Source organism: Bufo gargarizans, chromosome 2 (assembly GCF_014858855.1).
Source record: "Bufo gargarizans isolate SCDJY-AF-19 chromosome 2, ASM1485885v1, whole genome shotgun sequence".
Classification (NCBI taxonomy): Eukaryota; Metazoa; Chordata; class Amphibia; order Anura; family Bufonidae; genus Bufo; species Bufo gargarizans.
This window is the reverse complement of record NC_058081.1, coordinates 220,044,862-220,333,219: the sequence shown is the minus strand read 5'-3', so window position 1 is coordinate 220,333,219 and position 288,358 is coordinate 220,044,862. Positions and strand designations below refer to the sequence as shown.

Genomic DNA, 288,358 nt, shown 5'->3' with positions numbered 1-288,358 from the left:
CCTCCCACTTGTTAAGGGACCAAAAGTAATGGGACAGAATAATAATCATAAATCAAACTTTTACTTTTTAATACTTGGTTGCAAATCCTTTGCAGTCAATTACAAGCCTGAAGTCTGGAATGCATAGACATCGCCAGACGTTGGGTTTCATCCCTGGTGATGCTCTTCCAGGCCTCTACTGCAACTGTCCTCGGTTTCTGCTTGTTCTTGGGGCATTTTCCCTTCAGTTTTGTCTTCATCAAGTGAAATGCATGCTCAATCGGATTCAGGTTCAGGTGATTAACTTGGCCATTGCATAACATTCCACTTTGGTTGCTTTTGCAGTATGCTTTGGGTCATTGTCCATCTGCACTGTGAAGCACCGTCCAATGAGTTCTGAAGCATTTGGCTGAATATGAGCAGATAATATTGCCCAAAACACTTCAGAATTCATCCTGCTGCTTTTGTCAGCAGTGACATCAATAAATGACATCAGTGACATCAATAAATAAAAAAGAACCAGTTCCATTGGCAGCCATACATGCCCACGCCATGACACTACCACCACCATGCTTCACTGATGAGGTGGTATTCTTAGGATCATGAGCAGTTCCTTTCCTTCTCCATACTTTTCTCGTCCCATCACTCTGGTACAAGTTGATCTTGGTCTCATCTGTCTATAAGATGTTGTTCCAGAACTGTGAAGGCTTTTTTAGATGTCATTTGGCAAACTCTAATCTGGCCTTCCTGTTTTTGAGGCTCACAATCGATTTTAGGAACCGGGAGATGGAAAAAGATGCTTGGTCGGTCCTCCTACTTCCAATTTGGGGCACTGCGCGTGCAAGCTACTGTTCCACCAGATATGAATGGCGCTGAAGTGACACTATGGACTTGCAGCTGGGCCTTAAACACACAAACACACAAACACGTGTGTGCAACTGACTGCTATTTATTCACAGTCAAAATTGTTGTTTTTCTTTAAATCTAATCGAATGTGACACCAGATATGAATGGCGCTGGCAGCTGGGCCTTAAACACACAAACGCGTGTGTGCAACTGACTGCTAGTTATTCACAGTCAAAATTGTTGTTTTTCTTTAAATATAATCCAATGTGACACCAGATATGAGTGGCGCTGAAGTGACACTATGGACTTGCAGCTGGGCCTTATTCACAGTCAAAATTGTTTTTGTTTTTTTTAAATGCAAGCTACTGTGACACCAGATATGAGTATTCGTCGTCGCAAGTGGGCACAGTATACGCTGTGAGCCTGACACACACGCTGGCAGGCAGGCAACTGCAATTAGATTACACAGAAAAAAAAAAAAAAGCAGACTGATGTTCTAGCCCTAAAAAGGGCTTTTTGGGGTGCTGTCCTTATAGCAGAGATCAGATGAGTCTTTCAGGACTGTAGTGGACACTGAATACACTAGCCTAGCTATCGATTTCCCTATTAAATCAGCAGCAGCTACACTGTCCCTCCTCTCGCTAAGAATGCAGCTTCCGAATGAATCTAAAATGGATGCTGTCCAGGAGGTGGGAGGGTCTGGGAGGGAGGGTCTGCTGCTGATTGGCTGGAATGTGTCTGCTGACTGTGAGGTACAGGGTCAAAGTTTACACAATGATGACGAATAAGGGGCGGACCGAACATTGCATATGTTCGCCCGCCGCTGCGAACGCGACCAAGCTATGTTCGCCGGGAACTATTCGCCGGCAAATAGTTCGGAACATCTCTACTGCCCATACCATAACCCCACCGCCACCATGGGCCACTCGATCCACAATGTTGACGTCAGCAAACCGCTCACCCACGCGGCGCCAAACACGCTGTCTGCCATCTGCCCTGAACAGTAAAAACCGGGACTCATCCGTGAACAGAATGACTCTCCAACATGCCTGATGCCATCGAATGTAAGCATTTGCCCACTCAAGTCGATTATGACGACGAACTGCAGTCAGGTCAATACCCCGATGAGGAAGATGAGAATGCAGATGAGCTTCCCTGAGATGGTTTCTGACAGTTTGTGCAGAAACTCTTTGGTTATGCAAACCGATTGTTGCTGCAGCTGTTCGGGTAGCTGGTCTCAGACGATCATGGAGGTGAACATGCTGGATGTGGTGGTCCTGGGCTGGTGTGGTTACACGTGGTCTGCGGTTGTGATGCCTGTTGGATGTACTGCCAAATTCTCATAAACTCCTTTGGAGACGGCTTATGGTAGAGAAATGAACATTTATTGCACAGACAACAGCTCTGGTAGACATTCCTGCAGTCAGCATGCCAATTCCACGCTCCCTCAAACGTTGTGATATCTGTGGCATTGTGCTGTGCGATCAAACTGCACATTTCAGAGTGTCCTTTTATTGTGGGAAGTCTAAGGCACACCTGTGCAATATCATGCTGTCTAATCAGCACCTTAATATTGCACACCTGCGAAGTGGGATGGATTATCTCAGCAATATATATTGTGTCACAGTGAGAGGTTGTGTCTGGGAAAACAGGAATTTTTCTCCCAGTATGTGCTGCTGGGCTTATTTACAGCCAGGTGAGGTCAAATACCATACTGGATTTTAAGTGCCGGTCTGGGTTTTGGCAGCACCTGGCTGTCCTTAAATAAGCAACTGGACTCAGAAGCCGTGTCTCTGTGTTGGGATCTGGGAGCCTTGTGTCTGGATGAAGGCTTGCTACCTGTTTTGCATGAAAACAGATTGGTGCTGCTATCAGCAAGGACTCTTTGAGGCAGAATTGCCGCATGGTGTGAATTACCACCAACACCGCAAGGTGACTTTTTGTTTGATTATGACTGCTTGTTATGTCACTTGCCTAAAGTGTGAATAAAACACTGAACTGTTTGATCCAAAGAACTTCTTGTTGCCTCTATACTGTGTCCGCTAATCCTGTCTACCAAAGCGAAACCCCACAATTGTTGGAGGATTCGGGTATGAGGTGTGAGGCTGGCGTGAACGCCAATATATTATTTTGTTTCTGCCTTTTTCAGGCACGGTAGTATGTCGTACATTAAACCAGCTGTATTACAACCAGTGCCCCACGACTAAATGGAGGCTAATCTGCAGCAGCGAGAGACAAACCTGCAGCAACTCGAGGGTAATAAGCAGCAGCAGGAGACTAACCAGTTGCTGCTACAACATGTGATGGCTTTGCAGACAGCAGGAGCAACCCTGAACGTCCACAATGCCCGGAAAGCAGTCCACGCCGCGATTCCTAAGATGACCCCTGCAGACGACATCGAAACCTACCTGGCGATGTACGAGAAAGTGGCCAACAGGGAAAAGCTACCCCGTGACCAGTGGGCTGAAGTCGTCGCTCCGTTCCTGGCATCCGATTCTCAGCGGGTGTATTTCGACTTGCCAGGCAATCAAGCGGCCGACTACCAGAAAGTCAAGGGTGAGATTCTGGCAAGACTAGGGGTGAATGTGTTGGTCCAGGCCCAGCAGGTGCATCAGTGAGCCTGCAAGACCCCAGTATTATAACTTCCTTCAGCTCTTGCAAAAATGGCTACAGCCTGACGTGCTGAGTCCCGTCTGTTGGACGATATGTTCTGGAGTGCTTTGCCATACCCTCTCCAGCACAGGATTGGTCAGGTGTCTCCTAGCAATGTCCTTGAGATGGTGGACTTGGTGGAACGCTATGAAGCTATCAGGAATCTAAAGGAGGGTTCTGTCGGGAGGGGGTTGGCAAACCCCGGAAATCTCCACTCCAGGCCCAGAGATTTGAGCCGATAAAACCTGCTCGAGATGTACCCACGGCAGACCTTGCTCTGATAGTCTGCTGGCGGTGTCAAGAGCCTGGCCATGTAAGGGCTGACTGTCCTCATCGGTTTGAGCCCATGGACACTAACTATGGCTACTGTCAGTCGCTATATGCCAGGAGGCTGTGTGCAACAGGTACCCCAGAGTCTCTAGATGATTTGTGCCAGGTAGAAGTGGGAGACACTCTGGTGGAGACTCTGCTGGACTCAGGGAGTCTGGTGACCCTAGTAAGGGCTACCCTGGTGCGGTCCCCTGAGTATTCTGGCCGGAAAGTCGGGGTGATATGCATCCACGGAGACTTAAAAGACTACCCCACCACGCTGGTGTCTCTAACTAAGGTGGCCGGTAGATGGACCCATGAGGTGGCTGTCGCCACAAATCTACATTATTAACTCATAATAGGGAGAGACTTCCTGGGATTCCCGGCACTGTGGCCTGCTATGAGAGTGACTGATGCCCATGAGACAGGGAGACCAGAACCCTGGGAACCTGAGACTGAAGGGCCAGCGGTAGGGATTACCGCCACTTTGGTGGAAGAGGGGGAGACAACCCGCTAAGTGTGATGGTGGGAGACGTGGAAGACTTGCCGCCAGATCCTGAATTGCCAGACCTCAATGTCTCCGGGTATAATTTTTGTACCGCCCAACGTCGGGACCCAACCCTATCCGGCGCCTGGGAAAATGTGTTAATAGTAGATGGTGAACCACAACAACCTGGGGCAGAGTCAGTGTTTCCCCATCTTGTGGTTCATCAGGATATGTTGTATCGGGTAAACCTACTACAGGGTGAACATATTGAACAATTGGTGGTCTCCAAGGCTTATCGCAAGCTTGTGTTAGATCTAGCCCACCAACACATTCTCGGGGGTCACCTGGGGCTGCAGAAAACTCAGGATCATATTCTACAGTGTTTTTACTGGCCCAGCATATTCAAAGAAGTGGAAGAGTTTTGTAAGTCTTGCCCGACCTGCCAGATAACTAGCCCTCAGCCACATTTCCGTAGTCCTCTAGTACCTCTCCCAATTATCGAAGTACCATTTGACCGAATAGCTATGGATCTCATATGCCCAGTACTGAAGTCCGCCAGAGGGCATCAACACATCTTAGTCATTCTAGACTACGCCACTCGCTACCCCGAGGTGGTGCCACTGCGACATACCTCAGCCAAACTCATAGCTAAGGAGTTAATGGAGATGTTTTCCCGAGTATGACCACCTAAAGAGGTTCTGACCGACCAAGGGACCCCTTTTATGTCCAAGGTGATGAGGGAACTCTGTAAGTTGCTGCACATAAAACAACTACGGATGTCCGTTTACCATCTGCAAACGGATGGTCTGGTAGAAAGGTTTAAGCCAACATTAAAAATGATGTTGAAAAGGGTGGTGACCAAAGATGGGAAGGACTGGGACCTCCTTCTGCCCTATCTCATGTTCACAGTGCGAGAGGTACCCAAGGCCTCTACTGGGTTCTCGCCTTTCGAACTGCTATATGGCAGACACCCTGGCGGTCTTTTGCACTCCACATAAAAGTGTCATTGAGTACGTTACCCAGATGCAAGATCGGATAGAGACAGTGTTGCTCTTGTTAGGGAGCATATGGAGGCAGCTCAGCAAGCCCAGAGTTGGGTATATCATCTGCAGGCTCGGGTCCAGATCTTTAACCCGGGTAATCGGGTTTTGGTTCTGGTGCTAACCGTAAGTTCCTGTCTAGGTGGCAGGGACCCTACGAGGTACTTGAGAAAATTGGAGATGTAAACTACAAGGTACACCAGCCAGGGAGGCGAAAGCCGGAGCAGGTTTACCATGTGAATTTACTCAAACCATGGAAAGATAGGAAAACCTGTACAGAAGACAGCCGCGGCCGGGTTTTCTAAGAGAAGAGGTACCGGCCCCTCTGTCTGATGCAGGAGAGGCCGCTGCCACAGTAAAAATTGCTGACAGCCTCTCCTCTAAACAGACTCCTGGGCCAGGTAGTTCATTATTCGGAACACGGATGTGTTCTCGGACCTCCCTGGACGCACTTCCATAATCCAGCATGACATTGTCACTGAGCCTCAGGCAAAAGCCCAATTAAAACCATACCAGGTACCCGTGGCTCAGCGACAGGCCATATCAGAGGAGGTGCTGCTAATGTTGCAGCTAGTTGTCATTGAGGAGTCAAAAAGTGAGTGGGCCAGTCCTATAGTATTGATACCAAAGCCAGACGGGACGTTGCGGTTTTGTAACGACTTTCAAAAACTTAAAGAGGTTTCCAAATTTGATGCGTATCCCATGCCCTGGGTGAATGAGCTCATTGAGAGGTTAGGACAAGCCTGGTATTTTTCTGTTTTAGACCTCTCGAAAGGGTACTGGCAGGTGCCCTTAACGGAGACTGCAAAAGAGAAAAGTGCCTTTATCACGCCTGAGGGGCTGCATCAATATAAGGTCTTACCCTTTGGTCTGCATGGTGCCCCCGTCACTTTTCAACATCTAATGGACATTGTGCTTTGTCCACATCGGCGGTCTGCCTCGGAATACCTGGACGATATTGTCATCCACAGTCATCCGACTTGGAAAGTTACCTATCCATAGTGCAGGCTATAGTGGACTCCCTTCGGAAAGCTGGCCTAACCGCTAACCCCAAAAAAATTTGCAATAGGGTTAGAAGAGACTAAGTACCTGGGATATGTCATTGGGTCATTAAACCCCAAGTGAACAAAATAGAGGCGATACGGAATCGGACCCGACCTGTCACCACTTGGCAAATAAAGTAATTCCTGGGAATGGTGGGCTATTACATGAGGTTTGTACTGTCTCAGGAAGTCAACGGGGAGGAGCATCCCATTGTTTTCTTCAGCCGTTAGCTCACCCCAGCCGAGACACGGTATAGTATAGTGAAGAGAGAGTGCCTGGCTATCAAGGGGGCACTCGAGTCTCTCCACTATTATTTATTGGGGAGAAAATTCCACCTGGTGACTAAGCACTTCCCTCTTAAGTGGATGAGCCAGGCCAAGGACAGAAATGCCCGGATCACCCAATGGTTTGTCCCTACAATACTTTGGGTGTTTTTGGTGGAAAACAGGGCCGGCCGGTTACAGGGAAACGTGGATGCCCTGTCCTGGGAACACTATCTAATGTGTGTTCACCCGATCAGGGTTGAACAAAGGGGGGTTATGTGACACAGTGAGAGGTTGTGTCTGGGAAAACAGGTATTTTCCTCTCAGCAAGTGCTGCTGGGCTGATTTACATTCAGGTGAGGTCAAATACCAGACCAGATTTTAAGTGCCTGGCTGTCTTTAAATAGGCAGCTGGGCTCAGAAGCCATGTCTCTGTGTGATCTGGGCGCTTTGTGTCTGGATGAAGGCTTGCTACCTGTTTGGCATGAAAACAGGTTGGTGCTGCTATCAGCAAGGACTCTTTGAGGCAGAATTGCCGCATGGTGTGAATTACCACCAACACTGCAAGGTGACTTTTTGTTTGATTATGACTGCTTGTTATGTCACTTGCCTAAAGTGTGAATAAAACACTGAACTTGATCCAAAGAACTTGTTGCCTCTATACTGCGTCCACTAATCCTGTCTACCAGAGCGAGTCCACAATATATATAAATTTGTACAACTAACAGCAATAACTTAAAAGAAATGAAACAAAAAAATCACGACTGATTATGCCAACAATTTGGCCTTGGCAGATAAGCTTCTTCATATTGGGTAGACTTTCAAGACATATATCCAAGGTCTGTGAATCTTCCTGGTTAGCATCTGAAAAAGAAAAAAACATTGATAAGCAGTTTGTTCTATTGAGAAACATTTATAGATACTTCTATGTTTAGAAAATCACTGCATGATGTTCACTAATGCACACAGCATTGAAGGCTCTTTTACATGGACCTAGGATCTGTGCTACTATCGAACCCTCATTCCTGATAATTATCCAGTGTAAGAGATGTCCAGCACCGAGATAAATAAAAATCTTCAGTCTTTATTTCATGAATTTAAAAGAATGCAGTTTCTTCACATAGATGATGGTGACGCTCCCAACGTGTTTCGATCTGAACTATCTTAATCATGGTATGTGGTAAATGCAAGTATGATGCTCCTATATACCTAGGAAGCAAAAAACTGCACCAACCAGGTTAGGATTTTCATTACTACACAGGTGATTATAATGTCAGACACTCCTTGCATTTAACCCTTTACTGCTCATTTAGACTTGTGAAAACACAATGAAATACAATATGTACATATAACTAAATAACAGAACAAATCCTCCAACACCCCTATCCCATGTAATTCTTGTTGTAATAAAGTAAATATATATATATAAAATAGCAAAGTATTGGGTGAGCACTCAGCACTTGGTATTTGAATAAAAGTTTAATTAAACACGATTAAGGCCTCTTTCACACTTGCGTTGTCCGGATCCGGCGTGTACTCCACTTGCCGGAATTACACGCCGGATCCGGAAAAATGCAAGTGTACTGAAAGCATTTGAAGACGGATCCATCTTCAAAATGCTTTCAGTGTTACTATGGCACCCAGGACGCTATTAAAGTCCTGATTGCCATAGTAGGAGCGGGGAGCGGGTAGCGGTATACTTACCATCCGTGCGGCTCCCGGGGCGCTCCAGAATGACGTCAGAGCGCCCTATGCGCATGGATGACGTGCCATGCGATCACGTGATCCATGCGCTTGGGGCGCCTGACGTCACTCTGGAGCGCCCCGGGAGCCGCACGGACGGTAAGTATGCTGCTCCCCCGCTCCCCGCTACACTTTACCACGGCTGCCAGGACTTTAGCGTCCCGGCAGCCATGGTAACCATTGAGAAAAAGCTAAACGTCGGATCCGGCAATGCGCCGAAACAACGTTTAGCTTAAGGCCGGATCCGGATCAATGCCTTTCAATGGGCATTCATTCCAGATCCGGCCTTGCGGCAAGTCTTCAGTTTTTTTGGCCGGAGCAAAAAGCGCAGCATGCTGCGGTATTTTCTCCGGCCAAAAAACGTTCCGTTCCGGAACTGAAGACATCCTGATGCATCCTGAACGAATTTCACTCCATTCAGAATGCATTAGGATAATCCTGATCAGGATTCTTCCGGCATCGAGCCCCGACGACGGAACTCTATGCCGGAAGACAATAACGCAGGTGTGAAAGAGCCCTAAGAAATACTAATATGGCATAAAATTCACATTATGTGACATGAAACACAAAATGGTATAGACCATATACTGTGAAAAGATATAAAATACACATAAAATCACATAAATTCACACATAAGAAGGATCCCTTATATCCACAATGGTTTGGCTAAAAGTTCTGTGTTACTGCACAATGGTGAGATACTCTGCAGTCATCCAGACTCAAATCTGCATATGTGTGATTATACACACACTGGGGGTTGTATAGTCTAGTCTCTGGTTTATAGAGAATATTAGATGGTGGTCTCCGTTCGCACAATATTGCACATGTGGTTAAGTTCCTTTCTGTAGCTGACACAATAGCGTTTGGTACAGTCTTATGCCTGTAATATACAGGTTTTGTAGTGGAAATATGCAAGTTTTGTTGCCGGTTTTTACACAGGATTTTATCGGTAAAGTCTCCTTACCTTCCTTGTTATTCTTTCATGCCTTTCTCTGGTTTGGCGAGGGCAACGCGGGACACAGTCGGCGTCTCACTGCGCGCTCCTCCAGCCAACTCACCCGAATTCTCGCGGGAGTTGAGGCAGTGTTCCGGTTTTACCTGACTCACGTGACTTCTGTCCAGCACAACAAGGGAAAAGAAAGTCTATCTCGATTCCGGATGTTAGTTTATCATCATTTCAATATTCGCATGGCCATGCTACTTATTGCGGAGGTACTTCTTCTACAGTATGTGCGATCCAGAATTGACCTGCGGTTTGCGGCGATCACTGACACGGGGGACACGGTACCACCCCCGCGCATTGACCCAAGGTACCTGCTCAATGATTGGAGCAGGCTCCTTGTTCCTATCACCGCTAGCCGTGGTACCAGGACATCAGGGCAAACCTGTACCCCCTGTGTCCTTAAGAGGCTAATGGGGTCCGTGTTTGGGGTCAAGTTCGGGTCCCGAAACCTGAAGTTTGGCCGAACCCGGCGAACCCGAACTTCCACAGGTTCCCTCATCCCTAGTCTTAAGTCAGCAAAATGTTGTAGTCAGATTGAGTCAGAAAGAAACACATAGGCAGAGATAATACATATCTGTACAGAGACGTCAATAGCCATTACCTTTATTTCCTGTTTTCGGTTTAAGTCTAAGCACCATCATAAAAGAAAGCTGTTTCACATCCTGTAAAACTGGATTTTTTGTCTTTTAAAGAAGCTTTGCTGTGCTAAGTAACATCTGGTAAAATAAAGCTGTCAGCTAGTCTTGTTCTGCCAGAGTTCATATTTGCATTCGGCACTGAAACAAATGCCTACAAACCATAATAGTAACTGACATCTGATAATGCTCCTGGGAAGCCTCCTTTTTATTTTCATGCGGTTAAATTGATGTTTGCTGTTCAGCTCTTAGATAATACATCATATTAAGAGTTTTTAGCTTATGCACTTATGATTTTCATTGTCTGTAAGAAATGTGGAGACAGTTGTTAGAGCGCAGGTGACCTTCATACATAAAATTAGCCTCACATAACCTTTGTATCCGTGGTTTCTCAAGTCATTGAGCAGTAATACATCACTAGTCTAATATTAAGAATATCATAGTAAATTGTATACAATTATATAAAAATGATGAGGCAAGAAAGGCTAAAGGTAAGTTCAGAAGGCGACATTGCCACAAATCCGTAGAAACCCCACAGGAAATTACATGCAGATTTTACCATAGACTAAAATCTGCATGTGATGGTGGCGATGGTGAGTACAATAAAGGAATTCAAGAGGGGCCTGGATGTATTTCTGGAGCGTAATAATATTACAGGCTATAGTTACTAGAGAGGGGTCGTTGATCCAGGGAGTTATTCTGATTGCCTGATTGGAGTCGGGAAGGAATTTTTTATTCCCCTAAAGTGAGGAAAATTGGCTTCTACCTCACAGGTTGTTTTTTTGCCTTCCTCTGGATCAACTTGCAGGATGACAGGTCGAACTGGATGGACAGATGTCTTTTTCGGCCTTATGTACTATGTTACTATGACTTTGTTGCTGGATTCCTATACAATACATTTGGCACTACCAGACATTGCTGATGAACTATATACTGATGTCCACTTGTCAAAAATTATTGTTAAAGGGAGTCTGTCACCAGATTCAAACCCACTGGTAAACCAGACACAGTGCTTTGTAGGACTACCTCAGCTGAATGTAATATGTAGCTCCATAGTGTAGTGGTTAACATTCTTGGCTGTAATGTAGAAGGTTGTGCCAGAAACTTTTCTGAAATACAGGCTAAATTAGATTTAAATACACTGGGGTGTCCCCAAGTACTGACTCCATATATAGACATAGCTATATATGGAGTCAGAGCAGGGACTCCTAAGCCAAACTAGAGTCCCAACACCCTCCCCTCTTAAGAGCAAGGGGTGCCTGGATTAATGCTCAGGTTCTCCCATTGACTTCCATTGTGCTCGGGCGCTCTGTAAAGCACACGGAAGTGTTCTACTCGAGCACCAGAGCACACAAGCACTTTGGTGCTCGACCAACACTATTAACCACCCTTAATAGTCATACCTACACACCTGTACCTGATATTTCTACCATCCAAGAAGACAGTATTATAGGACCTGTAATAGACTTATGGTGGTGCCCTGGAGCTTCAAGTTGTTTCTCTGATGGTACACAAATGCATCTCTGCAATTTATTAAGATTTTTCTTGTGCTGTAAGTGAGTTAAAGGCGTTATAAAGCCCATCTGGCTTACACTAATTGTCTATAATATGCAGTATATGAGTGCTAAGTGCATAATTTCTATGAGACGCAGTTTACCACTGCTCGTCCCTGCCTCCTGCTGGTAAGAGCTAATAGGGAAGAACCTATCATAAGCAGCAGGCAGGAGAGCAGTGTGAAGTTGTATCACATAGAATACACTGAAATGGTTTACACTCTCCAACCAACAGCCAGTTATTGGGAAGGAAATGTTCTTTCCTGACAATTGGCTGCTCATTCAGCGGAGGTAAGGAGCTGCATCGACATGCAGCGATCACTTCCATTGTATGAGGACGATCGATGGCTACTACTATTGCTCATCCTCGTACATCTGCATTGTTCCTGGGCAGCAGAACTCTGTTTAAACAGCACAATCTAGTTCCCAGAAAATATAATATACTGTAGTTGTCTGCATTAACAATTGTTTCACTTGATGACCGAGGGTTTTGCTCACTCGTTTGCTCACATTCATAGGAATGTTTGTACCCCGTAATCAGCCCCTCAATCAGGCTGTGTAAACCCAGCATAAGTCATTGGACAGAAGCTCAATGTCACAGATTTATTTCTTGCTTATCTTAGGACTCAGAGAAGAACAAATCCAGTGTGATGAGTCTCTACTCCCTCTAAAGAGCCAGAGGCTTAATGGGATATGCAGGGTGCATTAGGGGAATTATATCTGAGGGGATGAAGGCATTGGGTGGGAGACAACCCATGAGTGGTACTTGAACTAATAAAAGGTATATACAAGGTATACACATGCATATTATTCTTTGTTAATAGCCTATGCTGCACTATACAGGTGAAACTTTTTTTCTTTAAGGTGTACTGATTTGACTAAAATGGCAAGCCAGAGTTGACTGTCCATTGATTGCTATATGGCTGGTTGCTACAGTATATGTCAGACAGCTGCTGACTCAATAGATAACAGCTAGCACTTTACCCGACTCCTGATGTGATTATTATGTGGTCTTACATAAAGCTGTGGTCATTTAATATACTTTGTGTTTATTATTTGGATTTAATATTTTCTTATAATTTAGGTTTTCTGACTAGTTAATTAATTAAAGGCCTGGCCCACAACTATTGCAGGTAAAATAATTGTCAATTTTTTTAGAGTATCCTGTTTTTACCCCAACATTAAAGTATAGTATTTGTGTCTAAGGGAGAAAAGGGACGTTATTTTCCAAAGAAGCTGCTCAGTGTCTACTCTCAATTTTTCCACCGTTTAGAAAACAATGTTTGGTTTTATGAGCAACAAAATTTTCATAGTTCACAACATTTTAGCAGTATTTATGTTCTTATGTATTTTACATATACAGTACTTAAATTCTACACCATGATGTCAATGCACTGCAGCGACACGTTCACAAAACACCTTCCCCTGTAGTATTTAAAATTTGACTATTTCACCTAATACATTGATTTGGTTACTGTTAAAAATGTTCTGTGTGCAACTCAACAAAGACAAAATCTTATCAAATATTTTATACAATTTTATGCATGTGTTCTCAATAGGGAGAGAAGAATAAGCCACTACCCGTTGTGGCTAATCTCCCAAAAGAACAAAGAAACAAACGTTCATGCATTCCAACATGCCTGATCATTCCTCACCCTGTCGTCTGCTCTTAGTAGAGAGGTGGTGCACCACCATACACATCAGATGATCCTCCGGTCCCACCAAAAATGGGCAGGTTCTGCTGACATTCAGCAAATGTACGGCAAATACAGTATAAAACAATGGCACTGACATCAGTCCACAACTAGCCTTGTATTTACCAGATGACACAGAGAAAGGCAACACACCAGTGATATAACAGGAGCAAAGCTCTATCTTATGAAATTATTTATTTTATTTTAATTAAATTAATATGTAGACAAGACAAAGGCACCGTCTGATGAAATAGTTTTTATTAAATGCCAGAAATAGGACTCTTCTGACCTCATGTGGTCGTTTTCAAATATTACAACATAAAAAAAAACTGTAGCCAAATAGTTTATGTGACAGTAGAGTATAGTATTTGTTTTGCCTTCACTAGGAAAATAAAGCTATTGGGTCATACTGAGAAAATATTTTAAAGACAATGGGGCAGGTTTGCACAACGCATTGAGGTCAATGTATTTAAAGTATCTTTGCGCTGACCATATTTTGTCATTAATAAACAGCACAAAACTGCTGCATGGTTATATCTAAACTGGATGTAAGAACTCATTTTTGGAGCATCAATACTTAAATATGCTAAGGGGGAATTTATCATTTTCCTCATGGCACTTTTCTGGAGTAAAAGACTGGCAAACTCCTTGTTTGTGACTTGTTAAACAAAATTTTGTCGCAAATGACTTTTCTAATTTCTGAAAAAGGGGGGTTGGTAAGGGTAGGAGGGGGTGGAGCCAGCGGGCACAGCACATTTATCTTTATTTATGCCAGTTTTCTGGCATAAACGAAGACCGAAATCTATGACAGCTCAGATATAGACGCACGGACTGCACCTTGTCATAAATTAGGTGCACCCTCCATCAGAGAAGGGAATATCATAAACGGGTGTAAAACACTGTATCATAAATTCCCTCATAAGTGTCTACATAGTCTGAGTTTTTTGTTTTAAAAATGTTGCAGGGGCTTATGGAATTTGGGGGTGCATGCTCGAAAATCAATAAGATTGTTGAACATGAGGAAAACCTGCAAAAATTGATGGCCAAATGCGTTATAAATGTGCATAATTTACAAACCAAGAATAATCATGTAACTGATTCATAAATCCAAGGTTTCTGTTCTGAATTGCACGAGATATAAGGATGTCTTCACATGCAGCAGATTTTGTTGCAGGACATTTTCTGCTACTGAACACCAGTTCTATTCGGCTAAATTGGGCTTGCAGAAATACATGTGCTTCCTGCCAAAACAACTGCGTTCAGATGAATAAAACCGGTTTCAGTCCTTTTCTGCCATAAAATCTCTAATTTGTGAAGGCACCCTTAGTTTTCTTCACTTACAGATATCCAGGTGGCTTTGGACTTGCCATTACTGCCAAAAAGTATACACAGTAGTAAGTACGAAGGAGGAAAAAATGGGAAATAATTACTTTGACAAGTACCAAGATACCATTTATAAACCAAACATTTATATGTTCTCATTCGTCTGATTTCAAGTTGACCCTTTATGGCTTCCACTGGTTCATCAGAAAAAGCCATACTTGGTTTGGGTGCAGGCCATGAAAGGGTTTGATGATGATTCCCCTTGATATTTGTCTTTTAGCCTGTCTTTGCGTATATGTGTATGTCTGCTAAAGGAATCTACACCGTCACATTTACAATCACAAAATTTGTCACACACGTACATCAGGTGTCCGGAAAGGTTTTAGATCGTGTCTCAGCTCTCTAGCACGTACCATTCCTGGGATATTCCCAAAAAATGAATTAGCCAATAGAAGCCTGGTCACATGACCCTTATCAGCCAATAGAAGCTTACAGGCCCTTAGTCTCCACATACACACAGTTTTCCACCAGGTTTCCATAACAAAACAGCCATTTTTCTTCACTGCTGTAAGTCAGCTTTAAAAGATAGGGTGCTGTGGATGACACTGTTAAGGAAGCGGAGTGCTGTGGAGGTCACAGTTCAGGGGGGCAGGTAGGGAGGCCATTCAGTCCACCCTCAAAAGACAGACTTAAAAACCCTGCCCACAGGTCTGATAAGCCATGCCCCCAACCCGGTTAGGCCAAGCCCCCTCCCGCTCCACAGCCGACGGGGATTGAAAAAAATTTAAGGTAAAAATCAACTTCTGTCAGCTAAAGGGATGGGAGGGAGAGTGACTGCTGTCTGAGAGTGAGCTGTTTTAAAGAACATCCCTGTGTCTGTCCAGGCCCTGCGCCGGACAGAGGACAGGGAGTCTGAAAGCCGGACTGCCCGGCTAAAAAATGTACCTCTGGCCACCCTGAAGGCAGGCTGCTGTGAAGGTCACAGTTAAGAGACGGTCCGCTATGAAGGTCAGTGTTAGGCCTCATGCACACGACCGTTGTGTGCATCCGTGGCCGTTGTGCCGTTTTCCGTATGGTGATGGGGACGCTTCTAGTTAGATTACACTACAAACTTTGTACAAGACTGCCCCCTGCTGCCTGGCAGCACCCGATCTCTTACAGGGGGATATGATAGCACACTTAACCCCTTCAGGTGCGGCATATCCCCCTGTAAAAGATCAGGGCTGCCAGGCAGCAGGGGGCAGACCCCCCCCCCTCCCCAGTTTGAATATCGTTGGTGGCACAGTGTGCGCCCCCCATCGGGCCCCCCCTTCCTCCCTCTAATGTTAGAAATCGTTGGTGGCACAGTGTGCGCCCACCATCGCCCCCCCCTCCCTCTATTGTAATAAATCGTTGGTGGCACAGTGTGCGCCCACCATCGCCCCCCCTCCCTCCCTCTATTGTAATAAATCGTTGGTGGCACAGTGTGCGCCCACCATCGGCCCCCCCTCCCTCTATAGCAGTAACAACATTGGTGGCAGTGTGCGGCCTCCCATTCCCCCCCCCCCCATCATTGGTGGCAGCGGAGTTCCGATCGGAGTCCCAGTTTAATCGCTGGGGCTCCGATCGGTAACCATCGCAACCAGGAAGCTACTGCAGCCCTGGTTGCCATGGTTACTTAGCAATAGTACAACAGTAGAAGATTCATACTTACCTGCTTGCTGCTGCGATGTCTGTGAACGGCCGGGAGCTCCTCCTACTGGAAAGTGACAGTTCTTTAGCAATGCACCGCACAGACCTTTCACTTACCAGTAGGTGGAGCTCCCGGCCGGTCACAGACATCGCAGCAGCAAGCAGGTAACTATGAGTCTTCTACTATTGTACTATTTCTAAGTAACCATGGCAACCAGGACTGCAGTAGCGTCCTGGTTGCCATGGTTACCGATCAGAGCCCCAGCGATTAAACTGGGACTCCGATCGGAACTCCGCTGCCACTAATGATGGGGGGGGGGGAATGGGAGGCCACCAATGTTGTTACTGCTATAGAGGGAGGGGGAGGCCGATGGTGGGCGCACACTGTGCCACCAACGATTTATTACAATAGAGGGAGGGGGGGCGATGGTGGGCGCACACTGTGCCACCAACGATTTCTAACATTAGAGGGAGGAAGGGGGGGCCCGATGGGGGGCGCACACTGTGCCACCAACGATATTCAAACTGGGAAGGGGGGGGTCTGCCCCCTGCTGCCTGGCAGCCCTGATCTCTTACAGGGGAATATGATAGTACAATTAACCCCTTTAGGTGCCGCACCTGAAGGGGTTAATTGTGCTATCATATCCCCCTGTAAGAGATCGGGTGCTGCCAGGCAGCAGGGGGCAGTCTTGTACAAAGTTTGTAGTGTATTCTAACTAGAAGCGTCCCCATCACCATGGGAACACCTCTGTGTTAGAATATACTGTCGGATCTGAGTTTCACGAAGTAGCTCATATCCGACAGTATATTCTAACATAGAGGCGTTCCCATGGTGATGGGGACGCTTCAAGTTAAAATATACCATCGGATTGGAGAAAACTCCAATCCGATGGTATAAAAGAACTCCAGACTTTACATTGAAAGTCAATGGGGACGGATCCGTTTAAAATGGCACCATATTGTTTCAATGTCAAGCGGATCCGTCCCCATTGACTTGCATTGTAATTCAGGACGGATCCGTTTGGCTCCGCACGGCCAGGAGGACACCAAAACGACTTTTTTTTCATGTCCGTGGATTCCCCCAAAATCAAGGAAGACCCACGGACGAAAAAACGGTCACGGATCACGGACCTACGGACCCCGTTTTTGCGAACCGTGAAAAAAAAACTGTCGTGTGCATGAGGCCTTAAGGGGCAGATTGCTGTAGAGGCCAATGTTAAGGGGACGGTGTGTTGTGGAAATTACTGTTAAGGAGATGGGGTACTGTGGAGGTCAATAATAAAGCAGCGATGTGGAGGTCACTGTTGAAGGGGCAGGCTGCTGTGGAAGTCACTGTTAAGGGGGTGGGATGCTGTGGAGGTCACTGTTAAAGTGGCGGGCTACTGTGGATGTCACTGTTAAGGGGGAAAGATGCTGTGGAAGTCACTGTTAAAGGGGCAGGCGCTGTGGAATTCTCTGTTAAAGGGACAGGGAACGGTGGAGGTCACAGTTAAGGGGATGATCCGCTATGGAGGTCAGTGTTAAGGGGTGGGGTGCTGTAGAGGTCACTGTTGCTGAAAATGATAGAAGTCTACTGGAGAAGGAGAGTGCAGGGGGACCTATTCTGCATCAGTTTTATGTATTTATTCCTACGTTTACTTATTCCTACATCAGCCGTAAACTAAGATATGTAATTCAATACCAATAAAATGGAATCCTTTATTATTCCACCACCAGTGTGCCAACCAGGGCCGTCTTTACCAAGGGGCAAAAGGGGCAGCTGCCCCGGGCCCAGTTTCTCCTGGGGGGCCCAAGGCAGCTGCCTCTTGAGCCCTGCTAGCTACTGCCCCGGGTGTCAAGCTGTCTGTGTACTTTAACGTTGTGATCTAGGACCTTAATGACATCATCACCATGTGACCAGTAACCTAGCAATTACTGGTCACATGGCTATGAGGTCATCACAGGTCCTATCAGGAGTGTTGCAGAAGTTAACTGTGGAGCTTTTTTGTGTGAAGATTACATCAGAAAAAGGTGACAGGGGCTGTTATGTTAATATACTGTAAACTACTGTATAGTGGGGTGCTGTATACTGTGTGGGGGGCTGTATATTGTGTGGGGGCCTGTATACTGTGGGGGGATGTATATTGTGTGGGACTGTATACTGTGGGGGGCCTGTATATTGTGTGGGACTGTATACTGTGTGGTGGGCTGTATACTGTGTGGGGGGGCTGTATACTGTGTGGGGGGGCTGTATACTGTGTGGGGGGGCTGTATACTGTGGGAGGGCTGTATACTGTGGGGGGGCTGTATACTGTGTGTGGGGGGCTGTATACTGTGTGTGGGGGGCTGTATACTGTGTGTCGGGGCCTGTATACTGTGTGGTGGGCTGTATACTGTGTGGTGGGGCTGTATACTGTGTGGGGGCTTATATACTGTGTGGTGGGCTTGTATACTGTGTGGTGGGCTGTATACTGTGGGGGGGCCTGTATAGTGTGGGGGGGGTCTGTATATTGTGGAGTGCTATACTGCTGTACTGTATACTTTGGGGGCCTTATAGTGTGGGGGGCTGTATATTGTGGAGTGCTATACTGCTGTACTGTATACTGTGGGGGTCTGTATACTGTGGGTGCGGTATAGTGTGGAGTGCTATACTACTGTATAGTGTGGGGGGCTGTATTGTGTCTAGTTTGGGTTGCTGTATACAGTGAGGTGTTGTATACTGTGGAATGCTGTATACTGTGGGCTGCTATACTGCTCTACTATATACTGTGGGGTACTGTATAGTGTGGGGTGCTATATTGCATACTGTGTGGTGCTGTATACTATAGGGTGCTATACTGAATACTGTGGGGTGCTGGAGTGCACTGTAACACTAGGGTGAGCTGAGCCCTAGTCTCCTTCCTGCAGAGCGGTGCCCACTTCCAGCCTGAGCCCAGCTTCCCAGAGCACTGATCCTGAGCCGCTGGAGTCTTCAGAACTGGAAGTATTTACAGTAATTCATTGTACGCTACCAGATGTGTGGATTTTTTTTGTGTGTGTTGTGGTGGAGGGCGTGATTGCCTGCTAAGGTGTGGGAAGGCGGGATCCAGGGGGCCAAGTAAATTTTTGCCCAGGGTCCAATCAATATTAAAGATGGCCCTGGTGCCAACCAATACCATACAGTCTGTAGCCCTTAGGGGGCTAGGTCTTAATGTTGACCATCAATATCTTTGCAGGCTTTACTTCTTCCAAATCATCCTTCAAAGTCTCCATGTCTTAGAAAGGTCAGCAAGATGCAGAGAGAGGAGGAGGTGGATGTTCCTAATGACATCTTCTCATCGATATTAGATGATGTGGAAAAAGAGGAAAAGCAGATCGAAAAAGAAGGGGTCTCACCTGTAGGCATGAGAGTGCTGGGGTTGGAGAAGTCTGTATGCCAGAGCTGATTAATATTCTGTGTTTACTGTCAAATAACCTGCAGGAGATTGCAGGCAAGAATAGCAATAATTTGCATATTTTGCCCTCACTTAACCAGTAAAAACCCCATACCAGCAACAGCACATTTTTAAAGGTGCATTAAAGGTGCTGCTCAGTGTGGCCGTACTCTATGGAAGAGCGACCTGGGTATACCTGATTTATAGCGACAAATTGTGACAAATTATTTTGGTGCACATCAAATTTCTTGGCAAACTTTGGCGAAGTTGCCGAATCGAATTTTTCAAAAGTTTGCTCAGGTCTAGTGGTGAGAAACATGGGTGTAACTTTCAGGATAGCAGGATTAACAGCAGCAGCCCATTAATTAAAAGGTACCATTCAGTCACCACCCAGAAATAAGGTGCAATTAGCAATGGCTATTGGAAATGGAAAATAACATTGAATTTTGGATTATTTCTGAGCTGTAACATCTCTGCATTATCCTTGTATGGTGGCATCATTATATTTTTCTTTTCTGAGCAGTGATGACACGGTGTGCATTATGATTCTTTGAGTACATTATACCTGTGCTTTGATAAGATGGTGGTGTGCCTTATCCCTGTACCTTGGTATTACTGTTTGTGTAATTCTTGTGGTGCAACATTCATGTACAAATTATGCCTGTACTATGACAATACTGTGCGTTGTCCCTGTGCTGTACCTTTTCTCTGCCCATTAGCCAACTGCTGTGATATCATTGTGTGCATTATTCCTGTACTCTGGCATCACAGTGTGCTTTATCCCTGTCTTATAATTTTACTGTGCTCATTGTACTACTGGTGTGACATCACTGTGTTCATAAGTAATGACGTGCCCGTATACCACAAGTGACCCCTGCAGCCAATCACTGGCCTTGGTATATAGCATGAACTTGCACAGAAACACCACAGGGAGAACTGGAACGGTGGAGGTAGAAACAACGGTAGAGTAACAGGTGAATACAGACTCATTTTTATTTTAATTTTGTGTCTTATGTCAAGTTTTTTAATACTGTAATTCAGACTTGTTTAAATGTCCTGTACCTATAAGCCATATATATAACAACAATACCTCGTGATCAAGTTTCATACAGCACTAGTAACCTAGGGGTTCACAATTTAAATAATTGGCAATAGAGATACAAGATGTCTCCATAATATTGTAAGTGGTACATTATGTCCAGTATAATATAAGGCATATGACCACGCATTTATATCCACTTATGTAATCATGTCATCTGGCTTATGAACTGTAGTATGTCTAAATACACCACCTGTGGTATCCAGCACATGTCCTATTGAGATTTAAAGAAAAATCATTATTAAAGCACCTTTCTCAAAAGAAAAAGGAAAAAGTCTTGTACCGTGTTAGCCAATAGAAAACTAGTTTAGTGCTCTCACCATAAGAGTATTGCAGGTTTGATACCTTTTAATGGCTAACAACAATAGAAGCAATGATGTTACATACTACATCAGGGGTAACATTATTACTTCTATTGTTGTTAGCCATTAAAAGGTATCAAACCTGCAATACTCTTATTCTGTTTCTCTTAATGAGAGCACTAAACTAAAGCATCTTTAAAACCATAGTAGGAAATGTATTAAAAAACAGGTTCTTAATTCAGGTGGTTCTTAGTCATTGCTTTTTTAATCTGACTTTGATGTGTACTAAATACTACAGACAGAGCCACGTATTCTTATATAAATAGTGTGTGATGGTCTGAAAAATATATTTTCTGCTTCCTAGTGTGTCTACAATGCAACATCAATACTCTTTGCTTATGTATTACTTCCACCAGCAGGTGGCAGCAGTATTGCACATGAAAGTATAGATCCAAACTGGGAAAGGTTTCTTGAGTATTACAATGCCAAAGACACTGCACATTAAAGTTTTCTTGGAAGCAATGGGTTGCGCAGAGTATCTATTGTACATGGGCTCGGTAAAGCTTGACCGACATCACTGGATTACAAGGAGTGACCTAAAAACACAAGCAGGAGTGATGTGAACACAGAGAAGCGAAGCACACTGGAGATGACATTCCCCATGGAAGTTAACATTCTATAGCCTGAAAATCACAGTATTCCAACTTCAGCATATGACTAAAAACATTTGTATATTACGCTGCTTGTTGATGGACTGATGGGGAAATCCCAAACTCATCTTATACTCCCCATAGCATAAAAAGCCCCATTTCACCTTTCTTAGTGCATACATACATATGTCTAATCAATAATCAAAATCTACTGCTGTTATTAAAGCATAACTATACTTTCAGATAACTTTTCAGAACAAGCCGCAAGTTGTATATACTTGAGTAGTGATGGCTAACCTCTGGCACTCCAGCTGTGGTAAAACTACGACTCCCAACATGCTCCATTAATTTCTATGGAGTTCTGAGAACAGCCAAGCAAGGTAGCATCTTGGGAGTCGTAGTTTTACCACAGCTGGAGTGCCGGAGGTCAGCCATCACAGTACTAGAGTGATAGCCATTCTATAAAATGTATCTGACATTTTTAGCATTTTCTGCCACTGCAGACTCCATATCTAATTTTCATCCCTCTCTGAGCTGGTAGATGAAACTTTGCTGCTATGATGTCTCCTCATAGACTACACATTAAGACAGGAGATTCCCCTAGTCTCTCACTCAGATTTACTCAGAAGCACCATTCAGGACATTATATAAACAAGCTGAACAGTATTGATGTACTTAGGGTGAGATATAACACTTACTATTTGCTGCTCTAGCCTCTGTGTCAGTCTGTTTGTTTCTCATTGCATAGCTCCCTCCTCCTAGTGTTAATAAGGCACCCCTGTGGTGACTCCAGTAGTATTAAGGTCCATTTATTGTGCCCCCAGTAATTACTGTATAATGTACTTTGACAGTGCCCCAATAGTTATAATGCCCCCTATACTGGCCCAGTACTTAAAATGCCCCTCCATAGTAATCCAGTAGTTAAAATGCCCCCTATAGTTCCCCCAGTAGGTATATTGCCCCTTATAGTGTCCCGAGTAGTTATAATTACCCACTTCTCCACACTGTTGGCGGCACTATGTATCCTTTTGGCGGTTAGCCCTGCACCTTAGGAGGTATGAACCGTGGCACCTTTATCTTTTGGGTGCATTTCAGCTAGGTAGGCCCGGTGTTCTCATTCACAAGCCTCCTCACTAATGATCTGTACGTGATCTTTTGCTATTGCCAACCTCAGATCTGCAGTGTGTATTTAGGCGGTCGAGTTTACTAACCATGCCGCCGAGTAACCGTATGTAATTTGCCATTTGGCAATCATTTATCTATTCCGGGCCTGTTGTTGTGTCATAAATGATTATTTATTCTTGTATCTATTTACGCACGTATCATTGGACTGGGACGGCCATAACCACTGGCATGGACTCCAGGACCTCAGTACACCTACCCCGTATAACCCCCTGATGATCCCACTGGTATGGGTGAAACGCGTCGGGGTTGTAGGTTATCTATTTCAATATATCTGTGCTTAATTGTTCGTGTGTCTGTTTGTAATAATAATTTTATCCTCTTGGTGTGCCCTGTACCTCCTGGTTACGCCACGAGGGCAGTATACAGTGGACACCTCTTTAACTAACTCTCTCATTCTGTGCTAGTCATCCGTTAGGGCACCACGAATTACCTGTCTCCCTCCACCGTTCACCTCACCAGGGACAGTTAGGAATTGGAGATTAGGTACGTGGACAGGGCGCCCCCACCACCAGGAGACGTCCCTGGGCAGAGGACCAGTTTAGGGTATCAGTGCTAGGGATTTCTTCCCCTGCCCCCCGCTTCTATCCACCATTTACCTTGTGTATTTGATCATACCCTGGCCTCTCCTTGGATTAACTGTATAGGATTCTTTTGTATATGTATATTCTCATATTTCTTATTAAATTTAGTTATCTAATGATTTAACAGGGTACTCTTGCTGGACTGTTTGTTTCACACACTAATACCCCGTTTTAGTATAACCTCGGTATCTGTATTGCTGGACTTTTACTTTTAGTTATAATTACCCCCTGTATTGCCCGCAGTAGTCATAAAGCCCCAGTAAATAAAATGCTCCCTACAGTGAGCTCAGCAATGCCCCCTATAGTGCCCCAGTAGTTCCCACAGTGCCCTCTGTTGGCCAGATTCTCGGTTCAGGTGTTCAGACTAAAGTCAATGTGCAGCTTGAATCTTGGTGCAGGTGTGCAATGACATCATTGCGCCACCAGAGACCTAGCTTCTACTTCTCATAGACCTATGGCCTAGTTGCCTATGAGAGAGAACTGCAGGACAGGCAGCCATTGGCTTGCCACAGTAATTCAACTGTATTGTCAGTAAATTCTGGGCCTGGGAACATCTGAGGCCCTGGTATACCAAGCACAGCATTGTACATTATAGTTGCTGTGTTTGTTATTGCAGTTCAATCCTATTCACTTAGGACTGAGCTACACAAAGTCCGTGTGACTTATAGACGTTACATCACTGGCCGGGGAAGAAGTTGCAGCATTCATTCAAGCCCCTGTGGCCCCTTCCAATAGCTGAGTACCAGCAGTCAGACCCCCTCCTATTAGATATTGATTATCTATCCTGGGATAGGTTGTCAATAATTAAGTCTGGGAAAACCCCTTTAAAGGACGCTTTTATTATATGCTTCCACCACTATTATTCTATGAATCTACCCTTCACAATTCATTGAAGCCATGTCCCTTGTCACATTAAGCTTTTCCTGGTTTGGTTAATGTACTATAATGTCTCTGACCTTATTTAACTCAGGAAATGAATCTGACTCTGAGACTTTGTAACTAATGATATAGGTAGGTGATTGGAAACTGAAATAAACTGTTGAATCTATCTGTTTACTGGCTTACATAAAAGATCAGACAGCAGAACATGGTGTATTTGGGAACCAGAGATCTTATAATACTGTATTACCAATTCCTCTATCCCTTTCATAAACCATGTTGTAGACATTTTGGGAATAAAAGCAGACATTTGTCAAATGCAGCCAATCCTTTTCTCTTATGGCAGATGATAGAGAAAGGTCTGGTCTCTTACATTTAACATTACTACTGACTGTGTTATAGATGCCCTTTGATTGTCATGTGAGAAACCATGAATACCAAACAGCACTCCCACCAGGCTAAATGCTACCCAGGATCCCTGCGTGCCCCCATAAGAATCCCTACTGGTGAATCAATCCGTGTATATGTATTATATAACAAGTGGTGTCTAGATGAATAGCCTTTCTGCATGCCATGATGTGTAGTTATAGTCCTATTATGTAGTTCTCAATATGCAGCACTTCATGCAGATGTTAAAGGTAAATTGTGCCAAATTTGGCACAAACTGGCGCAGCTAGGTTTAGAAAAATCTACTCTGCCTAGTTCACCAATAGAGTTGAGCGGAAACCTGGAAGTTCGGGTTCACCGGGTTCGGCCGAACTTCGCAAAAAAGTTTGAATTCGGGACCCGAACTTGACACGAACTTGACCCTGAACCCGAACCCCATTGAAGTCAATGGGGACCAGAACTTTTGAGCACTGAAATGGCTCTAAAAAAGTCATGGAAAGGGTTAGAGGGCTGCAAAAGGCAGCACAGGGTGGTTAAGAGCATGGCAAGTGCTCTGCAAACAAATGTGTATAGGGAAATGACTTCAAATAACATAAAATACGTAAAAATAAAAAATAATAATCTTGATCAAGAAGGAGGAGGTCCATATGTAGTAGGAGGTTGAGGAGGCGGTGGATGTAGCGGTTTAGGTGGAAGCGGCAGTGGAGGAGGAGGAGGTAGCCAATACTTTGGTTTTATTTTATTTATTTATTTTTTGTTTAAATTTGGGTAGACCCCAAAACATTGGAAAATGTAAAAAATAAAACAAAGAGAAAGTGTGCTGGAGTACACCAATGGCAGGGTTAGGCAGGTACAAGTCCTGTTGGATCCCTGCCTGGTTCATAAACGTGAGCTTGTCCACATTGGCTGTGGACAGGCGGCTGCGCTTGTCTGTGATGATGCCCCCTGCCGTGCTAAACACGCGTTCAGATAATACACTGGCTGCAGGGTAGGCCAGCACCTCCAAGGCGTAAAGGGCAAGCTCTGGCCATGTGCCCAATTTGGAGACCCAGAAGTTGAAGGGGGCAGACTCATCAGTCAGTACATGTAGGCATGTGCACACATACTGCTCCACCATGTTGCTAAAATGCTGCCTCCTGCTAAGACGCTCCATATCAGCTGGTGGTGCTGGTTGTTGTGGTGTTCTGACAAAACTTTTCCACATTTCTGCCATGCTAACCCTGTCTTCTGAGGTGCTGGCGGTGCCCCAGCTGCGTTGGCCACCTCTTCCTTCTCCTCAGGCTTTGCCTTGTGCTTCCACTGAGCCCCCGCTATCAGGTGGGAATGCCACCAGCAGCGCATCTACCAGAGTACGCTTGTAGTCGCGCATCTTCCGATCAGTAACAGAGGTTTTTACTAAATTTAGTTCCCTGTCAACAATGCAGAGCAGGGGTTTTTCACCGGCAAAAATGGGTTAATGTCAACCATCAAAGTAACAGATGAATTTTAGAAATTTAGGTCCCTGTCACCTATGCAGAGAAGGGGTTTGTATATGGCAAAAATTGTAAAATGTCACCTGAGAATGTAACAGACGATTTTAAAAATTTTTGGTCCCTGTCACCTATGCAGAGCAGGGGTTTATTCACGGCAAAAATGGTAAAATGTCATCCAAGAATGTAACAGAAACTTTTGCACCCTGCTCCCTCTTTTGCTGTGCTGGTGGCTCTGTGCGACCACCGCCTCTTCCTCCAAACTGCACACGTCACTCGCATGACCTCACTTGCATGACCTTGATTCCATGTGGGGTGTAGGACCTCATCATCCTCCACATCATCTTACACCCACTTTTTACCCCTGCCCTCCTTGTCGGTATGCAGACTGCAGAAAGCCACAGCAGTTGGCACCTGTGTTTCGTTATCATCTAAGACGTGCTGCGATGGTCTTCCCATGTCCTCATCCTGAAACATAAGTGGTTGGGCATCATGGCACTCAATCTCTTCCACTTCTGGGGCAGGGCTATGTGGATGGCCCAAGGAAACCCTGCCAGCAGAGTAATCAAAAAGCATAAGAGACTGCTGCATGACTTGGAGTTCAGACTGCTTGCCTGATTTGCAAGGGGGTGAGTTGAAAGACAGAAGGCCATGGGCTGTAGGTGCCAACTCTGAGCTTTCAGCAGGGGACTGGGTGGGAGACAATGTGAAGGAACTAGAGGCACTGTCAGCCACCCAATCTACTATCGCCTATACTTGTTCTGGCCTCACCAGATACCAAATGCAGTGTAGGCCGCAAATGTACTTTCTAGCGCAAAACATGGGAATTTGTCACCCAACAATGTAACAGACGTATTTGTGAAATATATTAACCTGTCCACAAGGTAGAGCAGAGGTATATCACAGACATAAATTGGTGATTGTCACACAACAATGTAAAAGACGAATTAGTGAAATTTATTTCCCTGTCCACTATGAAGAGAAGGGGTATATCACAGCCAAAAATTGGTGAATTTCACACAATAATGTAACAGATGAATTTGTTATTTCCCTGTCCGCTATGTAGAGCAGGGGTTTATCACAGCAAAATGTGCAAATATGTCAACCCCTGAACTCAGAGACAGATTAACTATATTATTGTCCCTGGCACATATGCAGGTGTACTTCACAATAAAATTATTTTGTCGCCCACCGAACAAACAGACAGATTAAGTGTTAAATTATTTATATTTATTTTACATGTTGCATTGCGCCCACCAAAAAAAATCGCTTGAACATACAGATAAATTATCTTTCTGTGTCAGGGGTGTAAAAATGGTGTATTGCACATGTTCCCTGGCTGTACAATTGTGTACCTGGCTTATGTTGGTGCAGGAACCCAACACCCAAGCCACTTGTGAATGACTGGCCTGATAAATGTGGAAATGTCACCCCACATGCAAACAGATGGATTTGCTGAGTTTATTGGCCTGGCTGTCACATATGCAGTGCAGGCCGCAGGGTTAGTTGAAAGACTAAACTGTGAATATGTCACCCCACAATCTAACAGATACATTTAGTGTATGTATTTGCCTGGCTGTCACATATGCAGCACAGGCCGCAAAGGTATTTTCTGGCCAAAGAAAAAAAATGTTTTTCACCAACAATGAAACAGATGGATTTAACTGATTTTCTTTCACCAACACAAATACAGCGCAGGCCGTAAAAGGTACTTTGTGGCAAAAAAATGTTGTTTTTTTCATAAACAATGTCAAAGTTGTATTTACTGATTATATTTCACTGCAAAGGTCAGCAAAATGTGGTTAAGAGCATGGCAAGTGCTCAGCAAACAAATATGGATATAGTGCAATGACTTAAAATAACATAAAATACTTAAAAATCAAAAATAATAATCTTGATCTAGGAGGTGGAGGTCCATATGGAGTAGGCGGTTGAGGAGGCGGTGGATGTGGTGGTGTAGGTGGAAGCGGTGGTGTAGGTGGAAGCGGTGGTGGAGGAGGAGGAGGTAGCCAACACTGGTTTTTATTTTTTATTCATTTATTTATTTTTATTTATTTTTGTTGTTGTTTAACTACCTCAGCTCCCCTAGCTTAAACCCCCTTAATGACCAGACCACTTTTTACAATTCTGCACTACACTACTTTTACGGTTTATTGCTCGGTCATATAACTTACCACCCAAATGAATTTTACCTCCTTTTCTTCTCACTAATAGAGCTTTCATTTGGTTGTATTTCATTGCTGCTGACATTTTTACTTTTTTTATATTAATCAAAATTGACCGAAATTTTTGCAAAAAAATGAAATTTTTCACTTTCTGTTGTAAAATTTTTAAATGAAAACTACATTTCTATATAAATTTTTCTCTAAATTTATTGTTCTACATGTCTTTGATTTACAAAAAAATGCAATAAGTGTATATTTATTGGTTTGGGTAAAAGTTATAGCATTTACAAACTATTGTGCAAAAATTTGAATTTACGCACTTTGACTTTCTGAGCACTTGTCATGTTTCATGAGGTTCTACAATGCCCAGCCAGTGGAAACACCCCACAAATGACCCCATTTCGGAAAGTAGACACCCTAAGGTATTCACTGATGGGCATAGTGAGTTCATGGAAGCTTTTATTTTTTGTCACAAGTTAGCGGAAAATGATTTTTTTTTTTTCTTACAAAGTCTCATATTCCACTAACTTGTGACAAAAAATACTACTTCTCACGCTTTAGGGCCCCTAAAATACCAGGGCAGTATGAATACCCTACATGTGACCCCATTTTAGAAAGAAGACACCCCAAGGTATTCCGTGAGGGGCATGGCGACTTCCTAGAATATATTGGCACAAGTTAGCGGAAAATGATTTTGTAAGAGAAAAAAAACATTTTCCGCTAACTTGTGCAAAAAAAAATAATATTCTAGGAACTCGCCATGCCCCTCACGGAATACCTTGGGGTGTCTTCTTTAGAAAAATGGGGTCACTTATGGGGTATTTATACTGCCCTTGCATTTTAGGAGCCCTAAAGCGTGAGAAGAAGTCTGGAATATAAATGTCTAAAAATGTTTTTTTACCACTGTGCAGGCTGGTGGTGGTGGTGTAATGGTGTGGGGGATGTTCTCTGGGCACACTTTAGGCCCCTTAGTGCCAATTGGCCATCGTTTAAATGCCACGGCTACCTGAGCATTGTTTCTGACCATGTCCATCCCTTCATGACCACCATGTACCCATCCTCTGATGGCTACTTCCAGCACCATAATGCACCATGTCACAAAGCTCAAATCATTTCAAATTGGTTTCTTGAACATGACAATGAGTTCACTGTACTAAAATGGCCCGGTATAGGCTCCGGTATCTTCATATTTTCGGCTGAACTGGGTGGAGCCTGCCGGCGTCTCCTTCTCCCAGGCTGTAGCGCTGGCCAATCACAGCGCTCAGCTCATAGCCTGAGAGAAAAAAAAACTCTCAGGCTATGAGCTGATCAGTGCGATTGGCCAGCGCTACAGACTGGAAGGAGGAGACACCGGCAGGCTACACGCAGTTGAGCCGAAAATATTAAGATCCTGGAGCCTATACCGGGAGAACGGAGCGGCGCCCAGAGATAATAGTAAGTGCAGGAAGATCCCTGGGCGCCGCTCTCCATGTCTGTATGCTTAGTTTAGATTTTTTATTGTAGTGAAAGGTCCTCTTTAAGTAGAAGCATGCAATGGTGATTTTCTAAGCCCAAATAATTTATTGAATATTGAACAGAAGCCATATTACAGTGAAACAAAATATTTCAGCTTCTTAATAACTTGCCTTGTGGCCTTGAGCATCAATTACAGCTTGACGACGTCTCATGCTGTTTTCAAGTCGACTTATTGTCTGCTGAGGCATGGCATCCCACTTTCCTTGAAGGGCAGCCCTCAGGTCATTGAGGATCTGGGGTACAGAGTTATGAGCCTCTACGACTCAGATGACCCCATAGGCTTTCAGTGGGATTCAGGTCTGGAGAAAGTGCAAGCCACTCCATTTGAGGTACCCCAGTCTCCAGCAGCTATTCACTAATGATAAGCTGGCATATTGTCTTCCATTAAGAGGAAATTAGGCCTGGCAATTGACTTTCATCAGTGAATAGCACTGAGACCTACTGGTCCCTCGTCCAGCGTAGATACTCCCTGATCCTTGCAAGATGATGATGCCTGTGCTTGATGGTGTGGTCAGGTACCCTTGCAGATAATCTAGAAAGCAAACAACATGGTTGTAAACGGTTTTGAATGGTATGACACGACACTTGGGTGCCTCTCATCTGCCTTAAATGTGCCTGGAGTTGTGTGATGCTCATTATCCGGTTCCGCAGGACATTGTTCACAGTGAAGCAATCATCAGTGTGGGATGTGGCCAAAGGACATCCACTTCTATGCCCTTCTGTGACTCTCCCAGTCTCTGTTTCTCTGTTCCAACCTGCTGATGACACTCTGTGTGTGACACTCTAAGAGTGCCTTGCAATGGTGAGGTACTGTTGATCAATTGTTCGTCTTGGTCTCATGATGTCAAAATGTAAACAGCATGATGTTTAAATGTTTAACCCCTTACGGACACATGACGTACCGGTATGGCATGTTTCCCGAGTCCTTAAGGACACATGACGTACCGGTACGTCATGTGTTGTTCCGATCCCCGCTGCCCGGCGGGCGGTGATCAGAACAAGGTGCCTGCTCAATTCATTGAGCAGGCACCTCGGCTAAATGCGTGGGGGGTCCTCTGACCCCCCCCCGTGTCGGCGATCGCCGCAAACCGCAGGTCAATTCATACCTGCGGTTTGCGTCTCTTCATGGAGCGGGCGGCGGCGGCAGCAGTGCCATCGGGTCCCCATGGGGTTGTGGGGGGGACCCGATGGCATGGAAGGCAGCGCGATGCCTTCCTGAGGCATCTGCGCTGCCTTCCGATGAAGAGCCTGTGAGATCCAGCCCCCTTGATCTCACAGGCCTCGGAAGCTGTATGAGTAATACACACAGTATTACTCATACAGCCAATGCATTCCAATACAGAAGTATTGGAATGCATTGTAAAAGAATCCCCCAAAAGTTCAAGTCCCAAAGTGCTGCCTTCCGATGAAGAGCCTGTGAGATCCAGCCCCCTTGATCTCACAGGCCTCGGAAGCTGTATGAGTAATACACACAGTATTACTCATACAGCCAATGCATTCCAATACAGAAGTATTGGAATGCATTGTAAAAGAATCCCCCAAAAGTTCAAGTCCCAAAGTGGGACAAAAAATAAAGTGAAAAAAAGTTTAAAAAATAAAGTTTTCCCCAAACAAAATTAAAAGTTTCAAGTAAAAATAAACAAAAACTTCATTTTCCCCAAATAAAGTTAAAAAAAATAGGGGGGAAAAACAGTATACATATTAGGTATCGCCACGTCCCTATCGACCGGCTCTATAAACATATCACATGACATAAGCCCTCAGATGAACACTGTAAAAAATAAAAAATAAAAAATAAAAACTGTGCTAAATAAACAATTTTTTTGTCACCTTACATCACAAAAACTGTAATAGCAAGCGATCAAAAAGTAATATGCACCCCAAAATAGTGCCAATCAAACAGTCATCTCATCCTGCAAAAAATGAGACCCTACTTAAGATAATCACCCAAAATCTGAAAAAACTATGGCTCTAAAACCTGATTTTTTTTTGTAATTTTTTTTTATTAATGTGTAAAACTTACATAAATAAAGAAAAAGTATAGATATTAGGTATCTCCACGTCCGTATCGACCGGCTCTATAAAAATATCACATGACCTAACCCCTCAGATGAACACTGTAAAAAATTTAAAATAATAACTGTTTTAAATAAACAATTTTTTGTCACCTTACATCACAAAAAGTCACACGCACCCCAAAATAGTGCCAATAAAACAGTAATCTCATCCCGCAAAAATTATACCCTACCCAAGGTAATCGCCCAAAAACTGAAAAAATTATGGCTCTCAGACTATGGAAACACAAAAACATGATTTTTTTTTGCTTCAAAAATGAAATCATTGTGTAAAACTTACATAAATAAAAAAAAAAGTATACATATTAGGTATCGCCGCGTCCGTATCGACCAGCTATATAAAAATATTACATGACCTAACCCCTCAGATGTACACCGTAAAAAATTTAAAATAAAAACTGTGCTAAATAAACAATTTTTTGTCACCTTACATCACAAAAAGTGTAATAGCAAGCAATCAAAAAGTCACACGCACCCCAAAATAGTGCCAATAAAACCGGCATCTCATCCTGCAAAAATCATACCCTACCCAAGGTAATCGCCCAAAAACTGAAAAAATTATGGCTCTCAGACTATGGAAACACTAAAACATTATATTTTTTTTTGCTTCAAAAATGAAATCATTGTGTAAAACTTACATAAATAAAAAAAAGTATACATATTAGGTATTGCCGCGTCCGTATCGACCGGCTATATAAAAATATTACATGACCTAACCCCTCAGATGTACACCGTAAAAAATTTAAAATAAAAACTGTGCTAAATAAACAATTTTTTGTCACCTTACATCACAAAAAGTGTAATAGCAAGCGATCAAGAAGTCACACGCACCCCAAAATAGTGCCAATAAAACCGGGATCTTATCCTGCAAAAATCATACCCTACCCTAGGTAATCGCCCAAAAACTGAAAAAATTATGGCTCTCAGACTATGGAAACACTAAAACATGATTTTTTTTTGCTTCAAAAATGAAATCATTGTGTAAAACTTACATAAATAAAAAAAAGTATACATATTAGGTATCACCGCATCCGTGACAACCTGTTCTATAAAAATATCACATGATCTAACCTGTCAGATGAATGTTGTAAATAAGAAAAAAAAAAAAAAATCCAAAACAGCAATTTCTTGTTATCTTGCCTCATAAAAAGTGTAATATAGAACAACCAAAAATCATATGTACCCTAAACTAGTACCAACAATACTGCCACCCTATCCTGTAGTTTCTAAAATGGGGCCACTTTTTTGGAGTTTCTAATCTAGGGGTGCATCAGGGGGGCTTCAAATGGGACATGGTGTGAAAAAAAGCCAGTCCAGCAAAACCTGCCTTCCAAAAACCGTATGGCATTCCTTTCCTTCTGCGCCCTGCCGTGTGGCTGTACAGCGGTTTACAACCACATATGGGGTGTTTCTGTAAACTACAGAATCAGGGCCATAAATATTGAATTTGGTTTGGCTGTTAACTCTTGCTTTGTAACCGGAAAAAAATTATTAAAATGGAAAATCTGCCCAAAAAGTTAATTTTTGAAATTGTATCTCTATTTTCCATTAATTCTTGTGGAACACCTAAAGGGTTAACGATGTTTGTAAAATCTGTTTTGAATACCTTGAGGGGTGTAGTTTCTTAGATGGGGTCACTTTTATGGAGTTTCTACTCTAGGGGTGCATCAGGGGGGTTCAAATGGGACATGGTGTCAAAAAAACCAGTCCAGCAAAACCTGCCTTTCAAAAACTGTATGGCATTCCTTTCCTTCTGCGCCCTGCCGTGTGCCCGTACAGCGGTTTACGACCACATATGGGGTGTTTCTGTAAACTACTGAATCAGGGCCATAAATATTGAGTTTGGTTTGGCTGTTAACCCTTGCTTTGTAACCGGAAAAAAATTATTAAAATGGAAAATCTGCCAAAAAAGTGAAATTTTTAAATTGTATCTCTATTTTCCATTAATTCTTGTGGAACACCTAAAGGGCTAACAAAGTTTGTAAAATCAGTTTTAAATACCTTGAGGGGTGTAGTATAGAATGGGGTCATTTTTGGGTGGTTTCTATTATGTAAGCCTCGCAAAGTGACTTCAGACCTGAACTGGTCCCTAAAAATTGGGTTTTTAAAAAATTTCTGATAAAATATAATTCCCAAAATGATCCAAACATGAAGTAGACATATGGGGAATGTAAAGTAATAACTATTTTTGGAGGTATTACTAGGTATTATAGAAGTAGAGAAATTGAAACTTAGAAATTTGCAATTGTTTACAAATTTTTGGTAAATTTGGTATGTTTTCATAAATAAAAATGATTTTTTTTAACTTCATTTTACCAGTGTCATGAAGTACAATATGTGATGAAAAAACAATCTCAGCATGGCCTGGATAAGTCAAAGCGTTTTAAAGTTATCAGCACTTAAAGTGACACTTTTCAGATTTTCAAAAAATTGCCTGGTCCTTAAGGTGTAATGCCAATTCTAATTAATCCAGGAAGTTTATTGGGGGCGATTCATGGATTAAACCCCTGTTGTGAATTTTGCTGTTAAGGTGTCACGGAATGTGTACAGGAAACAAAACAACACAAAATGAATATACGACTCACTGGATCCAAAACTAAGGAACAAAAGGGAGACCCCTGCATAAGACCTGGCTCTCTCCCTTACTGCTCAGCCTATGCGAAAATCCCAATGGTAGATGATCGCATATCCTTGTACCTCGACTGTATAACACCTGAACACCCTACAATAGTGAGGGGACACGACCACCGGCTCCCTACACTAGATACGGAGGGAGTCAGGGTCACCTGGGATCCAGCAAACCGAAAAACACAAATGAATGCACAACACTTATCTTGTAGAAGACTGGGAAGTAGGATCAGCATGCACACACACTCCAGGAAGTAATATAAACCGCAAACTGATGAACTATGGGGAGGAATTTAAAGGGATGCAATCAGTACAACTACATGACAGCTGAGAGAGGCTAACGAGATGAGGAACTGAAAGCAAAACAAAGGAAGCTCAAGGAGGAGGTTCTGAAAGGCATCTGTCAGAGTTTCTCAGATGTCTGGTGGTGACATAAGGTCCTTGTTAGAAAAAAGCAAGTTGTGCAAAAAGTGCTGAAACATTGAACATGTGCATTCAAATGTTTAGAGAAGGTCACATTAGTGCATCTTAGGTTCATCCTGAAATTTCACCCACAAGCTAAATATCCCTAACTTTTTGTAGTGTATATATATATATATATATATATATATACACACAGTTGTGTTCAAAATAATAGCGTGTGTAAAAAAACATAGCAGTGTTTGTATTCTTCTTTACAAACTCAAACATTGACTATATAAACTGAAAAATGTTTGAAGATTTTGCTTTCCTTTGAATCACTTAACTAATATTTAGTTGTATAACCACTGTTTCTGAGAACTGCTGTACATCTGTGTTGCATGGAGTCACCCCACAAGTTTTCTATTGGATTAAGATCCGGGGATTGGGTTGGCCATTCCATAACGTCAATTTTGTTGGTCTGGAACCAAGATGTTGCACGTTTACTGGTGTGTTTGGGGTCGTTGTCTTGTTGGAACACCCATTTCAAGGGCATTTCCTCATTAGGATAAGGCAGCATGACCTCTTCAAGTATTCTGATGTATTCAAACTGATCCATGATCCCTGGTATTCGATAAGTAGGCCCAGCACCTTAGTATGAGAAACATCCCCATATCATGATGCTTGTGCCACCATGTTTCACTGTTTTCACAGTGTACTGTTGCTTGAATTTAGTGTTTGGGGGTCATCTGACAAACTGTCTCCGGCCACTAGACCCAAAAAGAACAATCTTACTTTCATCAGTCCACAAAATGTCTCTTTAGGCCAGTCAATGTGCTCTTTGTCAAATTGTAACTAGAGTTGAGCGAACACCTGGATGTTCGGGTTCGAGAAGTTCGGCCGAACATCCCGGAAATGTTCGGGTTCGGGATCCGAACCCGATCCGAACTTCGTCCCGAACCCGAACCCCATTGAAGTCAATGGGGACCCGAACTTTTCGGCACTAAAAAGGCTGTAAAACAGCCCAGGAAAGAGCTAGAGGGCTGCAAAAGGCAGCAACATGTAGGTAAATCCCCTGCAAACAAATGTGGATAGGGAAATGAATTAAAATAAAAATTAAATAAATAAAAATTAACCAAAATCAATTGGAGAGAGGTTCCATAGCAGAGAATCTGGCTTCCCGTCACCCACCACTGGAACAGTCCATTCTCAGATATTTAGGCCCCGGCACCCAGGCAGAGGAGAGAGGTCCCGTAACAGAGAATCTGTCTTCATGTCAGCAGAGAATTAGTCTGCATGTCATAGCAGAGAATGAGGCTTCACGTCAGCCACCACTGCAACAGTCCATTGGCATATATTTAGGCCCAGCACACACACAGGCAGAGGAGAGAGGTCCCGTAACAGAGAATCTGGCTTCATGTCAGCAGAGAATCAGTCTGCATGTCATAGCAGAGAATCAGGCTTCACGTCAGCCACCACTGCAACAGTCCATTGTCATAAATTTAGGCCCAGCACCCAGGCAGAGGAGAGAGGTCCCGTAACAGAGAATCTGGCTTCATGTCAGCAGAGAATCAGTCTTCATATCATAGCAGAGAATCAGGCTTCACGTCACCCACCACTGTAAGAGTCAATTTTCATAAATTTAGGCCCAGAACCCAGGCAGAGGAGAAAGGTCCCGTAACAGACAATCTGGCTTCATGTCAGCAGAGAATCAGTCTTCATATCATAGCAGAGAATCAGGCTTCACGTCACCCACCACTGTAAGAGTCAATTTTCATAAATTTAGGCCCAGAACCCAGGCAGAGGAGAAAGGTCCCGTAACAGACAATCTGGCTTCATGTCAGCAGAGAATCAGTCTTCATATCATAGCAGAGAATCAGGCTTCACGTCACCCACCACTGTAAGAGTCAATTTTCATAAATTTAGGCCCAGAACCCAGGCAGAGGAGAAAGGTCCCGTAACAGACAATCTGGCTTCATGTCAGCAGAGAATCAGTCTTCATATCATAGCAGAGAATCAGGCTTCACGTCACCCACCACTGTAAGAGTCAATTTTCATAAATTTAGGCCCAGAACCCAGGCAGAGGAGAAAGGTCCCGTAACAGACAATCTGGCTTCATGTCAGCAGAGAATCAGTCTTCATATCATAGCAGAGAATCAGGCTTCACGTCACCCACCACTGTAAGAGTCAATTTTCATAAATTTAGGCCCAGAACCCAGGCAGAGGAGAAAGGTCCCGTAACAGACAATCTGGCTTCATGTCAGCAGAGAATCAGTCTTCATATCATAGCAGAGAATCAGGCTTCACGTCACCCACCACTGTAAGAGTCAATTTTCATAAATTTAGGCCCAGAACCCAGGCAGAGGAGAAAGGTCCCGTAACAGACAATCTGGCTTCATGTCAGCAGAGAATCAGTCTTCATATCATAGCAGAGAATCAGGCTTCACGTCACCCACCACTGTAAGAGTCAATTTTCATAAATTTAGGCCCAGAACCCAGGTAGAGGAGAAAGGTCCCGTAACAGACAATCTGGCTTCATGACAGCAGAGAATCAGTCTGCATGTCATAGCAGAGAATCAGGCTTCACGTCAGCCACCACTGCAACAGTCCATTGTCATAAATTTAGGCCCAGCACCCAGGCAGAGGAGAGAGGTCCCGTAACAGAGGATCTGGCTTCATGTCAGCAGAGAATCAGTCTGCATGTCATAGCAGAGAATGAGGCTTCACGTCAGCCACCACTGCAACAGTCCATTGGCATATATTTAGGCCCAGCACACACACAGGCAGAGGAGAGAGGTCCCGTAACAGACAATCTGGCTTCATGTCAGCAGAGAATTAGTCTGCATGTCATAGCAGAGAATGAGGCTTCACGTCACCCACCACTGCAACAGTCCATTGGCATATATTCAGGCCCAGCACCCAGGCAGAGGAGAGAGGTCCCGTAACAGAGGATCTGGCTTCATGTCAGCAGAGAATCAGTCTGCATGTCATAGCAGAGAATGAGGCTTCACGTCAGCCACCACTGCAACAGTCCATTGTCATAAATTTAGGCCCAGCACCCAGGCAGAGGAGAGAGGTCCCGTAAAAGAGGATCTGGCTTCATGTCAGCAGAGAATCAGTCTGCATGTCATAGCAGAGAATCAGGCTTCACGTCAGCCACCACTGCAACAGTCCATTGTCATAAATTTAGGCCCAGCACCCAGGCAGAGGAGAGAGGTCCCGTAAAAGAGGATCTGGCTTCATGTCAGCAGAGAATCAGTCTGCATGTCATAGCAGAGAATCAGGCTTCACGTCAGCCACCACTGCAACAGTCCATTGTCATAAATTTAGGCCCAGCACCCAGGCAGAGGAGAGAGGTCCCGTAACAGAGGATCTGGCTTCATGTCAGCAGAGAATCAGTCTGCATGTCATAGCAGAGAATCAGGCTTCACGTCAGCCACCACTGCAACAGTCCATTGTCATAAATTTAGGCCCAGCACCCAGGCAGAGGAGAGAGGTCCCGTAACAGACAATCTGGCTTCATGTCAGCAGAGAATTAGTCTGCATGTCATAGCAGAGAATCAGGCTTCATGTCAGCCACCACTGCAACAGTCCATTGGCATATATTTAGGCCTAGCACACAGGCAGAGGAGAGGTTCATTCAACTTTGGGTAGCATCGCAATATAATGGTAAAATGAAAATAAAAATAGGATTGAATGAGGAAGTGCCCTGGAGTCCAATAATATATGGTTATGGGGAGGTAGTTAATGTCTAATCTGGACAAGGGACGGACAGGTCCTGTGGGATCCATGCCTGGTTCATTTTTATGAACGTCAGCTTGTCCACATTGGCTGTAGACAGGCGGCTGCGTTTGTCTGTAATGACGCCCCCTGCCGTGCTGAATACACGTTCAGACAAAACGCTGGCTGCCGGGCAGGCCAGCACCTCCAAGGCATAAAAGGCTAGCTCTGGCCACGTGGACAATTTAGAGACCCAGAAGTTGAATGGGGCCGAACCATCAGTCAGTACGTGGAGGGGTGTGCACACGTACTGTTCCACCATGTTAGTGAAATGTTGCCTCCTGCTAACACGTTGCGTATCAGGTGGTGGTGCAGTTAGCTGTGGCGTGTTGACAAAAGTTTTCCACATCTCTGCCATGCTAACCCTGCCCTCAGAGGAGCTGGCCGTGACACAGCTGCCTTGGCGACCTCTTGCTCCTCCTCTGCCTTGGCCTTGGGCTTCCACTTGTTCCCCTGTGACATTTGGGAATGCTCTCAGTAGCGCGTCTACCAACGTGCGCTTGTACTCGCGCATCTTCCTATCACGCTCCAGTGCAGGAAGTAAGGTGGGCACATTGTCTTTGTAGCGTGGATCCAGCAGGGTGGCAACCCAGTAGTCCGCACAGGTTAAAATGTGGGCAACTCTGCTGTCGTTGCGCAGGCACTGCAGCATGTAGTCGCTCATGTGTGCCAGGCTGCCCAGGGGTAAGGACAAGCTGTCCTCTGTGGGAGGCGTATCGTCATCGTCCTGCCTTTCCCCCCAGCCACGCACCAGTGATGGACCCGAGCTGCGTTGGGTGCCACCCCGCTGTGACCATGCTTCATCCTCATCCTCCTCCACCTCCTCCTCATCCTCGTCCTCCTCGTCCTCCAGTAGTGGGCCCTGGCTGGCCACATTTGTACCTGGCCTCTGCTGTTGCAAAAAACCTCCCTCTGAGTCACTTCGAAGAGACTGGCCTGAAAGTGCTAAAAATGACCCCTCTTCCTCATCCTCCTCCTCCTCCTCCTGGGCCACCTCCTGTTCCATCATCGCCCTAAGTGTTTTCTCAAGGAGACATAGAAGTGGTATTGTAACGCTGATAACGGTGTCATCGCCACTGGCCATGTTGGTGGAGTACTCGAAACAGCGCAACAGGGCACACAGGTCTCGCATGGAGGCCCAGTCATTGGTGGTGAAGTGGTGCTGTTCTGTAGTGCGACTGACCCGTGCGTGCTGCAGCTGAAACTCCACTATGGCCTGCTGCTGCTCGCACAGTCTGTCCAGCATGTGCAAGGTGGAGTTCCACCTGGTGGGCACGTCGCATATGAGGCGGTGAGCGGGAAGGCCGAAGTTACGCTGTAGCGCAGACAGGCGAGCAGCGGCAGGATGTGAACGCCGGAAGCGCGAACAGACGGCCCGCACTTTATGCAGCAGCTCTGACATGTCGGGGTAGTTGTGAATGAACTTCTGCACCACCAAATTCAGCACATGCGCCAAGCAAGGGATGTGCGTCAAATTGGCTAGTCCCAGAGCTGCAACGAGATTTCGCCCATTATCACACACCACCAGGCCGGGCTTGAGGCTCACCGGCAGCAACCACTCGTCGGTCTGTTGTTCAATACCCCGCCACAACTCCTGTGCGGTGTGGGGCCTGTCCCCCAAACATATGAGTTTCAGAATGGCCTGCTGACGTTTACCCCGGGCTGTGCTGAAGTTGGTGGTGAAGGTGTGTGGCTGACTGGATGAGCAGGTGGAAGAAGAGGAGGAGGAAGCCGAGAAGGAGGAGGTGGCAACAGGAGGCAAAGAATGTTGCCCTGCGATCCTTGGCGGCGGCAGGACGTGCGCCAAACAGCTCTCCGCCTGGGGCCCAGCTGCCACTACATTTACCCAGTGTGCAGTTAGGGAGATATAGCGTCCCTGGCCGTGCTTACTGGTCCACGTATCTGTGGTTAGGTGGACCTTGCTACAGATGGCGTTGCGCAGTGCACACTTGATTTTATCGGATACTTGGTTGTGCAGGGAAGGCACGGCTCTCTTGGAGAAGTAGTGCCGGCTGGGAACAACATACTGTGGGACAGCAAGCGACATGAGCTGTTTGAAGCTGTCTGTGTCCACCAGCCTAAATGACAGCATTTCATAGGCCAGTAGTTTAGAAATGCTGGCATTCAGGGCCAGGGATCGAGGGTGGCTAGGTGGGAATTTACGCTTTCTATCAAATGTTTGTGAGATGGAGAGCTGAACGCTGGCGTGTGACATGGTTGAGACGCTTGGTGACGGAGGTGGTGGTGGTGGTGTTGGTGGTACATCCCCTGTTTGCTGGGCGGCAGGTGCCAACGTTCCTCCAGAGGCGGAGGAAGAGGCCGAGGCGGCAGCAGCAGAATAGGCCGAGGCGGCAGCAGCAGAAGAGGTAGCAGGGGGAGCCTGAGTGACTTCCTTGGTTTTAAGGTGTTTACTCCACTGCAGTTCATGCTTTGCATGCAGGTGCCTGGTCATGCAGGTTGTGCTCAGGTTCAGAACGTTAATGCCTCGCTTCAGGCTCTGATGGCACAGCGTGCAAACCACTCGGGTCTTGTCGTCAGCACATTGTTTGAAGAAGTGCCATGCCAGGGAACTCCTTGAAGCTGCCTTTGGGGTGCTCGGTCCCAGATGGCGGCGGTCAGTAGCAGGCGGAGTCTCTTGGCGGCGGGTGTTCTGCTTTTGCCCACTGCTCCCTCTTTTGCTACGCTGTTGGCTCGGTCTCACCACTGCCTCTTCCTCCGAACTGTGAAAGTCAGTGGCACGACCTTCATTCCATGTGGGGTCTAGGACCTCATCGTCCCCTGCATCGTCTTCCACCCAGTCTTGATCCCTGACCTCCTGTTCAGTCTGCACACTGCAGAAAGACGCAGCAGTTGGCACCTGTGTTTCGTCATCATCAGAGACATGCTGAGGTGGTATTCCCATGTCCTCATCATCAGGAAACATAAGTGGTTGTGCGTCAGTGCATTCTATGTCTTTCACCGCTGGGGAAGGGCTAGGTGGATGCCCTTGGGAAACCCTGCCAGCGGAGTCTTCAAACAGCATAAGAGACTGCTGCATAACTTGAGGCTGAGACAGTTTCCCTGGTATGCATGGGGGTGATGTGACAGACTGATGGGGTTGGTTTTCAGGCGCCATCTGTGCGCTTTCTGCAGAAGACTGGGTGGGAGATAATGTGAACGTGCTGGATCCACTGTCGGCCACCCAATTGACTAATGCCTGTACCTGCTCAGGCCTTACCATCCTTAGAACGGCATTGGGCCCCACCATATATCGCTGTAAATTCTGGCGGCTACTGGGACCTGAGGTAGTTGGTACACTAGGACGTGTGGATGTGGCAGAACGGCCACGTCCTCTCCCAGCACCAGAGGGTCCACTAACACCACCACGACCATGTCCACGTCCGCGTCCCTTACTAGATGTTTTTCTCATTGTTATGGTTCACCACAACAACAAATATATTATTTGGCCCAATGTATTGTATTCAAATTCAGCGGGATATAAATTTGAGGCCTAGTATTTAGGCGCTGGGTGACCGGTATGGATTTAGTGACAGAATTAGACTTGGAAATGCACAGAAGCGTGTGTGTGAAGTTATTCTGAATGACCCAATGTGCACCTTGAATATTATATACCCTTTTTGGGATAGATTTCAAATAGCTCTGATATAGCAGGAACCACTAAATTATGAAATTGCTAAATTGGGAATTGTACTTCAACCCAGAACAAAAAATGTGCTTTGACGGGCACTAAATAACTTTCCCAGCTACAACAGGACAGCGGTAACGAGAGATTTAGAGGGATTTAAATTTGAGGCCTAGTATTTAGGCGCTGGGTGACAGGTATGGGTTTAGTGACAGAATTAGACTTGGAAATACACAGTAGCGGGTGTGTGTGAAGTTATTCTGAATGACCCAATGTGCACCTTCAATATTATATACCCTTTTTGGGATAGATTTCAAATAGCTCTGATATAGCAGGAACCACTAAATTATGAAATTGCTAAATTGGGAATTGTACTTCAACCCAGAACAAAAAATGTGCTTTGACGGACACTAAATATCTTGCCCAGCAACAACAGTACAGCGGTAACGAGAGATTTAGCGGGATATAAATTTGAGGCCTAGTATTTAGGCGCTGGGTCACCGGTATGGATTTAGTGACAGAATTAGACTTGGAAATGCACAGAAGCGTGTGTGTGAAGTTATTCTGAATGACCCTATGTGCACCTTCAATATTATATACCCTTTTAGGGATAGATTTCAAATAGCTCTGATATAGCAGAAACCACTAAATTATGAAATTGCTAAATTGGGAATTGTACTTCAACCCAGAACAAAAAATGTGCTTTGACGGACACTAAATATCTTGCCCAGCAACAACAGTACAGCGGTGGGTAACGATAGATTTAGAGGGATTTAAATTTGAGGCCTAGTATTTAGGCGCTGGGTCACCGGTATGGATTTAGTGACAGAATTAGACTTGGAAATGCACAGAAGCGTGTGTGTGAAGTTATTCTGAATGACCCTATGTGCACCTTCAATATTATATACCCTTTTAGGGATAGATTTCAAATAGCTCTGATATAGCAGAAACCACTAAATTATGAAATTGCTAAATTGGGAATTGTACTTCAACCCAGAACAAAAAATGTGCTTTGACGGACACTAAATATCTTGCCCAGCAACAACAGTACAGCGGTGGGTAACGAGAGATTTAGAGGGATTTAAATTTGAGGCCTAGTATTTAGGCGCTGGGTCACCGGTATGGATTTAGTGACAGAATTAGACTTGGAAATGCACAGAAGCGTGTGTGTGAAGTTATTCTGAATGACCCTATGTGCACCTTCAATATTATATACCCTTTTAGGGATAGATTTCAAATAGCTCTGATATAGCAGAAACCACTAAATTATGAAATTGCTAAATTGGGAATTGTACTTCAACCCAGAACAAAAAATGTGCTTTGACGGACACTAAATATCTTGCCCAGCAACAACAGTACAGCGGTGGGTAACGAGAGATTTAGAGGGATTTAAATTTGAGGCCTAGTATTTAGGCGCTGGGTCACCGGTATGGATTTAGTGACAGAATTAGACTTGGAAATGCACAGAAGCGTGTGTGTGAAGTTATTCTGAATGACCCAATGTGCACCTTCAATATTATATACCCTTTTAGGGATAGATTTCAAATAGCTCTGATATAGCAGAAACCACTAAATTATGAAATTGCTAAATTGGGAATTGTACTTCAACCCAGAACAAAAAATGTGCTTTGACGGACACTAAATATCTTGCCCAGCAACAACAGTACAGCGGTAACGAGAGATTTAGCGGGATATAAATTTGAGGCCTAGTATTTAGGCGCTGGGTCACCGGTATGGATTTAGTGACAGAATTAGACTTGGAAATGCACAGAAGCGTGTGTGTGAAGTTATTCTGAATGACCCTATGTGCACCTTCAATATTATATACCCTTTTAGGGATAGATTTCAAATAGCTCTGATATAGCAGAAACCACTAAATTATGAAATTGCTAAATTGGGAATTGTACTTCAACCCAGAACAAAAAATGTGCTTTGACGGACACTAAATATCTTGCCCAGCAACAACAGTACAGCGGTAACGAGAGATTTAGAGGGATTTAAATTTGAGGCCTAGTATTTAGGCGCTGGGTGACAGGTATGGGTTTAGTGACAGAATTAGACTTGGAAATACACAGTAGCGGGTGTGTGTGAAGTTATTCTGAATGACCCAATGTGCACCTTCAATATTATATACCCTTTTAGGGATAGATTCCAAATAGCTCTGATATAGCAGGAACCACTAAATTATGAAATTGCTAAATTGGGAATTGTACTTCAACCCAGAACAAAAAATGTGCTTTGACGGACACTAAATATCTTGCCCAGCAACAACAGTACAGCGGTAACGAGAGATTTAGAGGGATTTAAATTTGAGGCCTAGTATTTAGGCGCTGGGTGACAGGTATGGGTTTAGTGACAGAATTAGACTTGGAAATACACAGTAGCGGGTGTGTGTGAAGTTATTCTGAATGACCCAATGTGCACCTTCAATATTATATACCCTTTTAGGGATAGATTCCAAATAGCTCTGATATAGCAGGAACCACTAAATTATGAAATTGCTAAATTGGGAATTGTACTTCAACCCAGAACAAAAAATGTGCTTTGACGGACACTAAATATCTTGCCCAGCAACAACAGTACAGCGGTAACGAGAGATTTAGAGGGATTTAAATTTGAGGCCTAGTATTTAGGCGCTGGGTGACAGGTATGGGTTTAGTGACAGAATTAGACTTGGAAATACACAGTAGCGGGTGTGTGTGAAGTTATTCTGAATGACCCAATGTGCACCTTCAATATTATATACCCTTTTTGGGATAGATTTCAAATAGCTCTGATATAGCAGGAACCACTAAATTATGAAATTGCTAAATTGGGAATTGTATTTCAACCCAGAACAAGAAATGTGCTTGAACGGACACTAAATAACTCGCCCAGCTACAGCACTAGGGACAGATTTAGCTGGATATAAATTTGAGGCCTAGTATTTAGGCGCTGGGTGACCGGTATGGATTTAGTGACAGAATTAGACTGGGATATGGCCAAAAAATAAACAGACTATTGCTGGTTAAATGCACTTGGTGTGACAGCTTCACCCTGATGTAGGCTTTAGCCAAAAAACAACCACACCATTGAGGGTTAAATGCACTTGGTGACAGGCGCAGCTTGCCCCTGATTTTGTATATGGCCAAAAAATGAACAGACTATTGCTGGTTAAATGCACTTGGTGTGACAGCTTCACCCTGATGTAGGCTTTAGCCAAAAAACAACCACACCATTGAGGGTTAAATGCACTTGGTGACAGGCGCAGCTTGCCCCTGATTTTGTATATGGCCAAAAAATGAACAGACTATTGCTGGTTAAATGCACTTGGTGTCACAGCTTCACCCTGATGTAGGCTTTAGCCAAAAAACAACCACACCATTGAGGGTTAAATGCACTTGGTGACAGGCGCAGCTTGCCCCTGATTTTGTATATGGCCAAAAAATGAACAGACTATTGCTGGTTAAATGCACTTGGTGTGACAGCTTCACCCTGATGTAGGCTTTAGCCAAAAAACAACCACACCATTGAGGGTTAAATGCACTTGGTCGCAGCTTGTGCTGGCGCACCACAAGACACAAAATGGCCGCCGATCACCCCAGAAAAATGAGACTGACAAACGGTCTGTGCAGCCTAAAAACAGTGAGCAATTGAGGATCAGCAGCTCAATGATCCACAGCTGCAGATCGATCAGTTAATCAAGTCCTTTGGAGGAGTTAATCTGCCTAATCTCGCCCTACTGTCGCAGCCGCAACCTCTCCCTACGCTAATCAGAGCAGAGTGACGGGCGGCGCTATGTGACTCCAGCTTAAATAGAGGCTGGGTCACATGGTGCTCTGGCCAATCACAGCCATGCCAATAGTAGGCATGGCTGTGATGGCCTCTTGGGGCAAGTAGTATGACGCTTGTTGATTGGCTGCTTTGCAGCCTTTCAAAAAGCGCCAAGAAAGCGTCACAAAAGCGCCAAGAAAGCGACGAACACCGAACCCGAACCCGGACTTTTACGAAAATGTCCGGGTTCGGGTCCGTGTCACGGACACCCCAAAATTCGGTACGAACCCGAACTATACAGTTCGAGTTCGCTCATCCCTAATTGTAACCTCTTCAGCACATGTTTTTTGTTCAACAGTGGGGCTTTGCGGGGGCTTTTTGCAGATAGTTTGGCTTCACATAGGCATCTTCTAATTGCAACAGTACTCACAGGTAACTTTAAACCTTCTTTGATATTCCTGGAGCTGATTGTTGGCTGAGTCCTTGCCATTTTGGCTATTCTTCAATCCATTTGAATGGTAGTTTTTCACTTTCTTGCACGTCTTTCAGATTATGGTTGCCATTTTAAAGCATTTGCGATCATTTTAGATGAGCAGCCTATCATTTTCTGCACTTCTTTATATGTTTTCCCTTCGCCAATCAACTTTTTAATCAAGGTACGCTGTACTTCTGAACAATGTCTGGAACGACCCATTTTCCTCAGAATTTCAGAGAGAAATGCACTGTAACCACCATGTACAACATTTGCTGCCTTACTTCCTTAAATAGGGGCAATAATTGCCACCTGTTATTCAAAGAATGAATGACCTCACTCATTGAACTCCACACTGCTATTATTTTGAACATGCCCCTTTCAATGCGTGATTGAATTACAGAGAATCAGCAGCATGCATGCCATGACTGTTGGGTCTGTTTGGTTTCTATTACTCTACTATACCTGCTAGTAAATTATTTGCCATGTAGAAATATAATTTTAACCAAAAACAGTGATTGATTAGGATAGTGATATCTGACAGCTATTATTTTGAACAATTTCCCTAAGATTGAAATACTAATGAGACCTCCCCTTCTGTCATACAGACGGCCTACCAACCTGAGAGATAGGCTGGTGAGGGCCGATGTCCCCATCGAAAAGAAGGCGCAAACATTTCTTGGTACAAGGAGGATGGGATGTTTCCCGTGCCTCACATGTGTGAACTGCACTTATATGATTAGGGGTAATGTGTTTACACATCCGGAAACTGGAGTACAATATGACATCCGTCATTATCTTACGTATGACAGCACATTCGTTATTTACGTGTTGAAATGTCCATGTGGTCTCCTCTATGTGGGGGAGACCACATGTGACATGAAAACACGTTTGAATAACCATTGATTCTCGATAAGACGCAAAAGATTGGACCTACCGGTCCCTAAGCACTTTGTGGAGTATGGCCATACTGAGAAAGACCTTAAATGTATGATTATAGACCAGGTTCAAAGGGGTAGACGAGGTGGCGACCGTACAGTGACCCTCAAACAACGGGAACTGCGGTGGATACATCGCCTACAGTCACTCAAACCTAAGGGTCTGAATGTGGACTTTAAGTGGAACATTATGTAGAATGCTGGGCTCTCTTGCGCCTCTCTGTGGGGTTGTGTTTACCAAATTGGTTATGTGACCACCTTTGGTGTCTAAATCTAATTAATGCACTTTACCTAATTTTATTTCATTTCCTTTTTAGGACTATTGGGATCCTAAAAGGATTCATTCCTCAAGTTATTTTCATGGTGGAGGAGAATGGTGGCAGTCACCTTGGCGGTATAGGCCCAGAACAAGAGAATGGGGTTCACACTTGAATCATGGCCTCACACTGAAAGAAAAACTGATAAGTCGCGAATGGAGGAAGTTATGGCTACAGGAGATGTATATGTAACGGCACCGTTTCCGCAGACAAGGGGCTAAAATCCGTTTAGGCGATATGCCCCTTTCCGAGAGACAGGCACAGCTACTGCAGAACACCAACCTCCCGAACTGGATACAAAATAGCACTCCAAACTGGAACCTCACAAGTAACTGTCAGTCAGACGAACAGGAAAAGCGTATCCGTCAGCTTACACTCCTGGCAATCAGTCTCCAACAGCATACAGGGAATCCCCCAATAACGAGACAAGGCTCCGTGTTGAGGGTCAAGCAGTGATCTGAAGTGCTGGCACACCCAGCCTGGTTTTTATTACAGTTTTTGCAGATACAGGACAGATACAACATATCCCCACAATGCATCATGGTTTCCTCCCCTCTGTCCCGGAGACGACCGAACACAATCCAATTATCTCTCAGGACAAAGGGGAGATCACCAATACACATGTGGAGACAACAGGACAGGAATCACCACCCAAACACACAATGGGACAATAGAAACACACCCACACAGCAAACACAGACATTTAACATATCCCCAGATAGCTCAAGTCTGAGTGCATATCATTAGGTGAATGGCACTCAGAATACACGAATACAATAATATTAGCTATCTGGGTGCCCTCACATAACATACAATTTAACCGAACGCATAATAACATAAAATACAATTCTACAGACAGATTTAAGCTGTGCGGCCGGTCTGTCTTCTCCTTTACAGTTACTATGGGCCATAATCCTGAGGCAAGAGGCTTTTAAACAGCCCTCTCCAAAACCCAGTGGCGAGGTTGGTTTCGCCACACATCTCCCCCCCCCAGGGAAGACTAACCAGATACCTGACCTCACGCCGGTCGGTACCTGAGTTAGTCTGGCAGGCCACCCACAACAAAATACTGGACCTGCTGAATTTCGTAGCCTGTCTCTGTCCAGTGAATCTACCAAAGTTATGTTGGAAGCTGGTACTCCCGGTCTCTGTGTTGCTCCCTGGTTTGGAGTGGAGGTTGCTTTGTGGGCAGGGATCAGCGGTACTCAGCCCTGGTGCCAGCGCTACCACGGAAGAAGCCTGGTTGGAGCCTGGTTGTTGGAGGGGGAGACCGACTGTCTCCCCTTTGGCTGAACTGCCCTGTTGCTGGGGGACAGGACCGACTGTCCCTACCCCCTGTGCTGTAAGTGCAGAGACCACGGTCCCATCTGCACTGTTGTGGGGCTTACTGTCTCCCCCTGGTGCGTTAAGCTGCCGATGGGAAGAGGGGGTAACGTGCTCCTCTCCCATACATACTTCCAGCCGCTGGGGAGGGCGACCGACCGCCTCCGCTCCCAATACAGTGTCCTGCTGCTGGGGAAAGGAGACTGGGCTCTCTATTCCCTGTAGGACACTCTGCCGCTGGGGGACAGGACCGACTGTCTCTGCCCCCTGTAACTCCGTCTGCCGCTGGGGAATGGAGACTCGGCTCCCAATTTCCAAAAAATCATGCTGCTGCTGGGGGGCAGGAACAACTACCTCTGCCCCCTGTAACTCAGCCTGCCGCTGGGGAGGGAGGCCGCTGCTCTCCTCTCCCTGCACTTTACACTGCCTTCCCGGCATATCACTCTGCTGCTGGGGGACAGGAACAACTACCTCTGCCCCCTGTAACTCAGCCTGCCGCTGGGGAATGGAGACTAGGCTCCCAATTCCCTGCAGGACCGGTGGAGAGACCTCGGTCCCATCTCCACCGGCCACCTGGGGTTCTTCCCAGTAAACATCAACAATATCTGCCCAGCTGAATGGGTCTGGATCTGGGTCTGTCACCTTACCGTCCTGCTGAGCCTTCTCAATGGAGTGGAAGAGATCTCGGTAGTCCTGCTCCAGTTCCCACTCCAGGGTTGCTAGGTGAGCCAGGTCTTTCTCTACTTCATGGGGGTCATCCCACTCATGCCTAGCCTCCCTCTCATAGAAAATGTCCTGAAGTCTGGACTGTGCAGGGCTCCCGAAGTCAGGCTCTGCAAAGGACTCCCATAACAAGCCAGGACCATCAAACTCCTCTCCCTCTGGCTTGTCATGCTCAGCTGTCCAGGGTATAAACTGTGCCACATACCACCAAAGTGCCTGGTAGGCATCCTCCAGCCATAGCTCCTGCCATACCCGGTGCTGTAGTTCCATTACCCATTCCTCCAGGGGCTGCTCTCCCAGGAAGGGCATCCGCAGGGCCACTTGCTTCTGCAACCGCTGCTCTTCACTGGGGAGACTCTCACCTCGCTGGTATTGTACATTATCCAGGGCCTGGTACCAGATGCCTTTCCTTAATGCATCCCGGCCATCCAGGTCCTCCTCCTCGTATACCACTGCTGGTTCCATCCTGGTGCTTTTAGGGTCGCTGTACTGGGACATGCGTTGCCCTTAAATTGTAGAATCCAAAGAAATGGTGTCTCCTGTAGCTGTCCTTCTGGCTGTAGGAACGATCCCGCTGCTTGCCACCAATGTAACGGCACCGTTTCCGCAGACAAGGGGCTAAAATCCGTTTAGGCGATATGCCCCTTTCCGAGAGACAGGCACAGCTACTGCAGAACACCAACCTCCCGAACTGGATACAAAATAGCACTCCAAACTGGAACCTCACAAGTAACTGTCAGTCAGACGAACAGGAAAAGCGTATCCGTCAGCTTACACTCCTGGCAATCAGTCTCCAACAGCATACAGGGAATCCCCCAATAACGAGACAAGGCTCCGTGTTGAGGGTCAAGCAGTGATCTGAAGTGCTGGCACACCCAGCCTGGTTTTTATTACAGTTTTTGCAGATACAGGACAGATACAACATATCCCCACAATGCATCATGGTTTCCTCCCCTCTGTCCCGGAGACGACCGAACACAATCCAATTATCTCTCAGGACAAAGGGGAGATCACCAATACACATGTGGAGACAACAGGACAGGAATCACCACCCAAACACACAATGGGACAATAGAAACACACCCACACAGCAAACACAGACATTTAACATATCCCCAGATAGCTCAAGTCTGAGTGCATATCATTAGGTGAATGGCACTCAGAATACACGAATACAATAATATTAGCTATCTGGGTGCCCTCACATAACATACAATTTAACCGAACGCATAATAACATAAAATACAATTCTACAGACAGATTTAAGCTGTGCGGCCGGTCTGTCTTCTCCTTTACAGTTACTATGGGCCATAATCCTGAGGCAAGAGGCTTTTAAACAGCCCTCTCCAAAACCCAGTGGCGAGGTTGGTTTCGCCACAGTATAGAGGGTAGAAGAGGAATGTGGGGATGCGGGGTGTGGACAACACTCTGTACCCCATGATCCTTTGGGTATATGGGGATGATCACTCACGTGGTACATCCTTATGGGCCATACCCCCTTTTCTCCATAATATACAATATATGTTATGTCCTTTTTTAGGACTACAATCCTCCGATATTCACGATTTGATATCCTGACTTATGTATCTATTTATTTTTTCATATCATAATTTTCTACAACAACCATGTCAATAGTGTTCATGATCCGATCATTCTCTTACTGTTTTGTTCCTAATACAGGTCTCATTGCCGTGCTCTGACTGACCCTGGAGATGACGTGGTGTTGAGGGTAAGCACTTCCTAGTTGTCAGGCAACGACTCACGTGACTATGTCATGTGATCGGGAGGCCGAACAGGGAGACGCCGCCCTCCATTTTCGTCATGCTTTGGGTGAGGTGTCGGGATGCTGGTGTGCGCATCAGGACTGACGTCACTTCCGGTTGCGTCTTCTCTTGGTGTACACCGGTATCCAGGATACCGAGCATGCGCGGTGAGGCCCCAGGGACGCCGAGATACCTGCCATTACGATACTCCACTCTGTAAGTCTTTTTAAAAACCATGCGGCCATTGACCGCTTAATTAGCACTCACAGGTGATCACTATAACTTAGCACAAAGCACGAGGCACTTTATGTACTGGGCAGTGTTTGTTTATTTGTGATTTTGAAAATTGCCTATAAGATATCACTATGTATGTAAAGATTGCAATCTGTATACATGATTATAACTAGGGATGAGCGAACTCGAACTGTATAGTTCGGATTCGTACCGAATTTTGGGGTGTCCGTGACACGGACCCGAACCCGGACATTTTCGTAAAAGTCCGGGTTCGGGTTTGGTGTTCGTCGCTTTCCTGGCGCTTTTGTGACGCTTTCTTGGCGCCTTTTGAAAGGCTGCAAAGCAGCCAATCAACAAGCGTCATACTACTTGCCCCAAGAGGCCGTCACAGCCATGCCTACTATTGGCATGGCTGTGATTGGCCAGAGCACCATGTGACCCAGCCTCTATTTAAGCTGGAGTCACATAGCGCCGCCCGTCACTCTGCTCTGATTAGCGTAGGGAGAGGTTGCGGCTGCGACAGTAGGGCGAGATTAGGCAGATTAACTCCTCCAAAGGACTTGATTAATCGATCGATCTGCAGCTGTGCATCATTGAGCTGCTGAAATTCAATTGCTCACTGTTTTTAGGCTGCCCAGACCGTTTGTCAGTCACTTTTTTCTGGGGTGATCGGCGGCCATTTTGTGTCTTGTGCGGTGCTGCGACCAAGTGCATCCAAGCTGCGACCAAGTGCATTTAACCCTCAATGGTGTGGTTGTTTTTTGGCTAAAGCCTACATCAGGGTAAGGCTGTCACACCAAGTGCATTTAACCAGCAATAGTCTGTTTATTTTTTGGCCATATACTACATCAGGGGCAAGCTGCGCCTGTCACCAAGTGCATTTAACCCTCAATGGTGTGGTTGTTTTTTGGCTAAAGCCTACATCAGGGTGAAGCTGTCACACCAAGTGCATTTAACCAGCAATAGTCTGTTCATTTTTTGGCCATATACTAAATCAGGGGCAAGCTGCGCCCGTCACCAAGTGCATTTAACCCTCAGTAGTGTGGTTGGTCAAGCTGTCACACCAAGTGCATTTAACCAGCAATAGTCTGTTCATTTTTTGGCCATATACTACATCACGGGCAAGCTGCGCCCATCACCAAGTGCATTTAACCCTCAGTAGTGTGGTTGGTCAAGCTGTCACACCAAGTGCATTTAACCAGCAATAGTCTGTTCATTTTTTGGCCATATACTACATCAGGGGCAAGCTGCGCCCGTCACCAAGTGCATTTAACCCTCAGTAGTGTGGTTGGTCAAGCTGTCACACCAAGTGCATTTAACCAGCAATAGTCTGTTCATTTTTTGGCCATATACTACATCAGGGGCAAGCTGCGCCTGTCACCAAGTGCATTTAACCCTCAATGGTGTGGTGGTTTTTTGGCTAAAGCCTACATCAGGGTGAAGCTGTCACACCAAGTGCATTTAACCAGCAATAGTCTGTTCATTTTTTGGCCATATACTACATCAGGGGCAAGCTGCGCCCGTCACCAAGTGCATTTAACCCTCAGTAGTGTGGTTGGTCAAGCTGTCACACCAAGTGTATTTAACCAGCAATAGTGTGGTTATTTTTTGGCCATATCCCAGTCTAATTCTGTCACTAAATCCATACCGGTCACCCAGCGCCTAAATACTAGGCCTCAAATTTATATCCCGCTAAATCTGTTGTTACCGCTGTACTGTTGTGGCTGGGCAAGTTATTTAGTGTCCGTCAAAGCACATTTTTTGTTCTGGGTTGAAATACAATACCCAATTTAGCAATTTCATAATTTAGTGGTTTCTGCTATATCAGAGCTATTTGAAATCTATCCGTAAAAGGGTATATAATATTCAAGGTGCACATAGGGTCATTCAGAATAACTTCACACACACGCTACTGTGCATTTCCAAGTCTAATTCTGTTAGTAAATCCATACCGGTCACCCAGCGCCCAAATACTAGGCCTCAAATTTATATCCCGCTAAATCTGTCGTTACCGCTGTACTGTTGTGGCTGGGCAAGTTATTTAGTGTCCGTTAAAGCACATTTTTTGTTCAGGGTTGAAATACAATTCCCAATTTAGCAATTTCATAATGTAGTGGTTTCTGCTATATCAGAGCTATTTGAAATCTATCCCTAAAAGGGTATATAATATTGAAGGTGCACATAGGGTCATTCAGAATAACTTCACACACACGCTACTGTGCATTTCCAAGTCTAATTCTGTCACTAAATCCATACCGGTCACCCAGCGCCTAAATACTAGGCCTCAAATTTATATCCCGCTAAATCTGTCGTTACCGCTGTACTGTTGTGGATGGGCAAGTTATTTAGTGTCCGTCAAAGCACATTTTTTGTTCTGGGTTGAAATACAATTCCCAATTTAGCAATTTCATAATTTAGTGGTTTCTGCTATATCAGAGCTATTTGAAATCTATCCCTAAAAGGGTATATAATATTCAAGGTGCACATAGGGTCATTCAGAATAACTTCACACACACGCTACTGTGCATTTCCAAGTCTAATTCTGTCACTAAATCCATACCGGTCACCCAGCGCCTAAATACTAGGCCTCAAATTTATATCCCGCTAAATCTCTCGTTACCGCTGTACTGTTGTGGCTGGGCAAGTTATTTAGTGTCCGTCAAAGCACATTTTTTGTTCTGGGTTGAAATACAATTCCCAATTTAGCAATTTCATAATTTAGTGGTTTCTGCTATATCAGAGCTATTTGAAATCTATCCCTAAAAGGGTATATAATATTCTTCAAGGTGCACATAGGGTCATTCAGAATAACTTCACACACACGCTACTGTGCATTTCCAAGTCTAATTCTGTTAGTAAATCCATACCGGTCACCCAGCGCCAAAATACTAGGCCTCAAATTTATATCCCGCTAAATCTCTCGTTACCGCTGTACTGTTGTGGCTGGGCAAGTTATTTAGTGTCCGTTAAAGCACATTTTTTGTTCAGGGTTGAAATACAATTCCCAATTTAGCAATTTCATAATTTAGTGGTTTCTGCTATATCAGAGCTATTTGAAATCTATCCCTAAAAGGGTATATAATATTCAAGGTGCACATAGGGTCATTCAGAATAACTTCACACACACGCTACTGTGCATTTCCAAGTCTAATTCTGTTAGTAAATCCATACCAGTCACCCAGCGCCTAAATACTAGGCCTCAAATTTATATCCCGCTAAATCTGTCGTTACCGCTGTACTGTTGTGGCTGGGCAAGTTATTTAGTGTCCGTTAAAGCACATTTTTTGTTCAGGGTTGAAATACAATTCCCAATTTAGCAATTTCATAATTTAGTGGTTTCTGCTATATCAGAGCTATTTGAAATCTATCCCTAAAAGGGTATATAATATTCAAGGTGCACATAGGGTCATTCAGAATAACTTCACACACACGCTACTGTGCATTTCAAAGTCTAATTCTGTTAGTAAATCCATACCGGTCACCCAGCGTCTAAATACTAGGCCTCAAATTTATATCCCGCTAAATCTGTCGTTACCGCTGTACTGTTGTGGCTGGGCAAGTTATTTAGTGTCCGTTAAAGCACATTTTTTGTTCAGGGTTGAAATACAATTCCCAATTTAGCAATTTCATAATTTAGTGGTTTCTGCTATATCAGAGCTATTTGAAATCTATCCCTAAAAGGGTATATAATATTCAAGGTGCACATAGGGTCATTCAGAATAACTTCACACACACGCTACTGTGCATTTCCAAGTCTAATTCTGTCACTAAATCCATACCGGTCACCCAGCGCCTAAATACTAGGCCTCAAATTTATATCCCGCTGAATTTGAATACAATACATTGGGCCAAATAATATTTTTGTTGTTGTGGTGAACCATAACAATGAGGAAAACATCTAGTAAGGGACGCGGACGTGGACATGGTCGTGGTGGTGTTAGTGGACCCTCTGGTGCTGGGAGAGGACGTGGCCGTTCTGCCACATCCACACGTCCTAGTGTACCAACTACCTCAAGTCCCAGTAGCCGCCAGAATTTACAGCGATATATGGTGGGGCCCAATGCCGTTCTAAGGATGGTAAGGCCTGAGCAGGTACAGGCATTAGTCAATTGGGTGGCCGACAGTGGATCCAGCACGTTCACATTATCTCCCACCCAGTCTTCTGCAGAAAGCACACAGATGGCGCCTGAAAACCAACCCCATCAGTCTGTCACATCACCCCCATGCATATCAGGGAAACTGTCTGAGCCTCAAGTTATGCAGCAGTCTCTTATGCTTTTTGAAGACTCTGCTGGCAGGGTTTCCCAAGGGCATCCACCTAGCCCTTCCCCAGCGGTGGAAGACATAGACTGCACTGACGCACAACCACTTATATTTCCTGATGATGAGGACATGGGAATACCACCTCAGCATGTCTCTGATGATGACGAAACACAGGTGCCAACTGCTGCGTCTTTCTGCAGTGTGCAGACTGAACAGGAGGTCAGGGATCAAGACTGGGTGGAAGACGATGCAGGGGACGATGAGGTCCTAGACCCCACATGGAATGAAGGTCGTGCCACTGACTTTCACAGTTCGGAGGAAGAGGCAGTGGTGAGACCGAGCCAACAGCGTAGCAAAAGAGGGAGCAGTGGGCAAAAGCAGAACACCCGCCGCCAAGAGACTCCGCCTGCTACTGACCGCCGCCATCTGGGACCGAGCACCCCAAAGGCAGCTTCAAGGAGTTCCCTGGCATGGCACTTCTTCAAACAATGTGCTGACGACAAGACCCGAGTGGTTTGCACGCTGTGCCATCAGAGCCTGAAGCGAGGCATTAACGTTCTGAACCTGAGCACAACCTGCATGACCAGGCACCTGCATGCAAAGCATGAACTGCAGTGGAGTAAACACCTTAAAACCAAGGAAGTCACTCAGGCTCCCCCTGCTACCTCTTCTGCTGCTGCCGCCTCGGCCTCTTCTGCTGCTGCCGCCTCGGCCTCTTCCTCCGCCTCTGGAGGAACGTTGGCACCTGCTGCCCAGCAAACAGGGGATGTACCACCAACACCACCACCACCTCCGTCACCAAGCGTCTCAACCATGTCACACGGCAGCGTTCAGCTCTCCATCTCACAAACATTTGAGAGAAAGCGTAAATTCCCACCTAGCCACCCTCGATCCCTGGCCCTGAATGCCAGCATTTCTAAACTACTGGCCTATGAAATGCTGTCATTTAGGCTGGTGGACACAGACAGCTTCAAACAGCTCATGTCGCTTGCTGTCCCACAGTATGTTGTTCCCAGCCGCCACTACTTCTCCAAGAGAGCCGTGCCTTCCCTGCACAACCAAGTATCCAATAAAATCAAGTGTGCACTGAGCAACGCCATCTGTAGCAAGGTCCACCTAACCACAGATACGTGGACCAGTAAGCACGGCCAGGGACGCTATATCTCCCTAACTGCACACTGGGTAAATGTAGTGGCAGCTGGGCCCCAGGCGGAGAGCTGTTTAGCGCACGTCCTTCCGCCGCCAAGGATCGCAGGGCAACATTCTTTGCCTCCTGTTGCCACCACCTCCTTCTCGGCTTCCTCCTCCTCTTCTTCCACCTGCTCATCCAGTCAGCCACACACCTTCACCACCAACTTCAGCACAGCCCGGGGTAAACGTCAGCAGGCCATTCTGAAACTCATATGTTTGGGGGACAGGCCCCACACCGCACAGGAGTTGTGGCGGGGTATAGAACAACAGACCGATGAGTGGTTGCTGCCGGTGAGCCTCAAGCCCGGCCTGGTGGTGTGTGATAATGGGCGAAATCTCGTTGCAGCTCTGGGACTAGCCAATTTGACGCACATCCCTTGCTTGGCGCATGTGCTGAATTTGGGGGTGCAGAAGTTCATTCACAACTACCCCGACATGTCAGAGCTGCTGCATAAAGTGCGGGCCGTCTGTTCGCGCTTCCGGCGTTCACATCCTGCTGCTGCTCGCCTGTCTGCGCTACAGCGTAACTTCGGCCTTCCCGCTCACCGCCTCATATGCGACGTGCCCACCAGGTGGAACTCCACCTTGCACATGCTGGACAGACTGTGCGAGCAGCAGCAGGCCATAGTGGAGTTTCAGCTGCAGCACGCACGGGTCAGTCGCACTACAGAACAGCACCACTTCACCACCAATGACTGGGCCTCCATGCGAGACCTGTGTGCCCTGTTGCGCTGTTTCGAGTACTCCACCAACATGGCCAGTGGCGATGACGCCGTTATCAGCGTTACAATACCACTTCTATGTCTCCTTGAGAAAACACTTAGGGCGATGATGGAAGAGGAGGTGGCCCAGGAGGAGGAGGAGGAGGGGGAGGAAGAGGGGTCATTTTTAGCACTTTCAGGCCAGTCTCTTCGAAGTGACTCAGAGGGAGGTTTTTGGCAACAGCAGAGGCCAGGTACAAATGTGGCCAGCCAGGGCCCACTACTGGAGGACGAGGAGGACGAGGATGAGGAGGAGGTGGAGGAGGATGAGGATGAAGCATGGTCACAGCGGGGTGGCACCCAACGCAGCTCGGGTCCATCACTGGTGCGTGGCTGGGGGGAAAGGCAGGACGATGACGATACGCCTCCCACAGAGGACAGCTTGTCCTTACCCCTGGGCAGCCTGGCACACATGAGCGACTACATGCTGCAGTGCCTGCGCAACGACAGCAGAGTTGCCCACATTTTAACCTGTGCGGACTACTGGGTTGCCACCCTGCTGGATCCACGCTACAAAGACAATGTGCCCACCTTACTTCCTGCACTGGAGCGTGATAGGAAGATGCGCGAGTACAAGCGCACGTTGGTAGACGCGCTACTGAGAGAATTCCCAAATGTCACAGGGGAACAAGTGGAAGCCCAAGGCCAAGGCAGAGGAGGAGCAAGAGGTCGCCAAGGCAGCTGTGTCACGGCCAGCTCCTCTGAGGGCAGGGTTAGCATGGCAGAGATGTGGAAAACTTTTGTCAACACGCCACAGCTAACTGCACCACCACCTGATACGCAACGTGTTAGCAGGAGGCAACATTTCACTAACATGGTGGAACAGTACATGTGCACACCCCTCCACGTACTGACTGATGGTTCGGCCCCATTCAACTTCTGGGTCTCTAAATTGTCCACATGGCCAGAGCTAGCCTTTTATGCCTTGGAGGTGCTGGCCTGCCCGGCGGCCAGCGTTTTGTCTGAACGTGTATTCAGCATGGCAGGGGGCGTCATTACAGACAAACGCAGCCGCCTGTCTACAGCCAATGTGGACAAGCTGACGTTCATAAAAATGAACCAGGCATGGATCCCACAGGACCTGTCCGTCCCTTGTCCAGATTAGACATTAACTACCTCCCCTTAACCATATATTATTGGACTCCAGGGCACTTCCTCATTCAATCCTATTTTTATTTTCATTTTACCATTATATTGCGAGGCTACCCAAAGTTGAATGAACCTCTCCTCTGTCTGGGTGCCAGGGCCTAAATATATGCCAATGGACTGTTCCAATGTTGGGTGACGTGAAGCCTGATTCTCTGCTATGACATGCAGACTAATTCTCTGCTGACATGAAGCCAGATCCTCTGTTACGGGACCTCTCTCCTCTGCCTGGGTGCTGGGCCTAAATTTATGAAAATGGACTGTTGCAGTGGTGGGTGACGTGAAGCCTGATTCTCTGCTATGATATGAAGACTGATTCTCTGCTGACATGAAGCCAGATCCTCTGTTACGGGACCTCTCTCCTCTGCCTGAGTTCTGGGCCTAAATATCTGACAATGGACTGTTGCATTGGTGGCTGACGTGAAGCCTGATTCTCTGCTATGACATGCAGACTAATTCTCTGCTGACATGAAGCCAGATTGTCTGTTACGGGACCTCTCTCCTCTGCCTGGGTGCTGGGCCTAAATTTATGAAAATGGACTCTTACAGTGGTGGGTGACGTGAAGCCTGATTCTCTGCTATGACATGAAGACTGATTCTCTGCTGACATGAAGCCAGATTGTCTGTTACGGGACCTCTCTCCTCTGCCTGGGTGCCGGGGCCTAAATATCTGAGAATGGACTGTTCCAGTGGTGGGTGACGGGAAGCCAGATTCTCTGCTATGGGACCTCTCTCCAATTGATTTTGGTTAATTTTTATTTATTAAATTTTTATTTTAATTCATTTCCCTATCCACATTTGTTTGCAGGGGATTTACCTACATGTTGCTGCCTTTTGCAGCCCTCTAGCCCTTTCCTGGGCTGTTTTACAGCCGTTTTAGTGCCGAAAAGTTCGGGTCCCCATTGACTTCAATGGGGTTCGGGTTCCGGACGAAGTTCGGATCGGGTTCGGATCCCGAACCCGAACATTTTCGGGAAGTTCGGCCGAACTTCTCGAACCCGAACATCCAGGTGTTCGCTCAACTCTAATTATAACTGAATTTCACATATGATCATGAAAAAACTTTTTATTGTAATTCACGTTTTTATACATTGTTGATTATGTTATTGTCAATTACTTTGTTAATTGACCCACTAAGCATTGTGGGTATAAATGTAGATGCTGTGACACCAAATGTTATGCTTGAGAAAGACTGCAATGAGCAGTTGAAACGTTGCACAGGGGAAATAAAGCGGGTCGTTTAATCTTATCCTGGAGTGCTGCCTCTTCTTTGAAATACCTACAACCATATTGACCGAACAGCTTAAGGTCAGAGGATTTTGCACCCGGCTTCATTTGCAAGTAGTGCTGCTGCCCTTTCTTTGCATTTTATATATATATATATATATATATATACACACAGTACAGACCAAAAGTTGGGACACACCTTCTCATTCAAAGATTTTTCTTTATTTTTATGACTATGAAAATTGTAGATTCACACTGAAGGCATCAAAACTATGAATTAACACATGTGGAATTATATACACAAAAAAAAGCGTGAAACAACTGAAAATATGTCATATTCTAGGTTCTTCAAAGTAGCCACCTTTTGCTTTGATTACTGCTTTGCACACTCTTGGCATTCTCTTGATGAGCTTCAAGAGGTAGTCACCTGAAATGGTTTTCACTTCACAGGTGTGCCCTGTCAGGTTTTTTTTTAACCTTTTTAAATACTTTATTCTTTTCTTTTCATTTAAAAACATGTAATCTTTCATCACATCAATGACATAATATAAACTGTTCCACTTTTCCATATTACTACAAAAATAGATATTATTGATTTTCCCCCTGACACCCACCCCCCACCCCTAGGGAAAAAAGGGAAAGGAGAGGAACGGGACAGAAAAAAAAAAAAAAATAATCAACCTAATATGGCCATTTATTCCAAATCTCCTCTAGTCCCACTGGATTTTTGGTGTAGCACCCAGAAAACCGTTGGCTTTTAATAAGGTTAACTATTGCTTCCCGCCACTGTCTATTGCTTCTTCTTTTATCCAGTTTCTAAGTATAAGGATTCTAGCTTGAAATAATATTTTACCCAAAACCAGCCGTACTCCCTTCTTTAATTTCAAATGTTCAGTTGCTCCTAGTATACAGACTACTGGATCTTCAGACACCTGAACTTCCAAAAATACCAATACAATCTCTGCTATCTCCTTCCAATATCTGAAAAGTCTGGGACACCTCCAAAAACAGTGAATTAAATCTGCCTCCTTTTCCCTACATTTTGGGCAATTATCCGACGTTCTAACCCCCATTTTCTTTAAGATCTTAGGAGATCGGTGTAACCTATGTACTATAAAGAACTGTGATATTTTATGTGATCCCCTGTCCGACACCATTGGATAACTTCTAAGGGCATCTTTCCATTTCTTATCAGAAAAGAATGGCTGAAGTTCTTTTTCCCATTTTTTTTTAGCTAGTATTGTAATCCGTTCTTTCTTTCCTTCCATCAGTATCCCATATCTTTTTTTTGTTGTACCTCTTTTCTCCCCTCCATCGGTGAATTTATATATTAGGTCTGATTGTTCCTTTCTATATTTGTCTAGTTTTACCCCTAACCTCAAAGCATTCCTAATTTGGCAATATTTATAGCTATCCTTTTGGGGGATCCCAAACTCCCTAGTAAGTGTATTAAAATCCTTCAATTAATCATCTTCAAATAATTGGGCTAAATATTTTATCCCCTTTTTTTCCCAGTCAATATAGTTCCTGATTGTTTGGAGTTCCTTCAAGTTTAAGTTTTTCCAAATAGGTATATATTGTAAAAAACCTTTTATCCCCAAATTTTTTTAATCTGCCCCCAAATGTGATCCATTGCATTCATAATTCTATTTGCGGTATTATTTTTATGAAGTGAACCCGATTCCATTATCTCTAAGTGATAAAGTTCCCCTCTCCAACCCATTTCTTTTAATTCCTGTCTTCCCACTAAACTGTTCAAGCTATCTCTTATCTGACTATATTGTGTTATCAAGTAATACATAAACCAGTTTGGAACCGTTAAACCGCCCTCTCCTACTGGGAGCTGCAACACTTCTTTTTATATCCTAGGGATAGAGCCTTTCCATATGAATTCCCCCATTATACGATCTAATAATCCAAATGTCTTCTGCGGAAGTCTTATTGGGGCGTTTTGTAACACATAGAGTACCTTTGGTAGAAAAATAATTTTTATTAGATTTACCCGACCTTGAATAGAAAGTGGTAATCTTTTCCATATATGTACTTTAGTTCTAAGTTCTTTTATTACAGGAAGTACATTTAATTTTTTGTAGTCTTCTATATTACCGGAAATTTCTATGCCGAGATATTTAAAACTCTCGTGTTTCTCAAGAACGTAGACCCTTGAATCCCTCCCTAGCTGCCCATCACCCAATACCATCATATGGGACTTCGCCCAGTTAATATTTAATCCAGAAAAAAAAACGAACTTATCTATTTTCTCTAATACTCTACTAAACTGCTCCCCTGTATTGTGCATAAATAACAAGATATCATCGGCATACATTATCAATTTTTCATCTCCTTCCGCAAATTGAAAACCTTTTATCTCCCTATCGTTTCATATTATATTTGCGAGAGGCTCAATTGCTATAGCAAATAATAGGGGAGAGAGAGGGCATGCCTGCCTGGTGCCCCGCTGAAGGGCAAGAGGCAGGGACAAGCTCCCATCTACCATCACTCTAGCCCTTGGGTTGAAATATATAAGCTGAATCCATTTTATGAACGTCTCGCCTATACCAACCCTTTTTAAGACTGCCCATAAATACTCCCATTCAATACAATCGAATGCTTTTTGAGCATCTAATGAAAGTATTGCTTTATCACCTAATTCTGTTCTATTAGCCTCAATATTAAGGTACAACCGTCTTATATTTGAGTATATATTTCTACCGGGTATAAAACCGGTTTGATCTTCTTGAACTATACCTTTAATCACTTTGGAGAGCCTCCCTGCCAAAACCTTCGCCAGGATCTTAACATCCGTGTTCAGCAAAGATATTGGTCTATAAGATCCAGGGTCTAGTTGTTCTTTACCTTTTTTTGGAATTAATGTAATAATTGCCTCTTTCATAGAGTCTGGTAAATCCCCTATCCTTTGCGCCTCCTTCAATGTTGTTACTAATTCGGGTATCAAGACCCAGGAAAAGGTCCTATATATCTCAAAGTGCAGGCCGTCACACCCTGGTGTTTTTGCGGGTTTTACTTTACCCAAAACTTCATTAATTTCATCAACTGATATTTCTCTATCCAAATATTCTTTTTGGGCCTGAGATATCTTTCTCCAAGCGACTTGATCTAGATATACATCCAACTCCAATCCTGAATATCGTACCCTAGTTTTATAAAGTTCCTGGAAGTAATCCCTGAAAACCTTCCTAACTCCTTTCGGTGAACTAATTATTTTATCCTTATTATCTCTAATTACCCCCAACCACGATTTACCTCTTTGATTTTTTACAATACCTGCCAAAAATTTTCCAACTTTTTCTCCCTCTGAAGCCAGTCGGAATCCTTGGAAGAGCAGTTCTTTCCTACTTTTCTCAAGCTTATATATTTTTAGATTTTCCTGTTCTTCCTCCCATTCCCTCCTGTTTTGTTCAGTAGGATTAATCATACATTCCCTGCTTACTTCTTGTAATTTCCTTTCCAATAAATTACCTTTTTCCTTATTACTTTTTTTTCTAATAGTTTACTTTTTTGAACAAAAGTCCTCTCAAAACTGCCTTGGCTGTATCCCAGACTATCAGTCTATTGGCAGAGTTGTTGTTCTCCTGGAAAAAAAAAAAATCTCCTCGATTACGCTGAGATGAATGACAACCAATGGGCATTAAACTTAAACAGTGGTAGATTGTTCTTCCTATTCAGCTCAAGTTCCATTACCACTGCACTATGGTCTGATAGGACCATAGGTGCATACTTTATCCTAATCCTACTTTGAACCATTAAATTTCTATTCCCCAGCACCATATCGATTCTTGACCAGGTTTGATGGGTTTTAGAGTAGCAGGAATACATAGTTTCCTCCGGATTCTGATAGCGCCACACATCTATCCAGCTAAATTCCACGGCCAATTTAAACAAATCCACATTCTGTGCTCTTCCCCCTCTGCTAGAGAACCTGTCCCTGAGTGGGTCCATTACAGCGTTAAAATCTCCTATCGCTACCATTATGCATTCTTGTCTGTTCACCATAAATCTATGTAGTTCATACAAAACATCTGACTTATATGGTGGTGGGATATATATATTTGCGATTACTGTTTTAACACCTTCTATATTACACTGCAAAAAGAGGTACCTGCCACAGTCGTCTACCTCATATGCGACACACTCAAATCTAATCCCCTGATGTACCAAAATTGAAACCCCTCTTAAATAGGTTGTGTGTACCGAATAGTACCCTGCCACTATCCATCTCTTCTCTAACCACCTCAGAGAGTCTTTATCTAGGTGTGTTTCTTGGAGGCACACAACGGCTGGCAAGAACCTCCTCATCCACTCAAGGACAGCATATCTCTTAACTCTGTCTCTTTATCCTCTCACATTCAATGAAAGGATCCTAACCATCTAGCAGAGAGGGAAGGGCAAAAAAAAATTTGTCCCCGTTCCTCTCCCTCCCTCCCCCCTAACCCACCTCCCCCCTCCCTTAAATAGCCCCCCCAACCGCTCTGCAGCAGTTGAGGTGACTCCATTACTTAGCATAATACTCCTTATCCCCCCCTCCCAACCTACCCTCAAAGACCCAGCCCATCCGCCCATTCACTAGCCTCCATTGGCTACTGAAAAAATTCCAACTTTCCTTTATACTCGACCCTTAATTTTGCCAGAAAAAATAAACTATACTTCAGGCCTGCCTCCCTTAGTCTCTTTTTAACATTTATATATTCTTTTCTACGGGCATTCGTATCGGCTGAGTAGTCCAGAAAGAGTCTTATCTTTTCACCATGTATCTGGTATTTTTCGGAGTTTCGAGCGTCCGCCAAAATTTTGTCCCGGTCCTTTGCCAATAAACATTTGAACAACATATGTCTAGGGTGTCCCCCTGGTGGCCCTTTTTTGGAAGGAACTCGATGTGCTCTTTCAATAGCAAAAAAAAGGGAGAGAATACCCTCTCTAGAGTTATCCTTTATCCATCTCTCCATAAATTCAATACAATTATCACCTTCTACCTGTTCTGGGATCCCAACACATCTTATATTCATTCTCCTTGCTCTATCTTCTTGATTTATAAGTAGGGATGAGCGAACTCGAACTGTATAGTTCGGGTTCGTACCGAATTTTGGGGTGTCCGTGACACGGACCCGAACCCGGACATTTTCGTAAAAGTCCGGGTTCGGTGTTCGTCGCTTTCTTGGCGCTTTTGTGACGCTTTCTTGGCGCTTTTTGAAAGGCTGCAAAGCAGCCAATCAACAAGCGTCATACTACTTGCCCCAAGAGGCCATCACAGCCATGCCTACTATTGGCATGGCTGTGATTGGCCAGAGCACCATGTGACCCAGCCTCTATTTAAGCTGGAGTCACATAGCGCCGCCCGTCACTCTGCTCTGATTAGCGTAGGGAGAGGTTGCGGCTGCGACAGTAGGGCGAGATTAGGCAGATTAACTCCTCCAAAGGACTTGATTAACTGATCGATCTGCAGCTGTGGATCATTGAGCTGCTGATCCTCAATTGCTCACTGTTTTTAGGCTGCCCAGACCGTTTGTCAGTCACATTTTTCTGGGGTGATCGGCGGCCATTTTGTGTCTTGTGGTGCGCCAGCACAAGCTGCGACCAAGTGCATTTAACCCTCAATGGTGTGGTTGTTTTTTGGCTAAAGCCTACATCAGGGTGAAGCTGTCACACCAAGTGCATTTAACCAGCAATAGTCTGTTCATTTTTTGGCCATATACAAAATCAGGGGCAAGCTGCGCCTGTCACCAAGTGCATTTAACCCTCAATGGTGTGGTTGTTTTTTGGCTAAAGCCTACATCAGGGTGAAGCTGTCACACCAAGTGCATTTAACCAGCAATAGTCTGTTCATTTTTTGGCCATATACAAAATCAGGGGCAAGCTGCGCCTGTCACCAAGTGCATTTAACCCTCAATGGTGTGGTTGTTTTTTGGCTAAAGCCTACATCAGGGTGAAGCTGTCACACCAAGTGCATTTAACCAGCAATAGTCTGTTCATTTTTTGGCCATATACAAAATCAGGGGCAAGCTGCGCCTGTCACCAAGTGCATTTAACCCTCAATGGTGTGGTTGTTTTTTGGCTAAAGCCTACATCAGGGTGAAGCTGTCACACCAAGTGCATTTAACCAGCAATAGTCTGTTCATTTTTTGGCCATATACAAAATCAGGGGCAAGCTGCGCCTGTCACCAAGTGCATTTAACCCTCAATGGTGTGGTTGTTTTCTGGCTAAAGCCTACATCAGGGTGAAGCTGTCACACCAAGTGCATTTAACCAGCAATAGTCTGTTTATTTTTTGGCCATATACTACATCAGGGGCAAGCTGCGCCCGTCACCAAGTGCATTTAACCCTCAGTAGTGTGGTTGGTCAAGCTGTGACACCAAGTGCATTTAACCAGCAATAGTCTGTTCATTTTTTGGCCATATACTACATCAGGGGCAAGCTGCGCCCGTCACCAAGTGCATTTAACCAGCAATAGTGTGGTTATTTTTTGGCCATATCCCAGTCTAATTCTGTCACTAAATCCATACCGGTCACCCAGCGCCTAAATACTAGGCCTCAAATTTATATCCCGCTAAATCTCTCGTTACCGCTGTCCTGTTGTAGCTGGGAAAGTTATTTAGTGTCCGTCAAAGCACATTTTTTGTTCTGGGTTGAAGTACAATTCCCAATTTAGCAATTTCATAATTTAGTGGTTTCTGCTATATCAGAGCTATTTGAAATCTATCCCTAAAAGGGTATATAATATTCAAGGTGCACATTGGGTCATTCAGAATAACTTCACACACACCCGCTACTGTGTATTTTCAAGTCTAATTCTGTCACTAAACCCATACCTGTCACCCAGCGCCTAAATACTAGGCCTCAAATTTATATCCTGCTAAATCTCTCGTTACCGCTGTCCTGTTGTAGCTGGGAAAGTTATTTAGTGTCCGTCAAAGCACATTTTTTGTTCTGGGTTGAAGTACAATTCCCAATTTAGCAATTTCATAATTTAGTGGTTTCTGCTATATCAGAGCTATTTGAAATCTATCCCTAAAAGGGTATATAATATTCAAGGTGCACATTGGGTCATTCAGAATAACTTCACACACACCCGCTACTGTGTATTTTCAAGTCTAATTCTGTCACTAAACCCATACCTGTCACCCAGCGCCTAAATACTAGGCCTCAAATTTATATCCTGCTAAATCTCTCGTTACCGCTGTCCTGTTGTAGCTGGGAAAGTTATTTAGTGTCCGTCAAAGCACATTTTTTGTTCTGGGTTGAAATACAATTCCCAATTTAGCAATTTCATAATTTAGTGGTTTCTGCTATATCAGAGCTATTTGAAATCTATCCCTAAAAGGGTAGATCATATTGAAGGTGCACATAGGGTCATTCAGAATAACTTCACACACACCCGCTACTGTGTATTTCCAAGTCTAATTCTGTCACTAAACCCATACCTGTCACCCAGCGCCTAAATACTAGGCCTCAAATTTATATCCCGCTAAATCTCTCGTTACCGCTGTCCTGTTGTAGCTGGGAAAGTTATTTAGTGTCCGTCAAAGCACATTTTTTGTTCTGGGTTGAAGTACAATTCCCAATTTAGCAATTTCATAATTTAGTGGTTTCTGCTATATCAGAGCTATTTGAAATCTATCCCTAAAAGGGTATATAATATTCAAGGTGCACATTGGGTCATTCAGAATAACTTCACACACACCCGCTACTGTGTATTTCCAAGTCTAATTCTGTCACTAAACCCATACCTGTCACCCAGCGCCTAAATACTAGGCCTCAAATTTATATCCTGCTAAATCTCTCGTTACCGCTGTACTGTTGTTGCTTGGAAAGATATTTAGTGTCCGTCAAAGCACATTTTTTGTTCTGGGTTGAAGTACAATTCCCAATTTAGCAATTTCATAATTTAGTGGTTTCTGCTATATCAGAGCTATTTGAAATCTATCCCTAAAAGGGTATATAATATTCAAGGTGCACATTGGGTCATTCAGAATAACTTCACACACACCCGCTACTGTGTATTTTCAAGTCTAATTCTGTCACTAAACCCATACCTGTCACCCAGCGCCTAAATACTAGGCCTCAAATTTATATCCTGCTAAATCTCTCGTTACCGCTGTACTGTTGTTGCTGGGCAAGATATTTAGTGTCCGTCAAAGCACATTTTTTGTTCTGGGTTGAAATACAATTCCCAATTTAGCAATTTCATAATTTAGTGGTTTCTGCTATATCAGAGCTATTTGAAATCTATCCCTAAAAGGGTATATAATATTCAAGGTGCACATTGGGTCATTCAGAATAACTTCACACACACCCGCTACTGTGTATTTCCAAGTCTAATTCTGTCACTAAACCCATACCTGTCACCCAGCGCCTAAATACTAGGCCTCAAATTTATATCCTGCTAAATCTCTCGTTACCGCTGTACTGTTGTTGCTTGGAAAGATATTTAGTGTCCGTCAAAGCACATTTTTTGTTCTGGGTTGAAGTACAATTCCCAATTTAGCAATTTCATAATTTAGTGGTTTCTGCTATATCAGAGCTATTTGAAATCTATCCCTAAAAGGGTATATAATATTCAAGGTGCACATTGGGTCATTCAGAATAACTTCACACACACCCGCTACTGTGTATTTTCAAGTCTAATTCTGTCACTAAACCAATACCTGTCACCCAGCGCCTAAATACTAGGCCTCAAATTTATATCCTGCTAAATCTCTCGTTACCGCTGTACTGTTGTTGCTGGGCAAGATATTTAGTGTCCGTCAAAGCACATTTTTTGTTCTGGGTTGAAATACAATTCCCAATTTAGCAATTTCATAATTTAGTGGTTTCTGCTATATCAGAGCTATTTGAAATCTATCCCTAAAAGGGTATATAATATTCAAGGTGCACATTGGGTCATTCAGAATAACTTCACACACACCCGCTACTGTGTATTTCCAAGTCTAATTCTGTCACTAAACCCATACCTGTCACCCAGCGCCTAAATACTAGGCCTCAAATTTATATCCTGCTAAATCTCTCGTTACCGCTGTACTGTTGTTGCTTGGAAAGATATTTAGTGTCCGTCAAAGCACATTTTTTGTTCTGGGTTGAAGTACAATTCCCAATTTAGCAATTTCATAATTTAGTGGTTTCTGCTATATCAGAGCTATTTGAAATCTATCCCTAAAAGGGTATATAATATTCAAGGTGCACATTGGGTCATTCAGAATAACTTCACACACACCCGCTACTGTGTATTTTCAAGTCTAATTCTGTCACTAAACCCATACCTGTCACCCAGCGCCTAAATACTAGGCCTCAAATTTATATCCTGCTAAATCTCTCGTTACCGCTGTACTGTTGTTGCTGGGCAAGATATTTAGTGTCCGTCAAAGCACATTTTTTGTTCTGGGTTGAAATACAATTCCCAATTTAGCAATTTCATAATTTAGTGGTTTCTGCTATATCAGAGCTATTTGAAATCTATCCCTAAAAGGGTATATAATATTCAAGGTGCACATTGGGTCATTCAGAATAACTTCACACACACCCGCTACTGTGTATTTTCAAGTCTAATTCTGTCACTAAACCCATACCTGTCACCCAGCGCCTAAATACTAGGCCTCAAATTTATATCCTGCTAAATCTCTCGTTACCGCTGTACTGTTGTTGCTGGGCAAGATATTTAGTGTCCGTCAAAGCACATTTTTTGTTCTGGGTTGAAATACAATTCCCAATTTAGCAATTTCATAATTTAGTGGTTTCTGCTATATCAGAGCTATTTGAAATCTATCCCTAAAAGGGTATATAATATTCAAGGTGCACATTGGGTCATTCAGAATAACTTCACACACACCCGCTACTGTGTATTTCCAAGTCTAATTCTGTCACTAAACCCATACCTGTCACCCAGCGCCTAAATACTAGGCCTCAAATTTATATCCTGCTAAATCTCTCGTTACCGCTGTACTGTTGTTGCTGGGCAAGATATTTAGTGTCCGTCAAAGCACATTTTTTGTTCTGGGTTGAAATACAATTCCCAATTTAGCAATTTCATAATTTAGTGGTTCCTGCTATATCAGAGCTATTTGAAATCTATCCCAAAAAGGGTATATAATATTCAAGGTGCACATAGGGTCATTCAGAATAACTTCACACACACGCTTCTGTGCATTTCCAAGTCTAATTCTGTCACTAAATCCATACCGGTCACCCAGCGCCTAAATACTAGGCCTCAAATTTATATCCCGCTGAATTTGAATACAATACATTGGGCCAAATAATATATTTGTTGTTGTGGTGAACCATAACAATGAGAAAAACATCTAGTAAGGGACGCGGACGTGGACATGGTCGTGGTGGTGTTAGTGGACCCTCTGGTGCTGGGAGAGGACGTGGCCGTTCTGCCACATCCACACGTCCTAGTGTACCAACTACCTCAGGTCCCAGTAGCCGCCAGAATTTACAGCGATATATGGTGGGGCCCAATGCCGTTCTAAGGATGGTAAGGCCTGAGCAGGTACAGGCATTAGTCAATTGGGTGGCCGACAGTGGATCCAGCACGTTCACATTATCTCCCACCCAGTCTTCTGCAGAAAGCGCACAGATGGCGCCTGAAAACCAACCCCATCAGTCTGTCACATCACCCCCATGCATACCAGGGAAACTGTCTCAGCCTCAAGTTATGCAGCAGTCTCTTATGCTGTTTGAAGACTCCGCTGGCAGGGTTTCCCAAGGGCATCCACCTAGCCCTTCCCCAGCGGTGAAAGACATAGAATGCACTGACGCACAACCACTTATGTTTCCTGATGATGAGGACATGGGAATACCACCTCAGCATGTCTCTGATGATGACGAAACACAGGTGCCAACTGCTGCGTCTTTCTGCAGTGTGCAGACTGAACAGGAGGTCAGGGATCAAGACTGGGTGGAAGACGATGCAGGGGACGATGAGGTCCTAGACCCCACATGGAATGAAGGTCGTGCCACTGACTTTCACAGTTCGGAGGAAGAGGCAGTGGTGAGACCGAGCCAACAGCGTAGCAAAAGAGGGAGCAGTGGGCAAAAGCAGAACACCCGCCGCCAAGAGACTCCGCCTGCTACTGACCGCCGCCATCTGGGACCGAGCACCCCAAAGGCAGCTTCAAGGAGTTCCCTGGCATGGCACTTCTTCAAACAATGTGCTGACGACAAGACCCGAGTGGTTTGCACGCTGTGCCATCAGAGCCTGAAGCGAGGCATTAACGTTCTGAACCTGAGCACAACCTGCATGACCAGGCACCTGCATGCAAAGCATGAACTGCAGTGGAGTAAACACCTTAAAACCAAGGAAGTCACTCAGGCTCCCCCTGCTACCTCTTCTGCTGCTGCCGCCTCGGCCTATTCTGCTGCTGCCGCCTCGGCCTCTTCCTCCGCCTCTGGAGGAACGTTGGCACCTGCCGCCCAGCAAACAGGGGATGTACCACCAACACCACCACCACCACCTCCGTCACCAAGCGTCTCAACCATGTCACACGCCAGTGTTCAGCTCTCCATCTCACAAACATTTGATAGAAAGCGTAAATTCCCACCTAGCCACCCTCGATCCCTGGCCCTGAATGCCAGCATTTCTAAACTACTGGCCTATGAAATGCTGTCATTTAGGCTGGTGGACACAGACAGCTTCAAACAGCTCATGTCGCTTGCTGTCCCACAGTATGTTGTTCCCAGCCGGCACTACTTCTCCAAGAGAGCCGTGCCTTCCCTGCACAACCAAGTATCCGATAAAATCAAGTGTGCACTGCGCAACGCCATCTGTAGCAAGGTCCACCTAACCACAGATACGTGGACCAGTAAGCACGGCCAGGGACGCTATATCTCCCTAACTGCACACTGGGTAAATGTAGTGGCAGCTGGGCCCCAGGCGGAGAGCTGTTTGGCGCACGTCCTTCCGCCGCCAAGGATCGCAGGGCAACATTCTTTGCCTCCTGTTGCCACCTCCTCCTTCTCGGCTTCCTCCTCCTCTTCTTCCACCTGCTCATCCAGTCAGCCACACACCTTCACCACCAACTTCAGCACAGCCCGGGGTAAACGTCAGCAGGCCATTCTGAAACTCATATGTTTGGGGGACAGGCCCCACACCGCACAGGAGTTGTGGCGGGGTATTGAACAACAGACCGACGAGTGGTTGCTGCCGGTGAGCCTCAAGCCCGGCCTGGTGGTGTGTGATAATGGGCGAAATCTCGTTGCAGCTCTGGGACTAGCCAATTTGACGCACATCCCTTGCTTGGCGCATGTGCTGAATTTGGTGGTGCAGAAGTTCATTCACAACTACCCCGACATGTCAGAGCTGCTGCATAAAGTGCGGGCCGTCTGTTCGCGCTTCCGGCGTTCACATCCTGCCGCTGCTCGCCTGTCTGCGCTACAGCGTAACTTCGGCCTTCCCGCTCACCGCCTCATATGCGACGTGCCCACCAGGTGGAACTCCACCTTGCACATGCTGGACAGACTGTGCGAGCAGCAGCAGGCCATAGTGGAGTTTCAGCTGCAGCACGCACGGGTCAGTCGCACTACAGAACAGCACCACTTCACCACCAATGACTGGGCCTCCATGCGAGACCTGTGTGCCCTGTTGCGCTGTTTCGAGTACTCCACCAACATGGCCAGTGGCGATGACACCGTTATCAGCGTTACAATACCACTTCTATGTCTCCTTGAGAAAACACTTAGGGCGATGATGGAAGAGGAGGTGGCCCAGGAGGAGGAGGAGGAGGAGGAGGAAGAGGGGTCATTTTTAGCACTTTCAGGCCAGTCTCTTCGAAGTGACTCAGAGGGAGGTTTTTGGCAACAGCAGAGGCCAGGTACAAATGTGGCCAGCCAGGGCCCACTACTGGAGGACGAGGAGGACGAGGATGAGGAGGAGGTGGAGGAGGATGAGGATGAAGCATGGTCACAGCGGGGTGGCACCCAACGCAGCTCGGGTCCATCACTGGTGCGTGGCTGGGGGGAAAGGCAGGACGATGACGATACGCCTCCCACAGAGGACAGCTTGTCCTTACCCCTGGGCAGCCTGGCACACATGAGCGACTACATGCTGCAGTGCCTGCGCAACGACAGCAGAGTTGCCCACATTTTAACCTGTGCGGACTACTGGGTTGCCACCCTGCTGGATCCACGCTACAAAGACAATGTGCCCACCTTACTTCCTGCACTGGAGCGTGATAGGAAGATGCGCGAGTACAAGCGCACGTTGGTAGACGCGCTACTGAGAGCATTCCCAAATGTCACAGGGGAACAAGTGGAAGCCCAAGGCCAAGGCAGAGGAGGAGCAAGAGGTCGCCAAGGCAGCTGTGTCACGGCCAGCTCCTCTGAGGGCAGGGTTAGCATGGCAGAGATGTGGAAAACTTTTGTCAACACGCCACAGCTAACTGCACCACCACCTGATACGCAACGTGTTAGCAGGAGGCAACATTTCACTAACATGGTGGAACAGTACGTGTGCACACCCCTCCACGTACTGACTGATGGTTCGGCCCCATTCAACTTCTGGGTCTCTAAATTGTCCACGTGGCCAGAGCTAGCCTTTTATGCCTTGGAGGTGCTGGCCTGCCCGGCAGCCAGCGTTTTGTCTGAACGTGTATTCAGCACGGCAGGGGGCGTCATTACAGACAAACGCAGCCGCCTGTCTACAGCCAATGTGGACAAGCTGACGTTCATAAAAATGAACCAGGCATGGATCCCACAGGACCTGTCCGTCCCTTGTCCAGATTAGACATTAACTACCTCCCCATAACCATATATTATTGGACTCCAGGGCACTTCCTCATTCAATCCTATTTTTATTTTCATTTTACCATTATATTGCAAGGCTACCCAAAGTTGAATGAACCTCTCCTCTGCCTGTGTGCTAGGCCTAAATATATGCCAATGGATTGTTGCAGTGGTGGCTGACGTGAAGCCTCATTCTCTGCTATGACATGCAGACTGATTCTCTGGTGACATGAAGCCAGATTGTCTGTTACGGGACCTCTCTCCTCTGCCTGGGTGCTGGGCCTGAATTTATGACAATGGACTGTTGCAGTGGTGGCTGACGTGAAGCCTGATTCTCTGCTATGACATGCAGACTGATTCTCTGCTGACATGAAGCCAGATCCTCTGTTGCGGGACCTCTCTCCTCTGCCTGGGTGCTGGGCCTAAATTTATGAAAATGGACTGTTGCAGTGGTGGGTGACGTGAAGCCTCATTCTCTGCTATGACATGCAGACTGATTCTCTGCTGACATGAAGCCAGATCGTCTGTTACGGGACCTCTCTCCTCTGCCTGGGTGCTGGGCCTAAATTTATGAAAATGGACTCTTACAGTGGTGGGTGACGTGAAGCCTGATTCTCTGCTATGACATGAAGACTGATTCTCTGCTGACATGAAGCCAGATCCTCTGTTACGGGACCTCTCTCCTCTGCCTGGGTGCTGGGCCTAAATATCTGACAATGGACTGTTGCATTGGTGGCTGACGTGAAGCCTGATTCTCTGCTATGATATGAAGACTGATTCTCTGCTGACATGAAGCCAGATTGTCTGTTACGGGACCTCTCTCCTCTGCCTGTGTGCTAGGCCTAAATATATGCCAATGGATTGTTGCAGTGGTGGCTGACGTGAAGCCTGATTCTCTGCTATGACATGCAGACTGATTCTCTGGTGACATGAAGCCAGATCCTCTGTTACGGGACCTCTCTCCTCTGCCTGGGTGCTGGGCCTAAATTTATGAAAATGGACTGTTGCAGTGGTGGGTGACGTGAAGCCTGATTCTCTGCTATGACATGCAGACTGATTCTCTGGTGACATGAAGCCAGATCCTCTGTTACGGGACCTCTCTCCTCTGCCTGGGTGCTGGGCCTAAATTTATGAAAATGGACTGTTGCAGTGGTGGGTGACGTGAAGCCTCATTCTCTGCTATGACATGCAGACTGATTCTCTGCTGACATGAAGCCAGATTGTCTGTTACGGGACCTCTCTCCTCTGCCTGGGTGCTGGGCCTGAATTTATGACAATGGACTGTTGCAGTGGTGGCTGACGTGAAGCCTGATTCTCTGCTATGATATGAAGACTGATTCTCTGCTGACATGAAGCCAGATTGTCTGTTACGGGACCTCTCTCCTCTGCCTGGGTGCCGGGGCCTAAATATCTGAGAATGGACTGTTCCAGTGGTGGGTAACGGGAAGCCAGATTCTCTGCTATGATATGAAGACTGATTCTCTGCTGACATGAAGCCAGATTGTCTGTTACGGGACCTCTCTCCTCTGCCTGGGTGCTGGGCCTAAATTTATGAAAATGGACTCTTACAGTGGTGGGTGACGTGAAGCCTGATTCTCTGCTATGACATGAAGACTGATTCTCTGCTGACATGAAGCCAGATTGTCTGTTACGGGACCTCTCTCCTCTGCCTGGGTGCCGGGGCCTAAATATCTGAGAATGGACTGTTCCAGTGGTGGGTGACGGGAAGCCAGATTCTCTGCTATGGAACCTCTCTCCAATTGATTTTGGTTAATTTTTATTTATTTAATTTTTATTTTAATTAATTTCCCTATCCACATTTGTTTGCAGGGGATTTACCTACATGTTGCTGCCTTTTGCAGCCCTCTAGCCCTTTCCTGGGCTGTTTTACAGCCGTTTTAGTGCCGAAAAGTTCGGGTCCCCATTGACTTCAATGGGGTTCGGGTTCGGGACGAAGTTCGGATCGGGTTCGGATCCCGAACCCGAACATTTCCGGGATGTTCGGCCGAACTTCTCGAACCCGAACATCCAGGTGTTCGCTCAACTCTATTTATAAGTTTTTGTTCCATCTTACTATCGGTCTGTTTTAACGATACGACCTGCTTTTCTAAGCCCTGCACCACAAGCTCCAGGGCGGGAATCCTTTTTTCCATCTCAAGCAATCTCTGCCTTATTTTCTCCATCTCATCCCTTATTACACTGACATCAGTCTGCACTGCCCCAATCTGTATCACCATATTCCCCATTAATTTTTCCATCCTTGAGACAGTGCAAAATATGTCGTTCATCATTTTTGTATCTATTTCTGTAGTTACTACAGGGGCTCCCTGACCGCTTACCGCACCCGGGGATCCATTTTCCTGTATCAAAACTTGAGCGTCTACTCCTATTTTTTTTATTTTACTTTGTAAGGGACTAGACTCTGGGGAGCTTGGGGCCAGGAATTTACTTAATCCCTGTTGTTTCGGCCCAGTTTCTAATCCTGTCCCTGACCTCCTACTACTAGCGCCTATAGGGGCCCTTTGTTCCTCCTTTTTTTTGGGAGACATCTTTCCTCCTTCTCCTCCCCCTCCCCTATTGCTATTACTCCTCTCCTTCCAACCTCAAACCTCGCCCCCCCCACCACTCCCCCGTCCACCCCCTAATCTAACAATATCAATATCGGGTCACTGCACCTCCCAACCGTTATTCACAGGTACAAAGGGGGAGTAAGGGAGAGAGGAGAAAAAGCAAGGAGGGGAGAGAGGGGAAAAAAAAAAGAAAAAGAAAGAAAGATAAAGACATTACATTTTTAGTTCCAACAAGCAGAAGTATAGCGGTTAATAAAAGTCCGACTATTTTCAATATTGAATCCCATGCAGCAGTGTCCAGCCGTCCAGATTAGCATTAGTGTTCATCCTGGTTAGTCAAGGAAAATTCAGAAATATCATGCAGGATTACTCTGATTAGTAACGATGTGGAGAGTGACAGAGATTTTTCCCCCTTTCTTTTTTTCTTTTTTTCCCTCTATAACTTTTTAGAGAGCAACTTCAGAGGTCCAAATCGGAGTAAACTCAAGGGTGTACAATAGAATATTACAGTCGCTGTGCTCCGTAGTCCGCGACCTTATATTATTCTTCTCTCACCCCGCTTCTTCACTTCCTTTCTTTTCCTGTCCCCTTATTGCTCTCCAATTACGTATCTTTTTTCACTTTTTCTTCCCTTCTTTTCTCCTCCCCTCTCCAGGGAGGCTCAGATAGAACAGGTAAATCCAGCCTATACGTGGCCAATTAAAATGATTTCAACTTTCCACCATATCATTTCTTCAAATAAATTCAACTCTCCACCCCATCAGTACTTTTATCCTGCATTCGTTCCCCCTTTCTTCTTTTTGTCCTCCCCCTTGTCCTTCCTCCTCCCTGCGCCAATCCCCCTCCCAATTCCTCCGTTAACACTCTATCCCCCTTTTCTTAGGTCTCTATAACTATATTATATATCCAAACAGGGGGGGGAGATATCTCCCTAGGGAGGGAGTCCAGGTTCCTTCCAATCGACAAAGAGGGGGAGAGGGAGGGGGGGTGGAAACAGGGGCAACCAGCAATCTCCTCCGTTCCAATGGGGCAGCTGACTCACCACCACCAGCACGAAACCTGCAACTGAAATCCCGCCAGAGAGTCCCACCAGGTCACAGGCACAGCCACCAGCAAACACAGTCAGCACCGGAGGCTACCTCGCGCACCGCCAAACGTGGGACACCATGCAATCCGGACTGGGCACCACCGCAGGACGCACCAGCCAGCAGAAGTCGAAGGGAATTCACCGTCACCGTCACAGCGCCGTCACCGCATCCGGGCAACAGGCAGTTACAACCTAGCAATGTCTAGATCCTACTAGGCATCGGCGTACTCCCGACGAATGCTCCGTACCAAAGCAGGCGGGCGGGCATGGCGTCAGGCAGCCAGGTAGAGGGGGGGCGGAGCCTAGCGTCTCACGTCAGACGCTCCCATGCTCCCATGCTGTCAGGTTTAATAAGTGGGATTTCTTGTCTTATAAATGTGGTTGGGACCATCAGTTGCGTTGTGGAGAAGTCAGGTGGATACACAGCTGATAGTCCTACTGAATAGACTGTTAGAATTTGTATTATGGCAAGAAAAAAGCAGCTAAGTAAAGAAAAATGAGTGGCCATCATTACTTTAAGAAATGAAGGTCAGTCAGTCCGAAAAATTGGGAAAACTTTGAAAGTGTCCCCAAGTGAAGTCACAAAAACCATCAAGTGCTACAAAGAAACTGGCTCACATGTGGACCGCCCCAGGAAAGGAAGACCAAGAGTCACCTCTGCGGAGGAGGAGTTCATCCGAGTCACCAGCCTCAGAAATCGCAGGTTAACAGCAGCTCAGATTAGAGACCAGGTCAATACCACACAGAGTTCTAGCAGCAGACACATCTCTAGAACAACTGTTAAGAGGAGACTGTGTGAATCAGGCCTTCATGGTAGAATATCTGCTAGGAAACCACTGCTAAGGACAGGCAACAAGCAGAAGAGACTTGTTTGGGCTAAAGAACACAAGGAATGGACATTAGACCAGTGGAAATCTGTGCTTTGGTCTGATGAGTCCAAATTTGAGATCTTTGGTTCCAACCACCGTGTCTTTGTGCGATGCAGAAAAGGTGAACGGATGGACTCTACATGCCTGGTTCCCACCGTGAAGCATGGAGGAAGAGGTCTGATGGTGTGGGGGTGCTTTGCTGGTGACACTGTTGGGGATTTATTCAAAATTGAAGGCATACTGAACCAGCATGGCTACCACAGCATTTGCAGCGGCATGCTATTCCATCTGGTTTGCGTTTAGTTGGACCATCATTTATTTTTCAACAGGACAATGACCCCAAACACACCTCCAGGCTGTGTAAGGGCTATTTGACCATGAATGAGAGTTATGGGGTGCTGCACCAGATGACCTGGCCTCCACAGTCACCGGACCTGAACCCAATCAAGATGGTTTGGGGTGAGCTGGATCGCAGAGTGAAGGCAAAAGGGCCAACAAGTGCTAAGCATCTCTGGGAACTCCTTCAAGACTGTTGGAAGACCATTTCAGGTGACTACCTCTTATAGCTCATCAAGAGATATTTCCACATGTGTTAATTCAGAGTTTTGATGTCTTCAGTGTGAATCTACAATTTTCATAGTCATGAAAATAGAGAAAACTCTTTGAATGAGAAGGTGTGTCCAAACTTTTGGTCTGTACTGTATATATATATATATATATACACTCACCTAAAGAATTATTAGGAACACCTGTTCTATTTCTCATTAATGCGATTATCTAGTCAACCAATCACATGTAAGTTGCTTCAATGCATGTAGGGTTGTGGTCCTGGTCAAGACAATCTCCTGAACTCCAAACTGAATGTCAGAATGGGAAAGAAAGGTGATTTAAGCAATTTTGAGCGTGGCATGGTTGTTGGTGCCAGACGGGCCGGTCTGAGTATTTCACAATCTGCTCAGTTACTGGGATTTTCACGCACAAACATTTCTAGGGTTTACAAAGAATGGGGTGAAAAGGGAAAAACATCCAGTATGCGGCAGTCCTGTGGGCGAAAATGCCTTGTTGATGCTAGAGGTCAGAGGAGAATGGGCCGACTGATTCAAGCTGATGGAAGAGCAACGTTGACTGAAATAACCACTCGCTACAACCGAGGTATGCAGCAAAGCATTTGTGAAGCCACAACACGCACAACCTTGAGGCGGATGGGCTACAACAGCAGAAGACCCCACCGGGTACCACTCATCTCCACTACAAATAGGAAAAAGAGGCTAGAATTTGCACGAGCTCACCAAAATTGGACTGTTGAAGACTGGAAAATTGGTTTCTTGAACATGACAATGAGTTCACTGTACTAAAATGGCCCCACAGTCACCAGATCTCAACCCAATAGAGCATCTTTGGGATATGGTGGAATGGGAGCTTCGTGCCCTGGATGTTCATCCCTCAAATCTCCATCAACTGCAAGATGCTATCCTATCAATATGGGCCAACATTTCTAAAGATGCTATCAGCACCTTGTTGTATCAATGCCACGTAGAATTAAGGCAGTTCTGAAGGCAAAAGGGGGTCCAACACTGTATTAGTATGGTGTTCCTAATAATTCTTTAGGTGAGTGTATAATGTATATATAGGAAATGTGTCAGGAATGATGATGTCCTCAATGCTGACAAATATCTGCAGTACAGTGTTCATTTTAGGACATGGTCAGATATCATTGTGCACTATCAGAATAATGTCAGTGTGATACCTGACTTTGATACCCGAACCTGACACCTGATCCTTTCCTGACCCTGACTCTGAAATCTGACGCTGACACCTGACTTTGATATTTGACTCTGACATCTGAGTTTGATATTTGACTCTGACCCTGACACCTAACCCTGACACCTGACTTTGATATTTGACTCCTCACAGGTCAGGGTCAAAGTCATAATGAGTTATAGATATATTGTTTATTTGTATGTTAACTTACACAGCAAAAGAAAATCTATACCTGAGCTTATAGTTCTGTGTCTGAAATGCTGTAAGATAATATAGTATGATGGTAGATGAAAGCATAGCTCGCTGGTTTGTAAGCTGGAGTATTAGAAACCTTCAAATGACAATTTTTTTTAACATTAGATAAGAGACAAATTCAAGTAATGCGTGACTCTGATGTCTGACTTTCTTCACTTGTCAGTGTCAGCGTCGCAATGACTTTTAGGTTTACTGTCACATAGATTAATAAAATCCCAAGATAATAGTAGACAAGCCTGTAGCTCAGTGGCACGCTAATTGCCACATATGCAGTATTCCTAGGTTTAAAAACACTTTCGATCTTTGAAAAGCAACTAAATGTTTGAATAAAATATTTATTCCTAATGGCATAGTAAAACTTTTCCTAAAATAATTTAAGGCTTTTTGTATTTTTTTTTTTTTACAGTTCAGCATTTCAGACACAGAGCTAGAAGCTCAGCTATAGATTTTCTTTGGCTGTGTGAGTTAGCATACAAATACACAGTATATCTACAACTCATTCTGACTTTGACCCTGACCTATGAAGACCTGTGAAGAGTCAAATATCAAGGTTAGGTGTCAGGGTAAGATTCAGGTGTCAGAGTCAAAAATCAAAGTCAGGTGTCAGAGTCAGGTCTCAATGTCAGGGTCAGTGTTAGGGTCAGGTATCAGAGTCAGGTATCACACTGACATTATTCTGATACTTGACTATGATATCTGACCACGTCCTTAAATGAACACTATACCTAAGGGGCTATGACCTTAATCTAACCATTGTGGGGGTTTACAGGTAAAAAAAATATATATAACCTATTCTAACCTCATAATACAACAGTACTGCCAGTAATGCTTACTAAAAATAGCCAAGAAAAAAGATTTACTTCTTCAAAGTCATTAATGTTTCCAGCAAACATATTCAGGGTGTTTAGTTATCATCATGAACGTTCATACAAATCAAGTTTTACAGCTATCAATGGCAAGATTTGATACTACCTACTACTTCCTTCCTATTCTGTGTCTTCATCGTTCTTATTCATGTAGCATTTACCCTTCATCGGTATAGCCAGTGCAACCTGTCCTGAAGAATATGCAGTATGAATGCACGTCTCATTTTATTTCACAATTAGCCATGTCAATGATATTCGTATATATAGAGAATTGCTATAACGATGCGTAGCACAGCTACATTTTCTGGCTCATAAATGTGCTGTAGTATCAAGAGATAAAGAAATATTGCATCTCATCATAGTTATAGGTCTCATATCTTGACCATATAAGACAATGACTAAAGTTTAAAAAGCTGTCATTTACAGTTGGTCTGTTAATTTTGTTGTTCTGGACAATGTCATAGGTGAAAATGACAAATCACAGATCGATCTTTTCCTTAAAAGGGGATGTCTCTCTTCAGTAAATGGCATTTATCAAGTTAATACCAGGCACTTACTAATGTATTGTTATCAGCCATATTGCCTCCTTTACTGTTCTGGTTCATTTTTCTATCACATTATACACTGCTCGTTTCCAGGGGTGATGATCACCACTGCAGTGCAGATACAAGGTGGCTAGAATGGAAGTTGCTGCGCATGCGTACCTATGTGTGTTTCCACAGTCCTGGCTACCAGAGAGTCAGGAGCTTTTTCATATAGTATGCAAGCATAGACAAAATATATTACATTAGTAAGTACTTGTATTAACTTTGTCTACATGATAAATCCCAATTGCTGAAGTGAGACAATTGAGACAAATGATTTTCCATCAACTCTTTTCAACAACGAGATTTCGGTTGGCTGACTATCTCCCTGCTATATTGCATGTTTCATAGTTGTCCTCCTAGTCCCAGAAAACCGGACATGTCAGAGTCAGCCATTTTAGTGTACATCTAACTGGAGTGTCCATAGCTAGCCCTAAAGACAATGCAAGTCGATAAAGTTCCACCTATTATCAGTGACAACCCAACTGAAATAGTTGGTTATTACCAATTACCTCATTTAATGTAAAACAAATCTTATAGATTCCAATATGGCAATCATGCAAAATTGCCATTGCAGACCCCATTTAACCCCTTCCTTATGGAAGGATTTTTTGTTTTTATTAGCATTTTTTAGATCCCTGCCTTCTGGGAGCCATAACTTTCTTTTACTTTTCCTCTCATATAGACATATGAGGGATTGTTTTTCATGGCACAAGTTGTACTTTCTAATGGCTCCATTCAATATTACATGCAATGCAATAAGAAGCTGTAAAAAAAAAAAATCAAAATAGCGTGGAATTGGAAAAAAAGCCACAATTCTGCCACAACTCTATGGCCTCTTTCACACGGGCGAGTTTTCCGCGCGGGTGCAATGCGTGAGGTGAACGCATTGCACCCGCACTGAATAAGGACCCATTTATTTCTATGGGGCTGTGCAGATGAGCTGTGATTTTGACGCATCACTTGTGCGTTGCGTGAAAATCGCAGCATGCTCTTCTTTTGTGTGTTTTTCACGCAATGCAGGCCCCATAGAAGTGAATGGGGCTGCGAGAAAATCGCAAGCATCTGCAAGCATCTGCACGGTTGCTAGGAGACAATCGGGATGGGGACCCGATCATTCTTATTTTCCCTTATAACATGGTTATAAGGGAAAATAATAGCATTCTTAAAGAGGACCTTTCACCGATTATTACACTGTGTACAGACATGGAGAGCGGCGCCCGGGGATCTCACTGCACTTACTATTATCCCCGGGCGCCGCTCCGTTCTCCCGCTATGCCCTCCAGTATCTCCGCTCACTAAGTTATAGTAGGCGGAGATTTCAGTCACTAAGTTATGGTAGGCGGAGTCTGCCCTTGTTCTGCTCTAGCGCTGGCCAATCGCAGCGCAGAGCTCACAGCCTGGAAGGTTATTTTCTCCCAGGCTGTGAGCTCTGCAATGCGATTGGCCAGCGCTACAGAAGAACAAAGGCAGACTCCGCCTACCATAACTTTGCCACCGGAGATACCGGAGGGCATAGCAGGAGAACGGAGCGGCGCCCGGGGATAACAGAAAGTGCAGTGAGATCCCCGGGCGCCGCTCTACATGTCTGTATACTTAGTTCACAGTGTCATAATCGGTGAAAGGTCCTCTTTAATACAGAATGCATAGTAAAATAGGGCTGGAGGGGTTAAAAAAATAAAATAAAATTTAACTCACCTTAATTCACTTGTTCGCATAGCCGGCTTCTCTTCTGTCTTCATCTTTGCTGTGCAGTAGGAAAAGGACCTGTGGTGACGTCACTACTCATCACATGGTCCGTCACATGATCCATCACCATGGTAAAAGATCACGTGATGGACCATGTGATGAGCGCAGAGACATCATCAAAGGTCCTATTCCTCAAAGAAGAAGACAGAAGAGAAGCCGGGCTGCGCGAACAAGTGGATTAAGGTGAGTTAAATTATTTTTTATTTTTGTAACCCCTCCAGCCCTATTATACTATGCATTCTGTATTAAAAATGCTATTATTTTTCCTTGTAACCATGTTATAAGGGAAAATAATACAATCTACACAACACCTAACCCAAACCTGAACTTGTGAAGAAGTTCGGGTTTGGGTACCAAACATGCCAATTTTTCTCACGCGCATGCAAAACGCATTACAATGTTTTGCACTAATGCGGAAAAATCGCACATTTTTCCGTGACGCACCCGCATCTTATTCGGGCCAAAAACATGACGCCCGTGTGAAAGAGGCCTATGAGTTTCGTTTTTACGGCATTCCATATGCAGTAAAACGACCTGTTACTACCAATTACAGTGATGCTACATTTTTATAGTTTTTCTTATGTTTTAATACAAAAAAATGTAAAATTTGCGTTTGAGTTTTTGATGACTTTGTATTGTAATTTTTGGGGAAGGTGAATTGATGAAAAAACTGAATTGGCCATTTTGATATTTTTTTTCCATTACAGCATTTACCGAAAGGGATAAATACACTTATATTTTAATACTATGAGTATTTTGGGACACAGCAGTGCTAATGATGTTTATTTCTTATCATTTATTTTTAATGGGGTAAGGCAAGGTTCCATGGGAACATGACTGTAGCAGGCCTTGGATCATACAGAAGGCCCAAGGCTGCCACAAAAATCTAATGTTCCCTCGATCTTGGCGCAAGGGAGCCATTCGGGCCTTTAGTAAATACGGGCCCTTAGTGTTTTAGTAAATACTTGTATTCACCATCAAATATCAGTTTTGGACTATCTTTTCTCATAATTCTGTGTTGTTCCTTCCTCTGTTTTTGCTTTCGGAGATTCAAGAGTAAACTCACTACTAGATCCCATCATTTAACTTGTCAAAAGGCTGTTCTCCATACACAGTCTGATACTGTCAGCACAGGTTGAACAGACTCAGAGGGTGTAGAGACATGTTCCCAACTTGTAACACCCAATCGTCAATTTCTTCACACATTTCTAGGAGATATAACAGAGGAACGACACATTGCAGAGTTTTAGGAAAAGTTTCTACAGAATTGTTATGGGCAATATAATTATATACTAAGGGCTCATGCACACGACAGTATTTTGCGTTCAGTATACTGGACGTTTTTTGAGTTCAGTATGCGATACATATACTGAACCATTCATTTCAATGGTTCAGCAAAAAAAAATGAAGTGTCTCCGTGTGCATTCCGTTTCAGTATTTCCGTATTTCCGTACCGTGAAAAGATAGAACATGTCCTATTCTTGTCCGCAAATCACGGTGCTTGGCTCCATTCAAGTCAATGGACCCGCAAAAAAAAGGAACACATACGGAAATGCATCCGTATGTCTTCCGTATCCGTTCCGTTTTTGCTGAACCATCTATTGAAAATGTTATGCCCAGCCCAATTTTTTCTATGTAATTACTGTATACTGTATATGGCATACGGAAAAACGGAAAGAAAACGGAAACTTAAACGGAACAACGGATCCGTAAAAAACGGATGGCAAAACACTGAAAAAGCCATACTGTAGTGTGCATGAGCCCTTAGGCCCCCTGAACACGAACGTGTGCTTCCCGTTGCCGTATTGCGGACCGTATTTGCGGATTCGCAATACACAGGTGCCGTTCCGTTGGAATTACTCATCCCAGATGCGGACTCATTCACTTGAATGGGTCCGCAAATCGGAGATGTGGAATGGTGCGGAACGGAAGCACGGAACGGAAGCCTACGGAAGTACTACGGAGTGCTTCCGTGGGGTTTCGTCCCATACTTCCGTTCCGCAAAAAGATAGAACATGTCCTATCTTTTTGCGGAACGGCCGGATCGCAGACCCATTAAAGTGAATGGGACCGCGATCCGCTGCGGCTTCCCCACGGACTGTGTTTGTGCATTGCGGCCCGCATTTTGCGGGCCGCAGCACGACCACAGGGTGCACACGTTCGTGTGCAGGGGGCCTTATACAGACATGCCAGAGCTGACTGATCATCAAAGGAAATGTGTCACCCAAAAATGTTTTCTGCCAGTTAAAACCAGATAGTAACACTTTTTTTTTTCTAATCTGTTTTTATTTTCTGATTGCAGATTTATTTGTTCTGTTTCTTGAACAAGATTATCTTGCCTGAGTTGTTCTTAACAGCATTTACAAAGCATTAAAAAAAATTGCTTTATGGCAGCCCCAAGGTCCATAGACCTAATGGTCAGGAGGGGACCTCAGTGACTTCTATAGGAGAGTTTTCTAGGCATGCTCTGTGACCTGTGCAGAAGACATTGCAAAAAGAAAGAATGGATAAGCTCTGATAATCACCTATTGTGAATGGTTAATCCTGCCTTATCTGTCATTCCATTCCTGCCTGTAATGATATGAGACCTCTGTGTAAAGATAAGCAGATAACTGCAGTAAAATTATCTGAACAGACCCAGAAGTGACGGCTATTATTAGGCTTAGTGGCCAGTGCAATAACTTCAGGATTGTATGGTTTTTGTTTGAATATAAATATTGACATGAAAAATTTTAAATAACATCACCAAAAAATATGTTAAAAATAAAAACGAGATTTAAACAATAGGTCATTTATCTAAAGACACATTCCCTTTAAGGCCCCATGCACACGGCCGTGTTTCACAGCCGTGTGCGGGCCGTGGAACCGTGGCCTGGATCCCTCCTGAGAGCAGGAGCGCACGGCGTCACTGGTTGCTATGACGCCATGCGCTCCCTGCTGCCGCCGCAATACATTAATACACTGGTATGATCTATACCAGTGTATTACTGTACTGTGCCGGCAGCAGGGAGCGCACGGCGTCATAGCAACCAGTGACGCCGTGCGCTCCTGCTCTCAGGAGGGATCCAGGCCGCGGTTCCACGGCCCGCACACGGCCCGCACACGGCTGTGAAACACGGCCGTGTGCATGGGGCCTTATACATGGAAAATATTCAGAAGACTCAGCTAACAGTGATTTCTCATTAATGTAGAAATCCAACAAGACAGTGGCCAAGGATAATAAATCACCTTCACATACCATAGACAGATCTGAAAGTTTGATTCCAGACAGACCTAGGCAGTGGATCTCAGCAGAAGAATTACAATGTGCATTAATTCCATAAATGTTTAATCTCCTACTTCACTCAGTTCTATTTTGGTTGTTCACATTCTTCTTATTACTGGATCTTAATTGTATTACTGATAAAAGTACCAATATTATACAATCTAGAGAAACTGTAACTGTTGAACTGATACATTGAAAATATATGAAAGTAAAATGAAGAAAATATATAAATAAATACTAATATTTGTCAATGTCTATTGTCTATAGATTCATGGAAGAACAAGTGGTGACAGCAGACTCCAATATAAGTATGACGGATTAAAAGGAATTTTTTCCTGTGTGCTCACCCACCTGTTTTTTTGTCATATTATATAATAATAATATCAATAATATTACATGCGCTGAATGGATCCTCTGGATCTCCCTACATTGTTATGTCTGGCAAAGACAGTATAGTCTAAAAAGATACTGTCACGAGGGTGTCACGACCTACCGCTGACCCTGTTGTGCCTGGGGTCAAAAGGTCGCAGCGGGTGGCTACTGACTCGGTTTTCAGAGATCGCTCCATGGCCTAGTGGTGGGAATGGATTCCGGTCCAGGTTTTCCTGCTTATGTTTGCGATCCTTTTTGTCCCATTTAGGAATCTGTAGCTTTTCTTTTCAGCTGTTCTCTCTCAGCCACTCCAAGCTACTATATATTCTCTCTTTCTGCTTCCCTTGTTGCCAGATATAGACCTTCCTTCCAGACCTTCCATTTTGACCTCTGGTGGAGTTGGAGTTGCTGTGGAGCTGTTGGAACTGGTGCTGTCAGATCTCCGGTTCACCCCTGTTGTTGTTGTCTCCCTTCGGGGATTGTTTGTGATGTTTGTGTTGTTTGTCCTTTCCCTGTTTTTACCCTAGTTGTCGGTGGTGAGGACTAGTGATCCCACCGCCCTACTCACTACCGAGGGCTTATTTCAGGGGGAGCCAGGGAGGAGGCACATGATCAGCGTACGGGTTAGCAGCCTGTCTAGGACGTCAGGACAGCCAGGTGCCAGTGCTAGGTGAGTTAGGGGTCACCACTCCTCCCTCTCCCTAGTGAAAGGTTACTCCTTTTCCCTCCCCTCTGTGCCACATGTCGGTTATCTGCCATATCAGACGTGATATTATATCTGGCACTTATTTAAAAAAAAATCCACAATGTATCTTATTGCTGCTTCGGCAAAGCAGTTGAAAGGTCTGTCTCTTGAAGTGACAGAATTGAGGGTGACGGTAAACCTCGAGCCCAGTGGTTACTATGGGTAACCAGTTTAATCCGGAACCTAAAGTTGCTCTCCCAGACAGATTTTCTAGAGGGAGAGACAAATTTGTGGTGTTCCGAGAAGCCTGTAAATTATATTTCAGGCTGTGCCCAAATTCCTATGGTAATGAGGAACAGCGGGTGGGGATTATCTCCCTTCTCCAAGGGGATCCTCAATCCTCTGCATTTTCGTTGCCAGCTTGTACCCAGGCCCTCCAGTTGGTAGATGAGTTTTTTGAGCTCCTGGGTCTCATATACGATGACCCTGACTGAGTCTCACTAGCTGATTATGGCGGCTTCAGCAGGGAGATCGGTCAGCGGAGGATTATTGTTCTGAGTTTCGAAGGAGGTCCACAGATATTTAGTGGAATGACCTGAGAGTCAGTTTTGGGGTTGTCAGAGAAAGTAAAAGACGCGCTTGTGCTGTATGCGACTCCTAAATTCCTTGAGGCCGCTATGTCGCTATCTATAAGAATTGATAGAAGCCTTAGGGATAGTCTGAGAAGTTCTTGTCCTCCAGAGACTTTTCTCAGGCAGGAGTCAGTTTGTTCTGACTTAGACGAACCTATGCGAATAGGGGGAGCCACTCATCAGGTTGGTCCTCCAGGGGTTCACCTTAAGACAAGGGTTTGTTTTTTCTGGGGTTTGGAGGGGTCATTTCATTGGAGCTTGTCCATCCATACCCAAAATCAAACAACCGCCAGAACTACTAACCCCAGGTTGTGGGAAGGATGACAACCTGGGTGTATACATCTCCTCCATATGAACGTCTCCTTTGTTTTGCCAGCTATGGTTTCCCTTGGACTCTGGGTTTTTCTTTTAGTCTTTTACCAAGATCTATCCCCATATTTGCTATGAACTCAGCTCTTCTTACCCGGGAACCTGACACACATTTTACATAACATACATCTCTGGGTGGGGACCCTCCATAATGAGTTTATTTCTTGATATGTCCTTAAAGGTCTTCCTACTGCTATGGTATTGGGTCTTCCCTGGTTGGTAGCGCACAATCTTGATGTTGATTGGCAGGCCAGGGAGATATTGGAGTAGAGTGAGCATTGTAGGGACAATTACTTAAGTAGCAGTTGCCCAATCACCTCCATTACTACTAGAGAGGAGTGAATTGAATGAATCACATGTTTTCCTAAAATGGCTGCTGCACGTGTGAGGACATGGAGAAAGGAACTCTGGGAAGGCGGGATCACCAATAATGCCATGCATGCAGCCAATCAGCAGCCAGCCAAAACTGTGATGTCACAGCCCTATAAATAGCATCAGCCTTCTTAGATTCTACCATATACCAGTGTACTAAGTGCAGGGGGAGATCACAGAAGGCGCTAGGGACAGTGTTAGAAAAAAGTTCATTGTGCTAAAAAAACGATTTACAAGTGCAGGGAAAGACTATTCAAGGTGTAGGGAAAGGATAGGGAGGAATCATTCCACAGCTTTTATGTTGAAAAAGGTTCAGTAGGGGAGGTTACAGACTGGGTAATAGGAACAATTCTATTACACCTTGCTGCACTGACGGGGGTTCCAAATTGCCATTATACTGCTCTGTAATTCTAGCAAACCGTTCTTATTAGGGTGCAAGTGTTGATTGATACAGGCATTAACAGGGTTTATTGCGAGAAAATATTTCTACATTTTATTTGACCTAGTGCAGTGCAGTTATATGTTCTAAAGCCTGAGCTATACAGCTCGGGACACAGGCCGGAAGAGGACTGCATCGCTGCCATGAAGGTAAGTATAAGTGTTTTTTTTTATACTGGACAATATTTATAGCACATAATTTGAGGGAAGGACATGGAGAGGCACTTGTTACTGGCACATGATTGGGGGGAATGGAGAGGCACTTGTTACTGGCACATGATTGGGGGGCATGGAGAGGCACTTGTTACTGGCACATGATGGGGGCATGGAGAAACACTTGTTACTGGCACATGATTGGGGGAATCTATGGGGGCACCTCTTACTGGCACATTATTGGGGGGTATCTATGGGGGCACTTATTATTGGCACATTATTGGGGGCACTTCTTACTGGCACATTATTGGGGGGCACTATGGGGCACTTCTTACTGGTACATTATTGGGGGGCACTATGGGGGCATCTACTGAGGCCACAAAGAAGGGGTATTTTATATGGGGGGCTCTGTGTGGTACTAGTATTATCAGTGGGTTTATTGGTTCCTACTGTATACTACTGGGGAGCACAGCGGCACAGTATCGGGGGTAGTAGGATGATTTGTCCAGAAGATGGGAGGATGATGGAAAAGTAGTAAACTAAGATTTTTTTTGTCGAACTGCAGAGACGAAAAATGGCTGAAAAATTATGGTCTGGTCTGAAGGTCTGAAAGGAGAATATGAGGAAAGGGAACATCTACATCAAAGGAGACGTAACTGGATGTAAGAGGTATGTGGGGCTGTCATCGTGCGCTAGGAAGGCTGTTACTGGAAATGCAGTGGTAGATTAAAAGGAAATATACTGAATATTACTGATAGCAGCCAAAGGCTGTGTGTGAGACTGCCGGCTGAACCACTGTATTTTAGCTTATCATGTGTAATACTGATACATGATAAATGCAGCTTACTGAAGTGAGACAACCCCTTTAATGTTCGCCCTGTTGGTAAAATTCCCTAGAAATGGCCCTGGCCAGGACTATGGGATGAACAATGTCATTCCACTGCTTCATGTCCTTGAACGGATGCTGGTAAATGTGGCTGATCAGGGGAATAGAGACATGACGCCTAGATCTCACGGCCACGTGAGCCCTGTAGGGGCTAAACTGGAGCAGTAGGAGGACATTGGAGCACATGCAAAGTGTAGCGAAGTGGGTGGTTTTTCTACAAGGGTGACAGGAGAGGTGGAGCAGGAGCAGCCAGAGGAGCTATACAGGGCGATGAGGAAGACAAGGCAGAGGACCCAGACACACAGTGGCAGTATGCAGTGGAGATGGAGGCAGGGAGTCCCTCTGGGTCATTTGCACAAATGGCCCAATGCATGCTCACTTGCTTGCGTAGTGACAGCCAAATTGTCACCATTCGGCAGAGGGATGACTTCTGGCTCTCCACCTTGTTGGACCCTCGCTACCGGTCCAAAATGGGAGCCTTTTTTACACCCGCTGAGAGGTAGGACAAACTGAACTACTATAGAGACATTCTATTAGTGATGGACGAACATCTGCCGGGGCGGTTCGTGAACGCGATCGCGCAAACGCGATCAAATGCTTGCGAACCGCAAGTTCTTGGCAGGTCCCATTCATTTTAATGGCAGGTGAACCTGAAAAACCTTCTGCTCATATTTGCAGCCAAGAAATAATTACTAGAAGTGCACAAATAGTCCCACAACATGGACAGTGAAATACCAGATGCAGTATTCAAATTTGCAATCTCCATTCATAATTTTTTTCAATGCAAAATATCGGCAATATAATTTTCACGTACGCGCATGCACACACCAGTTATAGTTATTTTTTCCAATTCCGTTTATCACTGTGTGCAGCAGAGTGAACACAGCAAAACCGCAAACAAATGCTGATGTACCCAAATGCACTATATATAAAGTATATTATTGGTATATAACACCCCGCTTCTATTATTTTTTTTGGGGGGCGACTGATATATCACACCAGTTATAATAATTTTTTCCAATACCGTTTTTCACTGTGAGTAGCAGAGGAAACGCAGCAAAACCGACAACAAATGCTGCTGTACTCAAATGCACTATAAAGAAAGTATATTGTTGGTATATAACACCCCGCTTCTATCAGTTTTTTGGAGGGTGACTGGTAAATCATACTAGTTATAATTATTTTTCCTAATTGCGTTTGTCACTCTGTGTAGCTGCAGTATCAATGCAGAACCGCTCACCACTGCTGCACAATACAAATCCACTAAATTATGTTTTCTATGTTAGAAAGTATATTATAAGTGTATTACTACCCTCTGTACTGCACACCTATCAGTAGTACACCTAAACCAGTCCTTAAAAGAACTTTTGTGGACCTATTTGATTGCGTTTTTGTCCCTAACAGTCTGTCCCTGCTCCATACAGCAACCTTTCCCTACACTGACAAAAGACTGAATGTAAAATGGCGGCCAGATCGGGTCTATTTATAAGGTAGGGAGTATGTCCATGTGCTGAAACTTTTCAATTGGCTGTCCTGTACCACCTGATGGATGTGTCATGGGTCAAAGTTCTTCACAATGTAAAAGAATATGGCGGGCGCAAATATCGCCATATGTTTGCATGTTCGGCGAATTGCAAACAAGCAAAGTTCGCCGCGAACCGCAAGGCAATCACTACATCCTATGTAGTCAGTTGGCCGCTGCCTATCTGCGCCATCAACCATCCACTCACAGGTCTGACCGGGGGGGGCCCTCTGCGCTCACGTTCCACTGCCATGGCTGCTGGGGAGAGGTGGGGTGGCAGGAACCTTGCCACTCTGTGGTCTTCTGATGCTGGTGCCACCCCACACTATGTCACCTTGCCACTTTGTGGTCTCCTCATGCTGCTGCCGCCTCCACACTATGTCACCTTGCCACTCTGTGGCCTCCTGATGCTGCTGCCACCTCCACACTATGTCACCTTGCCACTCTGTGGTTTCCTTATGCTGCTGCCACCTCCACACTATGTTACCTTGCCACTCTGTGGCCTCCTTATGATGCTGCCACCTCCACACTGTCATTGTGCCACCCTGTGGCCTCCTCCTGATGCTGGTGCTGCCACTACCTCCACACTCGGTCGTTGTGCCACTCTGTGGCCTCCTGTTGCTACTGCTGCCACCTCCACACTGTAATTGTGCCATTCTGTGGCCTCCTCATGCTGCTTCCACCTCACCACTATGTCATAGGGCCACTCTTTGGACTTCTCATGCTGTTACCACCCTCCCCTCTTCATGACTGGGCCACTATTTTGCTTTGCAGCCTGGCTGACATAATCATTTATTTGACCTTTCATCTGATCTGTCAGAAGGAAGGAAAAATGAGACGCACAACGGATCCTGTCTGTGTAGCAGCTGTTAGGCCTGTATTGTCCCATCGGAATTGGCTTGTGATTTGGTAGCCAAAAGCAGGAGTGGGTACAAAACACAGAAGACATGCAAATATTCCATTCACGTGTCATCTCTGTTTTGGATCCACTCCTGTTTTTTTGGGCATTAGCAATACTGATGGTTTACTGATCAAATGCTGACCGAGTGAAGGTGGATGCTCAACAGACAGGATCAGTTTTTTCAGGGTATTGTTCTAATTGATCGGAGGAAGGGCAAAATAATCAGTGACGTCAACACAAACTTACTGCTGACACCCTCTCCACTCTGTCGGCAGGCTTTACTTGTATAAGCGTTTAATACACTGCCTGTCCCCAAAAAAAATTGTCACTAAAAAAAAGCCTTTAGCTTTGATTATGGCACGCATTTGCTGTGGCTATGTTTCTATAAGCTTCTGCCATGTCACAAGATTTATTTCCATCCAGTGTTGCATTATTTTGTTCACCAAGATCTTCCATTGATGATGGTAAAGTCTGACTGCTGCGCAAAGCCTTCTCCAGCACACCCTAAAGATTCTCAATGGGGTTAAGGTCTGGACTCTGTGGTGGCCAATCCATGTGTGAAAATGATGTCTCATGCACCCTGAACCACTCTTTCACAATTTGAGCCAGATAAATCCTGGCATTGTTATCTTGGAATATGCCCATGCCATCAGGGAAGAAAAAATGGATGGAATAACCTGGTCATTCTGTATGTTCAGGTAGTCAGCTGACCTCATTCTTGGAGAACATACTGTTGCTGAACCTAGCCCTGACCAACTGCAGCAACCCCAGATCATCAGATCATAGCACTGCCCCCACAGGCTTGTACAGTAGGCACTAGGCATGATGGGTGCATCACTTCATCTGCCTCTCTTCTTACCCTGATGACCCCATCACTCTGGAACAGGGTAAATCTGGACTCATCAGACCACATGACCTTCTTCCATTGCTCCAGAGTCCAATCGTTATGCTCCCTAGAAAATGTAAGCCTTTTTTTCTGGTTTACCTCACTGATTAGTGGTTTTCTTATGGCTAAACAGCTGTTCAGTCCCAATCCCTTGAGTTCCCTTCGCATTGTGTGTGTGGAAATGCTCTTACTTTCCCTATTAAACATAGCCCTGAGTTCTACTGTTGTTTTTCTTCGATTTGATTTCACCAAACGTTTAAGTGATCGCCGATCACGATCATTCAGGATTTTTTTCCCGTCACATTTCTTCCTCGAATACGATGGGTCCCCGCTATCCTTCCAGTTTTTAATAATGCAATGGACAGTTTTCAATTTTAGTAGTTTCTGCAATCTCCTTAGATGTTTTCTCTGCTTGATGTATGCCAATGATTTGACCCTTCTCAAACAGACTAACGTCTTTTCCACGACCACGAGATGTGTCTTTCGACATGGTTGTTTAAAAAAATTAGTGAAGTGTGCAGTGATTCTAAGAGCAACTTTTAAGAGACTGTCATCTGCATGTCATACGGACACAGTATTTTTTCACTACCACAGCAGACTCCTTATGCGTGTTACTGCAAGGCACAGTGTTCTACACCACTATACAGGCTCTTTGCAGCCAGAAAATAGCCATTATTTAAGCCAATTCGCCGCAAATAAATTCGGATCAAACCAAATTTTTTCGAAAAAAAACTGCAAACCGGTCGAGTAAAAATTTTTAAAAATTCGCTCATTTATAATGTCCACATATGCTAAAACATAAAAAACTTTACATAAGATGTCTTCACTTTTAACATGTTGGCAATTGATACCCAGTTCTTTGTGCTTCAAAAGTGTAATTTCCCTGAAAATAAACTGAACTCACACAGCCACTCATATTTGTCTACCTGCTTCTTAGTACTATCATAGTAGAGTAAACAGGTCCTTCCAGGAAGGTAAAGGCTTTGACTAGAAAATTTAGGCTTAAAGGGGTTATCCCACTTAGCGTTTCTATACTTACCTGCTGCCACCGCGCGTTCACTTCCTGGATTCTGGCTGGGGGCGGGCTTCATCTTGATTGAAGTCTTCTCCCGGCCGTGCCGCGCGCTGGAATGAATGTGCACGCCGCCGCGCATGCGCAATGGTGACTTATTCCTACAGAGCTGGCGTGCGCGTTCGCAGCTCTGTACTATTCTGGCCGGGAAGAAGTCACTGTCGCGCATGCGCGGCAGCGTGCGCGTTCAAAGCAGCGAGCGGACCGGCCGGGAGAAAAGGAGTCGTCTTCTGGGCAAGCGCGACCTTCAGGCTGTTCAAGAAGAACAGTGGTCGTAACCAGGGGAGACCGAGTCACAACAATCAGGTAAGTGGGTATGAATTTTATCCTAATCGGTGGGGATTTGTTAATAAAGTATATTTACAAAAATGATCACTGTCAAATCATTAACAGATTTAACAGTGATCATTATGATGGGATAACCCCTTTAACTAAAAAAATGTGGGTGGAAGAAAACATACGATAATGTCATATTTTCCATTTTTGATATCATACACGCTGTATTTCCTACCTTTAGTGTCTTCATTTAAACAATGCAAAATAAATCTGAAAATGTTTGTGTTTTTTGGACATCACCATGACATAGATACCTGCCATGGAAGGAAGCTGATTACCGGTATATGAATGTGAAAAGTAAACTAACATATTATGAAACCAGAGATTATGGATTGATACATGTCTGACATATAAAGAACAAGTACCAACCCAGGTAAGAGAATAGGTCTAGGCTAACGGCTCTATGAAATGTCCTTGTGCCAGGTTGTAGTCTTTAAAGGAGTACTCCAGATTTTAAACAATTTACGGCAGCCCCCCTCCCTGCCAGACATGTGGAGGGAAGCATACTTACCTGCTCACTGCCACTCGATTCTGGTTCCTTTGGTCCGCCGCCCTCCAGATCCCTGCTTGACAACCTAGGATTGGACGGGGGTCATGTGTGCTGCTGCAGCCAATGACTGACTTCAGTGGTGACTTGTCCCCAAGGGCATCAAATATCTATGGATATTTGCATCCAGTTTCAGACTAAGATACATTGGGTCACCCAGAAGAAATTTTGAGTCGTCACAGACCATCTATTTAAATATCTATTGGACCTCTGTTCCCAAATAGATTTATTTTTGTTTCTTTTGAAAGACCGAATATTGTAGACTATAACCATATTGTTACCCAGTAAGATAGATGATGCATACCATTAGAGATGGTCTTGCGGATCTCCCGGCGGTCGTTTTAACGGCAAACTTTGCGTGTTCGCGATTCGCCGAACATGCAAACATATGGCGATGTCCGCCGGCGCAATATTCTTTTGAATTGCACCAAACTTTGACCCATGACACATCCATCAGGTGGGACAGGACAGCCAATTGAGACGTTTTAGCACATGGACACACCCCCACCCTATCAAAGAACCCGATCTGTCAGCCATTTTACATTCTGTGTTTTCCCAGTGTAGGGAGACGTTGCTTTGTGGAGCAGGGACAGGCTGTTAGGCACACCAAACGCTATCTTATAGGGCCACAAAAGTCCTTTTGCTATCGAAAGGTGTGATATACTGAGGGGTGTGATATACTTATATTATACTTTCTAACATAGAAAGTATATTATAGTGCATTTGTATTATGCAGCAGTTGTGTGCGGTTCTGCTGCGATACTGCAGCTATATAGAGGGACAAACGTTATTGGAACAACTAATTGCAACGGGCAGAAGCGTAGCTATAGGGAGTGCAGAGGTAGCAGTCGCTACCGGGCCCAGGAGCCTGAGGGGGCCCAAAGTCCCTTGTGCTATATAAGAGGACACTGATATTATAGAAAGTACATGCTGGTCAAGTTACACCTCTGGCTGAAGGGAAGAGGTTAGGTCAAGAATTTGGATTGAGGGGGGTGCTGTTTCAATTTTTGCCTCGGGTGGCACGAAGGCTATGTGTTTCCCTGTCTCTTGCCACAAATTAGGGGGCCCAAGCTGAACTCTGAGCCTTTAGCTACGCCCCTGGCAACGGGTGTGATATACCTGTTTCCCCCAAAAAACTGATTGAGGGGTGTGATATACCTATAATATACTTTCTAACATAGAAAGTATATAGTGCATTTGAATTGTGCAGCAGTTGTGGGCGGTTCTGCTGCGATACCGCAGTTATATAAAGGGACAAGCGCTATTGGAACAACTATTTGCAATGGGTTTGATATGCCTGTTGGACCAAAAAAAATGATTGAGAGGTGTGATATACCTTCTTCCACAAAATGCTGATTGAGGGCTGCGATATACATGTTGCCCCAAATAAACAGGTATATCTGTGATATAACTGTTTTGGCAAAAAAAATGATTGAGGGGTGTGATATACCTGCTTCCACAAAATACTGATTAAGGGGTTCGATATACCTGCTTCCTCTAAAAATTGATTATGGGGTGTGATATACCTACTTCCACAAAATACTGATTGAGGGGTTTGATATACCTGCTTCCACAAAATTCTGATTAAGGGGTTTGATATACCTGCTTGCACAAAATACTGGTTGAGGGCTGTGATATACTGGATTCCACAAAATTCTGATTAAGGGGTTTGATATACCAATTTCCACCAAATATTGATTGAGGCCTGTGATATACCTGCTTATACAATATACTGATTAGGGGTTTGACATGCCTGCTTCCACAAAATACTGATTGAGGACTGTGATATACCTGCTTTCACAAAATACTGATTAAGGAGTTCGATATACCTGTTTTCACCAAATATTGAGTGAGGTCTGCGATATAGCTGCTTCCACAAACTACTGATTGAGGGGTTTGATATACCTGCTTCCACAAAATGCTGATTGAGGGCTGCGATATACATGTTGCCCCAAATAAACAGGTATACAGTCATGTGAAAAAATTAGGACACCCTTTGAAAGCATGTGGTTTTTTGTAACATTTTTAATAAAAGGTTATTTCATCTCCGTTTCAACAATACAGAGAGATTAAAGTAATCCAACTAAACAAAGAAAACTGAAGAAAAGTCTTTTCAAGATCTTCTGTAAATGTCATTCTACAAAAATGCCTATTCTAACTGAGGAAAAAGATAGGACACCCTCACATGTATTCCCTCTTAAATTGGCTCAGATCTCACACAGGTATATCACACCAGGTGCACATAATTAGTAGATCGTTACTCTGCATGTTGAATGAGGCTTGCCCTATTTAAACCTCAGACATTTAGTTTGGTGTGCTCCTGACTGTTGAAGTGAGAGTGAGCACCATGGTGAGAGCAAAAGAGCTGTCAGAGGACTTCAGAAAAAAGATTGTAGCAGCCTATGAGTCTGGGAAGGGATTTAAAAAGATCTCAAAAGATTTTGAAATCAGCCATTCCACTGTCCGGAAGATAGTCTACAAGTGGAGGGCTTTCAAAACAACTGCCAACATGCCCAGGACTGGTCGCCCCAGCAAGTTCACCCCAAGAGCAGACCGCAAGATGCTAAAAGAGGTCTCCAAAAACCCTAAAGTGTCATCTCGAGAACTACAGCAGGCTCTGGCTACTGTTGATGTAGAAGTACATGCCTCTACAATCAGAAAGAGACTGTACAAGTTTAACTTGCATGGGAGGTGTGCAAGGAGGAAACCTTTGCTTTCCAAGAGAAACATCGAGGCCAGACTGACATTTGCCAGAGATAAAGTTGACAAAGACCAGGACTTCTGGAATAATGTTCTTTGGACAGATGAGTCCAAAATTGAATTATTTGGACACAACAGCAGAGGACATGTTTGGCGTAAACCAAACACAGCATTCCAAGAAAAGAACCTCATACCAACTGTGAAGCATGGAGGTGGAAGTGTCATGGTTTGGGGCTGCTTTGCTGCAGCAGGACCTGGTCAGCTCACCATCATAGAATCCACGATGAATTCTACTGTGTATCAGAAGGTGCTTGAAGAACATGTGAGACCATCAGTTAGAAAATTAAAGCTGAAGCGGAACTGGACCATGCAACATGACAATGACCCAAAACATACTAGTAAATCAACCAAAGATTGGCTGAAAAAGAAGAAATGGAGAGTCCTGGAATGGCCAGAGTCCAGATTTGAATCCCATTGAGATGCTGTGGGGTGACTTGAAAAGGGCTGTACGTGCAAGAAACCCCTCAAACATCTCACAGCTGAAAAAGTTCTGCATTGAGGAGTGGGGTAAAATTTCCTCAGACCGATGTCGAAGACTGGTAGATGGCTACAAGAACCGTCTCACTGCAGTTATTTCAGCCAAAGGAGGTAACACTCGCTATTAGGGGCAAGGGTGTCCTATCTTTTTCCTCAGTTAGAATAGGCATTTTTGTAGAATGACATTTACAGAAGATCTTGAAAAGACTTTTCTTCAGTTTTCTTTGTTTAGTTGGATTACTTTAATCTCTCTGTATTGTTGAAACGGAGATGAAATAACCTTTTATTAAAAATGTTACAAAAAACCACATGCTTTCAAAGGGTGTCCTAATTTTTTCACATGACTGTATCTGTGATAGAACTGTTTTGGCAAAAAAAATTATTGAGGGGTGTGATATACCTGCTTCCAAAAAATACTGATTAAGGGGTTCGATATACCTGCTTCCTCTAAAAATTGATTATGGGGTGTGATATACCTACTTCCACAAAATACTGATTGAGGGGTTTGATATACCTGCTTCCAACAAATATTGATTGAGGGCCACAATATACCTGCTTCCACAAAATACTGATTAAGGGTTTTGATATACCTGCTTCCACAAAATACTGGTTGAGGGGTGCGATATGCCTGCTTCCACAAAATACTGATTAAGGGGTTTGATATACCTGCTTGCACAAAATACTGATTGAGGGCTGTGATATATCTGCTTCCACAAAATACTGATTAAGGGGTTCGATATACCTGCTTCCTCTAAAAATTGATTATGGGGTGTGATAAACCTGCTTCCACAAAATACTGATTGAGGGCCCCGATATACCTGATTCCACAAAATACTAATTAAGGGGTTCTATATACCTGTTTCCACCAAATATTGAATTAGGCCTGCGATATACCTGCTTCCACAAAATACTGATTAAGGGGTTTGATAGACCCGCTTCCACCAAATATTGATTGAGGCCTGCAATATGCCTGCTTCCACAAAATACTGATTTAGGGCTGCGATATGCCTGCTTCCACAAAATACTGATTAAGTGGTTTCATAAACCTGCTTCCACAAAATACTGATTGAGGGCTGCGATATACCTGCTTCCACAAACAGTGCTCTTCTCTAGGGACTTTGGCACAGGGTCATTTTGAAAATGAAAGGCAGAGGAAGAGGCAGGTCATTCCTCAGGGGTGGTAGGGGTCAGGCCGGTGCACCAGGCCGGAGCCTAAGTGGAAAGTTGGAAAAGGTGCGTGTGATTACTTCAAAGGGCGCACCAGAGTTGGTTGAGTGGCCCACTCCCCCTTCTGCTTCTACACCCTCCTCATCCTCTGTATCTGCACCCTCCTCACTCTCTGCTGTGTGCACCCCCAAAGAAACCACCATAGCCCCTCCACTTGAGTCAGAGGAATTATTTTCCCATCCATTCCCAGACTTTACCGATGCACAGCCATTCTTGACATCGGATGAGGAAGAGAAGGTAGCAACGGCCACCACCCAGTGGTCTGATGATAGTACCCAGAACAGCCCAAGGAGGGAGGTCCCCGCTGTTCCTGCCTACTCCGAGATCTCAAATGTCAGTGGTGGTGAAGGTGACGATGATGATGATGATGACGTGTCGATGGACGTCACGTGGGTGCCCACAAGAGAGGAAGAGAAGGGGAGTTCAGAGGGAGAGACAGAGCAGCAGAGAGGGAGGAGAAGCAGGCAGAGCTCGCAGGGCACAGGAGACAAAAAGCAGACTGCAAATGTATCTGTAACGAGCCATCCACCATGCACGGTTACTGCTGGCACTCCCAGGATGCCGACACATGGCTCCGCAGTGTGGGCTTTTTTAACTTGTCAGCTGCTGACAATAGTTTTGCCATCTGCAGCCTGTGCTGTCAACGCATAAGTCGCGGTAAGCCCAACACTCACCTAGGGCCTCCCATCACCGGGCCCAGTGGGAGCAACACCGTCAGAACCCACAAAGCTACACTCCGGGAGCTCCACATCCTGCCTCCTCCCATTTGTCCTCCACTCCACCTTCCACCACCATCGTCGCATTCATCTGGCAGAAGGCAGGCTTCCATGGCCCAAATGCTCGAGAGCAAAAAGTTGATGACACCGGATAACCCTCTTTCCCAACGGCTAAACACTGGCTTATCGGAACTGCTAGCCCACCAAATACTGCCATATAAACTGGTGGACTTGGAGGCCTTTAGAAAATTTGTGGTCAATGGCACACCGCAATGGAAGGTCCCCAGAAGGAAATATTTCTCCCAGAAAGGCATCCCAGAGCTATATGGCCACTTTCAGGCAAGTGAATATATCTCTGGAACACATTATTTTTTTCTAGGCTCCAGCAGGGCACATATTTGAGAGTTTCCCTTTAAGACGCATAAAAATGGCTTCTGATTAAAATACATATTTTTTTTGTGGATATTTCTGCCAATGATCCCCCTCTGGTATGTCACTGTCCATGTTGTGGGACTATTTGTGCACTTCTAGTAAGTATTTGGTGGCTGCAAATATGACCTGAAGGTTTTTCAGGTTCGCCTGCCATTAAAGTCAATGGGGCCCGCCGCGAATGGTCCAATGTTCGTCCATCACTACATACCATTACATTATAATCAGTGGAATCTATTAGATTTCCAATTGATAAAAATAAAAACAGATCCAGCGTGGATCCCCATAAAGAGAAGCTTTGAAAGGGTATTCCTATGGTATAACATAAAGGCATATCACTGATGGCATATCAGTGGGGGTATAATTACTGGGAACCCCACTGATCCTGAGAATGAAGGGACTGTAGCAGTAGTTTTGCACTGCCTCTCTTTCATTGGAAGAGGACACAACACTAAATCAATGCTGCAACCCATTCTCATGATCTGAGAAGGTTCCAGAGGTTGGACCCTTATGATCATAAGTAAAGACATATCAAATGCCATCACTTTATAAGATGGGACGGACGCTTTAAAACCAATGTAAGCAGAGCTTTACATATTTTAAAGGGTCATTTCAACTTTTTATGTTTTTAAATTCCACCCCTTCCTGCCCCCACCGCACCTGTGGAATCAAGCCTACTTACCTGTTACCTGCCACTCGGTTCTGGTAAGTATTCTTGACTCCTCATGTCGAGCGGAGAGGGAAGAGAATTAAAATACTTATAAAAAGCTGGAATAATCCTTCAAACCAATAACTAATGTTGAGCGAATAGAAGTCAAATGAATTGACTTCTATTTAATTTCAGGAAAAATTTGATTCGCTGCAAAGCCGAATCAATTCATGGTAACAAGTTATTTTTCCCTGAAATGGGGGTAAAAACTAAAAAATATATACTCACCTCATCCATTTGCGAGTGAAAAGGCTGCTGCGGCCATCTTGATTGAAGATCTCGTGTGAAATCTCATGAGCGGTGATGTATGACGTCACCATGCCAGCCAGCTTAATGACATCATCACGTCATCGCATGAGATTTTGCATGGTGTCTTCAAGATGGCCCCGACAGCCTCTACCCGATTAAGGGCTTGTTCACATCACGGTTATGCATTCTGTTATAGCTTTCCGTTATAACATGGTTATAACGGAAAATAACCAAATCCATAAGACAGAAAGACTTTAAAAGGCATTCCGTTTTGATCCGTCATAATAGAAGTCTATGAGCAAGCACAGATCCGTCTGGTTTTAACCCTGATAAACCCTTGAAAGGCCTAAAATGGTAGCCTCAGATGCTGCAATCAGCGATTAACACTGGATCTGAGGGGTTCAATGATGGGGGGGGGGGGATGTGATCGCCATTCCCTGACATTGCACCCGCTACATGCAAAGAACTGTGCTTCGTGATGAAGTCATTTTCCATAACTTCGATCATCTCTACCAATAACTTCTAAAGTGATTGAAGATTGTTATTTCCTCCTAAGATTTTATATAAAAATATACGCACAGGTTTACATGTATGATCTGATTTTTGTATTTGTGAATCCACTTTTTTCACAAAATGGAGATTATCATAGCAATACCTAGATGCACAGGGACTGTCACTGAACCAGTTAAGCAAGTTGGAGGAGTGTCTAAATGTGGGATGGAGAGGCAGAGAACAGCAGAGCTGTTTTTGTGCAGCGATGCCATGTCATACAGGTCACAGACTACATCTCCTGCCTTCTGCTGCTGCTGTGTCAAGGTATTGTATATTTTTTATTTCTAGCTCTCAGAGTAGATGTTTTACCCCAGCTCCCTGTACTTGAGCTCTCTAGTCCAGTTTTTTTTTTATTATAACGTTTATGACTATGTTACAATTTAGTAACCTCACTTTTATACACTTTGTTATTAACATTTTCTGACACTCACGGATAAGTAACATTTGCTAAGGAAATTTGACAGCAGAGTACATTAGTAAATACTACATACAGCTGCTTGCATTATGCACTTAGATTTCGCACTTGCATTTACTTAAATATGATATAGAGAAAGAAATCTAACATTGCATCAATGAAAATAAAAAGAGGGAGAAAGTTTTCTAAGTTAGGGCTCATGCACACAAATGTATTTTTTTCCTGTGTCTCTTCCGTTGTTTTTTGCGGACCGTATGCAGAACCATTAATTTTAATGGTTCTGCGAAAATAAGGAAGTTACTCCGTGTGCATTCTGTTCCGTATGTCCGTATTTCCGTTCTGCAAAAATATAGAACATGTCCTATTATTGTCCGCATTACAGACAAGGATAGTACTGTTCTATTAGAGGCCAGCTGTTCCGTTCCGCGAAATACACGGACGTCATCCATATTTTTTGCGGATCCATTTTTTGGGCACCACAAAATACATATGGTCGTGTGCATGAGGCCTTAAATACCAGTTACAAACTGATATAAACTCTTCTGTATCGGTAGAGACGGTTTCATCATGTGTTCCAGTAGTATCACTTCTGAGAGGTGTGTGAATGGTGTGGTTATGAAAACTGATATTGAACTATGTAAAGTGAGAATTTTTATGCCCATAGCTTCTTAATATTTTAACTGACATAAGTGAAAGTCTGCCAATTTAATTCTTTTTGCCACAAAGACGTAGCTGGGCTGAATTGTCACTCATCTGTTTCTTCTGTGCACTGTGAAGAAAATGCACCCTGATAAGAAAATGAAACTACCGGTCGTGCGAAATGACAATGTCAGCTTTACTACTCTTGTGTGTGGGCATTTCTAAATGACTGTGGAACTGTTCTTTCATTGGGTTCGGTATAACATTCAGGAGCAAGAAAATCATGTGAAGGTTTAATCAAAGGCACCAATTCTCAAAAGGGCAGTTGTCTAATAAAATGTCATTGGAAACGTTTCTATTAGAAACACTATTGATCCAATCAGAAATTCACAGAGCTGTGAGAATGTACTCATCATTTCTCGATGATCAAGTCATAGGAATTACCTGCCCTACTAACAGGACATTTTTAATGTTAAAGGTATTGATAGACATGAAGGAGGTCATTTATTAACCTGAAATACGGCTAAATTAGGTGTATTTCAGGCACAGATTGCAGATTTCAGGCAATCTGCGACTTTTCCCCACTCACGCCAGGTCTAAAAAAAGTGGGTGTGGTATGGGCAGGTCAGGATACGCCGAAGTTATGTTCAGGCCGGCGCCTCTGCATAACTTCGCCAATCCACCCACAGAGCAGGAGCTTTATGAAGACTGACATCTAAAATGCCAGTCTTAATAAATGCCCCCCGAAAGGTTTATTTTAGTTTGATATCAGCTATGCAGTCCCTTAATATATCATTGTAGTTCATCAAATCTGAGCCAACAATTTACATAGAGAAACTCATATTATTGTATATAAACCAATTGCCATATAACTACAGTTTGATATTTGCAGCATTTTAAGTGAAAACAACCGATTACATAGATAAAAAACTGATCGGTTTAAAAATTTAATTTATTTCTATGCAACAAACTATTGCCAACATGCATCAGATTCATACAGACATCAAAAAGATATACTAAAAAAAATACTAGTGTGAGCCCTTGCTCGGGCATGAATGCCCTAACCACAATCTATAGGTTCCAGTGGTGTAAAAGGATGTTGCTTGTCCCCAATGCAGTTTGTAATAGCCCCCCCCCCTCCCCCACCTAACATATGTTATTTATAATTCTTGTGTCTATTTTGTGGCATCTTTTGGGCACAACCTACACCAAGGGACCTACTTTCTGTATACTACAATTTCTGAGCACATCCTGCACTTAGCTTAACAAAGTTAACTCAATCCTTTTAAGTTCACCACTGTCACGTACCAGATGTGCAGGATCACTTCTTTAACAGCTTCCCGCTCCATCACGAACAAGGGCCAGTTTGTGCTTCATAATGGAAAACTACATCATGATGATCTTCCAGGTACTCATGAGGACTCAACAGGAGCTCAACTGATACACAAAGTCAGACTTCTGCTGCAGCTTTCAGGTTTAGAAATTAACGCTAACCCTGGGATTTTAACACCTTACATGCTACAGTTATTAGTAACCGGAGCATCTAAGAGGATAGAAAGAGGGAATGGGTTTCCACTGTCAGTCCCTTTTGCCCACTGAAAAGCAGCCAGAGGCCTAACATACCTTTTCCTCCTTTATAGATTGGTTTATTATGTAAAAAAACAATAACAATACCTAATAGGTACAAGAGTGAGGCGGCTCTCTATTATCAAGAGGATGGAATATGGTGCTCAATCCAAACAGAGCGTACCCAACGCTTGTAGTGGGGAATATAAGAGTAAAAATAGAGGGATGGCACTCAAAACAATTGGGGTGTAGGGAAAGGTATATTTAATATGGAATAGCTGGATATGCTAAAATAGTGGCATACAATCAAATAAAAAATCTTAGATATAAAAGGACATAGTAACATAGTAACATAGTACATAAGGCTGAAAAAAGACATTTGTCCATCCAGTTCAGCCTGTTATCCCGCAAGTTGATCCAGAGGAAGACCCCTCTCTAGTAGCTATAGCCTGTAATATTATTAAGCTCCAGAAATACATCCATGGCCCTCTTGAATTCCTTTATTGTACTCACCATCACCACCTCCTCAGGCAGAGAGTTCCATAGTCTCACTGCTCTTACCGTAAAGAATCCTTTTCTATGTTTGTGTACAAACCTTCTTTCCTCCAGACGCAGAGGATGTCCCCTCGTCACAGTCACAGTCCTGGGGATAAATAGCTGATGGGATAGATCTCTGTACTGACCCTTGATATATTTATACATATTAATTAGATCTCCCCGCAGTCGTCTTTTTTCTAAAGTGAATAACCCTCATTTTGATAATCTTTCAGGGTACTGTAGTTGCCCCATTCCAGTTATTAAATAGTACATAGTATTAATATCAAGATAAAAAAGACATAGTGATATGGAGATGGTAAAAATGGTATGATATGTCAATTTAGTGAAATCCTGCTGGAAAACAAGAAGCCAGTCTCATAAGCCTGTTGGAGAAAAGTCTGATCTTATATTGTATTGACCGATAAAAAATAAGTATCTAGATACAATAGGATGGCAATTGTATAAAATCCTGCTGGAAAAAAAAAATCCTGCTAGAAGGAGGAAAAAAGTCTTGTGAGCCTGTTGGGAAAAAAAGTCCAGTCTCATACCATGGTATCCGGTGAGGAAATAGAGTGTCCTGATATGGACTGAGAGGTTGATGACTTTCTATAAGGGGTGTGAATATAGAACCCAAATTTATAGGCTAAGTGGCAACATTCACATCCGATTTTGTTTTTGGTGGTAATTCACAGGTCCAATAATCGTAGACTGTGGGATAAATCTCTTTGTGCGCCCTACATATTGTTTAAGACAGTATGTAGGGCGCACAAAGAGATTACTCAAAACGAGAATATCTGAACATATCTCAAATATCAAAAAGGGCTACGAGCTGCATTCCGTTTCTAGACACTATAAGGAATACCATAACTGCGATCCATCATCACTCACCTATGTAGCCATAGAAAAAAAATCACACGTCTATGGAGAGGCGGCAACCATATAGCCGCCATGTCTAGGTCCGAATCCAGGAAAATATTCGAATTTAACACACTGATCCCGAAAGGCCTCAATGCAGAGATGGAAATCTTCGGCTTTCTATAAAAAGCAGAGGATATTCACTTGGTGGGGTGCCCCCCTCGGGAATTAGGGTCGTAGTCTGGCTGTCTATCAGCACTCCGACCCCTCCTCCCAGGTGGGCCCCTCACCACATCCACTATGTACTACCCCACCACTACCTCATATTTGGAATACAGTAGGACATATCCAGACAGATATACTATTACCTTTTGGCAATTAATCGCCAATTATAGAGAGAATAGCACTATAATAATAGACATACACTCTATTCCCATCTATTTATTGTTCTTAGATCACTATCACTTTTACTGTCGGACCACTCTTTCACTCCATGATTGGATATATACTTATCCATTGGACGTATCTATCCATTTATTCTATTTTATTTATATTACAATCAGCCAATCCATTATATCCACTTTGAATGTTTATTATCTTATATTGTTACTATTATTGATATATGTATTTTAATTGTATCTCCAATTTTGTATCTCATGTAATATGTGAAAGACATAGTATATTATCCAATGTGATGGGTCATCCATTCCACTCCTACTTCTGAAAATCCAGCACACAATTTATCTAACTCTAAAAGAAAAAAACTGTGACCACTCCTACAATCACTAATTGGATCCAATTAGGCTCATATACATTCTCAAAAATAAATAGGCTACTCATTCCCACTGAAGAAGGAGCAGTACGCTCCGAAACGCGTATGGGGCATTGAGTAAGCCTACTCTAACTAGCTAGCAACAATCAGAAGGATCCTACAACTACAGATTAGCTCCAGAGCTATCCATCCTCTTCCCCCCTGAGAAGCTGCAGCGTTGTTTCCCGCCACTAGCCTCCACGTGGCAAGCCGAAACAGCATTGAGCAGGAGAACCTAGGAACGCACGTGACGTCACCGGATGTGACGACAATAGCAGCAACCAAAGGCCGGAGCATACAGCGAGCAGGAAACGGCACACGTGGATGCCGCCCCCAAGGCAGGACCCGCTGACCAGCTCACCAACAGCCTCCAGGAGGGTAATGTACCTGCTTACAAAGCAGCTTTTATCCCACAGCCTACGATTATTGGATCTGTGAATTACAACCAAAAACAAAATCGGATGTGAATGTTGCCACTTAGCCTATAAATTTGGGTTCTATATTCACACCCCTTATAGAAAGTCATCAACCTCTCAGTCCATATCAGGACACTCTATTTCCTCACCGGATACCATGGTATGAGACTGGACTTTTTTTTCCCAACAGGCTCACAAGACTTTTTTCCTCCTTCTAGCAGGATTCTTTTTTTCCAGCAGGATTTTATACAATTGCCATCCTATTGTATCTAGATACAATACAATATAAGATCAGACTTTTCTCAAACAGGCTTATGAGACTGGCTTCTTGTTTTCCAGCAGGATTTCACTAAATTGACATATCATACCATTTTTACCATCTCCATATATATATATATATATATATATATATATATCACTATGTCTTTTTTTATCTTGATATTAATACTATGTCCTTTTATATCTAAGATTTTTTTATTTGATTGTATGCCACTATTTTAGCATATCCAGCTATTCCATATTAAATATACCTTTCCCTACACCCCAATTGTTTTGAGTGCCATCCCTCTATTTTTACTCTTATAATACCTTATAGGTGTCTCAATGTCTGTAACAATCCAAACCACCAAAATTAGCATGTTAGTTACCTGCGCCGTCAACATCATAAAAAACTAATAGTAATGTCAGAATTGACATTTTTGTTAGTTTTGCCTCTATGAATAAAAACAAATTAATTCAAAAAGTTGTATATACTCCAAAATGATAACAATGAAAATATAATTTCATTTTGCAAAAACAAGCCCTCATTCAGGTCCATCAATGAAAAAGTAAAAGCTATGGTTCACAGAATACAGCAATACAAAAACAGATATTTTTAAAGTGATTTTTTTTGTATTTTTCCCCCATCCAGAAAATAATATTTAGCCACCGGCCAATGTTTCAGTCAACAATAGACCTTGATCACGGCCTTAGTCATGATGCTTGTAGTATGGCTGGATTGCGCCATGACTAAGGCGGTAATCAAGTTCTATTGTTGACCAAAACGTTGGCCAGTGGCTAAAAATTATTTTCTGGATGGATGAAAAAGACTAAAAAAAATCCCCAAATTCTTTTTGCCTAATAAGAATAAAAATAAGCATTTGACGCAAAAGCAACCAGAGTTCTGTGGTCTTCTCTTTAATTGCATGAACTTTATATACCACTGAGCACCACCCTCATCACAGAGGTGAGCCGTTCAACTATCTCCTCACATAGCCTTTAAAAAATCCCAAGCAACGGTACTAGAGGAGCAACATGAGCAAAGTGCACAAACAGAGGGTCATAACTGAAGCAGAGACATTAGGGTCACCTGAGGCAGGGTAATAGTGGGGATCCTGGAGCAGGGGTAGCTGGAGAAGAGGCAATATTAGTGGTGCATTTAGAGTGGGGGCATCTGGAGCTGGGGCATTTATGGGGGTGCACCTAAAGCAGAGGCATTAGGGTCGCCTGAGGCAGGGTAATAGTGGGGATCCTGGAGCAGCTGCAGGGGTATTACTGGAGAAGATTCAATAGTAGAGGTGCTTTAGAGTGAGGGCATTGAGGGGGCATCTGGTGCTGGGGCACTTATCGGGGTGCACCTAAAGCAGAGGCATTGGGGGAAACTAGGGCAGAGAGCAGTAAACAAATCCCCTATTTCCCCCTTACAGTCTCCTACAGCAGACTACTGTCACACACCTGAGAAATCAGCCCAGCACCGCAGAGGAGTCCTTCTCTCCAGCAACCACAGTTTCCTAACAGCAGGGAGGGCAGGAGGAGGCAGACACCTTCTCTGCTCCTTGAATTGCCAGCAGCCAGGAAGTTTAGAAGATACTGCGGGGCCTCCTGTACAATGTACACCAGTAGGAGGCTGCATCACTGTACGATACTGCCACCTAGTGGTTACAATAATTGTCTCTCCTGAGAAAGGAGAAATAATTACTCCTCCATCTTATCTTGGGCGCAGGAGACTGGGCGCCCACCGAGGAATCCCCCGCCTCCCCTGAGGGCCAGTCCGAGCCTGATCACAAGCCACCTCCAGCAGCATCCAGTGCATACACAGTGGAACTTACTTTTTCTGCTCATGCTACAGATGCTGCTGGAAGTGGCTTATGAAGTACTTGTCCTGCGGAACGTCAAGCAAAGCCATGATGGGGATAAACCAGTCTGACTCTTCCTAGGTACAATCAAACTGCTTTTCCTGACTTATACCAAATATCTAAGAAGGTAAAAGGACATCATTGTGACGCTGTCCTAAATTACAAGTTGGTGGTAGTTTGAGACCAGAAATCCTGATAATAACTTCCCGTTAACAGTTATGTTTACATTTCTCTATAGTCTGATATGTCATAGAAACATGCCCAAAGATAACATAATCTGGGTGCTTGAACCTTGAAATCTTGCACATGCGCCTGTGGCAGTATTAATAATGCAAATGCAAGAAAAAGGGGGGCAGTCAGCACATCCCAATGCGCAGGTGCACGCTACCATGTCTAGAAACACAAAGAAAAAAATACAATGCAACAGCACTCTGCAAACCAAATAAAGTACAATAATGCCATAATTATAGAAAATATTCTGGTGCTAATGCTATGCTTATTTTGTAAATTTGAGATTCTTGGGAAATACATTTTGTACAAAATTATTTGGGCCCATCTGCCAAACGTCAAGGCGATCTCTATAAGATGGGAACCTAACACTAAATATTACCTGCTATGTGCCATACAGGCCACAATAAAATTCAGGGAGTGCAGGTTCCACATGCATGCTAGGTCAACTCTGCCTTTTAGGCAGAGACAGGCAGACAGGCTAGTCAGGAGTGCAAGACCAACCGGAGTCATCCACACCTCCATCTCAGTACAACTGCAAAAAAAGGGGATCAGTCAGCACATCCTTTGTATTACGTGGATTTAATAGAGGCCATTATGGCACCAAAAATGGGAAAAGGCAGAGTGGACCCAGCATGCATGTGGAACCTGAATTTTATGGCACATAACAGGATTGCCTTGATGTTTGGCTCACATAATAGGCCCAAATAATTTTGTACAAAATGTATTTGCCAAGAATCTCAAATTTACAAAATAAGAGTAGCATTAGCAACAGAATATTTTCTATAATTATGGCATTAATATACTTTATTTGGTTTATTTACTATCAACGCATGCACAGTGAAGATCTCATGCAGTAGTTTCAGCTCTGAGATCTTCACTGCACATGTGGCGATAGTACTGCCACTGATGCATGCTCAAGATTTCAGGGCAAGACCTTCAAATAGTGAGGATGCCAGGCCCTGTCAACCTCACTGGGAGAGGGAATAGCAATATGGACAGGCAGAAGTGAAGCAGTGCTCCAAGCGTCTAGGCCAACACCTCGGTTCTCCAAGTACATCATTTAGTAGAGTGGATGTTCTAGTAATTCAAACCCAGTAGAAGCAATGTCGGACATGGCAGTTGTGGGAGATGTGGCTGGAATCATTCTCCTGAAGACTAAGTATGCCTCTTCTCATGTTTCCACTTATTTTCTCCTTGATAGCTTCTCACAGCTGACTGATTAAGCTGCTCTAGTATTCCCTTGTTACAGTTCTACCCTTCTCTAGGTAATCCTTCATGATAACATCATCCACATGCCAAAATGTGGTAGTCATTATTTTTCCTGCAGACGCAATGACATACAACATTTTGGAGGTGGGGAGGTAGTTTCTACACCATGCTTTGCCTTTTGCCAAGTCAAAAAAGGGAGCAGCTAAGTAAAAAATAAAGCAGCACTCAAAATATCTTCCCAAAAAATGAGAACAATTCCATAGAGGGACTGGAAAGCTGCTGGCCATTTGGATAGATAAATCACTTTTTTGGATGCTTTGCCTTTTGGTTTCAGGACCAAAGTGATAGACCCATGTTTTATCCACAGTAACAATTGGGGACCAGAAAGTTAAGATAAGCCATAAAGATTGTTAGTATTCTTGGTGCTCATCAAGCACTGACCCTTCTCAACTTCAATGAATTGGTTAGGATAAAATTAACAATGTTTAACCAATTGAAATGCCTATTATTGCATGCACACAATTTATATTGCCTTTTCTTTGTAAAATCTATGATAAATAAGAAGCAGAGATTATTTAGGGAAAGAGGAATTCTTGATTAAAGATAAAATCTGTAAAAAAAAAAGACCTCACAACTTAAAGGAGTTTTCTGATTGGTGGGAGTCCATCACCTGGGACCCCTGCACCAGTGCTCCCAGTAGCGCGGCAGCCTTCTCTCAGCTTACCAGACACAACGCCCTACATTATACAGTAGCTGTGCTTGATATCTTCAGCTAACCCTCATTCACTTCCATGGGGCTGAGTTGCGCCTAGGCCATATGACTGATGAACGTGACGTCACATGGCCTAGGCAAAGTTGGAGTAGTCTGCAGCTCTACTGCAAGCGCCGTGCCTTCTCAAACAGCTTATTGGCGGGGGTCCCGGGTGTTGGACCACCACTGATCAGATACAGATGACCTATCCAGAGAATAGGTCATCAGTAGAAAACGGAAAAACCTTTTAACATGAGAGGCGAGATTTCAAAGTAATGCTGTTTAGTTCTGTAATATTTTCATCCTGTAAATCATTAAACATGTGAATTTACAACAATGCAAAAGTAGAAAGATATAAATCACACAATGTACAATGCACATGAGATTGTAGTACAAAATTCCAATCACAAAATTGTTTTGGATAATCCACATACAATTTATTAAAGGGGTTGTCTTGGATTTACCTATTGATAGCCTATCCTCAGGAAAGGCCATCAATATCTGATGTGATCCGACACTATGCACTCACACCGACCAGCTCTTCTGCGATAGCTCTGATGCAGTAATCAGCTCTGTCCACTACACAATGAATGGAGCTATGTAGCTCCAGCACAGACTTCTGGCAGCAAAGCTACCCCAAAACATCTGATCAGCAGGGGTACTGGGTGTCAGACCTCCACAAATCAAATGCCCAAGTCTTAACATACTGTAGTATAGTGTAACTCCACTTCAACTACATAATATTAGGCTATACTTGAATGAGTGCTGGAAAAGCTAATACGGTAACAAAGCTAACAATCTGAAGTGCAATTATAGTGCAAAACATCAAAGCAATATATAGAGTATAGAGATTAGCAAAGCTTTCATAAATTCGATTCCATTGCTTCGTCAAATTTTTCCAATTAACTTGTCGCAAAGCACGTTAAATCAGGTCTATCCCGGCCTGCAGTTAAACTTCAGAGAGAATGTATCCTGGTGAACATCATTGTGCAGTGCAGCAACATGCATAGCTTGTCCTTTCCTGTAGCGAAACAGGTACTGTGCGTCTAAATAACAGCCAGGACACATATAAAGCCGTGTCCATCATCGTACAGGCCACCAACATTCCTAACTAATCCCCAGCTACCAAATAAAAGCATACAGCAGCTTTCAGTAAAGCAAAAAAAGAAACGCTGCATGCCCCTGCAGGTGTTTCAATGACTCTTTAGTGGAACAAAATAAGGACTAGTGATGGACGAACATCGGCGGGCCCCATTGACTTTAATGGCAGGCAAACCTGAAAAACCTTTATGTCATATTTACAGCCACCACATGCATTTTAATCAGGGGCTATTTTTATGCGTCTTAAAGAGAAACTCTCAAAAATGCGCCCTGCTGGAGCCTCGAAATTTTTTATTTTAGACCACGGGAGTACAGGCCCTAAAAATTAGGCATTTACCTGACAGAAAAGAACTTGTTATTATGTGGCTGGAGGTACATTAGGCGGTCACTGGCTAAAAATTTTACTGTCGGCCAGTACAGGCCCCAAAAATTAGGCATTCACCTGACAGAAAATAATTTGTGATGATGTGGCTGGAGGTACATTAGGCGGTCACGGGATACAAATTTTACTGTAGGCCAGTAAAGGCCCCAGAAATCAGGCATTCACCTGACAGAAAAGAACTTGTGATGATGTGGCTGGCGGTATATTAGGTGGTCATTGGATAAAATTTTTACTGTAGGCGAGTATATATCCCAAAAATGAGGCATTCACCTGACAGAAAAGGCCCTTTATGCCGCTGTATATACATAAGACAAGGACCATTCTTTGTTCTGGGTGATAGCGGATATGTGTGAGCTGGCATGAGGAAATTCAATTACACGCGGTCATCACAGGTGTTAAATTCCTCCGAGATCCATGCCTCTTCATATTTTGGAATTGTGAGGTAGTCCACACTGTCGTGAGCTAGGTGAGTGCGCTTATCGGTCATGATCACCCCTGCTGCGCTGAACGTCCTTTCGGACAGGACACTCGATGAGCTGCAAGCAAAGAGTTCCATGGCAAATTGTGCCAGCCCTGGCCACAGGTCAAGCTTTCACACCCAGTAGTCAAGGGGATCCTCGCTTCTCAGAGCGTCCACATTGGCCATTAACCCGATGTAGTCGGACACCTGTCGGTCTAGGTGTTCCCTGAGGCTGGATCCGAAGGGCAGCTGTCTATGGGTTTGGCTGCAAGAATTATCTCAAAACCGAAGTAACCAACACATCTTCAAATCGCTCTCTTCTTGCAGGCGCAGTAGAATTGATACCTGTAAATGTTTCGCTGTGGATAGAAATTCCTCTGCCAGCGTCCGCAACAGCAGAATGTAGCATCTCTTGCAGAAAGGCTTGGAAATGCTGCATTCTGCCAGCCCTCTTTGATGCTGGTAACATAACTGCCATTTTGTGTTTGTACCGGGGGTCTAAGTACGTTGCCACCCAGTACTGGTCCTTGCCCTTTATTCTTTTTATACGGGGGTTCCTCTTCAAACACTGGAGCATGAAGGCCGCTATTTCCACTAAATTGGAAGTGGTGGAGCGCCATGGCTCCTGCTCATCGCCCAGGAGAATGTCTTCCTTCGTCTCCTCCCCCAAGCCACGGACAACACCAGGGATCCCAGAAAAGTTTAAAGTCCCCCTCAAAGCCTGCTCTTTTTGCTCCTCCTCCTCCCCCCAGCCACCATCCTCCTCTAACTCCTCTTCAGACTCCTAATGACTTGTCTCAGATGGAGTAGCCCCCCCTGGAAAATAATTCAGCATTGCGACTTCCTCATTTTACTGCTCCTGCTCCTCGACGGCTTGATCAACTACACAACGCAATGCACGCTCCAGAAAGAAGGCGTAAGGTACGATGTCACTGATGGCGCCATGGCTGCAACTGACCAGTTTGGTGATCTCATCAAATGACAGCAGAAGTCTGCATGCGTTGCGGATGAGCAGCCACTGGCACGGTGAAAAGAAACAAACCTCCCAGAACCTGTCCTGCTGCAGAGTTCGTACAGGTAGTTTTTAATGGCACATTGCTTCTTCAGCAGCCTATCAAGCATATACAAGGTGGGATTCCAGCGCGTCGGGCTGTCACAAATCAGACGTCTGATGGGCAAGTGGTGTCGCTGCTGAATGTCAGCAAGGCGAGCCATTGCCGTGTAAGATCTTCTAAAATGGCCAAAGATTTTCCTGGCCTGCCGCAAAATGACCTGGACCCACGGGAACTTGGCAACGAATCGCTGCATGACTAAGTTAAGGACGTGTGCCATTTATGGCTCGTGGGTCATTTTGCCCTGTTTCAGCACGCTCAGCAGATTTGCACCATTGTCGTACACCACTTTACCAACTGTCAAATTGAACGGGGTTAACCACTGATCGGCCTGTGACCACAGTACTGAAAGCAGTGCAGGACCGGTGTGGCTCTTGGCTTCTATGTACAACAGCCGCAGCACAGCATTGCAACGTCTCACCTGGGACGTCGCATAGGCTCTAGGGAGCTTGGGGGGCGCAGCGGAAGAGGCAGCAGCAGTGGAAAAGGAGGAGTCAGACGATGAGGAGACAGAGGATGGAGTAGGAGGAGAAGAAAATGCAGGCCTGTATGCAATCCTTGGGGGTAACACCAAATCAACACGGGAGCCACGGGTTACATGCTTGAAAGGCAGTCAGAAGATTCACCCAGTGGGCAGTAAAAGTTATGTACTTTCCCTGCTCGTGTTTGCTAGACCACGCGTCCTGACTCTTCTCCATCTCCTCTCTCCTCCGATTTGTCGTCCATTCCACCTTCCACCATGCCGTTGTCGCATTCATCTGGGAGAAGGCAGGCTTCCGTGGCCCAAATGTTCGAGCGTAAAAAGTTGATGACGCCGGATAACCCTCTTGCAGCTGACCGCTGGTTTGTAGGAACTGCTAGCCTGCCAACTACTGCCATATAAACTGGTGGACTCAGAGGCCTTTAGAAAATTTGTGGCCATTGGCACACCACAATGGAAGATCCCCGGAAGGAAATATTTCTCCCAGAAGAGCATCCCAGATCTATATGGCCAAGTTCACCAGCAAGTGAATATATCTCTGGCACACAGCAGGCTTCAATCAATATTTAGTAGAAACAGGTATGTCGAACCCCTTAATCAGTATTTTGTGGAAGCAGATATATCACAGGCCTCAATCGGTATTTTGTGGAAGCAGGTTTATAAAATCCCTTAATCAGTATTTTCTGGAAGCATGTATATCAAAACCCTTAATTAGTATTTTGTGGAATTAGGTATATCGCAGCCCTTAATCAGTATTTTGTGGAAGCAGGTATATCGAGCCGCTTAATCAGTATTTTGTGGAAGCAGGTATACCACAGCCCTCAATCAGTATTTTGTGGAAGCAGGTATATCAAATACCTTAACAGGGGCGTCAATAGTTCAAAACATTCGGGGTCTGAGCCCTAGATGTTTGTTTTGTCCAGTGCCCCGAATGTTATGCTGGTCCCACCCCCTTGTACTTGTTCTGCTACTTGCGGGCTGCGCGGTCATGAGTTCAGTCACTTTGGTGCGCAATCCCATCCTGCAGCATGTGATCCCGTGAGACCTGCTGCTGTAGGTCACGGATCTCGTGGGATTATGCGCCGCAGGACGGGATTGCGCACCGAAGTGACTGAAGTTGAACTCATGCCCATGCAGCCAGCGGAACAAGTACAAGGGGGATGAGGGGATGATCTGTGGGGTTGCCGAGATGGCTAGGCCCTTCACAGTAGTTATTAACTCATTTCAGCAGATCCCCATTCACTGAAGGGGGGACTGCTGGAAGGGGTTAATAACAACTCTAAAGGCAGGACTGCTGAAAGGGATTAAAGTACAAGGGGGTGGGGGGATGATCTGTTGGGTTTCCCAGACGGCTAGGCCCTTCACAGTAGTTTTTAACCTTTTTCAGCAGTCCCCAATTCACTAAAGGGGGGACTGCAAAAAGAGCTTAATAACTACTGTGAAGGGGGGACTGCTGAAAGGGGTTAATAAATACTGTGAAGGGGGGACTAATGAAAGGGGTTAATAACTACTGTGAAGGGCTGCCCCCCCTCCAGCGATGAAGGCGTGGCTTCATGGACTGTAACCATATATGCTGTACTGCAGTATTCAACTAAATACAATTGTGGCAGTCATCATAAAATCAATGGGGGTCAATTATTAAGACCCATGTTTTAGACACCAGTCTAGAACTGGCTTAGTTGCCCTTAGCAACCAATTGGATTCCACTTTTCATTTTCCAAAGGAGCTGTCAAAAATAAAAAGTGGAATCTGTTTGGTTGCTATGGGCAACTAAGCCAGTTCTTCTTTTCACCAGTTTGATAAATGACCCCAATACTGTATAACAAATCAGCACATTGTCATTCAGACCTTATAGTCCTAATGCTTTACATTTCAATATCCATTTGGCTTCACATTTCAACAATTCATTATGTCTGTCGCCACCTGAACTCAGAGGGTCAATTTTTTCAATTCCAGCATACTGTAGCTCAAACAATTACATGTAAAATCAATCTTGGACAACCTTTACCAGATCTAATTGAATATTGGTGTTTCCTAACAGGGAATACAACAGGCAAATCGTTTTGTCTATATGAAATAAACCACAAGGCCAAAAAATAAGATATTCCAAATTAGAGGTTTTGTATGTTATATGATCCCATTGCCGCACCTACTCGTAACCACTTGGATTGTTTAAAATTCCTACAGCTTGTACAACTGCCACATTTGAAATTACCTTTTGGAATATGATCATGTAGCCAACTCTTTCCCGTATCCCTGAATCTACCTTTCACTATACTATCCTTAATTGGAGGGAATTTTTTTTTTTTTTTATATAATCTTTATTAGATTTTAATAATTTTCTTCCCCGTAACAATAATAACATGTCACAATATCATGGCAAATTGACAGGTGTCAATACATGCAGTACATTACAGCTGAGATCAGACAGATATAAGCATAAATGTGCATGTAATTACAAAGCAATAGTAACAATTGTATACCAATAAGATGCTCAGTGCATTTGAATTGTGACGTTCAAGACCCTGAGACAAAACAAACTCCATGCCCCCCCCCCCCTCCCTTCCCACCCACCTAGGATGATTCCCCCCAGTATACCGGATTACATTAAGCTTTCTTTTTTTTTTTTTTTTCCTCCTTTTTAATCAGCTAGCAACCTCCCCAGGGTTCCCGCTACCTTACGTTTCAGGTACCATTCAGAGGACACATAATGTGACATTAGTTTCTTCAGCTCTAAATTGGAATAGACAACCAGCATGAAACTTTCCCATCTTCTGAAAAAAACCTCAATACTTTTCCCTCTGAGGGAGTTCGCCTCTAATCGCTCCATATCAAATTTTTTTTGACATGCTGTAGCACTTCATTCATTGTAGGCATTTGTGGCCGAAGCCAGTTGTTTAATATACATCTCTTGGCTGCTAGAACAATGACGTGTATAATTGGCTGTACGTGTCTGTGTTCTGGGAGAGCATGAAACAGAACAAACTCAGGAGTAATAGGAATATTTACTTGCAAGTAATTTTTAATTTGCTGTTTCACGGACTTCCAGAATCCCACTGTCTGGGGGCATGACCAGATCCCATGTACCATATCTGACCCCTCTAAGTGGCATTTTGGGCAGCATGTCAACCTGTCCTGCTTTTGAGACTGAGCGGAAAAGCGAAAACCGTATATTGCTCTGTGAATTAATCGGAACTGTGTTTCCCTCCACCCCTCGTTAAAGACTACTTTTCTAATTTTTTCCCACCCCTGTAGTATTTTTTTCTGTGCCCCCATATCAGGGAAAACTTTATTCCAAGATGAGAAGAGCGTCTCTTCAATAGGTTTTTGCTTGGTTTCGCTGATCCCCTGATACAGCTCAGATAGCGATTTCTTTGTCGTTCCCCGCCCAATAACACGATCAAAATCGCTTAAAGCGAACAGCGCCCTGGGGTCTTGTATTCTAGTATATAGAAAGCTCTTTACTTGGAGAAAGGCAAAAGTATGCTGAGGGCCTCTCAAGGGGAGCTTCTCACGTAGCTCACCAAATGTATAAAAACGCTGATTTCCTGTATGCCACAAATCCGAAGCCTTCATGACGCCCGCATCTCTCCAGGCCTTAAAGTGCTTAAGTTGGGTGCCCCCTGGGAATTCCGGATGACCCCATAGCGGCATATATTTGGAAAGAGAAAAGGGCAATTTAAAAATTTTACGAATCTCCTTCCAAGTGGCAATAGTATCCCTTATTAGTAGACTTGATCTTATTAGAGTGGGTTGATCCGAATATTTGGTATGTAACAGGGCTCCCAGGCTCCAAGGATGTACAAGCTGCGCCTCCAGCGACCTATTAGTATAAAAATTGGTATTAAAGACCCAATCAATACAGTGTCTCATGAGACTTGCCAGATTGTATAGTCTTAGACTAGGGAACGCCATACCTCCCTTAATTTTAGGCAGCTGTAACTTTGACATCGCCACCCTAGCCCTTTTCCCTGCCCAAATGAATGCGCTGAAAGCTCTTTCTAATATCCTAATGTCAGAATGCTTGAGGAGAAGTGGTATTGTCTGCATAGGGTAGAGGAGTTTTGGGATGGCTATCATTTTCAGAAGTTGACACCTGCCTCCTAGGGAAAGAGGGAGGTTCGTCCATCTCTCAATATCCGAAAGTATTTTTTTAAAAAGTGGTGGATAGTTCAAGTGATAGAGTGATCCTGGCTGTTTGCCTACATGTATTCCTAAGTACTTGATGGATACTGGGGCTATCTGAACAGGGACCCCAAGATCATGGAGATTTTTTCTGCAAGGGTTGTTTCTCAAGAAAAGGATTTCAGATTTAGTGACGTTGACTTTGTATCCGGATACTGTCCCAAAATCTTCCAATAGGGTAAATACTTTAGTTAGATCTCTCTTGGGATTTTCTAGAAAGATTAATAAATCGTCAGCAAAAAGCGCATGTTTAATGGAGGTTTTGCCTATTTTAATGCCCTCTATGTCTTGACTAGCAGTGAGCTTCCGCAACAGTGGTTCAATTGCAAGATTGAACAGCAGGGGAGAAAGCGGGCAGCCCTGTCTAGTTCCTTTAAATAACCTAAAAGAGGGTGAAAGAAAACCTGGAGTGAATACCCTGGCTTGCGGGTCAGTGTATAAAGCTGTGATATACCTACGAAAAGATCCATTGAAACCCATACGGTCTAGCACAGTCTCAAGCCACCCCCAGTTCACATTGTCAAATGCTTTTTCCGCATCTATTGACATTATGGCCGCAGAAGGGTGCACTAGGGGGTGCATTTTCACTTCATCTAAAACTGTCAGGACCTTTCGAAGGTTAGTTACTGCCGCTCTCCCTTTTACAAAACCCACTTGGGATGGTGAGATCAAAGAAGGCAATATACGTGCTAGTCTGTCAGCTAAAATCTTTGAGATTATTTTTAAGTCCACATTAATTAACGATATTGGCCGGTATGAAGTCGCCAACAGGGGATCCTTTCCTGGTTTCGGGAGAACCTTTATGTGGGCGGTATTGGTCTGTGGAGGGATTTCCGACCCTTGCATATACCCCGTGTAAACCAGTGACAAAGTTGGTGCAATATCTTGTACTAGAGTACGGAAGAACTCCCCCGTATACCCATCAGGGCCCGGGGCTTTTCCTAATGCTAGGTTGTTAATAGTATATGTGACTTCCTCCACTGATACTGGCGCATTAAGTGCTTCTCTATCTGAATCTGAAAGCTTGGGGAGTTAAGTCCCTTCTAACCAGTCACCCATTTTACAGTTTTGCTGCTCTGGACATTTATATAATGTGGCATAAAAGTCCTTTAATATGTTGTTTATTCCTTTGGGATCGGAGCAAAGGGCTCCCGAACTGTCTTTAAGGGTGGAGATATTAGACACTAATCTATGGCCCTTCGCCAAAGCCGCTAACAGCTTGCCAGCCTTATTGCCATGTCTAAAGAGATGTGCCTCCCATTTGGACTGAGCCATGTGTTCCCAACTTCTAAGAGCGCTTTCATATTCTCGTTTGGCTGTTTGCCATTTATGTAATAGAGACTGTGAGGGAGTACTCTTAAAAAGTTTATACATGGCACCAAGGTTGTCACTTAGTTGACTAATCTTTTTTTTTAGTGCAGCTTTCTTATTGAATACATAAGCCATGATACGACCCCTGACAACTGCTTTTCCCGCGTCCCATAATAACTAGTGGAGGCCTCATTATCAGACTTATATTCAAGCCACCAACCCCTGAGTAAGTCCCTAAAATTCTCATCCTTGATTAAGGCAGAGGGGAATCTCCACAGAAAATCGGAACCCTTCGGAGATTTCCGGTGTAATAAAAGTGAGACTGGTGCATGGTCGGAGATTACCATCTCCTCTATGGTGGGTTTGGAGCAAAGGCTAATGTTGTCCCTATTGGTTAAAATATAATCGATGCGCGACCAAGACCCATGCGCATGGGAATAGTGGGTATATTCCCTACCTTCAGGATTAAAAGACCTCCACAAATCCTTCAACCCAGCATCCCTTAATAAGGCATTCAATCTGTCATCCCCTGGAGGCGATCCACCTCGAGTCGCGGTTCCACACTGTCTATCTTCCAGATTATTGAGGACCGTATTCATATCGCCACCAATGACCTTAACACTAACTGGATCCTGCAAAATTTGGTGTGTTAGAGACTTAAAGAAGGTAGCATCAGTGGTATTAGGACCATATATATTGTATAGGCTCAAATCGCCCGCCGGAGATGACAGATGAACATGCAATACTCTACCCTTCTCATCATTATCATGACTCACCACTTTGTAAGGGAGACCTTTTTTCAGTAAAACAAGTACCCCTGCTTTCTTACCCTCTGCAGGAGAACCTAGCACCTCTCCTACCCACAAGCGCTTCATATGAGGAAAGTCATCAAAAGTCAGATGCGTCTCCTGCAATAAGGCTATATCCGTATGAAGGCGTTTCAGATGCTTCAGAATCATCATTCTTTTGCATGGAGATCTAAGGCCCTTAACGTTCCATGAAACAACTTTGATATGATCAGCCATTTGTATTACACAAGATTAAGTCATATAACCATCCGGTATACTGAAGGGAATTCCACCCCCCCCTCCCCCCCCCCCCCTTCCCCTGAACATAAACCCCTGAACATAAATCTCTGAAAACAACTGTGCGAAGGTAAAGGATATCAGTTCCCCTGCCTTCGTATACAAGAACACAGAAAACATACCATGAATTCGCGCTTCACTTTTTTCCATCGTTGAGCACATAAGTTATTCAAAAGTATGGATTCCCCAATGGGCATCGGACATCAATTTTCATGTCATAACGCCAGATGAGGGAGTCCCCCTTTTTTTTTTTTTTTTTTCCCCTCTCCCCTTCACGCTTAACTTCTTCCGGGGGATCCGGGACACGCATATCTCACCCATTTTAAAGTAAAAGGAGTGCATACTAGGCGTGACCGCATGTCTCAGAACCCCCGCAACAATCAGCAATTGGCAGAGCAAATGATCAATGCAAATCCTTAAACCCGCTCAGTCGCCACATATCAGTGTCAAATCAGCAGACCCTGTACATAATATCAGCATAAGATATGTAGTTTGACCCTGAAAGCGCGGGATTTTTAGTAAGAGGGTGAGGCGAGAAGCATGAGAGCGATCTGAAATTCCCGCCGGCGCCAAATTGCCCCCCCCTTTCCCCCTCATCACCTACATGTGACTAAACATTGCGAGCCTTTAAATTCACAGTAAGACGTCTAGCCGTACTGAACTAAACATGGAGAGAAAAAGTAAAATAACAGAACATAAAACAATAATCCCCCATGGCAGTTAACTTTGTAAAACTATAAGGGAGACGCCGCGAGCAAAGGGGATCACCCTCCACACCTCCCAAATGGCAGCCTAAATAGCTGAGAACTTATCTGACACAGCGGTGTCATTCCGCGAGTATCTCATCCCACTTCAAGGTCCAGAGTAGTCGCGTTGGGTTTGTCCGCAGGGCGAGGTGACCTAGGTGGGCGCGGGCGTAGATCTGGACCTCTCCGCTGTGGTAGGGCTTCTCTCGACGCTTCCGGAACGTCCATGAAGGTGATCGCCGGTAGACTCGGTACTGGTTGATAGAAGATCTTTAACTCTTTAGATGCTGAATCTGGATCCAGGTAAGTAGCGGTGGACCCGTCGTGGTTGAAAATCTTCAGAATAGCTGGGAACAGGAGAGCAAAACGAGTCCCCTGCTTGATCAGGGCTGAACAGATAGGCACAAAAGCTCTTCTGCGACGAGCAACTTCTGCAGAGTAGTCCCCAAAAATTAAGATACGTTGATTTCTTACAGTTGCCTGGCCGCCATTTTGTTTGTAGGCTCTCAGTATGGCCGCCTTGTCTGTATAGTCCAAAAACTTGACGATGACTTGTCTCGGTCTGCTTTTTTTGGATGCTTGTAGCACGGCACTGTATGATCTTTTAGACTCCGGCTTAAGGGACGAGTTCGGGCCCACCCTGTGAGCTCTCTCCACTTTGCAGCGGTAAGTTATACCCAGCGCTTCAGGTATTTCTGACTCGCATATCTCGATCAGTTCCTTAGCCGGGATGGAGTCTGGCAATCCCACAATTCTTAAATTGCTACGTCTCGATCGATTCTCGAGATCGTCTAGCTTGTCCCAGAGCCTATTATTCTCTGCTTGGGATTTTTGTAGTTGTGCTTGCAAAGATACAGTACGAGCTTCCACCTCTTGTACTTTAAGCTCTAAGTCATCTAGCTTGGTCGAATGCAATGCTACCTCCGTCTGCAATGCCGCAAACGATTGCCCGATGGTAGTTGATAGGGCTTCTTGCAGATCTGGAAGAATGCGGGATGCTACCTCAATCGCCAGATGTTTGTAGTCCAGCTCTGGTGCTTCCAAATCCTGAGCACTGCAAGATTCCGACCGATCCTCACAAGAAGAGGACTGAGATTCCTGCATATCCGCAGTCACCGGCGCCATTTTCTCCTCCATAGGTGCCGCGCTAGACTTAGCTGGGGTCTTCTTTGATTTATTCCCCATGGGAATGAGAAAGCGGTCCATAAACGAGGACTCCTCTCTTTCTGGGTGATAGTCCTGGCCGCCTGGGTCTAATCAGCAGCCAGTAACGCAATGATTTTGTGTCCGATGTGCTCCCAAGCGCCGGAGCTCTCAGCTCATGCTGCTCACACGCTGGCGCCGGAACCGGAAGTCTGGAGGGAATTTTTGTTTATGATTGCATTTTACACATTTTTGGCTAAAGGTCATATCTTCAATTGGCCTTTTTTTTTAAACAAAAAAAATATTGAGCAGTTCTGTCACAGAGTTAACTGTGTGTCTGGTACTTTCACTTTGTTCCGGTCATCTAATAAACCTTATCTCTAAACTATACATAAACACTTATTTAAGCCACTTTCTTATCAGTAAGATAAGAACTGAATTATAATGAGTGTTTATAATGTCAGAGAGCAGAGATAAGGAACCTATCAGCTCCCCAACTGGCGGAAGAGAGAGAAAATCCAAAGGCTGCTACTACAGCATCTCAGCTCTGTACAGAAAAAAAAAAGGACTCCATATTTTTTAATAAGGATCCTTTTAAAAACTGATTTTTAGCTCAAAATGAGTACAATGCAATAATAAAAAAAAATACATAGCCTTTAATATTTCTCCATTTTTTAAATGAAACTATTAGTTTGTGTCACAAGTTCCTGTAGGCTATATATTTTTCAATGATATGGTAATTTTGTTGAATGACTGTTCTAATCATATAATTTAGAGGTCCATATTTAAATGACAAAGCAAAGCGCTTTTGTCTATTTTGTGTTTTTTTCTTATTAAGTAATGTTTTTTTATCCTGATTAGCTGCCCTTTCGTATTCTTCAGTAATTATCTGTTCTGGATAGCCTCTTGTTCTAAATCGTGATTTCAATTCCTGTGTCTGATGTTCAAAATACTGGACATTATTGTTAATATGATTCAATCTCAGGAATTGGCTTTATGGTAAAGATGTTTTAATGTGTTGCGGTTGCAATGGCGGATCATAATAGGAGCGTTTGTGTTGGCAGCCCCGGGCCTGATGTCTATGTGGTGCCCATCACCGCCCAAAATGCCCACATGTGCATGCAAACAACCAGAAAGGGGATAGAGACCAAGACCACGCAGTGAGGAGGAGGAGGAGCTGAGGAGTCCCTCTAATGAAAGTAGGCTAACTTTGCTGCCTGCTGCTTTCCTTCACAAGGCCAGTCGCTCCCACAGCAGAGCAGCACCAATGCTGGACGCATGCAGTGTTCTTAGTCAGGCCATGCAGCCTCAGCAGACAAAGTAACAGCCAGTCAGCCACATAGACAAAGGAGGCTGAAACTAACGTTGCTTGCTTAAGCACAAGATGGAAGCACACTTTTAGGCCCCCTACCTACCTGAAGATCAGGGGTCAGAACAGCTAGTGAGCTTAAGGCTAGGGTTACACAGCGAAATGTGTCGCCAAAAAGTTGCAAATTTTTTCTAATGATGGTCAATAGTGTCACACTGCGACAGTGTGACATCATTGACTGTCATTACAAAAAATGTCGTCCAACATTGTTACAACACATGTTGCAGTGTAATTGTTCCCTTTTTGTTACTGTGTAGCCCTAGCCCAAAAATCATGCCCTTAGTTTAACTCTTTGTACCTTTCCTCCTGCTGGCTGAAGGAGGCACATCAGTAAGAAGTCCCAAGCATCCTTAGAGTTCTTTCACACAAGCAGATGCCGTGCATGGAATCCGCTGCGTGAAAGAGTGCCAAAACCCGCTCTGGACAGCAGAGACACTGAGCAGTAACATGATTGATAATGCTCCGTGCCTCTCTGTGACCTTTTTACTACAAAATCACACTGATTACTTTATCTCACTGTAATTTTGTAGTAAAAAGGTCACATAGAGGCACAGAGGATTATCAATCATGTTACTGCTCCGTGTCTCTGCTGCCACGCACGGCATCCACTCGTGTGAAAGAGCCCTTATAGTATACATATGGAATCCTGTGTACCAGCAAAAAGCCAAGGTCTTTGTTATTGTTTGCTTCATTCTGTTTGCAGGAGGAAGGGTGGACAGGGTTAAAAGGGTATTCCGGTTAGGTTGTTATCCCCTATTCAGAGAATAGAAGATAACTGTTAGATCAGTGAGATATCTACCACTGGGACTAGAGATGAGAGAATTTATGAAAAGTTCAATTTGGCAGATTCGCCGAATTTTACAAAAAAATTCACTTTGTGACAAATTACATCATCACGAAGCACATGTTTTTTTTAAAGTAGTCGGTGCAATGACAGGGAGCTGCGATAGAGCCGCCCCCTGTCATTGTACCCCTCAGATACATGATCGTGGCATCTGAGTGTAAAAATATATTTTTTTTTATTAAACTTACCGCCTCCATTTGCTCGGGACAGGCCGGCCGCCACCATCTTACTTGAAGATCTGGAGCGAAACCTCACATGGCGCCAGATTACGTCATCACGCCAGCCGGTGTGGTGACATCATACGTCACCACGCACAGGGGTTCGTCCGAGATCTTCAATCAAGATGGTGGCTGGCGGCCCGTTGCAAGCAAATGGAGGAGGTAAGTATGATTTTATTTAATTTTTTTACGCTATTTCAGGTTAAATCGATTTGCCAACACGAAGCCCAAGGAAATTCGGCTTCAAGGCGGAGCAAATTTATCCTGAAATTCGTATCGAATTCCACTTTGTGGGATTCGAATAGCTCATCTCTAATTGGGACCTCCACCGATCACAAGAAGGGGGGCCCGTACTCCCTGCAGCACCCCTGAAATGAATGGAGCAGCTGATCGCATGTGCGCATGGCAGCTCCAATCTTTTCAATGTGATTCCTATTGAAATTAATGGAGTGGCTGCACCCATGCCCGACCAGCTTCTCTAACTGGAATACCTACTTTAAGCTTGTCAACAGATTGTCCTGATAGTCAGCAATATGACAGATAGAAGAATACTATGTTAGGCCGTGTTCACATCTGTCTTACACTTTCCATTCTTTTGAACTCAGAAGAACAGAAACATTTAAAAAGTGACCGTTTTATGCCCCATTTTTTGGAATGTGTGCTTTAGACCATCCGTTATACTCCCATATGTTATGTACACGCTATTTATGACAAAAGAAAAAATCCTGTCTGCAGGACTTTACTTTCTGTCAAAAATAATGGACGTATGACACAATGGAGCTTCTTTATTTATATAAATGAATGACAGATACAAACAGAATCCGTTTGCATCTTTCAATTATTGGATCCATATAACAGTCTATTTTTTTCACTTTTTTTTATTCATCTGACAGACCAAAAGAAAGGACAGCTCAATGCAGATGTGAACAGGGCCTTAAATGATTAACCCCTTAACGCAGAATGCCAGAATGCATTCCGCCATACATGCACGGGGGGATGATCTGGCGGGCAACTGAGCGGTGTGCGCCCGATCACTGCAAGGGTCCAGCAGTCCCTGGTACCTGGGCCTCTGCTGTATCTGCCGGCATCGCTGTTTACAGAGATGCCGGCGGATTAACCACTTCTATGCTGCGGTCCGCTCTGACAGCGACATAGAAGTGGTTTGCGGCGGGTGAAGCAGTGCATCGAGTCCCCACGCTGCTGTGGCAGGGACCCGATGCGTGACAACGCAGCTCGATGCCATAAAGAGGCTGCCCAGTGCCCTGCACGGCATCGGGTGCCGAGGAGATCCAGCCTCAGGCTGGGTCTCCTAGGCAACCTGTTTGTGTACCACTCACTGTAGTACACTGAACAGGCAATGCATTACAATACAGATGTATTGTAATGCATTGCAGAGCTGATCAGACCCCCAAAAGTTGAAGTCCCAGAGTGGGACAGAAATAAAGTTAAAAAAAAAAAAAAAAGTTTTTAATAAAATAAAAAAGTTTCAAGTAAAAAAAAAACACGCCCTTTACCCTGATTTTATAATAAAAAATAGAAAAAAAGAAAAACCGCATATATTAGGTATCGCCACGTCCTTAACGACCAGCTCTATAAATATATCTGAAGTAAGCTGATCACTACCGCCTGTTGAATTGTGGTGTGCCAACAATAAAATACATTTATTACTTTGATTTCCACCACTAAAAGGCTACTGTGTATTTATCTGAAGGCTACCATTTGGGAAATCCCTACAAAAACTTAAATAAATAAAAAAGTATACATATTAGGTATCGCCGCCTCTGTATCAACCTTCTCCATAAAAATATCACATGATTTAACCCCTCAGGTGAACACCGTAAAAAATAAAATAAAAACAGTGTGAAAAAGCCATTTTGTCACCTTACATCACAAAAAGTGTAATAGCAAGCGATCAAAAAGTCATGCACACCCCAAAATTGTACCAATCAAACCGTCATCTCATCCCGCAAAAATTATACCCTACCTAAGAGAATCACCCCAAAAAATAAACAAAACTATGGCTATGGGGTAAATTCTTTGCAGTTTCTACTCTACGGGGGCATCAGGGGGTCTTCAAATGTGAAATGGCAAGTTAAAGTTATCCCAGTGAAATCTGCCCTCCAAAAACCATATGGCGCTCCTTTCCTTCTGAGCCCTGCCGTGTGGCCATACAGCAGTTTTTGACCACATATGGGGTGTTTCTGTAAACAAGAATCAGGGCAATAAATATTTTGTTTGGCTGTTAACATTTGCTTTATTAGAGGAAAAAAATGATTCAAATGGAAAATCTGCCAAAAAAGTGAAATTCTGAAATTTTATCTCCATTTTCCATTAATTCTTGTGGAACACCTAAAGGGTTAACAAAGTTTGTAAAATCTGTTTTGAATACCTTGAGGGGTGTAGTTTCTAAAATGGGGTAATTTTTAGGTGGTTTCTATTATGTAAGCAAAATGACTTCAGACCTGAACTGGTCCTTAAAAAGTGGATTTTGGAAATTTTCTGAAAATTTTCAAGATTTGCTTCTAAACTTATAAGCCTTCTAAAACATCCCCAAAAAATAAAATGGCATTCACAAAATGATCCAAACATGAAGTAAACATATGGGAAATGTAAACTCATAACAATTTTAGGAGGTATCACTATCTGTTTTAAAAGCAGAGAAATTGAAATTTGGAAAGTTGCAAAATTTTCCACATTTTTGGTAAATTTGGTATGTTTTTTTATAAATAAAAAATGAAATTTTATCAAATTTACCACTGTCATGAAGTACAATATCTGACGAGAAAACAATCTCAGAATGGCTTAGATAAGTAAAAGCGTTTTAAAGTTATCACCACATAAAGTGACACAAGTCAGATTTGCAAAAATCAGTCTGATCCTTAAGGTAAAAAATGTCCTGATTCTTGAGGGGTTAAAGGGGTTGTATCATCATAGACAATGGGGGTATATCGCTAGGATATGCCCCCTCTGTCTTATAGGTGGGTGTCCCACCGCTGGGACCCGCACCCATATGGAGAACGGAGCCCTGCAAGGTGATGGCTATAAGACTTTGCAAGTAAGTATATGTTTTATGTACAGCGCGTCACTGTGTACCTATTTTAAATAGTACATCCGATAAATAGGGGGATTGATGGGAGGAACTCTTCACCCAATAGCAGTATATTTCCTGGTCACCTGACCGGAATGGGCGGCCTAGTACCCAGGATCCACCAATGGGATTAGGACCTGCCTAAAATTAGGCATTTAAATGTGAGTGCATTCCATGGACCAAACTGAGCTGTATCGTTTGCCCCCTGGAGCCATCACATGGCCCATCACCATGGTGATGGACCATGTGATGAGCACAGTGATGTCACCAAAGGTCCTTTTCCTTCCAGGTCCTCAAAGAAGAAGAATGAAGACAAGCCGAGCTGCGCGAACAAGTGGATGAGGTAAGTTTAATGTTTTTTTGTTTTGTTTTTTAACCCCTCCATCCCTAATTTACTTAGCATTCTGTATTAAGAATGCTATTATTTTCCCTTATAACTATGTTATAAGGGAAAATAATAAAGATCGGGTCCCATCCCGATCATCACCTAGCAACCATGCGTGAAAATCGCATCGCATCCGCACTTGCTTGCGATTTTCATGCAGCCCCATTCACTTCTATGGGGCCTGCGTTGCGTGAAAAACGCACAATATAGAGCATGCTGCAATTTTCACACAACGCACAAATGATGCGTAAAAATCACCGCTCATGTGCACAGCCCCATAGAAATGAATGGGTCCGGGTTCAGTGCGGGTGCAATGCGTTCACCTCACGCATTGCACCCCGCGCGCAAAAACTCGCCTGTGTGAAAGGGACCTAAATGGTACTCAGGGTCCTAGAGAACCAACAATCATTTATCTAAGTGTTTTTGTTAAAGACTATTGGATTCCAAAAAGATGAGTGGTGAACTGTTTCTTCTACATAAGTATTTTAGAAAGTCCCTCTGAAAGCCTACATCACAACATTAGACAATGACTATCACAGACTAGGGGAAGCCGGGAATTCCTTTTGCTAGATCCACTGGGTGGAGATCACAAATCAAAAGACTGGCTTGGTCTGCTTATTGGCCAGCTGATTTTTTTGAATTTCCCAGGAGAACTTCATTTTAGAGTTGCAGGGCTTTGACGGAAGAGGAATTTTTAGCTTCTAATTGCAACCAATGGAGCAGGATGAGGGGTACCAGATGCATGCTGAACAGACAGGCATTTTGTATTTTCGTGCTGGGGTGTTGTGCTGTGTGTTTTTGCCGATCAGCTACCCTCCTGTGGTGTTCCTCCTTCCCTCTCACAGAATCTGTCTCACAAATAGGCTGAGGCAGAGAAACCATAACATGATCTCCTCTTCATCTCTTCTACTCTCCAAGTTTTGGGCACAGCTTAGGGACCATTGTACACCTACAGCAATCTCCGACTGCACTGATTGCAGAATTCCTCCCTACCATGGATGAAGAGAAGAGACTGCTGTATGATCAGCCTACCCACTTCCCTTACTCTCCTTTTGCATGTGTTACTAAGTACACCTTGTTACTGATTGAAGAGGTTGTTAAGATTTAAAGACAGGCTGCAGACTGGGAAAGGGGAATATATTCCCCTGATATGATATATGCAAGGGAAATTATAAATACAGTGACATCAGACCTCTTAGCAACTTTTATTATACTTTAGACTGCATAATATTTGGCAAACTATATCACTCACACATCTATCACACATTCTTTTAGTTTTAGTTTTGTTTTCTTATAAGTTGCTCATATTGTAAGTGTGAAACCACAGACCTTGCATGAAGTGAAGACTGTATGCATTTATCAAGCTCTGTGTAGGAAATATTGAAAAAACAGCACACATAGACCTTGTAGGATATTCTACAACATATATTTTGAAAAATATATAGCAACATTAGAAGAAAGGTTATATTTGCACTAGCATTGTGGCTTCTGTTCATAACAGATGCCATGGGACTCTGCTAGATCTGTCAGAAAACAAATACCACTGGAGCCAGCTCATTGACTTCTAATGAGGTAATAATGTGGTGCTGGTCTGTTTTTTTTTACATTAAAAATAGCATGTAGCACCATTTTGTTCCACCAAATGAGGGAATCTGCAATTGAGACTCCAAGGTAGATGTGAACAGATTCTTAGTAGTATACAAAAAATATACAACAGTGGATTACTCCAACTACCCAGAACATGGTGGGTAAAAGTACACAGACAAATCTTGGCAATAGCCAGCTCACCCAAACTTGCTCCACAGATCCATACTGCTTGGAGCTCGCTTGTGTGAGGTAATGTACAGGTAAAAAGGAAGAACAAAAGCATCTAGCTTCTTGGGATCTTCAAATTGGAGCTTAATTCAGACATAGATGAGTCCAACACATACAGCTGCAAAACTGCCCAAATTACACTTACGCTTTTCAGACACACACTATGTTCTTATTCATAGTGTTACATTTGGCAGAACAAAACTATTACAATGGTGGTTCACTTGTTGCCATTGTTCCGAACACTCAGGCGCCAGCTTCTTTTGTGTTTGAATTAGGGCCATTGTGTTCAATGGCTGATCATAATGCCACTGGTTAGTGTGTTCTCTTGTCGGCTTTTCCTTTTGAATTTCGGCCATTGTGCTTTGTATCTCACTTTAGTTCAGCACTGCTAGAGTTAACCTTTCTTGGCTCTGTGTGTGCACCTTTTTGACTAATGTGTTCATTTTCCCTGCTATATATTTTCTGAGTTGTGTGTCTGCTGCTGGCCGTGCAGCAAATTCGGTTTGGGGTCTGTTCAGATTCTGTCTGCGTGTTCTGTATTGGAGTTTGTATCCATCTGTCTGGACTCTCGAGACTGTGTTTGGATCTGTTTAGGTTCTGCCTGTGTCTGGATTCTGATCTAGTTCCATCTGCCATTACCCTGTGCCTGTTCCCTGGATTAGCATGTACTCTGTTTGCCTGACCTTGTATGGTCAGTTTGTGTTTGTCTGGGATTCATGTACTTTGTCAACCTGTTCTCCACCTGGTTCTGTCTGTGAGCTTTTCACTAGAGTCTCTGACCCCTGTGTGTCAGCTGCCAACTACACTGTCATTATTCCAAGAGGTAGTGGCCTGGTGGCTCCTCTGCAGTGAAGACCAGATTCCTGTATAGGGGTTAAAGGGTGGAAACCAGGGGACAATCAGGGCAACGCCCTCAAGATTAGGCCAGCGTCAATCTAGTTTATTGGCACAGTGGTTTCACAACCATTGTCCATAACAGTTTGCATATGTCTTGCACCTTTTTTCCCAGGTGAATTGCCTGAAAGCTCTATACATTTTAGCTCTCACATATTGGGACACAAGGATAAACTCACTACCTATGGGTAGAGTCCTGAGGTAACATGTTAAAAATGCAAAACATTAAATCCCACATTCTCTTAAAAAGTTGCTGTCTGTCAATCCAGACCCTGAAAAACAAAACATGTTTATAAGGCTATCCTTAGATGTTTTGTACATATTTGAGGTCAAAATCGTAACATGTGAACACATACCAAGGATAAATACCTGCTAGAGCAACGTCCTCAAAAGGAACTAAACCCTCAGAGCTAATATATCCCATAACTTAATCATAATTGATAAATGATAAATATGTTTTAATATGTTTGTTGTTATCTCAAGGCTCTGCCCATAGAGCCTCAGCTCAGGTAATTCACCTCCTACAGACAGGGGCAGGTGTTGGCCTTTTAAATGTGTTTATTCTGCCAAATGTAACACTATGAATAAGGACAGGATGAGATTATATGCTCCATAAATATTACTTTAAATACATTATTTAAAATAAATAATAAAATAATAGCCCAACACAAATCTCTTGAAACAAATATGGTCTCTGTGCTTTGTTAAGGGGTTAACAAATTATGCAAATAATCAATAATAATTTGGAGCTCGGCCATTATATTTCAAGCTCCTATGCCCATAAACAATAACACTAATGACCAAATACTCAAATCTACCCAGCCTTAAAGCGGAGTGATACAACCCTCTAAAAAGTATGCAATGTAAGGAAGGGGGGTTTGGGGGCGTAGGGGGAGGGAAGGTGGTGCTCTTGTTTATCCTGAGGTAACTGGACACCTCTGAAGAGAACTAGGTAGTATTTATAGCTTAGATTCCCAACGAATTTCCACCATTCAGGAGCTGCTGAAAGAATGTTTCAGAAATGTCTCCTGTATTCAGGGCACAGTATACCCATTCATGACCATGTAAAATATAAAATAAAAGTAGTTGAAATCTTACTAAGCATTAATAGATATCTTTAAATATAAATATGTAATGAAATATAGATCAGTGAACCCAGGGGATAAGGACAGAGGCCTCCATATTTGCCAAATGTCAACAGGAGGTTTCCTTGGTGTATGTCCAAAACATGTCCTGGGAACATGGGTGCAAGATATTCATATTTTGCCCCTCCGACAGACATGGGTAGAGGCTTTTAATCGTGTGCTTTAGTCGGCCATATGTATTGCTATGAATATGGACACGGTGTGTCCAAAAAGCATAAATGTAGTTTTACAACTATATGACTTGGTCTAATCTATTTCTGAATAAAGCCGGAATTTGGAGACGCGTTTATTCTTCTTTTTTCCTTCAAGTACACAGACCATTTGTACTGTGAAAGTAACTTTGCAGTGGTTCAATAAACCCAAGGGTTATGGCCTCATTAAGAGACATAACACCACCATCAATGTGTTTGTGCATTACAGTACAATTGTAAAGAGTCATCAGGATCAGCTATTCCGCTATTTAAAAAAAAGGAGAATCTGTGGAATTCAACATTGTCGATGGACTTTAAGGTCCAAAGGTGGATAACGTATCTGGACCTGAGTATTCTGTGCAAAGTGTTAGGTGCACCCTTCATAGTAGGACTCCTATTATATTACTACAGCTCTGTAGAGGACTACAATGGACAAATGGGTGAGGAGGGGTAAGTGTAAGATGGCTAAACATGCTTGTAGTACATATTGCAGCCTGCTCTGGCATTTGAATAACATGTATTTCACTTTACTGTGTTTAAGATATAACTGGGGCTGTGTTCACTGCTACTATTTAAATATTACTAAAGTTGGCAGATACTGGCAACAAAGTATCGGACTGTAGAAAGCACTTAAAAGAAGGGGCAGAGCTCTGTGCTGAGAGGGCTGTGGGGACCTGTTCTGGATGGAATATAAGGGGAGAGACTGCAGAGACCTCTAAGAGCGTAGTCTTCAAGGAGAGCAGCATCTAGAGAGAGCTGAGAAGACTGAGACCAAAGTTAAAAGAGTTAACCTGGAAAAGGTAATGATGACTTATTCCTGTGTTACACAGGCCGATTGAGCAAGTCGTTGCCGGGAGTTCCCTCCCAGAAATTGCGTGTTAGCTAGCGGAGAAGACAGCTGCTATTACATGCAGCGATCTCCTCCGCAGCATGGGGAGGAGCGATGGCTATGGTATGCCATCACTTGTCCCCATACTGTCTAGTGGTTTGCCGGTGGCAGATCGCTATTAGACAGCAAAATCTGCCGCCTGCAAGCACAGATTTTTAAGCATGCTTAAAAATCAGAATTGTCCAATGAACAAGACTTTTCTCACTCATCGGGAAATTGGTGGCATTATTACACTGCAGGATGATCGCTAACAAGCGTTCGTGCGAACGCTCATTACAATTATCGGCTGAAAAATCGGCCAGTGTAATACAGGCTTTATCCTGAGGATAGGTCATCATTATCACATCAGCAGGGGTCCAAGTCCGGGCACCCATGTGATCAGCTTTTTGAGGGAGGTGCTGAGGTGCTGAGCTCACCAAAGCTATGGTGAGCGATACAGGCTCCCGGCAGCTTTCCAAGGACAGCGCTGTGTGGCTGTGCTTGGTATTGCAGCTTAGCCCCATTGACTTGAATGGGGCCAAGCTGAACTAGGCCATGGTCCTGGGTATCGCACCCCCGCAGATCTGATACTGATGACCTATCCTGAGGATGTCGCAAATATCTTTTCCTGGATAACCCCTTTAAGGACAAGACAACCACAGGAGAGCAGCTAAGAACAGCTGGCACTGTTATCACTAAGCTGTGTCATTTAAGGGGAAATCTGTGTCAGTGGCTTGTGGAGATCTGTAGAGACTGATGTTGTGCCACTGTATATCCTACAGTTAGCCACTTAATTGTGTAAAGTTGTGTAAAAGTTGTCGCCTGCCTGGTTCTTGTGCAAATATACTACACTAGGTGTGCCATATGAAAGATGTTACTAGGCAAAGCTCTAAGGTTCTAAAATATGAAAATTAAAAAATGTAATACATTGACTTTAAGGATTCCTCCTTACTTCAGTGCTGCCACTGGCTGTCAATCTCCACCATCTACATTTACTTCCCCATGGTCTATATTTCTGCATAAATTTGACCTAAAGCTGCATCAGATTTTTACACAAGTATTAAAAGTAGATTAAGTAAAATTATCTAATATCACATCTGCGAGTGGCAAAAGTATTTGAATGGAACTATAATCAGGTGTGAGTGGGTGACATGTTTTACAACACATGTTTGAGGAATTGTATCATGTCACGAACAAAGGAGATCTCTGAGAACCTCAAATTGTTGTTGATGCTCGTCAGGCTGGAAAAGATTGCATAACCATCTTTAAAGAGTTTAGACTCCATCAGTCAGACAGATTGTGTACAAATGGAGAAAATTCAAGACCATTATTATCCTCCGTAGGAGCGGTTGCCCAATAAAAATCACACCATGAGCAAGGCTTGTAATAGTCCGCAAGGTCACAAAGGAACCCAAAGTAAGCGCTAAACAACTAAAGGCCTCTTTCGCATTAAATAATATTAATGTTCATGAGTAGTGTTGAGCAAATTGAAGTCCACTTCGTGGACTTCCATCTGAATTTCAGGGAAAATCAATTCGCCGCAAAGCCAAATTTCCTTGTGCTCCATGTAAGGGATCACCTTCCTTCAGGGGGTCACAATCACAGATATTTTCATGGACACCAGGATTAAAGTCCAAATGACAGTTTATTTTCACCAGCCCAAACATACACAATACAAAATAAACACCTGCCCGTCTAGGCACTTGCTAATACAAAGATCATATCCCTGACTCACCTAAAGAAAACAGTTTAGGGTCAGGGTCTCAGGCTCCAAGCCCTTAGTCCAAGCCCTTAGTCGGTTCGCTCATCAACCAACAGTCCACAGCGGGAAGAAATCAGGCTTCACATAGCCTCGTGGCCCCTCAGTCCTCCTGGCTGAGACCACTCAGAGCAGGTCTCTCTTCCAAATCAAACCAAAACTAACAAGTGGAGAATGGTATAAGAAATGTAAATTTATTGATAAAATACAAAAGATGGAGCTACTACAGAATTACAAGAGTACGGAGAAGCACAGGGTCATGGACGCCACAGTTCACCAAAGTGTCTATGAATGATGACACATTAACAGGTACCGAAATAAAGTGCTGATGTGCGTTTAAAGGTGACCAAAATGGCCCAATATGAAGGTTCTACACAATATCTACAAACAAATAATGCAATTAGCCCTGTTGATGGCAGGGGAAAGGCACAGCGTATCCACACAGGGCATTAAAGCCGTGAAACAGCAGACCATGGAAGTGAAATTCTCTGATGGAGATCACAATGTAAACAATAGTTACCATGGATGTATGGAGAGACTCACTATGGATACGTGCAGAGTCACTAGCAGGAGTTAGGACAGAGAGATATCAGTGTAGAACGTACCTGAAGACATGGTGGTGAGTGGGCGTGAGGACCCTGAGCGCACAACCTCGACGCGCGTTTCGCCCTACGGCTTCGTCAGGAGGGCTCTCTTCCAAATCACTCTCTCTCCCAGACTGACATACTCAAAGGTGCTTTATGCCAGCCTGATTACAGCAGGTCTCCCCTGCGATCATCTCAGGTAGAAGGGTATACCTGTCCTGGAAGGGTGTGGATTGGTAGATACCACATCTAATCCTATCTGCCAATCCAACTAAAATCCAGCCCAGAAGTAATAAACAAATCTGTCTCAGCAAACTCGCCACTCCCTGTCATTGCACTTACTACTTAAAAAGAAATGCTCTTCGTGACAAAATTGTTTGTCACAAAGCAAATTTTTTATAAAATTCGGCAAAGCAGCCAAAATGAATTTTCCAGTACTTCGCTCATCTCTATTCATGAGTCCAACAACAATGGTTTGCATGACGGGATTGCAATTGGAAAGCTGCTGCTCTTCAAAAAGAACATTGCTTCACATCCACAGTTTGCTAACGATCTAGACAAGCTGGAAGATTATGGAACAATATTTTGTGGACAAATGGGACCAAAATAGACATTTTTGGTTTAACTGAGTAGCATTATGTTTGTCGAAAGGAAAACAATGCATTCCAGCATAAAAACTTCACCCCATCTGTGAAACACGGTGGTGGTAGTATTATAGTTTCAGACTGTTTTGCTGCATCTGTGCTGGATGGCTTGCCATCCTTGATAGAACAATGTATTCTAAATTATAGAAGCAAATTCTAAAATAATATTTCAGGACATCTGTATGTGAGCTGAATATCAAGAGAACGTGGGTCATGTAGACAAAGACTATAAGCACTAAAGTTGCTCTATCAAAGAATGGTTAAAGAAAAATAAAGTTAAAGTTTTTTAATTGCCAAGTCAAAGTCCTGACCTTAATCCAATAGAAATGTTGTAGAAGGACCTGAAGCAAGCAGTTCATGGGAGGAGACCCACCAGGACTAATTAACTTGTTCTGAAAGATTTAGTTGCAGTTATTGCTGCACAAAGAGGTCACATCTGAAAGCAGGGGTTTTCATACATTTGCCACTCACAGACATGTGATATTGGATCATTTTCTTCAATAAAATAATGACCAAGGACTAATATTTTGAACTAATTTGATTTGGTTATCGTTATCTACTTTTAGGACTTGTGTGGAAATATGATGTAGTTTTAGGTAAAATGTATGCAGAAATATAGAAAATTCTGAAGGGTTCACAAACTTTCAAGCACCACTGTATAAAGGGAGTAATTAATTTCACCATATGGGGATATGCTGAAAATAATATTTACTTTTATTGTGCAACTACACACAGAGTCCCTTTGGTTCACTATTAAGGTCTCAGAAACTCTGTGTGCCACCACAGAGAACGTCTTTGAGTACCATATTCTTACCTAAAAGCAATGCTTGTGCAGCAACTCAAAGGTGGGTAAGGGCAGAGAGGATGGGAGTGGTGGATGTGGTCCTGAGAGGGGCAGTAGTACTAACAATCAAGTGGCAGTACGCACCCTGGCACACCCTGGACCTTTTGGAGGCTTCTGCCTGGTGTTGATTGTGGAGGACTTGATGTTAGGTAGATGGGTGTAAGGCAGGAGGCAGAATCAAGGCTGGCAGAAGGATGGTGGAATCAATGACCAGGTCCTTTTGGCTGCAATAATTGCAGTCTCTCTTTAATAAAAATAGATAATGGGAGTAGTAGTTCATACAGCAAACGTAGGCACAGTTCCAATGTTACAGAGTAGGATTACTGCATGGAACATATGGCAATGGTTTATTTCTCCTGAATTCCACATTAGTTTGTGAGAAAAAAAACCTCTTTGTGTCTCCACAGAAAATCAAAGACACCTGGAGAGACAATATTGACCTATAGCAGTCTATGGGTGTCATATCATGGATCCAAAAAATTGTATAGACTTTACTACAACTAGCTTAGTTTACATTAGCTAGTAAGGCATGCAAATTAACTCTCTTTAAAAAAAAAAAAAAGAGAAGAATATTGTACATCTGGCAACACCTGTTGGAAGGTACTTATCCTTTAAGTCAATGTTCAAGCTTTTAAACAGGCCCTGAGGCATAATTTAGGATTATAGCAAAGGCAGTACTTTATCTACAGACAGCAGTTTTGGGATGACTGCTCCACATCAGTGCAGAGTAGAAACAACTGGCTTAGCTGGATGGAAGTCCTTTATTAGGGTTCAAGGAGGGTACTATTTCTTCCTGTGGAGACTGCAGAGTCGGCTCAGTTACTTAGCACTCGTGCAGGGGATCAGATGCTGCTTTCTGAGCTCATCATATCCACTGTGCAAAGCACCGGGTCATCTTATCACTTGCGGAATGGATCTGCTCCTGTTTCCTAAGAGTCATTGCATTAGTGGTGCTCCAAGCACTACGATCAGCCCCTTGGTGCTCAAAATAGGTAATTTCCATCAATATACAAGGTAATATATCTTGGTGGAAGTTCACCATATAGACAAAAAACTGATATAATTTTACCCAGTATGATCAACCCCGCCAGGCATTATGTCTTGTTTAAAGGAGTGGATCTTACTGACAAATGTTCTTTAAGTTACATGTTGTTCTTCTGATATTGACTCAATCCAATGATTATGTCCCATGACATATTAATAACTAGTTTGCCCATTGCTGCAGTGCTAATGTAATGAAAAATAATATCGTATGAAAGTTAATGTGAATTTATTGAGTAATGAATCATGAAAAATATAATTTAAAGGAGTTATCCCATGAATTATGTAAAAAATGAAAATCAGACATCATATAGTACATGACAACAGCTTTCTAAGAAAGCTAGAACCAGCCCTGTACCACACATGGTTCCACAGATCTTCACATTCATTGCTCCGATTGCTCTGCTAGGTTATCTTCAGCCTGGCAGCTCAGGGGGCAAGTCCTTTCTGCTGAAACTCTCTCCCTGTAACTGCCACAGCTTCCAACAGAACATATGGTTGGTGGCAGTTAAAGATTCAAACTGAGCACGTTCGACCAGCTCAGTGAGGCGGACAGAAAATAAGGAAAAGAACAAACAGCAGGTGGCGCTATACAGATACATTTTATTGAATAATTGACTGACTATACTACATTTTTCATTTGTTGAAATTACAAAAGTATTCAAATTCAGGTGCTGGTCTGAAAAATGTAGACTATGTTTTGTGACATAACCTCTTTCTACATTTAAAAGTCTACAAAAAAGACAAAATGCAACAGTGTCCTAAGGAAGTCATTCTATGTCTGGGCATGCATGCTGAGATACATTCACCTGGAGATATTTTCTACAGAGGAAATAAGCTAACCACAGTCGATGTGACAAGCCACAGGAACTGAATGGTAATGAACTACTGTTCAAAGAACTACGTACTGGTGCACTGTTTTCATATCTTTCTTTCTACTCATCTTCAATTTTACATAGACAGCTTTTACCTACAATGATTAACCCAGTGACCTTTTTTATATACAATATACCTAAGACTGTTATGAAAACTGCTTTCAAAACTAACAGCTCTTAACTTTTATCAAAATGTGCACGTCACAGCACCATGAATATGGAGTCCATGAAGGATTTTCCAAGATATGAAGTCAGGCTACTTTCACACTTGCGTTTAGGTGCGGATCCGTCTGGTATCTGCACAGACGGATCCGCACCTATAATGCAAACGCTGGTATCCGTTCAGAACGGATCAGTCTGCATTATTATGTCAAAAAAAATAATCTAAGTCTAAGTGTAAGTCAGACGGATCTGTCCTGACTTACATAGAAAGTCAATGGGGGATGGATCCGTTTACAATTGCACCATATTGTGTCAATGTAAACGGATCCGTCCCCATTGACTTACATTGTAAGTCAGTACGGATCCGTTTGGCTCCGTATCGCCAGGCGGACACCAAAACGCTGCAAGCAGAGTTTTGGTGTCCGCCTCCAGAGCACAATGGAGGCGGAACGGAGCCAAACTGATGTATTCTGAACGGATCCTTACCCATTCAGAATGCATTGGGGCTAAACTGATCTGTTTGGGGGCGCTTGTGAGAGCCTTGAAACAGATCTCACAGGCGGACCCAGAAACGGCAGTGTGAAAGTAGTCTTACTTCGCTCCAAACTTCGTTATAATGCTGTATGGAGATCATTACATTATGGAGAGCATTACAGCTTTATAATGTATGCGCGTTGGCAAACTTCGGGACTTCATTTTAGAACGCGAAAACTATTGTAAAACTTGGTTGCAAAGTCTGCTTTGGTACCGAGGTACCAATCAGTAGCAAAGCGGACTTTGGGTACCTGTTTTAAAATGGCTTTCAAGTCTAATAATCAAATACTGAAGTTATTCACCCGAAATCTCCGGAGACTTTGGGGATAACTCACTTCGCCTCACCGTGCATACATTTTAATACTGTATGGAGAGGGATCTTCGTACAGCATTAAACAAAGTTTGGAGTAAAGCGACTTCGGATATTGGATCAGAAGCTTGTTTCGCTTGTTCCTAATTTGATCGAATATGGGCATCACGTCTCAGAATGACCCTAGCCTCATACTGTCTAAAGTTTTTTTTTTAAAGAGGTTATCTCATGATTACTGTAAAAAATGAAAACAAGACATCATATTGTACCTGACAATCTCTTACTAACAAAGCTAGAACCAGCCCTGTACCTCACATGGATCCAGAGATCTCCACATTCATTGTTACAGTTGCTCTGCTAAATTTATATTAAGCTGTCATGTGGGACAACCCCTTTAAGCTCTTTCATGCTGAGATACTACAGACTTAGGGTTCACATATGTCTTAGAAGCTTCTAATTAGGGCCTCCTTATAGATTCTGTTGAAAAAGACTCAGAAATGGCGAATTGTTCCAGAGTAATCTATATCTCTCTGTAATTAGGGAGCCTGTCTAGATTTCATGCCACCATGGTTTGAGTAGTATAAAATGGATGAAAGCAAATACAGCAGAACAAAGTCCACTGTGCTTATTAGCAGCTTGGCTAACTGTACAGGTAGGAGCTGGTATAGCGGGAATATCTGTTGGCCACATCTAAGGTGTATAGCCAGTTTAAGCTCTAAACCAGGGATGGCCAACCTGAGGCTCTCCAGCTGTTGCAAAACTACAACTCCCAGCATGCCCAGACTGCCTACAGGTATCAGCCTACAGCAAAGCATGGTGGGAGTTGTAGTTTTACAACAGCTGGAGAGCCACAGGTTGGCCAGCCCTGCTCTAAACCTTCACTTCTTTCTTAATGCATATGTACCAATCAGCTTAATAGCTGGTAGATTGAAACCCTGTTTAATCCTTTGGGCGACAAAAGTAAAATGACTAACTTGAAAAAAATGTATTCAGTTATAAATCCCTACAATTGAGAAAAACATTATGGAATATGAATATCCATGAATATCCAACACACAATTCATTAAGTAATTAACACAAATTTTAGATGGTAATTAAAGGGTTAACAAGTCTCTAGAGCTTCAGCGAGGGGCTTTGACTAATCATGCTCACTGTTGATCAGTAATGTGCTTGAAATATTGTCACGAGGGTGTCAAGAGCCACGCCTGACTCCGTTGTACCCGGGGTCAGGAGGTCGCAGCGGTTGGCTGCACGCTCTATGTCAGATAGGGAAGTTTCCTTATTGTAGCTTTCTGGGTTTGCTTTACAAACCCTTTTGGCTCACTCAGGGATCCGTAGCTCCTTCTCTCAGCTGTTCCTTGTCCAGCACTCCCAATCCTCCTTATATTCCCCTCTCACACTTCTCTGGTTGCCAGATATAGAGCTTCCTGCCTGGACATCTATTCTGACCCACTGGAGCTGTGTTGCTGCGTTCTCTGAGTGTTGCCTTAGAACGCTACCCTCCGGATCCCTGTTGGACCTTTGTGGACAATTGTTGCCGTCCACCTGGGTGTTTGTGTTTGTCTGTGTTTGTCTGTCCTCTCCCTGGTGTTTCCCTCTTAGTGCAGTGGTTAGGACTAGCGATCCCACCGGCCCGTTCATTATCTAGGGCTCATTTCAGGGAAAGCCAGGGTTTAGGCACGTGATCGCCGCACGGGTGAGGAACCCGTCTAGGGACGTCAGGGCAGGCAGGTGCCAGCTGCAAGGTGAGTTAGGGGTCACCACCTTTCCCTCTCCCTTGGGCAGGGCTTTCCCTGTTTTCCTCCCTGTGTGTGTTGCCGGTCATTACAAATATATATACCAGCAATATATGACAGGCCAATCATCTCTTAGCAGAAGCAGCTGCCAAATTGATAGAAAGTTTGTCCTTGTCCAACTCCAGAATACACTAATATTGATGAGTAACATTATTTTTTGCCCTATCAGATGCACTCCCCCCCCCCCCCCCCCCCCCAAAGTGGGAGGAAAATGTCAGTGCATCCTTTGGGGAAAATACTAATGAGAACTTTGATTATGGAAGCACTCATTAGTACAGGAGGACCTGGGAGTGGTGAATGCTGCGCTCTCTGTGCAGGCTCTGTACTCACTGCTTCCTCGTCTTCTCTTGCAGGGCTCTGCATCTGATCTGAGGTCTGATTTACACAGGGGTCTTAACATAGGGGTTTTTATCTGAGGTCTGAACTTATTTTTCTCCTCTAAAACCTAGGTGCATCTTATGGGCAGGTGCTTCTTATAGTGTGAAAAATATAGTATATGAAGATTTAAAAAAAACTAAAAATAAAATAGAAAATTCCCCTTGCATATTGCTGATATATTATAATTTTTTTGCAAAATGGTCCATATTGGTGTTGTTTATACCTTTGCCTCTAGAACATAGGAGATTAAGACTGGTGTAAGAAACGCCAGTCTTCATAAATCTCCCACATAGAATTAGTGAATTTAATTGAGATGGTCATTAAGTGGATATGCTGACAGAGCGGCAAAACTATACATTTGAATCCACACTGGTTTCATTATTTTTAAAACCTGAAGAGACAACAAGTTGGGGTTTCAAAGTGCACAGTTTGCTTTTTAAACACATTTATATTCTGTAAAAGTTTAAAAAAGATTTATCCTCTAAAGGGAAGATTGATCTTTACTCCATTTACTTCATTGACCTCCATAAGCAGGAGCTTACCAGCTAGGATCATTGTCTGTAGTGTAAGGATATCATATATGATCCAACAGATGCTGTGCCTTCCTGTACAGCAATTCTGAGGTGTCCGTGCTACCGCTTGTAACTTTCAATTACCCTTATGTCACTCTCCTGCCCATTAGTGCTCTCTTTTTTTACTTTTTTTTGTGGCTATTGCCGATGGTTTTTTCGCCAGGGAATGCTGGTTACTTGACAAGGTTTAACATTTTTTTAGTTACTCAATGTTAGCTACAATAGTTCAGACAACTTTAGTATAACAGCAATTATTTTTCTTCATTTTTATTTTTTCAGTTACTAATTAGATTTTTGTAGTTTTGGTTGATCACTGAATAAAATGAAAATCTGGATCATCAAGAATGTTGTGGTGGTGGTGGGGAAGGAACAATGACTGGTGGGAGAGAGACTGGGATCTCTTTTGTATTGGGGAGGGTCACATAAACTTTGAACAATTCATACTGAATATAATGTCACTTCTAAGGTGTCATTTCTTGGGTAGCCTCTCCTTTCTACAGAGCGGCCACTGGTAGTAATACTTATACAATTTCAGCTTTGAGAGTTCTTATTATGCTGAAAAACAAGAGGTCTTGTGAGTTCAAAATGCATACAATGAGGTACAGAAGTATTTGAACACGTGCGATTTTGCAAGTTCTCCCACTTAGAAATCATGGAGGTGTCTGAAATTCACATTGTAGGTGCATTCCCACTCTGAGAGACAGGATAAAAAATAAAAAAAAGGAAATCACATTGTATGAATTTATTTGTCTTGCACTGCTGAACATAAGTATTTGAACACCTGAGAAACAGCAAGAATTCTGGCTCTTAAAGACCTGTTACTGTGCCTTTAAAAAGTCCACCTCTACCTCACTTATTAATCTAACTTAGTAGCACTTGTCTGAGCTCTTGAAAGACACCTGTCCACCCCACAGTCAGTCTGACGACAACTACTACCATGGGAAAGACCAATGTGCTGTCAAAAGACACCAGAGACAAAATTGTGGACCTCCACAAGGCTGGTAAGGGCTACGGGGCAATTGCCAAGCAGCTTGGTGAAAATAGATCAACTGTTAAAGCAATTGTTAGAAAATGGAAGAGGCTAAAGACGACTGTCAGTTTCCCTCGGACTGGGGCTCCATGCAAGATCTCACCTCATGGGGTATCACTGATGATAAGAAAGGTAAGGAATCAGCCCAGAACTACAAGGGAGGAGCTGGTCAGTGATATGAAGAGAGCTGGGACCACAGATTCAAAGGTCACTGTCGGTAGAACACTACTCCATCATGGTTTTCAAACAAGCATTGCACTGAAGGTTCCCCTGCTCAAGTCATCACATGTCCAGGCCCATCTGAAGTTTGTCAATGACCATCTGGATGATCCAGAGGAGGCATGGGAGAAAGTCATGTGGTCAGATGAGACCAAAGTAGAACTTTTTGGTCTAAATTTCACTCGTCGTGTTTGGAGGAAAAAGACGGATGAGTTGCATCCCAAGAACACCATCCCTACTGTGAAGCATGGGGGTGGTAACATCATGCTTTGGAGGTGCTTTTCTGCGAAGGGGACAGGACGACTGCACTGTATTAAGGAGAGGATGAATGGAGCCATTTATTGTGAGATTTTGAGCAACAACCTCCTTCCCTCAGTCAGAGCATTGAAGATAGGTCGTGGCTGGGTCTTCCAACATGACAATGACCCGAAGCACACAGCCAGGATAACCAAGAAGTGGCTCCGTAAGAGGCATATCAAGGTTCTGGAGTGGCCTAGCCAGTCTCCAGACCTAAATCCAATAGAACATCTTTGGAGGGAGCTGAAACTCTGTGTTGCTCAGCGATAGCCCAGAAACCTGACAGAGATCTGTGTGGAGGAGTGGGCCAAAACCCCTGTGCAGTGTGTGCAAACCTGGTCAAGAACTACAGGAAATATTTGACCTCTGTAATTGCAAACAAAGGCTTCTGTACCAAATATTAACACTGATTTTTAGAGAGGAGTCACATCACTGGGCTAAGGGAAGCAGAATGGTCATCTTGACTATTTGCCCGCTCTCTAGGCCAGACTGAGTACTGTAATAAAATCAAAAGGTGCTTCAACAAAGTATTAGTTTAAAGGTGTGCACACTTATTCAGGAGTTCCAATCTGGCCGGTTTTTCCTCTTACAAGCCACGGGCGATAGCATTTGTGGCATGTAAGGGGTTACAGATGGAGCAGACGCCCTCTGTCTCCAATTGGCACCCCACAAATTAGAACACGGGATGTTGATGTGTGTACACACAGGCCAGCCTCCAGAGTGTCTGTAGCTCAGCCTGCTGCTGTATAGCACTGACCTTAAAATACATTGCACTACAAGAATAGTGCAATGTATTTTAGAAGCAATCAAAAGATTGCCTATTATAGTCCCCTTGTGGGACTATTGAATGGTACCACACAAAAAAAAAAAAAAAAACAGAACAAAAGTATTATGTACCCCAAAATAAAAACTACAGGTAGTCCTGAAAAATCAAGCCTTCATACAGCTCCAGTCTTGGGATGCAGCGATGCAAAAACATTTTCTTCTTTTTGGGGGGTTTTATTGTGCAAAAAATAGTAAAACCTATAAAAACTATGCGTATTTTGTGTTGCTGTAATCATACTGACCCAGAGAATAAAGTAATCATGTTATTTATGCAACAACAAAAAAACGCCACAAAATTTATAACATAAAAACTTGCTGTTTTTCCCATCCCTCTTCCAGAAATAAATAAAGAGTAAATAAAGTGAGAAATAAATCCAGAGTAAATGAAGTAAATCAATAAGTTATGTGTACCCCAAAATGGCACCATTAAAAACTACAAAATGTCCTGCAAAAAACAAGCCCTCATGCGGCTAGATAGATGGAAAAATAAGAAAAAATATAGCTCTTGAAAGGCTATGATGAAAAAAATGGAAAAAATAATAATTTACTTGGACAATTAAAGGGGTTTTTCGAAATTTTAATACTGATAGATAGGTCATCATTACCAGATCAACGGGGGTCCGACATCTGGGACCTCTACTGATGAGCTGTTTGAAAAGGCAGCAGCCCTCGGAGTAGTGGAACACCGGTGCCATTAACCCTGACACTCCTGTGGTGTAAGATGGTTCACAATAAAAAAAAAAACAAGTGTAGAACATAAATATAAAAACATCCTGATGACATGGTGCACTGATTGAAAAAATATACATAATATTGATTAGTAATGTAAATTCCTGCTTTCTGTTTAAGACCATAGGGACACCTATTTAATTTGAACATCCACTGGGCTTCTTTATTAAGCCGTCTATGGTGTAATTCACCTCCTCTGGCAGAAACAGTTACTCTTTCGAGAAGCTCTACTGCTAAGTGTGAGACATCTCTATTGTGTCGGTGCATTTTAGAAACCACACTAATCACAGATTTTACCAAGGGTTTTAGTGAACATTTTAACCCCACAGATCTTTTGCAAAAATGAATTCACAGCAGATGGTGCAAAGTGAAAATTGCAATTTCTTAACAGATATGCCATTTCAGTGTCCAATATGTTGTGCCCATTGTGTGTCACTGTGAAAAGTCAGCCCTCTTATTATTATTATTATTATGATTTGTTAGCTGGTTTTAGAAGCAGCCTACATGGGGCCTTAATCTTTTGCCAGGACATACCACAGGGCTCAGGAGTAAAATGGCACCATGTGCATTTGAGGCCCCATGTGATGATTTATGCAGCATGTGTTGAGAACTGTAAAGTAATGATGGCCGAACATCGGCCGGGACAATTCGCTAACTGCACGTTCGCGGCGGGACCCATTCACTTTAATGGCAGGTGAACCTTAAAAACCTTCAGGTCATATTTGCAGCCAGCAAACACAATAAGTACACAAATAGTCCCACAACATGGACAGTGATATACCAGAGGGGGATCATTGGCAAAAATTCCCACAAAAAAAATGTATTTTAATCAGGGGTCATTTTTATACATCTTAAAGGGAAATACTCAAAAATGTGCCCTGCTGGAGGCTAGAAAAAGTTTATTTCCTATCGTTTTGATGTATACAAAGTACAAGTTTTTGTATCCTGCAGAGTCCATTAAAAAAATGCATACGTTAACGTAAAACTATTTTTCTACCATGGAACAGTACAGGCCCCAAAAATTAGGCATTCACAAGACATAAAAGGCCTTTTATGCTGATGTAAATACATAAGGCAAGGACCATTCTTTGTTCTGGGTGGTGGTGGATATGTGTGGGCTGGCAGGAGGAAATTCAATTACACGTTGTCATCACAGGTGTTGAATTCCTCTGAGATCCCTGCCTCATTAATTTTTAAAAATGTGAGGTAGTCCACACTGTCGTGAGCTAGGCGAGTGCGCTTATCGGTCACGATCCCCCCTGCTGCGCTGAACGTACATTCGGACAGGACACGTGATGAGGGTCAAGCCAAGAGTTCAAAGGCAAATTGTGCCAGCTCTGGCCACAGGTAAAGCCTGCACACCCAGTAGTCAAGGGGCTCCTCGCTTCTCAGAGCGTCCACATTGGCCCGTTAACCCAATGTAGTCGGACACCTGTCGGTATAGGCGTTCCCTGAGGCTGGATCCGGAGGGCGGCTGTCGATGGGTTGGTTGCAAGAATGATCTCATATCCAAAGTGACAAACACATCTTCAAACCGCCCTCTTTTTTGCAGGCACGGTAGGATTGGTACCTGCACCTGTTTCGCTGTGGGTCGAAATGGCTCTGCCAGTGCCCACATCAGCAGAATGCAGCATGTCTTGCAGCAAGGCCTGGAAGTGCTGCAATCATGCTGGTAACATGTCCGCCATTTTGTTTTTGTACCGGGGGTCTAAGTACGTTGCCACCCAGTACACGTCCTTGACCTTTATGCTTTTTATACGGGGGTCCCTCTTTAAACACTGGAGCATGAAGGCCCCCACTCGCACTAAATTGGGAGCGGTGGAGCACCCTGGCTTCTGCTAATCGCCCAGGAGAATGTCGTCCTTGGTCTCCTCCCCCCAGCCATGGACAACACCAGAGATCCCCGAAAAGTTTAAAACCTGCTCTTCTTGCTCCTCCTCCTCCCCCCAGCCACCATCCTCCTCTAACTCCTCTTCAGACTCCTGCTGAGTAGTGTTGAGCACGAATATTCTAATCGCAAATTTTAATCGCGAATATCACCACTTCAAGAATTCGAGAATATTTAGAATATAGTGCTATATATTCGTATTCGCGAATAGTGCTGATCGCGAATATTCTAAATCGCAAATTTATCATGAATGTATTGCGAATTTATCGTGAATATCGGCACTTAGCAAAATCCCTAGCAACCAATAGGAAAATTGCCTACCCTTTAGTGTTGATCATGAATATTCTAATTGCTCATTTTTATCATGAATATATTACATTGCCGATTTTAGCAATCAAGAAAATAATGACTGGAGATCATGAATTCTCAAATTTGCTAATTTATGGTGAATATTTGCCCAAAAATTCGCGAAATATCGTGAATTCGAATATTGCCTATGCCGCTCATCACTACTGCTGACTTGTTTCAGATGGAGCAGCCCCCCTGGGAATTCATTCAGCATTGTGACTTCCTCATCTTCCAGCTCCTGCTCCTCGACAGTTTGATCAATGATGCGACGCAATGCACGCTCCAAAAAGAAGGCGTAAGGTACGATGGCTGCGACCGATCAGTTTGGAGATCTCATCAAATGGACGCAGAAGTCTGCATGTGTAGCGCATGATTAGCCACTGAAAAGAAACCAAGCTTCCGAAAACCAGTCCTGCCGAAGAGTTCGTACAGGTAGTCGTTAACGGCATGTTTCTGCTGGAGAAGCCTATCAAGCATATACAAGGTGGAGTTCCAGCACGTCGGGCAGTCACAAATCAGAAACGTCTGACGGGCAGATGCTTAACGTCAGCAAGGCAAGCCATGGTCGTGTAAGATCCTCTAAAAATAACCAGAGATTCTCCTGGCCTGTCGCAAAACGTCCCGGACCCGGGTTATTTGGCAACTAATCGCTAGACGACTAAGTTCAGTAGTCCGTGCCATGCACGGCACGTGTCATTTTGCCCTGTTTCAGCACGTTCAGCAGATTGGCACCAATGTCACACACCACTTTGCCAACTGTCAAATTAAGCGGGGTTAGCCTGTGACCGCTGAGCTGAAAGCAGTGCAGGGCCGGTGTGGCTCTTGGCTTCCAGGCACAACAGCCGCAGCACAGTATAGCAGCGTCTCACCTGGGACGTCGAATAGGTTCTGGGGAGCTTGGGGGTGCAGCAGAAGATGAGGTAGCAGTGGAAAAGAAGGAGTCAGCCAAGGAGGAGACGGAGGATGGAGTAGGAGGAGGAGAAGAAGAGGCTGGCCTGCATGCAATCCTTGGCGGTAACATTAAATCCACACGGGTGCCACGGTTTACATGTTTGATGGCCGTCAGAAGGTTAACCCAGTGGGCAGTAAAAGTTATGTACCTTCCCTGCCCGTGTTTGCTAGACCATGTGTCTGTGATCAAATGTATCTTGGCACCGACACTGTGTGCCAGAGATATATTAGCTTGCCGCTAAACGTGGTTCAGGGATGCCCTTCTGGGAGAAATATTTCCTTCCAGGGACCTTCCATTGCGGTGTGCCAATGGCCACCAATTTATATGGCAGTAGTTAGCGGGCTAGCAGTTCCGGTGTCATCATTTTTTTAAGCTCAGACATTTGGGCCACGGAAGCCTGCCTTGTGCCAGATGAACGCGATCACAACATGGTGGAAGGTGGAGGACAAATGGGAGGAGAGAGGAGAAGGAGAAGAGGCAGGACGTGGAGCACCGGGAGTGTGGCTTTGTGGGTTCTGACGGCATTGCTCCCACTGGGCTCGGTGATGGGAGGCCAGGTGTCTTCTTAAGGCGTTTGTCCCTAGGTGAGTGTTGGGCTTACCGTGACGTATGCGTTGACAGCACAAGCTGCAGATGGCAACACTATTATCAGCAGCTGACATGTTAAAAAAAAAAAACACTGCGGAGCCATGTGCCGGGATCCTGGGAGCGCAAGATGTGACCATGCATGGTAGATGGCTCACTCCAGATACATTTGCAGTCTGCTTTTTGTCTCCTATACACTGCGAGTTCTGCCTGCTTCTGCTCCTTTTCCTCCTTATCTGCTGCTCTGTCTTTCCCTCTGAACTCCACTCCTCTTCCTTTCTTGTGGGCACCCACATGACCTCCATCGACACGTCATCTTCGTCACCTTCAATAAACTTGTAAAGAAACCGCAGCACTCTCGTCTTCAATATCCAAAGGTTTATTCACCAACACAATGCGACGTTTTGACCTGTGTGGTCTTTCTCAAGCCTTGAGAAAGACCACACAGGTCGAAACGTTGCATTATATTGGTGAATAAACCTTTGGATATTGAAGACAAGAGAGTGATGCAGTTTCTTTCCAAGTTTATCTATGTTTGGGGAAGCTCTGGACTGACTCCCAACACGGCTGGCACCACCACATTAAGGAACGGTATTTATCTTTTTCCGTTGTGCTGCTACACCTTCACCACCACTGACATTAGAGATCTCTGAGTAGGCAGCAACAGCGGGGACCACCCTCCTTGGGCTGATCTGGGTACTGTCGTCAGACCACTGGGTGGCGGCCGTTGCTACCTCCTCTTCCTCATCCGATGCCAAGAATGGCTGCGCATCAGTAAGGCTTGGGAATGGATGGGAAAATAATTCCTTTGACTCGAGTGAAGGGGCTATGGTGGTGGTGGTGTCTTTGGGGGTGCACACAGCAGAGAGTGAGGAGGGTGCAGATACAGAGGATGAGGAGGGTGCAGAAGCGGAATGCTGAGTGAGCCACTCAACCCACTCTGGTGCGTCCTTTGACATAATCACACACACCTTCTCCAACTTCCCACTCAGGCTCCAGCCTGGTGCTCCTGCCTGACCCCTACCACTCCTGCGGAACGGTCTGCCTCTTACTCTGCCTGTGATTTTTTAAATGACACTGTGCCAAAGTCCCTAAAGAAGTAGGAAAGCAGTATTTGTGGAAGCTGATATATGGAAGGCCTCAATCAGTTGTTAGTTGAAGCTGGTATATCACCCTGAAGCAGTAATTTTGTGGACGCAGGTATATGGAAAACCTCTATCGCTATTTTGTGTAAGCTGATATATGGCAGGCCTCAATCAGTTGTTAGTTGAAGCTGGTATATTACTCTCAAGCAGTAATTTTGTGGACGCAGGTATATGGAAAACCTCAATCACTATTTTGTGGAAGCTGATAGATCGCAGCCATAAATCAGTATTTTCTGGAAGCATACAAATGCACAATAATATACTTTCTATGTTAGAAAGTATATTATAAGTATATCACACCCTCTGTGTATCACACCTATCGATAGCGCGTTACCAGTCCTTAAAAGGACTTTTGTGGCCCTATTAGCTAGTGTTTGGTGTCCCTAAGTTCCTGAAAGCCTGTCCCTGCTCCAAAATTCTCTCCCTACACTGGCAAAACACATAATGTAAAATGACTGCCAGATCAGGTTCTGTTATAGGGTTGGGGGTGTGTCCATGTGCTGAAACACAGTTAAAGTTTGGCGCAATGCAAAAGAATTTGGCGTGCACAGACATCGCCATGTGTTTGCATGTTCGACAAATCGCGAATGCGCAAAGTTCGCCGCAAACCGGTAGGCCATCACTACTGTAGAGGCTCTAGTGAAATATTAAATGGAACGCCCAAGAAGTTATCCCATTTGGATGTTTTGCAGAAATGACACCACAGGTATTGTGCAGAAATAAATGAGCAGGGGACAACACAAAATGAAAACTGCAAGTTTTCCACAGATATGGCATTTCAGTGCCCAGTATGCTGTGCCCAGCTTGTACCATCTGCGACACACCATGGCCTTTAAGTTGTTAGGCGAGTTCTACTGGGTTACGGAAATAAATGTGCAATGTTTGCAGTGCACATTTTGGTGGACTGATTTATGGGCACTATGTTGCTTTTGCAAAGCCTCTGGGGAACCAGTACGTTTATTTTATGAGAACCATACATTTTTTATTTTTCACATAATGATTTGCTATTATCATTGGTTCTATTTCAGGGTACATATGACTGGGAGCCATATTTTTTGCCGATGGTCTTCTGTGAGTAGTTTTTGCAGGATGAGATGAAGTTTTCATTGTTACCATTTTAGGGATACATAAGATTTTTTGATTGTTTCATATAATGTTTTTTGGGTGGTGAGGTGACCAAAAAAATTACTGTTCTGGCATAGCTTTTTTTTATGGCGTGGTAGATCAGGATATATATTTATTGAGCCAGTTGTTACAAATGTGGTAACATCAAGTATGTCTCTCTTTTTTTTCTCTATTTTTTATAATGATAAATGGCTTAATGAGTGAACCTTTGGAAGAAATGTAAAAAAAATTTAATGCTGATTACTCCTGTAACTGGGGCTGACATAGTAGCCCGTTACAAGGAGAATGCAGCCCGCAGAGAAATTGCAGCGCTGACTTAGCAGCTCATGCAGACACCTAGTGCAGCACGCCAGACCTGCAGGGTATTAGCGACAGTGAGGTCACGGTATGGGCAATCGAGGGTTACTCACTTTTCTGAGGAGAACCCTGGGCAGGCATACGACAGTGAAGGAGAGGTAGACACTAGTTCCTCTGGGGCACACTCGGTAAATAGGGACCAGGCCTAATGGTATGTGAGGTGCCCTGGATGTTGCAGGTGGTTTGAGTGCCTTAGGTAAGGTCCCTTTAAGAATCGTGACGCCAGTGCCTGTAACGGTGGCACACCGATTTGCAGGAGGATTAATGGAGTACAACAGTCCAAACTTTATACAATCAGTTGCAGTGTTGTATAATGCAGTCCTTTACAGTATAAATGCACAGCAGGTTTACTTGATAGCACAGCAGGTTTCAATCTTGCAAGATACTTGGAGGGTAAAAAGTTAATGCTTTGCAGTACAATGCTGCTCTATCCCCTCAGCTATTCTAGCTGGCTGGATCCCAGGGCCCGGATGCCTAATTGCTGGCTTGAATCCTTGGTATATAATCCTTCCTCCAGTATTGGCACTTGCTTTAGGTTACAATACCTTTGCTTCCTAGCTGGCTTCTCTGCTGGATTGGAAAGGTGGCTGCAGGTTTCTCCCAGGAGGTGCACTCCTACTACTGGGGTGTCTTATCTGCATTTGTTGGATTACTGGTCTCCAGGCAGGCTGGACTCCTTCACTAGCCTCCTGGTGCAACTAGAAACCAGGACTATCTAGCTGCATGTCAGGAGGAGGCCCTCAGCATATCCTGGGCTGGTGCCTTCTCACTTCTGTCTCCACAGACTCCTGACTATTACCTAACCCCTCCCTGTCTGGGCCTGGACATTTATACTAGGGGCTCCTTATTTCCCTCTAGTGTCTGTGATGTCTAATTACACCCAACTAGGCCTGCTGAGCATTAACAGGGGAAACATACCAATGTAAAAACACACAGGAAATACATTACAATGCATGGATAAAGATAACCTCACTGTCCCTTGTGAGCAGAAGTAACACGTTACCCAATTGACCCTTGTGCACTCCTACCTAGTGGGACACTACACTAGACCCCAGCGGTCACATGACTGCTGGGACCGGGCCTGGAAGCAGCATAGTGCTTCCTGATCTCTATACACAGCGCTAGCTCTACACTGTGTATTAGATCAATAGGTAAGGCTTGGTGGGATGGTGAAAAATCATGCCTGCCTTCAATATGGGGTGCTCTGCTGTCACCGACAGTGGGACCCCTGCTCAGCAGCTGCACGAGTGTTGTGCAGCTGCGATCTCTGAATCAGTATTTTAAAATGTCAGAGGAGACGTGACCGTCTGGACAGGAACTGGTTAATAAAGAAACCAAGTGGATGTTCACATTAAATACGTATCCCTATTGGCTTACACAAAAAGCAGGATTTTATTTTACAATACTAATCAATATTATGTATATATTTTTCAATCAGTGCACCATGTCATCATGTCACCATGTTTTTATACTCATTTTCTACAATTGTTATTTTTTTATTGTGAGCCATGTTACACCACAGCAGTGTCGGGATTATTTGAACTGGTGTACATTGTGTTTCTTAAAAAGAATCAATAAAAGAGTCTGTGATTTTGTCCATAGGCTGGAACTTGTATTCCTTCTGCTGTTCTTCCGGTGTTCCGCACCACTTCTGTGCTCTGGATTTCCCGCATCTTTTATAAAATCAATAGATAAATAAGCCTGCTTAAAACTGTAGGCCTGAATCCCGCAAAGCTTTGTTGAACCACTGTCTCTGGTTACAGTACTGGTTTCATGACTGGACGTTGGGAAATTTGTATTTTGTTGGCTTGTATTTGTATAATGCATAAATTACAGGAAGACGACGTTCACTTGTGATTTCCCGGAAATCCTCTCTTTCATTTATATGTGTTATGTCATTGAAGGAAGTACAGTCATGTCAGGAATTAACATATCAGTCTAATTTACGTGCAGAAAATTACATTCTGCCTAACTAGCTCTGGACCCATAAGATTTTCCAGATTATTGAGGGGTTTGATATCTATTAAAATTGCAGGATTGCATGACTTCTAAGGCTTGTTTCACATGAGCGCATTCAGTCTGGGAGACACGCTACATGTGACAGCTGTATTTCCGCATGCAGAAAACTGCTCCTTTGACCGAACTCACAGCATCTTAATGATTAAGGCCGGACCTAGCAATCTTGTTGTCCTACTGCAGACAGGCTCCTGCTCCAGCCACTTGTCATGCAGCTTGTCATATGACAGTAAGAACAAGGGGGGATATGGCTGACCTCATGGTGCAGATATATATATATATATATATATATATATATATATATTTCTCCGTTTAAATTGTAATATGAGACAAAATAGGAACAAGAAAAAAAATGTTAGATCATGTGGTATTTTTATAGAGCAGGTTATTACGGACGCGACAATACCAAATATAACTTTTTTTGGTTGTTTGTTTCAGTTTTACATAATAAAGCATTTTTGAATAAAAATATTTTTTTGTGTCTCCATATTCTGAAAGCCATAGTTTTTTTGTATTTTTGGGCGACTGTCTTACGTAGGGACTAATTTTTTTCAGTATGAGATGACGGTTTGATTTGTACTATTTTAGGGTGCATATGACTTTTTGATTGATTGGTATTACACTTTTTGTGATGTAAGGTGACAAAAAATTGCTTTTTGACACACTGTTTATAAAAAAAAATTGGTGTTCACCTGAGGGGTTAGTTCATGTGATATTTTTATACAGCACATTCTTATGGATGCGGCAATACCTAATATGTATACTTTTTTTGTTTATTTAAGGCTACTTTCACACTAGCGTTCGATCGGATCCGTTCTGAACGGATCCGATCATATTAATGCAGACGGAGGCTCCGTTCAGTACGATCCGTCTGCATTAATAACTTAGAAAAAATTCTAAGTGTGAAAGTAGCCTGAGCGGATCCGTTCAGACTTTCAATGTAAAGTCAATGGGGGACGGATCCGCTTGAAGATTGAGCCATATGGTGACATCTTCAAGCGGATCCGTTCCCATTGACTTACATTGTAAGTCTGAACGGATCCGCTCGCCTCCGCACGGCCAGGCGGACAGCTGAACGCTGCAAGCAGCGTTCAGCTGTCCGCCTGTCCGTGCGGAGGCGAGCGGAGCGGAGGCTGAACGCCGCCAGACTGATGCAGTCTGAGCGGATCCGCATCCATTCAGACTGCATCAGGGCTGGACGGAGGCGTTCGGGTCCGCTCGTGAGCTCCTTCAAACGGAGCTCACAAACGGACCTATGAACGCTAGTGTGAAAGTAGCCTTAGTTTTACACAATAACAGCATTTTTTAAACAAAAAAAAATCTGGTTTTAGTGTCTCCAGCTTTTTTTTTTTTGGGGCGATTGTCTTAGTTAGGGGCTCATTTTTTGCGGGATGAGGTAACGGTTTGATTGGCACTATTTTGGGGTGCATATGACTTTTTGATCGCTTGCTAATATGTCAACTTTTTAATTTTTTTCACATTTAACACAATAAAAGCATTTTAAAAACCAAAAAAAAAAAATCATGTTTTAGTGTCTCCATAGTCTGAGAGCCATGATTTTTTTTTTGGGGGGCGATTGTCTTAGGTAGGGGCTCATTTTTTGTGGGATGAGGAGATGGTTAGATTGGTACTATTTTGGGGGGCATACGCCTTGGTGTTGCACTTTTAGCGATGTAAGATGACATAAAATGTTTTTTAGCACAGTTTTTATTTTATTTTATTGACAGTGTTCACCTAAGGGGTTAGGTCATGTGATATATTTTAACAGAGCCAGTCAATACGGACGTGGCGATACCTAATATGTCTACTTTTCTTATTTCCCTATTCTTTCCATTATTATTTTTTTTACTTTATTTTGGGAAAAGGATGTGTTTTTTTTACTTGAAACTTTAAATTTTTGGGTAAAACTTTATTTTGTTTTTTTAGCATTTTCTGTGTTTAGTGCTTCTTTAAAGCTGCCTATAACCTGCTGCATAAAAAAAGAGAGGGGATTAAAATATCTGTTAATAATGCATCTGACAACTACTAAAAGTGTATGGCTAAATGACTTATGTGCAGAGATAACTTTATAGGTAGGAGGAGGACAGCTTTATAAGAGGTGTTATCTTTCATTGTAATCCTCTGATAATAAGATGATTGTTGGCCCTGCCCCAGTGTACACAACACAAGCTGAAAAATGATCTCATAAAACCAAACAGTATCAGCCTGCTGGGAAGATGCAGTGACCGATGCGAATACATCAAGATTTCATGATTTATTTTCATATTATAGACAAGTGCCATGGGGAAGAAAAGAAACATATCTGTTTTTAATTTATATCTAAAAACGACATTAAATTGATACTTACTTTTCTGATAATTAATTAATTCATATATTTTACAAAATAATTCAATTATGGTAACTGCATACATTGCATTTGGTGGGTTTAGTACAGTAAGTATTAATGTCAACATTATAGCAAAGTGTTAATTTGAACAGAATTTTGACTACGAAGATTTTTTTTTCAAAATCCATGACATAGATGGATGCATGCTATATCAATAGGAATTGCAGCCATATCAGAAAATTGGTGCATTTCATATAGACATACACTCCGTGCAATTTCTTGGCATGCTTTAATAACTAGTTCCTTGCTTTGACTGTAGTTACAGTAGTGTCTTGTGCTGTTGGAAACTGATAACGACAGGTGCTGCTGACATTTGTAAGTAGCCAGAGAAATCAGGAAAGACAGAGTCCAAGCTAGTGCAGATGACACATTTGCCAACGCACAGACCACTGCAGAGCTTCCTGCTATACAGATAACTTAGTATAGCTGCATTGACTCTGACTGCTCATTTCAGTCTTTTCCTGATAGATAACCAGCTGAAGGAAAGGAACGTGCCATTTATATAGAAAAAACTTTCTTGTCTTACTATCAAACAGGAAGAGCTATGTCACCGTTTCTACGAATAAGTCTCTCCAATTTCGAAGTTGGGCCATACCTGCCACCTAATGGGGAAGTCATGCAGAGACCCTACTGTGCTGTTATAGTCAAAGAAGCTGTTGAGACAGGTATGTATCTTCTTATATGTTCTTCCAAGCAGGACAGAAAGTTTTTAGAGATGTTTACTTATTGACTGTTTTAGATATCTATGAATGTGACATAAACCATTAGTAAACGGGTTCTCTGGTATTTTGATTTTCATGGCCTATCGTCATCAATATCAGATCAGAAGGGGTCCAACTCCTGGCACCCCAGCCGATAAGCTGTATGAAGAGGCTGTGGTGCTTTTCCTAGGCCATGTGACATCACATTCATTAGTCACATGGCCTATGTGCAGCTCTGTGTATTTCAAGTGAATAGGGCTGAGATGCAATACCAAGCAGAGCTGCTATCCAATGGACTGTGCCAAGTAAGTTGTGAGGAGCCGTGGGGCTCACCAGAGCTCTACTGAACACCATGACTTCCTCAAATCTGGGAATGAGCAGAACACTTACCTGGTGCTTTCATCCACCACTTCCCAGGCTTCCCAGATAGCCGTACTTCTTTTCACACTACCTGATACACACTGTGCATTTAGTAGCCAAGACGGTTCCTGCTGCCCATACATGGGCCATCGCTGTTTACATGAGCACAGTTGGCCAATCCAAGAGTAGGACTAAACATGCAGGAGGTGTCTAGGACTACTAAATGCACAGTATGCATCAGTCTGATAAGCACTCCATCAATCGTGGATGACAGAAGAAAAGCCCAAGAATTGATGAAAAGGCGGTCACCATGTAAATGTTCTATTCCTTCCTCAGTTAATGTGATTTTTTTTTTTATTCTTGAACCAGAAGGTCACTTTAACCCCTTCAGGACCCTGTCATTTCTCACCTTAAGTACCAGGCAATTCTTTGCAAATTTGACAAGCGTCACTTTATTGTGGTGATAACTTTAAAACGCTTGTGCTTATCCAGGCCATTCTGAGATTGTTGTCTCGTCACATATTGTACTTCATGACAGTTGTAAATTTTCTAAATTTCAATTTCTCTGCTTTTAAAACAGTGATACCTTCTAAAATAATTATTACTTTACATTTCCCATATGTCTACTTCATGTTTGGATAATTTTGTAAATAATATTTTCTTTTTTTGGGACGTTACAAGGCTTAGAAGTTTAGAAATAAATCTTGAACTTTTCCAAAACCCACTTTTTAAGGAACAGTTCAGGTCTGAAGTCACTTTGTGAGGCTTGCATAATAGAAACCACCCATAAATTGCCCCATTTTAGAAACTACACCCCTCAAAATATTCAAAACTGATTTTACAAACTTTCTTAACCATTTAAGTGTTCCACAAGAATGAAAGAAAAAGTAGATGAAATTTCAGAATTTCACTTTTTTGGCAGATTTTCCATTTTAATCTATTTTTTCCAGTAACAAAGCAAGGGTTAACAGCCAAACAAAACTCAATAGTTAGTGCCCTGATTCTGTAGTTTACAGAAACCCCCCACATGTTTTTTGGAAGGCAGATTTCACTGGGATAATTTTAAGTTTCCATGTCACATTTGAAGACCCCATGATGCACCCCTACAGTAGAAACACCACAAAAATTACCCCATTTTGCAAACTAAGGGATAAGGTGGCAGTTTTGTTGGTACTATTTTACGGTACATATGATTTTTGGTTGCTCTATTTTACACTGAGGCAAGGCAACAAAAATTTGCTGTTTTGGCACCGTTTTTATTTTTTATCATTTTTAATGTTCATCTGACAGGTTAGATCATGTGGTATTTTTATAGAGCAGGTTGTTAAAGATGCGACAATACCAAATATATTTTTTGGGTTGTTTGTTTCAGTTTTACATAATAAAGCATTTTTTAATACAAATATTTTTTAGTGTCTCCATATTCTGAAAGCCATTTTTTATTTTATTTTTTTGGGCGACTGTCTTACGTAGGGACTCATTTTTATCAGTATGAATTGACGGTTTGATTTGTACCATTTTAGGGTGCATATGACTTTTTGATTGATTGGTATAACACTTTTTGCGATGTAAGGTGACAAAAAATTGCTTTGTTGACACACTTTTTATAAATAAAAAATTACGGTGTTCACCTGAGGGGTTAGTTTATGTGATATTTTTTTACAGCACGTTCCTATGGCTGCGGCAATACCTAATATGCATATTTATTTGTTTATTTAAGTTTTACACAGTAACAGCTTTTTTTAAACAAACAAAATCATGTGTTTTTTTGGGGGGCGATTGTCTTAGTTAGGGGCTCATTTTTTGCAGGATGAGGCAATGGTTTGATTGGCACAATTTTGGGGTGCATATGACTTTTTGATTGCTTGCTATTACACTTTTTGTGATGTAAGGTGACCAAAAATTGCTTTTTTTACACCGATTTTTTTTTTTTACGGTATTCATCTGAGAGGTTAGGTCATGTGGTATTTTTATAGAGCAGGTTGTTACAGACGCGGAGATACCTAATATGTCAACTTTTTTATTTTTTTCACATTTAACACAATAAAAGCATTTTTTAAACAAAAAAAAAATCATGTTTTAGTGTTTCCATAGTCTGAGAGCCATATTTTTTATTTTTTGGGGAAATTGTCTTAGGTAGGGGCTCATTTTTTGTGGGATGATGAGATGGTTAGATTGGTACTATTTGGGGGGCATACGCCTTGGTGTTGCACTTTTAGTGTTGTAAGATGACATAAAATGTTTTTTAGCACAGTTTTGATTTTAATTTTTTGACGGTATTCACTTAAGGGGTTAGGTTATGTGATATTTTTACAGAGCCAGTCAATACAGACGCGGCGATACCTAATATGTCTACTTTTCTTATTTCCCTATTCTTTCCAATTTTTTTTACTTTATTTTTGGAAAGAACGCTTTTTTTTTTTTTGGGTAAAACTTTATTTTTAAGTTTCAATTTAAATTTCAATTAATTTTTTGTCCCATTCTGGGACTTCAACTTTTGGGGGTCTGATCTCTTTTACAATGCATCACAATACTTCTGTATTGTAATACATTGGCTGTAAGTGTATTATACACTGTAATATACTTCAGCCTGCTTCCTGTGAGATCCAGGGGGCTGGATCTCACAGGCTGTCACGGAAGCTTCCCTTCTATTGGGTCCCCGTAACAGCAGCGTGGGAACCCGATGGCCACCCTGCACCCGGTAGGATCCCGCACTTGCCACTGTCAGCGCTGACCGCCGCAGTGCAAGGGTTAATGCGCCAGCATATGTGTTTTCACTGATGCGGGTGGATACAGCAGGGGTCCGGCTGTCAGTGAATGCCGGACCCCTGCCGCTGATTGGGGGGGTGCAGCTCCTGGTCCTTAAGTGACGGGTCCTTATGGGGTTAAAGCTTGAAGTATAAGGTTGCCCTTATTTAATCCACACCTCCCTGTGTTCTTCCAAGTGTCTTCAGTCTGTCATGGAGATTTATGTTACTTGGGATACTAACTAGTAACATGAGCTCAGAGCTTCTCTTTTTTAAGAAGAAAATAGAAAGGCTCCATCATCTAGTCTAAACCAATATCTAATTCAAAAAGATCAGAGCAGAAAGTGTGCAGTATGGATTCACTGAAGTATAAATACATCTGGTTTTCAATGTTCTATAACTTGAGTAGTACATGGGGTAATTATTATAAAGTAAGTATTTTCACCTTCAAAATACATCCGGCATCTGGGCATTCTGTTAATTATTTGAAATCTGCTGAAAATATTGAGCAGCACTTTCTTGAGTGTTCAGCCTCCTAACAGCAACTGACTGTCAAATATTGTCTTGTCTATCCACACACCATAACTTGTGCTTCCTTCCTGCATGGGCACTGTACACATGTACGCATTCAGAGCAACATGAGCTTCTTTTCTGATGTGGTATTCCTATGACTACATCACACAGTGTACTAGTTTACAGAGCTACAAAGAAAACATTGACCTAAAAAAATCATCTTAGTAGTAGCACCATTAGTTGGGTGAAAAGTGCACATACGACATCATACTTTTCACATAACCCTTTTTCTTAAAGAGGAGCTATCACCAGGATTAGCTTATCTGCTTTAATAGCATAATTGTCAGCCCTCAAAATCTAAATAATTATTTAACTATAACTCATTAAGATGTTCTAAAAGAGTGCTGTCTAGAGCATATATACAGCAGTTATTGATATACATTGATAAATACTGTAGACAATGCTCTATAGGTCAGAGCGGGGAGATTTTGCTGCTTCACACTACAGTAGAGGAAATAATTATTTGACCCCTCACTGATTTTGTAAGTTTGTCCAATGACAAAGAAATGAAAAGTCTCAGAACAGTATCATTTCATTGGTAGGTTTATTGTAACAGTGGCAGATAGCACATCAAAAGGAAAATTGAAAAAATAACTTTAAATAAAAGATAGCAACTGATTTGCATTTCATTGAGTGAAATAAGTATTTGAACCCCTACCAACCATTAAGAGTTCTGGCTCCCACAGAGTGGTTAGACACTTCTACTCAATTAGTCACCCTCATTAAGGACACCTGTCTTAACTAGTCACCTGTATAAAAGACACCTGTCCACAGAATCAATCAATCAAGCAGACTCCAAACTCTCCAACACGGGAAAGACCAAAGAGCTGTCCAAGGATGTCAGAGACAAAATTGTAGACCTGCACAAGGCTGGAATGGGCTACAAAACCATTAGCAAGAAGCTGGGAGAGAAGGTGACAACTGTTGGTGCGATTGTTCGAAAATGGAAGGAGCACAAAATGACCATCAATCGACCTCGCTCTGGGGCTCCACGCAAGATCTCACCTCGTGGGGTGTCAATGGTTCTGAGAAAGGTGAAAAAGCATCCTAGAACTACACGGGAGGAGTTAGTTAATGACCTCAAATTAGCAGGGACCACAGTCACCAAGAAAACCATTGGAAACACATTACACCGCAATGGATTAAAATCCTGCAGGGCTCGCAAGGTCCCCCTGCTCAGGAAGGCACATGTGCAGGCCCGTCTGAAGTTTGCCAATGAACACCTGAATGATTCAGAGAGTGACTGGGAGAAGGTGCTGTGGTCTGATGAGACCAAAATAGAGCTCTTTGGCATTAACTCAACTCGCTGTGTTTGGAGGAAGAAAAATGCTGCCTATGACCCCCAAAACACCGTCCCCACCGTCAAGCATGGGGGTGGAAACATTTTGCTTTGGGGGTGTTTTTCTGCTAAGGGCACAGGACAACTTATTCGCATAAACGGGAAAATGGACGGAGCCATGTATCGTGAAATCCTGAGCGACAACCTCCTTCCCTCTGCCAGGAAACTGAAAATGGGTCGTGGATGGGTGTTCCAGCACGACAATGACCCAAAACATACAGCAAAGGCAACAAAGGAGTGGCTCAAGAAGAAGCACATTAAGGTCATGGAGTGGCCTAGTCAGTCTCCGGACCTTAATCCAATCGAAAACCTATGGAGGGAGCTCAAGCTCAGAGTTGCACAGAGACAGCCTCGAAACCTTAGGGATTTAGAGATGATCTGCAAAGAGGAGTGGACCAACATTCCTCCTAAAATGTGCGCAAACTTGGTCATCAATTACAAGAAACGTTTGACCTCTGTGCTTGCAAACAAGGGTTTTTCCACCAAGTATTAAGTCTTTTTTTGTTAGAGGGTTCAAATACTTATTTCACTCAATGAAATGCAAATCAGTTGCTATCTTTTATTTAAAGTTATTTTTTCGATTTTCCTTTTGATGTGCTATCTGCCACTGTTACAATAAACCTACCATTGAAATGATACTGTTCTGAGACTTTTCATTTCTTTGTCATTGGACAAACTTACAAAATCAGTGAGGGGTCAAATAATTATTTCCTCCACTGTATGTGCTGTTGTGGTAGGTTATGGGAAGGCGCTGCGTATGATGGAATCTCCTTACCAGGTAGTTTGGATACAGATCCTGCGATAGGTCAGGACATTTACATACTGGGTACACTGCCTATTTGTATTGTCTAGTTATATTAAAGGAATTTTATTTATTTTTTGGGGAAGGCATTGGTGAGGGTCTAACACTCTGCAAGAGCACAGAGGACATGAAATTCTTAAAACGTAACTTACTAAATAACGCTTTGCACCCACAACGATCAGCTGTTCCATGCAGGCTTCAGCTCTTTGATTGGAAAAGGAAGCACAGGTCTGTTCAAAGTTTAGTGGCCGTGCGGGTTACTACACAGCTCAGCTACCATTCACTTCCAAATTTACATCATAGTATTGAAATCTATAAAGAGTGGAAGGGAAGGAGAAGGAAGGAAGTGCCAAGAGAAACAAAGACAACACAGATAGGATTTAGCAGACTCAGCAGCTAATATTAAGTGGTATAGCTCACCCCAAGTGCTTTATTCACATCACTGTTGATCAGTACTTCTGCTTAGTGTTCTATATGGTTTTCCTGAGAGAGAGAGAGCGAGAGAGATAGAGTTAGGGAACAAAATTCCTTGTCTCTACTTTATAGGAAAACATCATAACAGCACACAGTTCTCTAATGTGTATGGCTATGATATGGAGACATACTACAGTAGAGATGGCCTTGCGGTTCGCCCAGCAGTCAATTCGTGGCGAACTTTGCTCGTTTGCGGATCACCGAACAGGCGAACATATGGCAATGTCCGCCGGCTACATATTTTTAGTATTGTGAATAATTTTGACCCATGAGACATCCATCAGGTGGAACAGGACAGCCAATTGAGACGTTTCAGCACATGGACACACACCCTACCCTATAAATAAACCCGATCTGGCAGACATTTTACATTCTGTATTTTTGCCAGTGTAGAGAGAGGTTGCTATGTGGAGCAGGGACAGACTGTTAGGGACACCAAACTCTAGCTAATAGGGCAACAAGAGTCCTTTTAAGGACTGGTATAGGTGTGCTATCGATAGGTATGACATACAGAGGGGTGTGATATACTTATAATATACCTTCTAACATAGAAAGTATATTATAGTGCATTTGTATTGTGCAGCAGTTGTGTGCGGTTCTGCTGCGATACTGCAGCTATATAGAGGGACAAATGCTATTCGAATAACTAATTGCAACTGGTGTGATATACATGTTGCCCAGCCCAAAAAAAACGGATTGAGTGCTGTGATATACCTATAATATACCTTCTAAAAAAGAAAGTATATTATAGTGCATTTGCATTGTACAGCAGTTGTGTACGGTTCTGCTGAGATACCGCAGCTATATAGAAAGACAAAACGCTATTCGAATAACTAATTGCAACTGGTGTGATATACCTGTTGCCCCAAAAAAAAAACTGATTAAGGGGTGCGATATACCTGCTTCCACAAAATACTGATTGAGGTGTGAGATACACCGGCTTCCACAAAATATTGATTGAAGGGTGTGATACACCGGCTTCCACCAAATATTGATTGAGACATGCGTTACACTAGCTTCCACCAAATATCGATTAAGGGGTTTGATTTGCCAGCTTCCAGCAAATACTCATTATTGGGTTCTATAAAACTGTTACCACAAAATACTGATACAGTGTATTGATATACCGGCTTCCATCAAATATTGATTGAGGCCTGCGATACACCAGCTTCCACCAAATATCGATTAAGGGGTTTGATTTGCCGGCTTCCAGCAAATACTCATTATTGGGTTCTATACACCTGTTTCCACAAAATACTGATACAGGGAATTCTGTTAATTATTTGAAATCTGCTGAAAATATTGAGCAGCACTTTCTTGAGTGTTCAGCCTCCTAACAGCAACTGACTGTCAAATACAGTTTTGTCTATCCACACACCATAACTTGTGCTTCCTGCCTGCATGGACACTGTACACATGTACGCATTCAGAGCAACATGAGCTTCTTTTCTGATGTGGTATTCCTATGACTACATTACACAGTGTAATACTGATACAGGGTATTGATATACCGGCTTCCACCAAATATTGATTGAGGCCTGCAATATACCTGCTTCCACAAATACTGCTCTTCTCTAGACATGACATGCATAGGAAGAGGCAGGCCATTTCACAGGGGTGGAAGGGGTCAGGCAGGTGCAGCAGGCCGGAGCCTAAGTGGGAAGTTGGAGAAGGGGCATGCGATTACGTTAAAGGACGCACCAGAGTTGGTTGAGTGGCTCACTCAGCCCTCCACTTCTGCACCATCTTCATTCTCTGTATCAGCACCCTCCTCACTGTCTGCTGTGTGCATCCCCAAAGACACCACCGCCATAGCCCCTCCACTCGAGTCAGAGGAATTATATTCCCATCCATTCCCAGACCGTACTGATGCACAGCCATTTTTGGCATTGGATGAGGAGGAGGAGGTAGCAAGGGCCGCCACCCAGCGGTCTGACGACAGTACCCAGATCAGCCCAAGGGGGGTGGTCCCTGCTGTTGCTGTCTACTCCAAGATATCTAATGTCAGTGGTGGTGAAGGTGACGATGATGATGTGTCGATGGACATCACGTGGGTGCCCACAAGAGAGGAAGAGGAGGGGAGTTCAGAGGGAGAGACAGAGCAGCAGATAAGGAGGAGAAGCAGGCAGAACTCGCAGTGCACAGGAGGCAAAAAGCAGACAGCAAATGTATCTGGAGAGAGCCATCCAGCATGCACAGTCACATCTGGTTCTCCCAGGACGCCAGCACATAATTCGCGGTAAGCCCAACACTCACCTAGGAACGACCACCCATATAAACTGGTGGACTCGGAGGCCTTTAGAAAATTTGTGGCCATTGGCACACCGGAATAGAAGGTCCCCGAATGGAAATATTTCTCCCAGAGCTATATGGCCATGTTCAGCGGCAAGTGAATGTATCTTTGGCACACAGTGTCAGTGCCAAGATACATCTGACCACAGACACATGGTCTAGCAAACAGGGCAGGTAAGGTACATACTTTTTACTGCCCACTAGGTGAACCTTCTGATGGCTGTCAAGCATTCAACCCGTGGCACCCGTGTAGATTTGTTGTTACCACTACGGATTGCATGCAGGCCTGCCTCTTCTTCTTCTCCTCCTACTCCATCCTCCATCTCCTCCTCGGCTGACTCCTCCTTTTCCACTGCTACCGCCTCTTCTGCTACACCCCCCTAGCTCCCCAGAACCTATTCGAAGTGCCAGGTGAGACTTTGCCACTCTGTGCTGCGGCTGTCTTGCCTGGAAGCCAAGAGCCACACAGGTCCTGCACTGCTTTCAGCTCTGCGGTCACAGGCCGATAAGTGGTTAACCCCACTCAATTTGACAGTTGGCAAAGAGGTGTGCGACAACAGTGCCAATCTGCTGAGCACGCTGAAACAGGACAAAATGACACACGTGCCGTGCATGGCACACGTCCTGAACTTAGTTGTGCAGCGTTTCGTTGCCAAATTATAATTTATTCATTTTTTCATAAGGGGGGATTTGGTTAGCCATGTTTGTAATCCAATTTTATATTTTTAGTTCTTTTAAACATATGTATTTGACATGTATTTGTACTGGCCTGCAGTAAAATTGATATCCAATGACCGTCTAATATACCTTCAGCCACGTAATCACTTGATCTTTTATGTACATTGAATGCATAATTTTTGGGGCCTGTAATCTAACTGGCCAACAGTGAAATTGTTATACGGTGACCACCTAATGTACCTCTAGCCACATTATCAATATTTTTTTCTGTCCGGTGAATTAATAATTTTTGGGGCCTGTAGTCCACTGACCTGCAGTAAAATTGATATCCAATGACCGTCTTATATACCTCCAGCCACATAATTACTTGATGTTTTCTGTCCGGTGAATGCCTAATGTTTGGGGCCTGTACTCCACAGGCCGCCTGCAGTAAAATTGATATCCAATGACCGTCTAATATACCTCCAGTCACATAATCACTTGATCTTTTATGTACAGTGAATGATTAATTTTTGGGGCCTGTAGTCCTCTGGCCTGCAGTAAAATTTATATCCATTGTCTGTCTAATATACCTCCAGCCACATAATTACTTGATGTTTTCTGTCCAGTGAATTAATCATTTTTGGGGCCTGTAGTCCACTAGCCTGCAGTAAAATTGATATCCATCGACTGTCTAATATACCTCCAGCCACATAATCACTTGATCTTTTATATACAGTTAATGCATAATTTTGTGGGCCTGTAATCTAACTGGCCAGCAGTAAAATTGTTATACGGTGACCGCCTAATGTACCTACAGCCACATTATCAATTGTATTTTTGTGATGCCCATTTTCGAAACTCTACACCCCCTCCTGGGTAGGCCACACCCTTTTCACAGCATACCATGCCCCTTTTGAGATGCGTCGTCCCCTCAGACCACATATGGACACTCGGGCCCTGTCTAATAATGCATCATCCCGGTGCCACATACAGTTAGCGCTCATAGGAGGCTACTTTCTCTGGATAAACAAGGCCCTTCATTAGTTACACTGAAGATTTGCTAACTGTTCCTGGAGTTCTCCCATTTTTCCAGGGCCTCAGATGTTCTGGGACATTTAGCACGTATGTGCACAAATAGTAGTTTAGCAAAGTAGAAAACCTGGATATTCATGAATAAATGTTCAGTTACAACTGACATTCCAACAATGTCCATTGATTTTGTATTTATTTTACCAACATTTCTTATAGGTGACTATAGAAGCATTTAAGTCCATGGACTGATAAGTAGAATTTTCATACAGTGACTATAGAAAACTAAGGAAAAGCATTTAGGATGTATATCTGGGGACAAAAGGTACAAGCTTAGTTTTGCAGAATACATAAAGATAGTGAATGTTCCTGCATATAAATAATCAAGTGGTTTTATACAGTACATGATGCTTTTAATGCCACCACTTATAAACACCTGCTGTTTTCTGTCTCTTCATCTATCAAATACACTGAGGGCGTAACACTTCCTCAAGGTAATTCCACTCTCTGGAAACTCACTGGTACTATTGAAGGTTACGGTACTGTAGACAGTTAGGCCCCTTTCACACGGGCGAGATTTCCGTGCGGGTGCGATGCGTGAGTTGAACGCATTGCACCCGCACTGAATCCTGACCCATTCATTTCTATGGGGCTGTTCACATGAGCGGTGATTTTCACGCAACACTTATGCGTTGCGTGAAAATCGCAGCATGTTCTATATTCTGCGTTTTTCACGTAACGCAGGTCCCATAGAAATGAATGGGGTTGCGTGAAAATCGCAAGCATCCGCAAGCAAGTGCGGATGCGGTGCGATTTTCACGCATGGGTTCTAGGTGACAGTCTATTCACTGTATTATTTTCCCTTATAACATGGTTATAAGGGAAAATAATAGCATTCTGAATACAGAATGCATAGTATAATAGTGCTGGGAGGGTTAAAAAAAATAAAAAGTTAACTCACCTTATCCCCATGATCGCCTAGTTCCCGGTCGGTCTCTTCTTTAGCTGTGACTAAAGGACCTGTGGTGATGTCAGATCACATGCTCCATCACCATGGTGATGGACCATGTGATTGGAGCATGTGATCTGACATCACCAAAGGTCATTCAGCCCAAGCCCACAGCTAAAGAAGAGACCGGGAACTACATGATCATGGGGATAAGGTGAGTTAACGTTTTTATTTTTTTTTAACCCTTCCAGCGCTATTATACTAAGCATTCTGTATTCAGAATGCTATTATTTTCCCTTATAACCATGTTATAAGGGAAAATAATAGAATCTTCAGAACATCAATCCCAAGCCCGAACTTCTTTGAAGAAGTTCGGGTTTGGGTACCAAACATGCGCGATTTTTCTCACGCGAGTGCAAAACGCATTACAATGTTTTGCACTCGCGCGGAAAAATCGCGGGTGTTTCCGCAACGCACCCGCACATTTTTCCGCAACGCCCGTGTGAAACCAGCCTTAGGTAAATGGTCTCTGGTCTTTGCCTCCTTACCCCAGCCCGGCCTCCCTATATATGTAGTAAAGATTCCAAAAAATTATGTAAGATGCTTCCCTGCAGTTTATCTGCTGCCAGTGTTCCTTTCTACCTTCCCAGTCTGTCACTTTTTTCATGCTGGGAAAATAGAGAGAGGAACAGAGCCGCAGCATTCAGCTCTGACATTAAGTATAGTGGAACATAGTACACTTAAGGCTCATGCTCACGAACGTATTTTCTAGAGGTGGGACGAATCCAATTTTTTTTAAATCCGAATCCGAAAAGGTTCTCGAATATATTGAATCTTTCGAATCTCGAATCCTACGAATCCTGTACATAAGAATTATGGGGATCTGTGGATGAAACTGTTATGGAGGGGGATCTGTGGATGACACTTATGGGGGGGATCTGTGGATGACACGGTTATGGAGGCATCTGTGGATGACACTGTTATGGAGGCATCTGTGGATGACACTGTTATGGAGGGGGATCTGTGGATGACACTGTTATGGAGGGGGATCTGTGGATGACACTGTTCAGGAGGGAGATCTGTGGATGACACTGTTATGGAGGGGTATCTATAGATGACACTGTTATGGAGGCGGATCTGTGGATGACACTGTTATGGAGGGGATCTGTGGATGACACTGTTATGGAGGGGATCTGTGGATGACAATGTTATGGAGGGGGATCTGTGGATGACACTGTTCTGGAGGGGGATCTGTGGATGACATTGTTATGGAGGGGCATCTGTGGATGACACTGCTATGGGGGGATCTGTGGATGACACTGCTATGGGGGGGATCTGTGGATGACACTGTTCTGGAGGGGGATCTGTGGATGACATTGTTATGGAGGGGCATCTGTGGATGACACATACCGTGTATAGCATCTTATGCTATATGTGTCATCCACAGATCCACCCCATGACGGTGTCATCCACAGATCCCCCCCCCCCACCATGACAGTGTCATCCACAGATCCCCCTTCTTATAACAGTGTCATCCACAGATCCCAGCCCATAACAGTGTCATCCACAGATCCCCCTCCCCACCGCTCACAGGAGTGTACATTTGACAGTCACATTTCTAAACTGTAATCCATATCCTGCAGTAACTTTAAATAAGCAGCCGCTCATCTCTACTAGTACCTTACACCACTCCTCAGCTAGCTTCGGTAACAGGGCCAGGTTACAGCCTACAGGCAGTGCACGGGCAGTGCTCACAGTGAAGTCAAGCGCCTGCCCGCCTAGTGGGAGGAGCAGGCGCCCCGCCCGCACTGCGTGTTAGTAGTTACCGAGCGAGCGCTGATTTAAAGTTAAAGTTACTGCAGGACTAGGTCAGAGGATACCGTTTACAGTTTAGAAGAAATGTCATTGACGCAGGCGCATTGAGGATGGAGCGGCCGCCTCTCAGTGCGCCTGCGCCGACTGAATACCGTTACAGCGCAGGCGCGAGATCTTGATAGCAGACAGGGCAAGCCGGATGACGATCCCGTTCACTGGCCCTGTTAATCAACATAAGGAGGGGAGTCTTTAGGAACGGAGGATGCGGCTGCTACCAGCAAGTAGCTGCCCTACTTGCTGGTAGCAAGGTAATTTGCATATTTTGAAAGCATGTTTTTAACACAATCTACTGAACCAAAATGATTAATTAGATTATGTATGCATAAATCGCAGTGTAGGGATTATAAGTAAACAAAAAAAAAACTGTTTAGTGGGGTGACAGAAGCCCTTTAAATGCAGTTTAGACTCTCATTCAGGAATACACAGGTAACCAGGAACAACAGACGCTGGAACCTAGGACAGAACAGAACCAGAAGCAGATGCCTGCACCCCAAGCACAGTAGAAGCTAGGCAACCCCAGGCAGAGCTGCACACAGATAGCGATTTCCCCTCCAGGGATCACAGGACCCTCTTCCAAAGGCAGACAAGAAACAAGTGCAATAGAGCCGGACCATGGTACGATTACACAGACGCCAAAAATGCAGTGGGTCAGGATATGGGTATAATAGTCTATGGTTTTGTTTGTGACGCCAATTGAAGCGTGCGCAGGGTACTAACACAGGGCCCTTTAAGGATGTTGTAACTCACGTACCAGGTTAGGAATGTCAGAGTGGTGTATTGTTTCTGTGTGGTAATGGCAATAGTGTCAACGGTGTCTCCTACCTTGGTACGGCTGGACTTCTGGATCCTGGCTCACATGCAATAAAATGAGCATGGTGCTTGTAGGAGTAATTGAGGAACTTGCAGCAGTAGTTGAGATTCAGACTTTGGGTAAAGTTCAAACTTGTGCTAACTAGTTGCAGCTTTCATCCAAGCGAGATACAGCATTAGTCTTTGGTCCCATCAGGTATTGGCAATGTGTGGCAGGAAATTATCTTCTGCTCTATCATGTGCCTGGAGCTTTTGCAGGAAAGGGACGTCTGCTTAGTAGCTCTGTAATGTGGCAGGAATTTATATTCTGCACTATCTATCTTCCACTGTCTTGGGGACTGACTTGCTGAGGAGGATTATGGCTTCTCCTGGGGTCTCTGGATGGTACTCACAGTTATATTCTCAGGGTATGCTTCTTCCTGTAACTGGAGTTTTTTAAATAATCAATCAGGTGTTTTATATGAACAGAGGCTGGTTGAGGTGCTGTACACTAAATATATGTATGTAGTGTGGTAATTCTACTGTGCTATGTGCCACTTGTGCAGGGGGTGGGAGACTAGGGGCCCATCTTGCTTAGGGGACCACCGGGGGATTCACCTGTACCCCTGTGGGCCAGTCCGACCTGGTCCCAACCACCTCCCAGCTGGGAAACTTTGCCATGCATGAGAGCTACTGAAACAGCTTTGCATAACAAGTTATGGTGTCTCCCTAACTCAGAAACAACATAACTTGTTGTGCCACACTGTTTCAGTAGCTCTCATGCATGGCAAAGAGACCTACTAAAACAGCAAGAGTGCAAGAACGCTCTGCTTTATCCCAGCTGTGAGGTGGTCGGGACTCAGGACTAATGGCGAGATGAGACAACCCCTTCAAGTGTCTGGAGTGCCTCTTGCCACATGTCAAAGGCCTCATGCACACGGCCGTTGGGCTGTAGCCGTATTGCGGCCCGCAAACAGCGTGCACCCCATGGATCACTTAAATTGGTCCACAATTCCGGATAATGCGGAATGGAGTCATAGAACGGAACACCGGAAGCACTACGGAGTGCTTCCATTGTGTTTCTTTACGTGGTTCCGCACCACAAAACAATATGACGTCATTTGTTTTTTTTGCGGTGTGGACATACCACGGACCCATTTAAGTTGAATGGGTCCGGCCCGCTGCACGGATGTTGACCGTGCATTGGGGACCGCAATTGCATGATGTGCGGCCGTGTGCATGATGCCTAAAGAAAAACTTTTCTTTAATCCCCATTCCTGCCTCCTCATATAATTCAGCATTTCCGTTGCTATGTCTTTTTCTAAAATTAGAATAGAATAGAAGTTTTTTTCCTTAATTAATGCTTTGTGCTAGAATATGAATTTGTAAGTACTTATTGTCTAGCTTGCAGGTCACCTATAGACAAGCAAAAGGGATGTATATATAAGCTATAGTCACAAGGCCGTTCTGATCCATGACCATACATGTATGTGATAGAAAAAAACTAAGTGTAGCAGCACAACGACAAAAATATGTATATACCGTTCCTTTATGTGGTGTGCCAGCCATGTTGGAAGCCAGTCTGAAGCTCCCCCAGACATAAGTAAACTTTGGAGTAAAACCACAGCACTCTCTTGTCTTACAGGCTTCAGAGAGACCACACCGGTCAAAACGTCGCACTGTATTGATAATTAAACCTTTTGGATATTGAAGACAAGAGAGTGCTGCGGTTTTACTACAAAGTGTATACATGTATGTAAGGGAGCGTTAGGGTCGATCAGTGCTCATTTCATGGGATTTTTACACTGTCTGCTACCTATATGTGGACAAGTGAGATTGTTCGGTTTCCATGAAGTTTGCTTTTTGTCAGCAGTAAATTTACTGTTTATGCAGGTACATGTGCTGCCAACAATGATCATTTTTGTTCATCTGTTGGCTGATTACTGCCAGGTTTACATGGGCCGATGATCGAGAATGAGCGTTCTAATTGACTTGTAGCCATGATTGCAAGTTTAGACTATCCACAGTTAAATATTACCTACTTGTTATACACAACTGTTGTAACACTGTGGGTGTGGACCCAATATGCCACTGAATATATTTGACTTTTAGGTGTACTAATGAAGGCATTGTCAAAATGCAACCCCTGCAGGGGCCACCAGGCTTCTACTTCTAGGAGTAGTTTCTGTTCCGTGGCTGCTGACCCAGCGTGGTCAAGGGACACTGGTGAGTGGCATTAAGAGCACAGGCAGAAGCATGGTTGGAGGGCAAGCTAAGTTCAGGCAGAGTTTGTGAAATATGATAAAACAGGCAGTATGTCACGGCATGCAAAACAAGGCTAATACAGTAATAAGGATGAGGTCAGGACAGGTGGTGCAGGGTCAGTATGGTAATATGGTGGTGGTCAGGTACATGAGGTCACAACACAATAGCAACTAAACACACCTTTTTAGGAACTAGGTAAGGTCAGAACCTACTGCTCAGACACCTTCCCATACCCCAGGGAATGCTGTTATAGCTTGAGGACAGGTTAACTCATGCACGCTGGCCCTTTAAGCAAGGAAGAGCACATGCCCTACAAAAGTGTGTACCAGCCAGAGCAGGAGGAAGAAAGAGAGGATGGCTGTAAGTGACCTTGTAGAAACAGGAGGGGAGCATTACAACTGTCTTTCTTTAAATGTGCATACTATCTCTTGTTGATCTTAGTATTAGAGGGGTGTATTATTGTGCATGCAAATAATGGATCAGAAAGGCAATCATACCCAGAGACTAACTGCTCTGTGTAAGCCCATCTGGGGTTGGGATCTCCCTTCTACTGCTTTTAAAGAAGCATTCCAGTTTTATATATATACACTCACCTAAAAAATTATTAGGAACACCTGTTCTATTTCTCATGAATGCAATTATCTAGTCAACCAATCACATGGCAGTTGCTTCAATGCATGTAGGGTTGTGGTCCTGGTCAAGAAAATCTCCTGAACTCCAAACTGAATGTCAGAATGGGAAAGAAAGGTGATTTAACCACTTCAGCCCCGCTAGGTGAAACCCCCTTCATGACCAGGCCACTTTTTACACTTCGGCACTACACTCCTTTCACCGTTTATCGCTCGGTCATGCAACTTACCACCCAAATGAATTTTACCTCCTTTTCTTCTCACTAATGGAGCTTTCATTTGGTGGTATTTTATTGCTGCTGACATTTTTACTTTTTTTGTTATTAATCAAAATATAACGATTTTTTTGCAAAAAAATGACATTTTTCACTTTCAGCTGTGAAATTTTGCAAAAAAAACGACATCCATATATAAATTTTTAGCTAAATTTATAGTTCTACATGTCTTTGATTAAAAAAAAATGTTTGGGCAAAAAAAAAATGGTTTGGGTAAAAGTTATAGCATTTACAAACTATGGTACAAAAATGTGAATTTCCGCTTTTTGAAACGGCTCTGATTTTCTGAGCACCTGTCATGTTTCCTGAGGTTCTACAATGCCCAAACAGTATAACTACCCCACAAATGACCCCATTTCGGAAAGTAGACACCCTAAGGTATTCGCTGATGGGCATAGTGAGTTCATAGAACTTTTTATTTTTTGTCACAAGTTAGCGGAAAATGATGATGATTTTATTATTTATTTTTTTTCTTACAAAGTCTCATATTCCACTAACTTGCGACAAAAAATAAAAAATTCTAGGAACTCACCATGCCCCTCACAGAATACCTTGGGGTGTCTTCTTTCCAAAATGGGGTCACTTGTGGGGTAGTTATACTGCCCTGGCAATTTAGGGGCCCAAATGTGTGAGAAGTACCTTGCAATCAAAATGTGTAAGAAATGACCGGTGAAATCCGAAAGGTGCACTTTGGAATATGTGCCCCTTTGCCCACCTTGGCAGCAAAAAAGTGTCACACATGTGGTATCGCCGTACTCAGGAGAAGTTGGGGAATGTGTTTTGGGGTGTCATTTTACATATACCCATGCTGGGTGAGAGAAATATCTTGGCAAACGACAACTTTTCCCATTTTTTTATACAAAGTTGGCATTTGACCAAGATATTTTTCTCACCCAGCATGGGTATATGTAAAATGACACCCCAAAACACATTCCCCAACTTCTCCTGAGTACGGCGATACCACATGTGTGACACTTTTTTGCTGCCAAGGTGGGCAAAGGGGCACATATTCCAAAGTGCACCTTTCGGATTTTGCAGGACATTTTTTACACATTTTGATTGCAAGGTACTTCTCACACATTTGGGCCCCTAAATTGCCAGGGCAGTATAACTACGCCACAAGTGACCCCATTTTGGAAAGAAGACACCCTAAGGTATTCCGTGAGGGGCACTGCGAGTTCCTAGAATTTTTTATTTTTTGTCACAAGTTAGCAGAAAATGATGATTTCTTTTTTTTTCTCTTTTTTCCTTACAAAGTCTCATATTCCACTAACTTGCGACAAAAAATAAAAAATTCTAGGAACTCGCCATGCCCCTCACGGAATACCTTGGGGTGTCTTCTTTCCAAAATGGGGTCACTTGTGGCGTAGTTATACTGCCCTGGCAATTTAGGGGCCCATATGTGTGAGAAGTACTTTGCAATCAAAATCTGTAAAAAATGACCGGTGAAATCCGAAAGGTGCACTTTGGCATATGCGCCCCTTTGCCCACCTTGGCATCAAAAAAGTGTCACACATCTGGTATCGCCGTACTCAGGAGAAGTTGGGGAATGTGTTTTGGGGTGTCATTTTACATATACCCATGCTGGGTGAGAAAAATATCTTGGTCAAATGCCAACTTTGTACAAAAAAATGGGAAAAGTTGTCGTTTGCCAAGATATTTCTCTCACCCAGCATGGGTATATGTAAAATGACACCCCAAAACACATTCCCCAACTTCTCCTGAGTACGGCGATACCAGATGTGTCACACTTTTTTGCAGCCAAGGTGGGCAAAGGGGCACATATTCCAAAGTGCACCTTTCGGATTTTGCAGGGCATTTTTTACACATTTTGATTGCAAGGTACTTCTCACACATTTGGGCCCCTAAATTGCCAGGGCAGTATAACTACGCCACAAGTGACCCCATTTTGGAAAGAAGACACCCCAAGGTATTCCGTGAGGGGCATGGCGAGTTCCTAGAATTTTTTATTTTTTGTCGCAAGTTAGTGGAATATGAGACTTTGTAAGGAAAAAAGAGAAAGAAAAAAAAAATCATCATTTTCTGCTAACTTGTGACAAAAAATAAAAAATTCTAGGAACTCGCCGTGCCCCTCACGGAATACCTTAAGGTGTCTTCTTTCCAAAATGGGGTCACTTGTGGCGTAGTTATACTGCCCTGGCAATTTAGGGGCCCATATGTGTGAGAAGTACCTTGCAATCAAAATGTGTAAAAAATGCCCTGCAAAATCCGAAAGGTGCACTTTGGAATATGTGCCCCTTTGCCCACCTTGGCAGCAAAAAAGTGTGACACATCTGGTATCGCCGTACTCAGGAGAAGTTGGGGAATGTGTTTTGGGGTGTCATTTTACATATACCCATGCTGGGTGAGAGAAATATCTTGGCAAACGACAACTTTTCCCATTTTTTTGTACAAAGTTGGCATTTGACCAAGATATTTTTCTCACCCAGCATGGGTATATGTAAAATGACACCCCAAAACACATTCCCCAACTTCTCCTAAGTACGGCGATACCAGATGTGTCACACTTTTTTGCAGCCTAGATGCGCAAAGGGGCCCAAATTCCTTTTAGGAGGGCATTTTTAGACATTTGGATCCCAGACTTCTTCTCACGCTTTAGGGCCCCTAAAAAGCCAGGGCAGTATAAATACCCCACATGTGACCCCACTTTGGAAAGAAGACACCCCAAGGTATCCAATGAGGGGCCTGGCAAGTTCAAAGAATTTTTTTTTTTTTCGCATAAGTTAGCGGAAATTGATTTTTTTTTGTTTTTTCTCACAAAGTCTCACTTTCCGCTAACTTAGGACAAAAATTTCAATCTTTCATGGACTCAATATGCCCCTCAGCAAATACCTTGGGGTGTCTTCTTTCCAAAATGGGGTCAGTTGTGGGGTGTTTGTACTGCCCTGGCATTTGAGGGTCTCCGCAATCATTACATGTATGGCCAGCATTAGGAGTTTCTGCTATTCTCCTTATATTGAGCATACAGGTAATGAGTTTTTTTTTTCCGTTCAGCCTCTGGGCTGAAAGAAAAAAATGAACGGCACAGATTTCTTCATTCGCATCGATCAATGTGGATGAAAAAATCTCTGCCAAAAAAAAAAAATGGAGGGGAAAGGCGTCTGCCAGGACATAGGAGCTCCGCCCTACATCCATACCCACTTAGCTCGTATGCCCTGGCAAACCAGATTTCTCCATTCGCATCAATCGATGTGGATGAATAAATCATTGCCGGGATATTTTTTTTAATATATATATATATATACATACAAAGTGCTTGCCAAAGCATAGGAACGCCGCCTCCTCCTCAGCTCGTATGCCTCGGCAAACGTATCTGTCACTGCAGAGTAGAAATCTCGTCTTGCAGCGCCGCATACACCGACTTGCGTGTAATCTGACAGCAGCGCAATGCTTCTGTCAGAATGCACATCGGTGCTGCAGCTAGTAGATCGGTTGGTCCACCTGGAAGGTAAAAAGACAAAAAAAAAAAAAGAAAAAAACAGGCCACAACGCAATAATTTTATTAACTTTGGAACAGAACATGTAACTTTAACTTTTGGAACTAAACATTAACCTGTTTGCTTACCTGTTTTTTTTTTTGTTTTTTGTTTTTGTTTTTTTACCTTTATAGAACAAACCTCTCCTTCCCCATGGGTCAATGTGCAAAGCGCAAATCGCCCAAAGATGTGGCGAAGTGCGTTATGCACTTTGTCCCATGTGAAAGGAGACGTTTGCAGCAGCAGTGAGTGAATGGGCCCTAATAGCCCTGTGTGCCTGTCCTGGTGAGATGATCCCTATGCTAATAGTGTACCTGTGAGTGGTACTTCCGGAAACACTCTCCAAAGCATAGGGCAGGGTGGTCCGGACAGTCAGGACAGAAATAACGGGTGTCACGCCTTATTCCACTCCTGCTACAGACACGACATCTTTTTCGGGGTGACGGTTGGGTTGAGGTACCAGGAACGACATTGGGGAAATGTCGCTCGTGTAGACGGCTAACTACACTGGTGGTTGGGGCCACGGAACCTCCTGGATACAGGAGGTTCTCAATGATCTCTTCCTGAAATTTGAGGAAGGATCCAGTTCTCCCAGCCTTACTGTAGAGAACAAAACTATTGTACAGAGCCAATTGAATTAAATATACAGACACCTTCTTATACCAGCGTCTGGTGCGTCGGGAAACTAAATACGGAGACAACATCTGGTCATTGAAGTCGACCCCTCCCATGTGGAGGTTATAGTCGTGGACTGAGAGGGGCTTTTCAATGACACGGGTTGCTCGCTCAATTTGTATTGTCGTGTCTGCGTGAATGGAGGAGAGCATGTAAACGTCACGCTTGTCTCTCCATTTCACCGCGAGCAGTTCTTCGTTACACAGTGCGGCCCTCTGCCCCCTTGCAAGACGGGTGGTAACGAGCCGTTGGGGGAAGCCCGCGCGACTAGTTCGCGCGGTACCACAGGCGCCAATCCGTTCTAGAAACAAATGCCTAAAGAGGGCCACACTTGTGTAAAAATTGTCCACATAAAGATGGTACCCCTTGCCGAATAAGGGTGACACCAAGTCCCAAACTGTCTTCCCACTGCTCCCCAGGTAGTCAGGGCAACCGACCGGCTCCAGGGTCTGATCTTTTCCCTCATAGACCCGAAATTTGTGGGTATAGCCTGTGGCCCTTTCACAGAGCTTATACAATTTGACCCCATACCGGGCGCGCTTGCTTGGGATGTATTGCTTGAAGCCAAGGCGCCCGGTAAAATGTATCAGGGACTCGTCTATGCAGATGTTTTGCTCTGGGGTATAAATATCTGCAAATTTCTGGTTGAAATGGTCTATGAGGGGCCGAATTTTGTGGAGCCGGTCAAAAGCAGGGTGGCCCCTGGGACGGGAGGCGGTGTTGTCACTAAAGTGCAGGAACCGCAGGATGGCCTCAAAACGTGCCCTGGACATGGCAGCAGAGAACATGGGCATGTGATGAATCGGGTTCGTGGACCAATATGACCGCAATTCATGTTTTTTTGTCAGGCCCATGTTGAGGAGGAGGCCCAGAAAAGTTTTAAGTTCGGAAACTTGGACTGGTTTCCACCGGAAAGGCTGGGCATAAAAGCTTCCCGGGTTAGCGGTGATAAATTGTGTGGCATACCGGTTTGTCTCTGCCACGACTAAGTCTAAAAGCTCCGCAGTCAAGAACAGCTCAAAAAATCCCAGGGCCGAACCGATCTGAGCCGTCTCAACCCGAACTCCAGACTGGGCAGTGAAAGGGAAAACTACAGGTGCGGCTGAAGTTGGGGACTGCCAATCAGGGTTTGCCAGCACCTCTGGGATTCTAGGGGCTCTACGGGCACGTCTTTGCGGTGGCTGCGACGGGGTCACTACTGCACGTGCCACCGTACCAGCTTCAACTGCCCTTCTGGTGCTCGCTACTTCACCAGGTTGTACGGCAGTGCTGGTACTAGGTCCAGGGAGGGCTGGGCTGCTGGTGTATGCCTCACCACGTAATCCGACAGCACCAGCCCCACTCTGCTGCTCTTGAAGCGGATCCTGCGCAACCTGCGGTCTAGCGACACGGGGCCGGGTACGCCTGGTGGTATCAGGGACCTCAGCCTCCTCGTCCGAACTTTGGGTCAGAGAGCCACTGCTTTCTACAGGTTCGTATTCTGACCCGCTGGATTCATCAGATGAGGGTTCCCACTCCTCATCCGACTGGGTCAGAAGCCTGTAGGCCTCTTCAGAAGAATACCCCCTGTTTGACATGTGGGCAACTAAATTTAGGGGTATTCCCTGAGACTACCCAAGAAAAAAAAAGCAAGCCTGTCTTACAAAGGGGAGGCTAGCGAAGTACCGGAGGCCGCTGCGGTTGATAAAAAATATCAAAACTGATTTTTTTATCGCCGCAGTGCGTGTAAAGTGAATGTGCAGTGATCAAAAAAAAATTTTTTTTTGTCACTGCGGTGGGGCGGGTGTGGGCGAACGCACGTGTGGGCGACCGATCAGGCCTGATCGGGCAAACACTGCGTTTTGGGTGGAGGGCGAGCTAAAGTGACACTAGTACTATTATAGATCTGACCGTGATCAGTTTTGATCACTTTCAGATACTATAAAAGTACAAATGCTGATTAGCGATACGCTAATCAGCGAATAACGGACTGCGGTGCGGTGGGCTGGGCGCTAACCGATCCCTAAACTACCTAACCAAGGGACCTAAACTATACCTAAAACCTAACGGTCAATAACAGTGAAAAAAAAAAGTGACAGTTTGCACTGATCACTTTTTTCTTTTCACTTGTGATTGACAGGGGTGATCAAAGAGGTGATCAAAGGGTTAATTGGGGTTCAGGGGGGTGATCAGGGGCTAAGTGTGTAGTGTTGGTGTACTCACTGTGAAGCCTGCTCCTCTGCTGGATCCAACCGACGAAAAGAACCAGCAGAGGAGCAGGCAGCCATATAACAGATCATATTTACAAATATGATCTGCTATCTGGCACTTTGATTGGATTTTTTAAAAATCAGCAACCTGCCAGCCACGATCATTGGCTGGCAGGTTGCTGACGAAATGCTTCTCGAAGAAATGCCGGCGCGAACTGCGCACGCGCGGGCGCATACTCGCGTCATCTCGCGTCTCGCGAGATGACGCGTATATGCGTGACTGTGCGCAGCGCTGCCACCTCCGGAACGCACATGTGCGTTAGGCGGTCCGGAGGTGGTTAAGCAATTTTGAGCGTGGCATGGTTGTTGGTGCCAGACAGGCCGGTCTGAGTATTTCACAATCTGCTCAGTTACTGGGATTTTCACGCACAACCATTTCTAGGGTTTACAAACAATGGTGTGAAAAGGGAAAAACATTCAGTATGCGGCAGTCCTGTGGGTAAAAATGCCTTGTTGATGCTAGAGGTTAGAGAAGAATGGGCCGACTGATTCAAGCTGATAGAAGAGCAACGTTGACTGAAATAACCAACTGACAGAAGAGAGAGAGATGACAGGGTGGAGAGGGCAGACAGGCCCAAACTGTATCGCATGGGAAAACATGGAGACCCTGCAGTGAGAGCAGACAGCAGTTCTGTGTCACTGATCTGTCATGGCTGCCCATACAAAGGACTTAGAGCAGTGTGGTATGGTGAGACTCCATCAGCTCTGCATTTGCAAAGCCTGGCATGATGGGAAATTTAGGATTACACTCCTAATCAATATCACTTTCAACCACTGTGAGAGCCGCTGGCTTCATACTCACATCACTATTAATAGGAAGACAGTGGCACCCCAATAGTTTTAAAGGTTACACTTTAATTTATCTCATTGTATTCATTAAAAGTGAAGCTTTATCTAAGTAATGGTGACCCTGTACAGGGAACTGTTAAGAGCCTATTTAGTCCTTTTCTTTAACACTGACACTTGATGGTAAGGCATATTAATACATCTGGTATTCCCATGACCCTCTGATACATTGGACAATACAAGGTTTTCCTACTGGGTATACTGGGTTTCAAATATACTGTTAGCTGGGGAAAAAAAAAATTGAAATAGTTTGAAATACTGTAAGTATATCAATTTTGGCAATCCTAGCATTCCAAGAGAGTTTAATCTAAGCATATACAATGGCTGAGTCTTGTTAGTGATAATTAAATCTATTGTCAGCCATACTTATGGGTAACTAAAACTATATTGAGCCCAAAGCTTTCAATACAGTCTCCAAATCTCATGACTCATTTAGTGGCTTAATATGACATTTGTCATCATTCGATTTATGTAAAGGTATCTGTCATGTCATGGTTAGTAAATTTGACAGCTGTGAAGGACGTTATTGGGATGGTACATGTTAACATGATGTCAACAACAGACATCTTGCACAGCCTCACCTGAGAAGACTGACCTTTTACTGTTATGTCATTGATTAGAACATTTTACATTCATCTGATAATCTGACTCAGTGGCCTTGATGATATCCTTTTTACATCTGTTCTTCCATATTGTTGAGGTAAACCATGTCATCTACAAAGACAAGACTTGTGACAAGATTTCTCTGGACAGTTGCTCAACGTTTTGTGGTGTCATAATATAAAAGAACTGGACTTCTTCCAGTTTTAGGCCTCATGCAAACGACCATTGTGTGCATCCGTGTCCGTTGTTCCGTGATTTTCTGCGGACCCATTGACTTTCAATGGGTCCGTTGAAAACTCGAAAAATGCACCGTTTGTCATCCGCGTCCGTGATCCGTGTTTCCTGTCCGTCAAAAATTTGACAACGGTTCACGGACCTAAGTCAATGGGTCCGTGAAAAAAAACGGAGGCACACAAGATTGCCATCCGCGTCCGTGATCCGTGTCTGTAGGCTACTTTAGCACAGACGGATCCGCAGATCCGTCTGCATACAGCTTTTTCAGAGCTGAGTTTTCACTTCGTGAAAACTCAGATCCGACAGTATATTCTAACACAGAGGCGTTCCCATAGTGATGGGGACGCTTCAAGTTAGAATATTCTAAGAACTGTGTACATGACTGCCCCCTGCTGCCTGGCAGCACCTGATCTCTTACAGGGGGCTGTGATCCGCACAATTAACCTGAGGGGTTAATTGTGCGTATCATAGCCCCCTGTAAGAGATCAGGTGCTGCAGCAGGGGGCAGACCCCCTCCCTCCCCAGTTTTTAATTCATTGGTGGCCAGTGCGGCCCCCCTCCCTCCCTCCCCTGTATTAAATTCATTGGTGGCCAGTGCGGCCCCCCTGACCCCCCCTCCCTCCCTCCTCTGTATTAAATTCATGGTGGCCAGTGCGGCCTCCTCTCCCCCCCCCCCCCCCCGATCATTGGTGGCAGCGAAGAGTTCCAATCGGAGTCCCAGTTTAATCGCTGGGGCTCCGATCGGTAACCATAGCAACCAGGACGCTACTGCAGTTCTGGCTGCCATGGTTACTTAGCAGTTTTAGAAGCATAATACTTACCTGCGCTGTCTGTGACCGGCCAGGCTCTCCTCCTACTGGTAAGTGACAGGTCTGTGCTATAAGCAATGCGCCGCACAGACCTTTCACTTACAAGTGGGAGGAGCGCCCGGCCGGTCACAGACAGCGCAGGTAAGAATAATGCTTCTAAAATTGCTAAGTAACCATGGCAGCCAGAACTGCAGTAGCGTCCTGGTTGCTATGGTTACCGGTCGGAGCCCCAGCGATTAAACTGGGACTCCGATCGGAACTCTCCGCTGCCACCAATGATCGGGGGGGAGAGGGGAGGCCGCACTGGCCACCATGAATTTAATACAGGGGAGGGAGGGAGGCGGGGCCGGGGGGGGCCGCACTGGCCACCAATGAATTTAATACAGGGGAGGGAGGGAGGGGGGGCCGCATGGTTACCGATCGGAGCCTCAGCAATTAAACTGGGACTCCGATCAGAACTCTCCGCTGCCACCAATGATCGGGGGGGGAGAGGGGAGGCCGCACTGGCCACCAATGAATTTAATACAGGGGAGGGAGGGGGGGCCGGGGGGGCCGCACAGGCCACCAATGAATTTAATACAGGGGAGGGAGGGAGGGAGGGAGGGGGGGCCGCACTGGCCACCAATGAATTAAAAACTGTGGAGGGAGGGAGGTCTGCCCCCTGCTGCCTGGCAGCACCTGATCTCTTACAGGGGGCAATGATATGCACAATTAATCCCTCAGGTGCGGCACCTGAAGGGTTAATTGTGCGGATCACAGCCCCCTGTAAGAGATCGGATGCTGCCAGGCAGCAGGGGGCAGTCATGTCCACAGTTCTTAGTATATTCTAACTTGAAGCGTCCCCATGTAGCCTCTGTGTTAGAATATACTGTCGGATCTGAGTTTTCACAATGAAACTCAAATCCAATGGTATATTCTAACATAGAGGCGTTCCCATGGTGATGGGGACGCTTCAAGTTAAAATATACCATCGGATTGGAGAAAACTCTGATAGGGACTCCTGACTTTACATTGAAAGTCAATGGGGGACGTTTGCAATTGCACCATATTGTGTCAACGTCAAACGGATCCGTCCCCATTGACTTGCATTGTAAGTCAGGACGGATCCGTTTGGCTCTGCACGGCCAAACGGATCCGTTTTTTTTTAACTTTCCTTCATGTCTGGTGATCCTCCAAAAATCACGGAAGACACACGGAAGAAAAAACAGACACGGATCACGGAACTACGGAACCCCGTTTTGCGGACCGTGAAAAAATACTGTTGTGTGCATGAGGCCTTAATTTAACATATATTTCATTGGGTTCTGTGGCTGACCGATGTGTTTATGGCCCTCAGCTACTAAAAAATGCAATACCTAACCTATCCTTTTCTTATGCATTGATTATTCAATTATTGGTGAAAAGTGGTTGTAATTCAGTGGTTGTGCATCCTAAGGTAAAGTGTCCTTTATGTGTCATAGATTGCACTTCAGTCAAGCATAGTACACTATTCTAAAGGGGACCATACATATTACATGTATATCTGTTGAACACACCAATTTCGGCAGGGCCAGCCTGCCATCTAATGTGTATGGGGGTATTCTGACTCACTTGTGGCTGCAAATATATTGACCTATAAAATAAACATTTTATTGCAGAAACAGGGAAGATTTATGCACAGCAGAAGCCAACTATGTACCCACCTTGGGAGAGCACATTTGATGCTCACATTACCAAAGGGAGAGTTATGCATATAATTGTGGAAGGAAGGACTACAGGGATGGTATCAGAAACCACAATTGAACTATTTGCTCTGGCTGAACGATGCAAGAAAAATAATGGCAAGATGGAGATATGGGTAAGCTTCTCTTTTCCTAATACATTTATGGGGATGATTGGTACAAATCAGAAACAGTGAAACTTTACCAAAAGACCAACCGTTTAGGAAGATCATCCCCTCATTAAAACCAGAATTTCTGTCACAGATTTATTAGATACACCATATAGTAGACATTTCTGTCCATCTTCGTTGAGAAACCCACCTCCCTAGAAGACCAATTGTCAATGTAATTTTGGGTGGTCATCTCAAAGAGGTTTTACAATAGAACAAATGGAGAGATGTAGAAGATAGATAGATCTATGTGGCTGCTCTACAAAACATAAAACATGTACTATTCTGGTCCGTATGGTAGACGAGAGAAACCATCTCTATTCATGGTAGTGAGAACAATGCAGAAGGTATCCATATTTTGTGGATCCATTGTTTGTGGACCAAAATATGAATATGGTTGTGTGTATGAAGCCTTAGGCTACATGCACATGATCAGGATTGTGTGTGGATTTTCAGCATGGATTTGCATGCGCAAAATCTGAACCATAGGTCATGTACATCGTATGTTGTTTTATAAGAATTCTGACGTATACGATAGAGGTTTTTCAGTGCAAATTTTTACCTGCAGTGCGGATTTTAGAATCCGCAGCTTGTCAATTTATTTTATTTTTCCATAGCGGATACATGCAGATTTTCTACATTCACTTTATGGGAAGAGTAAAATCTGCATTACACATGCACACAATGCGGATTTTGATGCAGATCCACACCAAAATCAGCATGTAAATCCGCACCAATTGATGTGGATTGTTCTCACAGATTTCCCTGCGAACACCTGCGGATTTCATTGCGGATTCTCTGCACATAAATCCTGATTGTGTGCATTTAGTCTTGTTGTTTGTTAATTGTTTCGTTTTATTTTCAGTTAATACTTTATTGTAAAACATTTGATGGCAGAATAATAGAAAGAAATGCATATATTTTTTTTTTTTTTTCTGCAGATAGAACTTAAACCACAAGGTAGAATGATAATGAATGCAAAGTATTTCCTGGAACAATCAGGCAAGTATATTTTCTTTTCAAAACCAGATACCAACATTAATGCCAACAGCATGTGTTTTATAACATGTATTAAGACTTTTAGAATTTCTTAAACAACTATCAAATTATTGGACAAAATTAAATTCTGTTAACCCAACAACTCAGGTAAAAGAAGTAATGAGATCCAACAGTGTAATGGAAATTATGTTTTACTTTATTTTTATTAAATCTTGTATGAAATGAGCTCTTTGTAAATGTTGTCAGATTTATTTCATATTACTATTTGTATGTATCTTATTTGTATCTGATTTCAAGGATTTCAGGGTATCAGCGGTATTGCTTCAAAATGGAAACCTTGTATCAAGAAATTTTAATTAAATTATTTGCTTTATGTCACAAAGCTGCTCAAAGTAGGGTCTAAAAGGGTGTTATTATTACCTGTATTGCCCCTGAAGTTATCTATAAAGATTCTTATTGAAAGGATAAGGAAGGCTTGGTACCCCTAATTTGCTCCTGTTATCAGTTATGAAAAATGTAGGCCCAGTTATAGAATTCCAAGTGAAACAGAGTTTCCTACATTTTTCATATATTAGTAAACCAAAATTGAGAGCAGTACCTAATATTTGGTCAAAATGTTTACTTGTTGTAAAGTTTTTGTTGAGGCAGCCATTTTTGTGAAAGTGAGAATAGAAAGCACAGAGATAAATATTGCATACAGCATCCAAATAAATTAGGACAGTTCATGCAATTTATATGCCCACTGACATGAAAGAATGTTTCCTCTTTTATGATGACCACGTCTGTGGTGGTCTATAGCAATTAAGTGGTTATTAATTAAAACATTGGTGGTGTAGGGTAGTGAAGGGGTTAGTATCAACATCTCTAATATTTCAGGCTGGGAAGAGATTAATGCCTGCTTACCTGGTGGTCTAGGATAGGTGACTGGGTAAAAGTGTCTCTCCAACTCAGTTCTTCCATGTGATATTGCATACAGCATGGAGCACAGTGACAGAGGCAAGTTAACTGTTAGGCAGTGGGCATGTGCGACCAGTGGGGATCCTGAAATTCTGACCCTCACCGATTAGATACTTTTGCCCTAGCCTATGGCTAGGGAATAGCGTCCTACTTTTGGACTCCTTTAAAGAGGACCGTTCATCTGGCAAAAAATTGTGAACTAAGTGTCATTATCTGTACAGCGGTGCCCAGGGATCTCACTGCACTTACTATTATCCCAGGGCACCGCTCCGTTCTCCTGCCATGCCCTCCGGTATGTTCGGTCACTTGGTTGTAGTAGGAGGAGACTGCCCTTGTTCTCCTGTGCGTCTCCTTCTCTTAGGCTGTAGTGCTGGCCAATCGCAACACAGAGCTCACAGCCTGGGAGAAAAAAACCTCCCAGGCTGTGAGCTCTGTGCTGCGATTGGCCAGCGCTACAGCCTAGGAGAAGAAGACGTCCAGGAGAACAAGGGCAGACTCCGCCTACTATAACCAAGTCCCCTAAGTCTTCGCCTACTATAACCAAGTGACTGAAGATACCGGAGGGCATAGCGGGAGAACGGAGCAGCGCCCTGGGATAATAGTAAGTGCAGTGAGATCCCTGGGCGCCGCTGTACAGATCATGACACTTAGTTCACAATTTTTTGCCAGATGAAAGGTCCTCTTTAAACTCTTTGCACCCAATATAAATGAATAGGCTAATGTTGAGTTCCCTTGTGTCATTCTTCTACAGAGAATTCCTCTAACGTAAGATACATGTAAAAATATGACTGTAACATTGTTCTCAGGCCTATTGTATACAGTGGGCAATATATACTCTGCCATTGCCGTGCATAGAGAAATTTGATGAACCATTTTTAGGGTGCTATGAGTTGAACCAACTAGAATGTGAAAAAAATGAGTAAAAAAAATGTTTCGGGCCATTTTAATCAATGTAAGAGTAAGGTAATTGTTTTTAGTTTTTATTTTATTTCATGTTGATTTCCACAGATCCAAAAGGACATTATGACTCAGACTCAGAAAGCCAATTTGCTTTACATCAGCGTCGTGGAGCCATTAAACAGGCCAAGGTTCATAACGTCAAGAGTCATGAGTTTTTAGCTACTTTCTTCCCACAGCCAACGTTTTGCTCCGTTTGTCATGAATTTGTATGGTAATTTTAATGCTTTTTCTTTGTGTAGACATGCATTGTACATGCAGTCATAATTTGGTATGTCAAAGGTGCATATACTGTAATCTGCTGTTTTCCTACATTGTTTGTGGGGTCAAAACATTTAGCATTTCAGGGTTGTGCATGTGATCTTCCTGCACATTCATTAAAAAAAATTCCATTTACTATTCTTGATTTCTGAGTTTTGGGATATTTTATTAACATGGACTTGTTTTGATTGTTTTTAGACAAAAGACTTATGGGGTCATTTATCAAACTGGGGTAAAGTGTTACTGGCTTAGTTGCCCATAGCAACCAAAAATCACAGAAAAGAGAAAAAACAAAGATAAAAACATCCTGCACGATATGATAAATAAATATGCGGATGTCCCTGGCTAAATTTATGGAAAAAAAATCACTGAAAAAAAAGATAATAATGCACTAACAAAATAGATGCAAGCATTATTTATGGACTAAGCCCTCACTCTGATGTAATACAATCTGAGACTCTTAGCCAATATATTTTGATCAAAACACATCTGTGCCCACCTACCCCCGCCAAGGTGGTCTCAGGTTAGGCAGGTCCTACGCTAAACCTACCTATGCCATTGGGCATCTATGTTCAGGAGTGCAGACTCTGCACATATAGTGTGTTGCTCCTGGTCCCCTCTATGTGCATCCAGTAACCAATGAGAGGAGGAGCAAGCACAGCTATATGTACCAACTAATCAAGGCGGTCTGTTTGATAGGAAGGGCAAAAGTGGACAGGAATGCTACTCCCAAGATAAAATAGGAGCGCATTCACACTTGAAGACGCCACTCCCTCAAGCATATACTACATAATAAACAAAAAGAGAAAAAACTAAGATAAAAACATCCTGCACAATATAATAAATAAATATGCGGATGTCCCTGGCTACCTTTATGAAAAAAATCACAGAAATAAAAGATAATAATGTACAAAATAGATGCAACCATTATATATGGACTAAGCCATCACTCTGATGTAATAAAATCGGAGACTCTTAGCCAATATATTTTGATCAAAACACATCTGTGCCCACCTACCCCCGCCAAGGTGGTCTCAGGACAGGCAGGTCCTACGCTAAACCTATCTATGCCTTTGGGCATCTATGTTCAGGAGTGCAGACTCTGCACACAGCAACCAATCAGATTCCACCTTTCATTTTTGATAGCTCTTTTGGAAAATGAAAGTTGGAATCTGATTGGTCGCTATGGGCAACTAAGCCGGTTCTACTTTACACCAGTTTGTTAAATGACCCCATTAGTCTACTCTATCCTAAGCCATTATGTAATGTATAATGGTTAATTTTGTTAATAAGTGGTACCATAGGGAAAGTCTCACCACTGCAGGCATATCAATTAATTTGCCTTTTGCATTAGCAACAGTTATTTTATATGTTTTCTGTAGCCTTTATGTCTATGCCATAGATATATTTTTTGTTTGTCTTGAATTTTCTATCAGCACTGTATTTCCCATTAGGGAAACATGGATGGCCTTGGGGATATGATGTATCATTTTATCCCTACAACCCATCAAACTAAGCCCATTATGCTACTTGAATACCAACCTCATCTAGTCCTTATCCAGTGCATACCATCAGTCAATTGCCTACCTTTTCTGGTTTGCAAGGAGTATTGTCTTGTTCATCAGATGCTATTATCTCATACTAATAGTCAGTATGGTTGGCTCTATCTAAAGGTCCCTTTACACGAAAAAATACAGCAGCAGATTGTCAGCACAGAAGCGTTCCTTCCCAACAATCGCCTGCTCGCTGGTGGAGGAGACCACTACATTTACATGCTGCGATCTCCACAGTATGGGGAGGCATGATTGCTAATGCCATTGCTCATCCCTATACTGACTAGTTGTTTGCCGGCAGCAGAGCGTGTTTACACAGCACAATCTGCTGCCGGCATACAATAATTTTTGAGACCACACAAATGATCTATAACTCCGCCAGATAATTGCTAACAAGCAGTTTTATGAGCGCTCATTAGCATTATCTGCAGGATTCTTAACCCGTGTAAAGCGCCCTTGAGTGTTGAACGTTTAAGTTGGGAAAATTATTTTAATAAAATTTGCTACAATTACCATGCATTTTTATTTTGCCAGTTGTGTTATAACCAACCATTAAACTATTAAAATCCATTATATTTTCTCTCCATATTTATTATTTTTTCAGGGGGCTAAACAAGCAAGGATACCAATGCAGACGTAAGTTTGCAAAATTTTATTTTATCGCTTCATTGACCAGTAGCGATACCCTAGAGTATTATTTTTTTCATGTTTTATTTCGATTTTCTCTAGAGTGCAATGCGGCTATTCATAAGAAATGCATTGACAAAGTCATTGCAAAATGCACAGGCTCTGCAGTCAACAGCAAAGAAACAGTGGTATGTCTATCATCTGTATTTTATTACGTATTTTCTATCATTCTAACACACTTTATACAGAAAAAGACATATGCAGCCTTAGTAGTGGGGTATGTTGCCAGTGGTGCAATGGTGTAAATAGAAGGCAGGGGGCAAAAATCAAAATGGATCCCCCTTTTGATCCTTGGTTTTGCCCAAAGGACTGGGTCTGTTTGTTTTCTCTTGTATACCCTTTCTATTATCTTCAGTCAATTCTATACCTTATTGTGTACTTACAATGCAGTTCCTTTGAACAGGGGAGTTTTTACTATCATAGCAAACGGATGGGAAAGATCAGACATCTGCTGCCAAGGCCAAAATCATTAGTCAGACTGCGCATGGAGTATTGTATCCAATTTTGGGTACCAGTGTACATGAAAGACATAGAGCTTAAAGAGGATTTCCAGGCTCCTGATATGGATGACCTACCCTCAGGATAGATAATTAATATCTGTTTGGTTATGGTCCAAGACCACACAATACCAATGATAAGTTATCTACATCAGGAGCCTAGAAATCCCTCTTAAGTGGGTACAATAGTGGGTGACCAAGGTAATAAATGGATTGGGTGGACTAGAGTACGCAGAAAGATTATTATTTCATTTAGAACATGGATAACAGGATCTATTTATACCCAGAACTGTGAGGGTAACAAGGAAGCATCTTGTACATCTAAAGCCATGATCTCTAACCTCTGGCTCTCCAGCTGTTGCAAAACTATATTGCAGAGTACAACAGGTTGGGGAACATCAATCTATAGTTAAGAAGAAGGTTCTTTACTAAGAGCAGTGAGACTATAGAAATATCTGCCAAAGGAGGTTGTGATGGTGAAATCGCTAAAGTTCAAGAGGGGTCTGGATATGGAATGCGGCAGACCGGACCGTGGCCTTGGGGGGTTCACTTTAAGTAAAAGCTTTGTTGTGACACCAGTTGCATTTCAGCAACGAGGGACAGAGTCCCCCTAAGTAGATGGTTATGGTGGTACCCAGGTGTAGGAATGTCAGAGTGGTGTAAGGGTAGCCTATAATGTCCCTTTGAATGTGGCTGTGCATGTGTCTTGGTGCTCCTACCTGGATATCCAGGAACCCCAGGCGTTGTTGTCCACAGCAGTGCAAGTAGGGTGAATAGTTGATGAAGGGATGATGAAAGAAATGGAGTCTAGACTTGTATTAAAGTTGATAACAGCTTTACTTGAGTAAACTTGCATCAGGAGACAGTCTTCCAACTTTATCTTGGTTACCAGCAGGTTTTGGCTTAAATTCTGGCAGGTAAACACACTCGGATCTACTACATCTGTCACTCTTTGGCTCTGCTGTGCTATCAGGATTAAATATATACTTTTCCTTTCTGCTGAACTTAGCTTTCTGTAATCTGACTCAGTCTTTATCTTTATCTGTATCTTTATCTTTGTCCAGGGAACCTTTCCTGCTGGCTTCTGAGGTTTATTTGCCTTTTTCTCTTGTTCCATCAGAACTGATGGTGCTCTGCTGGTCTTGGCAGGACCCGTCCAGCAGGGAAACTCCTCCCTCTCTAGAGTGGGCTAGAATGGACAGAAGGTTCCACTCAAGGCCAACTAGCTCTGCCATCATTGCCGCCATCTGCTGGTGAACCAGGCACATTACATTTTAACAGTCACAAATTCAGAAATAGAAATACACAATGTGCAAGACCTGGAAATAAATAGGGGTGTAAAAGGTGGTAATGCCACTCTGGGGCGTTACAGATGTATTTATTGAGTAAAATAATATTACAAATTACAGTTACTAGAATTCTGGAGGACTGTTGATCCAGGAAGTTATTCTGATTGCCAAACTTGAAGTCTGGAAGGACTACTGCAAATGGGTTAATTTGCTACTAAATGGGTTAATGCCCATTGTTGATGTTAAGGAACTCTCTATATGTGATGTTTGTGGCTCAAGAGCTGAGATGGGAACACCATTTAGTTTTTGTGCCCTACTTAGAGGAAGGAAGGCTGTACCTGCACCCTCCGAGAGTGAGGCGAGAGAGTGTAGCTTAACCAATCAGAGAGTGAAGAGTTGTATTTTGCCTGTGCAGTGTCAGGCCTACTCAAAAAGCCTCCATACTTGCATGCTGAGGAAAAGTTACCATCCTCTAAGAAAAAAATAAGTACAGAATATAAAGACTGTGTGGGATCAAAGCGAAGGATTGGTGCAAATGACAGATAGTAAGTGCAATCACTTTTCTATGGCAACATGCCTTACTGCTAGTGCCACATCACCTCAGGTACCCACCACACTTTTACCATGGATTAGCTACCCATTGGAGGATTTACACTGTGGGAATTGTAGTACATATATACTACATCGTGAATGTACACCACTTTGGTCTACTTGGAAACTTGTTTGGGGTTGACAGAGAGACTCAGAGACAGCCATCTTACTGCCGCTTATCCCATGTTCAGCCTTGGAAGTATTATTTATGCATCTTGGAGAGACTGAACCGAAGCTATTATCGCCTTTGTTACGAACAGGCTAAACTATGTCAGAAAAGGAACTGTTTGCTGTTTAGTAAAACAGGCCTCATTACCGCCTTGCACCCATCACCTTCACTGCCCCACCATTGCACGACCAACATCACGAGGGAGCCCTGCTTTGCACCTCTAAAACTCACAACATGAAGGGCATCCCAACTGACATCAGGCAAGAGCCTCAGAAAGCCCAAGGTGTGCCAAAAAGGAAGAAAGGTTGTGCACTCCATTCACTGCACGGCTCTAGGGAGTGTTGGATGGAGGACAGCCACCATGGGCCATTACTACTACAATCTAGGCCACAACTACCACTCCACTCCTCCTTTACACCTCCCACGCATACTACGCAATATGACGAAAATTGGTTTGTACCCCATGGAGGTTGTTTGTCTTTTTCTAGATTAACACTGTATGATAGCAGGCTGAACAAGATGAACGTATGTATTTTTCATCCTTATAAACTATGCTAACACTATGGTAACACTGTTCAGAATTATGGTCTCCATTTAATGTATACACCAGGACACATGCTTTAAACTGAAGCCAGTTCCCTCAGGTTTCCCCAGATCCAGTTGTTAAAATTACAGTCAGTTTGGAGAACTGTGTTCCCGGCTGAATCCCGATCCGGTGCTCTGGCGGAGCCAGCTGGAGATCAGCGCTTCCATTCCATAGCTTAGCTCCTTAGGCTTTTTAAAAGTTGGTTGGTATATGTGTGTAATGTATATTTTGTGTATGTGTGTGGCATATATATGGTGCATGTATACATTATGTAAACATGTGTTGTGACGGCATGTGTCCGTTGTTGAGTAAGGAGCCTGTTGTTAAAAATTTTCATCCGACACCTGCCTCTCCCTGTTTACTAAAAACAGTAAAGTACTTGATTCTCTTTAATCATATTTTCAAATGGTTAAAACTCCCCGTAACCAATTTTTTTGTTGCACCTATGTCTGGGTATTCACCTTTATGTCCACTATTGCGGCTGTCTTGCTGTTTTCCACTTATTATTTCAGACTCCTGGCATGTCTGTCTGTATGTGTAGTGATAGATCCTGTGTAATAAAAAGAATTGCCATTCAGGAGTCCTTGAAAGCTCTGGAGATATTGTGAATGTTTTCAGTGATGAAACTATATTTATGCATTTATATGTTTTAATATTTTATTCTGGGTGCAGTTTTGCATATGCTGATTATTCTAATGATTTTGTAACTGCAATATCTTATTTCTGCCACCTGGGCATTTGTTCCTTACAGAAAATATAAAACATGTGACTGGGAGATGTCATTTCAATACTTTCCTGCTTGCACTGCACTCCTGATTCAGGTGCGACCCAAACACTCTTCCACATTAAAAGTGTTTGAAGTCTAGTCTATACCCATGAGATGCACTTTTTTTTTTCTTCCCGTCAGAGCTTCCTAAGCTTCAGCTTATGTAACAAAAATCATCAAATACCGAATGACAAGTGTAAGCAAGACATACTTGGTAGTCCTCCTCCATATGATGATACATTAGGCTTTTGATGATGGAATTGCTTTAGAAAGTGATAGCACTTTGATGTATAATTTTACAGATATTGTCTCTATTGACATTTAAAAGTACATGTAGACACAGCCCAGTAAGTGAAATTACAGATGCGAGTGTGCGCCGAGAGAGGCATTAAATTACAAAAGGTTACAAATCACAAAAAGTCAACTTTTTGACACCAACCATCATAGAGAGCTTCATAAATTCCACCTGGCAGCTAAAAGTGACTTAACCACCTCCGGACCGCCTAACGCACATGTGCGTTCCGGAGGTGGCAGCGCTGCGCACAGTCACGCATATACGCGTCATCTCGCGAGACGCGAGATGACGCGAGTATGCGCCCGCGCGTGCGCAGTTCGCGCCGGCATTTCATCGAGAAGTATTTCGTCAGCAACCTGCCAGCCAATGATCGTGGCTGGCAGGTTGCTGATTTTTAAAAAATCCAATCAAAGTGCCAGATAGCAGATCATATTTGTAAATATGATCTGTTATATGGCTGCCTGCTCCTCTGCTGGTTCTTTTCGTCGGTTGGATCCAGCAGAGGAGCAGGCTTCACAGTGAGTACACCAAACACTACACTATAGCCCCTGATCACCCCCCTGAACCCCAATTAACCCTTTGATCACCCCTGTCAATCACAAGTGAAAAGAAAAAAGTGATCAGTGCAAACTGTCACTTTTTTTTTTCACTGTTATTGACCGTTAGGTTTTAGGTATAGTTTAGGTCCCTTGGTTAGGTAGTTAGCGATCAGTTAGCGCCAAGCCCACCGCACCGCAGTCCGTTATTCGCTGATTAGCGTATCGCTAATCAGCATTTGTACTTTTATAGTATCTGGAAGTGATCAAAACTGATCACGGTCAGATCTATAATTGTATTAGTGTCACTTTAGTTCGCCCTCCACCCAAAACGCAGTGTTTGCCCGATCAGGCCTGATCGGTCGCCCACACGTGCGTTCGCCCACACCCGCCCCACCGCAGTGACAAAAAATTTTTTTTTTGATCACTGCACATTCACTTTACACGCACTGCGGCGATAAAAAAATCAGTTTTGATATTTTTTATCAACCGCAGCGGCCTCCGGTACTTCGCTAGCCTCCCCTTTGTAAGACAGGCTTGCTTTTTTTTTCTTGGGTAGTCTCAGGGAATACCCCTAAATTTAGTTGCCCACATGTCAAACAGGGGGTATTCCTCTGAAGAGGCCTACAGGCTTCTGACCCAGTCGGATGAGGAGTGGGAACCCTCATCTGATGAATCCAGCGGGTCAGAATACGAACCTGTAGAAAGCAGTGGCTCTCTGACCCAAAGTTCGGACGAGGAGGCTGAGGTCCCTGATACCACCAGGCGTACCCGGCCCCGTGTCGCTAGACCGCAGGTTGCGCAGGATCCGCTTCAAGAGCAGCAGAGTGGGGCTGGTGCTGTCGGATTACGTGGTGAGGCATACACCAGCAGCCCAGCCCTCCCTGGACCTAGTACCAGCACTGCCGTACAACCTGGTGAAGTAGCGAGCACCAGAAGGGCAGTTGAAGCTGGTACGGTGGCACGTGCAGTAGTGACCCCGTCGCAGCCACCGCAAAGACGTGCCCGTAGAGCCCCTAGAATCCCAGAGGTGCTGGCAAACCCTGATTGGCAGTCCCCAACTTCAGCCGCACCTGTAGTTTTCCCTTTCACTGCCCAGTCTGGAGTTCGGGTTGAGACGGCTCAGATCGGTTCGGCCCTGGGATTTTTTGAGCTGTTCTTGACTGCGGAGCTTTTAGACATAGTTGTGGCCGAAACAAACAGGTATGCCACACAATTTATCACCGCTAACCCGGGAAGCTTTTATGCCCAGCCTTTCCGGTGGAAACCAGTCCAAGTTTCCGAACTTAAAACTTTTCTGGGCCTCCTCCTCAACATGGGCCTGACAAAAAAGCATGAATTGCGGTCATATTGGTCCACGAACCCGATTCATCACATGCCCATGTTCTCTGCTGCTATGTCCAGGGCACGTTTTGAGGCCATCCTGCGGTTCCTGCACTTTAGTGACAACACCGCCTCCCGTCCCAGGGGCCACCCTGCTTTTGACCGGCTCCACAAAATTCGGCCCCTCATAGACCATTTCAACCAGAAATTTGCAGATATTTATACCCCAGAGCAAAACATCTGCGTAGACGAGTCCCTGATACATTTTACCGGGCGCCTTGGCTTCAAACAATACATCCCAAGCAAGCGTGCCCAGTATGGGGTCAAATTGTATAAGCTCTGTGAAAGGGCCACAGGCTATACCCACAAATTTCGGGTCTATGAGGGAAAAAATCAGACCCTGGAGCCGGTCGGTTGCCCTGACTACCTGGGGAGCAGTGGGAAGACAGTTTGGGACTTGGTGTCACCCTTATTCGGCAAGGGGTACCATCTTTATGTGGACAATTTTTACACAAGTGTGGCCCTCTTTAGGCATTTGTTTCTAGAACGGATTGGCGCCTGTGGTACCGCGCGAACTAGTCGCGCGGGCTTCCCCCAACGGCTCGTTACTACCCGTCTTGCAAGGGGGCAGAGGGCCGCACTGTGTAACGAAGAACTGCTCGCGGTGAAATGGAGAGACAAGCGTGACGTTTACATGCTCGCCTCCATTCACGCAGACACGACAATACAAATTGAGCGAGCAACCCGTGTCATTGAAAAGCCCCTCTCAGTCCACGACTATAACCTCCACATGGGAGGGGTCGACTTCAATGACCAGATGTTGTCTCCGTATTTAGTTTCCCGACGCACCAGACGCTGGTATAAGAAGGTGTCTGTATATTTAATTCAATTGGCTCTGTACAATAGTTTTGTTCTCTACAGTAAGGCTGGGAGAACTGGATCCTTCCTCAAATTTCAGGAAGAGATCATCGAGAACCTCCTGTATCCAGGAGGTTCCGCGGCCCCAACCACCAGTGTAGTTAGCCGTCTACACGAGCGACATTTCCCCAATGTCGTTCCTGGTACCTCAACCCAACAGTCACCCCGAAAAAGATGTCGTGTCTGTAGCAGGAGTGGAATAAGGCGTGACACCCGCTATTTCTGTCCTGACTGTCCGGACCACCCTGCCCTATGCTTTGGAGAGTGTTTCCGGAAGTACCACTCACAGGTACACTATTAGCATAGGGATCATCTCACCAGGACAGGCACACAGGGCTATTAGGGCCCATTCACTCACTGCTGCTGCAAACGTCTCCTTTCACATGGGACAAAGTGCATAACGCACTTCGCCACATCTTTGGGCGATTTGCGCTTTGCACATTGACCCATGGGGAAGGAGAGGTTTGTTCTATAAAGGTAAAAAAAAAAAAAAAAAAAAAAACACACACCAGTAAGCAAACACGTTAATGTTCAGTTAAAAAAGTTAAAGTTTACAGGTTCTGTTGCAAAGTTAATAAAATTATTGCGTTGCGGCCTGGTTTTTTCATTTTTTTTTTTTTTTCTTTTTTTACCTTCCAGGTGGACCAACCGATTGACTAGCTGCAGCACCGATGTGCATTCTGACAGAAGCATTGCGCTGCTGTTGTCAGATTACACGCAAGTCGGTGTATGCGGCGCTGCAAGACGGGATTTTCTCCTCTGCAGTGACAGATACGTTTGACGAGGCATACGAGCTGAGGAGGAGGCGGCGTTATAAAAAAATATAAAAAAATAAAAAAAATCCCGGCAATGATTTATTCATCCACATCGATTGATGTGAATGGAGAAATCTGGTTTGCCTGGGCATACGAGCTAAGTGGGTATGGATGTAGGGCGGAGCTCCTATGTCCTGGCAGATGCCTTTCCCCTCCATTTTTTTTTTTTGGCAGAGATTTTTTCATCCACATTGATCGATGCGAATGAAGAAATCTGTGCCGTTCATTTTTTTCTTTCAGCCCAGAGGCTGAACGGAAAAAAAAATCTCATTACCTATATGCTCAATATAAGGAGAATAGCAGAAACTCCTAATGCTGGCCATACATGTAATGATTGCGGAGACCCTCAAATGCCAGGGCAGTACAAACACCCCACAACTGACCCCATTTTGGAAAGAAGACACCCCAAGGTATTCGCTGAGGGGCATATTGAGTCCATGAAAGATTGAAATTTTTGTCCTAAGTTAGCGGAAAGTGAGACTTTGTGAGAAAAAAAAAAAAATAATCAATTTCCGCTAACTTATGCAAAAAAATAAAAAATTCTATGAACTTGCCAGGCCCCTCATTGGATACCTTGGGGTGTCTTCTTTCCAAAGTGGGGTCACATGTGGGGTATTTATACTGCCCTGGCTTTTTAGGGGCCCTAAAGCGTGAGAAGAAGTCTGGGATCCAAATGTCTAAAAATGCCCTCCTATGGCGAGTTCCTAGAATTTTTTATTTTTTGTCGCAAGTTAGTGGAATATGAGACTTTGTAAGGAAAAAAGAGAAAAAAAAAAAAATCATCATTTTCCGCTAACTTGTGACAAAAAATAAAAAATTCTAGGAACTCGCAGTACCCCTCACGGAATACCTTGGGGTGTCTTCTTTCCAAAATGGGGTCACTTGTGGCGTAGTTATACTGCCCTGGCAATTTAGGGGCCCAAATGTGTAAGAAGTACCTTGCAATCAAAATGTGTAAGAAATGGCCTGCAAAATCTGAAAGGTGCACTTTGGAATATGTGCCCCTTTGCCCACCTTGGCAGCAAAAAAGTGTGACACATCTGGTATCGCCGTACTCAGGAGAAGTTGGGGAATGTGTTTTGGGGTGTCATTTTACATATACCCATGCTGGGTGAGAGAAATATCTTGGCAAAAGACAACTTTTCCCATTTTTTTATACAAAGTTGGCATTTGACCAAGATATTTTTCTCACCCAGCATGGGTATATGTAAAATGACACCCCAAAACACATTCCCCAACTTCTCCTGAGTACGGCGATACCAGATGTGTCACACCTTTTTGCTGCCAAGGTGGGCAAAGGGGCGCATATTCCAAAGTGCACCTTTTGGATTTCACCGGTCATTTTTTACACATTTTGATTGCAAAGTTCTTCTCACACATTTGGGCCCCTAAATTGCCAGGGCAGTATAACTACCCCACAAGTGACCCCATTTTGGAAAGAAGACACCCCAAGGTATTCCGTGAGGGGCATGGCGAGTTCCTAGAATTTTTTATTTTTAGTCGCAAGTTAGTGGAATATGAGACTTTGTAAGAAAAAATAAAAAAAATAAAATCATCATCATTTTCCGCTAACTTGTGACAAAAAATAAAAAGTTCTATGAACTCACTATGCCCATCAGCGAATACCTTAGGGTGTCTACTTTCCGAAATGGGGTCATTTGTGGGGGTTTTCTACTGTTTGGGCATTGTAGAACCTCAGGAATCATGACAGGTGCTCAGAAAGTCAGAGCTGTTTCAAAAAGCGGAAATTCACATTTTTGTACCATAGTTTGTAAACGCTATAACTTTTACCCAAACCATTTTTTTTTTGCCCAAACATTTTTTTTTTATCAAAGACATGTAGAACAATAAATTTGGCGAAAAATTTATATATGGATGTCGTTTTTTTTGCAAAATTTTACAGCTGAAACTGAAAAATGTCATTTTTTTGCAAAAAAATCGTTACATTTTGATTAATAACAAAAAAAGTAAAAATGCCAGCAGCAATGAAATACCACCAAATGAAAGCTCCATTAGTGAGAAGAAAAGGAGGTAAAATTCATTTGTATGGTAAGTTGCATGACCGAGCGATAAACGGTGAAAGTAGTGTAGTGCCGAAGTGTAAAAAGTGCTCTTGTCATGAAGGGGGTTTCACCTAGCGGGGCTGAAGTGGTTAAAGGGCTTCTGTCACCCCCAAAACAGATTTTTCATTTTTGGGCATATTAAAATCCTTATTGGATGACTATTCGCTATATAGGGCTCTTACCTTGATCTGTGGCTTGGTTTCACTAAAAATCGAGCTTTTAAAATATGCAAATGACTTCACTACCAGCAAGTAGGGCGTCTACTTGCTGGTAGCCGCCGCATCCTCCTTTAAAAAAAACGCCCCCTCCTCCTGCTGATTGACAGGGCCAGGGAGCGCTCTCCTCCTCCGGCTGACCCTGTCTGTAATTCAAATCTCACCCCTGCACCTCATTCGGCGCAGGCGCTCTGAGAGAAGGACGCTCGCTTCCTCAGCACTCCCTCAGTGCGCCTGCGCCGATGACGTCACCCGAAAGAGAAGACGTCATCGGCGCAGGCGCACTGAGGGAGTGCTGAGGAAGCGAGCGTCCTTCTCTTGTTACATAAGTGTTTGGGTCGCACCTGAATCAGGAGTGCAGTGCAAGCAGGAAAGTATTGAAATGACATCTCCCAGTCACATGAACAAATGCCCAGGTGGCAGAAATAAGATATTGCAGTTACAAAATCATTAGAATAATCAGCATATGCAAAACTGCACCAAGAATAAAATATTAAAACATATAAAATGGATAAATATATTTCCATCACTGAAAACATTCACAATATCTCCAGAGCTTTTAAGGACTCCTGAATGGCAATTCTTTTTATTACACAGGATCTATCACTACACATACAGACAGACATGCCAGGAGTCTAAAATAATAAGTGGAAAACAGCAAGACAGCCGCAATAGTGGACATAAAGGTGAATACCCAGACATAGGTACAACAAAAAAATTGGTTACGGGGAGTTTTAACCATTTGAAAATATAATTGAAGAGAATCAAGTACTTAACTGTTTCTAGTAAACAGGGAGAAGCAGGTGTCGGATTAAAATTTTTAACAACAGGTTCCTTACTCAACGACGGACATGCCCACGATGCACACATATACCACCCAACTTTTAAAAAGCATAAGTTGCTAAGCTATGGAATGGAAGCGCTGATCTCCAGGTGGCTCCGCCAGAGCACCGGATCGGGATTCAGCCGGTAACACGGTTCTCCAATGTGACTGTAATTTTAACAACTGGATCTGGAGAACCTGAGGGAACTGGCTTCAGTTTAAAGCATGTGTCCTGGTGTATACATTAAATGGAGACTATGAATCTGAACAGTGTTACCATAGTGTTAGCATAGTTTACAAGGATGAAAAATACATACGTTCATCTTGTTCAGCCTGCTATCATACAGTGTTAATCTAGAAAAAGATAAACAACCTCCATGGGGTACAAACCAATTTTCATCATATTGCGTAGTATGTGTGGGAGGTGTAAAGGAGGAGTGGAGTGGTAGTTGTGGCCTAGATTGTAGTAGGACTGCGGCGATGATGTCACCAGAAAGAGAAGACGTAATTGGCGCAGGCGCACTGAGGGAGTGATGATAAAGCGAGCGTCCTTCTCTCAGAGCGCCTGCGCCGAATGAGGTGCAGGCGCGGGATTTGATTTGCAGACAGGGCCAGCCGGAGGCGGAGAGCGCTCCCTGGCCCTGTCAATCAGCAGGAGGAGGGGGCGTTTTTTTTAAAGGAGGATGCGGCGGCTACCAGCAAGTAGACGCCCTACTTGCTGGTAGTGAAGTCATTTGCATATTTTAAAAGCTCGATTTTTAGTGAAACCAAGCCACAGAACAAGGTAAGAGCCCTATATAGGGAATAGTCGTCCAATAAGGATTTTAATATGCCCAAAAAAAAAAAAGAGTTTTGGGGGTGACAGAAGCCCTTTAAAGCATCAAGTTGCAGTATGTTATATCACTAGTGTATGTTAATACTTGCTGATTGGTAAGGTTCAACCATTGGGAGACCCACTGTCAACAAAGGGACCATAACCCCTTCAGCATTTTACTGTACAGAGACACTCGCAGCCAGGCTCTAGGCAGAAGTTTCATACACAGACCCATTCAAGTAAATAAAATACAATAAATATATCAAATAATTTTACTAGTGATGCAGTCCCTTCATACTACTGAGCAATGGTGGTCCAATAAATCAGAACTACCAATCAGCAAGATATGGCACATCATAGTGAGAAAATAGTAACTGTTGGTGTCTGAGGGGTTAATGGTGAATACCCCTTTCATGGCTTAGGGTTAATAATACTATCCCTCTGGCATATGGTATCTTAGTGGTTAATACATTTTCTACCTTGAAGGAAAAATGGTGGGTTAAAGGGTTAATGGTAATATTCCTGGTAGTCTAGTGTTCCTTGGTGGTTTACGCTACTGAAAGGGCTAGTATCTTTAGTGTCATACACATTATGTCTGATGTATTGTGGGGAGCTCCAGACTCTCCCCCTACATCATCTGCAAAGTAAATATTTTTGACCAATCCTTTTGTACTACTGGGATATAAGCTGCAGCCAGAGGTGCCTGGCAGCCACTTTCTCCGCTGTACTGAATACACAATTTGGCTGCCGAGCCAAACATATATGTGTATAGGAGAGTTGGAAGCTGGGAGAAAGAGCCAACTGCCAAACGATCGTTCTTCTGACAGCTATTGAATTAGTATGGCCACCTTCAGTTGGGGCAAAGGGATGATTAATTTCTGAGATCAGTAGCAAGACAGTGAATGGTCAAGATTGCAAAGGTAGCTGCACTGTTGTCTCCATGATCAGAAAGGTGATAAAAAAAACAAAAATGGGAACTGCACAAGTGGGGTAACATGTCTGTTTTAGTAAATAGTTGAACTCCCTATGAAATAGCAATGCTGGAGCTATTTCGTTATAATTTTGTTTTGTGTTTTCCTGTTATTCTTATTGGAAATATAAGAATACATTTCAGTTATCAATAGAATTAGAAACGCTAATTTGAATATTTTTCCCCAAAACCCAAAAGGTAAGTAAATAAGCTTTCCAGACAGAAAAGATAAAGCAAGTCTTTCTGATGCCAGCTGTTAGACATACTAGTTTGTATATTTTTTACACAGAAACCAAGAGGATCATTGCATAGCCTACAATAGTCATCACATATACTAAGTGGTCTTAATTATAGAAATAGTACCCAGCCAGAGGTCCCCCCAAGGCCTCTCAACTAGAAAAGCTGATTCTATTTAATGACTGTACAACCTGCAGCCCGAGGGGTACATATTGCCCTTGATAACATTCTGTGCAGCCCTCGACCATCTGATAACCGACATCTATGTCTATGTCTTGTGGCTGCTCAAATGTCTTTTTCATGTTCTCTTCCATTAGATGGGAACCCTGGAGATGTAACCAGACATTTATGATATATTCTGTTTCTTCAATATTCCATAAACATACTATTTCAGATGGTAATACCCATTTAAGTTTAATTTTTGTCTCAGTATGGCAACGTGACCCCCAACCAGGATTTGTCTAGTTATGTAAGTCTGTTTAAAAGGCTATGCTTTCGTTGTAAAACAATCAGTTTTTTTAAATCTGACATATGGGTCAATATTGAATTGTACAATATTTGTTAGAATCCCTAATTTTTATTTATTTATCATGAATTGCATATTGATAGCATTCATTTGCTCATCACTTGTCTGTATATTTAAAAATATATACTTGTGGGTCATAGATCAATTTTCCACAATTTTTTAATTTAGGAGTATCATAAACCAATCAACGTTCTTCTGGGTTTCTGGGGAAAATATTTGAAAATTAGCACATCTTACTGTCACTGACATTCCCATGACAGGCGGCAGGAGATCAGAAACGTGGTTTGATCTGACATGTTTTCCATTTGGATCAAATGATGTCTGTGTTGTTTCTGGTACTTGCCACACCTTCTTCCCCAGGTGTGGCTATTAGAGTCATTTAACCATCTCTATTTATAGTTGCTTCTCCCACAATGCTGTGCGGTTTATAGCTTCTGTTTGGACCTGTGGATAGATTGTGGTTGGATCTCGGCTCAGTTCCTGGTGCTTCCATTGTTCCTTTGAAGTTAAGTCTTTCTTTTCCCTTTTGTATTTTGTTTGGGTTCTGTGTGTTGCATTTCCCTATTGTTTGTATTAGGCCTGAAGGAGACTCCTGTTCGTCCTTCCTTTTAGAGGAACAGGTAGTCTCGTCCCTGCCATTAGTACCAGGGTCCTATAGGGCTTGATAGGACTCCAGGTATTCCTGCGTATGAACGCACCTACCTTTGGGGTCTGTTCATACTGATAGTCAGTCAGGATTTTGGTTAGGGTTTCCTTCCTTCCCTAGTTCTCAGGCCTGATTCCCTGTTCCCCTCTTCCCTCCTATGCTGGGTGTGGTGTTTCCCTCCCACACCGAAGCGTGACATCAGCTGGCATTAGATAGGCTTAGGAAAGCTAGTTTGAATATCCTTCCCAGAAACCCAGAGAGGTATTGTCTGGCCTACAGTACTCAGCAGGCACACTTACTATGCATATCAGGAGATCTCTAAAATGAGAGAGTACTCCCCAGACAATGCATATATATTGCCAAGAAACCCAGAGTAGCATGCCAAGCCAGAAACGACTCCTAAAAACATTGGGTTTGCAAGAATCTAAAGTTTTTGGGAAATCTGGTACAAATCAGGTTCATTCAGAACTCATTTTTAGGACAAACCCCATCAACAAAAGGAATAGTAACTCCCAGTTGTCAATTTATTTATACACTTCCAAGAGGAATTAGTGCAGAGGAACAGACTCTTTTTGATACTACGTTCACTAATAAAACACATTTTACAACACCATCATTGTTATAGTAAATGCTAAGCAACTATGCAGAATACCTGGATAATTTGGCTGCTTTTAGGGAAACATTGCATGGTTTAATGCTGTGCAATTCATCCTGCACTGCTATAACATCCATAAATGTACAAGTATGACATCTGGCATCAAATCCTAACCACATATCACACTGCTAATAATGACTCTGAAATTAATGCCCTACTCCCAGAATATTACATCCAAGTTGCTGAACTTCTATCATGTCTCTTTGTAAAATTGTATATATGAATACTCATTAAATTCCAATGACCCATTTTTTCACAGCTCCACAAAGAGAGATTTAAGATAGACATGCCGCACAGATTTAAAGTGTATAGTTATAAAAGTCCGACTTTCTGTGAACACTGCGGGACTCTTCTCTGGGGCTTGGCAAAGCAAGGATTAAAGTGCGCAGGTAAGTCCAGGAGTCTTATTGACAGCAGAAGAGAACAGTAGAGATTCTATCTATAGCACTAAAGCTATTGTACAAAGCCTGAGAAATGCCCCCTGTGGATTCAGCTGGAAAGTTTTATTAGCAAGTCAAGAAACAATTGCTGATCCTTACAAGCTGATAGAGTATCTTCTGCTCGTAATTACCACTGTTAGGCAATATATAGATTTACAATGGAGGTTTATTTGATAGCTCAAGTTCTTAAATAGATAATAATGTCTGTTCACTAGATGCCCTATATGAAATTAGATTAAATTAAACTAAGGTAATGTCTGTTAACTATGTGCCTTCAAGACCCATAAAATCCTTTAAAGGGTTTCTCAGTCTTTTTCTACTGGCACCCAGCTAAGGGTGGGTTCTCACTAGCGTTATGGAGTCCATTATGGCTTTCCGTTATAACAGGGTTATAGCGGAACATAACGGAATCCATAGGATGGAATGCAAAATGGAAGCCTTTAAGAGGCATTCCGTTTTGCTCCGTCCTAATAGAAGTCTTTGGGAAAACATAACGGATGCGTCTGGGTCGACAGGACTTAGTTTTCCGTCTTGCATAACGGGAACCAGACGGATCCATTTTGATTCCCATATACTTCTATTAGGATGGAGCAAAACGGAATGCCTTTCAAAGGTGTTTGTTTTGCATTTTGTCATAATGCAAGTCTATGGGCAGCAAAACGGATCCGTCCTTCCGTCTTATGGATTCCGCTATGTTCCGTTATAACCTTGTTATAACGAAAAGCCATAACGGACTCCATAACGCAAGTGTGAACCCACCCTAATACAGACATGGCGATGTCTGGTTCTAATCATTTCAGGGTATTTAAAAAGTACCTGTTTATCTAAAAATGTGCCCCCTGAAATAAGTATTGACAAGAACACATGTACTGAGTTATGTTACTAAACCAGAGATTTATGCAACCAATATACAGTATGAGTATATGAGTTATTATCAGAACTGCCTCTCTGGCCATGCATTACCAACAACTAGCCTTGCACTTCTCCCAGTAAAGCCTATTTCACACAAAAATGCAGAATGAGTCGGGGTCTGTTCAAGGAAAAACTGATGGATTTGCACTTAAAGGAGTTATGCCATGATTGATGTAAAACAAATTATATCAGACATCATACAATATATGTCAATCTCTTTCTAAGCTAGAAACAGCTTTGTACCTCACATGAATCCAGAGATCTCCACATTTACTGCTCCAATTGCTCTGCTAGATTATCTTCAGCCTGGTAGTTCAGGGGGCATGTTCTTTCCACTGCAACTCTTTACCTGTAACTGCCACAGCTTATAACAGAACATAAAGCTGGTGGACGTTGAAGATGAGCGCGGTCGACCAGGTCTGTGAGGCGGACCCAAAAATTGTGAAAATGACAGCAGGTGGCGCTATACAGATACATTTTATTGAATAGCTCACTGGCTGTATAACATTTTTCATTATATGCAATTACAAGCGTATTCAGATCCAGGTGCTGGTTTCAAAAATGTAGAAAATGTTCCATGACACAACCCCTTTAAGTTTAATCAATTTTGTTTGCAGTTGCATTCAGCGTTTCAGTTTTTTCCATGTGGATGCATTCAATTCTTGTGTTTTTCACGTGCATGAAGAGAAACTGAAGAATAACACCCAACATCTCTTAGCAATCATCAGTGAAAAACGCATTGCATCTGGATGCCTTCCTTTTTTAACGCAAGTGCAACGACCTGGGAGGAGATGAAGCAGAGGATAGGAGTGGCTCTGGCTGTAAGAGTCATGGCTTTCCTCACATCACTACTCCCTAGGGCCATGCAGTGAAAGGAGGGTGCACCCCTTGCTCCCTGGGGGCACATCCTGGTTCTGGGGCTCCTATCTGATGATAGTTGGATAGTTGCCTGTGATGTTTGTGTCTGCATGGGTGCAATGCACGGCATGTAGAGTGCAATGGTCAGTGTATGGTGCAGGAATTAGTAACCAGGCAAGAGTTAGCAGAATAAAGGTCTCTCTTCACTGTAGCGCAAAAAAACTGTTTCAACTGTACACAGTGCAGTTTTTCACAGATAACGATGTGTGGATTTAGGCAAGAATGGGAGTTATGGTACTCTTCCCTCTCGATCTGTCTCAAGTCCCTGCAGAATCTATGGTGGGCAATAGTACTCTTTAATTGGCATCTGTAATATCCATGGTCCAGGTCGTGTCTAGGTGTGAAGGGTGTCTTAGCAGTGCCCCTCACTACAGTAAAGTCTTAGCACCTTTTGGTAGCAGGTTTACTTACTAATTCCAGTGCTCGGCCATGCAGACTCTAGATTCTTTAGTTCTCTCCTTTGACTTTGTCCTTCTCTCCTTTTGTATATAAAACAGAGATCAGTGAGCCTCTGTAGCTTTTTAGGCTTGAGAAGAAGAAGTCACTGCTTCCTCTCCCTTACAAACTCTAGTCTGCACTAAACTCCTACAAGGGCTGAGCCAGGATTGTTAACCCAGGTTGTGCCATCCATACATGGCTATGCTGGGTGCATTACATAACAGGACAATACAATGCAGCATATTACATAACAAACCATTTACAGATACCCCCTGCTCTGGGGTACTGCACAAGTCCCATTCATTTCTAAGGGTCCAGGGCTAAAAAGAAATGTTCACGTGCACTTATTTATTAATATGAATGGGTCAGTATTCAGTCCAGATGCTATCAGTTCACAACACTCATAGCATCTGGGTGGAAAACTAGCTTGAGTGAACGAGGCCTAACTTGTACAACCTATTTATTATTCTTTAATGACTCTAACTTATACAACCTATTTATTATTCTTTAATGACTCTAACTTATACAACCTATTTATCAATCTATTTTGCCTTACACAAATGAAGCACGTGTGACAAATCAGGACTGGCATCGAGCTTGCATCTCTTTTATAATTGAAAATGTCACAGTTGTGACATTTTAATTAAAAAATGTAAGTGAGACATTTATCAGGTTCTCTCCATTGGTTTAATAATTATGCCTCAGACATCCATTACATTGGTAAAAATTGTTAGATAGCAACAAATTGGTTTCTGTGCAACTAATCATGCCAGCTGTTTTATGTAAGAAATGCTAATAATGGTTTCCCTTCTTCTGTTGTATAAAGAATGTGGTATGAATGTTCATCACAAGTGTGAAAATAAAGTAGCCAACCTATGTGGGGTTAATCAGAAGTTGATGGCAGAAGCACTGGCAATGATAGAGAGCACACAACAGGTAAACAGAATTTACCGGCATCACTCCAATGGCACTATCATTCTTGTACATTCATAAGGCTGAAATACAGCTACAAGAATCAGAGCTACAGAACTGAACTTAAATCACCAGACGGTTCTACACTGATCTACACTCTGGTTTAGTACAGTCACAGGAGGTCCTAATGTTGGAGCTTTAATACAATGCAGCCATATGTGTGATCAACCTTAGAGGTTGTCCCATTTAGAGCTTTCATAGGTGAGAAGGAAATAACTAGGGACTTGCAGAAACATTGAAACCTGCTGCGCCGTTTGTCTAGCTTCCATTTACTGCTGTTAGAGTTATGGAAACAGCAGAGTTCCGGTTGTTTCCATAACTCCGGACATCCCGGGCCAGCGCTATTTCCATTTTGGCCTTCCAAAACACCTTTAAGGCCCATAATATACATTAGGCAATGTTAGCCTTGCTGACCTTACCATTTTTGGCAGGACTGACAGCAATCTAATGTATATGGGGAGCTCCCAACTCTCTCCTACAGATTATATTGGAATACAGAAGAATCAGGCACACTGAATTTCAATGCCCAAACCTGGAGGTGTCTGGCAGAAACTTTCTCCCCTCTCCCCATTGAAAACACATACATGTTACATCTGTTAAGGTTTCCATTCATCCAGGTCATGGTATATCAGAAGTAATAAACGAGCGCCTGGCCAACAGCGATTATAAGTGTATGGGCACCTTTAGGCTCACTGCACATTATTAATTTGTCTTTTTTCCCCTACCAAAATAAAAAAGAACAATATAAAAGAAACAATATAGAATGCTGAACAGATGGCTTCTAAGCCAATATGAACTGAAACCTAGGCTATATTCACGCTACTGTCTGTGTTAACGTGAATTTGACAATTTGAGAATAAATAGGCTTAACAGGCTAAGGGATAAAAATATTTACATATGATTAAATATAGGGTAAAACAGACACATCACATACAGAATAGTAGAAGTAAATACTAATCACTGCACAATACAATACAATATGGGGATGGCTCTTGGAAGACAGGGAAGGAACAGCTAAAATGAAAAAGAAACAAAATAGGCTCTGTCTCAAAAGGGGTTAACTCCTGCTCTTTCTATGCTTAGGACTCACTCCAGTGGGCAATCCTGTTCAGTGATTGACATCTTTCCCTGTGTGTGTAAATATATATATATATATTTATATATAAATAATAAAAAAAATTGGACAGCACTCCAAGATAAAAAATCATGAAAAAGTTTATTTACCCATGTGGTACAGTGCGGCTGCACTTTAATACATGGGTAAATAAACTTTTTCACGATTTTTTATCTTGGAGTGCTGTCCAATTTTCTTTATTATTTTTCTGGGTTTTAAGCCAATACCCTGGGACATAGCACCCTTCCATAAATTATATAGTCGGTGCCGCCATTTTCTATGTACATACAGTACAGACCAAAAGTTTGGACACACCTTCTCATTCAAAGAATTTTATTTATTTTCATGACTATGAAAATTGTAGATTCACACTGAAGGCATCAAAACTATGAATTAACACATGTGGAATTATATACATAACAAAAAAGTGTGAAACAACTGAAAATATGTCATATTCCAGGTTCTTCAAAGTAGCCACCTTTTGCTTTGATTACTGCTTTGCACACTCCTGGCATTCTCTTGATGAGCTTTAAGAGGTAGTCACCTGAAATGGTCTTCCAACAGTCTTGAAGGAGTTCCCAGAGATGCTTAGCACTTGTTGGCCCTTTTGCCTTCACTCTGCGGTCCAGCTCACCCCAAACCATCTCGATTGGGTTCAGGTCCGGTGACTGTGGAGGCCAGGTCATCTGGCGCAGCACCCCATCACTCTCCTTCATGGTCAAATAGCCCTTACACAGCCTGGAGGTGTGTTTGGGGTTATTATCCTGTTGAAAAATAAATGATGGTCCAACTAAACGCAAACCGGATGGAATAGCATGCCGCTGCAAGATGCTGTGGTAGCCATGCTGGTTCAGTATGCCTTCACTTTTGAATAAATCCCCAACAGCGTCACCAGCAAAGCACCCCCACACCATCACACCTCCTCCTCCATGCTTCACGGTGGGAACCAGACATGTAGAGTCCATCCGTTCACATTTTCTGCGTCGCACAAAGACACGGTAGTTGGAACCAAAGATCTCAAATTTGGACTCATCAGACGAAAGCACAGATTTCCACTGGTCTAATGTCCATTCCATGTGTTTTTTAGCCCAAACAAGTTTCTTCTGCTTGTTGCCTGTCCTTAGCAGTGGTTTCCTAGCAGATATTCTACCATGAAGGCCTGATTCACACAGTCTCCTCTTAACAGTTGTTCTAGAGATGTGTCTGCTGCTAGAACTCTGTGTGGCATTGACCTGGTCTCTAATCTGAGCTGCTGTTAACCTGCGATTTCTGAGGCTGGTGACTCGGATGAACTTATCCTCCGCAGCAGAGGTGACTCTTGGTCTTCCTTTCCTGGGGCGGTCCACATGTGAGCCAGTTTCTTTGTAGCGCTTGATGGTTTTTGTGACTGCACTTGGGGACACTTTCAAAGTTTTCCCAATTTTTCGGACTGACTGACCTTCATTTCTTAAAGTAATGATGGCCACTCGTTTTTCTTTACTTAGCTGCTTTTTTCTTGCCATAATACAAATTCTAACAGTCTATTTAGTAGGACTATCAGCTGTGTATCCACCTGACAAGAAATCCCACTTATTAAACCTGACAGGGCACACCTGTGAAGTGAAAACCATTTCAGGTGACTACCTCTTGAAGCTCATCAAGAGAATGCCAAGAGTCTGCAAAGCAGTAATCAAAGCAAAGGGTGGCTACTTTGAAGAACCTAGAATATGACATATTTTCAGTTGTTTCACACTTTTTTGTTATGTATATAATTCCACATGTGTTAATTCATAGTTTTGATGCCTTCAGTGTGAATCTACAGTTTTCATAGTCATGCAAATAAAGAAAACTCTTTGAATGAGAAGGTGTGTCCAAACTTTTGGTCTGTACTGTATATATATATATATATATATATATATATATTCAGTATTTAGCTGCCAATCACTAAGTAGGCCCTCCCTCTGGGCTCCTAAGTATAGGAATAAAATGCAAGTCATGCTAAATAATTTCCCACAGACTATATATCAATCTGCTCAGCTCTCCTGCTCCATAACCCATAGTTACCCATAGACAGGACTGCATGCGCATTGTCAAAGATATATCGCCATTGTATTTAATATTTACAGGTATATTTTGTCTTGACTCTAGGATAGGAAACAGAGAGAATCTGAACACATCTACAGAGAAGGGCCCATTGAAGTTGGTCACAGAAGCACATTACAAGAACAAACTGTGAAGAAAGGTACAGAACAATGGGACACACTAGTAACATACAATGTGATTAACATGTATATTTGAATGGCTTCATCCAGTTGTGAAAAATACATTGTAAATAAAATCCAGAGAACGTATACTGATTTACCCAGAGTTAATGTCAAATTTGTGCTTCAACTTTGGCGCAAAATGCACAACTGATGTTTTAATAGCTTTCATTATCCTAGGTAAGGGGCATGGATTAGTGGAAAAGGAGGCTATGGTATAAAATGTGATCTTTTAACACCAAAATGTTCAAACATTCTGGTGTAAAGATCTGAAAGAAAGTAAGCTAACAGTTATTGTAATTTCCCATAGGGGAGCATATGGTGGGGATGAGAGTGGTAATGGTGTCAATCACAGACCTCATCATGGCTAGTTTCCTCACTCCTAAGGCTGTTAGAGTGAAGAGGAGGAGCACCTAGTTGTTTTCTTTCCCCCAGGGAAAACCCTGGTTGGAGTCTCCTGCCTGATGGAAGGTGGGGTTCTGACTTTTTGGAGTTTCTTGCACTAAAATTGCATGACTTTTTGCATTTTTACAGCACTCCAGTTTTTAATTATAAATGGGAAAGTGGGCATGGTTAGCTATTGTGGGGATTCGCTCTGGTAGACAGGACAAGTGGATGCAGTATAGAGGCAAAGACCAGTTTGTAAATCAAAAACTTCAGTGTTTTATTCAGACTTTTGGCAGCAAAACAGTCCCTTTTCAGTTTTGGTGTTTGTTCACACCAAAACAGTTTATACAGAAAAAGAGTCACCTGTTATCCTAGGTGTTAGTTCACACCCGATCAGGACAGAGCAGACCTCCCAAACTCAGGCCTCCAGCCTAGCACACGGCTCAGATCCCAATCCAGCGATTGCCAGAGCTCATCTGTCAGAGAGAGAGGTAATTACCACCAGCTGATACTGCTTGCTGTTTTTTTTATATAGGCCAGTCAATACCCGGCCTGGAACGTGGGGATTAGTCACCCACCCAGCACTCTGACTACTCCCAGTAAGAGCTGTCCTGGATCAGCTATTACAGCCATACTAAATAGCAAGGTGTCAAACAGCAACTGCTGCTGACACATGAAAACTGCCTCTTACTCCACCGAGGTCAGGAACCTCAGTGACACATACCTTCCGTCAACGACTGTCCCTTGCGCCTTCCTACACTATGTTAATGAGTTTCACTCCAATTTATCATAGACTTTTTAAAAAGTTGCAAAAAAAAAATCGCTATTTCATGCCAGTAGGAGGGTAGAGTAGGAAAACTAGGCAAAAATGCTATGTTTAAGGACGAGACAAATTTTTTAAGCATGTGACTTAATAGTGTGTAATAGTGATGAGCGGCAGGGGTCATATTCGAATTCGTGATATTTTGCCAATATATTGTAGAATATTCATCCAATATTTGCGAATTCGAATATTCGTTATGTTCTACAGTATTTTTTTTAACTCAAAAATCGGCAAGGAAATGATTGCGTAATATGCGAATATTACACGATCATTACAGACGTGGGTCAAAAACTTATATATAGCACTATAGAATATAGTGCTTGTTCGGAGGTGACAGGAGTCATTTATGAGGGGAGATATGTGTCACCCAGAATGTTGCAGGAAGTATTCTAAAGCGGCTTGCTTATACCAGGAATGGGTCACCAGGGTGTCCCGCCTTGGTGGAGTAAAAGCCCTAGTCCAGGTGTCCACTAAAGTAGTTGGGGGACACCATATAGATAGTGTAGCTGGTTCAGCTAGTTCAGGGCGGGCTTTTACTGGGAACAGGCAATGTCTTAGGTGGGTGCCTGTTCCCCAGGTTCCGGTCCGGGACTTGAGGCATGCTCATGTCCAGGGATCCTATTTAATCCTGCTGCTGGATCTTAGGTGTGTCTCAGTCTGGAGGAAAGGCAGACAGTGTGAGGTAACACTGTCAGAGTGTGCTATGACTGCTGAACCCGGCTGTGATCCAGATGTACTGGCTGTACTGGCTGTACTGACATGAAAAGCCTAAATAAAGAGGACTTTTGATGAACGGTTTGGTGTCCCTGCCTTTGAACACTGGTCTTGTGAGTACGGTTCCCCACATGCTATATATTTGTTTTTTAGAATATTCGTCCTTTTTTTCCATCTGAAGTTATGATTCCTCCCTGCTTAAGTTGTTTTACAAGCAAATTAAGCAGGGAGGAATCATAACTTCAGATGAAAAAAAAAAGACAAATACTCTAAAAACAAATATATAGCATTATATTGAATATAGTGCTATATATTTGTTTTTTTTAGAATATTCGTCATATCTGCAGTCATGATTCCTCCCTGCTCAAGTTGCTTGACAAGCAACTTAAGCAGGGAGGAATCATAACTTCAGATGGAAAAAATTATGAATATTTGAAAAACAAATATATAGCGCTATATTCTAAATATTCGCAAATTCTCAAAGTTGAGATATTCGCGATAAATATTCGTAATTCGAATATTCGCGGTCAACACTATTTGATAAATGTGGCATAAAGTACTCCAACACAGAGTCAAGCAAAACTGACAAATATTACCCTCATGATAAATTCTGTCCTAAATCTTCCACAAGATGGAGTCACAGTACTTAAACAGTTCCAACAATGGTATAGCAGGTTCTGAGGCTGAAACAGTGGGTTATCTTCAGAAGCTAATCTCTACAGAAATATGCTTTCAAATAAACAGTACTTCAAGTTGCGACAATAATATGAGAGGAACCTTTAACACCAGTCAATGTCTGTGAAGTTCAGTAGCCTTAGACGAGCATTACCTTCACAGAAGTCTACTCTATTTTTATGGCTGCACAACCTTCTTATGGATTATTATCTACAAACCTTTTGTGGGATCTTTTTTTGCTTTCTCCCCGAGTCCCAAACTTGGCTTTAGGCTGCTACAGAAGTCGAGATGCTGCTCACACTTCTGCATTTTAGCTAGCTGAGCACCAACTTCAACTCATTAAAGGGTTATTCCCCAATGCCTGGGCACGTCATATAGATTATACTTATCCTGCTCCCCGACACCCACGTTGCTCCTTTTTAGGGGATAACGAGTGACGCGGGTGCTGGGGAGCAGGGTAAGTATAATCTATATGAGGGGCCTAGGCATTGGGGGCATGTTTTATAGTTTGGATAACCCCTTTAACATCCCAGGCATGAGCTCTGGCTAGATTTAACCCTGTGATTCAGCCTGAGGTACCTGTAGGTAATATAACATAGTTTAGCACATTACAAAATATCAATGTCATGTAATTTACCAAGTTCTATCACTAGCAGTGGCCTAGTTGGTCATCGTATTATCACACAAGATTATGCCTTTATATCTGTATAATCTTTATATACCAGAGTCTCAAGGCATTTCTTGGGAGTCACCAGTAGAAGAGACTAAATGTGCAGAAACTACAGCCAGTCTGGCACTGAAGATAGAAGAACCATGCAGTCACATGAAGCTGACATTCGATGACTTTGTCCTGCATAAAATGCTTGGCAAGGGAAGCTTTGGAAAGGTAAAACTTCAATGCTCACTTAACACTTTTTCATGGTTCACCTTCGGATATAACAACAGTTAGCTAAAGGGTTTTGCAGGAAATTAATGTCTTATCCTTAGAAAGGGAAATCTATTTAATCAGTGCGGGTCCAACTCTAAAACCACATACACACACTGTCAGCAGAATGAAGGGGTGCACAGTGCCCAAAGGGTTTAGTTTGATACTATCATGTGAGTTGCAATGGTTTAGTCATATTAAAGAAACACTTACGGTGGATTTTCACTGTCCAATAATCGGGAAGATTATCGGGAATGAATGTTCCTGCCAACGTTCATTTCCAACAATCTGGACAGAAGAGCAACATTCTCCTTCATCAGATGATCCTGTAGTTCCTGCAGGCACACCCATTTTTGGGGCAGTAGATCGTGCTGTCTAAACAGAGATCTGCTGCCCAGAAACAATGATTCTGTATGGGGACGAGCGATCACAATAGCGATCCCTCATCCTCATACTGTGGAGGTCGCTGCATGTAAATGTAGCGGTCTTCTTCACTGAAAGAGCAGCCGACTGTCAGGAAAGAACACTTCTGCTGTAACATTGTGCAGTGTAAATCAGCCTTTAAAAAAGAATGCTAAAAGTGTAGATTGGAAGTTCTCACGGGAGGGATCCTCTGCCCCTGTACTAGTCTGTTAATATGTTCATGATCATTGGACCTGTATTGTTTTATATTCTGTATGTATACCCCCTGCAAGATGTACAGTGCCATGAAATTAATGGTGCTTTCAAATAGATAATATTAAAAATAAAATAATAATAAAAGTGTACTTGTCCTCAGTGTGTGCCAGTCTGCAACATTTTCTGCATATTTCCAACAGTCTTGTAGAAATACTGCAGAGAACAAAGGGGTTAATCTCCTGCTGATCTGCATCTTTAGCTGGAGACCAACAAACCGGGCAGGGCTTAGCCAAGGGGGTGGAGTTAATGATCTTAACAATCATTTAGACCTACTACGGACAGGACAGGACAGAGAGGGGAGGTTCCTACTCCAGCCAGTTGTCTTATAGCTTGCCACAGGACTGTGAGGAGGAGGAGCGGGCATGGGTCAGAGGTTTCTTTATATATTTCTCTGTTTTAACTGTAATATAAGACAAAATCAGGACTTTTTGAAAGGAGATTGAAAATGAAGGAAGGAAGAGCTGGGATTTGTTATTTTTTGGTGTGTATTTTCTATGTTTAGTGTCCTGGGAAGTCAATATTATTACAATTAGAGTAAAGAAATCAGGTAATATTACAGTAACAATGATATCTGCTGCTAAAAGAATAAAATAAATGGATCCTAACGTAATATTTCCAAAACAATATAAACTGCCTTGTAAATGTTTCAATGTCTGAATTAAAATAACGCAATGACATTGGTATTTGTGATTACCTCAGCCAACAAACCAAATGCAGTGATGTCAATAGTACATTTTTATATGTTCCCTTTGCATGCCAATATATCCGTCAGCATCTTTCATGATACACATCAGACAGTGGTAGCAGCTAATCATATGAGATCACAGGAATGAGAAAAAAGAAAGGCACCTTGAAATATAAACTATTGATCACAGGCTAAGCAAAGCAGACACATCAGATAGAAAAATAACAGCACTATTAATAAATAATATTAATAAATTATATAAGTACCCGATACCTGAAGCGCTACCAATAATAACAATTCAGAAAAACGTAAGCAACCTCATCTACATAAGCTTGTGCAGCGCTCAAATTATGGTAATGTTCTTGTCGGTTTAGAGTATAATTTGCCTCATACTCAGAAAAGTGCTTGTTAAATGAACCGTCTCATATCCATGTAACTGCTATTCTAGGTCTTCCTCACAGAACTAAAGGAGACCAACCAGTTCTTTGCAATGAAAGTTCTGAAGAAAGATGTAGTTCTCATGGACGATGACGTTGAATGCACAATGGTAGAGAAAAGAGTCCTTTCTCTCGCTTGGGAACACCCTTTCCTGACACACCTGTACTGTACATTTCAAACAAAGGTACCAACATCCTAATAATCCAGTATTACAAGCTTGTTCTTTGTCATTGTTACCTGTGTACATTAGCCTCGATAAATAGAAGCAAAAAAAATGTACTAGTTAAATGGGGCACAAATAGGATTTCCTATATGGGATGTCTTTAGCTTAGTTCCCATTAGATGCTCTTCATGGTGCATCTTCTATCACTTTCTTACACTATGTGAGTATTTTTAAAGTGAAGGCTTATAAGATAATAATATGTAAAGCACTAAGATATACACTGCAGAAATATCCTTGTAAGCATAGAAGTTATATAAAGATCAGTACACACAGTACCGGATTTATATTTCGGGAATCAGAAGGCACAGAATGTCTAGCGACTCAGGCTCTGCTTATCAAGTAGGGCACAATTGTAATTACAATGCAGTTGAGTGATGAGTAATGTAGACATGTCAGGAGAGGTGACAGGTCCTCTTTGAATGATATTTTTTACATTTGTCTGCTTTCACTTTGTGATTTCCATAAACAAATGAATATTACCCAAAACAGGATAGTATGAGAGGAATTAAAGAGGGATTCTGATTATGTAAAGTCATCCCCTATCCACAGGATAGGGTATAACTGTTAGATTGGTGGGGGTTCTACCAGAGGGATCCCCAATGATCATGAGAATTTGGACACCATGGAGCAACCCCTTCAACCCCCCCCCCCCCCCCCCCCAAATGAACATTGCAAGAGGTCAGGCATGTACGTGGCCGCTCCTTTCATCTCTATGGGAATTCGACAGGTTCTTATGAGTGGAGGATGTCCCAGCGGTAGGACCCCTACATAGCTAATAGTTATCCCTTATACTGTGGATAGAAGATACATTTACATAACCGGAGTACCCCTTTATCTAATAACGAATACATTTGTATTATTATATGATAATATAACTTTGTAAAATGAGAAGAAGAAAAACACAGATATACAGAGCAAACCTACAAATTACACTGTATAGATGCCATTGCCTGTATGTACGTGAAAAGTAGGGATGAAAAATTTGTAATACACTAAAATATCCTTAGCTATTACTTTGCCTATTCATTTGTATATGGATACCCAAATACCTTTGGCTCCCTCCAGTGACAATTTGCCTGCATTCATCGTGAAGTAAAGGCTGATTCCTGTCTGTAGATGTAAGGTGTACTAGTGTAACTGCACCTTGTGGGTACCCCATGCTGATAAATACTACTGGGTCTGTCTTTTATGTGTATGCCCCATGTTGGAACCTATATGCCAGTTGTGCAGGTAGAATGAAAAGAAAGCAGCTGGTAAGAGAACTGTAGCTCAGCCCAATTATGCCTATTACTACAGGGCGCATTTATTGAGCTACTACATTCAATTGGCAGGTGATTCACACACCAAAGGGTTTTTTGTAACCTTATATGATTGACTATATAGATAATCTGTCAAAGGGACATCAGTTAATTTCTAAATGAGCCCAGGTCTGGAGCAACAGACTTTTTATGGGATATATCCCAATGTTTTGTCACATATTTACAAGTTATCTCTAATTGATTCCTACGTTTGGTCATCGATCAAGGCATTTGTTCTGAATGCTATATAGGAGTCAGAAATATCATTTTCTTGTTAAAGGGAATCTGTCAGCTCTAAATCACACTCCAAACTATAGTAAGCAGAGTATAGTGTAAGCAATGCCGAGTCCGGTTATGTAATTGTTATCTTCATACTCACTTGCATTCCGGTGCTGTGCTCTGACAAACTAGCTGTAAATTGCATTGAGAGGAGTCCTCTTTAAGTCCTCTCCATTATGTGTGTGAGCTCAGAAGTCCTGTTGTTGTTGGAGAGGACAGTCAGTTCTGACAATTATGTTTTTAAGATTAGGGGGCTACCTATAGCACAGAAGTGGGGGATCTAGAAATATGGATTTCAAATGGTCCCCTCATCTTAAAAACATCATTGTCAGAAGCTCACTGTCCTCTCCAACAACAACTGGAACATTCCCCTGCAACGAGACCAAGTGTAAGACCTGTCCATACATAATCACCACTTTGACAAGGTACAGATCCCCAATACACATCAGAACTTCAAGATCTCAGGTACCTTTACCCTGCCAAATGTGGTCTACTTGATTGTATGCACCAAAAGTCATACTGTCTCTATGTCAGTGAAACAGGTCAAAAGCTTAAAACATGAATGAACTCTCATCTCCACACAGTAAAAGAAAAAAGGAAACATTTGCCTGAAATGAAATACTTTTGCAGCCTTGACCAAAACACCCAGCCATGAAAGTTTTGATATTAAAAGGAAATTTCAAATCTCAGAAGGAAAGGAGAGACTGTAAATACAAGCCCATGACCCCCCCTTTGACACACTCAGATCAGGAATGAATGTGTCTCATGAATTTATGTCCTTCTACATCTTTTAACGAATGTTCTCCTCAGACCTTTTGAGTCATCATAATTATGAATGTTCCCCTCAGACCTTTTGAGTCATCATATTCATGGTCCGGGTATCTGTTAGGGGACAGTAAAACTTTCATACTCATTATCTGTAAATCTCCAACAATTTACTGCTTCAATCGTTTACTCCTCCACTCATATTGACCTGCTTTACATCACTTGTCTCATCTACCTCATTATTCCTTTGTACTTGTACTTTGGTGTCTAAAGGTGGATCTTCAGTTGCTGTCTTAAAAGATGTCTGAGGAAGAGGCTTAAGTCTCAAAAGCTTGCAATTATGCCATCATCTTTTCAGTTAGCCATTAAAAGTAATCAACCACTGAGTAATCTCAGTCTTTTTTTTATCTTCTATGTAGTGTATATTTTTTACATTATCAAGTCAGTACATTATTAAGCAACTACCTTATCTACGTTGTTTTTATTTCCTCTGGAACAACAATCTACGATAATCGGTTGAACCATTTCACCATTACTATATTGCTGTGTTTATTTAACCATCGTAAATGTGGTGTACATGGAAGCATAAATTGCCAAGACCTTATGCCGGGTCTACATTTGCGTTGTAAACTCCAGCACTATATTCTGGTCACTGTATCTGGAATGTATGCCGGATAAAAAGTACAACACACAGCATTTTTGTCTGGGCAAAACCGGGTATATATGCCAGAAAGAGATCCCTGCTAGATCCTATTATAGTGAATAGGGATCCGGCAGTGCGCGGCGGTATCCGGCTATACCGGATATAGTGAACTCCGGCAGTCTGTTCCTCTGCCGGAACAGAATGCTGGAGTTCACAGCACAGGTCTGAATGTGACCTTAGGGTTTCTATGCCTCTCCCCGCCCCAAAAAAAGCATCCAAATCATGGAGAACAAACAAGGTCCATTATTTAAAAGGATTGTCCCAGACTCCCACAATTTAAACTGATCACCTTTTTAAAGGGTAGCTAATAAGTGTTTGATCGGTGAGGTCTGGCCCAACCCCATTCTTCTCTGCAAGACTGATGGAGATACTTGACCACTGAACTAAGCTTCTCTTCAGCAGTGTTTAGTGATCATGGGAATCCCAGAGGTTGGGCCCCCCACCAAACAGTTTGTATCTATTAGATGAGTCATTTTTATTTTAGAATAGTTCAGGTTAGATTACTAAATTACATGAGATACTTAACAAAACTGCAAATGTTTGCAGTTGTCAGCTGATTCCTGCACGTGGCATCTTTACAAGAAAGCATATGGTACAGTATATCAGCATTTCCCGAGCACATTGCATACATTTCTGCACAGCTCATAATAATAATGTCCCCTGAACACATTGTATACAGTAAATGCTAGCACAGTCCATAAAATCATACTGTCTCCCGAGTGCACTCTATAAATGATGGTATAGTACAAAAGATAATAATGTTTCCTGAGCACACGGGTACTCTATACACAGCGCTGTACGACTAGCATTTCAATAGATTGATGTCTTTCTTCTCTTTAGAATACACCCATAGAAACCCATTTCTTAGTTCAGGGAAACCACCAAGGCAGACGTTGTATAAATCACTGTTCATTTTGTGCTTAATTTAACAGCCAATTACTACTCTGTCCTTTTACCATCAAACACAATTCAATCAAAGATGGTGTTTAAAAGTCAAATGAAAAATGCAGAGGATAGAGCAAGGTTCAAACAAAGAGTAAAGATTTTTTCTGCCACCTTTTAATTCAAGTATCATGCTGGCTCAGAATTGATTTCTGGATCTCTCTGACCTTTTTCCCAGCTTGATGGTCACTCAGCTCATGAAAGGCTTTTAAAAAGGAGAGAGATTCCTCCAGTCAATAGGCCTTTCATACTTTGAAGAGTGGGACCACGTCTACTGTGTAGAATCACACATAGGCTTATTTGTAATGAGAGCAGCTGGAGTACCTAGTATGTGCCTGCCGCAAACCCGAGCAATATGTCTGACAAACATAGGCCTGAGAATAGAATAAACTTTTATAATACAAACTTTGACATTTTCATCTAATTTAAATATTTGCAAAAGTAAAAAATCTACCATCAGCAAGTTTGTCGCTAACTAAATTAGTTTACTAGTTCATACTGATTCATTTATTAACCCCTTAGTGGCCAGCCTATTTTGCACCTCAGTGACCTAGCAATTTTATTTAGTTTTTTCTTTATTGCATTCCACAAGCTATAATTTTTCTTCAATTTTTCCATCATTGTAGCCGTAAGAGCCTTGGAGAACAGTGTATTATGCTGTCAGTAGAAAAGTGACAGGCAATCTATTAGGTCATACTTTTGGAACTCTGGCTGTAATTTAAAAGCATTGAATACCCACATTCACAGGGGACAACAGGTGATAGAATGAGCCTCTTCCCTCTGAAAGCGCTTAGATGCTGCAGTCACTACTAAAGAGGTTAAAGACCCATTATGGGCAGTCACTAACAGGTTAAGATATTGCTTTATGAGTCAGTGTTTTGTAAATATATTACTTTACTTATCAGATAGTAATCACACACTGTATTAAAGGCCCTTTATATGGGCCAAGAATCAGATAGATCATCGCTAACAAGCGTTCATAATAATGCTCATTAGCAATGATCTGGCAGTGTAAATGTACAAAACACTCGTTCATCAAGTAATTTGATTGATTGTGAGAACTCAAAAGTCCTCGGCATTAGCGATCGCTCCTCCCTATGTCTGGAGGAGATCGCTGCATGTAAATGCAGCGGTCTCCTACATCAGCGAGCAGCAGAATGTCGGGAACGCTCCCTTCTCGACAATCTGCTGTAATATCGTCCCATGTAAAGGGACCTTTATACACCAATGATACTTTCACAATTCTGCTGGTTGCTATTGGAAATAGTCAATAAGTTTGTCAGCAGTCAAAACTGTAATAGCTTACACATGAAAACTGTGCATTTTCCATCTGACAGATGTTATCCACACTTATCCCACCAAAATCCCAACGGAGCAGATATATAGTATGAAAGCACTTGCCCCTAGAATCCATTAGCCTTTGTGCTATATTTTCTGGCGCGCATCTCTTGCATGGCATATATTATCATGCTACACCTAAAAGTATTACTATTAAGTGCCATGGTAGACATGTCTATTTTATAAGTCACTTTTGTATGGCCGATATCTTGTCTTGTCCTAATCTAAGCCATGTGTAGTCACATTAGGCTGTCTAAAAGTATAACAGCTCCAACGTGGCATGAAGATATGTGTAAAATTCTGTTAATAGAAAGACCTGTGGCGCATTGTGCCGCAAATAGGCATCTCTATGACAGATTCTGTTGTAAATAGGCATCTCTATGGCAGATTCTGTCGCAAATAGGCATCTCTATGACAGATTCTGTTGTAAATAGGCATCTCTATGATAGATTATGTCACAGATAGGCATCTCTATGGCACATTGCTTCTCAAATAAGTATCCCTGTGGCCCATTCAGTTGCAAAATCATCACTTACACCCTCACATAGGGCCGTTTATTGCATTTTTCTTACAGACTGCCTTAAATATATGACAGATCATCACACTCTTGCACAGGCACCTTTCATGCATCATTCACAATTTAACATACATTTAACAAAAACACACTAGAGGAATGTATCATTGTAGGTGGATTTGAGGTTAGTTTTTTATATTGGAGTTGCTATGAGCACCTGCACCAAGAGCGAGTGCAATGTAGATGCACCTCCTTCAGTGAAATTACACCTGGGGAATACCTTGCATGAAGTTGTGCCTTTTTTGTGATTTTTTTTTAAAAAGTCGCACTTCATCATTGTGACATACAAGTGATCTACACTGAAATCCTGGCTAAATTTTCATTTTCTCCATCTGAAAGTGGCACAGGAAAGTGCAGCTCTCAAAATGTCACAAACTTCTAGACAAATCACCCTGTGTGACAGTACTTGTGACATTTGCAGGCCACATTTCCACATACCAGGTTCGATGAATGTCCCTCACTATTCAGAGGCAAGATATTATGTGGAAAACACTATTAATAAACCTCCCCCAAAGGGTTTAGGTAAACTTTAGCTTTGGAGGTGTTCATGAGCTTACGATCTTGCTGAAAATAAGTTAGTTAACGTTCACGTTCATTTTTAGTATGCAACTGATTGAAACACATAGGAAAAACTGATAATATAGATTTTTTTTAGACACCCCAAATAAATCATATAAAAAAATAAAAAAAAGATTATGACTTCTGTATTAAAAAAAAAATTACCATGAAGCATCTGGTGAAGATTGCTTACCACAAATGAACATGATTTGTCAGCGGATCTGTTAATTAAACCAAACTCGGTCAATCAATAATTTGGCAATGTGCAGTCTTCAGATATTTTGTGATTTAGCATGCTGTATCTATCACATTAGAGGCACTTTTCAATAGCCTCAGGGAAGTTCTGAGTCATTTTTTGCCTTTCTGTGGTGTAGTTTTGCCAGGAAACTGACTCATCATCAGTTAGACCTTCCAGATACAAGTTCATTTATACCACAGTCACGTCAGGCACCTTGACTGCTCATAGGTGACTATGTTTCTCACTACTAAAACCAACTGACTAGTGATAACATATGGGTGTCATACTAAAAGAGGGGTAAAATTGTGTATTTACTTATGTTTTGTTTAATCATTATAAAGATTTGGTCATTTCATATGTACAATTTATTCACATCATTCTTTTTTTCTTGGACAGGAGAACCTATTTTTTGTCATGGAATATCTCAACGGAGGCGATCTAATGTTTCATATTCAGAGCTGTCATAAGTTTGATCTTGGCTTAGCTACGTAGGTTTCATAAATATATATATTTTTTAAATGTTTCCTAAAATATTTTACCCCAATTCCTACAGGACTGATAAACATAAGGGGCTTTTCCCTTCTCAGACATATGGCATATCCCAAATCTAGACCTCCACCTGTCAAAACATTATAGGCCCGTTTTACCAGGAATGATGGCGAACAGAAGCTGCATCCAATGGAGAACAGGATGCAGAGGTGGCTTCTGTATTTCTTTCTGTAACTCTTACAGACCGAAAGCTTTACACAACAGCTGCAAGGCCCAGGGGAGCAGAGTGGAGGATGGGAGTGGTAGTGGCTCTGGCTGCAATGATCATTCACAGTGGCCACCCTTACATCGATGCTCCCTAGGGCCCAGGCAGTCATAGGAAGGTGCACCATTTCTTCCCTTGGGGCACACCCTGATGTTGGGACTCCTGCCTGATGGTAGTTGGAGTGTCCTTGGTTTTGTGGGTTTTGTGTGGGCGCAAGACTGAAGATGTAGATGCAGTGACTGGCGAATGGTGCTGGAGTCAGTAACCAGACCAGTTGTAGAAAATGAAAAAGTCTCTGTTCCCCAAGTCTCTTTCAGCAGAATATAATACTGGCAATATTATTTTTGCAATGGTGGCTATAATTCCCAGTTGAGGGGTACAGGATTAAGATTCGGTTGGCCAGACCGTGTCCAGGAGTGAAAGGTGTTTTAGCAATGTCCCTCTCACTGCAGTAAAGTTTTTATCAGCCTTAAACAGCAAATACTTTACTAACTAACTTTAATATGGTGTATTACAATGTACTAATATATTAAATAATGTTAGATAACATTATATAACAAGAAATAATTTGCATATACCCTATTCTGGGGTACTGTACAACCACATTTAGTCTGCAGCTGTCTCACCTGGTTGAACAGAGTTCACTAGACTCACTCACCTCAATATGTGTGAGGTACCAGAGGTGATGATATAATGCCATAAGTATCAGAGATGAGAATACCAAGAGAATATGATTTAAAAGAAAAAAAAAACTTTGCAAGTCTGTTGAAAATGCCTGAAATATAATTAGAAATTCAAAATGTTGAAAAATAATGATATGTTGTGGGGGAACTCTACAGTGTAAACTCTCGAAAAGATCACTTTGTGAGGACCAATCCCCATCTAGAGCAGATTTTTCTGTGGCAGATTTTTTTATTTCCATACATTCTGCATATATTGGCTTCTCCTTTGAATCACTCATCTAAAAGGATTTGGGGGGTACTATCTCTCCATGGGGATAGAGAGCACCTTAATCGGCGTGAGGAGACTTATATGCCATACATGCTCCTCTGGAATTCTGGGAAGAAAGGGAGGCAAATGAGCTCTTAACAAGCCCTGCCTCTGAGGCCACCAGATGTAAGGCAGCTATCCTATAAGTCCATGTTTGACCCATTAAATAGGTATGCAGATTTAAATAAATGATAACTTGCTATGTATTACTGTGCTTTTTATCTGCTTAACCTAATATTTCCTCAATTATTTGTAGATTCTATGCAGCTGAAATTGTGTGTGGTCTCCAGTTCCTTCATTCCAAAGGAGTAGTATACAGGTAACACACAGACTCTTTGTTATGCTGCTACTTAAAAGTAATAATCATAATAATCATAACCTTTATTTCTATAGCATTTATTCCATAGTAGGCACCAAACAACAATTAAACCAGTTGATCATGCTTGTGTAATAAGGCCTTTCCAAAGGTGAATGGAAAGTGCATGGGTGACAAATCATCATTACTAAGATCGTTCATCTCCCATAGTTATGCAAAACTAGCGAGCGTTTTCATGCTGGCATAAACAATCCAATCAGCCAACTAGCAAGCGTTTACTTATTTGTCCAGTGATCGCCGACACATTAACAAGTGCCAATTATACTTAGCGTGATCATCTGCCAGTGTTAGGCCTCTTTCACACGACCGTTTTTTTTTTCCGTTTTGCGGGCCTTTTTTTGCGGTCCGTATACGGTCCGTATACGGAACCATTCATTTCAATGGTTCCGCAAAAAAAACGGAATGTACTCCGTGTGCATTCCGTTTCCGTATTTCCGTTTTTCCGTTCCGTTTAAAGATAGAACATGTCCTATATTTGGCCGCAAATCACGTTCCGTGGCTCCATTAAAGTCTATGGGTCCGCAAAAAAACGGAATGCATACGGAAATGCATCCGTATGTCTTCCGTATCCGTTCCGTTTTTTGCGGAACCATCTATTGAAAATGTTATGCCCAGCCCAATTTTTAATATGAAATTACTGTATACTGTATTTGCCATACGGAAAAACGGAACGGAACAACGGAACGGAAACGGAAGCACAACGGAAACAAAAAACGGAACAACGGATCCGCGAAAAACGGACCGCAAAACACTGAAATGGACATACTGTCGTGTGAAAGAGGCCTTAAAGGTTGTGTATAGTTAGGCAAATAGCGTCTGAGTAAAATGTCAAAGTATCCGAACAAACATTAAGAGAAAAGAACTTACCTGCACATAAGAACATCTACTGCATTGATATATTGAAGATGCAAATAAAGATAAGAATGTCCCGTTTTCTTCAAGACTGCTTTTTTATTTAACATTTTTGGAATACAAAACAGAATGATGATACATTTGTTGCAAAAGTAGAAAAGAATAAGATGAAATATAAAGTAAGGCTGTATATAAATCCGGCTAGGGCTACTTTCACACTAGCGTTTTTGCTGGATCCGGCAGGGTTCAGCAAAAATACTTCCATTACTGATAATATAACCGTCTGCATCCATTATGAACGGATCCGGTTGTATTATCTTTAGCATACCCAAGACAGATCCTTCATAAACTCCATTGAAAGTCAACGGGGACGGATTCTTTTTCTATTGTGTCAGAGAAAATGGATCCGTCCCCATTGACTTGCATTGTGGGTCATGACGGATCCGTCTTGCTCCGCATCCCAGGACAGAAAGCAAACCACAGCATGCTCTCCAGTATGAGAATGGAACGGAATGCATTTTGGAGCATTCCGTTCTGTTCAATAACATTTTGTCCCCATTGACAATGAATGGGGACAAAACGGAAGCGTTTTTTTCCCTTATTGAGACCCTATGACGGAACTCAATACCGGAAAACATTAATGTTAGTGTGAAAGTAGCCTAATCCCAATGATCTATTTCATCCAAAGGACTATGTAGACAAGACATCATTTTTCTGAGACGTGCAGAAAATGTATCATAACAGATTCAATACCTTTTTCCTGAGGAATTTCTCCACTTTATTTCTTCTGTAAGACAAAACATTTTTTACACATATACACAATATCAGGAAGCGTTGGTAGCTTTTTCATATTAGAACTAAATTGGTTTCTGCTAGTAGATCGGTAACTCAAAGACTGGCCATGAGATTTATGTTGAAGGATATCGATAATTTCAGCTCAATCTTTTTATAATGCCTGATGGCACGGCGAGAAAGAAGTATCGGGAAGGTTGAACTTTACCCTGCTCAATTCTTCTTCCCCTGGAGATAAGTTGCAATAGAGGTCTCTAGTCATCACTGGATTGGGCTATAAACACAAGGAAAAAAGTCTTCAAAGGTTGAAACAGGACTGGTCTGAACATTTCTTTGACTTTTATTCCTATTTGACACCTATATATGGACCATACAGGACAAAAATATCATAAACATTTACTTTTTATTGATTTATAAATAAACTATTAAAAATACATTTTAAAAAAATCCACGCAGAGAGAATATAACTAGGGATGAGCGAACTCGAACTGTATAGTTCGGGTTCGTACCGAATTTTGGGGTGTCCGTGACACGGACCCGAACCCGGACATTTTCGTAAAAGTCCGGGTTCGGGTTCGGTGTTCGTCGCTTTCTTCCTACTTTTGTGACGCTTTCTTGGCGCTTTTTGAAAGGCTGCAAAGCAGCCAATCAACAAGCGTCATACTACTTGCCCCAAGAGGCCATCACAGCCATGCCTACTATTGGCATGGCTGTGATTGGCCAGAGCACCATGTGACCCAGCCTCTATTTAAGCTGGAGTCACATAGCGCCGCCCGTCACTCTGCTCTGATTAGCGTAGGGAGAGGTTGCGGCTGCGACAGTAGGGCGAGATTAGGCAGATTAACTCCTCCAAAGGACTTGATTAACTGATCGATCTGCAGCTGTGGATCATTGAGCTGCTGATCCTCAATTGCTCACTGTTTTTAGGCTGCCCAGACCGTTTGTCAGTCACATTTTTCTGGGGTGATCGGCGGCCATTTTGTGTCTTGTGGTGCGCCAGCACAAGCTGCGACCAAGTGCATTTAACCCTCAATGGTGTGGTTGTTTTTTGGCTAAAGCCTACATCAGGGTGAAGCTGTCACACCAAGTGCATTTAACCAGCAATAGTCTGTTCATTTTTTGGCCATATACAAAATCAGGGGCAAGCTGCGCCTGTCACCAAGTGCATTTAACCCTCAATGGTGTGGTTGTTTTTTGGCTAAAGCCTACATCAGGGTGAAGCTGTCACACCAAGTGCATTTAACCAGCAATAGTCTGTTCATTTTTTGGCCATATACTAAATCAGGGGCAAGCTGCGCCTGTCACCAAGTGCATTTAACCCTCAATGGTGTGGTTGTTTTTTGGCTAAAGCCTACATCAGGGTGAAGCTGTCACACCAAGTGCATTTAACCAGCAATAGTCTGTTTATTTTTTGGCCATATCCCAGTCTAATTCTGTCACTAAATCCATACCGGTCACCCAGCGCCTAAATACTAGGCCTCAAATTTATATCCCGCTAAATCTGTCCTTAGTGCTGTAGCTGGGCGAGTTATTTAGTGTCCGTTCAAGCACATTTCTTGTTCTGGGTTGAAATACAATTCCCAATTTAGCAATTTCATAATTTAGTGGTTTCTGCTATATCAGAGCTATTTGAAATCTATCCCTAAAAGGGTATATAATATTCAAGGTGCACATTGGGTCATTCAGAATAACTTCACACACACCCGCTACTGTGTATTTCCAAGTCTAATTCTGGCACTAAACCCATACCTGTCACCCAGCGCCTAAATACTAGGCCTCAAATTTATATCCAGCTAAATCTGTCCCTAGTGCTGTAGCTGGGCGAGTTATTTAGTGTCCGTTCAAGCACATTTCTTGTTCTGGGTTGAAATACAATTCCCAATTTAGCAATTTCATAATTTAGTGGTTTCTGCTATATCAGAGCTATTTGAAATCTATCCCTAAAAGGGTATATAATATTAAAGGTGCACATTGGGTCATTCAGAATAACTTCACACACACCCGCTACTGTGTATTTCCAAGTCTAATTCTGGCACTAAACCCATACCTGTCACCCAGCGCCTAAATACTAGGCCTCAAATTTATATCCAGCTAAATCTGTCCCTAGTGCTGTAGCTGGGCGAGTTATTTAGTGTCCGTTCAAGCACATTTCTTGTTCTGGGTTGAAATACAATTCCCAATTTAGCAATTTCATAATTTAGTGGTTTCTGCTATATCAGAGCTATTTGAAATCTATCCCTAAAAGGGTATATAATATTAAAGGTGCACATTGGGTCATTCAGAATAACTTCACACACACCCGCTACTGTGTATTTCCAAGTCTAATTCTGGCACTAAACCCATACCTGTCACCCAGCGCCTAAATACTAGGCCTCAAATTTATATCCAGCTAAATCTGTCCCTAGTGCTGTAGCTGGGCGAGTTATTTAGTGTCCGTTCAAGCACATTTCTTGTTCTGGGTTGAAATACAATTCCCAATTTAGCAATTTCATAATTTAGTGGTTTCTGCTATATCAGAGCTATTTGAAATCTATCCCTAAAAGGGTATATAATATTCAAGGTGCACATTGGGTCATTCAGAATAACTTCACACACACCCGCTACTGTGTATTTCCAAGTCTAATTCTGGCACTAAACCCATACCTGTCACCCAGCGCCTAAATACTAGGCCTCAAATTTATATCCCGCTAAATCTGTCCTTAGTGCTGTAGCTGGGCGAGTTATTTAGTGTCCGTTCAAGCACATTTCTTGTTCTGGGTTGAAATACAATTCCCAATTTAGCAATTTCATAATTTAGTGGTTTCTGCTATATCAGAGCTATTTGAAATCTATCCCTAAAAGGGTATATAATATTCAAGGTGCACATTGGGTCATTCAGAATAACTTCACACACACCCGCTACTGTGTATTTCCAAGTCTAATTCTGGCACTAAACCCATACCTGTCACCCAGCGCCTAAATACTAGGCCTCAAATTTATATCCCGCTAAATCTGTCCTTAGTGCTGTAGCTGGGCGAGTTATTTAGTGTCCGTTCAAGCACATTTCTTGTTCTGGGTTGAAATACAATTCCCAATTTAGCAATTTCATAATTTAGTGGTTTCTGCTATATCAGAGCTATTTGAAATCTATCCCTAAAAGGGTATATAATATTCAAGGTGCACATTGGGTCATTCAGAATAACTTCACACACACCCGCTACTGTGTATTTCCAAGTCTAATTCTGGCACTAAACCCATACCTGTCACCCAGCGCCTAAATACTAGGCCTCAAATTTATATCCCGCTAAATCTGTCCTTAGTGCTGTAGCTGGGCGAGTTATTTAGTGTCCGTTCAAGCACATTTCTTGTTCTGGGTTGAAATACAATTCCCAATTTAGCAATTTCATAATTTAGTGGTTTCTGCTATATCAGAGCTATTTGAAATCTATCCCTAAAAGGGTATATAATATTCAAGGTGCACATTGGGTCATTCAGAATAACTTCACACACACCCGCTACTGTGTATTTCCAAGTCTAATTCTGGCACTAAACCCATACCTGTCACCCAGCGCCTAAATACTAGGCCTCAAATTTATATCCCGCTAAATCTGTCCCTAGTGCTGTAGCTGGGCGAGTTATTTAGTGTCCGTTCAAGCACATTTCTTGTTCTGGGTTGAAATACAATTCCCAATTTAGCAATTTCATAATTTAGTGGTTTCTGCTATATCAGAGCTATTTGAAATCTATCCCTAAAAGGGTATATAATATTCAAGGTGCACATTGGGTCATTCAGAATAACTTCACACACACCCGCTACTGTGTATTTCCAAGTCTAATTCTGGCACTAAACCCATACCTGTCACCCAGCGCCTAAATACTAGGCCTCAAATTTATATCCCGCTAAATCTGTCCTTAGTGCTGTAGCTGGGCGAGTTATTTAGTGTCCGTTCAAGCACATTTCTTGTTCTGGGTTGAAATACAATTCCCAATTTAGCAATTTCATAATTTAGTGGTTTCTGCTATATCAGAGCTATTTGAAATCTATCCCTAAAAGGGTATATAATATTCAAGGTGCACATTGGGTCATTCAGAATAACTTCACACACACCCGCTACTGTGTATTTCCAAGTCTAATTCTGGCACTAAACCCATACCTGTCACCCAGCGCCTAAATACTAGGCCTCAAATTTATATCCCGCTAAATCTGTCCTTAGTGCTGTAGCTGGGCGAGTTATTTAGTGTCCGTTCAAGCACATTTCTTGTTCTGGGTTGAAATACAATTCCCAATTTAGCAATTTCATAATTTAGTGGTTTCTGCTATATCAGAGCTATTTGAAATCTATCCCTAAAAGGGTATATAATATTCAAGGTGCACATTGGGTCATTCAGAATAACTTCACACACACCCGCTACTGTGTATTTCCAAGTCTAATTCTGGCACTAAACCCATACCTGTCACCCAGCGCCTAAATACTAGGCCTCAAATTTATATCCCGCTAAATCTGTCCCTAGTGCTGTAGCTGGGCGAGTTATTTAGTGTCCGTTCAAGCACATTTCTTGTTCTGGGTTGAAATACAATTCCCAATTTAGCAATTTCATAATTTAGTGGTTTCTGCTATATCAGAGCTATTTGAAATCTATCCCTAAAAGGGTATATAATATTCAAGGTGCACATTGGGTCATTCAGAATAACTTCACACACACCCGCTACTGTGTATTTCCAAATCTAATTCTGTCACTAAACCCATACCTGTCACCCAGCGCCTAAATACTAGGCCTCAAATTTATATCCCGCTAAATCTCTCGTTACCGCTGTCCTGTTGTGGCTGGGAAAGTTATTTAGTGTCCGTCAAAGCACATTTTTTGTTCTGGGTTGAAATACAATTCCCAATTTAGCAATTTCATAATTTAGTCGTTTCTGCTATATCAGAGCTATTTGAAATCTATCCCTAAAAGGGTAGATCATATTGAAGGTGCACATAGGGTCATTCAGAATAACTTCACACACACGCTTCTGTGCATTTCCAAGTCTAATTCTGTCACTAAATCCATACCGGTCACCCAGCGCCTAAATACTAGGCCTCAAATTTATATCCCGCTGAATTTGAATACAATACATTGGGCCAAATAATATATTTGTTGTTGTGGTGAACCATAACAATGAGAAAAACATCTAGTAAGGGACGCGGACGTGGACATGGTCGTGGTGGTGTTAGTGGACCCTCTGGTGCTGGGAGAGGACGTGGCCGTTCTGCCACATCCACACGTCCTAGTGTACCAACTACCTCAGGTCCCAGTAGCCGCCAGAATTTACAGCGATATATGGTGGGGCCCAATGCCGTTCTAAGGATGGTAAGGCCTGAGCAGGTACAGGCATTAGTCAATTGGGTGGCCGACAGTGGATCCAGCACGTTCACATTATCTCCCACCCAGTCTTCTGCAGAAAGCGCACAGATGGCGCCTGAAAACCAACCCCATCAGTCTGTCACATCACCCCCATGCATACCAGGGAAACTGTCTCAGCCTCAAGTTATGCAGCAGTCTCTTATGCTGTTTGAAGACTCCGCTGGCAGGGTTTCCCAAGGGCATCCACCTAGCCCTTCCCCAGCGGTGAAAGACATAGAATGCACTGACGCACAACCACTTATGTTTCCTGATGATGAGGACATGGGAATACCACCTCAGCATGTCTCTGATGATGACGAAACACAGGTGCCAACTGCTGCGTCTTTCTGCAGTGTGCAGACTGAACAGGAGGTCAGGGATCAAGACTGGGTGGAAGACGATGCAGGGGACGATGAGGTCCTAGACCCCACATGGAATGAAGGTCGTGCCACTGACTTTCACAGTTCGGAGGAAGAGGCAGTGGTGAGACCGAGCCAACAGCGTAGCAAAAGAGGGAGCAGTGGGCAAAAGCAGAACACCCGCCGCCAAGAGACTCCGCCTGCTACTGACCGCCGCCATCTGGGACCGAGCACCCCAAAGGCAGCTTCAAGGAGTTCCCTGGCATGGCACTTCTTCAAACAATGTGCTGACGACAAGACCCGAGTGGTTTGCACGCTGTGCCATCAGAGCCTGAAGCGAGGCATTAACGTTCTGAACCTGAGCACAACCTGCATGACCAGGCACCTGCATGCAAAGCATGAACTGCAGTGGAGTAAACACCTTAAAACCAAGGAAGTCACTCAGGCTCCCCCTGCTACCTCTTCTGCTGCTGCCGCCTCGGCCTATTCTGCTGCTGCCGCCTCGGCCTCTTCCTCCGCCTCTGGAGGAACGTTGGCACCTGCCGCCCAGCAAACAGGGGATGTACCACCAACACCACCACCACCACCTCCGTCACCAAGCGTCTCAACCATGTCACACGCCAGCGTTCAGCTCTCCATCTCACAAACATTTGATAGAAAGCGTAAATTCCCACCTAGCCACCCTCGATCCCTGGCCCTGAATGCCAGCATTTCTAAACTACTGGCCTATGAAATGCTGTCATTTAGGCTGGTGGACACAGACAGCTTCAAACAGCTCATGTCGCTTGCTGTCCCACAGTATGTTGTTCCCAGCCGGCACTACTTCTCCAAGAGAGCCGTGCCTTCCCTGCACAACCAAGTATCCGATAAAATCAAGTGTGCACTGCGCAACGCCATCTGTGGCAAGGTCCACCTAACCACAGATACGTGGACCAGTAAGCACGGCCAGGGACGCTATATCTCCCTAACTGCACACTGGGTAAATGTAGTGGCAGCTGGGCCCCAGGCGGAGAGCTGTTTGGCGCACGTCCTTCCGCCGCCAAGGATCGCAGGGCAACATTCTTTGCCTCCTGTTGCCACCTCCTCCTTCTCGGCTTCCTCCTCCTCTTCTTCCACCTGCTCATCCAGTCAGCCACACACCTTCACCACCAACTTCAGCACAGCCCGGGGTAAACGTCAGCAGGCCATTCTGAAACTCATATGTTTGGGGGACAGGCCCCACACCGCACAGGAGTTGTGGCGGGGTATAGAACAACAGACCGACGAGTGGTTGCTGCCGGTGAGCCTCAAGCCCGGCCTGGTGGTGTGTGATAATGGGCGAAATCTCGTTGCAGCTCTGGGACTAGCCAATTTGACGCACATCCCTTGCTTGGCGCATGTGCTGAATTTGGTGGTGCAGAAGTTCATTCACAACTACCCCGACATGTCAGAGCTGCTGCATAAAGTGCGGGCCGTCTGTTCGCGCTTCCGGCGTTCACATCCTGCTGCTGCTCGCCTGTCTGCGCTACAGCGTAACTTCGGCCTTCCCGCTCACCGCCTCATATGCGACGTGCCCACCAGGTGGAACTCCACCTTGCACATGCTGGACAGACTGTGCGAGCAGCAGCAGGCCATAGTGGAGTTTCAGCTGCAGCACGCACGGGTCAGTCGCACTACAGAACAGCACCACTTCACCACCAATGACTGGGCCTCCATGCGAGACCTGTGTGCCCTGTTGCGCTGTTTCGAGTACTCCACCAACATGGCCAGTGGCGATGACACCGTTATCAGCGTTACAATACCACTTCTATGTCTCCTTGAGAAAACACTTAGGGCGATGATGGAAGAGGAGGTGGCCCAGGAGGAGGAGGAGGAGGAGGAGGAAGAGGGGTCATTTTTAGCACTTTCAGGCCAGTCTCTTCGAAGTGACTCAGAGGGAGGTTTTTGGCAACAGCAGAGGCCAGGTACAAATGTGGCCAGCCAGGGCCCACTACTGGAGGACGAGGAGGACGAGGATGAGGAGGAGGTGGAGGAGGATGAGGATGAAGCATGGTCACAGCGGGGTGGCACCCAACGCAGCTCGGGTCCATCACTGGTGCGTGGCTGGGGGGAAAGGCAGGACGATGACGATACGCCTCCCACAGAGGACAGCTTGTCCTTACCCCTGGGCAGCCTGGCACACATGAGCGACTACATGCTGCAGTGCCTGCGCAACGACAGCAGAGTTGCCCACATTTTAACCTGTGCGGACTACTGGGTTGCCACCCTGCTGGATCCACGCTACAAAGACAATGTGCCCACCTTACTTCCTGCACTGGAGCGTGATAGGAAGATGCGCGAGTACAAGCGCACGTTGGTAGACGCGCTACTGAGAGCATTCCCAAATGTCACAGGGGAACAAGTGGAAGCCCAAGGCCAAGGCAGAGGAGGAGCAAGAGGTCGCCAAGGCAGCTGTGTCACGGCCAGCTCCTCTGAGGGCAGGGTTAGCATGGCAGAGATGTGGAAAACTTTTGTCAACACGCCACAGCTAACTGCACCACCACCTGATACGCAACGTGTTAGCAGGAGGCAACATTTCACTAACATGGTGGAACAGTACGTGTGCACACCCCTCCACGTACTGACTGATGGTTCGGCCCCATTCAACTTCTGGGTCTCTAAATTGTCCACGTGGCCAGAGCTAGCCTTTTATGCCTTGGAGGTGCTGGCCTGCCCGGCAGCCAGCGTTTTGTCTGAACGTGTATTCAGCACGGCAGGGGGCGTCATTACAGACAAACGCAGCCGCCTGTCTACAGCCAATGTGGACAAGCTGACGTTCATAAAAATGAACCAGGCATGGATCCCACAGGACCTGTCCGTCCCTTGTCCAGATTAGACATTAACTACCTCCCCATAACCATATATTATTGGACTCCAGGGCACTTCCTCATTCAATCCTATTTTTATTTTCATTTTACCATTATATTGCGAGGCTACCCAAAGTTGAATGAACCTCTCCTCTGCCTGTGTGCTAGGCCTAAATATATGCCAATGGACTGTTGCAGTGGTGGGTGACGTGAAGCCTCATTCTCTGCTATGACATGCAGACTAATTCTCTGCTGACATGAAGACAGATTCTCTGTTACGGGACCTCCCTCCTCTGCCTGGGTGCTGGGCCTAAATATATGCCAATGGACTGTTGCAGTGGTGGGTGACGTGAAGCCTGATTCTCTGCTATGACATGCAGACTAATTCTCTGCTGACATGAAGACAGATTCTCTGTTACGGGACCTCTCTCCTCTGCCTGTGTGTGTGCTGGGCCTAAATATATGCCAATGGACTGTTGCAGTGGTGGCTGACGTGAAGCCTCATTCTCTGCTATGACATGCAGACTAATTCTCTGCTGACATGAAGCCAGATTGTCTGTTACGGGACCTCTCTCCTCTGCCTGTGTGTGTGCTGGGCCTAAATATATGCCAATGGACTGTTGCACTGGTGGCTGACGTGAAGCCTCATTCTCTGCTATGACATGCAGACTAATTCTCTGCTGACATGAAGACAGATTCTCTGTTACGGGACCTCTCTCCTCTGCCTGTGTGTGTGCTGGGCCTAAATATATGCCAATGGACTGTTGCAGTGGTGGCTGACGTGAAGCCTCATTCTCTGCTATGACATGCAGACTAATTCTCTGCTGACATGAAGCCAGATTGTCTGTTACGGGACCTCTCTCCTCTGCCTGTGTGTGTGCTGGGCCTAAATATATGCCAATGGACTGTTGCAGTGGTGGCTGACGTGAAGCCTCATTCTCTGCTATGACATGCAGACTAATTCTCTGCTGACATGAAGACAGATTCTCTGTTACGGGACCTCCCTCCTCTGCCTGGGTGCTGGGCCTAAATATATGCCAATGGACTGTTGCAGTGGTGGCTGACGTGAAGCCTCATTCTCTGCTATGACATGCAGACTAATTCTCTGCTGACATGAAGACAGATTCTCTGTTACGGGACCTCCCTCCTCTGCCTGGGTGCTGGGCCTAAATATATGCCAATGGACTGTTGCAGTGGTGGGTGACGTGAAGCCTCATTCTCTGCTATGACATGCAGACTGATTCTCTGCTGACATGAAGCCAGATTGTCTGTTACGGGACCTCCCTCCTCTGCCTGGGTGCTGGGCCTAAATATATGCCAATGGACTGTTGCAGTGGTGGCTGACGTGAAGCCTCATTCTCTGCTATGACATGCAGACTGATTCTCTGCTGACATGAAGCCAGATTGTCTGTTACGGGACCTCTCTCCTCTGCCTGTGTGCTAGGCCTAAATATATGCCAATGGACTGTTGCAGTGGTGGCTGACGTGAAGCCTCATTCTCTGCTATGACATGCAGACTGATTCTCTGCTGACATGAAGCCAGATCGTCTGTTACGGGACCTCTCTGCTCTGCCTGTGTGCTAGGCCTAAATATATGCCAATGGACTGTTGCAGTGGTGGGTGACGTGAAGCCTAATTCTCTGCTATGACATGCAGACTGATTCTCTGCTGTCATGAAGCCAGATTGTCTGTTACGGGACCTCTCTGCTCTGCCTGTGTGCTAGGCCTAAATATATGCCAATGGACTGTTGCAGTGGTGGGTGACGTGAAGCCTCATTCTCTGCTATGACATGCAGACTGATTCTCTGCTGACATGAAGCCAGATTGTCTGTTACGGGACCTCTCTCCTCTGCCTGTGTGCTAGGCCTAAATATATGCCAATGGACTGTTGCAGTGGTGGCTGACGTGAAGCCTCATTCTCTGCTATGACATGCAGACTAATTCTCTGCTGACATGAAGCCAGATTGTCTGTTACGGGACCTCTCTCCTCTGCCTGGGTGCTGGGCCTAAATTTATGACAATGGACTGTTGCAGTGGTGGCTGACGTGAAGCCTGATTCTCTGCTATGACATGCAGACTGATTCTCTGCTGACATGAAGCCAGATCCTCTGTTACGGGACCTCTCTCCTCTGCCTGTGTGTGTGCTGGGCCTAAATATATGCCAATGGACTGTTGCAGTGGTGGCTGACGTGAAGCCTCATTCTCTGCTATGACATGCAGACTGATTCTCTGCTGACATGAAGCCAGATTCTCTGTTACGGGACCTCTCTCCTCTGCCTGTGTGTGTGCTGGGCCTAAATATATGCCAATGGACTGTTGCAGTGGTGGCTGACGTGAAGCCTCATTCTCTGCTATGACATGCAGACTAATTCTCTGCTGACATGAAGACAGATTCTCTGTTACGGGACCTCCCTCCTCTGCCTGGGTGCTGGGCCTAAATATATGCCAATGGACTGTTGCAGTGGTGGCTGACGTGAAGCCTCATTCTCTGCTATGACATGCAGACTAATTCTCTGCTGACATGAAGACAGATTCTCTGTTACGGGACCTCTCTCCTCTGCCTGGGTGCCGGGGCCTAAATATCTGAGAATGGACTGTTCCAGTGGTGGGTGACGGGAAGCCAGATTCTCTGCTATGGAACCTCTCTCCAATTGATTTTGGTTAATTTTTATTTATTTAATTTTTATTTTAATTCATTTCCCTATCCACATTTGTTTGCAGGGGATTTACCTACATGTTGCTGCCTTTTGCAGCCCTCTAGCTCTTTCCTGGGCTGTTTTACAGCCTTTTTAGTGCCGAAAAGTTCGGGTCCCCATTGACTTCAATGGGGTTCGGGTTCGGGACGAAGTTCGGATCGGGTTCGGATCCCGAACCCGAACATTTCCGGGATGTTCGGCCGAACTTCTCGAACCCGAACATCCAGGTGTTCGCTCAACTCTAAATATAACTCATGAGGGGCATCTGGTGTACACAAATAGTAATTGCAGCCAGTGCCTATGAAACAGTTATCACTGCATGGGGAGAACATCTCACTATATGCATATAGAAGTGAACAAAGTATTTTTGGTCAAAACTTTTCCATAAAGTATCAGAAAACTCCAGACTCAGGCGACCGATCAATCAATAAATTTACCAGGAAAAGAAATACCTATTAAGCACCTGGGGACTCTCTGCCAGAAAGCTTTGAACTAACTACAATGGGGGACATTGAATCCTGGGAAAACTCTTTTTTTTCTTATATGTGATAAAACAATTGCAATTTTCATAAAAGCAATTTTTAGAACACCATCACTGATTGAATGCTCTATACAAGTTCATTTAGGATCAACTTCCTTTCTCCTATTTTAGGGACTTGAAGTTAGATAATGTACTCTTGGACATGGAAGGCCACATAAAGATAGCAGATTTTGGAATGTGTAAGGAAAATATGTTTGGAGATGCAAAAACAAGTACATTCTGTGGGACTCCTGACTACATTGCTCCAGAGGTATGTATTCCTTTCTACATTGTACATGTGTTCTTGTACCTCTCAATTTTCATTGTAAAACCAGGAAACATGAAATATGAGGTTTATACTCTGTTAATATCATGTTCAGACTCTACATTTGGCGTATACGTTGGAATAATCTCCTGACATTTGCCATAAAAGTAAAGCAAATGCAAAGGTATACCATATAATTGCTCATGCATCCATAGCTTCTCATATATTCTGAACAATATACATTTTATTGAGATAAGTGATATTTTCATGATTATATAATAACCCGCTATTTCTGGCTTGTGTTGTAGATTTTACTGGGACAGAAATACAGCTACTCAGTTGACTGGTGGTCATTTGGGGTCCTTCTCTATGAAATGTTAATTGGGCAATCTCCATTCCGTGGTATGGACGAGGAACAGTTATTTCAGTCTATACGCATGGATGACCCAGTGTATCCCCGTTTTCTTAGTAAAGAGGCTAAAGATATACTGGTCATGGTAAGATCATACAATAGCTATTTTTCTCTTATGTTGTTTTTGTATGTCTTTTCCACCAATTGGCCTCTGGCATGAGTGGGCACTTGGAGGTTTATGTTTAACCCCTTATTGTAGCTCTAGCTTAATACAATAATTTTTGTTTTCATTGAGGGGCTTTTAAAAAGGCACAAACTTTTCACAATATGTTTTATATGCCATTAAGACATATCAAAAGTTTAGAGCTGAGACCGCCACTGATCCCTAGAATGAGGGGAAAGAAGAACATGCATGATGCACTCTCTCTCTCCGCGCTGCTGAGAACTGAATCAGAACAGGCCCATAGATTTCCATGGAGCCCGTCTCATGCAGCGTGGAAAGAGAAAGTTTTTTTTTTTAAGTTAGTGACCCTTTAAATATTTCATGAGCAATGTGATGGAACAGCAGATCTTGTAGGCTCTTGAAGAATTTTAACATATAATCAAATGTAGGAAGGTGAGATTTCTATAACAACAACCTTCTTGGAAGTAACTTCAACTCTTCTTTTACTTTTCACTTTGAAACTAGTCCCTGAAAATACTGGGTGACCCTTTAAAAGCCTCTACTACTCTGATATTTCAACAGCAGGGACCTGAATTGTATCAGTCTAGTCGGTTGTACTTGGCACGGTTCCATTGCCAGAAAGAAGCTACTTTAATATTGGCCACCACTGAGGCCACTTTCACACAGTAAATACTTGGTCAGTATTTTAATACAAATAAACACATAATTTACAGAATTTGTAAGCCAAAACCATGAATAAAACCTACAGAGGAACAGTATAACGAAAATATTTGAACCTCTTCTGTGCAACCCACTCCCGGTTTTGGCTTACAAATACTGATAAAAAAATACTGACCAAATACTGACTGTGTGAAAGTGGTATAATCAGTGCTGTAATCTAGAGAATGCTTTTATTGGTGGTTGCTTGAAACAAGGACACATGCATTCAGAATTTTTTATGAGCTACCCCCAGGAGTTCTGGACAGAACCATTTTGAGGGTATATCTTTTTCAAAGCATGCACTAAAAGGTATTAGTTAAATATCGACAAAGTGGTTAACCATTCCAATAGTGTTGACTTTGAAAAGTTATGGCTTTATCAGTTATATGGCTGTGTAAGGATCTTACTTTTTTAAGGAGCAATCCTAGGTTCTAATTAGTGCTGGCAAATAGTCGTTGTTTGGAAGTCCCTTTCAGAATATGCAAGAATGCCATCTGCATGGTAGTCAATAGGTGGAATTTACCATGACCTTTTCACCAGTTTTCTGACTTCATTCACGTAAAGATGTAGTGATTCTTAGGGCTTTTTGAATCGATTACACCACCTTTTTTTTTAAAACTGGATGGTGAATGGGGCCTTCTGCAACCCAACAGATATACTATAATTTACAACAGAAACTGTTGTAATCTCTTGCGGGCAGGGTTCTCTACCCGTCTGTACCAGTATGTTAATAGTTTGTTTATTTTATTTTTATATTTGTGTAACCCCGTCTGGATGTACAGCACCATGGAATTAATGGCACTTTCAAATAAATAATAATATAATATTAACAAATCACAATATAACTATAATATAATATAATTCAAATCAATTTAATTATATTATAATAATATAAATATAATTAATATACTACAATATAATACATTTTCTTTTATCATCAAACACAGAAGCATTTACACATAATGAAGATATGATCTTATTTTCATCTACATATAATATTATATATAGTTATATAGATATATCGTTTTGCGGGAAAAGATTCAATACAACCTGTAATTTATACATTTATATGTTTGTTTTTTCTACTTCCTGTGAAGAGCTATCGGTACAGGGAGGAGGTGTTATCAGATTACATTGTGTGTATAAATGTGGCAGAGATAGCTGTCAGTCACTGATAACACCTCCTCCCTGTACCGATAGGAAGTGGAAAACGCAAAGATATAAATGTATGAATTACAGGTTTTATGGACTCTTTTCCCATAAGGCTCCATTCACAGGTCCGCAAATGGGTCCGCATCTGTTCTGCAATTTAGCGGAACGGGTGCAGACCCATTCTCTATGGGGACACAAAAGATGCGGACAGCACACAGTGTGCTGTCCGCATCCGCATTTCTGTGCAGCGCCCCGAACTTCCAGGCTTCGGCCCCGAACTTCTGGGGCACGGCTCCGCAAAAAAATATAACATGTCCTATTCTTGTCCGCAATTGCGGAGAAGAATAGGCAGTTCTATGGGGGGTGCCGGCCGGGTGTATAGCGGATCTGCAATTTGTGGATCCACAATACACTACGGACGTGTGAATGGACCCTTAACCTATATAGCAATGTCTGCAGACTACTCTGTATTTTGTGGTGAGAAGTCCTCTTTAAGCTGACTGGCATGCTCTATGGCTACTATATGTAGGACCTGGTTTAATAGTGATTCTGGTGCTATACAGTCCTGCAAAGGGGTAATATCAGCTTGTGTGTTGCCAGGATTAATGCAAAGTGTCTTCTAGAAATAAAACAGATCCTCTTTTTGCTACAGGAGATAGTCCATTCACTTACAAGAAATATGAGTACAAGAAAATGCCATCATTTAGTGGAGCATATTGGCTTTGAAATTATTGAAATGCACGTCAGACTTGGCAGGAGTATAATTAATTGATAGCTAATATATTTCATGCAACCTTAGACAGATAATTAAAAGCCACTATTCAGGTGCTCTTCTAAGGAGAATAGAATAATAATGAGTTTTAGGCAGAGAATACGTGACTCAAGTCTGGCTGACATCTCCACTGTATTTTACTCCAGCAGGCTGTTCAGCCATGCAGAATATATTTTTGCGGTGAGATATAAATGTTTCCTTTTCATAGAATATAAAGTAATTTATGGTGATCTGCTCCCTGACACTTAATAAAATATTTACTAGCTTGTGCATATTAGCAGTGCTCCAGTTTTTAGACGTAATAGGCCTTAGGATGAACTCACAAGACTGTGCGACGTTTAGTGGATCCCCAGTTTTCAGTCCACAACACGAGCACGACCGTCCCAAGGTCATTTGAATGCACTCTTATTGAGTACCTATCATAATATTTTTTTCAGCTAGTAGCACACAGTAGTGTTAGAGTCCTATGGCCACGGGGACAACCTAGGACTAGACCACCCCCACACTGAAACCCAAAAGTATTATGCCCCCATTCACACTTTCTGCATCCCCTTACAGTCAGGCTGTGCAAGGTGACAAATAAAAGACCCTACCTAAGAAGTGCCTCTGCCACATCACTGTATATTTCACATAGTAATATTGCTTCTTCAACGTGCCACCCTGCATGGCCCAGATGAGCTATAGCTCCTCCCTGGTCTAAAGTATACCTGTCATTGTGCCACCCTGTGGCCTCCTCCTGATGCTGCTTCCACCCCCACACTGTCATTGTGAACTCTGTGGCCTCCTCCTGATGCTGCTGCCAGCAACAGACTCTGTCATTGGGCCACCCTGTGGCCTCCTCCTGATGCTGCTTCCACCCCCACACTGTCATTGTGAACTCTGTGGCCTCCTCCTGATGCTGCTGCCAGCTCCAGACTCTGTCATTGGGCCACCCTGTGGCCTCCTCCTGATGCTGCTTCCACCCCCACACTGTCATTGTGAACTCTGTGGCCTCCTCCTGATGCTGCTGCCAGCTCCAGACTCTGTCATTGGGCCTTTCGGCCTGGCTGACATCACTATTTATTTGACCCTTCTTCTGATCTGTCAGAAGGAAGGAAAAATGAGATGCCCAACGGATCCTGTCTATGTAACAGCTGTAAGGCCTGCATAACATGGTCCCTATTTTGCAACAGAATTGGCTTATGATTTTAACATATATGTTATAACGGATTTTAACATATATGTTAAACATAGGACAAAAACATGATGTGAACACAGCCTTAGGCGCTTTGGTAACAACTGTCGCTGGAGAGGTAGAACTGATGGGGAAGTTTTCCTTCGGAACAGGCATTTTCTCTCACCGACTGTCTGTAATAACTGTTGTCTGGGTTAAAATTGTATATATTTGCGTGGGGAGGGGGATTTATATTGGTAAATTTGGTCTTCTACAGTCTACAGATGGCTATATCCCAGCTTTCCTAGGTCAGTGGAAGTAAAATCTGCCTAGATATGATACTATTGGGGAGTAAGGAGTATACAGTATTTAGCAGTCCCTATTACAGCTCCACATAATCACATAAGTAAGACAGATGTGTAAATTAAAAAGAAACAGGCCTCTGTCCTAAAGGGGTTGTCTCTTCAGAGATTACTCACTTTAGTTTGCATTAGTCATGGTGATCAGCTAACTACCGTGGGTGCTAATCCCTGCACCCCCGATGAACAGCTAATTTTGCCTGGAAAAATGAAGCTGCATGAAAAATCTAGCATTAAATAGTGAAAAGCTCACCTGTATAATACAAGGACAGCTCAAGTCTGCCAGAAGAGGAACCTCTTTAATTCAGCGTCCTTCCATTCTGGCTCATACATGGTGGGTCCCAAGCCCCTTCTATAATGTCCAAATGCATTATACAATATCTAAAAACAGTATATAGACAGTGTTTCTTTTCATGTGACAGTCCATTTAAGTAAGGTAAACATATTCAAATGTTCTTCATTGTAGTTAAGAGGAAATGCGCTAACCATACTTCCACATATTGATCGTATGTGCAATTTTCAGCTCTTTGTCAGAGAACCAGAAAGAAGACTTGGAATCAAAGGCAACATTCGTCAGCACTGCTTCTTCCTAAAGATAGACTGGGAGAGACTGGAAAAGAGGGAAATAGAGCCTCCATTTAAACCTAAAGTGGTAAGGAACAGATCTTACTCTTATGTATGGATCACCTCTATGTACAATGTAGATCACTGGTCCTGTCATTCAGGAGTCAGTACTCCTTTAAATTTATTCTAGTGCTCATCACACTGAGCATAGTGATTAGAGATGAGCGAATTTCATACCTAGAAATTCGTTCACGCTTCGTTTGCTGGTAAAAGCAGAATTCCGTTATTCCATTACCACGGACCATAACACAATTCTATGACGGAAAGCATAACGAAATGCCTTTAGAGGAACCATTATGCAGGCCATAGACTTCTATTATGACGGAATGAATAACGGAATGCCTCTAAAGGCATTCCGTTATGAATTCCATCATAGAATTGCGTTATGGCCCCTGGTAACGGAATCCATAACACAATTCTGCTTTTACAACCAAACAAAGTGTGAATGAATTTCATAACATGAAATTCGCTCATCTCTAATAGTGATCTGAGCAACTTCACATTTTTTTATCTTTAGTGATTATTATTTATTTAATAGATTCTAAAAATATTATTAAATATTGTTTGTTCATAATATTTTCTTCCCTCCCCAGAAATCTGCAAATGACTGCAGCAACTTTGACAAAGAATTTTTGATTGAGAGAGCCAGAATTTCAAGTACAGACAGAACATTGATCAATAGCATGGACCAGAATATGTTCAACAACTTTTCATATGTGAATCCAAAAATGGAGGCAATTGTCTGCTGAGATGATGTAATTTCCAAATGATAATACATTTTAAATGAATTTGCAAGAAAGCATTTCTGCCCCCAAATAAAAACTGGAAAAAAAACTCATATTCTGCTAGGACGTCACATAACATTGTGAGCGTGCCTTCAGAAATCCCAATTTATATGAAAGGCTAATAGATGAGTGTTAGATAGTAGAAAAGAAATGGTATTGGTTGTATGCTGATCATCTGAAGACAATCTAAAGTGTGTAGGGAGCCCCCGACTCAACCCAACAGATGATCGGGGAGAAGGATCGGGTATATCAATGTATCGCTGAAGTTTCTGGCATTCGCTTTTTCTTTTCTCCCAGTGAAAACACATACACGTTCTACCAAGCCGATCAGGTAAGTCTATGGAGCAGTAGGGAGAGATACAATAGCTGTGGGTTGAAATAGCATTTGGCTGACAGCTATAGGAAGGTGTATGGGCAGCTGTAGCAGTGAAGGGATGCAGATGTGTAAATAGTTATCAATATGCTATTTCCCTATTCATCTTTCTGTGAATGTGTTTGTAAATTAATAGAAAAGATGCATGTACTTAACATAGTTTTTTATGTTAATGTTTTAGTAATTGTGATATTATATTAAATGCATTTAATCCTTTGCACCATATACCTCATGTTATCTACATAGGAAATCCTAATATACATGTATGCAGTCGGAGACTGGACAGCATTGAAATGTATTTCACCATTGGTGCTGCTTGTGCAGCTTCACAAAGACCCTTTAGGCAGAGGCAGACTGGCCCTCGACCCTAAAGGTAAATTTCCCAGTGGGCCGAGGGGGCTGCCTGAGCCCTCCTTATTGCCGCTGGGTACATAATGATTGTTTCAGTGGTAATTAATGCTGGGAGCATCAGGTACTTATTTATCTGTCCGACGTCCGCAGGTGCCCATCTGAATTCAATTGTACAGCTGTCCTCAGGACAATGATACGGCTGAATTCTGTGGTAGGATATGGGAGCCCATGGCTCTTTGTCCTGTTATTTACCCTCATTGGCCACCGGCAACTATACGAGGCACAGGGACACAGGCGTCTCAGGCCGCAGGCTGAAAGAGGTCTGTGGCCTGCACTGGAGAGGATGGCTTGGAATGGGACTCAAGTATTTTTTTCTTCTTTCCTTGGCTACTTAGGGGGCATACCATTGGGGCTACTATAGGAGTCATTACTAGGGGCAGTCCAGGCAGCATGCTGAAGGCTTCGCTGTGGCCTGCATTACACCTGCTAAGCCCCCTGCACCATTTCTTAGAGACAACTGGAGGAGAACAGAGGACAGTGACAGCTACTTATGGCCACCACAGAGGGACAGCTCCTGGGGAGGTATTTGTGCAGCACTGTGGTTTTTAGTTCTGCTGAGGCAGTATTTTGTGCTGCACTGTGGTATTGCTGACCCCACTATTGCTCCTCCCTGTAATTTTGTTGGCCCTGCTTACTTATCTTGCCCACCTTATGTCAGTTTGGACCCATGTACAACATGGGGGCCACTTTTAGTTTTTTTCCAGGGCCACTTCAAGTATCCTGTCCATCCTTGCCTTTTAGGCATGGGATACTCAAACCACATGGCATCAAGGTTCTCTTCACTCAAAATTACTGATAGATTGTGACCCATCAGATGAAGATTTGACCAGAAAGTCATGGTAAAGAAGCACAATGATGATTAGTTAAAGGGGTTGTGTCACTTCAGCAAGAGGCATTCATCATGTAGCGTTAATATAAACCACTTACTAATGTATTATGATTGTCCATATTGCCTCATTTGCTGGCTAGATAAAAAAAAATCGAATTATACACTGCTCGTTTCCATGGTTACAACCACCCTGCAATCCAGCAGTGGTGGCCGTGCCTGCACACTATAGGAAAGCGCTGGCTTCTCTGGTAGCTGGAACTGTGGGATTGCACATAGGCTAGTGCTTTATCCTATAGTGTGCAAGCACGACCACCACTGATGGATTGCAGGGTGGTCGTAACCATGGAAACGAGCAATGTATAATATGATGGAAAAATAAATCCAACCAGTAAAAGAGGCAATATGGGTAATAACTAGTGTTGAGCGCGAATATTCGAATTACGAATTTTAATCGCGAATATCGGCACTTCGATAATTCGCAAATATTTTGAATATAGTGCTATATATTCGTTTTTCGAAAATTGTTCATTTTTTCCATCTGAACACGATTCCCCCTTGCTTCTTGCTTCTGGGCCAATGACGTCATTGGCCCACAAGCAGCTTTAGCAGGGAGGAATCATAACTTCAGATGGAAAAAAATTACGAATATTCTAAAAAACAAATAAATAGCACTATTGCTATGTATTTGTTTTTTTTAGAATATTCTTCAATCACGATAGTGCTATATATTCGTTATTTACAATATTCGTCATTTTTTTCCATCTGAAGGGAACAGGACTATTCGCTGTTGTGAGATCGTGAAAACTCAGATCCGATGTTATATTCTAACCCCGAGACGTTCCCATAGTGATGGGGACGCTCCATGCGCACGGCAACGGGCACTGACTGGAGCGGGCTGAAATCCTAGGGAGCCTGGACAGATAAGAACTGTTTATTTGGGAACCAGACACCCTAAGCAGGGAGGAATCATGTGAAAAATGACGAATATTCTAAAAACTAATATATAGCAATATATTCAATATATTGCTATATATTTGTTTTCTTCGAATATTCGCGAATATATATGACGAAAATTCTACAAAATATTCGTCAAATATCGCGAATTCGAATATAGCCCCTGCCGCTCATCACTAGTGATAACAATACATTAGTAACTTTCTCTACATGATGAATGATATTCGCTGAAGTGACACAACCAATTTAATAAGCAGCAACTGTCCCACAACCTTCTTGCGCAGGAGCCCTTACTGTCTATGTCTGCTCATAAGTGATATAAGTGAATGCCTACATCTGATCCTGGGGCTATGTGAAGGTTGTCCTGTAGCCTATTTTAGCATATAATGCCCAATGGAATTAGGAACAAATGTATTTTTAAATAGCAGTCGTACTGTATGTGTACATGTATATATTGAGGTATTTGAAATGTGTTTTTTTTTTTTTTGTAAATGAGACTTATTGATACATACAGTATATAACATAGTAAATGTTCAGAAACCTGAAGAAAGGAGTTGTAAACCAAACACTCAAACTGTGTTATTGCAGTAATCCTTTTGCCGTTAGAATGCATGAATAAACTATTAGAAACTTTTACCTAGTGGAGCACTGTAATTATTATCATTCTACATAAAACCTACATATAACACAAGTACAGCCTTAAACTTCACAATGGTGAAGTAGCTGGCTTACAGTATGCAGAGGGGAAGACTAGACATAGACTCTACAGGGAAGTTTCTTGGTGGGCCGCCCAAGCCCTCCTTACACCACCGGCCAGGTACATAACAATCTGTTGCTATCAGCATTAATGAACGCTAGGAGCATCAGGTACTTATGCAGGTGGCCTCATGAATTCAAGTCCTCAGGACGGTGATGCAGTTGAATAGTGCAGTATGGGCGGCAGTATTTTGTGCTGAACTGTGGTATTTGGTTCTGCTGAGGCGGCATTTTGTGCTGCACTACAGTATTGCTGGCCCAGTCTAGTTCAGTTGTCCCTGCCTACTTGTATTGCCCCACTTTCTTTCAGTTTGGACCCACCTACAATATAGGGCTACTTTTAGTTTTTTTTCTGTCCCCAGTCTGCCCTTTCTTAAATAGCAATATAAGTCATGTGCAGTAATCTATACAGTAACCCACATTTCACTTGCTCAGCATACACTCATAGTAAGAGACATCCAGCTTACCATCTGCTTGTTAATGGAGCTTTTCTTTAAGAATGACCATAGTTGAACAGATGACTATATTTTTTACATCGGTGGCACAAATGCTTAATGGTTACAAACACATGAGGCAATGCACTTTCTGCAGGTCACACTTGGTGGTGCAAAACATATGGCTGTACTTGTTCTTTTGTTCACTGATTCAGGGGACCTTGCGATATTCCACAAGCCCGCTGAGAGTCATTTTATGCCTGAAGTGGCTGTCACCGTCCAGCTTTCTTATATGGACCTGTTATCACCTTCAGGAGTCCCAATGTGTAGCTTCCACTCAGACACACCATCACTTGCTCCGATAATTCCTGCACTACATGAAGGCATAGAACACCTAGGAAAAGGTCTTTAACCTCTTCACTAGTCTACAAGACAATTGTGTATTAACCTCTCTACTACTTTAGACAATCAAAAAAAATTACAATAACCACTACACAACCATGGAGAGAGGCATTTAACCCCTCCACCACCCTAGACCACAAGGGAAATAGGAATTAATCCCTCCACGTTTCAACAGCAGGGGAGCAAGCATCAATTCCTCCACTACCCTAGAATACCAGGAACATGCACTTATCCTACTACTAGCCTAGAGCACCAGGTAAGCAGGTGTTATCCTAATACCTCCTGACATTTGGATCCCAAATTAAAAGACATTTTAAGCCTATCTTCACTCTGCATAGGAATTCTCCAACATCAGCTGGAAATGGCTCTGCTGCATAAATTTGCACATGCACCATTCATTTTGAGTTCAGGTTTGTGGGACAGTCCTGTGAAAAACAATACTATTGGCAGGCTTGATTTAATCCCACTAATCAGATACTTATCCCCGATCCTGTGGACAAGATTTAAGATAAGTTTGTATCAGGGCCGTCTTTAATATTGATTGGACCCTGGGCAAAAATTTACTTGGGCCCCCTGGATCCCGCCTTCCCACACCTTAGCAGGTAATCACGCCCTCTACCACAACACACACCAAAAAAATCCACACATCTGGTAGAGTCCAGTGAATGACTGTAAATACTTCCAGCTCTGAAGACTCCAGCGGCTCAGGATCAGTGTTCTGGGCTGGAAGTGGGCACCGCTCTGCAGGAAGGAGACCAGGGCTCGGCTCACCCTAGTGTTACAGTGCACCCCAGCACCCCACAGTATGCAGTATAGCACTCTATAGTATACAGCACGACACAGTATGCAAGCAGTATAGCACCCTATAGTATACAGCACCTCACAGTATGCAAGCAGTATAGCACCCTATAGTATACAGCACCCCACAGTATGCAAGCAGTATAGCACCCTATAGTATACAGCACCCCACAGTATGCAGTATAGCACCCTATAGTATACAGCACCCCACAGTATGCAGTATAGCACCCTATAGTGTACAGCACCCCATAGTATACAGCACCCCACAGTATACAGCATCCCATAATATACAGTATACAGCACCCCACAGTATATAGTAGAGCAGCATAGCACCCCACAGTATACAGCACCCAACAGTATACAGTAGAACAGTATACCACACCGCAGTATACAGTAACCCACAGTATACAGCACCCCGTACTATAAAGTATACAGCACCTCACAGTATACAGTAGAGTAGTATAGCACCCCACAATATACAGCACCCCACAGTATACAGCACCTCATACTATACAGTATACAGCACCTCACAGTATACAGTAGAGCAGTATAGTACCCCACACTATACAGCACCCCATTCAGCCTGGGCCGAATACTGAACAGCGCGAGATTTACACTGCAGACACAGCCGGCGGGAGGAGCGCAGCGCTGCCTGGCCCTGTCAATCAAGAAAAGAAGGGTGTGAAAATATGTGGGCAAACGGAGCCTCTAGGAGCAGGTGCAACGCCTCCCTGCTCCTAAAGGCTTTAGGCAGTGAGATGGCACTAATATAGTTATGTTCAGCTGACATTAGTACATCGTTAATGTCAGCCAGCTTAATACCCATTTTTCAGGTAACAGAAACCCTTTAAAAACTCCACCTTGTATACACAGTGATAGTTGTGCACACGCAGAACTGCAGATGCCATTTCTTAGGAAACATCCTTGCATTCAGTAGGTTTTCAACAAGTGGTTAAAATGAACTCTTGAGGATAAATTAGAATTATATGCAGCTGATATGCAGCTGATATGCTACTCTTCTTGGTCAATGCAATATCCTCCCATACCATGGTGATGCACTGGATTTATCCCTGCTGCTCCACAAATGTTAACAAAATATAGATTTTGGGAGTATATTGACTGATTGACAAAACAGCAGAGTCATCAGCAACATACAGCTTTACAGACACTGCTGTGAGGTGAGGGACAAGAGCTCAGACACCAACACCTACCTAAACCATAGGCCAGACTAGCATTAAGCCTATATCAAAGTGGACACCTATATCCAACCTATTGCCATCCAACCAGCCAGCATACCTCCTCATCTGGTGCCAGAGAAACTGTACTTTGCACTTAATACTGCTGGATGTGCCACAAGTTATATTTTGCACTAAATAAAGAGACTGTTATATGTTTACTTCTGGAATGATTCTTAAAATGACTCTTTGTCACTGCACCAAACCCCAGGGAGCAACACCATATCAGGGCCACTACCACTCCCGTTCTCTGTACCGGCTCCTCAGGGGCTCACTGCACTGAGTGTACATTACATTAAAGCACTTACCATGACATTACAAACCATTTGCAGATACTGGGGTACTGCACACGCAAAAAAACACTCGATCCCTCACGCAACCATCCCCCATACACAACATATAGGACCCCTCACACCCCTCCCAACAAACAGGACCCCTCACACCCTTCCCCCAATCACAACCCACCTGCACAGCACAGACACAGCTTCTCACTGAGCAATACTTACAGAGCGCCCACGATTTGCAGCTTCTTCTGCTTCATTGGAAGGAAGGAGGATGTGATATCTGCTATCCTGATCTTCTCCATTTCTCCTCTCCCTCCCAGTCTGCTGTCAGGCTGAGGGTGGGACTTCCTGTGACTGGGGAAATGTTGGGCCTTTAACTGCTCAGAAAGCTGCTTCTTAATAGGTAAAGGCGGATGGCGTATTTGCAGTCCGACTGCCTGACATCATGGCTAGCACTGATTGGCTGAGGTTCAGCCAAATTAGCCAATCAGTGTTTGGCTTAGGTTTACGATCAGTCTCCTGGCCCCAGGAAGCAGGTTAGTATGAGGTACTAATTTAGGCTACTTTCACACTTGCGTTCGGAGCGGATCCGTCTGGTATTTGTACAGATGGATCCGCTCCTATAATGCAAACAATGGTATCCGTTCTGACGGAACCGTCTGCATTATATTTTACTAAAAAAGTCTAAGTACAATTTGTATTCAGACTGATCCGTCCAGACTTTACATTGAAAGTCAATGGGGGGCGGATCCGTTTGAAAAATGCACCATATTGTGTCACCTTCGAACGGATCCGCCCCCATTGACTTACATTGTAACTCTGGACGGATCCGTTTGCCTCCGCACGGCCAGGCGGAGACCCGAATGCTGCAAGCAGTGTTCAGGTGTCCGCCTGCTGAGCGGAGCGGAGGCTGAACGCTGCCAGACTGATGCATTCTAAGCGGATCCGCATCCACTCAGAATGCATTAGGGCTGGACGGATGCGTTCGGGGCCGCTTGTGAGAGCCTTCAAACGGAACTCACAAATGGAGCCCCGAACGCTAGTGTGAAAATAGCCTAAGCAGCACATCAGCCAAGTGTTAGTGGTTCCCCCCTTTCTCTAGTCAGCCAGACTGACACTGGAGGCTGTTCTGCCGACCCTTCATCTTGGTGGAGTGATGTGCCCTGTGCGGTCACACAGGTCGGACACCCCAAAGGCCAGCTCTGATTTCAAGTATTGTGTCTGAACATCGCAGCTATTGCAATAATTATCCAATCACGATATCTAAGATCTATGTTTCATGACTTAAAAGATACCATTTAAAAATACATACAACTTGCTGTTTCTACAATTCCTGCTGATAAAATTTCAACAAAACACCTTGAGGATAAAATGCACATAACAGTCTAGTGGATGTACATAATGAAGTAGAGGAGGATATAGAGGGCTGGCTGATCTAGAGGATTGCTCCAGAAGGAATAATATAAGGTAAAAAATGTTCTTGAAAGTATTACTGACTATCAGTTAAAGGAATATCTGATGCCCATATCAGACCCTAAAGAATCTGTTCTGTTGATTGATAGGGCTCAGAGTCCTCAAAACAAAAACCATGTCTGCAAGTGTACCAAGAAACGTATAAGCCTATCTTCTTTTTGCCCACTTCAAAGAAGCTATTGTGAAAGTGGCAATATCTTCACCTGCACTTCCTGGGAGATTGAAAGATTACTTTTTCTCTGATTTATCACTAGCTACAATGGCTAGAAGAAGAGAATGTGCTCTTTAGAGACAACAAAATATCTTACAAATGGGGGTCCCCAGTGAAGCTGATCGTATTTAAAAATGGTGTAACACATCTCGTCTTCCCCCAAAGAAACTGTTTCTTTTCTGTCTCGGTCACTGAATGCTCCACAAAAGGGTGATAGCTCACCTCCATGAAAGAAGCCATCAACAATGAGCCAAGAATGGACAAAAGTAGATTCCAGATAAATTCAGATTCTATCAGATAATCCTGCAGTACTATTCAGAACTTTAGCAGTTCACTCCTGATTATAAAAAACGTAATGATATCAGTTTATTTACAGACGCTACATGATTCCTGTCCAAAGATATCTAATCATCAAGGTCAAGACACATGCTGTTGATGTTTACTTTTTATTGTTTATTTTTATTTTGGAAAAAGGGGAGTAATTAGAATTTTTATATATTTTTTCTTGTTTTATATTTTTTTACCTTTTTTTTTTAGTCCCTTAAGGGTACCACAACATGCAATCATTAGATTGCCAATTTGTAAGTAATGGAATTTTACAAAAATCTGTGTATTCCAATGCAATGCTGCCACCTGCAGGCCTAGTAATAGGCCTAGAAGCCTTATACAGGTTCTGAACTATTATTGCTAAGGAATGCCTTCCCTAATCTCAGCCAGGGGGAAGTGTTCCCGCCCGAGAAATCGTGAGCTTAGGGTATTTCCACCTCTCAGATGCCGTGGTCACATTTGATCAAGGCATCTGAGGAGTTAAATGTCTGTGATCGGTGTTATCACTGATTGCAGACATTAGCCCGGAGTGTCTGCTGTATAAAATAGCTGACACCCAGCACCTATGGAGCTCACTCCGTTCCAAAGCAGGCGTGATCTTTAAAGGCCCAACAGCCGCTGTCATTGGGAAAGAGTTAAATGTCAAGGCCACAAACAAAAAGAAGGGAGCATTGGTTTTAAAAATTCCCCAGCATTTCAATATCTTAAGTAAAAGGAGTTATCTTCCTTCAGCAAAAGCCAGTACTTACTAATGTATTGTGATTGTCTATATTGCCTCCCTTGGAAACTTCTGCGCATGAGTACCTATGTGAGTTCCCATGTTCCTGGCCACCATAGAGGACGGAGCTGCTGGATTGCAGGGTGGTCATAACCACTGGAAACGACCAGTGTATAGTGTGATACAAAAATTAATCAAGCCAGCAAAGGAGGCAATATGTACAATCACAGTACATTGGTAAGTGCCTTGTATAAACTTTCTTTACATGATAAATGCCATTTGCTAAAGTGAGACAATCCATTTAGCAACAATGAAGGAGACTGCAGACTGTCAGCTTTAATTTGAGGGTATTTACATCCAAATCAGGTGAACGGTGTAGGAATTACAACAGTTTGCATATGTGCCTCCCACTTGTTAAGGAACCAAACGTAATGGGACAATTGGCTTCTCAGCTGTTCCATGGCCAGGTGTGTGTTATTCCCTCATTATCCCAATTACAATGAGCAGATAAAAGGTCCAGAGTTAATTTCAAGTGTGCTATTTGCATTTGGAATCTGTTGCTGTCAACTCTCAAGATGAGATCCAAAGAGCTGTCACTATCAGTGAAGCAAGCCATTAGTAGGCTGAAAATACAAAACAAACCCATCAGAGAGATAGCAAAAACATTAGGCGTGGCCAAAACAACTGTTTGGAACATCCTTAAAAAGAAGGGACGCACCGGTGAGCTCAGCAACACCAAAAGACTCGGAAAACCACGGAAAACAACTGTGGTGGATGACCGAAGAATTCTTTCCCTGGTGAAGAAAACACCCTTCACAACAGTTGGCCAGATCAAGAACACTCTCCAGGAGGTAGGTGTATGTGTGTAAAAGTCAACAATCAAGAGAAGACTTCACCAGAGTGAATACAGAGGGTTCACCACAAGATGTAAACCATTGGTGAGCCTCAAAAATAGGAAGGCCGAATTAGAGTTTGCCAAACGACATCTAAAAAAGCCTTCACAGTTCTGGAACAACATCCTATGGACAGATGAGACCAAGATCAACTTGTACCAGAGTGATGGGAAGAGAAGAGTATGGAGAAGGAAAGAAACTGCTCATGATCCTAAGCCTACCACCTCATCAGTGAAGCATGGTGGTGGTAGTGTCATGGCATGGGCATGTATGGCTGCCAATGGAACTGGTTCATTAGCAGGATGAATTCTGAAGTGTTTCGGGCAATATTATCTGCTCATATTCAGCCAAATGCTTCAGAACTCCTTGGACGGCGCTTCACAGTGCAGATGGACAATGACCCAAAGCATACTGAAAAAGCAACCAAAGCATTTTTTAAGGGAAAGAAGTGGAATGTTATGCAATGGCCAAGTCAATCACCTGACCTGAATCCGATTGAGCATGCATTTGACTTGCTGAAGACAAAACTGAAGGGAAAATGCCCCAAGAACAAGCAGGAACTGAAGACAGTTGCAGTAGAGGCCTGGCAGAGCATCACCAGGGATGAAACCCAGCGTCTGGTGATGTCTATGCGTTCCAGACTTCAGGCTGTAATTGACTACAAAGTATTTGCAACCAAGTATTAAAAAGTGAAAGTTTGATTTATGATTATTATTCTGTCCCATTACTTTTGGTTCCTTAACAAGTGGGAGGCACATATGCAAACTGTTGTAATTCCTACACTGTTCACCTGATTTGGATGTCAATACCCTCAAAATAAAGCTGACAGTCTGCAGTTAAAGCACATCTTGTTTGCTTCATTTCAAATCCATTGTGGTGGTGTATAGAGCCAAAAATGTTAGAATTGTGTCAATGTCCCAATATTTATGGACCTGACTAGATATTTCACCTGCTTCTGCTCCTAATAAGAATATGTCTTTGCATGATAACATTTTCAAAGAATGTATTTATGATACATGACAGGTTTGCCATGTCAATGAAAGGGACTTCTTTAATCCCTATAAAACATTTTCCATATTCCCAATCTGATTTTAACAAATAAATGCTTACTACAGAAAGTACTTGAGATTCAAATTGACCTTATTACATGGTCTGACCACGTTTTTGTCTCAATATCTATAAAAGAACAATATAATCTAACTCCATCTTCCCCTTAGAGATTAAATAGCTATCATTTACACAAGGCAATTTAACGCTGTATTACACTGGCTGATATTTTGGTCGATAATCGCTAACGAGCGCTAACGAACAAGCTCGTTCATCGGGCAATTCAGATTTTTAAGTACCCTTAAAAATCAGAGCTTGCCAGCGACATATTGTGCTGTCTAATAGCAATCTGCTGCAAGCAAACCACTAGACAGTAGGGGAACAAGCGATGGCATAGTGACCGCTCCTCTCCATGCAGTGCAGGAAATCGTTGCATATAATAGCAGCTCCATTAGCAAGCATGCAATTGCCAGGAGTGAACGCTTCCCTCCCGACAATCGCTTGCTGATCTGCCTGTCCAATACAAGCTTCATGTTTCCGGAACACGAAAACTACTGAATGGATATTTCCACATAAATAGTAATAGAGACGTATCAGACACTTCTCTTTGGTGTGCTCATAAATCGTTTTTCCATTGGAACTTCCTTAAATTAGCAGCAACTGAAAAAAAATATGTTTGTCAACCCTAGAGAACCTTACAAATAAGATTACGCAACTTGAAGATGAGAATAAAAGACATTTCTCCCTTACAACTCTAATTAAAAAAATGATACGAACTATACTTACATATGCAGAATCAATATGAAATCTAGGGAAATTAAAATCTCTTCAGTATTGACAAGGTACAGTAATACAGCTTCTAAATTATTATCATCTAGAACTAAAATAAGAGGATCTAATTCTAGGATTCCCTTTTATTATAACACTCAAGGTGAGAAAGTACTAAATCCCCAATTAATATCAGAAGAATTTACTAATTAAAACTAAAATCAATGTACTTCACAAGAACGCCCACAAACAGCTCAATTTCTCCAACTCACTTTGCAGGAGAAAATATTAATATTGACCTGCCACAGACTATTGATAAATGTGTCTTTTTTTCTAATATCTTTATTAGAAATCAGACATATACAATAAAATTAAAATCTGCAATGAATTTCTATTTTGCTTTATTTTATTTATCCTCTTCCTAACCCCAGGGAATAATCCTTACCTCTTCATCTCTACCCATACCCACCCAACACATTCTCTCTGGACAGTTCCATGTAAAAAAAAAAAAAAGTTATTTTTCTGTTCTTCCCTGCTTTCTCTCTTCCTCTTCTTTTTCTCATATTTTAACAAAATAAATAATCCTTTTAGCTTTTTCCCTCTTCTTCTTTCCTTACACCAAACCCTTTATACTTAGAATTAATAAGATTCTCCTACTATAGATATCCATTCCTAAATAGTTGAAATTACAGGGCACATCCATCTTCTTGCCATAAGCAAGTGGGCGTAAACACAACTGTATATATCATTTGTGCTTTTATCCCTTCAACCTTTGTGGTATATCTCCTAATATGCATAACATGATACATTTTTCTAATTTACATTCATATATATCTCCTCTAATCTCAGTTAAATTATCCCAGAATCTCCACCACATATGGTTAACATCTGCTTCTAATATTCTGCATCTGGGACAGACCATAGGTGTAGTAGTATTTAACTTATGCAACCATCTAGGTGTGAGAGATAATGGATGCAGCACCATAAATCGCATTACTCTATATCAGGGATCAGCAACCTCCGCCACTCCAGCTGTTCAGAAACTATAACTCCCAGATTGCTTCATTCATTTCTGAGCATGTTTTCATGCTGGGAGTTGTAGTTTCACATCAGCTGGAATGCTGAAGGTTGCTGATCCCTGTTCTATATGATGGATTCCGAGTAAATTTAGAATTATTAGGGGTGTGTGGCCTGATGCTGTGCTGAGAGGACACACGCCACTCTGAGCTCCGGCAGCCTCGGCGAACTATTGCATCTCAAAGCTAACTTTTGCCGCCAAAACCCCCAAGATACTGCATCAGTCCTCCCTGCAACTGGGGAAAACAGGGAAATGACGAGGACGAAGAAGACGCCGGGGCCCCCATCGAAACTAACCTCCTTCTTCTCCTCTGCACCAAGCCAAGATGGCATTCGCTCTTCACAGGCAGCAGTACAGGACGCGCGGTTCTCCCTCATTAAGCAGCAAAATCCTCCAGGAACATCAGAACAAGTATCACCGGCAAGTAACTCAAGCATTTCAAGTAGGGGGTCAGCTCATAGTTCCCCCATGGAGGCAATTCAGGAACTGTAAGGGAAGACATACTTACTCTGTCAGCTATGCAGGATTTGATGGCAGACTTAAAGAACTCAATACATTCAGATACACAATCAGCTCTGACTACCATAAGAGCTGACATTATAGCCATTGGGGACCAAACAGTCCATTTAGAGGAGAAAATGGTGGAGGAGTTTAAAGAGGCACATAACTCCATGGTTGATTCATATAATGAAACACAAGATGATGTGGCAGCCATGAAACTAAAACTAGCAGCCCTTGAAGATAGGTCAAGGAGAAACAACATAAGACTCAGGAATGTCCCTAAAACTGTCACCAATGACTCTCTTCAAGAGTTCCTGATAGATCTTTTCATGTCAATCCTCCCTGATACCCCTGAAAGGGATCTCCTTATAGATAGAGCACACCGGGTCCCCAAACCCAGATCTGTATGCTGGTGAGACTACATTTCTTTCAGAAACTGGGCGCAAAAAAGACATCTCTGAGAGGTTTAAACAGATTTCATTTTATGCTGATCTCTCTCCTGCTACTCTGGCGTGGAGGAGAGAATTTTCCACATATACTACTACACTGAGAGAAAACAATATTCCCTATCGCTGGGGGTTCCCAGTGAAACTAATTGACAGCAGAAATAACACTAATTTTGTTTTGATGTCTCCAACACAAGCTGCAGAGCTTGTGGTCCCTCCAGCTGCCACAAGAAGGAGAAAGATCCCCAACAAAGCAGAAACCACCAACCCTGATGCAAGAATAGACGGTAGTGAAAGCTTCAAGATAAAGATGGACCCTCACTGTGGTACTGTATGGTACACTGATACACCTCACTACTCAGGAACACGCTTTTCCCACTTTCCTGAAATTGCAAAAGCTTGGCTGATGGCTAGCCGGAGCTAACCGTTTTGAAAATTTTCTCTCACTGTTATTCTTTTCCTCTGGTTGATTTGAGGAAATGACTCACCCCTATTCACATTATTTATTTATACTAAATTGTGTCCAACAGGTTCCCCCCCCCCAATATAATCCCCCCAGTCCTACACATGACAACCATGATTGGGATTGGAGACTGTTTGGGAACGTTTAGATTCCTACAATGTTTTGGTTTTTATGTTATTCAGTTTACCTGAGGGTGACATATTCAAGTGCTGGAGACATGACACACATTAGACCACAATCCTCCTGATTCCCCGCAAAAAAACAGCGCAGATATGTCTCCAGATTCTGATTGACGCACTCCGTCTGGCCATTCGACTGCGGGTGGAAAGCAGAAGAGAATGACAACCGAATCCCAAGCGAGAACAGAAAGCCTTCCAGAATCTGGAAACAAACTACGTGCCCCTATCAGAGACTATGGCTGAAGGAATACCATGCAATTTGACAATGTGATCAATAAATGCCTGCACCAGCGTCTTAGCATTGGGCAAGCCAGGAAACGGAATGAAATGCACCATTTTGCTAAAACGGTCCACCACCACCAGAATCACAGTCTTCCCCGAGGAACGAGGCAAGTCCGTAATGAAGTCCATGGACAGATACAGACGTGGACAAAATTGTTGGTACCCTTTGGTCAATGAAAGAAAAAGTCACAATGGTCACAGAAATAACTTTAATCTGACAAAAGTAATAATAAATTAAAATTCTATAAATGTTAACCAATGAAAGTCAGACATTGTTTTTCAACCATGCTTCAACAGAATTATGTAAAAAAATAAACTCATGAAACAGGCATGGACAAAAATGATGGTACCCCTAGAAAACACAGAACATAATGTGACCAAAGGGACATGTTAATTCAAGGTGTGTCCACTAATTAGCATCACAGGTGTCTACAACCTTGTAATCAGCCATTGGGCCTATATATATGGCTCCAGGTAATCACTGTGTTGTTTGGTGATATGGTGTGTACCACACTCGACATGGACCAGAGGAAGCAAAGGAAAGAGCTGTCTCAAGAGATCAGAAAGAAAATTATAGACAAGCATGTTAAAGGTAAAGGCTATAAGACCATCTCCAAGCAACTAGATGTTCCTGTGAGTACAGTTGCACATATTATTCATAAGTTTAAGATCCATGGGACTGTAGCCAACCTCCCTGGACGTGGCCGCAGGAGGAAAATTGATGACAAATCTAAGAGACGGATAATCCGAATGGTAACAAAAGAGCCTAGAAAGACTTCTAAAGAGATTCAAGGTGAACTTCATGCTCAAGGAACATCAGTGTCAGATCGCACCATCCGTCGTTGTTTGAGCCAAAGTGGACTACATGGGAGACGACCAAGGAGGACACCATTGTTGAAAACGAATCATAAAAAAGCAAGACTGGAATATGCCAAACTACATGTTGACAAGCCACAAAGCTTCTGGGAGAATGTCCTGTGGACAGATGAGACAAAAATCGAAGTTTTTGCCAAGGCACATCAGCTGTATGTTCACAGACGAAAAAATGAAGCATATCAAGAAAAGAACACTGTCCCTACTGTGAAACATGGAGGAGGCTCTGTTATGTTCTGGGGCTGCTTTGCTGCGTCTGGCACAGGGTGTCTTGAATCTGTGCAGGGTACAATGAAATCTCAAGACTATCAAGGAATTCTAGAGAGAAATGTACTAGCCAGTGTCAGAAAGCTTGGTCTCAGTCGCAGGTCATGGGTCTTGCAACAGGACAATGACCCAAAACACACCGCTAAAAACACCCAAGAATGGCTAAGAGGAAAAAATTGGACTATTCTAAAGTGGCCTTCTATGAGCCCTGACCTCAATCCTATTGAGCATCTTTGGAAGGAGCTGAAACATGCAGTCTGGAAAAGGCACCCTTCAAACCGGACACAACTGGAGCAGTTTGCTCATGAGGAGTGGGCCAAAATACCTGCTGAGAGGTGCAGATGTCTCATTGACAGTTACAGGAAGCGTTTGATTGCAGTGATTGCCTCAAAAGGTTGCGCAACAAAATATTAAGTTAGGGGTACCATCATTTTTGTCCATGCCTGTTTCATGAGTTTATTTTTTTACATAATTCTGTTGAAGCATGGTTGAAAAACAATGTCTGACTTTCATTGGTTAACATTTATAGAATTTTAATTTATTATTACTTTTGTCAGATTAAAGTTATTTCTGTGACCATTGTGACTTTTTCTTTCATTGACCAAAGGGTACCAACAATTTTGTCCACGTCTGTATGTCCAAGGACGGGAAGGAATTTAGCAGGAGGTTCTGAAGAACGTCTGTCAGAGCTTCTCAGATGTCTGGTGGTGACATTATCCATCAGTAAGCAGCTTTACAAAAGTCGCACATCTTTACGAAAAAGTCGCACGTTTTTATGAAAAAGTTGCATGTTCTATTAAAAAGTCTAAATAAGATAAGCATGGTCCTCAATGGAGTGAAATTGCAACTTTTTTGCGACTTTTTAAATAGTCCCAATACTAAATCTGTCTAGAGATTCATTTACATAAGAAAACACGCCCACTTTCAGAAAATTGGCGAGCATAGTGCAGAGCAGAAAAAAGTCGCAAATTTGTGCGCAGTTTTAGCGTTTGGGACTTTTTTGGGGACTTTTTCACTCCATTATTCTGACCTGAGCTAATGATAAATCTGGCCCAAGGACTTGTCTTTCAGATACTTTTTACATAGGGAGTCATTCTTTGATCCTTAGCGTATTTTTCATGCCTCTGAAAAAGACTTCACTTTTTTTTCTACTACTCTCGTATAGATATGATTTTGGTGGACAAAATTCTGTTGCAAAATGTAATTTCAGCAGATATAGGTCTTATCTCTTGATCAGACCATGCCCCCACTTTCATAACTGCTAAACAACAATTTTCAAGATCACATTTTGTGCCATGGAGATTGAATAATTCCATTTTAGACAATCCAGAATACTTGGAAGTATTTTGTACATCCTTGCAGGAATACTTCAAAACTAACTCAACTCCAGATGTTACTATACCAACAATATGGTGTGCACATAAAGCAGTTAAAAAAATGGAGATACTTAAAAAAATGGAGATACTCACCAACAAAATTACGCAAAAAATGAAAATAAAAAGTCACCTCAAGTACCCCTTGCTTCACAACTGAAAAACCTCAGAAAAACGATATACACTCATGAAATCTAGATTTGAGTTTCACCTCCAGAAATCTAAGTTCATGTACTATTATAGCGGAAACAAAGCAAACAAATCATTAGTAAATAGAATTAAGACTAAAGCAGCCCAAGTCCAGAATCCCCTTCCTATACAGCACAGACCGACAAAAAATTATTAACCCACAAGAGATTGCGAATACATTTTCATCATATTATACTAAACTATATAATCTTGCTAAAGATGTACCCCACAACCCACTATGAGACTATTAATACATTCCTGAATAAAATATCTCTTCCCAAACTCTCAGTTGCTCATCTAGAAACATTAAATAAAGAAATACAAATCTCAGAGATTATGAAAGTCACAACCTCTCTCAAAATCAACAAGTCCCCAGGCACTGATGGATTAACTAATGAATATTATAGAGCATTTTTCCCATTATTGTCGGAACACATGAGGGGATGCTCTCTAAATTATTTGTCGGTAGATCCATCCCTAAAGAAATGTTATCGGCCATGATAGTCACTCTACCTAAAGCAGCTAAATCCCCGGACACCCAGCCAATTTCCGACTCACATCCCTACTCAATTCGGATTTAAAGATCTTTTCTAAGCTTCTATCTTATCGCCTAGTAGATCTCCTATCTGACTTAGTTAACAATGACCAAGTGGGCTTCGTGAAGAATAGATAAACATCAGATGGCACAAGAAGATTTATAGACCTCTTAGGCTACTTTAACACTGGCGTTTTGGTTTTCCGTTTGTGAAATCCGTTCAGGGCTCTCACAAGCGGTCCAAAACGGATCAGTTTGCATTCTAATGCATTCTGAATGGATAAGTATCCGCTCAGAATGCATCAGTTTGCCTCCGTTCCATCTCCATTCTGCTTTGGAGGAGGACACCAACCTGGTGTCCGTATGACGGAACTGAGACAAACGGATCCGTCCTGGCACATAATGTACGCCAATGGGGATGGATCCGTTTTCTATGACACAATCTGGCACAATAGAAAACGGATCTGTCCTCCATTGACTTTCAATGGTGTTCAAGACAGATCAGTCCTGGCTATGTTAAATATAATACAAATGGATCCGTTCTGAATGGATGCAGACGGTTGTATTATCTGAACGGATGCGTCTGTGCACATTCATGACGGATCTGCACCAAACGCGAGTGTGAAAGTAGCCTTAGATGTCATTGGGAGATGTAGAGCCCCCTCTCTGATTCTCTCCCTAGACGCAGAGAAAGCATTTTGTCAAGTTAACTGGGACTTTCTGAGGGCCACTTTACTTAAATTCGGTTTCGAGGTAGCTTTCTCACGGCTTTACTTGCATTATACTCTTGCCCTAACGCCTCAGTCTATACCTCCGGGTTTTTATTATATTTGACATCACTAATGGTACCCGTCAGGACTGCCCTATGTCTCCTCTCATCTTTGCTCTAATTATGGAACCACTAGTAGAGAGCATAAGAACATCTCAAGCCATCGCTGATATTAGAACATATGGGACAATGCATAAAATAGGCCTTTTTGCTGATGACACTATCTTGATTATGTCACAATCCCTAATTTCACTCCCTGAAGCGGTAGAGATACTTAACCAGTTTAGTGAAGTGTCTTATTATAAAATTAATGTTAACAAATCCCAAATACTTCCTATAAACCTAGGCAGAAATGAACTTAGACGTTTGAAAGCGAAATACAAATTTCAATGGGTCAAGGATAGCCATATTTAGGCATAACATTGTGTATTCCTCCATCATCACTGTTCTAAACCAATTATCTCACCTTACTAGACGAGACTAAGAGACATCTTACTTCCTATAGAATGTTTGGAATCTCATGGCTAGGTAGAGTAGCCGTAGCCAAAATGATCATTATCGCCCATCTAAAATCACTTTGGATAAGAGACTACTCTAGGAAATGGGTCCAAATTGAACTAGGAATGTTGAAAGATCACAATTTCTCTCATTTTCTGTATCCGCACCTAGCTTTTGTACCATACGATAAATCCCTTCTCTTAACATCCACATATAAAGCTTTGATACGACTGTGGCTAGACCCATCAATCCACAACCTTTTAAATCCAATGGACATACTAGATCTACCCATAGCAATTTTAGAATTTTTCATTCAGGGCCTCTCTATGTCAAATTGGATTAGTAGAGGTATTAGGCCTCTTTCACACTTGCGTTGTCCGGATCCGGCGTGTACTCCACTTGCCGGAATTAGGATTCTTCCGGCATAGAGCCCCGACGACGGAACTCTATGCCGGAAGAATCCTGATCAGGATTATCCTAATGCATTCTGAATGGAGTGAAATCCGTTCAGGATGCATCAGGATGTCTTCAGTTCCGGAACGGAACGTTTTTTGGCCGGAGAAAATAGCCGGATACGACGTTTAGCTTTTTTAGAGTGGTTACCATGGCTGCCGTGACGCTAAAGTCCCGGCAGCCATGGTAAAGTGTAGCGGGGAGCGGGGGAGCAGCATACTTACCATCCGTGCGGCTCCCGGGGCGCTCCAGAGTGACGTCAGGGCGCCCCAGGCGCATGGATGACGTGATCGCATGGCACGTCATCCATGCGCATGGGGCGCTCTGACGTCATTCTGGAGCGCCCCGGGAGCGCACGGATGGTAAGTATACCGCTCTCCCGCTCCCCGCTCCTACTATGGCAACCAGGACTTTGATAGCGTCCTGGGTGCCATAGTAACACTGAAAGCATTTTGAAGACGGATCCGTCTTCAAATGCTTTCAGTATACTTGCGTTTTTCCGGATCCGACGTGTAATTCCGGCAAGTGGAGTACACGCCGGATCCGGACAACGCAAGTGTGAAAGAGATGTTAGTGACCCGGAGCTACTCCAATTTCCCACCTTAGCTCAGAAATATGGCCTATCGGGCTCAGATTACTTTATATATCTGCAATTGAGACATTTCGTCAAAGCAAGGGTTAACATCACTCCCAATACCACACAACTTTACACATTACCGTTGTGGCTGTCTAACCGTAACCCTAACTCGCACAACATCTCCTTTTGCTATAAAAATGTGTTAATAGGAGACCTATGGCATAGAGACCTAAACTAGATCTTCCCAGATGATCAATGGCATGCAGCCCTATGATCTACCTCCAAATTTTCTAAATGCACTTCTCATTTTGAGACGCACCGAAAAGTCTTTTATAGATGTTATTTTACTCCAAACCGCCTTTCCCAAATATTCCCTGGTACATCCAACAAATGCTGGAGATGTGATAAAACTGAAGGAACGTATATCCACATGTGGTGGGAGTGTGCAGGTGTGAGGGGAGTCTGGAATCAGGCATTTTTGATACTATCTAAAATATACCAATTTCCTGTTGACCCAGATCCTGCTCTAGCTCTCCTCTCATTGGAAATAGATACATTTTCTTTCCCACACACCACTATTATTTCCCACATGTGTATAACAGTGAGACATAAAATTGCAGCCCATTGGAAGCAAAACGTACCAATACATATCTGTGAACGAACAATGTTGGTATGAAAAAATGTCTGCTTCAGCTCTCAATTTTCTCCCTAAATATTACTCCAGGTGGGATGTGTGGATCTTATCTACCTTCTTTAACCCAGGACATTAGATTACATGTATGCTTAAAGGGGTTGTCCGGGTTCAGAGCTGAACCCGGACATACCTCCATTTTCACCCCGGAAGCCCCCCTGACTTGAGCATCGGAGCTGTTCATGCTCCGATGCTCTCCTTTGCCCTGCACTAAATCGCGCAGGGCAAAGGCTCTTTTGTTTACAATAACACACTGCCCTACGGAGGCTTCCACCCGGCAGTGTGTTTGGTGATGTCACCGGCTCTGATGGGCAGGCTTTAGCGCTGCCCTAGCCATTTTACTGGCTAGAGCAGAGCTAAAGCCCACCCATCAGTGTCGGTGAGTGACGTCACCGGGCTCCCTGAGCAGCCGGAAGAAGAGGCTTCAGTGCTCCTGCAAGGGACCTGGTACGTCACCGAGTCTAAGAAAAGTTTACTTCCGGTGAAGAATTTCCTTTAAGAAAATGGGGCTTGAGAAACATGTGGAAAAGGTAGGACATGGATGTATATTTTATGTTTGTCTGTCTTGTACTAATGTAACAAAGTCCTCAATCCCGGACAACCCCTTTAAGTTTATTCCACAATGTAAACATACATATACAAGATGGATAGAGTTGCTACCTCAGAACGAAACGATATACTAACTTTCATGTTGTAGACTGTACTTCACATTTGGCTGATGTGTTCAACCATTGTTATTGCTCAACAGGTACTTTTCTTCTCTTGAGTTTTCCTTTCAATTTTTAGGTATAACTTGCAAAAGAATACCATGTCAATGTTATTTATCAAACTGCTTTTTTTTGTGACTCATTTTAGTATATTAATAAAAATCAATGCTTCAAAAAAAAAAAAAAAAAAAATTATTATTACAATACCATTGCTCTATAGTCAATGGGCCTATTCTCATTTAATCTTAGGTGTTGGGTATTGTGTAGATGTTATTATTTTCCCTTATAACATGGTTATAAGGGAAAATAATAGCATTCTTTAATACAGAATGCTTAGTAGGTGGTCAATTGAGGGTAAAAAAAAAAAAAAAAATTAACTCACCTTCTCGTCTTGATCACGTAGCTGCCGGTCTCTTCTTACTTCTTTAATCATGAACTGCTGGCTAAAGGACCTGTGGTGACGTCAGATCACATGGTCCATCACCATGGTGATGGACCATGTGATTGGACCATGTGATGTGATGTCAGCCGGCAGCTCATGTGGTACAGGAGAGGAACGCTAAGGATGATGCAGGCACTGAATCCCCATCAGTACACAGGTCTCCACCGCAGCTCCCAAAAGAAGGAATCAATGGGCCAACATGTTTCAACACTTCTGCCAGAGGTAAGTACAAGAAGAGGAAGAGATCTAGCTATTGCAGACTGCAGCTCTGACATAGCAGCTAGGTCACAAGATGGTTGCCCGGCAATTACTGATCCTTTTGTGCTAATATAGCACCAGGACCTCCAGAGCAATCAATAAAAGGCTCTCTCAGATGCAAAGGGAGAGTGGTAAGTGCGTCAGGTATTTTCCAATATGGGAGAAGGGTGGCAGAGATTCTGGATGGATCTGTGATTCAGCAGAGGCTCATGTAAAAAGCCATTTCAGATGTCCTGCATCTGGAAATCATATGGATACACTTGGATACAATGGTGAAGCATCATCCAGAGGCAGGTACAATGCAGTGATGGGATTGTGATGACTGCTGTGCTTAGGTGCCAGGGTTATCAGTATAGTCAGAAGAGTTTTAGATAATTTTTTGCCCTATGCCAGGGGTGGCCAACCTTACAGACACAAAGAGCCCCCCCCAAAAAAAAAGTATGACTATCAGGAGCCACAAGCTTAACATGTACACACGAGTCACCGTATTTTTCACCCTACAAGATGCACCTAGGTTTTAACAAATGTTTTTCATCTGATCTGAGGTCTGATAAAAATATTTTTTTCTTACTTTTAATTAGCAGAGAAAAAAAATATATATATTTTTCATCAGACCTCAGATCAGACTCCTAAATCAGTTCCCCAATTCTCATCTGACCTAAAATAAGATCCCAAACCTCATCAAACCTCAAAATCAGCCCCCCAAAATAAGACCACCAATGCTCGGATCAGACAACACAAATTAGACCCTCAGTGTTAGACCCCAAGTGCTCAGATCTGACCCCATACTCAGATATACCCCCCATGCTCAGATCTGAACGCCCATGCTCAGATATGACCCCCATGCTCAGATCAGGACCCGCCCATGCTCAGATCAGACCCCCATGCTCAGTTCTATAATTTTAAAAAATATATTTTCCCTCTCATGATCAGGCACTGGGCTCCTGCTCGGGCACCTGCTACTCTGCAAGTCTGACACGCTCTCCACTGTGACCTGATGAGCACAACGTCAGGTCATAGTGCGAGTCTCCACGTACTACGTTCTCACACCGTGTGCATCAGGACGTAGTGGAGAGGGAGCTGAAGCTGCAAAGTAGTAATAGTGCCCGATCAGGAAAAGAGATCTGAGCATGGGGTGGAGAGTGAGCCGTCTGACTCCTTCACTGCTCCACAGCTAGAGCCGCACTTGAAGAAGCAAAAAGCTGCATGGTTGCTCAAGAGCCACGGGCTGGCCACCCCTGCCCTATGCACTTCACCATTCAGTGACCCCTTTCTGTAACCTTACATGGTCTGCCGCTTCGTAGCTGAGTTGCTGTAGTTCCTAAACACTTCCACTTTGCAATAATATCACTCACAGTTGATGGTGGACAAGGAGGGAAGACATTTTACCACTACAACCAGGCCCATGCCTTCTTTTATCTTTTGCTAAACACCGTCATCTGTGGTTTCCTCTGGTTTCCTCTCAAAATGCACCAAAATAGATTCTCAATAGTAAATGTGCTTCACTGACTTTATATGATTTTTTTTCCCACACATAATTAAAGAGATATTCCAGTTTAATGAAGCTGATGACCTATCCTTAGGACAGGTCGTCAGATTGGTGGAGGTCCGGCCTCGGCACCAATAAGCTGTTTGAAGGGACTGCGGAACTAGTGCAAGAGCTGCATTCCCTGGGCATCTACATTGTAGTGTTGGTTCAGTGAAATTCCAATTGTTCGCTCTATTCAAGTGGATGGGAGAGCAAGCTATAATTGCACTGCACCACCACTACAATGTAGACAGTGTACAGGTAAACATTAAAGAGAATACAGCTCTCACACTAGCGCCACAGCCCCTTCAAATAGCTGATTGTCAGGGGTGCCGAGTCAGTATAGGTAATCAGTATGATGAAACCGGAATACTGCTTTAATTATACTTGGTAGAAGACCCAACACAACAGAGGTGCGTTGTAAATCTTGCCCACTAGATGTCGCTCTATATATGTCTAGAAGTAAAATGCATTACCAAATATCGGATCTAATATAAACAAATGAAATATTAGAGGCAATTTTTATATAAACAAAAAGTGGACACAAATAAAACCTGATACAATTATCTATTCCCATAACTGTTTAAATATTTACTGTTTGTTTAAATCTAAAGCTACTTTCACATTTCCTTTATTGAGATCTGTCATAGAATCTCAATAGAGGGGAAAAACGCTTTCGTTTTGTCCCCATTCGTTGTCAATAGGGACAAAACGGAACTATAGGGAACGGAATGCACCAGAATGCATTCCGTTCTATTTGGTTGCGTCCCCATCGCGGATAGAATAATGCTGCAAGCAGCGTTTTTCTGTCCATGATGTGGTGCGGAGCAAGACGGATCCCTCATGACTCACAATGTAAGCCAATGGGGACAGATCCGTTTTCTCTGACACAATAGAAAACGTATCTATCCCCCATTAACTTTCAATGGTGTTCATGAAGGATCCGTCATGGCCATTTTAAAGATAATACAACCGGATCCGTTGGCAGCTCTGGTTGTATTATAGTGACTGAAGCGTTTTTGCTGATCCATGACAGATTCAGCAAAAACACTGGTGTGAAAGTAGCCTAAGTAAAAGTGTAATTTCTGAGAAACTGTTCAGAGCTCCTGTCCCCTCTCCTGGCATCCGTTTTACTAAATAATTCTATCACCCATGCAATAGAGATGCTCATTTAACTCTGTTGTTCCAGTCCTCAGCTATTGCTACTAGAAATGTATTAATGAATCTGCAATTGGACATTACCATTTGAAGCGTGTCCCTGCTCACCGTCTAATCAGTGCGGCCATTGTCAGACACATCCCAACTGGTAACACTCAGTTGCAGATTCATTAACCAACTTCTTGCAGGAATAATCTAGAAATGGCACAACATACATTTTTATGACTAGATGCTCCAGAATTAATTTCATGGAGAATGTAACTAGTTACTAAAACTTGTAAAATATGTCAGGGGAGGTGACAGGTCCTCTTTAAAGTAATGCTGCGACTTCACTTGGGTGCAGCGGATCTGTGTACAAAGACTAGAAAAGCAGATAAAGACCAGTTTCATGCAAACATATTTTACAGCACATTTTTGTATCCATATCACAGCAGAGTGTCACAGCCTTAGGCCTCATGCACGCGACCGTTGTTTCATTCTGTGTCCGTTGTTCCGTTTTTCGTGATTTTCTGCAGACCCATTGACTTTCAATGGGTCAGTTGAAAACTAAGCTAATGCACCGTTTGTCATCCGCGTCCGTGATCCGTGGTTTCAGTCCGTCAAAAAAATATAACCTGTCCTATTTTTTTCACGGAAAACGGTTCGCGGACCCATTCAAGTCAATGGGTCCGTGAAAAAACGCGGAGGCACACAAGATTGTCATCCGCGTCCGTGTCAGTTTTTTTCCTATCATTTGCATGGCAAACTTGACTTAGACTTTTTTTTTACTTTCCTTCATGTCTGGTGATCCTCCAAAAATAAAGGAAGACACACGGAAACAAAAACGGAAACGGATCACAGAACAATGGAACCCCATTTTGCGGAACGGAACACAATGGTCGTGTGCATGAGGCCTAACTGTGAGCTTACAGATCCAAAGTCTTAACATTGTAGAACCTTATGACTTTGTGGGTTTAGGTCAGTAGATGGTCGACCCATGGTTGAACTGGGAAACTCAGCTATAATATAAGTGCAAAAACGCGGGCGTAATACGCTGGTGTGAAACTTGCCAAATTTAGAGATGACCAAGGGTATGCATGGAGGAGGGGTTGACAATAGTTTTTGCACAGGTTTGAAGTGAAATAAATTTTGATTGATGCTGTATGTTCATTGTTACGTGAATATCATAGTATGAGACAGTGACAGGTCTCACGCAGGTTAGAGGCAAGGAAGGGGTGGATAGAGCGGTCCACGCCCCTATTCCACCACAAGTGAGACCAGCTGGATGTAGTCAGGCTGGCATAAAGCACCTTCTAGGGTGTCAGCAAGGGGGGAGTGTGTCACCTGTGGACAGAGGCCTGGAGGCTCTGTCTGGTTGGTCTCAGCTGGGCAAGGCTGAGGGACCACGAGGCTGGGAGATAGCCTGGAGGTGGGGGAAAAAGCGACGCCTGGGAGGGTCTCAGGGCTATAGTCAGGCGGACTACTAAGCCCCAATCCGCCACAAGAAATACTGAACTAGAGACAGTGGGCGTACTGTGCTCTGTACAGCCAGGAGGCTGTGGGACATTGGCAGACAAAGCCGCACGGGTTCACAGGGTGTGAACTGTAACTTAGGTGAGTCAGGAACTTCATGTTTAGTTAGAGCCCAGCCGGGCAGGTGTTTATTTTGTATTATTTATGTTTGGTTTGCTGAGGCACAATAAATGCACTGTTTGTAACCTGAAACCTGGTGTCCTGAAGCCATATCTGTGAGAATGACCCCCGAATAAGAGGCAATCCCTTACAATAGTAACAGTGACAACACTTAAAGTGTATCAAAACTTTCAAATAATGTTTATTTATCTAAATCTATTCTAAATGCTAAAATACATTTTTCTAATTCACTTTATTTGAAAGTTTAAAGAGTAACTTAACTTTTTTACAATTTTCTTTTAAACTGTTCTAAATTGCCTAAAATTTATTTTTGTAATATACTTAATAAAAAAAATTCCATCTAAAACAAAGGACCCAAAATCCTGGATTGTACCGCTTCTTAAAATCATCATTCTGGTACAGCGCTGGATTGCGAGACCATTACTAGTGTACGGATTACTGGCTGCCATTGGGAACGCTGCACAGGCCGTAGCACAAATTGCTACTCCTGCCTGGGCTCCCCTCAAGCTAATTCTGGCACAGCACATCAGTACCCTGTGTCCTGCACCAATATGGTCTGCCAGTATTTAGCTGAGCGAAACGGACTCAAGGCTCTCTATGGCACATCAGTACAGGAGAGTACTTGAGCTGAGAGGAGCAGGCACAGTTTAGTTACTCTTTAACTACACTTTAATATGCCTAATGTAATACATAATAGAATATGGAAGAACTATGTTAGAAAAATATTATTCCACTAAACTGCTGAAAAAGTGGCAAGCAAGTAGAGAATCTTTTTGAATGAACTATGTCAACAGGCATGGACAAGAGATTAACGGTCAGCGATCCATTCTATACCATTATTATCCTGACCTGTATTTGCTAAATATTTGCCTTGTGTTTGAATACGTTTGTAACCGTGACAACATTTCCCAAGTGTCTCAGCTTAAAAAGTCAGACAATCCTGGAAATTTTCCTGTCCTACACATCAGGCTCCTGCCGGTAAATTTGTTGCTGTAGAGATGGACAGCAATGTAAGCACCGGAGCAGTGGACTGTGGCGTGTATTGTCTAATTTTATGTGGACCAACACTATTTTATGGGTGATATGGTTACTTGTATGTTGTTGCGTTATAAATAAGACATAAATACATATAAATAAATACATAAGTCATTTAATAAATGGGGATCCTCAATGGGCTTTCAGTCATATTTATTTTAGAGCAATGTCAGGGACATAGTTAAAAGGCTTATCCAGGAAAAGGTATTTATGACTAAGGGCTCATGCACAAGAACGTATTTATTTAGCGGTCCGCAAAACATGGATCCACAAAAAAATACTGATGACATCCATGTGACGTCCATGTTGCATCCGTGTTACAAAGGATCCATTGCAGATCCATTGTAACAATGCCTGTCCTTGTTTGCAAAACGTACAAGAATAGGACATGTTCTATTTTGTGCAACTCCCTCTGCCATCCCGCTATGATGGAGATCCAAAAACCTGTCGTGGATTCCTGAACCAGTGCCTGATCCACTTTGAGTTGCATGGGCAGAAGTTTCCCAGTGAGCGGTCCAAGGTCGCCTTCATTGTGTCCCTGCTGTCTGATGAGGCCCTTGTTTGGGCAAATCCTATTTAGGAACATGGAGGTCCAGAGACCACTAATCTGCAGTCTTTCCCGGCTACCTTCCGGCTGGTCTTTGAAGAGCCAGACCGCATGTCCACTGCTGCATCACTTCTGATGCTTCTATGACAGGGTTCCTCGTCTGTGGGTCAGCCATCCAGTTTCATACCCTGGCTGCCAAACTTGCATTGAACAATGAGGCTCAACTGGCAGTGTTCTGGGAGGGCCTTTCTGACCGGATTAAGGATGAATTAGCTGGTCGCGACTGTCCGTCTACTCTGATTGACCTGATCACGTTGGCCACAAGGATAGATATGCGTTTCAGGGAACGTTCTAAAGAGGTCGCATGCACCAGAAGACCACCTCGTTTGGCTCCATCCTTCCAGAGGCCAGTTCTTCCTCTAGTGTCCACCCTACCTGAAGACCACCTTCGATTGTCTGACCAGGAACGTTTATGCCGCAAAGCAGAGAACTTGTGTCTGTATTGTGGAGACAAGGCCCACTTTGTGCGTAATTGTCCACAGAAGCTGGGAAATGCCAATGTCTAGGATCAGTTGGAGAAGTCGTCCTAGTCAAGGAGAAGTCCTCTTTCAGTTCCGGTGACTCTTTCTCAGAAGGGAGTCACACTGTCCTGTGCTTGCATTCTTGGACTCTGGGTCAGCCAGTAACTTCATTCAGCAAGCTCTGGTCCATCAGTACCGGCTCCCTACCATTCATCTAGAAAGGCCTCTGTTTGTGGCTTCTGTAAATAGACTGCCACTTCCTGAACCTGTGCTTTCTGTTACTATGCCCCTTAAGTTGCTAATAGGGGTTCTGCATTCAGAGAGGATCTCTTCCTATGTGCTGCCGGCGTCCGTGAATCTGGTTATCCTTGATCTTCCCTGGCTGTGTCAGCACACTCCAGTTTTGGACTGACACTCCGGTCAGATTCTGCGTTGGGGATGATCCTGTCAGTCCACCTGCTTATCTGAGGTCTGACCTGCTTCCTCGCCTACTGTACCTGTAGACCTACCTGAACCTCCGCAGTGGTATGCTAGTTTTGCGGATGTCTTCAGTAAGACAGGGCGAGACCCTGCCTCCTCATCGTCCATATGATTGTTCAATTGACCTTCTGCCTGGTGCCACTCCTCCTCGTGGTCAAGTCTACCCACTCTCACTTCCCAAGACCCAAGCAATGTCTGATTACATCAAGGAGAATCTTGAGAGGGGGTTCCCAGTTTAAAGTTTGCTCCTAGGTTCCTGGCACCTTTTGAAGTATTGAGGAGGATCAATGAAGTGACATATAAGTTACATCTGCCTCTCTCTCTCTGCGTATTCCTAATGCCTTCCACGTGTCCTCACTAAAACCTATAGTTCTTAATCGTTTCTCAACGGCTCCTTCTACTCCAACTCTGGTATCTGGAGATTCTGATGAGATATTTAAGGTTAAAGACATCCTGGAGCGTGGCAAGAAGACCTACTATATTGTGGACTTGAAAGGCTTTGGTCCTGAGGAAAGGTCTTGGGAACCAGAGGAGAACATTCATGCTCCGAACTTGGTAAAAAGGTTCCTGTCTAGTCGTGGACTCAAGATGAGGGGGCGTAAGGGGGGCTACTGTAAAAGCGGCTGCTGTGCGCCGCTGTTCCCCTGCTTATCGCCACGGTCCCGGGCACCGTGTTCAGCGGTGATCTGCTGCCGGTGTTTACTTTTAGACCTGTCCACAGCATGCTTGCTGCTTGTTTCCTGCAGCATTTCCTTAAGGGCCAGCGTGCATCTCTTCCTGTGCTTTATGGGTTGGATCATGTGACCTCACTGACCAATCCTGACCCTCCTGCACATATATAAGGACTCAGCCCCTTACCCAGATGCCTCAGTGTCAAGGTCCTTGTGTCCTGCTAAGGTTCCTGATATCTGCTTGTGTTCCTGTGTTCCTGACTCATACTTGTATTACTGGACTCTTTTACCTGTTTGATCCCTGCCTGCTTGCCTTGACTCTCCTGTTGCCGATCCGGATTGCCTGACCTGTACCTGTGCCGCCTGCCCTGACCTATTGCCTGTTTGACTTCACCTCTGCTTCATCCTTCGGTCCTACACTGTTGTTCCTGGTTACAACTCAGAAATAATTAACTGGTAAAATTAAGGATACCTACAGGGGTTTATCAAAGGACAATATCACTGAACAAAATTAATTCCCCTTTAAAACATAACATTTTATTATTCTCTATTACTAAAATCCCACTTAAATTTATTTCGACAAAAATGAGAAAAATAAATATATAGATACTTTTGCCTGGGGTTGATTAAGGTGTATTTAAATTATAGAAACATCACCACCATAAAATTACTCACACTACTGCTTAACAAGAGCAATATCTGTATTGAGAGAAGTGAATACATCAACTTGTAGATAGATCGCCATCATGTGGCTACTCACGGTACTGTTGACCAGAGGCTGATATTTGCATGAACAGGAGTATAGGTACCCAAGTATCTGGTGGTTCCTCCTTGATGATCAGTGGATGCAGAGTGAACACTGTCTTGTCGGATCTTGTTGTTCCTGATGTGTCTTGATTATATTTTCAGGAATATAGGACCAGTTTGATTGATAGTGTCCCAACAGTATACAAGTCCGCTTATAGGCAGTGTGGGAGGCTATCCCTTACGGCTGTTCCCTATAATGTTGTCCCTACCTACGAAATTCCCAAATGGTGGAGACTGCCAAACGTTGATATTAATATCCCAACGCGTTTGAAGTGAAGAGGTTCATTAGGGGATTGTATTCATCATGCTCGGTGGCGCTGAGAAAGATAGTCCTGTTATTAGATGAGTGGCTAGCAGCAGCATATGGCTGCTCAAACTGGGGTTTAAATATCCCTCCCCACCTCATTCTACCTATCCCGTCAGTGTGTCTGTAACGGCAGGGCGCATGCTCCTGTAAACCACTGACGTAATGCCGCATACGTGTACGCTCGCACCAGTGTTTGCTTGATAGTGCGCATGCGTACATAGCGTGCTGGCATAATGCCATCGTGGGTATGCTGTGCAAATGTGGTTTCTGCGCATGCGTGCCAGTATTTCACTCGCACAAGTGTACTTGGCAGGGGGCTGGATATTTCCAATATCAATAATGTGGACGTAAGAACTCCCTTATCATCTGCGCATGCGTGAATGGTTCATCCTACGTTTGCACTGAGGCATTGTGTGGATAATAAGCCTAATAGGAATAAAAAGTAGGCGCTAGATGAGGAAGTATGCACTAAAGCTAGTTAGTAATATAGTACGCAGCATTGATAATAAGGGTGAAAATAACTTTATACTATGATGAGGGATGGCTTTAATGTATGTATAGGTAGGTAAATATGAATGGTGAAGGTGGGTATGGGGTAGGTCATGGTGACATATAACCCAGGAATCCCCCCAAAAAAGGGGATTTTTGTCAGGCTAACGTGGGTCTATCTAACAGTAGGGGGCTATGGGGGAGTCCTTATCATTGATTAAGGAATCCCTACCTCGGTTTGTCCTGCAACAATATATCTTTATAAAGGTTAGGCCTTTCCGGCCAAATACACTCACTTTGTAACAAAAGACCTAAGTCATCATTTGTGACCAATGTCCAGAAGCATCGCAGGTGAGTAGTCACAGAAAATGAACAAAAGATAAGGTCTCATTTAAACCTGATGGATTTATGGTTTTCAATCTATGCATCCATTCTGTTTCTTTCTGGAGTATTACTTTATCAATATCCCGCCCCCGCCCCCCAATGATAAGGGCATATCAGTTCAATAGCACAGAATCTTAAGCAATTCGGATTTCTGAGATGTTTTTCATGAATATGACGAGCAATAGGGGTATCCCATTTGTGCCTAATGTCACCTAAATGTTCGCCTATATGTCTTCGTATCTCTCTGCTAGTTTTCCCCACGTATTGTAGGGGGCATGAGCATGTGCAAAGATACACCACACCCATAGTTTTGCAGCTGACAATCTCTGATGTCATATGATCTTTGACGTGTATAAATGGGCAGGTAATGCATCCCCCACATCTATGCATGCAGTACCAGATCTACTTGCTACGTGATAATGACTATGCACAAATCTTTAAGAGATCTGTCTCTTCTGTAAGTTATGGCAGGGTGGTCAGGTATCACTTCTTTTATGTCTGGGTCTATTTTCAGGAGATCCCAGTATTTAAAGAGGATACTTCGTATTTTTTTGTGTTGATCATCAAAGGTACCTATAATTCGAGTATATTTGTCAGTTTTGGGCTTCACCTCTGCCTCATCCTTCGGTCCTGCACTGTTGCTCCTGGTTAGGACTCAGCCTGTTGACAACGCCTGTACCTCTGGTACCATGCTCAGGTACCTCCTGGTCCGCTTGGACCAGCTGCCTTGTGTGCCAAACCTCCTCAAAAGGTAGCGACCTGGTGTTCCCCTTGGGAAAGTCTATCCCCACCATCAGGGGTACTGTGAAGATCGAAGGGTCACTTTGACAATGCCCTTAGGGGAGGTAGGACACGTGACACAGTGGGTTCATACCCGCTGGTTCGTGACACTATCTTGCCAAGCTCATTGCCAGTATCCATGCTGTAGTCCCGATGGATGCCTTTTTTTGTCAGTGGGATGGATTAACCACTGGTGGTGTCCTGCACATGCCAGATCCAGCTATATGCCAGGTCCACAGAGGTGATCCTATAGCCTAACTAGAACTATCGTTCATATTCCATAACTATATGAACTGTATGGCTGACACCTTTGTATATGAACCATATAGCTGACACTTTTGCTGACTAGCATATTTGTACTTCCGCATCTGGCACATTTGTAAAGGGTACTACTCACAAGTGTAAGGTGCCACTCTTTTTTTTACTTCTGTGAGGCTGACATCATCCATAGGCACTGTTATGGGAAAATATCTTATAATTGCCACCATTTAGATGGCACAACTGTATGAGCTAGTCTAAGTGATTGTTACTGTGTTAGCACTACAATCAAGCCTGACCTACTAAATGCAAAATATCAACAGTAGTATCCGCAGGTTACATAAGACATTGCACGCTGTTTCATCATTTCATACAGGAAATGCTTTAGCACAGAATTTCATCAGTGGTCTATCTATGTCTGTGTATTGTCTCTCAAACAAGGAATCCGGCCACAGTCACTCTTATGTAGTAGCATCTTTTTGGCTAGTGGATTGTATATGTGTCTCTCCACTCTAGGATGGTGTAAAGAATCAGACACAGTAGTAACTCAGAAACAAAACATTTTACTGAGCCCACTTAGGGTAACAATGTTAATGGTTACAAGCGTCTTCGGCCTCTTTCACACGTGCATCAAGGATGGTCTCAGGATGCGTTTAGCGAAACCTGCGCGATTTTGCATGCAATTGCGTTCGGTGTTTGTGTTTTTCCCATGTGGATGTAATCTGGATGGCATGCGTTTTTAGCGCGTGTGAAAAAAAAACAACCAACCATTCTCTAGTCACATGCTCACTTCAAGCACATATTTAAAAAAAACAACATGCTCTTCTGTTTGGAAAAGCTCCATTTTGTGTGGATATTATCTTGTTTGTGGAGTGTTTGCTTTTTTTTTTTACTTGCCAGCAGTGGCGCAGGGATCACCATAGCAACCATAGCAGTGGCTATGGGGCCCTACGCCACTGGGGGCCCGTCCGGACCGCATTCATTATTTTTTTTTTTATTAAACACACACAGGCACTGGCAGCCAGGCCCGCCCGCCCAGTGTAGTAGGCGGGGCGTGGGCGGGCGGTCCGCGGCTCGGGCCTGGCTGGGGATTGGGAAGCTAATGAGTAGTCAGGTCATGTGCTCCGCCTCCTTGTCTCAGTCTCCCGGCGGCCGGCGTCACGCGCCTGCTCCGCCTGCTTCTAAAGTGGGAGGAGCATGCGCGTGCGGCGTGACGGAGTGAGTGACGTCACGCTGCCGTCGGCTGCCTATTTTGAATGTGAAGAGTGGGAGCCTGCCTGCCTGCCCGTGCCCAGTGTGCCTAACTGCCCATGCCCAGCAGGCCAGAAGTGAATGGATTCTGACGATCTTCTTTTCTGCACTGCCAGCAGTCTTCCACAGTAAAAAGAAAAAGTCTGGAGTGGAGAGGAGTCCTGACTGTCCCCGACTCCCCAGTAAGTTAGTGAAGTGTCAAGTGATAGATAAGGATTATTAGATATAGTATACATACTAGTACATACTTTGCACAAGTTTATTATTTACAACTTAAAGGGAACCTGTCACCAAAGAAATCGCTTATTAAGCTGTTAATACTATTAACAGCTTAATAAGCGATTTTTTTGGTGACAGGTTCCCTTTAAGTTGTAAATAATAAACTTGTGCAAAGTATGTACTAGTATGTAGTACCTTATAGTGCTGCATAGTAGTTTCCTAATGCACTTTTTCTTCGTTTAGCCGCATTTAGCCTCCTTGAGAAATCAATGTTTTATTCAGTCGCTGCCCCGTGCTTCAAGTCAGGTTTGAAGTCAAGGGGGCAGCGGCCTAGGTGTCTCCAATGCTGCTCTCCCCGCCTCCCGCCGCCTTTATTGACAAGCCGGATCTCAGTGCTGGGACCGCGCTCCCAGCCCGCATGCGCAGTAAAGGGCTGCTGTAGCCTGTAGCGCGATCCCGGCTCCGGCTCGTACACTCAGCCGGCGTCAGTTTCGCTACTACGCATGCGCCCGCCAGCCTTACATACTAGCGCAGTTACAGAAGATGTCAGGCGCATGCGCAGTAGCGAAACTGAAGCCGGCTGAGTGTACGAGCCGGAGCTGGGATCGCGCTACAGGCTACAGCAGCCCTTTACTGCGCATGCGGGCTGGGAGCGCGGTCCCGGGACTAAGATCTGGTGTGTCAATAAAGGCGGCGGGAGACGGGGATAGCAGGATTGGAGACGCCTAGGCCGCTGCCCCCTTGACTTCAAACCTGACTTGAAGCACGGGGCAGCGACTGAATAAAACATTGATTTCTCAAGGAGGCTAAATGCGGCTAAACGAAGAAAAAGTGCATTAGGAAACTACTATGCAGCACTATAAGGTACTATTTACAGCTTAATAAGCGATTTTTTGGTGACAGATTCCCTTTAAGCTCACTTACATAAGGAACGCGGTGTCCGTCTTACAATAGTTGCCGGGGTCAGTCACTATCAGGGACACTGTTATGGGGGGGGGGCCCATAAATTTTTTTTGCTATGGGGCCCATGCATTTCTAGCTACGCCCCTGCTTGCCAGGATGTCCACTTTCCCCTTAGCAACTCCTGACCATGTGCTTTTGCACTGGCTGGCGTTCTGTTGTTTTGGAGAGCAGAGAGAAATGCTAGAGGAGGAACCGTGGAGAAAGTGGATGTGGGTTCATCCTATTATTTCACCTGCAATGGTCAATTTACAAGTCTGTATGCTGACCTACATGAGCACCCTGCAAAGTTCTGTAATTATTGTCACGTCGGTCATTACGTTTGATTGGCTTTTGGTGGAGTTGCGGCCTGGCCTGACTTTCCTGAACACCAACATGCTTCGCAGTGTCTCACCAGAGGAACAGCTAATTATTACCCTGAGGTAAGAATATTTTTGTCTATTCATAAAAGGTCAAACTATTTCTAATATACAGCTGCTTTTATTCATCATATTGGAGGCATATAATGAATGTTGATAGTTTGTAGCATTTGTCCTGATATATATATTTTTTTTTTACAGATTTTTAGCAACAGGAAATTATCGCCATTACATTTTGAATATAGAATAGGGACCTCCACAATTGCTGGCATTGTGAGGGTAACCTGTGCCACCATTTGGTTGCGACTCCGAGCTCCTGTGCTGCCACAACCAACCAACCAGGCAGCAGTGGCTTGAGATTGCCCAGGATTTCGTGGAGAGGACACAATTCCCCAACTATATTGGGGTCCTTGATGGGAAGCACATACTGGCAGGGGCAGATTGGCCATAGAACTTACAGGGAAGTTTCCCGGTGCCAAGGGGGCCGTCTGAACCCTCCTCACGGCCGGCCACTGGAAGTTTTTGGGGATGCATTTTGTGCTGCTTGCAGTATTTTGTGATGGACTGTGGTATTTGGCTCTGTTGGGGCGGTATAATGTGCCACAGTATGGTATTGCTGGCCCTGCCTTCCATCAATTTGGACCTAACTACAAAACGGGGCCATGTTTAGTATTTTTTCCAGGGCCACTTTAAGTTCCCAGTCCGCCCCTGTATACCGGTGAAGAAGCCACTAAACTCAGGGTCTTGATGTTTACATTTATAAACAGTTTTTCTCTGTAGGTTTGTTGGGCTTGGCTGACACAAACTACAGGTTTAAAATTGTAGATATTAGGGCCTATGGAAGTTCTGCAGATGCAGACATGTTCAGGGCTGCCAGAATGGGTCGGTGGCTTCACTCTAACCAACTGGACATCCCACAGCCAGCAAACCTTCCTGGCTCCTCTGGTCCACCTGCTCCTTATGTCATGGTTGACGACAAGGGTGTTTGGCGTTTCCGCAAACCTTATGTGTCCTTTCCCCAGGCGAGGGTTGGAAGACAAGAGGTGCAATTTTAACTACCGTTTATGCATATATTTATTTCAGTTATACAGCTGGCCCCTGAAAATGTCAATGTAATCATTACAGCGTGTATAGTGCTACATACACTGACCAAAAATATATATAAACGCAGCACTATTGGTTTTGCTCCCATTTTGCATGAGCTGAACTCAAAGATCTGAAACATTTTGTACATACACAAAATACCCACTCAAATATTGTTCACAAATCTGTTTAAATCTGGGTTAGTGGGCACTTCTCCTTTGCCAAGATAACCCATCCCACCTCACAGGTGTGGCATATCAAGGTGCTGATTAGACAGCATGAATAGTTCACAGGTGTTGCCTTAGACTGCCACAATAAAAGGCCACTTTGAAATGTGCAGTTTGATCACACAGCACAATGCCACAGGTGTCGCAACTTTTGAGAGAGCTTGCAATTGGCATGCTGACTGCAGGAATGTCTACTAGAGCTGTTGCCCTGTTGCCCAGGACCTCCTCATCCAGCATGTTCACCTCCATGATCGTCTGAGACCAGCCACCCGGACAGCTGCAGCAACAATCGGTGTGTATAACCAAAGAATTTCTGCACAAACTGTCAGAAACCGTCTCAGGGAAGCTCCTCTGCATGCTCGTCGCCCTCATCAGGATCTGGACCTGACTGCAGCTCGATCAACTCTATGAGACGGAGATGTGTTGCACTGCTTGAGGCAAATGGTGGCCACACCAGTTACTGACTGGTTTTCTGTGAACATACACATGTAGCAATCAAAGGAGGGCAATCCCACTGGCCTCCCGACTTAACACACTCTCGGTGGTGCACAGCTGAAGACAAATAAAAGTACATATGCACAGATTCGGCATGGGGCAGACAGACAAACTACACGCACCAAACAGTGACGGACGTGTTGCGCTTCACGTACAGCCCAATGAAGCGCAACTAACGCAAAACGGCCACCGCTGTTTGGTGCGTGTAGTTTGTCTGCCCCATGCCGCTGTTACTTGGTTTGCGATTGTACTGAATAAAGCATCAAGTTTGAACTACATACTGGTGAGTGCCACTGAGTGTCCTCTTCTCTGAATCTGTGCATAAGTATTTATTTTTTAGTTAAGGACTGGCAATACAATGAGGCCTCTTTACTTGCCTTGCCAGCTTACATACAGTTACATAGATGGATTTCTGCACAAACTGGTCATAAAATGTGATCTGATCTTCATCTAAGTCACAACAATAGACAATCACAGTCTGCTTAAACTAATAAAACACAAAGAATTAAATGTTACCATGTTTTTATTAAACACACCATGTAAACATTCACAGTGCAGGTGGAAAAAGTATGCAAACCCCTACACTAATGATATCTCCAAGAGCTAATTGGAGTGAGGTATCAGCCAACTTGAGTCCAATCAATGAGATGAGATTGGAGGTGTTGGTTACAGTTGCCCTGCCGTATAAAAACCACACGCCAGTTCTGGGTTTGTTTTTCACAAGAAGCATTGCCTCATGTGAATGATGCCTCGCACAAAAGAGCTCTCAGAAGACCTACGATTAAGAATTGTCGATTTGCATAAAGCTGGAAAGGGTTATAAAAGTATCTCCAAAAGCCTTGCTGTGCATCAGTCCACGGTAAGACAAATTGTCTATAAATGGAGAAAGTTCAGCACTGCTGGTACTCTCCCTAGGAGTGGCCGTTCTGTAAAGATGACTGCAAGAGCACAGCGCAGACTGCTCAATGAGGTGAAGAAGAATCCTAGAGTGTCAGCTAAAGACTTACAAAAGTCTCTGGCATATGCTAACATCCCTGTTCGAATCTACAATATGTAAAATGCTAAACAAGAATGGATTTCATGGGAGGATACCACAGAGGAAGCCACTGCTGTCCATAAAAAACATTGCTGCACGTTTACAGTTTGCACAAGAACACCTGGATGTTCCACAGCAGTACTGGCAAAATATTCTGTGGACAGATGAAACCAAAGTGGAGTTGTTTGGAAGAAACACACAACACTATGTGTGGAGAAAGAGAGGCACAGCAGACCAACATCAAAACCTCATCCCAACTGTGAAGTATGGTGGTGGGGGCATCATGGTTTGGGGCTGCTTTGCTGCGTTAGGGCCTGGACGGATTGCCATCATGGAAGGAAAAATAAATGCCCAAGACATTTTGCAGGAGAACTTAATGCCATCTGGCCACCAGCTGAAGCTCAACAGAAGATGGGTGTTGCAACAGGACAACGACCCAAAGCATAAAAGTAAATCAACAACAGAATGGCTTAAACAGAAGAAAATACGCCTCCTGGAGTGGCTCAGTCAGAGTCCTGAC

General features: G+C 43.4%; 1 protein-coding gene across 2 annotated transcripts; it reads left to right on the top strand.

The window, feature by feature from the left end:
- Positions 1-103,691: 103,691 nt before the first annotated feature.
- PRKCQ (protein kinase C theta) lies at positions 103,692-251,011 on the top strand. Of its 2 annotated transcripts, XM_044280027.1 has the most exons (18): positions 103,692-103,773; positions 159,814-159,942; positions 187,587-187,786; positions 188,761-188,821; positions 190,784-190,946; positions 193,151-193,182; positions 193,276-193,361; positions 208,227-208,356; positions 211,502-211,611; positions 214,889-214,982; positions 218,326-218,486; positions 220,337-220,510; positions 227,641-227,732; positions 229,245-229,307; positions 242,905-243,043; positions 243,346-243,534; positions 248,232-248,360; positions 248,926-251,011. In XM_044280027.1, exons 2-18 carry the CDS (start codon positions 159,822-159,824, stop codon positions 249,079-249,081), a joined length of 2,100 nt encoding a protein of 699 aa, XP_044135962.1. In that variant the 5' UTR covers positions 103,692-103,773; positions 159,814-159,821; the 3' UTR covers positions 249,082-251,011. The 2 variants fall into 2 exon arrangements, with proteins under 2 accessions (XP_044135962.1, XP_044135963.1); XM_044280028.1 differs by lacking the exon at positions 159,814-159,942 and having other exon boundaries at positions 103,716-103,773.
- The last annotated feature ends 37,347 nt before the right edge of the window (positions 251,012-288,358 follow it).

Excerpts from the sequence above, each read along its gene's own strand:
- PRKCQ (XM_044280027.1), top strand. The coding sequence starts at position 159,822 with ATGTCACCGTTTCTACGAATAAGTCTCTCCAATTTCGAAGTTGGGCCA. Across the intron at positions 190,947-193,150 it reads GTTTGTCATGAATTTGTATG|GGGGCTAAACAAGCAAGGAT; the intron begins GTAATTTTAATG and ends TTATTTTTTCAG. Across the intron at positions 214,983-218,325 it reads AGAACAAACTGTGAAGAAAG|AGTCTCAAGGCATTTCTTGG; the intron begins GTACAGAACAAT and ends TTTATATACCAG.